This window comes from Esox lucius, chromosome 8 (genome assembly GCF_011004845.1).
Source record: "Esox lucius isolate fEsoLuc1 chromosome 8, fEsoLuc1.pri, whole genome shotgun sequence".
NCBI lineage: Eukaryota > Metazoa > Chordata > Actinopteri > Esociformes > Esocidae > Esox > Esox lucius.
Window position 1 is genome coordinate 7,220,192 of NC_047576.1, and position 236,934 is coordinate 7,457,125.

The 236,934-nt window shown below is 43.1% G+C and overlaps 11 protein-coding genes across 20 annotated transcripts in view; 7 read left to right on the forward strand and 4 right to left on the reverse strand.

Moving 5' to 3' along the window:
* tctex1d2 (Tctex1 domain containing 2) overlaps nt 1-5,686 on the reverse strand; it is a 9,275-nt gene extending 3,589 nt beyond the window's left edge. Inside the window, exons 1-3 of the mRNA XM_010895974.3 lie at nt 5,478-5,686; nt 2,450-2,583; nt 145-214 (exon numbers count right to left, since the gene is read on the reverse strand). Of these exons, the coding sequence (XP_010894276.2) occupies nt 145-214; nt 2,450-2,583; nt 5,478-5,536 (263 nt within the window). The 5' untranslated portion in view covers nt 5,537-5,686. The remainder of the gene's footprint in view (nt 1-144; nt 215-2,449; nt 2,584-5,477) is intronic.
* Nucleotides 5,687-7,367: 1,681 nt separating this feature from the next.
* LOC105025357 lies at nt 7,368-13,004 on the forward strand. The gene is made up of 5 exons (XM_010895973.3): nt 7,368-7,603; nt 8,337-8,678; nt 9,903-10,073; nt 11,741-11,778; nt 11,876-13,004. The coding sequence occupies exons 1-5, from the start codon at nt 7,516-7,518 to the stop codon at nt 12,065-12,067; spliced, it is 831 nt and encodes a 276-aa protein (XP_010894275.1). The 5' UTR covers nt 7,368-7,515; the 3' UTR covers nt 12,068-13,004.
* An 11,795-nt stretch (nt 13,005-24,799) lies between these two features.
* LOC105025356 (receptor-transporting protein 3-like) lies at nt 24,800-28,554 on the forward strand. The gene is made up of 2 exons (XM_034293661.1): nt 24,800-25,200; nt 27,868-28,554. The coding sequence occupies exons 1-2, from the start codon at nt 25,052-25,054 to the stop codon at nt 28,229-28,231; spliced, it is 513 nt and encodes a 170-aa protein (XP_034149552.1). The 5' UTR covers nt 24,800-25,051; the 3' UTR covers nt 28,232-28,554.
* A 13,360-nt stretch (nt 28,555-41,914) lies between these two features.
* LOC105025372 (5-hydroxytryptamine receptor 3C) lies at nt 41,915-48,417 on the forward strand. Its single transcript, XM_034293839.1, has 9 exons — nt 41,915-41,999; nt 42,832-43,004; nt 44,965-45,009; nt 45,443-45,549; nt 45,745-45,920; nt 46,058-46,218; nt 46,565-46,775; nt 47,042-47,278; nt 48,147-48,417. Exons 1-9 carry the CDS (start codon nt 41,915-41,917, stop codon nt 48,398-48,400), a joined length of 1,449 nt encoding a protein of 482 aa, XP_034149730.1. The 3' UTR covers nt 48,401-48,417.
* Nucleotides 48,418-72,185: 23,768 nt separating this feature from the next.
* Nucleotides 72,186-72,924, forward strand: LOC117594794 (5-hydroxytryptamine receptor 3A). Of its 2 annotated transcripts, none has more exons than XM_034293741.1 (2): nt 72,186-72,402; nt 72,665-72,924. In XM_034293741.1, the coding sequence occupies exons 1-2, from the start codon at nt 72,195-72,197 to the stop codon at nt 72,922-72,924; spliced, it is 468 nt and encodes a 155-aa protein (XP_034149632.1). In that variant the 5' UTR covers nt 72,186-72,194. The 2 variants fall into 2 exon arrangements, with proteins under 2 accessions (XP_034149632.1, XP_034149633.1); XM_034293742.1 differs by having other exon boundaries at nt 72,668-72,924.
* A 4,807-nt stretch (nt 72,925-77,731) lies between these two features.
* Nucleotides 77,732-81,726, forward strand: LOC105025371 (5-hydroxytryptamine receptor 3A). The gene is made up of 8 exons (XM_013135010.3): nt 77,732-78,119; nt 78,295-78,339; nt 78,659-78,768; nt 79,007-79,176; nt 79,497-79,657; nt 79,774-79,984; nt 80,399-80,707; nt 81,198-81,726. Exons 1-8 carry the CDS (start codon nt 78,018-78,020, stop codon nt 81,428-81,430), a joined length of 1,341 nt encoding a protein of 446 aa, XP_012990464.3. The 5' UTR covers nt 77,732-78,017; the 3' UTR covers nt 81,431-81,726.
* Nucleotides 81,727-85,733: 4,007 nt separating this feature from the next.
* On the reverse strand, nt 85,734-109,598 carry rubcn (rubicon autophagy regulator). 8 transcript variants are annotated; one of them, XM_029121502.2, is made up of 23 exons: nt 109,348-109,598; nt 104,845-104,998; nt 104,398-104,481; nt 102,681-102,840; nt 102,296-102,402; nt 101,960-102,194; nt 100,708-101,178; nt 99,434-99,532; nt 99,207-99,322; nt 98,611-98,803; nt 97,655-97,759; nt 95,594-95,668; nt 94,350-94,410; nt 93,724-93,798; nt 93,173-93,305; nt 92,891-93,036; nt 92,723-92,787; nt 92,353-92,591; nt 91,276-91,337; nt 90,934-91,105; nt 90,483-90,576; nt 87,810-88,003; nt 85,734-87,068 (listed from the first exon to the last, which is right to left on the reverse strand). In XM_029121502.2, exons 1-22 carry the CDS (start codon nt 109,383-109,385, stop codon nt 87,855-87,857), a joined length of 3,033 nt encoding a protein of 1,010 aa, XP_028977335.2. In that variant the 5' UTR covers nt 109,386-109,598; the 3' UTR covers nt 85,734-87,068; nt 87,810-87,854. The 8 variants fall into 8 exon arrangements, with proteins under 8 accessions (XP_028977335.2, XP_028977336.2, XP_028977334.2 ...); XM_029121503.2 differs by having other exon boundaries at nt 85,734-88,003; nt 90,934-91,087; XM_029121501.2 differs by having other exon boundaries at nt 85,734-88,003.
* A 10,267-nt stretch (nt 109,599-119,865) lies between these two features.
* Nucleotides 119,866-153,374, reverse strand: tsc22d2 (TSC22 domain family 2). The gene is made up of 3 exons (XM_010895968.5): nt 149,125-153,374; nt 121,479-121,530; nt 119,866-121,283 (listed from the first exon to the last, which is right to left on the reverse strand). Exons 1-3 carry the CDS (start codon nt 150,618-150,620, stop codon nt 120,993-120,995), a joined length of 1,839 nt encoding a protein of 612 aa, XP_010894270.2. The 5' UTR covers nt 150,621-153,374; the 3' UTR covers nt 119,866-120,992.
* A 7,434-nt stretch (nt 153,375-160,808) lies between these two features.
* On the forward strand, nt 160,809-163,191 carry LOC114839640 (proline-rich 33 kDa extensin-related protein-like). The gene is made up of 2 exons (XM_029121651.2): nt 160,809-160,829; nt 162,577-163,191. The coding sequence occupies exons 1-2, from the start codon at nt 160,809-160,811 to the stop codon at nt 163,189-163,191; spliced, it is 636 nt and encodes a 211-aa protein (XP_028977484.2).
* Nucleotides 163,192-177,204: 14,013 nt separating this feature from the next.
* pfn2 (profilin 2) lies at nt 177,205-183,651 on the forward strand. 2 transcript variants are annotated; one of them, XM_034293657.1, is made up of 3 exons: nt 177,205-177,642; nt 179,786-179,978; nt 181,440-181,793. In XM_034293657.1, exons 1-3 carry the CDS (start codon nt 177,514-177,516, stop codon nt 181,535-181,537), a joined length of 420 nt encoding a protein of 139 aa, XP_034149548.1. In that variant the 5' UTR covers nt 177,205-177,513; the 3' UTR covers nt 181,538-181,793. The 2 variants fall into 2 exon arrangements, with proteins under 2 accessions (XP_034149548.1, XP_010894269.1); XM_010895967.5 differs by lacking the exon at nt 181,440-181,793 and adding an exon at nt 181,800-183,651 and having other exon boundaries at nt 177,323-177,642.
* Nucleotides 183,652-185,385: 1,734 nt separating this feature from the next.
* Nucleotides 185,386-233,654, reverse strand: rnf13 (ring finger protein 13). Its single transcript, XM_010895965.5, has 10 exons — nt 233,470-233,654; nt 230,122-230,318; nt 229,352-229,432; nt 218,014-218,139; nt 197,249-197,336; nt 196,642-196,732; nt 195,288-195,393; nt 194,705-194,798; nt 188,347-188,427; nt 185,386-187,024 (listed from the first exon to the last, which is right to left on the reverse strand). The coding sequence occupies exons 2-10, from the start codon at nt 230,233-230,235 to the stop codon at nt 186,657-186,659; spliced, it is 1,149 nt and encodes a 382-aa protein (XP_010894267.3). The 5' UTR covers nt 230,236-230,318; nt 233,470-233,654; the 3' UTR covers nt 185,386-186,656.
* Between the last annotated feature and the right edge of the window lie 3,280 nt (nt 233,655-236,934).

Here is a 236,934-nt window from a genome sequence, read left to right on the forward strand (position 1 = left end):
ATGGTCAGTGCCAATCTTTGAAACTTAGAAGGCATTAGATAACGCAAACACACACACACACACACACAGAAGGTTAGGAGGCAAGAAAAAACAACCGTCGGCCTACTATCAGCAGCGATGTAGAAGCCAACGCACGTGACTCACCTGACACCCTCTCCGCGCTGCTCTCCAATAACCACTTGTACTACCAGCTTGTATCGGTCAAAGCCCACATCTAGAGAGAGGGGGAGACAGACGGCGAGGAAATCACCACTCAAATGGAGAGAAAGGGGGGCAATGTTCATATCTACAGCTATCAGACCAAGAATTGTGTTAGAGGACTGGAGACGGGTCGAATGGATGAACGACTAGTTTGACATTAGGGATGGCCCAGGGAGTTGAGTATCCAGACAGTGTCAGATCTCATCAGAGACAGCCAACTCTGGAGACCAGTATCGCTTTACTTAGGGCTGAGGCCTGAGCTGATGGATTATGAACCTACTGTGTGGGTCTAGAAGTGTGGTGGTTAATACTGACCCTTGACTGGCACCAGCCAGAAACACTTTGAAATGACAAATAACACGTTTGGTTTTATTTCACTGTGTTTTAGATGTTTTTAAAAAGTACACCGCAAAGATCCATTTGTAGAATTTCTATCAGCCACTAGGGGGTGGCAAATTGTCTTATTCCACTGATGATGTGAAGGGGTTTAGTTACATTTTGGGAATTTAGAGACATCTATTTTTTCAAACGCTGTACAGTGAGTAAAAGTAATTGATCTATTAAACAGATGATCAGTGGCGTCAAACACACTGCCCAAGGTGGCATAATCCAGCCATTGGGTGGCATTAGTAAACCAATTATTACAAAACAAACTAACAGAAGAAGAAAATTTTACTTTAAAGTGACTAGCGATATAAAACATATCAAAAGTGTAGGAATGGTAATGGGTGCCCCTGAAGGGACCAGAGGTGAAGTAACTGCCTCAGTTCGCTGCGCTTTTTTGTGTCTGGGGTGGGAATGCAGACCATGGATTTGCCCGGGCGGTTCCGCAGTTAGCCAAAGAGTGCGTACCTTCCGGAGCGTAACGGTTGCAGTCTTTACTTTGTGGCTGAACGAGCAGTGAGGCAACAATCAGAACGGCATCAGATATGCTTTGGGAGATAAGTACAGCATCTCAACATCGACTCTCCCGAGTCCACAGAGAGTTGCTGGGATGAAGCAGAGCCTCAATTAAGTCATATCAACTGAATATCACAACATTAGGGAGAAAAATAATTGGTAAAAGAAAAAAGAAATTGTAATAGACCTACATGTCCAGATCAGCCACCATGATCTTGTTTAGGGCAGCCTTGAAAACCACAAAGACCCACAAGAACCTTCAGCATTCTGTCTATTTACATAGTAATTGCAGGCGGGTCTATAATAAACAAAATGATTAACTAATCACACCTTTTCAGTGTGTCAAACGTTTTGAGTTCTAAATCCAATGCTTCATGCTGATAGTCAATTTAAATGGAGGGAAATTACATTAATTTATCATGATTAATCATATGATGAATCAACTGCAGATTTCCATCCAGTTGATGACAGATTTCCCTGAGTGTTCTAAATTCTGCATGAAGGAAAAATGTGAATTTGTTCCCCTTGTGTGCACTTTCCAACAAACCCAATTTCTGCGGATAAAAAGCAACAACTTGTGCTGTAGTTCAAAGCCACTCTCGCGCTTTTATTTTTTTTCAATAAAAATCAAAAGTCGTGATCTTTCCACAAATTTGGGTGAGCAGTGATACATCAATCATCAGCGAACAGCAACCACACTGAAATTGTACTGTCACGGGAAAAGACCGCTGCCACGTAATCGGGCTGAGACTGCGCAGATGAGCGCGGAACTGCACGTTGCCTTCGTGCACACTGTCCACTGAGCTGTAAAAACACTGTGCTGGAACCGTTTTCCAATGCGGTCTTGCTGCGCCTACGCTGCTGTGGTCTGCAAAACGCTCTTCCAACATACACACACCTCCAGCCCACTCACTCATTCGGCAACTGCCGGCCCGCTGTCTTGTCATCAGCAGTAGGTCATAGTGTAAATAGCGGATGAACACCAGATTTTGCAAGACTAGCAGAAAACCCACAGCACTGTTCCGCAGCATGCGTTAAAAGATTTTCCACATGGAGGATGATTAGTTATGAACTGTTCAGGATAAACAGTAACCCCCTGTTTATGTTCATAAATCCATTCCGTGTGCTTTTGTTTCCGCACTGTGCTTTTGTTTCCACTCTTGTCCGCTTTGTCACTTTTGCTTGAAAATGTTTAAATTGAAAATTTTGGTAATTTTTTGTATATTGTCATGTTTAACATTTATTTCATTTTTAATTGAATATACAGGTACGGAAAAAATGTATAGACCACTGCAACTTTTTCTTTCCTTTCCAAAAAAGTCAAAAATGAATTTTTTTTTTCTCACACCTTTTAGTTTGCCCTTTATGCAGTCTGCTAATGAACGGGAGAGAACAGGAATGTCATCAGGATCATACAGCACGCCAGACAGCTGTTCTCTCAGGATATCACGTATACACTCCTTCACGACTGATGGTTTGAACCTGGAAAAGAAACAAAATAATCTGTGAGATAGACAGGACAACAAAATTATTATTAAGATAGATAGGCCACATACATATATATACATATATACATATATATATACACATACATATATATATATATATATATATATATATATATATATATATATATATATACGTATACGTATACGTATACGTATACGTATACGTATACATATATATATATATATATATATATATATATATATATATATATATATATATATACATATACATATATATATATATATATACATATACATATATATATATATATATACATATATATATATATATATATATATATATATATATATATATATATATATATATATATATATATACACACACACACTGCTAAAAAATAATTAAGGGAACACTCAAAATACATTAATTATCAAAATCTTTCCTGTACATTGTGTAATTCATTGAGAACAAAATGACATAAATGGATACCAAAATCACCAACCGATTGAGGGCTGGATACAAAATCACACCGAAAACCAAAGTGAAATCACAGGCTGTTCCAACTTGTGTGAATTTCATCAGGGCAACTTATAATGTGACTCAGTAGTGTGTATGGCCCCACATGCCTGTATGCACTCCTGACAACGTCTGGGCGTGCTCCTGATGAGATGGCCGATGGAGTCCTGTGGGATCTCCCAGACCTGGATCAGGGCATCAGTGAGCCTCTGGAGCGATACTTGGCGGCAGCAGATGCACCGATACATAACGTCCCAGTGGTTCTCAAAAGGATTCAGGTCTTGGGAACGTGAGGGCCAGTCAATGGCATCAATGCCTTCGTCATCCAGGAACTGCCTACACACTCTGGCCACATGAGGTTGGGCATTGTTCTGCACCAGGAGTAATCCAGGGCCCACTGCACCAGTGTAAGGTCTGACAATGGGTCTGAGGATTTCATCCCGGTACCTAACAGTGGGTTCATACCCTTCTACACCCCTGTCCAGTTCTCCTTGTGTAATGGCCTGTCTCCTGGTATCTCCTCCATGCTCTTGAGGCTGTACTGGGAGACACAGCAAACCTTCTTGTGACGGCACGTACGGATGTGTCATCCTGGAGGAGCTGGACTGCCTGTGCAACCTGAATGGGCTGCAGGTACCCCCTCATGCTACCAGTAGTGACAGTTGTCTGTGGCCACCACCTGCAAAACCATTCCCTTTTTGGGGCTTGTCATGCTGTTGCCTCTCCACTGCTCCTGTTGTCACTTTCATTTGCATTGAAACAGGTGACATTGATTCACAATCGTCTATGCTTCTTAACTGGACAGGCTGATATCCCTGAAGTTTAACTGACTTGGTGTTATACCGTGATGATTATGTATTCCCTTCAGTTTTTTGAGCAGTATTGTTAAATAGGGCAGGCAGGCATCAAATGATGTCTTAAAATGTTTCAAGGGTATTGGAAAAAAACAATGTTCTGCATCATTTTAGCAAGCAGGGATACCCAAAATCTCAGATTGTTCTGAAATGACTTCTGTATATGAAAACACACAATTGGCCTATTTTGTGGAAGTGTGATTTATCAGTAAAATTGACATTTTGAATTAAACTTCAAAGTACTAAAATTGAATAAGAAACAAGGAACCCAAGCAGATGTTAAATGACTGAAATAGGCTCACATCATGAGTCCCAAAACGTGATACTGGATCTTTCCGCATTTCACCATTCATCCTCTAAGAAATGTTAGAATTGCTTCAGATAGGAACAAAAAATAATGTTTGGTTTAGCCTAACCCCGGCTCAGTGTTTTGATACCCGTATAAATCTCGTCAGGGCAAGGTGAAGTTTATCATCATATTTGATTCAATTAACTCTACAAAATATATATAACCAATATTGATAAAAATCCACATGTCCAATAGTTATTTACACCACGAAATGGTGGTGGGGTGGTGTAAGCCTACAGGAAACACATACCTTATATGAAGTGGATCTAAAAATACCCTATGGAAGAAATGAATGGTGTAAGAACGCAAAGGAACAATTCTCCTGTTTAGTCTCATGGTTTTAAGGGAATTATGACACATACTAATTAAGTCAATAGAAAGCCTACCTGATTAGTGCTGTGGCCTTTCATTTTATTTCCATGTTCAGTAGATAAGCCAGATAAACTTCAGAAGATGTGACTCCTTATCTTTGGGTGTCTTAGGTTAATATTAGACAGTTGTTGGTAAAAATTAGTATGACATTCATGTATGATTGCCATAACTAGATTTATGGCAATAACAAGAATTATGGCAAAAGCACAACAAAATGTTACCTGGTATCCGCAAAAGATATTCTTAAATTCAGTAGCTATCGCCGATCTAAAATTTATATCGGAGCATCCTCATAAAATGCTCCATGGTCGCCGCAAATAAATGTCTAATCTCCTAGTTCTGAGCCCACAGGATATCTCAGGGAGAGTGGATTAAGCAAAAACACGTGTACAATACAACATAACCTTGTACATAATGTGAAATCGGTGTTTACCAACCCAATGTATTCGTTATTATTATTAAGATCTTCATAGGTAGATAGTAAGTGTATGCAATTTAGCAACGAAATTATGAACAAGTTGGTGGTTGACCATGGTTGTACAGGAAAAGATAAGCGTTGCGTTGGCATTGTTGTAGAAGTACCGGCTGTTGCTGGTGACTCAATGTTATTGGTAGAAGGGAAAATCCCGATTAACATCGATAGGTTTACTAGATATTACGGCATGAGAAAATATTGAGTATGCCAAGCTATAGAAAAGTAAATAATTTACGCAGCTACTGTTCATATTCATATCTACTAGTAGTAGTACAGTACGGTAGTAGCTAGCTACTGAATCAACAGCATGGCTAGCTAAGTGACGTTACACATTACTTACTTATGCTGATAATTCGGTCTAATAAGGTAAGTATTTCCTCCGGATTGTGCTCCCTCCATTTTAACTGTATTTATTATGTTGCATTGGCTAGTAAGAAAGCTGATTCATTTAGCATACATAAAACACGCGAGTGTAGATCAAGTTAATTAACTAAACCAGCGAAAGCAACTTTCAAGAACACTAGTTGTTACCATAACAACGATGTTCCTATTCCGGATGTTTGAAGAACCAATCATATAATTTTCTGCTGTCAGCAGACTGTCGACCAGTAACGTTCATGTTGTCAGGCTGTGTCACACAGTTGTCATGCTAATCGTCAAACAATCCCCTATCCACATAGGGTTCCCTACCCATGACATTAGTGTCAATCCAAGGACTCCATCGTCCTTGTTTGAATCCCATTGGGAGGTCAGTTGGAAAATGTATGAGCTCACTATTGAACACAAGTCCCTGTTGATAAGAGCATGAGCTCATGTAGATGATTACTGTAAATATTGTAAACTCAAATCACCCCTAAAATCTTCAAAAGCAATATCATATTTGCACTATTTATTATGTATTTGTACTATTTGTTGTAGCTAAAAATTAATATTTTTTTAAATTAATCTCCCTCCCCAAAACCAACGTTAACCCTGAACAAGCCTCCTTTCCTAATTTGTTTGGCGTTTGCTGACATTTTAGTACAAATCTCTCTACATATATATCCAGGTCATTTTTTTTTTTGATTTCCCTTTCTCAATGTTGAGGTAATTAATTGATTTATAATTTGATTGGGAATGGGAATCCTTCATCCCAAAAACATGCAAAACTGCCGTTGAAAAAGTTGGAATGATTCCTGAGTGTGATTCTGTTTAAGTACAAAAGGAAGAAGAGACTACCAAAAGACCTAGTCAGTTGTGGTCTCTGTTTGTGTGCCTCCACAGTGTCTTCAGTCTAAAGTGGTGATCAGCAATAATGAGATTCACGAAAAAAGAATGCTGTCAGCAGTATGAGGAACTGTAGCTGTCGCCCTCCCAGCAACACATCAAACCACAATACCCAATGTGTTGAACCCTCCGCTACTGTAGACCACCACAGCTCTGTCATTTCAGTAGAGAAAAGCCACCCCTATCCAGCTTTAAGCTTTAACCTGCAGGTTTAAACAGCAGATTGGAATGACATGCTTGAAGTGTATGGAAGTGGTACTCATTAACAAGCGTTTTCTATTCTGTGTTGAGTGCTCAGGTGTGATTTTACAATTGTTTTCTCATTATTCATTTCAGTGTTAACTTTAACCCAAAAATACATTCAAAGCTTGCCCTAAATTTGTATACCTCATGGGTGTCTTGTAGTATCCTGATTTGATTTAAATGTTATTTGCTTGTAGGTGTTTTTTTTGCAGACCCAACTTCCCTGGGTTTTTAAAATAGTTTTGAGGTATGACAATGTCTGACTACATTTTGTGGTGAGCTAACTCTTTAAAGGAGCATTTCAGTCTCTTTACCAACTGGATGGTTTCCTCGCCTGAACGTAGTCTATAGACCAAGAGAAACTGTAATACACGGTTCAGAGCAAACTGGGCAAAGTGCAATTTCTACAGTACGTACATTTCATACCTACAGTATAAAACCAATCCCCTTCAAATAAAATATGTAATCATACTTTGAATACATTTATAAATGCTAAAATTTCCCAAAAGAGTTTGCTTTCAATGACTAAATGTAGATTTGTTGAACTTTGTAATGGCTTTTTAAATAAGGTCCATCTGACATCAAGTTGTAAAAAAGTGAAATACACCTTTAACTCTTTACGTGAAACCTTCTGCCTTTGGTTGGCAAACCTGGCACACTGAAGACATCGCCACAAGTCCCAGAACCCCTTTGAAGCCTTTGTTCATAGGAGGTACTTAGTTGCACCTAAATACGGGTTCAAGCTAGTTCCTGTCAGCATTTATATCTCTACTATGATCTCTGTGGGGAAAGTGGAACGAGGTCAAACCTAAGACATGCAGAGAGGGATATGGTGACAGACAACATTAAACCCAAGGATAATCTTATCCATGCACTACTGCTCGTGTATCATGGTCTGCCACATTATTTCAAAGCCTCTCTTACAGGTTGTCGTCATTGTGCAAGTGCTACTCAACGGTAAGACGTTGTTTCTCCAGTCTACGCACTGTACGGTAAATTACTGTAATGGCTATGTACGTTCTGAACCAAAGGAGAAGGGTTCTCAGTTTAAGATGGGATGGATTATACTTGTAAATGTTCCTCCTTCCAATAGTGTGATTACTGGATTAAAGAAAGTGTGAATTATTTAGTGACCTGGCTTTATAATCAAATTCGCAAGTGATATTGAGTAGTACAGAATGTATGTTTTTTAGAACAACAAAGTATGGGCTGACTCATTAATCTAAAAAGAAATGTACGTATACTTAAGCCCAAAGATGTACACCTTCGGGGGTAACCTTTCAGTTATGGAACATGTGACAGGATGACTATGACCTTATTTTTCATAGCATTTCTTTGAATTGGGTATTCTCAAAGTTGTTCACATTTTCTTCATATTGTATTCCCCTTTACTCATGAAAAATATAGTAATTGACAACTGATGACTTAGTTCTTGTAAAATATATATAGGCCAATATATATTGTAAAATACAAATATATGTACAGAAAACCTGTACAACATATATGTGTGAGTAAAATACAACGACAAAAATGATTACAAGTGTACATTTTGTTTGACTGAAAATTTAATTTGTATGTGGTTTAATCAGATACAGGTCATATATCATAAGACAGAAAACAAACAGTAGCAATATAATGTACATCTAAATAACTGTTGTCACCAGTTGACAACTTCTTTGCTTTTTTCTAGGACCCAGTTGGGCTGAAGAAGTAGTAGGAAACATGGGTAATAACATCAACATCAGTTTCTCATTTCCGAACACATCAAAAGCAAAAGTTGAATCAGTTGGTCTTTACAAAGATGGCATCAAGATCGGCGAATGCAATGTTAATCATGTGCAAAATTGCAGCTGGAAAAAAGCCACATGGATCTTTAACATGGCCACTACAGAGGCTGTTTTCTGGATCCAAAAACTGACATTAGCCGACAAAGGTACTTATTGGGCCACACTGTTCTCAAACAGTAGAACGTTTCCCATTGTAAAAAGCAACGAGGTGACTCTTACTCTTGAATCGGACAGAATTACCACAGGTAGGATATGCAACCACTCTAAACACTGAACATCATTGTCCCAGTCACCACCCAATCTTCACATCACAACTTCCTTTTTCACCAAAATTCTATCTTTAATTTTCTTTATGGTATTTTGACAGTAATTGTTTCATTGATGTGTGTTAAAAAGTGATGGAGCAACGTTCCCACCTTTTTTCGTTAAGAAGTACAAAAGATCAAGAATGTAGGCAAACTCACTTGTTTGAGACATTTATTATGTACCTTCAGTACATTGTCCTTTAGTCACTTCAAAAATGATTGGCAAAGTTGAGCAAAAAAGGCTATGTAAATTTTAACAACAAAGGTAATGAGTTATATTTTGTAATAAGCCAAAAGCCCTGAGAATTAAATTTTTACAATATGTTGTCAAAATCTTGTAAGCATTCTTGAAAATTCTAATTAAATTCTGCTTTTTAGTTACATATTGGTCTTAAGGAACTGAATTGTGGCTTTCCATGCGTGGCATCCTGTTCTACTGGTGTATAACAATGTAGCAATGTGGATGTAAAATTAATTTACTGAGGGCAAGGATCAGATGTTATAGTCTGCAGGATGTTATAACACACTGGGTCTTGAGTGGAACCATGCTATGGGGAGATTAAACTCAAATCAACCTCTTTGTCCACATTGACCAGACATGGGTGTAATATAGAAATAAGGAATGATTCTGTTGTCCAAACACATAAATAATATTGAAGAAGCCTAGTGCCAACTGCCTTCCAAGGGAAAAGTGCACAGAGTAGACAATTGTTTAATTTTGACACTTTTTAAGGAAAAATACATGATTATTTGAGAAATTAGTAATTTTGGTTTGATAACCTAAAATCATCAGTACAGGACACTCCACATTTAGGCAAATTAAATTACCTTTGTTATTTATTTTACATCCTTTTTTGTTTTATTAATGGTTCCAATAATAATAATTGTGTAGGGGACTGTATAGGGAAAACAAATATAATTTCTACACATTTTCCAGCTGACATATCTTAGATTTTTGTATTGTATTTTTACTTGGGTACCTGCGACTCACTCAAAGGGTACCGCAACCCAAATTTGAGAGCCAGTTGAAGAACACTGTAAGGCCTCAGTCAACACTATTGACAAAAGAGTTCTGATGTCATGTACAACCTGAAAACACAAAGCTTTCTCACAATTCACTAATGCCTCAAGTCTCACGTAAGGGGCGTCCATTTTCTATTCCAGAGTCTTCATCAATCACCAATAACATAGAAGCTGAAGATAATGATGGCACTGAAAGCAACACCAACAGCACCTTCACTATCCTCATCGTCATTGCTGTGTTAGGGCTACCCAGCGTTGCCATGTTATTGGGACTGCTTATTTGGTTTTGCTGGACTGAAAAAAGGAACCCAGGTATAACGCCTTAACATTAACCACTGTATTTAATTCTTACTCTAATTCTATATGACCTAGTTTGGACAACATTATAGTTTAAGTTCAACCCTTGTGGACTGACACAGGCTGCTTGCGTGTTGATGAATTGGGGTGGTAACGTTTTGTTGCCCATGTGAATGTGATGACTGACAGTGTTTAGGGATGCCTCCACTGTTCAGGGTTCATATCCGTCTGAAAATAACAGTGGAAGGGTGTCAGATTGCTGGTGTACATTGACACTGAGCCCCACCCAAAGATGCCTATTCATCTTTTGTCTGTGTTGTCTAGATATATCAATGCATTGACAAAATTGCAGCTGTGTATCCACGAGTGAAATATAAAGAGCATTCTGGTTGTCAACAAGGCCATTACAATTGTGAGAAAGCCATCCCTGCTTGCTGAGGCAACGCTAATTTAATTATGGGGCAATGCGAATTAATGTAATTATGGTGCTAAAATACAAATTGTGGTAATAATTTGGTAGCCAGTTTATGATATCAATGCAAGCAAGGTGTTTCAGGGTTATGAAGCACACTATGGTTATGTATAGTCATCTGCAATGTGTTGTGCTTGGTTGCTTGTGTCTTGTTGCTTAAAAAATGAACTTGTGCTGTATTTCTACCTCCATGATAATGTTCTAATGGCAATATGATGTATGTATTACGTTATAATACGCATTATGTAGCATTATTCATACCTTTGCCTTGTGCATCTTTCTCTGCATTAAAGTTGACACCTGTACCCAAGATCCATATTTATTACCTAAAAGATTGCTTTATAGTCGTAGTCAGGGAATCTGTAACCCTTTATCTTGGTCAAAAATGTGGTTGCTCTTGTGAGCATGGAAATGTAGTGGATGCTTTTCGTGTGTGGAAACATTTGCAAAAATGAGCAACATTCATACCTCTCAAATGAGCCACTGTTGCAGTTTCACATCTCACACTCATGACTCACTCATTTTGATATGAAAACTTTCTTTAGTCCGGGGGAAACAGCCACCTACACGGCAGAACACATAGGCACAGAGGCGGGAGGAAAAATAAACATTGTTGTTTGCTTAATGCTGTCCCATCCAACATTCAGTTCTTTCAATGGCCAGTCACTCCAAAACAGAGCATAATGTGTAATTGAGTTGTTTTGTTTCTGAAGCCCTCTGATGACCTGAGTACATCCACATACCACTAGAAAAGACAATCTTCCATCCAAAATGTTTGACTAGAGGAATTGTCATCTCATAAGGCTGACTGAACAGATAGTAGCTATGTCCGCCACAGTATTACAAAGACCAACGTGAAAATGAACATCCGTAGTGGATAAGAAAAGCCTACACCATCTTCAACCTCTTAGAAGGCCATGGTCTTTTAACATCTTGGACTCCAAATGTCTTTTTTGGACTCCAAAGATTTCACAGACACAGATTAATCCTAGTCTAGGAATAGAAAATCAAGCTCAGTAGAGTTCTAGATTGATCTTGAGTTTTTATTCCTTGACCAGGCTTAATCTGTGGGCCCCCATGTCTCGACAAACATTATAGTATACAATAGTCATCTGGGTCATTTGTCGTTTCTGATTGGGTGTTTTAGTTGAAAATTCAGGATGATATTTTGTCTTTGATTAACACAGAATATTATTTTTCTTATGTTTAGAACGGGACAAGCAAGAGGACTTCAGTGCTAAGCCAAAGGTAAGACACTGAAGCTGAGCCCTGTTTGAATTTTGCCCCATTGGTATCCACAACCACAAGACACATTTGATTAAAAAGTACAAAAACATATTTACAGGAGTCAGGAGAGGCGTCCACCTCAATGCCTGTGTATTCTGTGGAGTACGGAGTGGTGTCCTTCAACAACAAACCCAGTGGAGGAAAAGGGGCCCAGCATGAAAGGGCGGGAAACATTATGAGACCTTCAGAGACAGTGGAATATGCCACTATCACCTTTCCCCCACGACAAAGGGGGGCAAATGGGAGATAGCAGGCCAACTGACTCTCTACACTGTGCCCTTTGAATTCCAATCCAGGCCCCTGGACCACTGCTTTTTAAAGTGATTCACCAAACACTGGGGTCTGTTCCATTTAAATTCCAGTCCATTCAGAAAGAGAAACAAAGTCAAACTCAAAATATTCGTCATTCAAAAGGGTTGGCATTAGAATTGTAATTTCAGCGTAAATCCACAAATGACTGGTATTTAAGTTACCCTTCACTGATACTCGATTAGACCTGTGACACCAGGTGAGTGTGATTATCTGCCAGCCAGCCAAGCACTCCAGACCTTACAGGGTAAGAACTGTTCCATTAAACACAGTTGATCTTGGACAACTGCGCCAGATCTAAAACGTGTACCTTTTTAAATACGATGGGAAAGCGGTGCTAAATGTAAGTTGTGTGCAGTCAGAGTGGCTCGCCCTCGAGACACAGAACACGTGCTGAACGATAACGAAAGCTTTTTATGTGTCGCTATGAGGTTATACCATAGGAATGGAGACAGCGAAGGAGGTGTTAAACCACACTTAGTCCGATCCCGTGCAACAAAAGAATTGTTTTGCGGTTAGGCTTTGAATGCATCCTGCCGGAAATGTAAGGTCAGAAACGTGCTTACAATCATTATACATGTTAACAATATATTTACCCTTCTTATTTTCAAAAACATGCTGAAATGTTTGTATGGAGTGCTGGAATAGAATGTATGCCACGAAAAGTCAGTGGTTCAGACACTATTTGGTTCAGTATCTTTGGAGGATACACGTGTGCTTTGAGCCCAGTAATTTTCACTGGAAAACTCAATTGTAAATAAACTATGTGGATAATCGAAGTTGATCACATTGCTTTGATTAAACTCTGTTGTGATTTAACTCTTTCACTGAGAAAGCTCCAGAGCACCCTGTGATAGTGATGGCCATTCGAGGCTTCATTACCGTTCTTTTAGCAGCAGGATATTATGCTAGCAGCTATCTCAGAATTTATTTTCAGAATAAAAGCAATTATTGAAATATATAAGGCAATATAGTTAACAATGTAGTCGGTACATTTTATATTTAATGTCCGTTCTAAAGATACTCTTGTCTGTTCTTTTTCACAGACTAGATTGCTGATTACAGTGGATTTAAAAAGTCTACACACCCCTGTTAAAACGCCAGGTTTTTGTGATGTAAAAGAAGGAGACAAAAATAAATAATGTCAGAACATTTTCCACTTTTAATGTGCACAGATGGCTGTGCACAGGAGATGTCCTCACAATCTGAGAGATTTGGAGCACTTTTGCAAAGAAGAGTGGGCAAATATTGCCACGTCAAGATGTGCCATGCTAATAGACTCCTACCCAAAAAGACGGAGTGCGGTAATAAAATCAAAAGGTGCTTCAACAGAATATTAGTTTAAGTGTGTGCACACTTATGCAACCAGGTTATTGTGGGGTTTTATTTTTCCCCCTCAAAGATTTCAGTTTGTTTTTCAATTGAATTGTTCATGTTATAGGTCACATTAAAGGTGGAAAAAGTTCTGACATGATTTATCTTTGTTTCATTCTTTTACATCACAAGAACCTGGCATTTTAACAGGGGTGTGTAGACTGTTTATATCAACTGTATATTGCTTTATACATTTCAATGATGGCTTTTATTATGATAAAGAAAATCTGAGTGCAGCAAGCATAATATCTTGCTGCAAAAATAACGCTAATGAAGCCTCGAATGGCAATCACTACCCAGCGCAGTATTTGAAGGGTGTTCACTTAAATGTATTTCTGTCAAGAGCCATTTATATAGATAAGACTGGGTTCATTATTGAAATTGTATTCTGTTATGTTTTAATTTTTTTTTTATATGCTGGTCAGTCAATGGACAATCCTGTTTCCAGAAAAGCAGGGATGCTGCAAATAAAACAGAAGGCAGTTATGTGCAAATCATTTATCCCTATATTTAAGTGAAAATAGAACAAAGACAGCCGTTTGCAAACTGAGGAGACGAATTTCTCTTGTTTAGAAAGTGAAATGTATTGATATAGTATGATATAGGATTTCTGCTGCTCAACAGTTCAGGGTCTTTTCTGTTGTATTTTTCATTTCATGATGTGCCAAATGTTTTCAATAAGTGACAGGTCTAGACTGCAGGCAGGCCAGTTGAGCACCCAGACTCTGTAACTAAAAAAGACATGTCTGGATATCAGGATTTGTTGCCCTAAAACCATTCAACATGAATAATGTCTTAACAGATGTGCAAGTAACCAATGCGTTGTGCTCTAAGGCACCCCTATACCATCACAGATGCTGGCTTTTGAACTGTGCGCTGATAATGTCATGGAAAACACTTAAGATTTCCAGCAAAAAAGGTGCAAAAACTCAGGAACTTGTGAATCCAAAATAGGCTTTAATGAAGATTCAAAGAAGCAGAGTTGGTCTGCAGAACAACTGACTTCCAAACCTTAAACACACATTTGTATACAGTATGGTTATGCAATAATATTAGGTCCTCCCATTATGCTAATATCTGGGTGGATCCTTCTCGAATCTTCCATCAATGTTTTTCACAAGCTCCCCCAGCCACTACTCATTATTACTCAGCATATTCTCTGAAGTCGAAGGATTTCCTTATATATGGGCTCACTCATCCTCCCAAGGCATTCAAGGACAAGCAACAGGTCATTCTGACATCAAGATGAAATTAACTGTTGCTCCTTAGTCACATCAATATAGTAAGAAGAAAAACTGAGCACAGCTGTTGACCTTGACACACATAGAAATCCAAACTGCGTATCTTATTCTTCATCAGTCTCTCTTAACAATTAAATGTGGAAAAATCACTGTTTGAGAAAATTATATGAGCCCTGGTTAAATGTTTCATTAACACCCAATTGATATGCAAGAGATCACATGAGACGTTCTGTCTACTCTTCATCAGGTTAATTTCTTGAGAGAACAACATTTTAAATATCCCTACAATAAGAAGCCAGATGGTCCCTTTCCTCTTCAGTCCGGACGACCCGGAGTCCATGATTCCCAAAAATAATTTGCAATACGGAGTGTCTATTTGCACCCAGGTGAGTACGCCAAAGGATACTGGTCACTCGGGACCGGCAGCAGATTAGTTAGTGACATGTACACACAGGCTGTAGTAATAAACCTGAAACTTACAGATGAATGAAGTCAGTACCTCACCAAAGCATAGGGTGTTTACCATTTAATAGTCAAAGTAAATGTAGATCGATGCAAATAGTATTGAGGTATGATTAGTTTGAGTATTTGCACTCGGGTAGTTGGGTACGGACACCTGGGTGCAAATATCGTTGTTGGCTATGGACACCTGCCTGAAAATAGCATCTGCCTTTCAAATATTGGTTTGTCAGAGCACAGGACAGTATGCCTCAGTCCATTTTAAATGAGCTTGGGCCCAGAGAAGGAAGCATCATTTCTGGATGTTGTTTATATATGGTTTGTTCTTTGCATGGTAGAGTTTTATCTTGCATTTGTGATGCAGCAACATACTGTGTCCTCAGACAATGGTTTTCGGATGTGTTGCTGAACCCACGCAGTGATGTCCACTACAGAATCGTGTCTGTTTCTAATGCAGTGCTGCCTGAGGGCCTGAAGATCATGGCCATCCAATATTGGTTTTCGGTCTTGTCCTTGACATAAAGAGATTTCTCCGGGTTCTCTGAATCTTTAATAATATTATGTACCGTGGATGATGAGATCCCCAAACTCTATGTTACATTGACAAACTTTATTCTTACATTTTTCCATGATTTGCCTGCGCAGTCTTTCAGAGTGGTGAACCACTTCCCAACTTTACTTCTGACAGACCCATCCTCTCTGGAATGATCTTTTAATACCCAATCATGTTACTGACCTGTTGCCAGCCAACTTAATTAGTTATGTGATATTCCACCAGGTATAGCTTTTTCTGCATTACACAAATGTTCTTTTCTTTTTGTTGCCTCTTTCCCAACTTTTTTGAAACATGTTGCCGGCATCCAATTTAAAGTGGGCATATATTTTTCCAGAAACAATAAAATGTCTCAGTTTCAACATTTGATATGTTCTCTTTGTACTATTTTCTAATGAATATAGGGATTAAATGATTTGCACATCATTGCATTCTATTTTTATTTACATTTTACGTAGCGTCCCAACTTTTTTCTCTGCTTCAGTGGGAGCTAAGGGCTGCCAGTTAAATGAACAAAGTGTGTTACTAGCCTCCCACCAAACTCAAATTGCATCAAATTAATGTTAAATAGGCAGATGAGGACTTCTGCAAATACAAACATTTTTTGGGCTGTTTGTGTAATATGCTGTTCATATGTGCCTCAACCTGAAATTCCAAGTTTGAAAGCGAGTGGTGTTGATGACTTGGGGAATATATTGACATACTTTACATGACATAGCACATTATTTTCAGAGGAAAATGTTGGCACAACAGCGCTATTTTACAACTAGATGCCAAAGTTCCCTGAACGCCTCTTTAATAGCTTGTTCAACAGTGGGTATGGATGGTAATAGTCAGGTTTCCTCCAGATGTGACGCTTGTCATTCAGGCCAAAGAGATTAATATTGGTTCTATCACACCAGAAGATCTTGTTTCTAAGCCTATGAGTCCTTTAGGAGCCTTTTGGCTGTGGAGTGGCTTTTGTCTGGCTACTTTAACATAAAGGCCTGATTTTTTGAGTGCTTCAGAGATGGTTAACGTTCTGGAAGTCTCCCATCTACACACAGGTGGACAATTCTCCCAATTGCTCAGTTTGTCTAGTAAGAGTGTTGGTGGTTCCAAATGTCTTCCATTTAAGACTGATTGAGGGCACCATGTTCTTCGGGATCTTCAGTGCTGCAGACATTTTTTGGTTCCCTTTCCCAGATCTGTGCCTCGAACACAATCCTTTCTCAGAGCTCTATGGACAGTTCCTTCAACCTGGTCGCTTGGTTTTGCTCTGACATTCTCTGTCAACACTGGGATCTTCAACCCCATTCAAAATAAGGCTGTATCAAATGTAGAAATGGGAAGCATTCTGAATACCTTCCGCATGTACTATATGTATCAACTGTGTCTTCGGATACAAATCTGAATCAGCATCTGCTAAACGACTAAATCATTACTGACCCCTCTTACCCTGGTCATCCAGTTTATTAAAAAAAACGTCCTCCTACAGGCAAAGTGCAGGTAGGCAATACAGATACAAAAATGAGACTTCTCGTCACATCAAGCCACCTCCAAACTGTTAACCAATCAGCTTGCGCTGTCCTGCGCCCATATCTGCTTACATCTACATAGATTCATTTCCTCGAAATCTGTAAAGCCGTAAACCTATGTATATTATATACTTACTTCTCATATACTATCATCTTGTACTCGTGTGTTTCATTGAATATCACTGTATATCATGTGAACCTCTCATGCAGTTTGTGTTCTGAATGTCATATTTCTGTGAGCGGCACCTCTGAACCAGACCAAGATTTTGTTAGGACTGTTTAAAAGGGTATTATTAGAAGAATACGAATGTGTTGTTAGCAAACCTGCCTGGTCAAATAAATAATGTGGCTGACATATTGGTCGTCTCTTATTTCATCGTTCTATGACCCTGTCGTTGGATGTCATTTCCTACACAGCATGGAGTGCAGCTTCCAATCAAATACTTCTAAAAGTTTCTACTGCGACTCTGAAATGCCAGACTTTTTTTGCCTTAGCAAAACAATGTTTTAAAAACCACACGAGGATCACAAATAATTCACATTGCTAGTTGCAGGCTAGATAATTTCCCTCCTGAAAAGCTGGCCTATTTAAAATCCTGTATCTGGGTGGGGTTTGTTTCAAGTGGGCGTAAGGTAATGTGTTGTCAGCAGCAGTCTATATTATACCAGCAATATAAGATCAACATAGATTATATCAACTCTAGATGAAGATAGATGATTCAGAATGGTTGCTGCCTTGGTCGGTTGTCTTGGTTTTCACAGAGGTTGTGGCCATTGACCCTGCAGTAACAAACAGCCAGTCAGGTTTCAGCTAAATAATCTTGCTCTTTCTCTGCCGGCGATGCAATGTTTCCATCACCTTCATTAAGGTTGTGTCAACCAAGTGTTTTTCTCAGGCAACTTGTTAGTGTGACACTCACTGAGGCGGCAATAACTCCCAGTCTCTGTAGATCTCAGGCGCCGGGGTCAAAATGATTCAGACAAAAAAACAGCCCACACACCATGGACTCCCTAGCTGGTTGTGGTTTCAGCAGTGTAACTGTATATTAAATCAGTTTGTATTACTGTGAGGGCAGCGTCAGCCAACTGGCCTAAATTTCTGTACATTAACTTTATCTTGGTAACCGCCTGGCCCAGTGAGATGGCACAGAACTAGTTCTCGTCAGGGTTAAGGCGCCTTCTTTTTTACTTTCATCGTATCAGCGGAAAAAGTCTGAAAGAACACAAGAAAGAGCACAAGCACATTGAAAATTATAACCTGTTGTAAATATAGCTGAGAAAACAAACAAATCACCGGGTTGCTCTGCAAAATCCCCAGCAGGTGGTAGTATGACCATAGAGCAGAGGGTCTGATTTTGGATGAGCCGTCTTTCCTCCATGACTGTGCATGCCCGGCGCTCTCCACCTTCCACACTATATGGAGGCACAGACACTGGATGTCTAGGAGCAGATTCCTGTGTCTCCACTCAAGCAATGTGATTCTTTGTCCACGGAGATCAATGGCAATTGATCAAGCTCTAGCCTCTTCCTCTTTACCGTTAAGAACGTTGTGAAATGTGAAAAGAAAATGTAATATGCCGTGTCGTCATCACCATCCGGTATTCAATGGACAGACTAAGTCGAACAGTCTTGAATAACAACTCCAATGTATTAAGGTTTTTTTATCTTAAAGTTGCCACGATGTGACCTGTAGCACACTGCACAGGCCAATTATACAATCGCAATAACTTAAAGGGATAGTTTGACCAAGATTAATATTTGGGTGAAATTGAAATAATCCTTACCCTGAGTTGTTTTTGAAGGCCCATGGGGTTATTTTTCTGAACTAGACATTGTTCATCTCTGTCCCAGCCTGGAATTTGCATTATTAGCATCATCAGAATTAATGAATTGAAACTGTGTTCTGAGCAACTCCTTGATGGTCATACATATTATACATACAGAGGCGTAGGTTTCATTAAACATGAGTGGGACTTTTTGAAAATGGCCTTATGCCGCCCCCCACTTTTTATCAACGGAACTCTATTACAAGAAACGTTCAATGGTGTGATGGTAGTACGGTAAGCAATTGCATAATTGGAATAAGACTGCCGTTAGGATCACATGCAGGCACATTACTTTGAGGTAGTTGCTGAAACCGGCTGGTTGCCATGGAAGCTACCGTTGCTACAGAAAACTGTGAACTCTGGCCCATGAAAGTTCGGTAATCTAGCTAACTACCTCTTATAACCTATGAATGGAGTCGATATTTCGCCTGTCGATCTACCGTATAATGTTATATATGAACAATAGTTGCATAATATATTAGCTTGCTAGCAAAAGTTTCGTTTGCTAGCAAGAAAACAGTCTACATTACACTGTTCACATCACTCCCAGCTAGCACCGAGCTGACACCAGTCAAGATGAGACTTAAGTTAGATATACAGGCGTTTCTTATATGCAAGACAGTGAGTGCTGCTATTAGCTAGCTAACTAACTAGCTTAATAGTTGATCTCTTGAAAAGTTGGCTAACATTACATGTAACTACATATGTAGCTGCATTTGACATTCAGACTAATCTGGATCTTATAGATCAAACACCAGTTTCTGCAGGCATCAATGTAGATCAAGCTATTCATGTCATATTCTGAACTGCATTTTAGCAGGATCAGATTTTGACCGTGACAGTTCCTGTCAAAGCAGGATCAGACAGCCAGGGAGGAAAGGTCAACCATGGTGCTGAGGTGAAATGTTGCTGCATAGCAATGCTTTTTATAAGTGGATAACTTGAAACAAAATTATGTTATAATGTGTAGCCCATACATTCAATGTTAATTTTTAATAACCTGAAGGATGTTGTCCAGTCTAGTCATGTCAGACTATTGTGGAAATTGATGTACAGTACAGGCAATTTACTGTAGATCACATGTTCATGTAGATTACATTATATCAGCCACACACATTGAAATACAGTAGTCTTTAGTAGCTCATCACTAAGAGGACACATCAAAGACAATATCTTAACTAAGTAATATTAAATGAAATGGCTGAAGGCAGAATTTTTCATGTTTCATCAAGCAGAATCAAAGAGACATTGTGTCCACCAGTGCACATACACCATATGGGCAAAAGTATGTGCACCCTCACCATCACACCCATATGAGCTAGTTGGAAATCCCATTTCAAAAACCTTGGCATTTTCAAAAAATATTTGTCCTGCTAACATATCACAGTCTCACTACTGTGTCAGTTGGCTGTATCTGTAAGAACACTCCAGTGATTTTACTTTGTAGCATTGGATTGTGAGTTCCCTTGTGCTTTTTATTACGTAAAATAAACATGGGCAAATTAAACGTTGAAGATCTCGTGAAGGCCCCCCCCCCAATATAACATTATGAGGGGGATGTAATGTAAATATGAGGGGGAGTGGGAGGGTAAGGCACATGGAATATGTTTGGAGAGGCCTCTCTGTTGGTAAAGGTGGTCTTCTGTCCATTTATGCAACAGGCGAAGATGGACAGAAGAAGAAATAGAGACAGAGTATGTTTTGGAGCCATTGTTACCTGCATCTCCTGTTACAATACATAAACAGCTGAAGATGGAGCACGAAGAGCATTGAGGCTTGCTGAGTGAGGATGTGTGTGGCTTCCTGTTTAAGCGGTTATACCGCTTCCTGATATAATTTGTAATTTTTTTTTATGCTGAACGTTACTAAGAGAAAAGGCATAAACCAAAAATGTAACTTAAAAAGAGACTGACAGGTGTTTTGTTTCCTGAAGCAGACCGTTGCCTGATGTTTAAGCGCTGGGGGTTCTTTTGAACTCTGCCTAGTATTTCTTATTTAAACTAACTTGCTCTGTATACAATTGTGCTCATAAATTTGCATACCCTGGCAGAAATTATGAAATGTTGGCATTGATTTAGAATTTTTTTTACATTTTATTTAATTATAGTGATCATATGAAACCATTCATTATCACATAGTTGTTTGGCTCCTTTTTAAATCATAATGATAGCAAAAATCATCCAAATGGCCCTGATCAAAAGTTTAATCAATGAATCAATCAAATGTATTTATAAAGCCCTTTTTACATCAGCAGTTGTCACAGAGTGCTTTTACAAAACAACAGTAGTGTTGAATTTCACTGGCTAGGAAAAACTCCCTAAGAATGCCAAAGTTTAGGAAGAAACCTTGAGAGGAACCAGCCTCCGAGTGGTGACCAGTCCACTTCTGGATGTGCCGGGTGAACATATTAAGATTACAATTATAATAATTAATAAATGTGGGGTGAGTCTAGAGTTTATTTAAACTTAGTCCAGGTCGCAAAGCATGACCAGATGGACAAGGACAGGGACAACACGGGGGAGGAGGTGTCAGCATAGTGGCAGCTGAAATCGTCAGGTATTGTCTTGATCTGCAACACAACCAGGAGGACTTTGGACAGGGACAGCAACGGGTCTTTCAAGACAGGACTCCGCAGGTGTGGGCCAGGACCTCATGTCCTCCTAAGTTCAAACCGGGAGGAGACTGGGAATATTCATAAAATGCATTCCTCATATCAACAAGGATTTATAGTGGAGAAGTAGAACTTAGTGGAGAAGGAGAACTGACCCTACACCCCAGCACAATAATATAGCAGCATAAGACCTTGGGACTGAGACAGGGGGGTCTGGCGACACTGTGGCCCTATCTGGGGGAGGCCCCGAACAGGGCCCAACAGGCAGGACATCAATTTACATACCATTGAATGTTTGGCCTTGTTACAGACACACAAGGTGACACACAGGTGAAAATGGCAATTAAAGGTTAATTTCCCACACGTGTGGCTTTTTAAATTGCAATTAGTGTAAATAGTCAATGAGTTTGTTAGTTCTCATATGGATGCACTGAGCAGGCTGAGCCATGGGGAGCAGAAAAAAACTGTCAAAAGACCTGCGTAACAAGGTAATAAGGTAATACAAGGTAATAATCCCATAAGAAATGTGTTTTGCCTGCTCACTCATGTTTTCTTTACAAATGGTACATATATTACCAATTCTCCAAGGGTATGCAAACTTTTGATCACAACTGTAAGAGCTTCGGGTTACGGACTTAATGTCAAAATTTAAGATAATAACCGACTTCAGCCACCAGCACACAAAATTATAACATTTTGGTTGTATCCGTTTGTTATTTATATAGCACTAAACACCACTGTTAAGATTTACCTTCATTTTCATTTTTTAGCAGTTCAGCAGCCTAGTGATCGGTTATTTAACAATATTTCCTCATCTATTGCGTTGTTCTTTTTCACGAATAAGGCATCTCCCTAATTTAGATTTGATTAGATTCAACTCTATTTTCATTTAACAGTGCAAGTACAGTACAACGATGCAGTTAACATCTAACCAGAAGTGCAAATAGAAAGGGCAGAACATTTAAAAAGTATTTAGTATTATGTATGTTACAAGTGGGATGTATGTGCAATGAAGGCACACGCAAGTACAAATGGCCGTTCTATGTGCAATGAATCAATTGAAGGTAGCATGTGCAACTGAAATGCAGGGACAGAAGCAATGACGTTCCCGAGGTAGTTAGGCGTTTGGTGTGTTGCATGCGTTGGATATTTCCTACTTGTGCCCCGTAACGTGTGCGTTATTCAAACCCAACTGTCAATTTATAAATACGGTATACAACTAATCTCCAGAAAGCCTTGTCAGAACGGAATTAAGTGAATATATTTGTAATTGTAAATATATGAAATATTATTCGTAATAAGTGTGTCTTACATAATTATATATGTAATGACTAAAACGAACAAAAAACACACACTCAAATACAGCTTGTTGAACTTATAGCTATCCAAGTGGCAGACATACGAGTTGACAAACGTGCAGTTGCTAACATATCGTTCAGAACATTTGTATTGCCAACAAATTAAAGTTACTGAGCTGGTAGCCGAATATCGGAAGAAATCTTCCTCCACGTATTATTTGTAGCATGTATTATTTGTAGGGTAGGATAACCGGCGACCGCACATATCAGCCTCTGTTTAGATGCGTCGCAAATCAAAACATCATGCACAGCGATATAGAATAGTAAACAACGATGCATTAGCTGCACAATTGGCGGATGTAGTCTGGCCCAGGCGTGAATATGAAACCGAAATAGAAAAACAAGTGATTGGCATTCCGAATCTTTAAAGTGAACTGAATCGTTCAGAACAGGTGTAAAAAGATCGGATCAGTTGAATCACTGATTCATTTAATGAATATTTTTGTCCAAGCTCTTAATTCCATCTCAATGCCATGCTGGGACCTTGTTGTTTACTATAGTACCATTCTGTTTAATGACTCAGAAAAATAAGAATGTTACCGAATTATCAATTTTTTCAACAATTACCAAATTATTCAGTCAACAGAAAACAATATCACAGTAGGCCGCCTTGAACAACCATGGCAATCCATTATCCGATTTGGTCGTATACAACATTATGTGGCCTAGACTGTCGGATCCCGAGTAGGATCAAACGTTGTTGCCTCGGATGATTCTCGGATAGGTGTTATAAAATACAGACTTTATCCGAAATTATAATTATATAATAAGAAAATATACTGAAAATAATGAACATCATATAATTCAAAACGGCTATGTTTTGCAGTTGGTTAAAGCTATTTGAGCGTCCATCGCTCTTCACAGCATAATTGTTTGAGGTTCTAATAATTTACCAAAAAAAATGCCTATTTAATAAATATTTCAGTGGAGATATGCGATCAGAGGCTTTTATGTTAAGAGGCTTGAACTGTTGTAAATACATTTCAAAGATAGGCTATTATTCGCAATCGCACGATCGGCTCTGGAGTGCACATCATGCAATTATTCTAAACTACTAGAACTACCAAGCCTATAAGACATCCCACATGCACTACATTAGACTTACATTTGTGCACAGGCCATGTAACCGATGTGCTTAAGCAGTCTACTGTATTTAACAAATAAATTAGCCTCTAGGGCAACGCCCTTTAGTGCAAGACAAGATAGCACATTTTGGAGAAATGTGTGTTGTGCGTCCTTACAACAGACAACTTGTCAACGTTTTAAAGTATTGATTACTTTCTAAAAAAATGCAACATAGGTTAAACAATGTTTTTGACCGGACGAATTTTAACAAAAGCATGTGAAAACTTAAACGTTGGCTGTCGGATCCCGTGGGTGATTTGGATAGGACGTTCAGATACAGGTCGGCTCGGATAGGCCTATATAGGTTACATTTCAGTTCCGATGAAGACCTCTAAGATGAGGAATAATATATTGGTTTCCACAATTATTTTAGAAATTATAGTTATTCAGTGGATTGTGACATCTGACAAGTGTTAAGCAATGGTGGTGAGTTTGCATTCCGACTTCACATCAGCGTAAACTCGCAAAAGTGATTCACTGATTGAATGAATCTTCTAGAGCAGTAATTCAGTACACCCAGTTTACTGAAAAAGATTCGTTCAAAAAGAAAGTATCGTTCACGATTCGCACAACCCTAAAACAAGGAGGGTTGCCTGTTCGCAAACGTGAGCAAATTAGGAGTATGTTGCTGTTTTTGTGGATTTGGCCTAAGTATTGCCGATCAAATTCCGAATCTTGTTTAGAATTCTCTGCATTAATAGAAACTTATAGAAAACTGATTGGAGCATAAGCTTTCAGTTTCATTTCTTCCCAACTTTCGATTTAGACTTCGTCGTAATTAATGGGCGTTGTATCTGCTGTGATGTTAAATAGCATCTATAAAGCCCAGTCTCACAGCACTATTCATCCCACTCAGAAGCAATGGCCCTTGAGGTATGGACCAAAAATTTCGAGGATACGATAGAGGAGAATGAAATAGAGGATAGCTGGAGCATTGTATTTGATGACACGATTGTTCCTGATCAACCAGAAGGAGGTTGGAAACAATTCATCAGTGGGGCGTTTGCAAGGTACTTAAATAGCCTGCCATGTGCAGACCTGTCAGAAGTTTCCATATTGGATGTTTGGTACTGGATGTATGCTGGTTTCACGAAGATAATGTAGAGCTAAATGATTTTCAGAAATTAGGAGTGTTTTTATGAATGTGCCTGATGAAGTAAATTACGACATTCAAATGAAAATATAGCCTACTTATCTACAATTCGTCCATAAATCGTTTGAAGATATTGTTGGACTGTATGCACTCAACTCTCATACTGACATGACGTTCTTCAAATCTCTGGCTCTTTTACCAGTTATTCATGTAATCCAGTATTGGTCTCATTGTGATTTTTTTTTGTATACGATGCTGAACAGTCCTTATTTGCCCATATTGAAACCGAGCATAAAGGTAACGAGCCACGGACACCTATAACGCTGTGTATCGGAGACGAAACCCACAAAGAAGCGATCTCGGGGTCCCGACTGGTTGTGGGAGCGTTCACATTAGAAATAGCCATCTTCTTGATACTTAAAGTTCCAATAGCTCTTACAAAAGGTCCACATTGACAATGAAAAGTATATCTTCTTGACCAGGGGAGGGTGATGAACAATGTACACCCTTTACTTTTTCGAAAATCGGAAGTTTCAAAATTTGATGGAACATTGTCATTTTAATACCTCCAACAATAGATATTACATGCAGGGCCGTAGCCAATGCGGGGAAAGGTGGATATGATTCACGGGGCCCATTGCGTGGTAGGGCCCTCTGATTGAATTCATGTCAATGTCATCTTTAAGTGGGGGGGCCTAGCCATTCGTCTTTTCAAGGGGCCCCAGGATTCCTGATGACAGCCCTGATTACATGACTATACAAATTGTATATTTTTGATCAGGGGAGGGTGAGGAACAATGCACACCCTTTATTTTTTCAGAATTGGAAGTTGAAAAATTTGACTGAACTTCTTAATTTCAATTTCAAAATCTGAGCTTCCAAAATGTTACCGAACATCTTCCTTTCAATAGCTCCAACAATAGATACAGTTGTGCTCAAAAGTTTTTGTGCTGTTTTTGAAAATGTGACTGATCATGCATAAAAACTTTTATTATAATAAAAAGTGATTTGAGCATAGTGATAATATGAAGCTTTTTATTATCCCATAGTTGTTTGGCTCTATTTCAAATCATAATAATAACAAAAATCACCCAAATGGCCCTGATCAAAAGTTTACATTCCCTTAAATGTTTGGCCTTGTTACATACACACAATGTGGGTATCTCTTGATACCAAGCCAGGGTCACATAGACCAAGAAAGATTTCAGCCAAAACGGCCAGAAGAATTGTTCGGGATACAAAGAAAAACCCACAGGTAACCTCAGGAGAAATACAGGCTGTTCTGGACAAAGACAGTGTGGTTGTTTCAAGGAGTACAATTTGACGATACTTGAACAAAAATTTGCTGCATGGTTGAGTTGCCAGACAGAAACCTTTACTGCGCCAATGCCACAAAAAAGCCCGGTTATAATGTGCCCGACAACACCTTAACATGCCTCAGCTTCTGGCACATTGGAATTTGGAGTGACGGGACCAAAATAGAGCTTTATGGTCACAACCATAAGCACTATGTTTGGAGAGGGTCAACAAGGCCTATAGTGAACAGAATACCATCCCCACTGTGAAGCATGGTGGTGGCTCACTGATGTTTTGGGGGGATGTGAGCTCTAAAGGCACAGGGAATCTTGTGAAAATTGATGACAAGATGAATGCAGCATGTTATCAGAAAATACTGGCAGACAATTTGCATTCTTCTGCACAAAAGCTGCTCATGGGTCGCTCTTGGACTTTACAGCACAATAATGACCCTAAGCACAAGGCCAAGTTGTTCCTTCAGTGGTTACAGCAGAAAAAGGTGAAGGTTCTGGAGTGGCCATCACAGTCTCCTGACCTTAATTACATGGGGAGATCTCAAACATGTGGTTCATGACTTTGCATGACCTGGAGGCATTTTGCCAAGACGAATGGCCAGCTATACCACTTGTAAGAATGCAGGGCCTCATAGACAACTATTACAAAATCCACACTGTCATTGATGCTAAAGGGGGCAATACACAGTATTAAGAACTAAGGGCATGCAGACTTTTGAACAGGGGTCAGTTAAGTTTCTTCTATGTTGCCACGTTTTGTTTAATGATTGTGCCATTCTGTAACGACCTACAGTTGAATGTGAATCCCATAAGAAATAAAAGATGTGTTTTGCCAGCTAACTCATGTTTTCTTTACAAATGGTACATATATTACCAATTCTCCAAGGGTATGCAAACTTTTGAGCACAACTGTATATTCTAAATCATTGTAGGATGAGGAACAATGCACACCCTTTATATTTTCAAAATTGGAAGTTAAAAAATTAGACTGAACTTAATTTCAATAGCTCCGACAATAGGTGTGCCTTGATTATGAAAAGTATATTATTCTGATCACAGAAGGGCGAGGAAGAATACACACCCTTTTGTTTTGTTTCTGTGCACACAATATGCTTCTAAACTTTAATGTATACATTTTAAGACATAATATGCATGTTCACATTGCACCTTACCCCAGTGCTTAGAACAATGCAGTGTGAAAGGCCTTGTACATGTCCTCTATGTTCTCTGTACTTTTTGTATTCAGGAATTATGTGATTTGTCTCTCCTTAAAGGTTCATGTGCTCAAAGTGCAGGAGAACTTGGCCCTCCAAACGGGTAATGGTCGTGTTTCATATGCGCCGGTGGACTGAGGAGAAATGCGGGAAGGTTAAAGTGAGACGCTACCGACAGAAATGCAAGAGGTGTGTGGAGTGTAACATGGAGGAGCCACGTTTTAAGCAGGAAAACATTGTGGTGCTGCTGGAGAAGCTCGTCGCGAAGATCCTTGTGAAGTGCTACAACCAGCAGCAAGACGAGAAGAATATCCCGTTCCAACTGGATGGCAGGATTGATGGACCACACGAGGCTGCTCACTGCGAAGCTTGCCAACAGGGCATCTGCAGACAGGTGACCACAGGATCAAACCAACAGGACTAAGCAACTAGAATCAGTCGTGGGGGTGGATGGTCAGGAGAGTGGGAAATAATTACCCTGGGATACATTGTTGATGTCCCTGGCTATAATATTATGCTGTGGTTCTCAAGTATGGGTTCTGTGACCCCCTAGGGTAGGCTTACTTGGCGTCTCCACAGGAGGGGGTGCTCTGAAGGTCAAAATTCAGTAGGTATTACAGCTACTAAAAACGATTGGGAAACCACTGATGTAATGAATGCACTGACTGAAATGTAATTTTGAAATAAACCGGCTATGCTATGTGTGTATAAATGTTGTAATAAATACTAATTATTGAATAGAAAATAGTTCTGGAGGTCTGATTTCACCCTACAAACACTGTGATTATGGATTTTCTGATGTTCTAGTGAAAATGTATTCTGCTGTCCCATAAAAAGCACAATTCAGTGTTGCGTTTGAGTGCGCCCGCTTTACTTTTCTTGGGACTGGGACAATGACGTTTCACTTCAGTCTGTAGTGGGTAGTTGCCTCCGCCTGGCGGCAGCGTTGTGAATCCTTTTTTAGGTTTCGTTTCTCTTGAACCCACCAGCTGCTATGGGAGTTTATCTCATGATGATCACATATCAGGACAAAGTCCTATACTCATATTATATATAATAACAGTATATATATGTCTTTATATAGTTTTGTTTCTGACTTACGACATTGAATTAGCATATATATAATATGTAGTGGTCTCTTAATTTTAACCCTTCTGTTCCTCATTCAAAAACTTTCTTTTCAACTTTTTTAGAAAGGAAAGAAAAATGTGCAGTGGTCTCTTAATATTGTGTGTATATATATATATATATATATATATATATATGTATATGTGTGTGTGTGTATGTATGTGTGTGTGTGTGTGTATGTTTATATATATACTAATTAAATTATATATATAATATTGTTATGACTGACTACATTATATATATATATATATATATTAATTATATATATATATATAATTAAATGATATATTAGTCATAACGGTATGGGGAAAGAAAAACGTATTAGTTTCGATTCATTATATTTTCTGTTTAGAGCTATTGATTTTGTGGGTGAGACAGGCAAGTTAATACCAGTCAGGAACAATGAATTAACACCCTTGCGTTTCCTTACCTGAAACTTACAGGGTATGTAACTTAAGGTAAATAACATTTCATTCTATATATACAGAGAACTCAAACACCCACCTAAACCATATCAGATACACTATTATCTAACTTAAGTTCCATTCACGACGTCGCAGGTAAGAAAACATAACGATGGCACGTAACGAGTTGGCTGAACCCAATCGCAGGTTGAGATACCAAGAAAACATGAAATCGAAACTTTAGAAACTATTAAGTTTTCTTTTTCCCAGACTCAGAGTCTCGACATCCTTAACCACACAAGTGGGTGGGGGTAAAGAAAGAAACAACACTAAATCGCAGCTTCTGTGTATTTCACCAACAACGACTACCCAGGAATAGATCTGTATTTTTCAGTCAAAGGTTAAGAAAATCAGCGAGGTAAAGTTAGTTTTATAACGGACATTCATATTCGCCGGGCAAAACCAACTAATTTAGGACAACGAAAAGTATGGGTTCTTGATCAGGTGAAGGCGAACTACAATCCACACTTTTCAATGTATCAATCAAGAATCTTTATATTTTTTAGTTTTTCCAAAATAGAAATTTTTATAATGATATAAAAATTCAATATCGTCTACAAAAAGTGTGCCATGACAACAAAAGTGGTATATTCTGACTCGGGGAGGATAAGGGGTGGGGGGGGGGGGGGGGGGGGGGGGTAAAAAAAAATAGCCTGGTCAAATCACCTGGTTGCACAAGGGTGCACACCCTTAAACTAATGCTTAAACTTAAGCTTGCTTAGTTTAAGCACCTTTTTGTTTTATTACAGCACTCTTTTTGGGCAGGAGTCTATTAGCATGGCACATCTTGACGTGGCAATATTTGCCCACTCTTCTTTGCAAAGGTGCTCCAAATCTATCAGATTGCAAGGACATCTCCTGTGCACAGCCCTCTTCAGATCACCCCACAGATGTTCAATTGGATTCAGGTCTGGGCTCTGGCTGGGCCATTCCAAACATGAATATTCTTCTGGTGAAGCCATGCTTTTGTGGATTTGGATGTGTGCTTTGAGTTGTTGTTGTGCTGAAACGTGAACTTCCTCTTCATCTTTATATCCAAGTTAAAACACTTCTCTTCTCACGTGCCTATGACTGAGCACTTCAAATTAACCACACTGTTTAGCCTTATAGCTTCCTAAGTTTTTATCCCATTTAAATATTTTTCATAACTTTGTTTCCTTATTGTATAATTATTATGATGTATTCATCTGTTTTGATGTTTTCATTTGAGTATTTGTTTTTATCTTATTGTACTTTCATAAATTGTTCTTTGTAAAGCCCATTTAATTGCTTCGATGTATGAATTGTGCTATATAAATAAACTTGCTTGCTTCATCTTCAGCTTTCTAACAGACGCCCAAAGGTTTTTTGCCAAAATTGCCTGGTATTTGAAACTGTTCATAATTCCTTCCCACCTGACTAAGGCCCCGATTCCAGCTAAAGAAAAACAGCCCCAAAGCATGATTCACTGTGCGTATGGTGTTCTTTGGGTGATGTGCACCGTTGTTTTTGCGCCAAACATGACTTTTGGAATTATGGCCAAAATGTTCAACCTTGGTTTCATCAGACCATAACACATTTTCCCACGTGGATTTGGGAGACTTGACGTTTGCTTCTGCAACTCTAAGCCAGGCTTGGATGTTTTTCTTCGTAAGAAAAGGCTTCCGTCTTGCCACCCTCACCACTGACGTCAAAAACATACAGAGACAGGGAACAATGACCGACAAATGAGGGGAGCAGAAGAGAAACATTCAAACACATACTGATTACTTAATTGGGACCTGGTGTGAGTGACGACTGGAGACAAGACACTGAAGGAGTCCAGGGTGAGTTCGTGAACAATGGGAAACCGGGAAAAGCGGGAGATGACGGAGCTGTCCGTCACCTCACCGTCACAAGGTGTCTGAATACTTTCCGAAAACACTGACTACACAGTCAACTCAGGAAACATTGCCACACACAATTTAACAAATTAAAGCAAAAATAAACAACACAAACAATGAGTCATATGCTGGTTATCAGGGGGAGCCATATACTTTCATTACAACTCAATCATTTCATAATTGTTGATGCGCAACATTTTAAAGGTTCTCATGACAGAGACAGAAAAGGCATCATGTCCCTACAACGTCTGCTGTCTGATCCTCAGCCGTGTGGCCTGTAAAACTGGATAAAAGATCCCTGACAGCAAATGCCAAAGAATAGCAATTGACTGATATTTTTAAACTAATGTCAATTAAGGCGAAAGCTGTTAATGCCGTGATGATTTCAGCCAAACCATATGACACAAATTGAGTCTGTTGACAACATTCCTCCAGTGGATTCTCTGAATCCCATCCTCCCTTTTTCTTCCATTTCTCCCTTGCAGGTTCAGCTGCTCCAAGTGTAACAGGGGTTGGTCCTCATGCGTCTTTTGTCAGGAGAGGGAATGGTGAAAGTAGGAGCCTTCCGTCAGAACTGCAGGCAGTGTGATGAGGCACCCATGGAGGAAGCCAGCGTTGAGGAGGAGAAGCTTGAAGTCCTACTGGAGAAACTGAGGGGAAAAAATCTGTGAGAAGTGCTATCGAGAGAACCTGGGCAAGAGAAACAACCGCCATTTTGACAATGACAAAGGACCACCCCATGAAAGTTCCCATTGTAAAGCCTGCAGTAAGGGCATCAGCACAAAGCGTCTTAAATGCTGGTAGAATATGGCAGATTTATACGGGTAGAATATGATAGATTTATACTGGTAAAATACGATGGATTTATACTGGTAGAATATTATAGATTTATACTGGTGTAGAATAATGAAAGATGTGTTTTGGAAGGTTTGTGGAGGTGCTGTGTTGTCTGGCGTCTCAACTCAGTGGGACACCCTAATCTCACACCAATGGGCCTATTTGCATCATGGAACGGACGTGCCCCATCAGCTCAGACAAATCAGGTGTGAGGATGGACAATTAAAAAAAGTAGGAATATGACTTTCGTCGGAGTAACTGCTCTGATGTTTGGTCTTTTAATGTGTGCCCCATAAAGGGATGAACTCTCCAGTAGGTTTCAATGCTATACATGTTATGTATCGTTTGTTACAGATAAATGTTTACCTGCAAGGCCAAGTGTCTAGCTTTGGATGGCGTTAATTGAATATATGTAAATGTGTGAATGCCATTTTCATTGTTTTGGCCAAGGTGAGGTGATCCTATTATAGATACAATTGGAGAGTTTAGGAAGCTTGACTTCGTTCTTGAAGTCAATCTTTAACAGAAGCTCCTAGCACACCTTCATGCTATAGTCTCTGAAATACTTATGGTATAATTAGGAGACCGTTAGGCTAGTTGGGAGGACGTGGAATCATGTTGGTATGTACAGTGGGGAGAACAAGTATTTGACACACTGCCGATTTAGCAGGTTTTCCTACATACAAAGCATGTAGAGATCTGTAATTTTTATCATAGGTATTTTAACAATCTAAAACAAAAATCCAGAAAATTACATTGTATAATTTCTTAAAGAATTAATTTGCATAAGTATTTGATCACCTACCAACCAGTAAGAATTCCGGCTCTCACAGACCTGTTAGTTTTTCTTGAAGATGCCCTCCTGTTCTTCACTCATTACCTGTATTAACTGCACCTGTTTGAACTCATTACCTGTATAAAAGAAACCTGTCCACACACTCAATCAAACAGAATTGAACCTCTCCACAATGGCCAATACCAGAGAGCTGTGTAAGGACATCAGGGATAAAATTGTAGACCTGCACAAGGCTGGGATAGGCTACAGGACAATAGGCAAGCAGCTTGGTAAGAAGGCAACAACTGGTGGCGCAATTCTTTGAAAATGGAAGAAGTTCAAGTTGACGGTCAATCTCCCTCTGTCTGGGGCTCCATGCAAGATCTCACCTCGTGGGGCATCAATGATCATGAGGAAGGTGAGGGATCAGCCCAGAACTACACGGCAGGACCTGGTCAATAAGCTGAAGAGAGCTGGGACCACAGTCTCAAAGAAAACCATTAGTAACACACTACGCCGTCATAGATTAAAATCCTGCAGTGCACGCAAAGGTGGTCCCCCTGCTCAAGCCAGCACATGTCCAGGCCCGTCTGAAGTTTGCCAATGACCATCTGGATGATCCAGACGAGGAAGGTCATGTGGTCTGATGAGACAAAAATGTATGTTTTTGTCTAAACTCCACTCGCCGTGATTGGAGGAAGAAGAAGGATGAGTGCAACCCCAAGAACACCATCCTAACCGTGAAGCATGGAGGTGGAAACATCATTCTTTGGGGATGCTTTTCTGCAAAGGGGACAGGACGACTGCACCGTTGAGGGGAGGATGGATGGGGCCATGTATCGTGAGATCTTGGCCAACAACCTCCTTCCCTCAGTAAGAGAATTGAAGATGGGTTGTGGCTGGGTCTTCCAGCATGACAACAACCCCAAACACACAGCCAGGGCAACTAAGGAGTGGCTCCGTAAGAAGCATCTCAAGGTCCTGGAGTTGCCCAGCGACAGCCCCGAAACTTGAAGGATCTGGAGAAGGTTGGAATGGAGGAGTGGGCCAAAATCCCTGCTGCAGTGTGTGCAAACCTGGTCAAGAACTACAGGAAACGTTTGATCTCTGTACTTGCAAACAAAGGTTCGTGTTAAACAACCTACACCTTATGGGCGCTTATGATAAATGATATAGCCACATACACCTATGTAAATCGTAGTGACCAGACTGATCATCCCTGAGTTCCCGTGTTGCCTGAGTTCCCTTTTTTTCTGGACTTGACTGATGAACATTGAGGACAATGTAGGTGGTGAAACATATGAACTTTTAAATGTTTGGCTTTTGACAAAAGATTAGCTACCTTATCTAAGAACTTCCAGCATATCATGTTCACTTATGATTGCATATATTACCAAACAATATGGAGTCAGATTATGAGATATTAAATGATCACGTAGGTCATAGATTCTCTCTGTACTAATTCTTCGTGCCAGTCCACTCAGTTGCATTCAAAGGGGGTTACCTTCGTTCTCCCATACTACACTGGTAGAATATAATAGTGTCACGGTTGAGCAGGGCTAGAAGGACACGGGCGCAGATGATTCAAAAAGGCAAAAGGTCATTTAATAAAATCACTAAAGTACAAAAAACCAAAGGGTACAAACGGCAGGAACAGGCAACAGTAACAGCTAACAACAATGACCGACCAGAATTATTGGGGCAGGAGGAACTTAAATAGGGACATAACGAGGGAGGCAACAAGGCGCGGGTGGAAAAATAAAATAAAAACTAAACATAACGGGCTACGTTCACAAACCAAGACAGAACAGAACTTCACAAATCGATATATACTGGTAGAATATCATATCAACTCTGAGAATTGTATTTTTCCAGCAGGACAATGCTTCATGCCACACAGCCAGGTCAATCAAAGGGTAGATGTAGGACCACCCTGTCAGAGACCCTGTCATGGCCAGCCCAATCTCCAGACCTGAACCCCATTGAAAACCTCTGGAATTTGATCAAGAGGAAGATGGATAGACACAAGCTATCAAACAAAGCCGAGCTACTTGAATTTTTGTGCCAGGAGTGGCACAAACAGCAATGTGACAGATTGGTGGAGAGCATGCCAAGACACATGAAAGCTCTGACAAATCAGGGTTAATCCACCAAATATTGATTTCTGAATGCTTCCTAAGTTAAAACAAGTATTCTGTTTTCTTTGCATTATTTGAGGTCAGAAAACAATGCATCTATTTAGGTTTGTAACACTTGTCGTGGTGTAGTGTTGGTTAGGAACCAGGCGCAGGCAGTAATCTCGTTTGTGGGTTTAATAATCAACAAACAAACCAAACACGAACGGAAAACAATACTAATGACTGAATGAAATAAAAGTGCGCAACATGCGTCTTAGCAATAAACATTCAAACAGTACATTAAACAACACTCACCGATTAACTAACAAACAGCAACAATGACAGCGACAGCAACAATGATCCACAATGTGGGGAGCAGAGGGGAAACATATATACACATACAAACGAGCTAGATTGGGACCTGGTGTGGAAGATGGGAAACATGTGACAGTCCGGGATGTGTTCGTGAGAATATGGGAACTTGTGGAAATATGGCACGGTGGCGCTGCTGCTCACCGCACCATGACAGTACCCCCCCCCAAAGGCCCGGCCACCGGACGGGCCAAGACGAACCCCAGCCCAAGGGAGGGGGGGCGGGGCAGCACAGTACCCCCATCGGCACAAACCCGCCGAGGGGGCGGAACAGCCGAGACTAACCAGGGTGGCGGAGCCGTCGGGACAGGCCGGGGAGGCAGAACCGGCCGAAGATCAGGAGCCGGCGGAGGGTCAGGAGCCGGGAGAGCCGACGGAGGGTCGGTGGCCGGCGGAGGGTCAGAGGCCGGGAGAGCCGACGGAGGGTCGGTGGCCGGCGGAGGGTCAGAGGCCGGGAGAGCCGACGGAGGGTCGGTGGCCGGCGGAGGGTCGGTAGCCGGGAGAGCCGACGGAGGGTCGGTGGCCAGCGGAGGGTCGGTAGCCGGGAGAGCCGACGGAGGGTCGGTAGCCGGAAGAGCCGAAGGAGGGTCGGTAGCCGGAAGAGCCGAAGGAGGGTCGGTAGCCGGAAGAGCCGAAGGAGGGTCGGTAGCCGGAAGAGCCGAAGGAGGGTCGGTAGCCGGAAGAGCCGAAGGAGGGTCGGTAGCCGGAAGAGCCGAAGGAGGGTCGGTAGCCGGAAGAGCCGAAGGAGGCGCCGGGGCGGCCGGGACAGGAGAGGGCGGTGGCAGCCAAACCCCGGCAAGCTCAGGCGGTGCAGGCCACTCCTCCTCGGCCTCAGGCGGTGCAGGCCACTCCTCCTCGGCCTCAGGCGGTGCAGGCCACTCCTCCTCGGCCTCAGGCGGTGCAGGCCACTCCTCCTCGGCCTCAGGCGGTGCAGGCCACTCCTCCTCGGCCTCAGGCGGTGCAGGCCACTCCTCCTCGGCCTCAGGCGGTGCAGGCCACTCCTCCTCGGCCTCAGGCGGTGCAGGCCACTCCTCCTCGGCCTCAGGCGGTGCAGGCTGCTGCCACTGGCAGGAAGGAGGCGCTGGCTGCTGCTCCAATGCAGCAGGGGGCGCTGACTGCCGCTCCAATGCAGCAGGGGGCGCTGACTGCCGCTCCAATGCAGCAGGGGGCGCTGACTGCCGCTCCAATGCAGCAGGGGGCGCTGACTGCCGCTGCTGGCAGGTAGGAGGCACTGGCTGCTGCTCCAAAGCAGCAGGGGGCGCTGACTGCCGCTGCTGGCAGGTAGGAGGCGCTGGCTGCTGCTCCAATGCAGCAGGGGGCGCTGACTGCCGCTGCTGGCAGGTAGGAGGCGCTGGCTGCTGCTCCAATGCAGCAGGGGGCGCTGACTGCCGCTGCTGGCAGGTAGGAGGCGCTGGCTGCTGCTCCAAAGCAGCAGTGGGCAATCGGCGCCGTGGCGCAGGGACAGGGGCGGCGGAAGGCCGCGGAGCAGGAAGCGGTGTGCGCCTAATTGCCAGCCTACAGCCTGGCCAGCCTGCACGGGGTCGAGGAGGCACCGGGCATAGAGGGGGCGCCGTCGGGACTTCCCCCGGGCACCCACTCAGCCCCCCCCTAAAATTTTCCTGGGGGGACCTCGGACCAAGCGTTGGGCACCTCGCCCTCTTCTTCCTCCGGCCTCGCCTGCGTCCTGTCCTTCCTGCCTCCTGCATGTCCTGCAGGAGACCCTTCACCAGCTCCCCTTGCTCTTTGGTGAGGGGCTTGACCACTCCATACTGGTCCATGCCCCACAGCGGCACCCCGAACCCGTCTTGGGGCAACCCCCAGCACTGCTCCCCAAGGGGATCCTCCTCCACTCTCTCATAGACCGCTTCGTCGTCATCTGAGGAGAGGGAGTCAGACCCCCAATCGCCCCTCCAGGTATATACCCTCTCTGGAGGGACTGCCTGCTGGTTCCAGGTTTGGTGGATCATTCTGTAACACTTGTCGTGGTGTAGTGTTGGTTAGGAACCAGGCGCAGGCAGTAATCTCGTTTGTGGGTTTAATAATCAACAAACAAACCAAACACGAACAGAAAACAATACTAATGACTGAATGAAATAAAAGTGCGCAACATGCGTCTTAGCAATAAACATTCAAACAGTACATTAAACAACACTCACCGATTAACTAACAAACAGCAACAATGACAGCAACAGCAACAATGATCCACAATGTGGGGAGCAGAGGGGAAACATATATACACATACAAACGAGCTAGATTGGGACCTGGTGTGGAAGATGGGAAACATGTGACAGTCCGGGATGTGTTCGTGAGAATATGGGAACTTGTGGAAATATGGCACGGTGGCGCTGCTGCTCACCGCACCATGACAAGGTTATTTTGACCAGTTGTTGTTTTCAAAAAAAACTCTAAATGACAATATATTTATTTGGAATTTGGGACTAATGTTGTGAATAATTTATAGAATAAACAAAACTGTTTACTCAAACACATACTTATGAATAGTAAAACCAGAAAAACTGATAATTTTGCAGTGGTCTCTTCATTTTTTCCAGAGATGGATATTCTTAATCAGTGTAGGGGGTAACACGTTATAGAGTAATGCGTAAAAGTAGTAACGGTAATGGTAACCAGTAACGTAACACGTTAGTTATTTAATTTAAATGATCCCTTACAATTTAATTTAAAAAAAAATTGCTACTCAAGTGCAACAAATGTAGCTCTTCATTGTTCACTGTATAGGATATATCTAGTATTGATGTCTGTACAGGCGGTTGAATAAGCTAGGCCTGAAAATGTGGAGGCACTTGCAATACAAAATAATTTATTGGTTTAAGAGATTCTTGATGAAAGAACTAAACACTAATATTGTTTCTCATTATAGTATATGATTACTTGAGATAATAGGATTTGTCACTCCTCCTGTATAATGATTAATGATTGATAATGTTATTTACTGGTGACTGATAGGGACTATGCAATACCTGACTATGTAATTATTCACAAACCCATTAAATGTCTGCCTGCATAAGTAACCAACATGTGAATTTAGAATCAAAGTACTTATCTTAAAGTAACTAAGTAACTTAATACCTTACTTTCTACAGCAAGTAACTAAGCAATGTACTTTATGGGAACTGTAACTACTAAATGTAATTAGTTACTTTTAACTCCTAACAGAGTTTCTCATATGAAAGAAGAGTTTCTCTAGTAAAAGACACAACAAGCAAGCATGAAAACAGACTTTATCTAGACTGGCTTAAGTGGCTGATGTTGCGTAATCTATCCTTGATAGTTATTACTCCTTAACACCCTGGAGCAAATGCTACTCAATAACAGTAGAGCTCATTATATTACTACAATGAGTACAGTTAACAGTCTTATACCTTACATCTGCATCCGTTAAGAATGCACAAAAAACCCTAAAGAATTCTGGCAACCGGAGACAATTAAGAAAAGAAGAAGTTATAATCAGGTTGAATACATTTCTTCCACAACTTCCTAAACGAATGGTTCAATTGCACCTGTTTCACAAAATGAACAGGGTCTGCTTGAACCTTGAACCTTCCTGTTGTTGCTTGCTCTTTGGAGTTTCAGGCTGGGTATCTGTAAAAGCATTTTGTGACAACTGCTGATGTAAAAAGGGCTTTGGAAAATACATTTGACTGATTTGAACGTTGCTGCCGGATCCCGACCTTAACAGGTCTCAGGTATCATGCAAGACTTTAGAATTGTCCATGAATTAAGGCAGCTCGATAGCAAGGGATTAGATGTAAAGGCTTTTTATCGAACGAGAGAATGAGCTTAGATAAAGGTAACATACACTCCATTACAATGTCAAGATAGACAGCGCAGGTAGGCTGGTTTTTAATGGAGGATGTTAGCATAGATACCGGGTTTCAATAATAACCAACTGTCGGAAAATTCTACCGTTGTCAGAATTATTGTCTGCGGGGCCAAGTTTATGTCATCTTTTGGCCAAGTTACGACATCCATTTTGTATATGCATTAGATTGCAAGCTCGAACAATTCCAAAACCAGGAAGGAGAACGTCTTTTAAAAAACATTTTAGATAGATTGAATGTCATGTGTACTTATGATGCTTATGGCACATAGTATTTATAGTTGTTTATTTACTTAATGATGAAAATACATAAACATCTAAAACTATATAATTAATCCTGAATTAGTGGCTAATGTGGCTACTTTTTACACTATCATGTGTGAAAACGCTTTTTCCATACTTTTATGGAACCTCGATTAAGTCGTCATAAACTGAACTGGGCTGGGTTTGGCGTAGTGAGAATGCCCTCCAGTTCATATATCCTTCCCTATCAGAAAACATCAACAATGACACTTTATATACCCTTTCATATGGTGTCCTTTGGGTTGGAACTGAGAAGGACTCAATGTCAGAGAGTTGAGGATGGACTTCACTCCCATAGGGTTCAACAATAGACCTACAATAGGGCTAATAGGCGTGCCTGGATTCTTCTCATGTCCAGAGCTCACAAGGGTATAGAGTTGTCTTTCTTTATGATGGTGTTAATTCACTTGCTTACTCTTTTCGAGTGTAGAATATATCTTCATTCTACAGTAAGCAGGGTTCCCTCTACCCATAACTGGGTTGAAAACAATCTTATTGAAACACAAATACAAATGTATTTATCCCAATTGTGATCTGAATCTCCTAAAAATATTTTGTGGTAAAGCCAATATAAAGTTATAAAGAGCTAAAGCCATTTCAAAATGTTTTAAATATCAATGTACAATTAAAGGCTAGTATATTATGACAACATTTCAGTCGAAGAGCATGGGTCAAATTTCCAATATGAAATTCTGTGCTCAGTGAGGAAATACTAACAAATAAGCAATGGACATGCAGAAATGCACAGAAGTGGCTGAAGTTGGACTGAACAGAATGAATCAAAGAAAGGAACAAAATGAATAAAACTTTTGAAAATATATGTAATCTGTTGCAACCCTAGGTTCCTAAAAACATATTACTCATATTAATAATTTTGAAATGATTCAAATACATAAAATTGTCAGGCACCACATATTGCAGCAGTTCCCAAATGGTTGGACAGGATACGTAATCTTCAGCTGTTTTCCCACCCAGAAGTGGCTTTCAAGATGAACAATCCCACGGAAGTTCCCATGGTTTCAGGTTGTTTTACTAATTTCTATGCTAGCTATTGTTATTATTACTTTGATATCTGAGAACATCCATTTACATTTAAAGTTTAATCATTTAGCTGACATATATGGAGAGCAACACAGTACATCATGCATTGCATATATTTAATCCCTATAGTAAATGTTGTCTATAAATGTATAGTCATTAAAACCCCTGCATATTGCCTTAAATGTTTTTGTTGGCTTAAGTTTCAAGGGATCACTGCCCTGTGAATACATTGCAACCCAGAATGTGTATCATAGTCGTGGGAGTGGTCAATGCTTAGAAGTCTAAAGATGCTTCTGGCCCTGTGTGTCTGTTATTGGACATCCAAGGGGGCAACTGCTATTGGAAAATCCATGATGTTTGCTTATTAGTGAGTTAATTGCTAACTCAGCAAGAGTCGATAGCTAGCTAGCTTTTGGTTGAACACATTTGACTTTGTGTGCTGCACTGGTTAGAGGCATCCCTATTCCTCTTTCATCTCAGAAGAAGTTTACTGTCTGGCTTAACTGTCTGGCTAAACTTTGTAAGCCTGCTTAGCGGATGTTAGCTAGCCAATCTAGTTTCCGCACTGTGAAACTTCAAAAACACTGGTCAGGTGCAGAATATAAATATGCCAAAGGGCATGATATGACCTCATCAATTATATCATATTAACCATTTGGAAACAACAGCATGTTGTATACGAAAATGTCATTGTATCATTTCAAATCCACAGCGCTTGATGACAGAGCCAAACAAAACATTGTTCACTGTTCAGTTACTTATTTCTGAATAATGACATCCATGCAGGCATCATACTCAAATGTATAATTTAATATTGCCTGAATCACACAATAGCCCATTTGTCCCCATAGTCCCATCACCTCCTACACAACCTCCATATGATTTATGTTGAATAAAATGGGCATTACAATTTAATGGCATGCAGTCTTGATGAATCTGTCAACATTATTTTTAAAGGTCTGTGATATAAAGCAGTTCGGTCTTTTTGTTGCAGTCGCCAGCTTTAATTCTTCCCGTTCTATTTTTACCAGAATAAAATTGGTACCGGTATTTGGTTCTGTTCCAACCCAACCACAAAGCATCACACCCAGATGATGAAATTCAACACTTCAACACTTACTCAATAGACACTCCCAGGACAAAAAAGTCAGTGTATTAGCTGGGTATTTGGTCAGTTGCACTGAATTTGAATGTAAGGTGTTTGTGACAGCATACTGTCTTTAAGAAATGGGGTGGTTGGCTGACTAGGAGTCACTTTGGAAATATATTTTTGAATTTTCAAGTTGGTACTGTGACTGGACACAGCCCACTCACTATACCTTCCTCAAGGAAGTTTTTTCTGCATCAGACACAATAAGAATTCACAATGGCAAGAGCCTACATCAGGCCAGGATGGACCACATCAACTACTCCAAGAGGCCTCCTATACATCTGGATGCTTCTCCTTCAGAGTAAGATTCACAACATGAAAAATATCTTCTCACACATTCTAAGGTGTAATAATATTCAGCCTATCAAACGCTTAATCTGGCTTCCTTTTCACAACCGCAACACATCTCATAATGTGCTAAAAAAAAGTATTTACACTTATTTTATAGAGTATACAATGGTACTACGGTTTCCAACTGTGGCTAATATAATTTCAAAAAACAGCGTTTCACCCATTAAGATTGTGTGATTTGCATTTGTAGTCTAAACATATTTGGATTTTCAATCAGTGTTCAATCATGCGGAAACATATTATTGGATGGGATGTGGGAGGTCATAACTTTCTGTGTTTCTACACTTGCTTTTTGAATGTTAGATAGTTGTATTAAAAGGAATCGATTGTCAGGAGTGTTTGGAACACTTCCAGTGGAGTGGTCGAGATGGAGGTTCCGTGTTGAGGATTCTGATCACTGATACCACTCTTAGAAAATGTTGCTCATTTCAGTACAGGGCCTATTCACACAACGAGAGTTCATTTGAGGTTAACAAGTGTCTTGAAGAGATTAGCATCAGCAAAACCATTTCGTAGTGATGATATAGACTTTCAAGGTAACATTGTGGACTGTGGTTATTTAAGTAAATATTGAAGGTGCCCTGAAATACAAGGAATATGGACAAGAAGTTTTGACATTTTCAAATGGTGAAACCAACATGTACATACATATACACAAATACATCTATACTTCAGCCTCAATTACATTATTTGGTAGAAATCCAAACTTGAGTATATAGCCAAAATATATTATCCCAATAATTATGGAGGGCACTGCAATTAATGGTGTTGCATTTCCTCAGGTGGGTCTCTAGGTTCTGTAGCAAAGTTAAACTGCATCAGCCCTGGTCCTGAAGGTCTGATTTCTGCTCTAGAGAAGGAACTGTTCCCAAGAAAACACTTCCGGCCAGTACAAAGTTTCTCAACACCAATTGATATCACCATCTATTTCACTTTAGTGGGCGTACTGGATGTGGTGAGTAATGTGACTTGAACTGATGATTCCCTGAAGTGTTTCACTATGATGGTAGTGGTCAGGTACAGGTCATCAGATCCAGACAGATTATTTGTCTTCTATTGCGTTTTCTGGCTTTAACTTGCCCAGTTTCTTTAAAACTCTTTAAGACATTTCTTTGAACCATCTCATAAGATATCAGTTAACCCTTGGACAACATAATATGCTTTCTGTGACCTTTTATTGTTTTAATGTTTATTTGTTTTTATTTTAAGGTTATAAAGAGGTTCTATGAGGACATAGACACTACCCAAATTCATACAGTGGGGAGAACAAGTATTTGATACACTGCCGAATTTGCAGGTTTTCCCATTTACAAAGCATGTAGAAGTCTGTAATTTTTATCATAGGTACTCTTCAACTGTGGGTGACGGAATCTACAACAAAAATCCCGAAAATCACAAGTAATTCATTAGATTTTTATTGCATAACATAAATATTTGATACATCAGAAAAGCAGAACTTAATATTTGGTACAGAAACCTTTGTTTGCAATTACAGAGATCATACATTTCCTGTAGTTCTTGTACAGGTTTGTACACACTGCATCAGGGATTTTGCTTCTTACGAAGCCACTCCTTAGTTGCCCTGGCCGTGTGTTTCGGGTCATTGTCATGCTGGAAGACCCAACCACGATCTATCTTCAATGCTCTTACTGAGGGAAGGAGGTTGTTGGCCAAGATATCGCGATACCTCAATTTTTGTCTCATCAGACCACATGACCTTCTCCCATTCCTCCTCTTGATCATCCAGATGGTCATTGGCAAACTTCAGAAGGGCCTGGACATGCGCTGGCTTGAGCAGGGGGACCTTGCGTGCACTGCAGGATTTTAATCCATGACGGCGTAGTGTGTTACTAATGGTTTTCTTGAAGACTGTGGTCCCAGCTCTCTTCAGGTCATTGACCAGGTCCTGCAGTGTAGTTCTGGGCTGATCCCTCACCTTCCTCATGATCATTGATGCCCCACGAGGTGAGATCTTGCATGGAGCCCCAGACTGAGGGCGATTGACCGTCATCTTGAACTTCTTCCATTTTCTAATAATTGCGCCAACAGTTGTTGCCTTCTCACCAAGCTGCTTGCCTATTGTCCTGTAGCCTATCCCAGCCTTGTGCAGGTCTACAATTTTATCCCTGATGTCCTTACACAGCTCTCTGGTCTTGGCCATTGTGGAGAGGTTGGTGTCTGTATGATTGAGTGTGTGGACAGGTGTCTTTTATACAGGTAACGAGTTCAAACAGGTGCAGTTAATACAGGTAATGAGTGGAGAACAGGAGGGCATCTTAAAGAAAAACTAACAGGTCTGTGAGAGCCGGAATTCTTACTGGTTGGTAGGTGATCAAATACTTATGTCATGCAATAAAATGCAAATTAATTATTTAAAAAATCATACAATGGAATTTTCTGGATTTTTTCAGACCTCTACATGCTTTGTAAGTAGGAAAACCTGCCAAATCGGCAGTGTATCGAATACTTGTTCTCTCCACTGTAGATCATTTTTTTAGATGGCATAAGGCCTCTGCACAGTTCTGTATTTTGAAGGGCTTTGTATACAATTCTTATTCTTAAAAAATCATTAATTATCAAATATATTAAAGATTAATAATACTTGGTTGCACATTTGGTTAAGTATACATACGAGGACATTTGGCATCACCCTTTATGCATAATTATATGCAAAACAGCTCATAAGCAAAGTTGAACTGGAATAAGTTCCTTAAATGATGCGTTGTCAGCTATAGCAGGAATAACCTGACCTTCATACAGCTACATCTGCTTGTCAATAATTTGAGTTTAAGCATGAGAAAGTGTTTACAAAGGCTTCTTAAAATCTTTATTAGTTAATTTATTGTCAGACCTGTACTTTTAACAATACTTTTTTTTAAATATGTGATTATGTGTTCTGTGTTTCTCTCTGCTAGAGTGAGTCTGAACAAACAGTGACTACATTCTTATGGCAAGTCCTTGTAAGTACCTCCAGTGCTAATCATCAAGGTTGAAACAAAAAAGGCTTGACATTTTGAATATAGAATAAATGAAGGTGTCACTTTTTTATTTGAATTACAAAAAACTCAAATTTTTTGAGATGCACCTCTAATTTTCTGTACTACAAACAAAAAATTCTCTATTTCTGCCAAAAACCTTTGAGGAACCGTTTCACATAATTGTTTTCAAACTAACTATATCATATAAATGTTTTCAGGCTAATTCATATCCTGTCACCGATTTATAATGCTGTTTCTCAATAATAACATCAATGTAACAACATCTTTTTAAATGCATTCCATTTGCAACAAGAATATTCTGAAACACTGTGTGATAACACGTCTAAAACTCTAGTAGACCGTCTTTTTCTAAGCCTTCATTACAGTGGTTCTGTTGCTGCCTGTGTCTCTGTAGCAGTGGGATATTGAGGGTCTGAGCTGGGATGAGGAACAGTGTGGAACCTGGAGAGTCGCTGTCCCGAGGGAGGAACTGTGGATACCAGACATCACAGTAGCGGAGTTGTAAGTCACGCGTATTAACTGCCTCTCACGGTTACATGGTTGTTACGTAGGTAAGGCGCAGCTTTGGCATATTGTAGTTTTTCACAGGCTGTCAGTTTAAAATCAAGTGTAGGGTCAGCACTTTTGTCCTGATATGAAAGTTATGGTTTAAACCTTTAAGCATTCAGTAACTGTGCTCCCGTTCTGTGTTCACAGTTGCAGTACAAATGAGAACATATCACCAGTCTATCCCTTCACCTACCTGGATAACAACGGTCATGTATTTGACAACCAACCTCTCCATGTCGTCAGTGCCTGCAAGTTGAGCATCTACTCCTTCCCCTTTGACATTCAGAACTGCACTTTGACCTTTGGCTCCTACCTGCATTTTGGTAAGTGATTGTGCAAATCATTGCCAAGCTATGGCAAGTTACTGTCATTGTGAATATCTAATCAAAATGGTAAGTTCTCAAACATTGTTACATGTAGAATGTTCACATCTTTAACGTGGCAAACACTTCCGTCCCAGCCAACGACATTCGGACGGTCATCGGAAGGTCAGGGGAGGATATTCTAAAACAGTCGATTGAAGTACTTGAGACTAACAGGGAGTGGGAGCTGATTGACATCATTCCCACCCACAATATACTGGAGTTGATGGAGGGAACATACGACCAAATCATCTACTATGTGAGTAGCTAACCTCAATTCCACAGATAATGGTGTTGATTATCCTGTGGCACCTATGTCACATTCAGTATGGTGGGTTGTGTCACGTTTGATTATCTCACATTTATGAAACCTTCATGGAGCATAGATAATGTGCTTTGTAACACATGTATGTAGTGGTTAAGAAAGTATTGCAAATGCTTTCCGGGTCCTTTTAGCTAAATATAATTTACAGACGTATCGTATACTGTATATCTAAGCATGTATAAACAGCATCCACTTAAATGTACACACAGGTATGAGCCACCAGGATTAATTTCAGTAAGAGCCACTGTGTTTCTCTGTCATTACTCTCCCTCACCACCAGGTTGTGCTGAAGAGACGGCCAATGCATTACGTGGTAAACCTGGTTCTCCCCAGCTGTTTCCTCATAATTATTGACCTCTTCAGCTTCTTGTTGCCTCCTGCGGAAGTCGACCGCTCAACCTTCAAGATCACCCTGATTTTGGGATACACGGTCTTCCTGATCATGGCCAACAACCTCCTGCCTGTGACAGGAGAGACCACGCCCATTATCAGTAAGCCAGATGAAAGCTGCCTTCAAATACTCCTTGGATTTTTGTATTTCCTGGTTTATGAAGTTGTTAGTAGACGGTAAAGCCAGAAAGAAAAATATTTGTTTTGTCATAGAATTTATTTAACTAATTTTAGCTTGCTCATAATCCACACTGAAAATGATAAATGGCTTTGTTTTGTCATGTTTTGGTTAAAAAGTGAAAGTCAGTGATGAAATGGCACAGATACTTTGGGTCCCCACATGACGTGGCCTCTGTCTTTTCTCTAGGCATTTACTTCTCCCTCAGTCTGGCTCTGATGGTGACCAGTCTGCTGGAGACAGTTTTCATCACCAACATCCAGACTAGTTCCAGTCACTACCCAGCCGTTCCCCGCTGGCTCAGGCTCATCGTCCTGGACACGTTGGCACCCCTCCTCTGTCTTCCTCTTCCTAAAAGGGCCAAGCAACCTAAAAGTGGTACAATCAAGCTACAATCAGATGTCACCAGTAAAACAACAAGTGAAGGTATCCAATGGCCTCATTTACTTGCCACAGACATGTTGTTGAGCAATACACACATGCTTGTACTTAATGTGGTTATCGGCCCTCTTGGTAAAGATGACCAGAAAATGCTTAGAGAAAATGTTACTGTTGTTTGTCTGCTCAAACCAAAAATTGTAATACGAAAGTGTTTTTTAATTGAGGTAAAACAGATTTTTTTTTCTAAAACATTAGCCATTAGACCATTAGCATCCAGATAAATTCCTAAATATGATAGAAAAATATTTCCATCGATATACAGTACCAGTCAAAAGTTTGGACACACCTAGTACCTATTCAAGGGAATTTCTTTTGTTTTACTATTTTCCACATCATAAAACTCTGAAATAACACATATGGAATAATGTAGCAAATAAGCAAGTCTCAAACAGATCCAAATACATTTCATATTCTAGATTCCTCAAGGTAGACCCCCTTTGCCTCGATGACAGCTTTAGACACCTTTTTGCATTCTCTACAATCGTGCTATCTGTCAAATATCAAGATGGTAGAGAAAAATCAAGAATTATGCAAGGCACTATAAATGGAAATCTATTGTACAATCCTGTTTCCAAAAATGTTGCAACACTGCATAAAGTGCAAATAAAAACAGAATGCAATCATGTGCAAATCATTTATCCATATATTTAATTGAAAATATTACAAAGACAATTTCTCCGGATTGTCTCAGTTTAAACATTTGTTATGTTGTCTTGTTGTTGAATTTAGGGTTTAAATAATTTGCCTGTCAATGCACTCTGTTTTTATTTACATTTTACAACTCTTTGGGAAATGGGGTTATATTTCATTTATACCTACTATCCTTGTTTTGTGTGTTTTGTGTGTAAACCAGCAGAACCTCCTCTTCCACTAGTGGTGGAGCCTGTCCTGGTGGAGCTCAGACAGTTGTGTACTGACCTGGAAGCCATCCGCACCCAGATAGACAAGCACTTCCTGGGGAACGAAAACACAAGCGAGTGGATACACATTGGGAAGGTGTTAGACAGGCTGTTGTTCCTTATCCACATTGTCTTCATCTCTGTCAGCTTCATCACCATCATCTGCGTCTGGAGCTTCTGGTACCGAATAGTACCAGGCAACAACTGAAAATTACTTTTAACAGCTGCAAAGTAGAATGGAAGAAACAATCGAAGTGGGATGCACATGTTCAACCAAAGTTGAAAATACAGTAAAATAAATAAAAATAAAAAAATGAAACCTCTCTTGGCTGATTCTCGATACTGAAACTGGAACAGGACTCTCGGGCTCTGTTCCTGGAGAACTACTTTCTGGTGTTTTTTTTTGTTCCTGCTCTAGACTGCCTCACGGTGGCGGTTTAGGAGGAATGGGTGCAGGAAACCTGGATGCCCCTCTGTCTTCCCTGCTCCAACAAATCCGACATGGCTGGCAAAGTGCTGCATGAAGGGCTGCTGGAAATGGCGTCTCAATCATGTCCTTCTAGGTTCTGCTGCATCTACATCTTGTTCATCTGCATCAGCCCAGAACTGCTCCTCTGGGGCATTAATATCCCTGTCCTGCCCTGAAGAGGTGCTGATGGGAAGCAGCTGTGCAGGAGAAGGCCTGGACCTGCTAGCTGTCTGTGGAATGTTATGGAACCTGCTGGAAGCTTCTTCTCTTGTGGGCGTTGGTGCAAGTCTGATTCAGGAGTGAGCGAGTTCACAACACATTGGAAATAGCTCAAACTGTTTAAACATATCCAATTGTTAAAAGGGTTGGACTCGAATCTGTAACAGAGATGGTTGTACCTGTTTTAATAGTTAATGTAGTTTTAGTTACTGAGTTCTCAACCACAGCAATCATTCTGATTTCAGGTTTCTGGTGATTGAACAGCAAGTGTTAGATATCCTCCCTTTGGCTGGATACCAATATGAATGATTAATTACTTTAACAAACCAGTATATCTTGTCTTGTAGGTTTGATGGGGCACCATGAGCAAAGATTTTCAGACAAACTGAACTAAAAGGTTCAGTCATTGAAAGGTTGCTAGTTTGAGTCTTTGCACAGACAACATCAAATAATATATTGTTTTGCCAATAAGGTACCTTATGGCACAAATTATTACTTTAAATGGAATGGTAGTCACAGCCTTTTCATATGCTTTATATTATGAACAGAAACCTTAACTAAAGTAATATTAATTTAAGTTGTTATAAAATAGTTACGAATGTGTGTAATACTGGCACACCATTCACACACACCATTCACACACACCATTCACACACACCATTCACACACACCATTCACACACACCATTCAAAGATTTAAGTTAGATACATGAATTGCACTTTGCAAGTGCGTAGGTTTGATTCCAAATGTGAGGACATTTTTTTTTTGTAAATGCCCATGGTTTTGGAACGGGATGTCCAACAAGCTCATATACCGTAGGTGTGAAGGTCAGATGTCCACATACCTTTGGCCATATGGTGTATGTGCACTGGTGGACACAATGTCTCTTTGATTCTGCTTGATTAAACATGAAAAATTCTGCCATCAGCCATTTCATTTAATATAACATAGTTAAGATATTGTCTTTGATGTGTCCTCTTAGTGAAGAGCTACTAAAACTACTGTATTTCAATGTGTGTGGCTGATATAATGTGATCTACATGGACATTTTGCCTATACTGTACTTGAATTTCATGACCTCGTGTTTGTAGGAGGTGAAACAATAAATCAGAGTAATTATCCAATCTAAGGGAGAATCAAGGAAAAAAACGTATTAATAAAATATGAAACTCAACTACCGTTAAACCTCACATATCATAAACTTCTGTTTTACTAGAATTTTTCAGTCATATTTAAAATATTTTTAAAAAACTAAACACTTCTTCCCTCCTTTAGTTTAGCAATTTCAAACATTGTAATGAGGACAGAAAGTTTGCAGGACTGTTTGGAAAGGGACAATGCTTTTTAGATTTATTTGAAAAATAATATTTTGATATTGTGTTCAGGTTTGGGCAAGCTGAGTTACAGTACATTACCACTTTTTTGAGCAATCATATTTTCAAGGCCCTTTGTCATTGCCGCATTATGGTCCTTTAACCTGACAGGGGCCAGCTCGAGGATGGATGTATACATTTCATTTCTGTCTATATTCCCCTTATATATGGGACAACTTAAGTAAAAAGTGGTTCAACTTACCCCATTGACCCATACGGGATAGTGGATTCCTGGGACCACCCAAATGAATGCAAGATTAAGTAGACTTTTTTACTGGGGGCGTTTTACTGGGGGCGTTTTGCTGGGGCGTTTCTTAGATATAATCAAAGTAAGCATATTCCAAATAAAACAACTGTTGTTTTTTCCCCGTTTGATTTATTAGGACATTTCACAGTTGAATCAACATCTCAGCGCCCGCATTGCAAGCCTCCCTCTTGTACACGAGCTGTGTGAGATACAAGAAAACTGAGCTTGAAAAATCTAGAAAGAAATCAGATTCAACCTAAAGTTTTCCAACTAAAAATCTAATTGTCTTCCCAAAACGAAAATAATTTGGATTTGAAGGAAGTATTGCATTATAAAACTCAGATCTGACTGGATTTCCATCAGCGACAGTCCATGTAAACAATAGCGATTATTTTTTTTTATAAAGTATGTAAACATTTTAAATCAAACAATCATATTAATTGAAGTATTTACAACTGTATTTTTGTGTGCATGTAAATGTAATCACTGCTGAATTAACTGCCAAGAAAACAAATTTAAACTACAGCCCATTCCAAGAACTGTTTTCAAAAGTATGACTTTCGCAAAATGAAAATGTGCAAATAAATGAAGCAAGTAACCATTGCAGTCATATGTACAACAACCAGAACAGTATCACCCTCCCCTACTGCCACTCACGGAGAAAGTATATAAACACAATCATATTTCCTTACAGAGTTTGGGTGATACAGAAGTTATGTTATAGATGTCAATGTTGTACCGGTACCTGGTAACAGAACACATTCAGAATATTTACACACTGACCATCCTGGGATGAATTAACCGTCAATGCAGAGTCAATATATTGTCCAGCTAGCGTTCGTAGTACACCCCACTGGTTTTATCAGATTTTCCAGCAACGTATCCCGTTTACTGTCAGCTTCAGTCAGTCTGTTGGTCTTATGTCAGTCTAGTTGTTGCTCTGTATCGGTTGGCCCCAGGGTATCCAGACGCAGATGATGGTGATGAAGCTGACTGAGATGAAGAGAACGTGGAGAAGGAACAACAGCCTGTCCAACACCTTCCCAATGTGTATCCACTCGCAGAAGTTCTCATTCCCCTGGAAGTGCTTGTCTATCTGGGTGCGGATGGCCTTCAGATCTCTGGCCAGCTGTCTGAGCTCCACCAAGGCTGGCTCTGCAGGTATTGAAAGCAACAGTTCTGTTGGTTTAACTCAAAGCGAGAGCTATAGCATCAAATTAAATTAATTGGGCATGTGCAATATTTCATTTGGCAACTGTATTGTTTGTTTGTGATGAGACAAATGAGAACGCAGGTTCCTTGACAGTCAAACATTTATACACATCATGACCGTAAGAATAATTGTCCCGTTTGGGCTTGGGAGGCAAAGGCAAGCAGAAGACGTGGGCCAGGGTGTCCAGAACGATGATTCAGCCAATGAGCCAATAAGGAATTGCTGGGTAGTTACCAGAACTATACTGGATGTTGGTGATGAAAACTGTCTCCAGCAGACTGGTCACCATCATAGCCAAACTGGTGGAGAAAAAGACACCTAGAGAGAAAGAGGCCCAGAATTTCAAGCAGTTTTTGTCACAAAGAAGTTAAATCACAGACCAATCACATTTACAAGTGAAAGATTACAAAACACAGTGTCATTTCCTACAGGTCTTTAAATCTAATTCCAAATACGAAACAACATTTCTATATGACTTAAAATAATACCAGGAACAAATGACTGTCCGTTTGGGGATGAAGATGACCTTTCTTTACCCACAAACTGAGATGTGAATCTGACTAACTTCTTGCACTCTGCTGAGATACTACAGCAGTGGAACTAACTAAAGGTCATCCTTGTTGTACCTGTCACTAACGTTATTTACTAACATTAGCTAACATCTTGCATAGTCGGTCAGATGTTGTGGGTCCATATGTGTTAACAGATTGAGGTCAATATCCAAGGACCATTTGAAGGCAGCTTTGTGTTCCACTTACTGACAATGGGTATGGTCTCTCCTGTGACGGGAAGCAGGTTGTTTGCCATGATCAGGAAGACTGTATAGCCTAAAAGCAGTGTAATCTTGAAGGTGGAGCAATCCATGTTCTCAGGAGGCAATAGGAAGCTGAAGAGATCAATGATGATGAGAAAACAGCTGGGAATTATCAGGTTGACCACGTAGCGCATAGGAAAGCGCTTCAGCACAATCTGGAGATGAGATATCGCAAGAGAGACAGGGCTCCTTCTCAATCGAGGAATTTGTCTAAGCTTTTTGCACAAATTATAGAGCTTATTGAAACTGCAGCACACCACAACTTATGGTGACATGAAATTATTCTTTTTGGAGAAGAAGAATCAATGATCCAAACGAAATATTATCCTGACTACCTCTGGAGGTATAGAAAAAGCTCCTTAAAGTATCGTGATTATATGTTTGTAAGTGGTCAAATACGGCTGTTATTTTGCATATTAACTGAAACCTTGTCATTTATACACAACTGTCTGATCATTAAGGAAATCAAAAGGTTTACATTATGTGCTGGCACATTTTTTTTGTTACTGATGAATTGTCAACATTGCTCGGTTTTTAAAACCATTAGAAGTTCATTTGAATTTGTGTCAGAATTTAATCCACCTCAGGTGGTAGATAAATGTTTGGCATGCAAGATAAATTGTATACATGATAAAAACTCAATTTAATCAAACTGCAGAATTACACGTTTGCTCTATGTCCACAGACTGGTCTTGGGAACTTCATGAACCCCAATATTGATGACAGAACCGATGTGTAACCTTGGAATGGTGGGTTTGAATGAATCTCTATGTTTGAAGTCTTCCCCATGGTAGGTGTCTTCACTCACATAGTAGATGACTTGGTCGTATGTGCCATCCTACATCTCCATGCTATTGTGGGTGGCGACTATGTCAATCAGCTCCCACTCCCTGCTGACCTGAAGAACCTGATTTGACTCTTGTAGAATCTCTGCCCCTGACTTCCCAAGGACCATCCTAATCTCGTTAGCTGGGACACAAGAGTACACCACCATTTACCCAACAGGTATTTCAACAATAAAAAATAAATAAAAAGAAGAGTTTGGGGTCCACCACCGAATCTGGTTTAAGTATTCATTATCAGATTACTTTGGTGTAGATTGCAGGTGATTTAGCGGGTTTTCACCTACAAAAGTGGAGGTAAGATCCAAAGGTCAGTTCTGAATGTCAAAGGGGAAGAAGTAGATGTCCAGTGTGCAGGAGCTGACGACATAGAGGGGTTGGTCATCCATCACATGACCGTTGTTATCCAGGTAGGTGAAGGGATAGACTGGTGAGCTGTTCTCAATCGTTCTGAAACTGAGACAACAGACAGGGCAGGTACCACAGTTATGGACTGTTTGATCCTTGACTTTGTATTTACTGACAAAAGTGCTTACCCCACCACTAAAATCAGTGATTGTGTAAACTCACAAATTCAAGGTACAAATGTCTTCCTCTTGTGGCCGAGTTGAGCTGTTTTAAAAAAATGTATTCTCAGTATAAAAGGGTGAATTCTATGCAAATCATTGCAAATTTACACAGTTCTATTTTGTATACGCACATAAGTCTTAAAGCTCAAATTTAAATTGGTAAATAATCCATGGTTTGACTATCCGAAAATGATTCCATATATTAGCATGGTAAAAATTGTAAATCAGCTTAAAAAGCAATAAACATACGTATAATTTGACAAAGTCATGTTGTGGATTGAATGGGATATCTTTGGGAGGAAGACTAAATGTGAAGAGGGCCCTAATGCCTCAAATCAGTGCTGTTATGTGTATTATGTTCCCAACCCCACTCCCCTGCCTCTCAGGTCTTTGTTGCACAACTCCCTTGTACTACTCTGACACTGCCTTGCAAAGCCTGATAATGGACGTTTTCAGTTGTTGGAGGTTACGTGTCTACCTCAGGAACCTCATCCCTGCCATCCCCGCATTTCAGTTGCAAGTGCACCTTGTACATTCAATTTGCATCTTTAGTGTTTCCATTGTACTTGCATTTTTACAAATGTTACACTCACTTCTACCTCAAGGACCTTAGTTCTGCTTTCTCTGCATCATAGTTGCTCATGCCACCCTACCACAGCACTCCATTTGTCTCATTTGCACATCTTGCCATTTAGAAATTGCCAACTGTTATCCCGCTTGTAACATACACTATACCTAATAATTGTAAACTTTCTGCCCTCCTGTATTTGCTTTATTGCACATTTAGTATTGCCATTTGTACTGCATTTGCCTTCATTGCACATCTACACATTCCACCTGTAATATACATATACTTAATACTTGTAAATACTTGTAATTTTTCTGCTGTCTTTGCACTTCTGGTTAGATGCTAACTGCATTTCATTGTACTGCACTTGTACTGTTCAATGACAATAAAGTTGAATCTAATCTAATCTAAACACCATGTCCACGCCAAAGCAAAAATACAAGGTGTGGGGGTTGTAGTAGCCCCGGACGATGAGACTGTAATACAGGATCTCCGGGAACATTTCTTTGTGAATTGTGACATTATTGCTGAAATGCAAAAAATATATATCATTTTGAAATATATACTGATGAGCCAGAAAATGACCACTCACAGGTGAAGCGAATAAGGCTGAAGAAGGACACATGTCAAGGTCTGGGTTGATTAGATGGTAAGCGAGAAATCAGTGACAGTGTGTTTGGTACAGGAGACATGGGCAGGATTAAACACCAGAGGGACTTTTAAATTGTTATTTAACCCTTGTCAAAGGCCAAACGACTGGGTCAGAGCAACTCTGAAACGACAAGGCTTGTGTGCGGGGTGCTCCAGGTCAGCAGTGGTGAGCAAAAGAAAATCCACTTTTATTCGATCTACAGATAATTTCACCCACACACGGGTGCCGAAGTGCCAAAACTCCCTCTCCAAATGCCAGATACTGGGGAAGGTGAGGGACGGTTAATACGCGTGACTTACAACTCCGCTATTTTGATGTCTGGTATCCACAGTCCCTCCCTCGGGACAGCGACTCTCCAGGTTCCACACTGTTCCTCATCCCAGCTCAGACCCTCAATATCCCACTGCTACAGAGACACAGGCAGCAACAGAACCACTGTAATAAAGACTCTGGTCTGCCAGAGATTTCACATTGAAATGGGCATTCAGTGATTCAAGATCATTGTATTGCGGGTGGCACCCAAAGTGCTTCCAAAAGGCTAGAGATTATTAAGAAGCATTAACAATTTTGGCAACAGCATGTCGGTTGGTTTGCTGACTTATCTGTTTATTGACGGCTCCTGTCAGAACTATGGACACCAGTGTAGTTGATAATACAATGAATTAAAACACTGAGGCACAACAGATACTTACAAGGACTTGCCTGATAAAAGTAGTCATTGTCTGTGCCTGTTCACTCTGAAAGAGATAAGCACACCTGTATGACAGAAGCCCACCTTTATGAATAAAGCACACCCGTATGACAGAAGCGCACCCGTATGACAGAAGGACACCCGTATGACAGAAGCACAAGCATATAACAGAAGCACAATCGTATGATGGAAGCAGACTCTTATGACAGAAGGACACTCGTATGACAGAAGCGCACCCTTATGACAGAAGCACACCCTTATGACAGAAGCCCACCTTTATGAATAAAGCACACCCGTATGACAGAAGCACACCCTTATGACAGAAGCACACCTGTATGACAGAAGCACAAGCGTATAACAGAAGCACAATCGTATGATGGAAGCAGACCCTTATGACAGAAGCACACCGGTATGAATAAAGCACACCCGTATGACAGAAGGACACCCGTATGACAGAAGCGCACCCTTATGACAGAAGGACACCGGTATGACAGAAGCACACCTGTATGACAGAAGCACACCTGTATGACAGAAGCACACCTGTATGACAGAAGCACAAGCGTATAACAGAAGCACAATCGTATGATGGAAGCAGACCCTTATGACAGAAGCACACCGGTATGAATAAAGCACACCCGTATGACAGAAGGACACCCGTATGACAGAAGCGCACCCTTATGACAGAAGGACACCGGTATGACAGAAGCACACCTGTATGACAGAAGCACACCTGTATGACAGAAGCACACCTGTATGACAGAAGGACACCGGTATGACAGAAGCACACCTGTATGACAGAAGCACACCTGTGTGACAGAAGCACACCTGTGTGACAGAAGCACACCTGTGTGACAGAAGCACACCTGTGTGACAGAAGCACACCTGTATGACAGAAGGACACCGGTATGACAGAAGCACACCCGTATGACAGAAGCACACCTGTATGACAGAAGCACACCTGTATGACAGAAGGACACCGGTATGACAGAAGCACACCTGTATGACAGAAGCACACCTGTGTGACAGAAGCACACCTGTGTGACAGAAGCACAAGCGTATAACAGAAGCACAGCCGTATGACGGAAGCAGACTCTTATGACAGAAGCACAGCCGTAACACAGTTACTCAACAACAACAGTTAATCGCAACACTGCATTAAAGAGCTACTCTAATCCTACTCCAATCCAATTATTAACTATTAACTAGTAATTATTAACTAACTTTTAGCCATACCATGGTTAGTAAATGTGCCATAATGCCCTACCAGCCCCCTTTCCCCTGTGGACCTTTATGCTCACCTTCTTCTCATTGAGAAAAAAAGTGGCACAGTTCTGAATCCTCATAGTAAATTCAGGTGTGGTGGATGTTTATGTCATAACCATGTTGTTATAGTCCAGTAACAGCGCTCACACATCACTACTGAATTGGTCATGCTGGCATAACAGTACGTAATATTTACTCACCACATCCAGTACGCTCATTAGTGTGAAATAGATGGTGATATTGATTGTAGTCGAGAAACTTTTTACTGGGCCAAAGAGTTTCTTTGGGAACAGTTCTTTCTCTAGAGCAGATATCAGGCCTTCAGGACCAGGGCTGGTGCAGTTTACATTGGCTGGAGAGCCTAGAGACATAGCTGAAGAAATATAGCAACATGAATTACTGTACACACATAAGCCCAAGAGGCTTTACAACCTGTCCTCTGGGAGCCCCAGTTGTTTTATCTATTGCTCAGAAGCTCTCAAATGTATTTACTCAATTGGAGTTTACAACATTTGATTGTGTTACAACAGCAGATTGATTTAATGTGGAGTTTTTGCCACTGATCAATACCAAAAAAAAATAAGTAAAAAAGAAAAAAATCCATTGCATAACTATTAGCCCCCTTTGCTATGACACACCTGAATGAGCTGTGATGCAAGCAACTGTCTTTAGAGGTATTTTTACCTGGGTGGAATTAATGTGTTTCACATGATATCAGGTTAAATATTCCTGTCTCTGGGAGGTCCCACTGCTGGTTCATACAATTCCTTAAAAAACTACACCATGAAGTTGTAGGAACATTCAAAGCAAATCCAGAATAACGTTCTTCAAAATTACCAATCAGGGGTAGATTGTAAGAACATTTCCAAGACTTATATACCCAAATAAAAAGGTACAGTGAATGGAATATAGCGTAACTGTGAATCTGTCTAGAACAGACTGTCCTCAAAGACTGAGTGTCTGAGTGAGAAGGACACTAGTCAGGGAGGCCACCAAGAGGCATGTAGCAGAGGAGTTACAGTCATCCATGGCTGAGCTGGGAGACACTATTCATACTGTAACAACTGCTACGCTTTACTTTTGTGGACTAATAATAGTTACTCTACTAATGTGGCCTTCATGGGAGAATGGCAAAAAGAACGCCATTATTGAAAATAACTCATTATATCTCAGCTAGAGTTTGCAAAATAGGCATGTGGGAGAAGATTCTATGACCTCAACACTAAGCACTGTTTGGCCCAGGCCTAACCCAGCACATCATTTTTAAATCACCATCCGTACTGGTGGCAGCATCATGCTATGGGGATGCTTCACAGCGGCAGGGACTGGGATGCTGCTCAGGATTGAGAAAAGGATAAAGGGAGTAAAATACAGAGGGGTCCTTGAAGAAATCTTGATCCAGAAAGCATAGGACCTCAGGCTGGGGGGAATACTGGAAAATAGTTGTTAACCATAGGTCCTTATCCAACTTAATGGAGCTTCAGCAATTTTGCAAAGACGAATTGGCAAAAATCGCTGTTTCCAGAAGCTGGTAGAGACTTATCTAAATAGAGTAATGCCTGTTATTGCCAGAGGTGCCTGCAAGTAATTAATTTAGATACATTTGGATATTTCATTTTTCACTTTGTCATTATCTTTTTTGTGTTGACACGTGGCAAAAATGTCTAACTAAATGCATTATAATTTCATGTTGTGACAATAAATTGCGGAATAAAATGTGTAAAAGATGGTGAATCATTTTGAGAACCACTGTAACTATGCAAGAACTAACACACCTGAAAACACATTTCGATTAATCATCAGCAGGTAGAACATTGAGCTGTTTAGGACTCAATTTTGTCTCAGGACCTGTGTATAATCACCAGGCCTCAGATTTATTTGTTAACATGCCACTAACAAAAGATTGCATAGTGCTTCAAGGAAAAATGCAACGGTTGCAATAAAAAAAAACAGGAATAAAAATATGCAGACCGTCTTATCTCATGCTCTCACCAGTCAAGCCAGTTTGAAACTAGACAGCAGAGATGACACAGGAAATGGTGTTGATCTGCTAACACTGATTCCCACTGATTACAATGTGAATTCCTTTATTTAGTGATTTTTAAACATCTTTATTGCCCCTCTGCAGAGCATCATTTTCCCCCAGTATTTTAGTCATTTAGCAGACACAGTGGTTTGTGGAACAACCACACAACACTGTAGTAGGTCCTAACAGCTGCCAAGTACTGGCAGTCCCACAGGTGACAGAACAAAGAGCTCGGGTTGGAAAGCCAGTTGTGAGCCTTGCCTGAAGGTAGGGAGGGTAAGCTCCCCTCGCAGCTCCACAGGAAAGAACCATGGTCCTGTATTGGATGCAAGAAGCTCCCATCGCTGATCCTGAAGGAGAGAGCAGTCTCAGTCGAGTGGCCCATCTTTGAGCCTGACTCGTTAACTGGGGAGTGGGTCAGAGCATGTCACAGTGTTTTGGAAAGACAGAAAAGATAGCGGTCTGTAGTTTTCTTTGATTCTCAGGATGGTTTTTCTATTTCATGACACAATACTAGTCAACCTGCTGTTAGCTTAGTTGTCACTCGAAGCTGTCACTCAAAAATACATTTCTTGTCACAAGTTATGAGTGCATTTCACATTAATATTTGGTTGTAAATAGATTGTATAGCTTGTAAGAATGTCCTACTGTATTTATATGAAAATATCACATGGGGAAGCACTTTTACTCTGAATCAACTAAAGTCTGAGGTAATGGTGAGTTGCAGGTGATTAAGTTTGGGCCATTTACGTATTCACTGTACCTCTCCAGCTGGTGGCCACATAATGTGAAGTAGCCTGCGAGTGCAATCGTGCCAAAAAACATGAATCACAACAATGGATGCTGTTTACCAATATAACTTGCATTTGCGAATAGATAATGTTGTCTAGTTCTGGACATGACTAGTCCTGTTATTTAACTTTTATTGTTGCCTGAGTTTAGTCAGCAATGTTAGGATTATTAAACTGTTAATGTTGCCCAGCTTTGGTGGGTGAAGTTTGGAATTGCCAAAAGGACACACCCTACAACAGGTATGCCATAGACAGGTTTCTATGAACCCACTGCTTAGGTTAAGGCTTCCCCACATGGTTAACAGGCTTGACAGCAATGTGTGGTTGTACTACATTTCCTAATGAAAGGCTAGTGTGCCCAAATGTTGTTTGTTTTGGATTGTCAAGCTGCACAGGTATTTCTTAAAACATAGCTTTTTTTTTTTTTGCATTCTGGCCTTTCGTCCGCAAGCAAACTTCATTTCAGGTCACTGAAAATTGACCTTTTGCAGAACTCCTTACAGAGTGAAGAAATTCAGAAACTCTGTTTTCAGAATCAGAATCAGAAATCAGAATCTGGAAGAGTTTTATTGCAAAATACACTTGGTATTTTGGTATACTTAATGTAGGATCTATTGAAACTCCAAATTGAAGGGGCTTATATCCTCTGGATACCTCATGTCATAAAAAAACAACCAGTCCCTTATACTGTAGGTGAAACAGTTCTATTATTGTCCACAAAATCATCCCATTACCACACATTTGGAAGGTTTTAAAATGGTCAGTCTGAGCTTGGAGGTTGGAGGACTGATCAAAGCAAATACTGGGCCGGCACAGGTTTCAGGTCCACAGGACCAGGTTATAGGATTATAGGGCTAGGACCTTCCTGGGAGGCAGCTTGGCTGCAATTTCATTGTTACTGAAAATTATTCCTTGAAAAGAAATTACATGAATTTAATTTATTTTTAACATATTTCTTCTCACATTTTAATTAATTAGCAATATATTCAGTTTATATCTATACATTTATATCTACATGAATATCTGTTTTTATATCACTATATTTGTTTGCATTTCTAAGAAAGTATTTGCATAGGAATGGACCTGTGAGCTACTTTGAGCTACCTTGAATGACCCTGTGAAATTTTCTTCAAAGCCTATTTTGTCTGACTCATATACAAATATGCAAAGATTAGGGTTGATCCCTCTCAGCCTGGAAATGGACTATTCAGAACTCTCCCCTCTGGCAGAAGGAATGGGTCTATCAGGAAAAAAACTTCAAGTCACAAAGAAAGTTTCTTTCCTACAGCAGTAGGCCTCATGAACATGCTCCCAGAGCCAAACTGACTATAGCCCGCTCCACACAACAACAACCCTCAACTGGACAAATCTATAACCCCTCCCCATATACACACACAACCCTCAACTGGACAAATCTATAACCCCTCCCCACATACACACACAACCCTCAACTGGACAATTCTTGCACCATACATATTCTTTAGTATATTTTTTTGTACTTGTCGTCTGTTTTTATGCTCAGTCCACTATTTTTAACAAAATTGTCCTTGTTTGTTGTGAAACTTACTTGGCAATAAAACTCTTTCTGATTCTGATTCTGATACTTTACAGTAGTGAAAAAATTATGGATTTGTGAGCTCCCTTAAATAAAAATACATTCCAGAGTATTTTGTCAGTGTAAGGTCAATTCAACTTTTTGAATTCCAATTCAAAACAAAATATAATTTAATATTCAGCCTCTACATTGCATTACTTTACATTACATTCATTCTACAAAAAATGTAATTTAAATGTATTCTGCCAGGTCCTGCCTCTAGGCATCTCTATGTGCCTGGAGGCCAGTCAGGGCCTGACTGCCGCAAGAAATGCAATTCACTTCATGTTTACCGATCGAGAACATTTGAGTTCAACCATAATATGTCGTAAACTTGGTTCTGTTATTTCTGAAGGATGAAATGGAAACCAACTTTATATGGCTTATTTTAGAAAAGGACAGAAAGGAGAGGTTGTAAAATTGATAAATGAAAAATCTACTCAAATCCCAGGTTTAGTTTTAATACACATTTTGTACAATTGCAAACTTAAAAAATGCATACTTAACCATTTCATTTCAAGCCATTCCAGCTCACACTATTTGGTCTTGGAGATCGTTTATGATATATTTATTAAAACCCCATTAATTCCCCCAGTAAAATGTAATACTCTGTATGTCACTCTACCAGGAAGTATGCAGAGAATTCACCCTAACTGACAGTTCTTGAAATCATGTCAAGCAGAATGAACTCATTTAGCACTCTTTTAATTAGATTATTTAAGCAAAATTTCTGATTCATAAAGGAATTCAAAAAACATTGACATTGAAAGGAACCATCCAATCTGGTCACTGATTGGTATTGTAACAGCATCAGTAAAGAAAAAATATTAATTGCAAATAATAGGAAGCCCAAATGTAATTGAAGATTGAAATGGAATGGAATTTTAACAAAGATTATCTAAGATTATCTAGCTACTGTAACTAGTGTAATACAACATGCTGCCAAATTAACATAATTATATACTGTACAATATTAATGGGGATTTAACTCGGAAATAATAAAAAAATAATAATAATGTTTGGGTAATCCAAACAACCCAAAAAGTAGCGTCCTACAATTTAAACTTTTAAATGTATTTGATTAACATGAAAAGCACTTTAAGAAAGCTGAAGCATGCCACACAGTTTTACGTCAAACTAATTTTCAAGTCTAAACACATTTTGTATTCATTATTTCAGCCTCTGTCGGAAACTGTAGCATATTTATATATGCACACATGTACTGTGCCAAAGTCTTAGGCACCTGACATTTCAACTAAAGACATTTATTGGGTGGTGTTTATTTACAAAAATATATATTACCAGCCATTAACAGTCAAATGCTTGGACACACTTGCCCTTTTTAGTTAGTGGGTAAGTGTGTCCAAACTTTTGACTGGTACTGTACAAATATTTTTAATGTCATTGTTATTTTACACCTAGAAGACTTACTACCCAAATGAATAGATAGATAGATAGATAGATAAATAGATAAATAGATAGATAGATAGATAGATAGATAGATAGATAGATAGATAGATAGATAGATGTAATTGAAGTGCATGGATATGTGAGAAGGCATATTTCATGTTGTGAATCTTACTCTGAAGGAGAAGCACACAGATCCAGAGTAGTCGCCTAGTGGTGGTTGGTTCAGTCCGTCCTGTCATGATGTAGCTACTTGTAACTCTCCACACCAGGTTCACTCAGAAAGTTCACTCTGCCAGTGTGTTTCCAGAACAGCAGTCGCCTAATGAACACTTTCAATTTATTGTTTACTAATTAAAACTTGACTATGAAGTCCGTAGTGGAACTAGTAATTCAACTACCACTCTTGTCAAATAAACTTTGCTGTCACAATTACCTTGCTTAAGAATCCTGTGCAATCTATGCAAAACATGTCTGGCACAAAGGCATTTTAGCCTCAGGCGTATCTATAAGTGAGATTCGTGATCTGTCTGGGCCCAGGAGTGAGTCCGGCCTACCAACGGTATTCACTTTTGATGTGCTATCCGGGCCGGTATCCAAAAAGCAGCTGGAAAAATGCGAAAAGGTGTAATGTACTCCTTAAAATGTATTTCTGATGGTAATAACATTGGATTCTTTTTTTTTATTACATCCAAACTAGCATGGGCCGGCACATATTATCAACTAATAGTCTATACCACATTTTATCACAATGAACCAGTTTTAATGAAGTGAGTGAGAAGGCTAAGTGCTGCAGTATGCTTCAACAGCTGTCCCAACTTATGTGGCAACATAATGATTGGTACTTGAGTCATCAGGACATTACATAAGGTAACCTATTATGGGTAGACACAGGTGATTGAACACGTTCTAATTGGCTTATTGGTGGAGGTTTCTACGAACAAGATTAGCTATAATAAGTTACAAATAAGTCACAGCACAACCAACGATGGCACTAAGACAGCACTTGTGACGTTTGTCATTTTTCCCACGTAAATATGTGTTAATCTAAGACATGCATCCCAAAATCTTGATATTTATCCTATTACTTTTCATGGTGAGCCCAGGGGTGGAAATCCTGCATGTCCAAGCAGGGTCCCACAGAAGGACATGCAGTTGGCCAGCACTGTCTAGGCTTGGAGGAATAATAACCAGTATGGTTTCACTCTGAGGCTGTGAGCTTAATCAAGGTAGAAAGTTGAAGAGTGTGTTCCTTTCGTCTTGTATGGATTCTGTTAGACATTGAGCGAGGAGCATCAGAACAAGTACGGCACTGAATGTGTGGATTCTGTTTTGATTGAGGTCATTGTTTTTTCTCTCTCTCTAGGTAATGCAGACAGAAGTGTTCAACCGGTGGGGGTGAAGGACACCATGTCCAGGTGCTGCCATGCTGTGGTGAAAGCAGTAGCCTACAATATGGAGAAGCTCTAGGTCTAAATAGATGTTATCTAGTCTTTGTTCTGTTTCTGTGAAGAAGCACGGCAGCTTGGCTAGATGTGCATTGGAGGACTCGTCTGGATTATTCTCTTGAGCCAGACGTCTTTTCTTGTGATCTGTGAATAGCCACAGTGAATATGTGTGAAAAACCACACACGGGAGGATATACCAGAAATTAAACACGCAGAGGAAAGTGAGGTTGCTTCGTTTGCGCTAGCGTTTGAGCAGACAATTGATTTTGCATGAGTGCAGTTCCTCCCCAAAGCTTATGTCTAAAAACATTCTTCTTGTGTATCTTATGTAAAATGGGAAATATACTCGTCCCTTTATGACATTTTATTTGTCACTATGTTTGTTATAATGTGGTTGCTCAACATATGTTTGGTGACCCATGACAGTGTTTGTTTACCGTTTGTGTTTCCGAACCCCAGACGGGGCCTTACGCCTGTCCTTCCAACAAATAGATTCCTGACTGAGGGTGCCACTTATTCTACATATGATACAACAGATGAGAAGGACACCTGGGGGAATCCAAACATCATAAAAGCTATCTTCTTTCTGTCCATTGCGGCCCCCCCACCTTCCTCTGCTTTTTCAGTATAGAAAGGCGCTGCTGCCTTACCACTGTGTGAAACCACTGTCTGACGTGTTGGTGTGTGGATCTCCCAGCTGCAGCTGAATTAATGACTTTGGACCGTCTGAATGCAGAACATCTGAAATGCGGCATGTCCAGCTAATTTCTGCCACAACAGTTTCCCCCCCGACTACCTTAACTCTGAATTTGTTGTGAAACTTGATCATCCGGGGAACATGTTTTGTTTCCCCAATTTAAGAAAGTGGAATAAAAGCTAGCATTGTTACCAGAACATGTACTGTTGCTCAAGGTCTGGAAATGTGAGACCAACGTCTGGATTTTCTGCTCTCCTGAACGTGCTGTGCAGTTATGATATCACAATATTGGGAGAGGATTAAATCAGATTATTTTTTATATATAATGAAAAGTGAGGGCTGGACTAGGTTCTGACGTTTCCTCGTTTGTTGGCAGAAATGTTCTGCTTGGTCGAAGGTATGCACTTCTCCATTATTGGTGGATTCATCCTTTGTCCAACCATGGAATTTGGGTCTTTGTTCAGAATATAATGATCCAAAACATGATATGTTCTCATTGAAAGAGTGAGACATTGTACACAACAGAGAGAACACCATCTCATTCAACACAGCTGCAGAACACTGTTCATCACATACATTCATACCTTTTATCCCCGGCAAAGATTCTTATGCAATGATATACCAATAATTCTATAATTGAGGTTTAACATTTCTCCGACAGCTCCAAAGTCCCAGGTGGAACTTCTGTATGAAATAGAACCATTTGATGTTCACCATTGACAGTCAAAGGTGGTGATGTCCTTGGTTATGTAGTCCAGTACAAGTCTTTGGTTATGTAGTCCAGAACAAGTCCTTGGTTATGTAGTCCAGAACAAGTCCTTGGTTATGTAGTCCAGTACAAGTCCTTGGTTATGTAGTCCAGAACAAGTCCTTGGTTATGTAGTCCAGTACAAGTCCTTGGTTATGTAGTCCAGTACAAGTCCTTGGTTATGTAGTCAGAACACGTCCTTGATTATGTAGTCCAGAACAAGTCCTTGGTTATGTAGTCCAGTACAAGTCCTTGGTTATGTAGTCCAGAACAAGTCCTTGGTTATGTAGTCCAGAACAAGTCCTTGGTTATGTAGTCCAGAACAAGTCCTTGGTTATGTAGTCCAGTACAAGTCCTTGGTTATGTTGTCCAGAACAAGTCCTTAGTTATGTAGTCCAGAACAAGTCCTTGGGTATGTAACTGACACCACTGACTGTCTCTACTGTTTCTTCGGGAACAGTTCCTTCTCTAGTGCACCAATCAGGCCTTCAGGACCAGGGCTGGTGCAGTTTAATGGCTTGTTCCCTCATCTGCATCCCATAACAACACTCTTTTGTTTTGCTGACATTGAGGGAGAGGTGATATACAAAATGTAATATGTAACGGGTGGACATCTATACAAGCATAGTGGGGAATAAATGTAGAAACAGTCTTCATGTAGGCTTAAGTTTGTGGATCTTTTATTCACTTTCCAGGACGTTAAAACTGTTTTGGTTGAGATCCATTGAGCGTTTCACCTTCTCCATATACAATTTACCAAGAAACCAAATCACCCCACAGTGTCTTCCCCTAGGGATTATAATTTGTTCCCTCCTCTACCCCCATTAGCCACCTGATTTTCTAAAATAAATAAATAAATAACAAAGACTGTTGGTAGGCCATATAAACTTTCTAATCCAACACAACCACAAAGCATCAAACCAGGACAATGAAATACAACACTTGATTTACTCAATAGACACTCCCAAGACTAAAATCTGAATGTAGTGTAAACTGGGCGTTGGATCAGCAGCGCAGAATTTTAAAGCCAGTCGTTTGTGACAGCAGGGTGTTTTGAAGACGTGGACAAACACAGGTTCCACTTGGAAATATATGGTTCAATGTTCATGGTGGAACTAGAATAGGCCGCTCACTGTACCATCCTCAGGGGAGACTTTCTGCCACGGACACACTAGGAACGTGGAATGGCGGGCACCTACATCATGCCAGGATGGACCAAACCAACCACCACTGGAGGACAACTCTGGATCTGGATGCTTCTCCTTCAGAGTGAGAGTCAAAACATGAAATGTACCTTCTTACACGCCAGGCACTCTACGAATATTTGGAATATTGACATTGCGCTGTGTCTGGCTTCTGTTTCTGTCTGTGGTTGTTGACATTTTTGTTTCCTATTCCAGTAATGAGTATGACTCTCACTAACCACCCTCCTGTTTTGCACAGCTCCAACAGACATGAGACAAAATTGAAAAAACAGGTCACCTATGATCAATTGCCAGACAGCGTGCAAAATAATTTTGTTCATCTCCACCAGACAGGACGATGACTTGCAGGCCAAATAGTTAAATAAAATGTTGACCAACTATATAGATGTAGGGACCAGTCAGAATATACATGAAACATTCACTGACATTGACATGACTTGCTGTTTTTAGCACATTTGACTTTGCTGTATTTTTAAGTGGGCACATGATGCAGAGTGCATAAAGCTGAAAAGGAAGGTTTTGAGAAAGGAGCAGAAACATTCAATTTGCAGTGGTCTCTTAATTTCAACCCTTCTGTTCCTCACTCAAAACCTCCCTTTTCGACCTTTTTGGGAAAAGAAAGAAAAAGCTGCAGTGGTCTCTTTCCTTTTTCCGGACCTGTATACAATGCCTTTGAGAAGTATTCAGACTTTATTTTCTCCACATTTTGTTTTTATTTTACAATTGTTTCAATGTTTTCTTGGGCATCAATCTACACACAATACCGCATAATGGCAAAACAAAACATGTTTTATTGAAAATGAAAATCTGAAATATACTTACGTTTTCAGTTCATTTGCCATGACACTTCAAATTGAGCTCAGATTCATCCTGTGTCCTTTAATCATCCTTGAGATGTCTGTTGAACTTTAACTGTAGTCCACATTAAAATATATAAGTTGGACTTCACAGTGAATGTCAGAGCAAACCCAGGCCATGTCCAAGGAACTTTCCATAGACCTGAGAAATAGAATTGTTAGATCTGGGGATGTTATGTTAAAGTATTGAAAGGAGCACAGTGAACTCCAGTGTTGTGAAATAGAAGACATTAGGAACTACCCAGACTCTTCCTAGAGCTGGCCGTCCAGCCAAACTAAGCAACGAGGAGAGCCTTGGTCAGGGAGTTGAACTGAATGGACACTCTAACAGAGCTTCACTGTGTCTCTGCAGAGATGGGAGAACTTGCTGCTATACTAATCAGGCTAGTATAGTAGAGTGGCTAGACAGAAGCCACTCCGGAGTAAAAGGCATGTGACATGTGGTCTAAAGGACTTTGAGAACATGAGGAAAATTATTCTCTTGTCTGATGTGAACAAAAAACAACTATTAGGCCTGCATGCCAAGCGCTATGTCTGGCAACACAAGGTACCGCACATTACCTGACTAATACCATCCCTGTGAAGCATGGTGAAGCATGGTGGTGGGAGCATCTTGCTATGGGGATGCTTCTCAGCAGCAGAGAGTGGGAGACTGGTCAGGAGCGAGGTGTATAGGACATGGAACTCCACTTGGCAACAAGTAGGATTTCAAGCTGCTCCTATGATGACTGGGAAGCATAGATGTAGAGGGACACAAACCAGTCTCTGCTTTGCTTCACAATTTGAGGACTCTATCAGTGGCGAATGAGGTGATTGACCATCCAGTCATGATTCTATCTCAGGGAAATTAGGTGACTGATCATCCAATCATGATTCTATCAGTGGCGAATGAGGTGATAGACCATCCACACGTGACCAAATAGCACTAAAGACAGTGCCAGTATCCACCTGTAATTAATGGTGTTGCATTTCCTCAGATTCGTCTCTAGGTGCAGCAGCAAAGTTAAACTGCACCAGCCCTGGTCCTGAAGGCCTGATTGGTGCTCTAGAGAAGGAACTGTTCCCGAAGAAACTCCTCCGCCCAGTGAAAAGTTTCTCTACTCCAATTGATGTCACCATCCATTTCACTCTAGTGGCCATACTGGATGTGGTGAGTAACATTAGAAGATTTCAGTGAGATAAAAATGCTTAGTGAGCAGGAATGTTTACCTAGCAGTTGGGGGCCATAAGCTACAACTTATGTCACAAAACAGTGTCAATATTTTGGGGCAAATTAGGCAAGGCATACATCTATAGAACTGTTATAAATGTAAAAAAAAATTATAAGTACTGTCATAAATGTTGAACATAAGTTCTTAATGATTCTCCATTTGCTTGTTAATAACAGAAGCATCTAGGCATTAAAAAAGCTTTATTCAATTTGAAATGTTTATTCACTGTGCTTCTGTTTTCCAGAGCGAGCAGGAACAAACAATCACTACTTTTTTATGGCAAGTCCTTGTAAGTACCTCAGATTATTTATTTTTTACTTCTTATAATGTTGATGAAATATGTCTACAGCTCTGCCAAGAATTGTCTATAAGAAGATGGCAGTAAATCAAATTCAAAATGCTTCATGCTGACGACATCCTGCCTTTATAGACAGTGGCTTTCAAAATATTCACCCCCCTGTACTTTTCCACATTTCACTGTGTTACAACATGACATCAAAATGTATTTATTTACAGGTTTTCTCCACTTATTATGAGTTTTTTTTCCATCTAGGGCAGACCATTATTTTTCTTCATTAAAGTGGTTCTGTTACTGCCTGTTTCTCTGTAGCAGTGGGATATTGAGGATCTGAGCTGGGATGAAAAACAGTGTGGAACCTCGAGAGTCTCTGTCCCGAGGGAGCAACTGTGGATACCAGACATCAAAATAGCAGAGTTGTAAGTCACCTATAATAAGTGGCCATTCCTATTGCATGGCAGTTACAAAGTTAAAAGCCACATAAGTTCAGCCTCCTAAGAGGGAAGATCCTCTGATGCACCTTTCCCACTGTCAACTGTCTTTCTATAAGAACATTTGTGTTATTCAATAAATAGCATTCATTTTATTTAATGTACTTACTTACATATTTTACATTATTTATGTTGTTCTTTTTGTTGTCCTGTTGTTGCCATAAAAGTGCAACAGCCTTACCTAAATCAGGGTTTTTCAAAGTCTGGGTCCCCATTCATGGGTGGACCGTGGTAGATAAACATTGGGTTTGTCAAGCAGGTAGAATTTGTGCCTGCCGAGTTCTATGTTCTGAAAAACCTCTTAAAGGGTCTCCCACACAGTTTCTACAAGAACCCGTAAAGTACCCTTCAAGAATATTTTGTTTTGAATGTACTACTACTAAAAATAATGTAAGAACTGTACTTTTTGAAAATGCCTTTTTGTTTAGTTTCATTTGGCTTGCGATGATTTGTCATTTTATAAGAAGTGGGTAGCTTGAAATTTTTTTTAAAACCACTCATAATAAAGCTTTGCTTTATCATATATGTTGTCATATTACAAAGTGTACAGTCAGTAAAATAAACGTTATGGTTTTACATTTAAGCATTCAGTAACTGGGTTCCCTGAACCATTCTGTGTTCACAGTTGCAGTACAAATGAGAACATATCACCAGTCTATCCTTACATCTACCTGGATAACAACGGTCATGTATTTGACAACCAACCTCTCCATGTCATCAGTTCCTGCACATTAGGCATCTACTCCTTCCCCTTTGACATTCAGAACTGCACTTTGACCTTTGGCTCCTTCCTGCACTATGGTAGGTGAAAACCCTGACGCGAGTGTGCAAATCATTAGTGATCTATGCTAACTTGCTAAGATAGTGAATATTTCCACTGGGGTTTAGAATTAGATGCAAACTGGGACATCGACATACTTGTAAATGGTGGTGATTTCTTGTGTCCCAACTACAGCAAATCACTCTGATAGTGAATACTGAATGAACGTGGAGTGTTAGATTTCAAACAATGTTTCATGTAATATGTTTACATCCTTGATGTGGCCAACTCTTGTCGTCCCAGCTAACGACATTCGGACGGTCATCGGAAGGTCAGGGGAGGATATTCTTAAACAGTCGATTGAAGTACTTGAGACTAACAGGGAGTGGGAGTTGATTGACATCATTCCCACCCACAATATACTGGAGTTGATGGAGGGAACATACGACCAAATCATCTACTATGTGAGTGAAGACGTCGAGTCTGTGCAATTCATCATGCATGCTAGACATCTACCACCTGTGCCAGAGTTAATTTCAGTCACTACCTGAAATGTATGTCATGGTTTATCACTGTGATTTTAAAGTATGTTCACTTTACTAATGCTTCATACGCCGTCATAAGAAACACAAGTGTTACAAAGCATCTATAACTGTACATCATGCTCTATAAAAAGTTAACAAATGCAGTTTTACTGTATTACAAATAATCATTGTCAATTATAACATTGCATGACTAGGACTTGAATTGCTTGTGAAGGCATAGTAAATGCTTTATAAAACTTCTGTTGAGAAAAAGTGATTTTAACCTGTACCTTATACCATATTTCTATACATTTATAGACTGTGTGCACATGTATTTACACACAGTTGATAAATGAGCCGCCAGGATTAATTTCAGTAAGAGCCACTGTGTGTCTCTGTCATTACTCTCCCTCACCACCAGGTTGTGCTGAAGAGACGGCCAATGCATTACGTGGTAAACCTGGTTCTCCCCAGCTGTTTCCTCATAATCATTGACCTCTTCAGCTTCTTGTTGCCTCCTGCGGAAGTCGACCGCTCAACCTTCAAGATCACCCTGATTTTGGGAAACACGGTCTTCCTGATCATGGCCAACAACCTCCTGCCTGTGACAGGAGAGACCACGCCCATTATCAGTAAGCCAGATGAAAGCTGCCTTCAAATGGGTCTTTGGATTCTCAAATTCCCAATGAATTAAATCATAGATAGACAGGCTAGTCATGTAATAAGAACAACTGAAGTCATAAAAACTCGTCAACAAATTCTGTTTTGAACTAGCTGACAATTCTAAGAATACCCGAACACTGATTATATGGCCACATCATACACCTTATTCTCCTCTTTATCTCTGAAGACCCTTCTGGACTTTTCCTCAATCTGTTTGTAAACACCCCAAAATCTTCCACTCTACTTTAGCATGGTCCTTGTCCAGACTACTGTCTTAGAAGTCTGCAGGTATCCCTGTTCCTTTTTATGTCTGGCCTCTTTCTTTCTCTGTAGGCGTTTTCTTCTCCCTCAGTCTGGCTCTGATGGTGATCAGTCTGCTGGAGACAGTTTTCATCACCAACATCCAGTGTAGCTCCAGTAACTACCCGGCTGTTCCCCGCTGGCTCAGGCTCATCGTCCTGGACTACTTGGCCCGCCTTGTACATCTGTACCAGCCTCTCGGACACCAGCACGGCAAAAGCCTCGAGGTCAAACTACAGCCAGACGTTGCCAATCACACCCCATTTGAAGGTACACAACATTCCTATCGTCTCCTGTTCACCAGGAACACTCAACGGAATGTTCCGACCCTAGGCATTAGCAACACAAGCGGTCGCTTAGGGCCCATGACCACTAAGGGGGCCCCAAATCAAATTTTGCTTAGGGCCCCCCAAAAAAAGGCTACAGCCTGGTCTGCATACAACAGATACATATACACGGGGGAACTACGGCGATGTCTTATTACGAAATACTAATGCTTGTCCATATTTTGTGTGTTCTGTGTGAAAACTAGCAGAACCCCCAAGCACCCTTCCACCAATGGTGGAGCCCATCCTGGTGGAGCTCAGACAGCTGTGTACCGACCTGGAAGCCATCCGCACCCAGATAGACAAGCACTTCCTGGGGAACGAAAACACAAGCGAGTGGGTACACATTGGGAAGGTGTTGGACAGGCTGTTGTTCCTTCTCCACATTGTCTTCATCTCTGTCAGCTTCATCACCATCATCTGCGTCTGGAGCTTGTGGTACCGACTAGTCCCGGGCAAATATTAATGAAAAGCTGAGAAGTAGAGCAGAAGTAGACAAAGATTTCATACGCTTCACATTTTCTTGTCTAACTTGTCTTGATAATAGCTTGTGTTAGACATATCATTATGTAATACAGCAATTGGCTCATTCTTACATTAATTCTACAGATCAAGTCCAATAGACATTTTTTCTGTCCCTCAATAATTATGAACTTTGCTTTTCAATAATTATGAATTTTCAGACTTGGAGCTATAATGCAAAATGACTTGAAGAAAAAAGTGAACAGTTTAGTACATGAGAACAGGACAAGCAACAGATAGCTTTCCTATGAACCAGTGGGAGTGGGCACTTCAAAATAATTAAATTGTGGTATGTAATTAAAGTATCCCATTGTCAGCTTCGTATTGAAAAATTTGTGAAGATATCAGTCACAAATCCTACACAGCACAGTTCTCTGTGAGGGGCCATGTTGTCAGCACAGTTCTCTGTGAGGGGCCATGTTGTCAGCACAGTGCTCTGTGAGGGGCCATGTTGTCAGCACAGTTCTCTGTGAGGGGCCATGTTGTCAGCACAGTGCTCCGTGAGGGGCCATGTTGTCAGCACAGTGCTCTGTGAGGGGCCATGTTGTCAGCACAGTTCTCCGTGAGGGGCCATGTTGTCAGAACAGTGCTCCGTGAGGGGCCATGTTGTCAGAACAGTGCTCTGTGAGGGGCCATGTTGTCAGAACAGTGCTCTGTGAGGGGCCATGTTGTCAGAACAGTGCTCTGTGAGGGGCCATGTTGTCAGCACAGTGCTCTGTGAGGGGCCATGTTGTCAGCACAGTGCTCCGTGAGGGGCCATGTTGTCAGAACAGTGCTCTGTGAGGGGCCATTTGTCTACAGCAGTATTTCCCAATCCTGGTCCTGGGGACCCAAAGGGGTGCATGTTTTTGCCCTTGCAACCACCTGATTCAAATTAAAGACTTGATGACAGGTTGATTATGTCAATCAAGTGTGTGAGTGCTAGGGCAACATTTGAGTCAGGTGTGTGAGTGCTAGGGCAACATTTGAGTCAGGTGTGTGAGTGCTAGGGCAACATTTGAATCAAGTGTGTGAGTGCTAGGGCAACATTTGAGTCAGGTGTGTGAGTGCTAGGGCAACATTTGAGTCAGGTGTGTGAGTGCTAGGGCAACATTTGAGTCAGGTGTGTGAGTGCTAGGGCAAAAACAATTAGTGCACCCCTTTGGGTCCCGAGGACAAGGATTGGGAAACACTGGTCTACAGGATAGTGTCATCAGCATACTGGTGGAGGGGGGATTAAACAGCAGCAGGTGTAACATTATACACACACACAGAGAACAGGGTTGGGCCAAGAATCTAACCACGACAAATTCCCGATATGGCCATGGGTTCAGAAAGGCCTCGGATTTGACGCGCCATAAATGGTTAGCGATAAAGCTAGGTCATGGCGCCCTTTGAAAAGCAGAACTGTGGCAACAGGATTCCAGACCTGCTGCCTTTCAGATGTTTGTGCTGAGAGGTTTGTCAGGCAAACGATAGGGACAGAGATCATGTGTAACTGAAAAAAATGTGTAACTGAAAAAATAAAAACTATTGGTGTATCTTGTATGTGCTTCCGGGTAACTATTTCATAATTAACATTTTCTAGACCAGTGGCTCTTTTGTTCGAGAAAATGATGGATGTCTGTTTCCTGTTATTATGTTTTGTTTTGATAAACACCTTGTAAGCTGGGTGCAAAATGGCTATTTTTTATTATTGAACTCTCTTTAACCCTTCAATTAGCGTCAGAAGTTGGAGGCTCAGTAACTCACAAACAAACAGGTACGTTATTTTGAGAGTCCCAAAAGAGTGTCTGTATGTGCTCTTCAAATTATGTATTGACTGTAAGTAACATTTTAACAAACTATCTCCTTACGCTTACCTTTAGCATAACCCTAACCTTTATCCTAACCCTAACCTTTATCCTAACCCTAACCTTATAATCATATCCTTATTATAATCCTAACCTTATTATAATCATAACCTTATAATCCTATCCTCATTATAATCCTAACCTTATTATAATCCTAACCTTAGCCAGTAGTTGATTATCAACATATAGTTTGTAGATAGTATCTACAGACAAAAATTAGGACTAAATGGTGTAATCATATATTTTTGTGTTCAGAAAATCTGTACTTGCTTAAGTAAACCAACCAATGACATTTTTTGCAGGGGCTTACTCGTGATCCTGACACGTGATTCAAATGGGTGTGGGGACACACACATGGGAACAAAGGTCACCAATTGCTGAAGTTTTGAAAGTGAAATGTATTCTCATTCGTGCTTGATACAGGATTTCAGCTGCTTAACAGTTTGAGGTCAAATTTGTCATATTTTTCATTTCATAATGCAAATGTTTTCAATGGGAGACAGGTCTGGACTGCAGGCAGGCCAGTTTAGCACCCAGACTGTTTTGCTACAGAGCCATGCTGTTGTAATACATGCATAATGTGGTTTGGTATTTTCTTGCTTACATAAGAAAGGCCTTCCCTGAAAAAGAAGTCTGGTTGGCAGCATATGTTGCTCCAAAACCTGTATATATTGTTCAGCATTAATGGTGTCTTCACAGATGTGCAAGTCACCCTTGCCATGTGCACAAATGCACCCCCATACCATCACAGATGCTGCCTTTTGAACTGTGCTCTAATAAGAAGCCAGATGGTCCCTGTCCTCTTTAGTCCAGAGGACGCCGCATCCATTATTAAAAAAAAAAATTTCAATTATTTTGATTTGTCAGACCACAGGACAGTTTTCCACTTCGCCTCAGTCCATCTTAAATGAGCTCGGGCCCAGAGAAGGTGGCAGCATTTTAGGATCTTGTTTATACATGGTTTCTTTTTTGCATGGTAGAGTTTTAACCGTGTTCACAGACAATGGTTTTCGGAAGTGTTCCTGAGCCCATGCAATGAGTTCCATTATCAGAATCGTGTCAATTTTAATGCAGTGCCACCTGAGGGCCTGAAGATCACGGCCATCCAATATTGTTTGTTCTTTGTTCCTTGCATACAGCAATTTCTCCAGATTCTCTAAATATTCTAATGATGTTATGTACCGTAGATGATGTGATCCCCAAACTCTTTGCAATTTTACATTGAGAAACGTTATTCTTAAATTGTTGCACTATTGGCCCGCGCCGTCTTTCACAGAGTGGTGAATCCCTTCCCAACTTTACTTCTGACAGACCCATCCTCTCTGGAATTATCTTTTAATACCCAATCAAATGACTGACCTTTTGCCAATTAACCTGATTAATTGTGAGATGTTCAACCAGTTTTTTTTTTTAGCTTTACACAACTTTTCCAGTTCATCTCCTCTGGGCACAGATGTCATGAACACAGAAAACAACATGGCTGAGTGGTAACAGTAGGTGTAAAAAAACAACTCAGTGGCGTGACCGATTACATGAATGTGTGTGTGTGTGTGTGTGTGTTGGGGGGGGGGGGGTTGGAGATAATTTCCATGTGTGTGTGGGTGTTCAATTTTACCTCGTTGCGCCAACCCAAGACAAACTGCACTAGCTGTTGTGGCTAACACTGTACTTATTTTCCACTGGGCTTTCCAGCAACTAAGGAGTTTGGCCCTGCTCAGTTCAGGTCAGCTTGCGTCAGGTCAGATCGCCTCAGTGTTACGAAAAGGCCATTGAAGCTGTGGTGTCACACCGTCTGCATTAGAAGTCATCCCTCTGGTTGTCAGGGCTGTTTGTCTGCAGGATATTTGTTTAGCTAGTTTCGTCCAAGAGCACACATGATGGAAAAGTCACTGAGAATAATTCTTGCATCAGGCTTCGTTCTATTGGCAGGTAATATGCTTAATCTACTTGCAAGACCTCAGTCATCCATAAATGGGCATTAGATTAAGTTTGCATATATTTTATTGTGTGGTGAATTATTGTATTATATAACCATTTCATTTATATTCTCAATATTTTTTTATAATAATATCCTTTTAATGTTAGTACTCAGAATAAAAAATGTAAGGTCAATATGCAACACTCTCTGCCACACCACAGCTGTCAGCTGGAAGGATTATTTTGGATAGGAGAAATGCTCACTAACTGGGATGTAAAAATATCTGTGCTCAAATTCTGAGAGAAAGACACTTTGTATGGCTTTTATTTCAGATCAGGTAATATGGGACCAACACTTTACATGTTGTGTTTAAGTATTAATAGAACGTTTCTGAACACTTCTAAAACAATCCTTACAATATCTTAGTGGGTGTGATGTGTGTTCCTCAGTATCTATATAACTTGTGATTATTCACAACTCATTCATAAACCATAATCATCTTAACATCAATGTGAATGTAGATGTGTTTGCAAATATCTGAAAAGTGTAATGGAGCCAACATGCTTGCAGTCGCATGCTCATACAGTAGCTATGCGCTGGGTGTAATCTTGTCAAATATGGGACCAAATTCTACACTTTTAATTTGTTTAAAACACTATGTATGTTAAAAAGGTCCAAATACGTTCTTCAAATGGGTGACTATATATGGCAGATTTTTGAGTTGATAATCAAGACTCATTTTATAATTTCCATCATACATTCTGACAGTTAATTTGACCTACTGGGGTCTTTTTGTACCGGTCAGTTTCATGAGGGTGAGAAATGGCAGTGGATAATAACATTTAACAGAAGCCTGTTTTTATAACCAGTGTGTATTTTTATTCCAGATGCTGAACAAACAGTTCACAGGATTTCCTTGTGCCCCACAAAAATGTACTAGTGTTCATTAGATGCAGAGTTTAGTGGGTCCACGGCATTTTCTGTCATTAACTTGCCCAGTTTCTTCAAATTTATTTCCGTCATTTCTTTTAGCATCTCACAAGATATCAACTAACTTCAGGATATCATAATAAAAAATAAAAACGTTTTTTTTTACACCACAACGTTCAGGACAAGCATGTTCATGTCACCATGAAACCCACAGAAAAGGTATTTATTTCTGTCTCACTATTTCTTTTGTTCTACCTGCTCTTGTGTCCTCGTCCTCTCCACCTGTGCCTCTAAGCGCATTCATGTGGATGTCACTTGGTCTGTAAAGAGGGCCACAGCGGTCCGACCTACGAGTCAATGCAGAGGGTGTTTGACCACATCGCCTTCCGACCCGTGGTTAACCTGAGCCACCCCACCTTGGCAAACCTCTCCTTCACCCTGTATGCTGTCCTGGGGGTGGTAAGTACAGGACAGCATCTCCTTCACCCTGTAAGCTGTCCTGGGGGTGGTAAGTACAGGACAGCATCTCCTTCACCCTGTACGCTGTCCTGGGGTGGTAAGTATTAGACATCTTGAGCTGCACCTTTCCTCATAGTTTAGAGAATAAATCTTGTTCTGTGTGGTTTTGTTTCAGAACGAGAAGACCCAGATCCTCACCACCTTCCTGTGGTTGAGGCTGGTGAGTGTCAGGAGACCGACGGACATCCTCCTGTTTTCACATACACGCAAGCATGGACACACACACACACACACACGCACACACACACATACTATGTTTGTGTAACTTGTGGGGACCAGAAAAACAAAATTCCATGCTCCCTTGCCGTAATCTTAACCCTTAACCTAACCCTAACCTTAACCTAACCCTAATCTAAACCTAACCTTAACCTCAATAAAAATAAGTATAAATATAGTTTTACTATTCTTATTGTGACAAAATGTCCCACAAAGTGATGAAAACAAGGCCACACACACTTTTTTAACCCTTGTTTGTTTAGTACTGGCATCATGAGTTCCTGGTTTGGGAACCTGAGGATTGTGGCGGTGTGACCAGGATTTCACTTCCTGTCCAAGACCTCTGGATGCCTGACATCATCGTATATGAGTTGTGAGTCTTGAGCATGTCTTGTGTCCCCCCTTACATCCCTCTCTGTCTTTGCATCTTAACGTTTCCGCACCAACAACTTCCAGCTCTCTTATGCCTTCCCTCTCTCTTCTCCCCCATTTCTCTCTCTCTCATCTTGCATAGATCCATCTCCTTTCCTTCTCTCTTCCTCCCGTACCCACCTTGCTCATCATCCCCTTTTGCTCTCTCATCCCCTTTCGCTCCCTCATCCCTCCCTCAGTGTGGATGATGACGTGTCTCAGCACTGTCCCTATGTGTATGTCAACCACACGGGCCACATTCGCTACGACAGGATGCTGCGTCTCGTCAGCGCCTGCAACCTGGAGATCTTCAGCTTCCCCTTCGATGTGCAGAACTGCACACTGACCTTTGGCTCCTACATGCACACAGGTAACTAACTTCACTGTGATAGGCTCTCACTTAGTTTACAATACACTTGATCCCACCCAAAAATATACCCTGTTCATTTACTTACCTTTGAGACGTGATCTGTACACGAAAAGCAGACCCTTTCAACCTCCTCGTAGGAACGTAACAACTCCTGAATTTCTTAGGCAATACCTCCAATTGACATTTCAATCATTTAGCATGTATATCTTCAATATGCATTAAACAAAATCAACACCAACATCTTATCACACACACGTCCCTGGTTTGCTGCTGACACAGAGCTGAATCCTTTCCTCCTTCCCTCTGTCTCTGACACCCAGTTAGGGATGTGCGTTTGAGCCCCGCCCTGTCCTTTGAGGAGATGTCGGTGAACTCCAAACAGTACCTGGAGACCAGCGGGGAGTGGGAGCTGGTCAACCTCTATGGACAGGCGTCTGTCCTCAAATTCGGCATCGACGAATGGGACATCATCACTTTCTGGGTGAGACAGAACACTAAGTCATGGATACAAGGACTACACATTGTTTTTCCATAAGCACCAACAGAGACATCCGGCTTCCTAATACAGCTGCTGCACTTGCTGTTATTCCCCATTAGGTGGTGATAAAGCGCCGGCCAATGCTGTACGTCGTCAACCTCCTCATCCCCAGCTCCTTCCTCATGCTGATCGACATCCTGTCTTTCTACCTGCCCCCGCACAGCGTGGACCGCGCCTCCTTCAAGATGACTCTGATTTTGGGCTACACCGTCTTCCTGCTCATCATGAACGACCTGCTGCCCAGCACAGCCAACGGCACACCGCTCATAGGTCGGGGTCCTGTTCGGTGGTTTAGGAAACTCGTTTTTTGTAGCATTTCTTATTGGATGTGTCTGGATAGTTCTAACAAGTTTCAGTACGTTTTTATATATTTAAAGTATTTCCGTAATGAACACAGCCCAGAGCAGCATGAAAGGAATCAGACAACGATTACTGTATCTGCAAAATTACTTCAGTGTCAAATTTAAAATATTTTTAACAGGAGCGCTCCAATTACACTTGTCTCACAAAGACACAATCTGGGTAAGAGAGTAGCCTAACTAACTATTGTGTTCCCATTTTCTTGAATCAGCCTAACTTCAGCCACTTGGAAGGTGAATTTATAATTTAAAGAGGTCTCCTGATTTGGAAGGGAATTTGACCTACATGTTTATATAGCGTGTCCCTACTGCCCTCTACTCTCAGGCATCTACTTCTCGGTGTGTCTAGCTCTCATGGTTATCAGCCTGTTGGAGACGGTCATCATCACCAACGTTCTCCACCAGAACTCCATGAAGTACCGCGAGGTGCCCAGCTGGGTGCGCGTGGTCATCCTCAAATACATTGCGCGTATGATCTGCTACAAGCGGCCCGACGAGACGGCTCAACCCTCAGCCTCCATGGCATCCGGCCAGGAGCACAAGGCGGCCAGACCAGACCCCGTATGTCCTTCCTGGGTGGTCGCTCCGGGCACCCCCGTGCACGCTCCGGTATCGCACACTACCAGCAATAATGGTGAGTAGTTGTTCAGCGATATATCGGACTAGCCGACAGATATTTATTATAAATTAACAGTCCATATTCAGGGTTGTTTCCATTTAGGTGAACATGAGTAGTATCATAGATTTGTCAAGACACAAACGGAAACCAAGCAGCCTCAGTTCTGGACTTTTGGAGAAGTCCCGTTTTCACAGGTTTTAGCAACTGCCCGGTTACCTGAACTTTTGTTTCCGGTTCAACAACAATTATCTTCAATTTAACTTCTATTGTCAATTTAACTGTTAATGTCCTAATTGTGACTGGACAGCCTCCAGGGCCAATCCCTGACACATTAAATCATATCAGCATATTTTCAGAACTCTACCCCACCTTGTAGATCAAACATGTCGTTCTTGTAAACACTCATGCATGACAACCTGGCTAGGGATCAACCCGTCTGGTCTACCTGATCCTAAAGCAGAGATCCAGCTCTTATTAACACCACCCCTTCCTTCTTTTATTTCAGGCGCGGTGGCCGCGTGCCAGGTGCCTTCGGTGCCCGAGCTGCGTCAGATCTGCCTGCACCTGAGTGACCTGCGAGCCCACCTGCTCTCTCAGCAGAAGGAAGACGTGCTCCTGGAGCAGTGGTGTCACGTGGGTTACATCCTGGACATCCTGCTGTTTCGCATCTACCTGATCATCATATCTTGCTATGCCATGGTCATCGTCTGCATGTGGTGCATATGGATCAAACAGTGACAGGCAAATGCACCCAGAGGAAAAGGAAAGAAATCGGGGCGGAAAATACATCCTTTAACTTCATCTAACAAATTTCTATTTAACATACATTGCTCCAAAAAAATGTGGGAACACGTAAATCACGCAGCGGGTCTCGATGAACAAAATATATTAAAGATCAGAATCTTTTACTGTACATTGTGTAACTCATTGAGAACAAAATGACCTAACAACGGTCGTCTGTTTCTGACTGTTAGGTAAGAAACATGCACACCAGTAGCCCACTGGAGGTCATTTTGTAGGGGTCAGGCAGTGCTCCTCCTGTTCCACATCACACAAAGGAGCACCTGTCCTGCTGCTTAGTTGATGCCCTTCTACAGCCCTGTACAGCTCTCCTCATTTAACGTCTCGTCTCCTGGTATCTCCTCCATACTCTGTACTGGGAGACTCAACAAAGCTTCTTGTGACGGCACATATGGATGGGGTTGTCTTGCTGTTGCCTCTCCCCCTACAGAAAATATATTTTTGCAATGGAAAATGTATGTAGATTGTATGATGAATATATGTTGAACACATTTAACTTGATTCAAAATAAATTTCAGGTATGAAAATGTACAAACCCGATTCCAAAAAAGTTGGGGACACTGTACAAATTATGAGTGAAAAAGGAATGGAATAATTTACAAATCACCTAAACTTATATTTACACTCACCTAAAGGATTATTAGGAACACCATACTAATACTGTGTTTGACCCCCTTTCGCCTTCAGAACTGCCTTAATTCTATGTGGCATTGATCCAACAAGGTGCTGAAAGCATTCTTTAGAAATGTTGGCCCATATTGATAGGATAGCATCTTGCAGTTGATGGAGATTTGTGGGATGCACATCCAGGGCACGAAGCTTCCGTTCCACCACATCCCAAAGATGCTCTATTGGGTTGAGATCTGGTGACTGTGGGGGCCATTTCAGTACAGTGAACTCATTGTCATGTTCAAAAAACCAATTTGAAATGATTTGAGCTTTGTGACATGGTGCATTATCCTGCTAGAAGTAGCCATCAGAGGATGGGTACATGGTGGTCATAAAGGGATGGACATGGTCAGAAACAATGCTCAGGTAGGCCGTGGCATTTAAACGATGCCCAATTGGCACTAAGGGGCCTAGAGTGTGCCAAGAAAACATTCCCCACACCATTACTCCACCACCACCAGCCTGCACAGTGGTAACAAGGCATGATGGATCCATGTTCTCATTATGTTTACGCCAAATTCTGACTCTACCATCTGAATGTCTCAACAGAAATCGAGACTCATCATACCAGGCAACATTCTTCCAGTCTTCAACTGTCCAATTTTGGTGAGCTCGTGCAAATTGTAGCCTCTTTTTCCTGTTTGTTGTGGAGATGAGTGGTACCCGGTGGGGTTTTCTGCTGTTGTAGCCCATCCGCCTCAAGGTTCTGCGTGTTGTGGCTTCACAAATGCTTTGCTGCATACCTCGGTTGTAACGAGTGGTTATTTCAGTCAAAGTTGCTCTTCTATCAGCTTGAATCAGTCGGCCCATTCTCCTCTGACCTCTAGCATCAACAAGGCATTTTCGCCCCCAGGACTGCCACATACTGGAGGTTTTTCCCTTTTCACACCATTCTTTGTAAACCCTAGAAATGGTTGTGTGTGAAAATCCCAGTAACTGAGCAGATTGTGAAATACTCAGACCGGCCCGTCTGGCACCAACAACCATGCCACGCTCAAAATTGCAAGTTGTTATCAGCGCTCAGTTCAGAAGCCTGCATCTCTGATGGTATGGGTTTGCATGAGTGCGTGTGGCATGGGCAGCCTACAAATCTGGAAAGGCACCATCAATGCTGACAGTTATATCCCAAGTTCTAGAACAACATATGCTCCCATCCAGACGTTGTCTCTTTCAGGGAAGACCTTGCATTTTCCAACATGACAATGCCAGACTACATACTGCATCAATTACAATGTCATGGCTGCATAGAAGAAGGATCCGGGTACTGAAATGGCCAGCCTGCAGTCCAGATCTCCATAGAAAACATTTGGCGCATCATAAAGAGGAAGGTGCGACAAAGAAGACCTAAGACAGTTGAGCAACTAGAAGCCTGTATTAGACAAGAATGGGACAATATTCCTATTCATAAACTTGAGCAACTTGTCTCCTCAGTCCCCAGACATTTGCAGTCTGTTATAAAAAGAAGAGGGGATGCCACACAGTGGTAAACATGGCCTTGTCCCAACTTTTTTGAGATGTGTTGATGCCATGATATTTAAAATCAACTTATTTTTGCCTTAAAATGATACATTTTCTCAGTTTAAACATTTGATATGTTATCTATATTGTATTCTGAATAAAATACTGAAATTTGAAACTTCCACATCATTGCATTCTGTTTTTATTCACAATTGTACGGTGTCCCAACTTTTTGGGAATCGGGTTTGTATTTCACCTTTTATTCCAAAATGTATGTCAAAATGAATAAATATATTTCAATTTTGTCCAAATGTATTTCAAAACAATTTATGTTCACAGTCACAGACTTTTTATATTGTATCACTTCGTCGCAGACCTGAAAACTGTAATACCTTTATTTCAACATGGAACACAAACTGAGACCAAGATCTCTTTTACAGCTAAACACAGGTGTTATTCCCTTAGTGACCTCAGGTTTTAATGGATATTGGGCCTGGCAAGGACTGTGGAGTCCCTTAGGTGTAACCCAGGGACAGGGTTTTTGCTGATATCAATATTATATTACAGCCAATAATAGGACCAGACTTTCTAAACGAATGCAGCGCACTTGTATTCACATAGTGAATACATAAACAACACTTTCAAAATGTTCATCATTAGTGACATATTGATGACATCACTTTTAAATATTTATTTATAGATATACACTTTCAAAATAGATTTCACCTTGCAGTCACCAATAAAGTTGAATGTAGTGTAGCAACCTTGGTAAGGCCACAACCTGCTCCTCTAGAAGAGATCCCTGTATGGAGCAGTTCTTAGCATGCTTGACTTGCAAGCAGAACATCAGGGCTTTGAGACAGGGGCCAGCCAAATGTCACGGCCGGGAAATTTTAAAGGTGTTAAAAACATTTATTTAGTATATATTTTATAATACATTCTCAAATGCATCTACACATTTTTTTAAATACATTTTATATGCATTTGGTATTATATTTTTTAATGTATTCTAAATGTAATAATTGCATTTCCTTATATACATTAATTGGCCAATGTTTATTGTTTTTAAATGTTAAATGTTTTAAAAAATGTATTTAAAATGTATTTATTTTCCATATGGGTCCAGTGCACCTGCTGTCACCAAAACAGGTGACATTGATTCACAATCGTTTATGCTTCCTAACTGGAAAGATTGATATCCCTGAAGTTTAACGGACTTGGTGTTATACTGTGATGATTACGTGTTCCCTTAATGTTTTTGAGCAGTGTATATGAATACATTACATTTTGCTTCCTACTGTATATGTTCCTATTAGACTAGTTACAATTAGTTAATGAGTCATCTTAAATATATATTTAAAAAAAATAACTATTTTGAGATTTTGGAAAACAAAATATTCACAATAAATACCACCCTCATTTAAGTAAGATCACACCTTGACTTGGGCTGAAAGGGATTGCCCTTTGTGGTGTGAGAGCCATGTGACGCACCACAATTTGTGACGTTTTTCAAATTCATATTAGAGGAGCTGAAGCAGCAGAACATTCTGAGGTGCTGGTACTCAGCACTAAGTCAAGAGTTGGTTGGAAACCAGGAGTTCTGAGTAGACATGTTTCCTCCTGAACAAAAGCACAAGTTTCTTCTTCACGGCGATAGTGTGCTCTCTGTTTGCGGCACACCAACCCTAGTTATTTCAGTTGTCATTACCCACAGTGCTCAATTAACACCTGACCTTGTTATCAGCCTGTAAAATAAAAGGAAAACAGCTATTAGTCTAACTGCTAAGTGTCTTCTTGCCTTCTGCTCGAGTCCACTTGCTTCACCTGCCTCCTATGTTTAAATAAAGACTGTGCCTTAGAGGAAAACATCACAACCCGTAATCACGTCCAAAACGTTTCCCTCCTGCCTCAGGTGTTCACTCTTTTCCAAACCCCACAGGTTTAAACCTGTTAGTGGGGTTGGTACAGGTTAGAGTGAGCTCAAACGTGCCAGTACAAATACCTTTAAAGACCACGAAGAGCAGTGAACAAGTGCACACTACACGATGAAGATACTGAAGCCCTGCAAACCACCCCTCCCACAATCCCCCAGGAACCATTAAAAGCCAACAGAAACAGTCTGACCAGTCTTTTATTGTCATCATAATATAAGAATTATATAACAACCGTAAATAAACACAAATAAACATAGTTCATTTTCTCTCAGTAGTGCACTCAAACCTCCAGGAGCACCTCCACATAAAACCTCCAGGAGCACCTCCACATAAAAAGGCCATCAGTTAAATAAGTCTGCTTGGGTCAGGAAGGTCATCCTCAGAATCAAGTATACATCAGGACACGTTTTCAGAGTCCAGGAACCGTACTGCTGACCTAGGACCAGTTCTGCCTCTTAGGATTTAGAGAAACAGAGTGAGATGGAGAAGGGGTGGGGCCTGGATCAGTGTAGAGGGGGTGGGGCCTGGATCAGAGGAGAGGGGGTGGGGCCTGGATCAGAGGAGAGGGGGTGGGGCCTGGATCAGAGGAGAGGGGGTGGGGCCTGGATCAGAGGAGAGGTTCAGATCAAGGCTCAGTTTACACTGGATAAAACTACGTGGACCGGGCCGTAACATAGCGGGCAGAGGAGAGACATCTGAGAGGGGGCCACACGTGGGGTTAGCTAGATTAAAGACGGTGTTTCCCTGGATTCTGTTGTGGCAGACAAGACAGAGTGGGTGGGGCCTGACCCTACATGACCACTCCTACTCTGAGATAACCTCACCCAGCCACAAGTCCAGCAAGCTTTAGGGGTTGAGGGTATCAGTGCAGTTTTTCCTTTCAAATAGTTTGCTCACATGTTAGATGAACAGAGGACACCCCCATAACTGGTAATGGATCCTACCCTGCACATAGCTAGAGACTTGAGAGGACAAACGCGGCTGGTTTCATGGAAGTATTTTGTTGTTTCCAGAGATAAGAATGTCTGTATAGTTATGGTCTTGTGATCTACTGGACACAAAAAAACATGTTTAAACTAAACATTACAAAAAAGCATTCTAGTCAAAGACCAGGCCAGAAATGTTGTGCATTAACAAGCCTGTTCAAAATGTATACTATGCAAAGTTTCTCACAGCAGGAAAATTAGTCAGCAACAGGATATTAGGTGAATATCACGATAGTGGGTGAATATTATAGTATATTTATTGACATCATTATATCTCTAAAATTGTTCCACAATGTTCAAAAACAGCAAACATGTCCAAAGAAGAGGAGATGAGGAAAGGACGTCATTTTGGAATATTAGACCAAAATGAACCGGCCAAAATGAACGATTAATCTGCATGTAAGCTGGCGAGATCAGGATGAGAGAATTCCAATAAAATTAGAAAACGCCACATGCTTGGCTTGTGAGACGTCTCAGAGTGACCTTCCACCTTCAACTCCAGACGGAACCAGTGCAATTCATTTAAATCTAAAAAAAAAAAAACACGCCTCAAATTGGACACAAAGATAAAACACAAGAAAGGTAAATATTAAGTGCCTCGTTAGGCTGGTGCAAAACATCTGCGCACAGATATACACATGCGCACGCACACGCACACACACACACACACACACACACACGCACACGCACACGCACACTCACGCACCTCTTGCGACCCTCCCCCCCACACCCCAAGACCAGTAAATCTAACTCCTCTTAAACAACAAGAAACGGCAGATGGAGAACATTGGTCGCGGGGCAACATCGACTTTGCTAAAATATCATAAAATGGGAGGAGGTGGATTTATAAGTAGTGATATTAAAGGCATACTTTTTTTTCTTACTCAGTACATTTACCTACTTTGTTTTGTTTAAAACTATATTGTCTCCACGTAAATGGCAGTGTTATATCCAATTATGATATCTACACTTTGGAGTCAGAGCACCAAAGCATAAAAGCAGACAAAATAGCAAATCAATTATAGGTTTGCCATTCAGCATGTTAACAAGGCATTCGACAAATTAAAACCAGCATCCTGTCAGTTTCGGTGAAGAACATGAAATAAAAAATGCAGAAGCTAACAAAAAAAAAAAGAAAGTGGCCCCAGCTCATCCCGTAACCCAAAGCTGCACTTTTAGGGAGAAAAGGATGGATGGAGGTGTTAATAAGAGGAGTTGTCTCTGTCAGCATATACAATCATTGTCGTGTTGTGCTCTTGTTTGTTACACCTTAAATCCTCCTGTCCTTGTTCAGTTGTTTCTCGGAACGTGGGCCTAGCTCCCGCCTCCCTCGTCCTCCTCTTTGTCCTCCTGCTCTTCCATATTCTTACGTGCCATCCTCTCTCGCCGCTCGGCCAGTCGCCGACACCTTGGGCAGTCCTTACCCACCCGGAAACACTTGCTGTGGAAACACGCCTTGCACTCTGAAAGACAACGCAAAAGGAACATGTAAGAAAAGAATATACATAACCCCTGACCTCAGACCTAAACATAACCCGGGCCTAAACACAACCCTAACCCCAGGTCTAAACATAACCCTTACTGCCCGATTTATCAGGGGTTACTATACTTGTGAGATGTGTAGAAATAAAAAAAAGCTGTATTTGGTCAACTTCCTGGTGCACTCAATGGAATGTTCCAGAATTTAACTCCCCTTGTAACCAAGTCCAAGGGAACATGTTGGAACATAAGGCAACGGCAGTAACCAGTTTGACAGCACTACTCGCAATGGGGAGGGGACTGAGGTCTTTGATGTCACAGCAGACCAGCCAATGATGGTCTTTGAAACGAGTGGGAGGGGTGATAGGAACAACATAAGATGGGAGGGGAGCTGCGGTGGCAAGGCAGAAGGTGGAAAGGGGAGTTGTACAATGCAGATAAGCTTGTCTCTGCACCATTCCAGAGAAGACACGAGAGCCCTCTTTCAACGGCAAAAAACACGTGGATGTTTCAATTCTTTTAATTTGGAGTCATTGCTTCCAAATGACTATACTGCCCTCTTAATAATGAATAGACAACGCAGCTAAAATTCACAAAAAAAGTGTTTGTTTATTTCACATTCAAACAGTTAAGTTGAAGTTCAGATATTCAATGTGAAAAGCTAACTTTGGGGCTTACTGTATACCCACCTTCCCACAATAAAAACAGATCTTAAAACAACAAAAAATATATGAAACGGTCAATCAGACTGGAGAGGAAGAAATAGCAACTTTTGGCCAAGTGACCATTTGAAATTCAAGGACTCAGTTGACAAACATTACCTCGAATGTTAAATGAGGCCAGCGTGTCCTTTTGACCTTTAACAGCCAGGGGGTAGAGACAAATGGTCAGTGAGGCGTGAAAGAGGCCAGCTCCCTCCTAACCCAAACTCCAGGGTTGTAGCAAAGACTACACCATTACAGAACATAAGCTTCTAATGAGAAGTTGGTGAAGACTAGAAGATAGACCCCAGGAAAGCAGCTGGGCGGACCCGAGGAAAGGAGCTGGGCGGACCCGAGGAAAGGAGCTGGGCGGACCCGAGGAAAGGAGCTGGGCGGACCCGAGGAAAGGAGCTGGGCGGACCCGAGGAAAGGAGCTGGGCGGACCCAAGCGCCACCTAGCGAGATGCTATTGGGCAATATTGGCATATCGGAGCAGGTTTCTGTTCGGAGCAGCTCAATAATGGTAAAAGCATGGAACTTGCAAGGCCAACGTTCTGGGTCCGATAACCACACGGGGCCACAAAGAACATGCACTCATTACTGTAAGTTGCTCTGGAGTGTCTGCTAAATGACTTCAATGCAAATAAAACCCTTACTCCACAGGGAGTTTGACACCTGGGACTGAACATAAATGGAACATGAACGATGAAACCAATGTACGTGCCACCAAAGACATCAGAAAACAAAACTTTCCCTTTCAGTGTCACAGTGCACCAAACCAAGCTAACCACATCCTAGGAAAGAGTAAGAGTGCATAGATCAATTCAGACCAGGAAGTGACAAACACTGCCATGAAAAATGTGTGTGGAGGTCCGTTGGTTCACCCCTCCTCACACAGCTGGTTCACCCCTCCTCACACTAACTCATTTAACGGTCTCTCCAGTAACCATTTCCCCTCCAATCCCTCTCTGTAGTAACCACCTTAGACAGATGGCAAACTTTGATCACCACACTCCATCTCTGGCTGGGCTCCTCCCCTCTGCCCCCTCAGCCCTCTCTCCCGCCCCCTCAGCCCTCTCTCCCGCCCCCTCAGCCCTCTCTCCCGCCCCCTCAGCCCTCTCTCCCGCCCCCTCAGCCCTCTCTCCCGCCCCCTCAGCCCTCTCTCCCGCCCCCTCAGCCCTCACTCCCTCCCCCTCAGCCCTCACTCCCGCCCCCTCAGCCCTCACTCCCGCCCCCTCAGCCCTCCTACCCCTTGATATTCTCCTGGCTCTGCGCGTTTTATGGGATCTCCAGTTAGATGTCGTTTTAGTCCCCTGTTCTTCCATTAACCTGTTCTCCATTCTCTCTTTTTCTCCACTCGTCTGCATTTCCTCTCTCTTTCTGTTGTCTCTGGAGAAAAGGTTGCTCAGCTTGAGGGGCCTCAACAACCAAAGGTCCAGAAACCTCTCTGTTCTCAGCGTGCTCTGTCCTCCCCCTGCTACTCCAGTCCCAGCCTGCTTTTTGGTGTCTCCCATGTCAGCAGGGTTCTCCCTCAGCACTAGTCTTTTGTCTACAATTTCTTCCTGAGACACTCGCTCATTACATCCATACTCCAATTCCCCCTCCTCCTCCTCCCCCTCCTCTTCTCCTCCCTCTCCCTCTCTCCTGCTTTGGTACAGGGTCCGGGCCAGCCTGCGAAACTTCCAGTCTCTCCAAGAGGACGCGAGGAAGGGAGTGGGGGCACGCGGGCTCCTCAGTCCTCCGGCCAGCAGAGGGGGCTCACCTTCACAGCGTGAGCACTTGTGCAGCTCGAACGGGAAGACGATGTCCTTGTCGTTGCTGCAGAACTCGCACACAAAGCCCTTGGCCTGACACAGCTGTGGGACACAGAGAGGAAGTAGGAAAGGGGAACAAGAGGGAATTGAAACAATGACACGGAGGTCATGACCTACTAAACTTTCCTTTTTTAAACTTCCTTAAACTTCCTTTAACCACCATCATGTCCACTGTGCAGGGCACTGTAGAGACTTCAAATAACAGCTCGACATCACATTGGATGTGTTTAGGCCAGTATCGCTGACCCAGGAGAATAAAGTAGAATGTCACGTAGAAAATGTGCATTCCAGGACCGGAGTGGATGTCAGCATTAGTCTATAGTGAGCAAGCTGTGATTGGACGCAACTGACAATATGAGGAGCGGCTACGAGGTTCTGGACAGGTCATAGGGTTCTCACCACGCAGCCAGACACATGCGCTGAGCCCAATTTCAGCAGTTCCCGTAGCCGGGGCGCCAGCTCTCCGTTGCGCACGGCGCCAAGGTCGTTGAGGGAGAACAGGTGTAGGTCCTCGGTCAGGTGACCCGGGAGGCTGTCAAACTGGTCCAGCAAGCTGCGGGAATGAACGGGTCTTGGCAAAACGGTACACAACTAGTGTCTGAATTTGACTTTCCATAGCAGGTTCAGATCGCGTTAAGGGTTTTGAGGGGGAACTCACACCAGCAACACCGACCGTTAATGTAATACTTCATGTAATACCAACAATATCATTCAGTCAGCCGTCTACAGCCATCCACTCACCCTTTAGCCAGGCGGCAGGTCTTGAAGAGGTTTTTCATGTGGAACAGCTGGACCCTCAGAACCTGTGGAACCATGGGAACATTCCGTTTGACCATTACAACTCATTATAAAACAAAACCCATAACCGCTAACTGTACCGCATTATAAACCAAAACCCATAACCGCTAACTGTACCGCATTTAAAACCAAAACCCATAACCGCTAACTGTACCGCATTTAAAACCAAAACCCATAACCGCTAACTGTACCGCATTTAAAACCAAAACCCATAACCGCTAACTGTACCGCATTATAAACCAAAACCCATAACCGCTAACTGTACCGCATTATAAACCAAAACCCATAACCGCTAACTGTACCGCATTATAAACCAAAACCCATAACCGCTAACTGTACCGCATTATAAACCAAAACCCATAACCGCTAACTGTACCGCATTATAAACCAAAACCAAAACCCATAACCGCTAACTGTACCGCATTATAAACCAAAACCCATAACCGCTAACTGTACCGCATTATAAACCAAAACCCATAACCGCTAACTGTACCGCATTATAAACCAAAAACCATAACCGCTAACTGTACCGCATTATAAACCAAAACCCATAACCGCTAACTGTACCGCATTATAAACCAAAAACCATAACCGCTAACTGTACCGCATTATAAACCAAAACCCATAACCGCTAACTGTACCGCATTATAAACCAAAAACCATAACCGCTAACTGTACCGCATTATAAACCAAAACCCATAACCGCTAACTGTACCGCATTATAAACCAAAACCCATAACCGCTAACTGTACCGCATTATAACCAAAACCCATAACCGCTAACTGTACCGCATTATAAACCAAAACCCATAACCGCTAACTGTACCGCATTATAAACTACTACCCCAAACTGATAACTCTAACACATTTTCTGTGTATTATGACAGAGTGAAAGTGAGCCAACCTAATGTAAAAAATAACTACACCAAAATCCAAGATATGCTAAGGTATGTGAATTGAGCTAAAGTAAATCAGTCTACAGTAAACCAGTCTGAAGTAAACCGTAGTGCAGTCATCTCACCCGGACAGTCTCCAGGGCCTTGTTCTTCTTGTAGAGGCCACTGTTTATGTCATTCGGGTTGAACAGGGGGTCCCCGGCAATCTTTCCTAGCAGGTCGCGGGCGAAGTTGCTGACGTAGTACTTGCTGAAGTCCCACTTCCTCAGCACACGGCCTGGCACCACGGCCTGGGCGTTCTCGTGGCAACACTGGCAGAAGTAGCGGCCCAGGTACTCGCAGTAGCGCAGTCGCTTGATATAGTCTGTTGGGTGGAGGAGCGGCGAGGAAACAGAGCGACAGGCAGAGGGTGAGGTTCACAAAATGGCCACCGTGGGGCAGGGGTCACACAGGAGGTTGTGTTTTGTTGGGGGGGGGGGGGGGGTCAAGTCATACCTGGGTCTATGCGTGTACCGCAGCCGGCACAGCGGTAATTCTGCTTGGCTACCACTATCTTCCTCCTGGCGGGCGGAGAGAGGAGGGGGGAGGATGGTTACAGACTAACGGACGCCGACAGGGACTCTGAAGTACAGCGGAAAGCAACATGCATGCGTTAAAACCCACTTGGGCGCCGGGTGAATGTTGAAGATGATTTGGGGTCGCGGCGGAGCCCACTCCAGGTTCCCTCGAACCCGGATCCGCAGCTTGTAGATGTCCGCGTGTTCGCCATCATCCGGGGAGATGGGCAGGGAGTCAGGAATGGGCAGAAGCTGAGGAGCACACGGACGACGGAGATCAATGTGTGCGTAGGTGTGAGTTAGAGATGTCGCACGCTCGCTCGCACGCACGCTCGCACGCACGCACGCACGCTCGCACACACGCTCGCACACGTCAGTAGGCGTGTACCTTCTGTGGAGCGTCATGCTCCGGGACCAGCCAGTCGAGCTCCGACGCGGCCGGGAGCTGCATTCCTTCAAACTGCCGGAGCAGCCCCATGGCCACCGACTCGGCCGAGTTGGACTGGAGAAACAAGGGCGAGCTGGGGAGGGACAGCGACAGTCACATCACTCTCTGGTACACGCTTCGGACACAGGTCCTCACAGACAGGGAAATACTTAAGGGAGCAAGTGTGAGAAAATTACAAGAGGAAATTAAAATAGAAACAAGGAGGGGACATGGGGCGCAAATAGTGTACTTTAGTTTGTCTTATTTAAACTGCAGTGAAACACAGCCTAATATAAACTATAGAAACAAAGCCTAATATAAACTATAGCACAAATATTCTAATTAAAACAACAGCAAAAAACAGCTACCTTTGACAAGAACCTAATCTAATTTGAAACGAAGAAAAGCCTACTGTACACTTCTCAAGTGGTTCTCAAACCTCTCCTTGGCAAGAGGCTCCCAAAGGGGTCCAGCAGGAGAGGTTACAGTATCTTACAACTTACTACTGTTACCTCTGAGATTGATATGGGCTTGACCGGAACCTAAACATTCTATCGACAGTCCAGTCCAATGCACGGGCTACCATTCTTCATTGGGCAAAGGAGAGAAAGGGGTGTGGCCAGGGACAGGAAATAAACGTGCAATCAGTGTCACAATAAAATATATAGGTAAGAAACATCTGATCTGGTGTATTATGGAACGTTGGAAAAACTGTAATCGGGTAAAGAGATAAATCCTGAGGAAAAAAAGTATGTACTGAACTAGGCTATTATGGATTAAAATACATGACTTATTATGTAATGGACATGGACCGTCACGTCTAGCAGACAATGACCTGATCCCAAATCAATTTCTAGACACCTCTGTAAACCGAGGAATGGCCAAATTAAATGGAATGCCAAATGTAATTGGAAATGCAATTGTAATTGTCAGTGCATCCTATCATTCTCCATCTACCTGCGTGCCAGAGTGAATTTGTTTAGGCACATTACAACTGAGTGTGCCGTAGTCTATAGAGTTGGGCGATCTTGGACAAGACTTATTCTTAACCTTATCCTATCAGAGTTTACACCTGTCAAAGGGTGCCTTGGGGGTCAACCTGGGGTGAGGGCTGTTTTGGGGGGCAGGGGGGGCTTACATGGACTCTGAACTAAGAAATGAGCGCCCGCTGGAGGTCACACTGCGCTTTATGTCTGCATCTGTGGAGATGGAAAAAGAGAGAAAGAAAAACAACTTAGCGTGTCTGTTCCAAAGACAGGGATGACATTCAGATGGCCGTGTCGTCCCCCCCAAAAGCGTCAGACATTACACGTGCGTCAGAACAGGGACATGCTCCCACATGGTCGCTAGTGTACCAGAGTTTCACAGCAGCCTCAGGCCCACGGGGGACTCAGCTACACTGGTACGCTAGCAATGGCTGACACATCTGAAGTCAGGCACTGATATCGCGGGTCCGCTGTCCAGGCTCTTAGCAGGCACGCGTGTAATGTCTGAATTCTTGAACGCCAAAGCAAGGCTACATCTATCGCATGGCTAACACCGCGTGCAGCACAAAGGCTATCAGCAACTTGGCAAGGAGGAACCCGTTTCAGGTGCTTTCTATTTCTAGGGGGCACAGACCGACTACCCACACCAAGGGCTGGGCACCATGCTGAATCAGCCTGGGTGGGTGAACGGCGGACAGACAGAGGTACGGACCAACAGTAGCACAAGCTAGACACCGCGGACAGGAAATTCCCCAGTTCACTGGAGAACCGGCGCCTCCACAGACACGAGGCGGTCCCTGGATCCAGGACCCAGTCACCGCGACCCGGCAGTGGCGGCAGAGACACTACCAAGGTCAGCTGTGCCCAGAGGGGCGGTGTACCCGTTCTCTCTGGGCCCCGGCGGACATCTCTGAATGGACTCGGTACACACGGGCAGCAGATTCTGTGAAACTCGTTCCAAATACAAAGCTCAAAAGAGCAATGCTGGCGTGTTTTTTCGGCACCGCCCATATGATTTATGTTTATTTTATATGACGCTAGCCCATGAACATCAGCCATTCAGACACAAAGAGCAGAAGCTATGCACGTTATGCTAAGGCTACTTCCACAACTCATTTTTCCATTTTTTGCCCAACGTTCTCTAAACACATGAACCTCCGTCCACTGCGGCTGTCACACAGGCTTATGTTGGTGCCACTTCACCTGCGCGTATAAATGTGTGTTTGGGAAGAACATGATGAGATCAGATGGAAATAATGGAAGAAAGATGAATTGAGAAAGTCGAGGGATCCAGCTATATTAGTCAAACCCTGCAGAGCACCCCCCCCCCCCCTCCCATGACACCTCCGCCTCTCTAACCCGGCCCCCTGACCCCCCCCCCCCCCAGAGCGAATACCTGAGAAGAGGGAGGCGAGCGACAAGGAGAGCCCGTTCCTAGATATCACCAACAGGGACTGGCCCTCACAGTCATCTGAGAGACAAAGACTACACTCAGCATCCAGACCACACACACGGAGAACCACACACACGGAGAACCACACACACGGAGAACCACACACACGGAGAACCACACACACGGAGAACCACACACACGGACAACCACACACACGGACAACCACACACACGGACAACCACACACACGGACAACCACACACACGGACAACCACACACACGGACAACCACACACACGGACAACCACACAACCAAACAGACACACACACAACCAAACAGACACACACACACAACCAAACAGACACACACACACACACACACACACACACACACACACACACACACACACACAACCAAACAGACACACAACCAAACAGACACACACACACACACACACACACACACACACACACACACACACACACACACACACACACACACACACACAACCAAACAGACACACACACACACACACGAACACAGCACACAACCAAACAGACACACACACACACACACAACCAAACAGACACACACACACAACCAAACAGACACACACACAACCAAACAGACACACACACAACCAAACAGACACACACAGCACACACACACACACACACACACAGCACACAACCAAACAGACACACACACACAGCACACAACCTCAAAGAAAGACCGACTATACAGTCTACAAGAAAAAAAAGATTGCAGCCCTACCCAAGTCCTTCTACATGAGTAACCAAATGTACGTGGCGTAACACTGCTTTACAATTGCACACCAAAAACAATTATTCTGATAATAAAAACCACAGCGCCAGAAAGCACAGCTCACTCTGGCATTCCTAAATTGATTTAAACCCACTAGTCTCAGGTCCTTGCATTAGTTATCCTTGATGCCAGCAGGCTAAAGAAATTAGGATCTGTTGTTACTGGACAGGATACTAGACCACAGGCTTCTAACCCACCTCACTTCGGTTAAAAAAAAAAAGGTATTAAAATACTGGAAATAGGAACACGGTTACTAATATCACTTATAAATAATAAATTATTTCAATCAATAATCATACCCACAGAAGGGTTCCACTATAACAACACTCCTGTCTCACTAGTTTCCGTTGGCTACTTTCAGTCAGAGACAGGATGGGTGATAAATCTGTCCAATTGGCAGGTGTGGGCATGACTTTTTTTTTGTCATTCACCAGGCAGTAAGAGACAAACCAGCACCTCACAGACTTCACAGCGCCCGGCAATTGATTCAAAATGTGTATTTTCATATTGAAGCCCCTCATGCACTGCAAACCTCTCTGCGCCTGGCACTGGACCGGGCCCGGTGTTTGGGAAACCATATCTCCACCCTTAGCAGTTATGGTAACAACTTGATAACCAATGCGGGTAACTTCTCAGGTTATGTTATTCCCACAGAACAAATGACGTTGAGTAGGCAGGGCGTCGAACGCCAGACGGTGCCAATCCCTTAAAACACAACTTGGCCGAAAACCACCCATGCTGTCATTCGTTAAACAGAGTTAGGTCAACGGTTAGCAGACAAATTCTGGCCAAAAGAGGGTTAGGTAATCTTGGGCCTTATCTACATCCTGCGTGGTACGTGTCAAACATGCCGGTGTAATATCAAATGCAATGGAAATGATAATGCATACTAAGGAGAGTCTATCTAGTGTTTTATTCTCGATCGTAATGTTAATAAGTCGCCCCAATCCTGACTCTAAAATGAATTGTAAGTTTGATCCTAAACCTAAACCCTGAGCCGGAAATTGACTTTTGCCTCACAGGGAAAATGTTTTCTGGTTTTACTATACTCATGGGGACATTTGGTCACCATGAGAATAGTTAGACATAAAACACACAAAGATTATACACACACACACACACACACACACACACACACACATTACACCCACACATTACACCCACACACTCCTGTGCAGACAATACGTCTCCAGGCCTTTCTCATGACCTCCTCCTACCTCCCTACGTCCCCTCACTCTACCTTTCAGCTCACACTCCTCCACCTCCTCCGCTGAGCCGGAGTCAGAAAGGTGACAGGAATCCTGGGAGCTCCGGCCAGAACCTCCACTGTCTGTATAGTTGAACACTGGATAGAGAAAGAAGGAGAGAATGAACAAAATGGAGAACTAGATGATTAGAATAAAACACAGTAAGAGGGCATGATAAGAGTGTATGGCAAAGGTGTGTGTGTGTTTGTGAGTGTGTGTGTGTGTGTGTGGGGGGGGGGGGGGGGGGGGTATTATTGTGCTGTGGGGGGGGCAGGCGGGTGGTATTACTGTGATGTGGGGGGGGGGCAGGCGGGTGGCATTACTGTGCTGTGGGGGGGGGGGCAGGCGGGTGGTATAACTGTGATGTGGGGGGGGCAGGCGGGTGGTATTACTGTGATGTGGGGGGGGGGCAGGCGGGTGGTATTACTGTGATGTGGGGGGGGGGCAGGCGGGTGGTATTACTGTGGGGGGGGGCAGGCCGGGTGGTATTACTGTGATGTGGGGGGGGACAGGCGGGTGGTATTACTGTGCTGTGGGGGGGGGCAGGCGGGTGGTATAACTGATGTGGGGGGGGGGGGCAGGCGGGTGGTATAACTGTGTAGTGGGGGGGGCAGGCGGGTGGTATTACTGTGATGTGGGGGGGGGACAGGCGGGTGGTATTACTGTGATGTGGGGGGGGGGGCAGGCGGGTGGTATTACTGATGTGGGGGGGGGGGGCAGGCGGGTGGTATTACTGATGTGGGGGGGGGGGCAGGCAGGTGGTATTACTGTGATGTGGGGGGGGGCAGGCGGGTGGTATTACTGCGCTGTGGGGGGGGGGGGCAGGCGGGTGGTATTACTGATGTGGGGGGGGGGGGGCAGGCAGGTGGTATTACTGTGATTGTGGGGGGGGGCAGGCGGGTGGTATTACTGTGATGTGGGGGGGGGGGGGGCAGGCGGGTGGTATTACTGTGATGTGGGGGGGGCAGGCGGGTGCGCTGGATCTGGTGTCTCCGCAGGCGGATCTTCTGCTTGAGCTGCTGGATCTCTGAGTCACTGTCGTCTGCCTCGTCCTCTTCCTCGTCCCGCCGTCGCCTCAGGTTGCACTTCATCAGCTCGATGGCGGCGATCAGAGACTCCGAGATGCTGAAATGGGCGTTCTCCTGGAAGCAGGACCAGAGAGACGGGAAACATGAGTTTCACGAAGGCCTTCTGGTGATATTTTCTGTGAAGTGACAGTTGGAGAGTAACAGGTGGCAGCCGAAAATAAGTGAATTTTAAGTTATAATATTTCATTTTTAAACAGACGTCTGTCTTTCCAAAAGGTCAGGTGATCAGGCGAATACAAAAAAGAACAATAATAGTCAAAATACTACATCAACAACCCAGAGGCTAATCATGAGTCTGAAGCTTGTTGAGGTAGCAAAGTAATTTAAACCAAATACACATTGGTGTGAGGAGTCAAATGTCTCTGAGGAGACCATACGTGCAGGTCTGGAGATAATTAGAAGACCTAGATGTTAAGGCTTTTGTAAGACAGAGGTCAAGATGACGCTTGATGATGACCTTCTCGAGGTCAGCACAGCTGCCGAAGTCCTGCTCCGACAGGTAGCTGATGAGGCTCTGGCCCTCGGACGGCTTCCGGAACATGCCGTCTGGAACTCCACTGTACTGGGACCCATCTGCAGAGAAGACCCCGCACACCCCAAGGACACAAGCCTCAAACACTGTATATGTAACGCACTGTAATGCAGTGTAGGCAGTCTGTCAGAACCCGTGTGGTCAGTGCTTACTGGACTCCATATAGAGCGAGCTAGAGGTACTGGCATCACTGCTGCTGGGGGAGAACGGGTTGTAGTCCTTCACACAGCAGTCCTCCGTAACCGACGACTCTGACACACGGAAAGAACATGGACGAACACACACACACGAACACACACACACACACGAACACACACACACACACGAACACACACACACACACGAACACACACACACACACACACACGAACACACACACACGAACACACACACACGAACACACACACACACACACACGAACACACACACACACACACACGAACACGAACACACGAACACGAACACACACACACACACACACACACGGTGAGTCCCTCCACATGGAGATTAATCTGTAACCAGACAGGTTACTGAGAGTGTTTCAGTAGATTCGGACGTCACAATTATAAAACATACTAGGACACAGTCCATCAAAGTACTGCCGGGTCAAAGGCCAAAATCAATGAAATATTTACTACATTTTGTAGTAAATAAACATATAGGATTTTAGTTCAGTCTGTGCTTCACTGAAAATCTAAAGTCAAAACAGTCTCAGACTACAAACAAACAAAGAAATTCAAGATATACTAACTGAGAAAACAACGATGGAGAAAAGGAACAATTTATAAACAATTATTACAATTAATGGAGAAATTATGACAATCAATTCAAGTCAAGAAAACAACATTAAAAAAAAGCACAATGTACTGAATGTGACATGCAAACATTACACAATCGAATGAGTGAACATGGCTGTTCTGGCATAGGGTCCGGTTCTGACCGACAACCAACCAAACCAGAACAAAAGGTGCAAGGCCTTGAGTGACCCTGGTTTGACCTAAAACCAAACCAAAACAGCAATGATGAGGAACCAAAGGCAAGACCAAATGAGAGGAGAGGAAGAAGGGAAAGACCATGCGGAGGACAGGAAAAGAAGGGATGAGGGGGAGAGATGGAGCGCAGGAGTAAAACTGCCCTGCCAACCTGCTACAGGGTCCTCTAGTATTATACTGATTTTCCTGTGGCCCCCTCCTTCACGCAGATAGGAGGAGAAAGGAGAAAGAGGAGAAGAGAGAGAGGGGTTAATAGTGCTCCAACAGAGGAAGAGGAGAATAGGGTTTTAGAAGCAGTGTAAACCTGGCATCTGATCAAAGAAAAACCAGAAAAGAGCAGAATGCACTGCAGTCCGTTCCCACACACCCCCACAGCCTCTCAGAGACGCTAACACGCTGCACGCGCACACGCACACGCTCGCTCGCTCGCTCACCAAGTCTGTGTTTCTGGTTGATCCCCGTATCTGAAACGGAGCGGGCGTGTCCCTTGTGGCCCCCTCGACCTGGTCCCCTCTGACCCTCAGAGAAGGACGACCGTCGGTGAGGAGCAGGCGGGGCCGAGGCCAGGGAGCTGCGTCCTTCGGAAGGGGCGTGAACCGTGCTGTCTGATTCGCTGGGCTCGCTGCAGGGGGTGGAGCTCTGGGAGTCACGCCGATTGCAGCGTTGCCCCAGGTTACCAATGGCCAGGTACTCCGGCCCGTCGTCTTCGTCCCCTCCCCCAGAGTCCTGGGCGTCGGAGAGAGCGGGGCCCGGGGAAAGGGGGGGGCCCGGGGAGAGGGCGGGGCCCGGGGAGAGGGGCTCGGTCAGTGCGATGCGAGGGATGGGGGGGCCGGGAGTGTTCTCCTGTTCGGACCCCAAAGCACACCCCCAGGGCGCTCCTCCTGCAGGGCTGTCTGAGTGAGTGTCTGCAGAGGGGGGAGGGCACATTCCCAGTTACAGAGGGAGGATCTCAACTGGAGCCGAGTCACTACAGCAGCAAGATAAACGGGAAAACTGGAAATTATAAACAAACTATTTTTAACCCTAATATACGCAGCGGGGAACGACCTGCCGTAACAAGACGATCAAATTGACATCATCTGTTCATCTGCACGTGTCTGTGGCAGTTTGAAAAAGAAAAACACCACCTCAATTATTTATTTTGTAAATCACCTTACACAATCGGTCACTTTCAATCACCAATTCCAGGACCTAGCCCGACTCTCCCTGACACACCAGACTTCTCATTCCCGTCTGCGCACGCGTGCACACCACACACACCAGTGTCAGTGAACGTCACACCACACACACCAGTGTCAGTGAATGTCACACCACACACACAGGGACACAGGAGTCAATCCTGACATCAGAGAGCTGTTGTGCTGCCGAGTGACTCATCATGGACAGTGACCTGTCCGGTCTCCTCCGAGGCTCCAGACTATGGTCCCGCTCCTCCTACGTCAGCCTCTTCCTGGAATACTGATTAATCTGTTACTCTGCACCCGTTCTGTCCACCCTCCCCTGTACAGCAAGCGCTACTCCCTCCTGATCTGTGTGTGTGTGTGTGTGTGTGTGTGTGTGTGTGTGTGTGGTCTTATTATCCACTGTAAAGTGCCCAGCGTCGTGTGTCAGACTTGCTGGGGGAGGGAGCCCTCCATCCCACTCCTCCTCCCCAACTCCCTCCCTTTGCCTCCCTCTACTCCTCACCGGAGAGCCTCTCTGAGATGACCCTGGAATGGTTGCTGCTGGTCGTGTCCCCTCCATCCTGGTGTGGCAGGGTCAAATGGGATGTGGTGAACCTGCGGTTCCCCTCTCCCCCTCCGAGGGCCCTCAGGTCCCGCCCCTCTCCAGACCTCCACACGCCCCTGGTCCCGGGTAGCATACACAGGCTCTGGCTCTTCATCAAGCCTCCGATGCACGGAGGGCAGATCAGAGTGGACAGCTGAGAGCGAGTGAGAGAGAGAGAGAGAGGGGGGCGGATCGTCAGCGGGGGGGGACGGGGGTTCAGTATGTGGGAGGGGGGAGGCTGTCGGTCTGACTCACCCGGACGGTGTCGACGAGGGCCAGCAGACGAGGGTCATTCTGCTCCACGGCCTCCAGACACTGGAACATGGCCGTCACATGGGGCTCACTCAGCAGAAAGGCGTCCTCTGAGAAAAGGAGAGCAGGTCAAAACGGTGAGCAGGAAAAGCTAATCCCATATCCCTACGTAGCCCAACACATCTCACAATATCACAATCCCACATGGCCGATCCACATCGACTAACCCCGGTTCTAACACTAACGGCCAGTTACTAGTTTGACCCTAGACCCAACAAAGCCGGAAATGGACTCGGTCCTTGTCGGTACCCCCGAGAGAAGTGGCTAATATGTGGCGCGTGTTCCGTGTTTGAGGGTCTACCTGTGAGGGCTTTTGGTAGCGACTCACCATTGTAGTACTTGCTGGTGTGCCCGTGGTGACGGAGTAGCGGTCGGAGCTGGGCGGAGAGAAGGTGGGACTGGAGGCTGTACAGCAGCCAGCGCTCGGCCTTGAAGCCCTCTCCGGGACTCTGCAGACCACTGCTCAGCACCGGCTCCAGGTTCCTGAACTACAGACCCCCAGAACGGGGAGGGCGGGGAGGGTGGGGGGAGAGGGGGGAGAGGAACACAGTACAAAGGGAAGAAATGCATCGGCTTGACGCTTCAAAGCATATTGACAAAGCATGTTGCCCCACCAGACGACAAAACAACAGGAAATGAACATCTTAAAATGCTAATAGCGATATAGGAGTGTAGACGAACTGCGCGTACACCCGCGCAGTGTTAGTGAAGACACAACAGAGTTGTGTTGGCAACATTAGCCCAACAGCAGCATCACGAGGTCAGGAGCTTAACAGGAAAATGGGATCATGTGACCAGGGTGTTGATGAAGTATGACCCCCACTAAGAGCACATTAAGATACTGAGTGAAAGTCCTGTGATTGTTCATTCGGTGAAGCTTGTTGGTGCTCCTGGCGAAACAGATTCGGGCAATAGAGCCTTTTTACCAAGAGTCAGGTGAGCTAAGGAAAAAGGAGTTTGTTTCGCAAGCCAATGCTAATTACCGTTAGAGCAGTGAAAAGGAGCCTACTGGTATGCTACCATATTTAAAAAAAAAAACGAATGAATTGTGTAGATAAACTAACGGTCCAAACCTCATTCTTCATCACAGACCGTTTAAATGCTTCTGCCAAAATTTGGTTGACTGAATTAAATGAAGCCAGAAAAAATTATTATAATAATAGCATCCCAAATGCCTAGTGTTTGTAGTACCTTAGTGCCTTTTCCCATTAACAATTTTGTTTGAAATTGAATCAACACAAATGTCTTTATCATTAATATCAAATGAATCTTTTACACCCACCGCAATTAAGTCTACATCCCCCAATGGTCATGAGTATTTACGCGTCTCTTCTCTGTGGCATCACTCTAGCTAGGCTGAACGGCTCACAGCCCAGTCAGGTTACCACGGCGACCAGCTCTCACTTTCCTGTACAACTGTTCTTAGTTTTGACAGGGTTTACAGGCAGGTCAGCCTTTAACACTGCTCCGCCATATGAACTCTGCACACAATCGAATGAATTAGCTTACAAAATCCTACTCCTTGGACATAGTGATAATCATGTTTGGGGAACACCAAACCCTAATGATTTCAAACAAAGACTCTGATGGGTCTAAAAATGTATTGCAAATCACGGGAACACACAATGCTTAACCACATCACAGTTTAGTGTCAAAACCAACTGATGCCGGGGCTCCGTTCAAAAGCACACCACCAGGGAGGAAACGCCGGCCAACTCTCCGGTTCCACCATCACATGCACCAAAGCCCTTTAAGGATCCAGAGAAAACCCTCCACTATGAAACACAACAAGCCAACATAGTCAAATACAGCGCCGGAAAAAATTAAGAGACCACCTCCCAAAAAAGTCGAAAAGGAATGTTGAGCGAGGAACAGAAGCTTTCAATTTGCAGTGGTCTCTTAATTTTAACCCTTCTGTTCCTCACTTTCCACTTTTTTGGCAAGGAAAGAAAAAGGTGCCGTGGTCTCTTGATTTGTTCCGGAGCGCTGTGTGTGTGTGTGTGTGTGTATAGTCAGTTAAAGAGCAGATTGTGAGGATTCAGTACCTGCTCCACATGAAAGGCCAGGTGAGGGCAGATGTACCGGACACACCAAACAAAAGGCCAGTAGTCTTTCTGCTTGTAGTAAACCTGCAACACAAAACCGCCGTTTACTACAGTGAAATGCCAACGTCCGACTTATGGCCCTGAGGTGCATCAGTTCCCTATTGGCTGTGCATTTGGGACTATCCAGGTGAGGAAGACACAATTTCACGAGGAAGAGAAAAGCTGTTGATTAATTTTTCCCAGCAGCCACTTTGCACCCTTCCAAAAAATAAATTGTGAGAAAAAAAAATAAAAAAACACAGAACCTCCACTAAGCAGATGCTCTCATCCAAGGCAATATCTGGGCTTACTCTGGGGGGACACAGGGCTTTTTTTTGGGTGGGGGCTGGGCGGGGGGGGGGGGTACATTTATTGTGTCTATATGTTTCCTCTGAGAAAAGGCCTGACCTGCTCATGCTTGAGGCCATGGCTGAGGATGTGATTCATGTCCTTTTGCAGCCTCTGCAGACCACCGTAGCGGGACCACACGTTGGGGTTGTTGGACGACACAAGACCCTCCACCGTGGTCTTCAGACTGGACAGCAGCTTCCAGTGCTCCCGTCTGAGGAGCAGAGAGAGAACAGAGGGGAGTCAGGTACAGGCTTGACTGAACTGGTGCTAGACCCAAAACACTGCAGAGCATACAGCTGAACGGGTGCTAGACCCAAAACACTGCAGAGCATACAGCTGAACTGGTGCTAGACCCAAAACACTGCAGAGCATACAGCTGAACTGGTGCTAGACCCAAAACACTGCAGAGCATACAGCTGAACTGGTGCTAGAACCAAAACACTGCAGAGCTTACAGCTGAACGGGTGCTAGACCCAAAACACTGCAGAGCATACAGCTGAACGGGTGCTAGACCCAAAACACTGCAGAGCTTACAGCTGAACGGGTGCTAGACCCAAAACACTGCAGAGCTTACAGCTGAACTGGTGCTAGACCCAAAACACTGCAGAGCTTACAGCTGAACGGGTGCTAGACCCAAAACACTGCAGAGCTTACAGCTGAACGGGTGCTAGACCCAAAACACTGCAGAGCATACAGCTGAACGGGTGCTAGACCCAAAACACTGCAGAGCATACAGCTGAACAGAGAGATAGAAGATACCAGTCAGGGAAATGACAAGTCATACAGAAACATCCTGACGAAGTAGACCAACTGTGGCGCATTGCAATGGAGAGAACTACAGAGACTACAAACGATGTCCTAGGGAAGACTTTCTGTTCTGGCCGAAAAAATAGTTATAACGCCTGAGGAAGGAGTCTAGCAGTCAAATGTCTTTGGGACAACAAAGAGAGTTACTGCACAGAGAATCTACAACGTGAGGCAAAGAAAATAATAAAACTGGACATTCCGTCACCCAACTGAGCTTCTACATTCAAATGCACTTTGGTGATATCAGCAGAAATTGTCAGAAGTACTCCTTGTGCATAGTTTTATAGTTTGTTTGTAACTACTGGTTTGGGGAAAATCTTAGTCCTGGTGTCACAGCGGAATAGTCCCACCACAACGAGTCTCAGGCGCTAACGGATTGTTGTTCAGTGTATGATAGTACAGCCGTGTGTCTCACGTGCATGCATTAAAAAGAAAACAGCAGAAACAAAAAGTAAAGTACACAGGAATTTAAGAAGGATATAGTGTCTGCTAGGCTGATGAGATCAGGCAGACACTGCATGACCGCTGACCAACAAAAGTGCTAGCTCATATCCTGGACTTCCTTTAATTGTTTTTTTCTTCAAGTCAGCAAAGCTAAAGCCAGAACTTGATACTGACACAAACAATGACACCGTCTCCCATTCCCACTAGGACAAAGAGTCCTGGGTAATCAGGCAACAATTAGAAAAATACCAGACAAGAGATTCTAGGTACATCAAGTTCTCCAGCAAAACCATTCTTAGCATATTTTTTCCTCACGACTCAAATCTACAGCGAAGTATGACAGAAAGCATGTGATAAATGTTCCGTTCAGACTTCTGTTCAGCCTCTCACTTTGAGGAGCCATTAGTGAAGGCAGGACACTGCGAAATTGCCATCCCACACCAAATCGTAATGAAATCTTAAGATCCTGTGTTAGGACCAAGGTGTTGACACTCATAGTGGGAGCAGTTTATAGACGCAGGCTACAGTACTGTGCAGATTTCTTGGGACAATTGGGCAAATTGTTCAAAGCCAATCTATGCAGTGTTTATTTGCTCATACAAACACTATAACATTAGAATAACATTAATACAACAAAAAGTAACAGTTCTGTTGTCTTGGTCAAATGGTAATTGCTATCTTGTGAGACGGCCAGGAGAAATGTCAAGAAGAAATTTGAAGAAACCGGGCAAGTCGACAGAAAATAGCGGAATACCCAAAAAGCAGTGTGCTTTTGATGAAGTCCTTACAGGTCACTTCCTTGAGGGATAGAAAGGAAATCAAATTCGGCACTTGCTCAGCATCTGGTAGAGTAATCTGGCACCAAAGGACATGCTTCAACTGTGAGAAAAAGTATTACAAGAATTTGCCATCTTTGCCTGACTAGCAAAAACATTCTCTGAGCACAATAATGGCCACAAACACTTAAAGTACACAAACAAACCTACTGTGAGCAGATGCCTAGAGTTGGAAGAGTCAGAGTATTATATCGGTCATCACAGAGCCCTGACAACAACATAACTGAACCTGTGTGGGGTCCACCCGCACAGGGAAAACCAATAACAGCAGCCAAAGTCAAAAAAGTTGTTATGGCTGATTATTTAAGTAAGTTGTCTTCCGCAGGACTAGGCTACCATAGCAACTGCTTTAGTTTCACATTCTGAGGCAATGTTAAATACTGAATTATCCCGCAAGTCAGCCTCAGGATATGAGACTAAACCAGGAAAGCATGTGGTTCATAGAAACAAATGTTGTATTATATGTGAAATTGGAAATACGGCACCAAGTGAAACACCACATTCATGACCATTACAGGCAATTTAGGTGCCCTGAGTAATCAGAACCCACAGACAAGGTCAACCGGTGCTCTTTCAAATTACATTTCAAATTGCATTCGGACCCAAAGAAAGTAACAAACATGGGACAAACATTACCCTTATAGCATGGCAAAGACATTAATCACAACAAAGATAGTAAACCGGACAAATCAGTTCTTGTAAGTTTGCTTGGCCAGTCCCCCATAGGAAAACCGAGATTCCCAGATTAGGGTCACAAGGATGGAAAAAACGTGTGTGTGTGTGCGTCATTGAAATGGGCCAGCCAGTGTAGAAACATTCCACAGGCTCTGACAGGTTAAAGGGTCAGAGGACTTTAGGACCCAGAAGCCACTACACCTGAGGTTCACACAACACATACAAGAGAACATAAACACAAAACAGTGTTACAAAGACAAAACATACATGAAAAAAACTTTCAATTGTTATCAGTAAAAGGGATCCTATGGTCAAGTGACATAACAGTAACAAGCAACGCAGGCTCAAAATGCTGGCGCACAGCATGATTAAAGTGTTTGCCAATAGGAACAAAGAGGGGCATGGCTATAAATCAAAGAAGTCATTATTACTTCCATTGCAAAATCATAAATCTCTAAAAAACAAAAAGTCCAACTTAGCAGGAAAACATTATTATTTATTTCCTATATTTTAACTAGTCTAGCATTTGTGGCGCAATGTGATTTTGTGGCAATGGAATCCTGTGAAAACCAACATCCAGAACATCCAATAAAGACCGGCAATCAAAATAAATGTTAAATTGCATGGACCTAGGTGTTTAATATAACTTTTTTGTTATGGTAAATCCATTTGTAAAATGCATACTGCTAGATTATCCACACTTCCTTCATTGCTGCTTCTCTCTCCATGCAATGCAGGGGTCGGTTCTAAAGTTTGTGTTATATGGACCCCTTGAGGCACTTTGAAATCCGACTGAGCGATAAAGAACAGCCAGCTGGTGGACTTAAAGATGCATTCAAGGGGAGTTTTGCGAATATTTTTTTTAACCTCCAATTTTGGTCTGGATGTGTTATTTGTTCATTGTGCTATAATTAGAATAACTTATCTATAAAGTAGAATCACTATCATACATCAGTTAGCAATACAATTCCAAGTTTGAAAGCAAGTTGTTTTGATGATATGGGGCAAATGACGCATACTTCCGGGGACCGATTTTGGGTCAACAGAGACACTTTTACAACCACAGGGCAAAAATCATGAAATACATCTTCATTTGTGCCACAGATACACATGACAAAACTATTATACACATTATTTTGTTTCGGCAAATTAATTCGTAAAGGAAATGTATTAAAGTGTATTAATGAGATCCACCATCGGGTGTTTGGTTGCTGTCTAGCTACATGAACTGTTAATCTGTTGAAGGCAAGTTCTTGCATAACACATAGCTAATCTGTAACACTACAACACTGCAGTCAATAACCACACTGGCAAGGAGTCCTTCGTATGTAATGTGTTACGTAGTTAGCTAGCTACTTGGCCCGATTTGCTTTATGACCAGCCAACTACAGTAGTCGTGCTCGTTAACTGTAACCCGTTTCATATAGACACAATACATGTACACCGGCAATGTGATCTATTGTAAATACCCTAATAAATCCTTGTAGTATCTGTACTACAAGAATTTCCCTCAGGAAAATTGTCCCTGCCTTTCAAACCACAGTTCTGTGGCTAACTAGATACTGTACTGTGTAGCTAGGTTGATTAGCTAGCTAGCTGGTTAAAGTTAGCGACAACAAGCTAAACATTGTCAGTAAGTCATAGTTGGATATGGAATTACATATGATAACATTTTAAAGATGAAAAATGCCACGTTATTCAATGACCTAGCCAGTTAATCGTAGCTACCTTAGGAAACATCTAAATGCAAGCTTTAGTTAGCCAGTTAGCATAGCCGGCTCCCGTCCGAGCCCCTCACCTGCGTTCCTCCGCTTCAGCCTCCGCAGTAATCTCCATTTCCTCGAAGCTGGGGGGAAACCGAACACGGTCTCAGCTCCCCCCCAGGCTCCTTCCCGTAACGTAACACAGAATTCACCCGCTGCCTACCATCGGAGGCTGGCAATTAGCTCGTTGCATTCACTTTGCCTAGTAGTGACCGTAACTCCAACATGAGCGGGCTGTCACTGTCAAAACGGCAAAGCTCAAACTGTGTAACTATGAGTAGGAGGAGTAGGAAGAGGAGAGGCCTAAACAGAAACAAACAACCACATGACTTGGCTAGTAGGCGGGGTTAATGTGTCAAAACAGGCGGGTTCCCGTGGGCGTTCCATGATAAAATGCTCGGTGACAATCAAACACGCCCTTTTTTGCCGGGCATTTCAACCTGTCTGTGGCTAGATATAATAGGCCTGAAGCTTCATCTAGTGGTCGTCTCGGGAAATAAGGTTATTGAGAACTGTACTGTAGCACTTGAATACGTTTAACTATAAACTTTCTCCTGACCCTACTGTTACCTCCATGGACGTAACTAGAAATTAATGGATGAGGGGGCTAAGCTTCTTTTTGGGGGATCTGGGCATACTCCCCAAAACATATTTTCATCGTGTATTTTTCAAGGGACATTTATATTTTCAGTAGTTGGTTAGTGAAGTAGCTAACGACTCTATTATTGGCCACCGTCCCCACCTTACTATTTTGTTGAATTACATTATAATTGCTTTTTATTTGTATTAAAAATGACAGATCGTAGTCTTCCCTGAAGTGTCCACTAGAAAGTTGTAGCTGGCTTTCTTCTCTTCCGGTAAAGAAAAAAAAGACTGATCACTTTGATATTACATGACGTCTGATCTGTCGCACAAGTCGAATTTCACGAATTGCAACTCGTCTAAAAAATGTCCATAGGTGACATTTTTTTTTTTAACCTCCATACATTTCTATAAAAATGGCGATGGGCTAGCTAAAAGGGTATAGCTATAGAGCAAAACCTTCCATTGCTTTCCAGTGCATTTACATTTTTAACTTGAGAGGATTTACTTCTCTGACCACTAGAAACGTCCGATAATTGGTGGTGCCCGATACTAGTGAGACGTTGGCTACCATTTACAGAAGAGCGCTCGCTTCAGATGAGCGAGTTACGTTCAAAGCATCAAACTTTACCGAACATGCCACCAAATGACCACGATTCTATACAAGTTCTATACAATTTGTAAGATGTTCAGATGCGATGGAACGGTTGACGAAATAAAGAAATCACAGAGAAAATATATTGACTGCTATATTGATTTATTTAGGGGGGGGGGGTAAATCATATTTAAAATAGGCCTAACGACGTCCCTGGTTAACTCCATACCTATCCGTTAGATCTGCTGACATTTCATGTTATTACTCCTAAGCTGCCACATGAATTCTCCAAACCTGCTATATAAACAAGCAAGATTGGGTATATATCGGTATATATGACAATGGCATGGTGGAAACAGTCTGGATGGATTCTCGACTGTGTGGCCTCAGTCTCGAGATTACGTGGTCTTGGTCTGCGTCTCCATGGTTTAGGTCTTGGTCTCCAGGGTTTGGGTCTTGGTCCAGTTTTGTGGTCATGACTCCATATCTGGGTGGAAAGATAGAGATTTTGACAAAAAAAACACAGGGCTGGATTCAAGCATTCTCTATTCACATGAAATAATTCATGTTAAGGTGCATTGTTTGTAGGATATTTATTGCACAAAATCCATTACTGATTAATTATGGTAAGAGTGACAACTCTTCTGTTTAGACTCTACTCTTCTATGATTAAAGTCTGGAACATTAAAACAGGAACATGCGGATACACATTTCAAATACTTTGTGAGCCTTTTTAGCTAGCTGTAAAAAAAAATAAAAAAAAGTCAATCAATTTGCAAATAGGCATAGCCAATGAACTACCTTCATTAATTTGCCTCCATTAATGGATATCAGAAATTGGTTTGGTCAAAGTACCCATACAAAGAAGAGCAACGATAAGCTGCATCAGCATCAAACCACCGTGGCTGCAGCGGAGGCCACCAGCTCCAGTTAACTCCTCATACACACCTACTGTGTTGCCAAATCTCGCGAGACAAACAATTAACCGCAGCTTCAAAGACAAGCCCAATGTTGTTGGGTGCAATGTCACAAACAGGTAATAGTTCAGGATTACGCTGTGTTGTACAAATAAACGTTGAAACTTGAAAGATCGCTTGGAATTCTTACTTGATTTTTCGCCAATAGGAGGAGGAGTGGGCGGAATAGGTCTATGCTGGGGATTTGTTGTAGAGTGAATTACACTACAGCACTGATATTATTGTGAGGCTGTGAGCAAACAATGTCAATCAATACATTTAGGGAAAGTAGCGACCATAAATGTAAAAAAAAAATCAGATTTTCCTAATAAGCCCAAAAAACCGCGACCGGTGATTATTTCAAGCGACTGTAGTGTCATGCTGGCAACATTAGAGAGTTCGTAGCAACAACAAGACTTCCGGTTTTCTGATTTTGCCTTCAACATGAAGGTCCACGGTAAAACACGATATTAATAATATTAAATGAATCTAATTTGCCCCTTTCCTTAGTGTATATTGTAAAGATATAGATAATAAAAGGAATATCTACATATAAAAAGAAAAAAGAAATATGCTGTTTAAATAGCACTGGAGCACATAGAGAAATGGAGATGGAGTAAACTATTGTTGTAAAAAATGCATATTTTAAAAATGAGTTGATGGATCCTTGATGATATAATTCTTGATAATTTGCTGGTGATCATTAGTTATATATGGGCTCGTTGTGCTGAGTGGGCAGAGTAAAATGTCAGCAACCATTGCAAATACATATTGCCCCTTGATTCTTTAGCATATATTCACGACATACAGTCTCCTGAACATTTCCTACAGTACATTCACTGTGGCATATAGAGTATTTTTTTCTGTACAGGGCAATATGTACATGTACAGTCTATTATAGTGTTTGGCATTGGGCGCTAAAGAGGGTGTGGAAAGTATTGTGCTGCAAGATGTAGTACCCCATTCCCCATGATTAGACAAGTTTGACTTACTCTACACACTCTCCTGAGCATTTCCTACGTTGCTTTCTCTGTGGAACATTCAATAGTTCATGATCTATGAGGCAATATGTATTCCATATTCAGTCATTCGTACTGTCTGAATTTTGACCTTGGAACATGTTTTAATACCCACATTTTATTGATATTACTCTTAAATATATATCAAATATGAATTGTTGTCAATATTTTGAGAGGTGTATGTTCTTAAACAATGAATAAATTCAATTTATATCAATTTTGAAGTAATACGGTGGTCTCATTTACTTTGAAATATTCCAGATTTTCGTGACCCGGAAGTGTTTCTTTAATGTTGCTCACAAGACGCTGATCAAAGTCGTGTATAAGTGGACTTGGCAACACTGCACTCCACCCACTCCTGTATACGCGTAGCTAGGCTAATGCCTCCACAGCGCCTCCAGCCTTCGACTGTTCCTGATAATCTTGGAACAGGGGAGCCAGCCCAGGTACCCCATAAGGTTACCATATAGCCTAATCCTATCAGTCGCAGGTTTTCTGTCCGCAAACGTGAATAAAATAGCAGCTTTTCCAAGCAGTGTTACTGCTTAATTGATCACGTAGCTAGTTCGAATTTGATTCACTGAAGGTACTATGTTTCCATACACTTACCGAACATGTTTATGTGCAAATTCTAGTGGTCGCTTAAATGCCTATATGCGCATTTCACAAGTCAAGGTGTGTTTCCAGCCGAACTGACTTGTAGGGCTGAGTGGCTGCTGTGTTAACTCGGAGCACAGTTTTATTTTATTTGACAGGAATTTTATCGGGGAAAAAGGCTTGACGGAATCATGGGTGGAGGGATTTTCTGTGTTTGAAGCGGGATATTGGTCAGTGTATTTGAGGTAGTTGTTCGTAGCTGCATCTCCATATATGAAAATAGTGAAAAATCTATTACACATTGTGTGTGCGAAACAGTATGCCTTCTAAAAGGCACTGCTGAGCAAACTACAATGAAGTGAAATAGCAGGGTTCCAACCCCATGTCTTGGTTATGTTATGAGGGAGCATGATGCATGTTTTCCTTCAAAGGTCCGTTGAAATGAGGGAGGGAAGGTGCTTGTATATACTGTACTATAACGCAGATGGATTAATATTCATCTAATTGTAGTAAACCATTGTGTGGTGGTAATTATGATCTCCAGGCTATTTTGTTTGTTCTCTGCTACTGTGTTCTTAGTAAACGTTTCAAATATGTTTTTCTAAAAAAGCGTCTGAGATATTCCCCATGGAAACGTTCCTGCCTGTTCGTCTATAACTTGTAGTCTCCTCGTACTAGGTCTAGAAACTCACAGTACTATCACCCCGCCCTAAACCCATTCATTTTCTAAGAGGACTAGCTCATACTGTTCCGGTCCCGTTCAGTAAGGGAAGGGGAGGAGCAGACATGTCATGTTATTGTTTGATACTCAGTCTGGTAAATGCTAGGGGCAGTGTTCTTCACAGTCCCCCTTTAAGGACTCCTTATTTGAGGAGACCCCAGTGATACAGTTAACACCTCCTACACACTTAGCCCATGTCTCCTACCATAGAGCAGCACTTTAACAGCTTTCCCCCTGCTGTAACCTGCAGCCTCCTGTCTGTGAACGTTGCCCAGACTCCCAAATATGAGAATTGCATTTTTGCACTGAAACACAGAAACACACACATACACTGTGTTATGTTTATGCGCCATTGGAGAAAAAGAGACGATTTGACAAATGCATCTTTTGTTGCTGGTCGTTTTGGTCACAGGACAGAGAAGAAAACCCACTGTGTAATTTCTTTAGTAGCAGACGTGTCCAAACTGGGCTGGTCCACGTAACCACAGAGTCAGGACGTAGTGAGGTGGTGTCAGCCAGACTGAAAGTGTCCCACTTAGGGGACATGCAATTCCTCCAAGTTACATCCATGCATAGCGTCATTTAGCAAGCACATTCATTTTTATCTTCATCTTCGGGGGATTTTTTAATTTTATGTAAAAATAAATAAATAAAATAAAAGCAGTCCTGATCTATATCCTGGGTACGTGTTCCCAGTGAGACATCAGGTCATACATGATCGAGGTCCCACGTCTGGAGGCGTGGCAAACATCTGCAGGATTAATGACTGTTGTTGATGATCAATTATTTACACAAGATCCACTGACTCTCCCGTGACCGTGTAAATGGTCACATACTGTAAAGCAGGAAATATACTCTGTCCTCCCAAAGATGACGTCCTTCTTATGCAACACTCAACCCGACAACAGTATTGACATTTTTGGAAATTGTAACAAGTGACTAAAGCCAACCACGATAACTGCATCAGACTTCTTTCCTGTTCCACACACCGTTTGTCCTGTAATATTGTTTTTTAATACTGTGTTCTACCTGATTTTATCACTCACTATGACTGTATGTCTAGATAAAAAGATTTGTTGAAAGTGGACACAGATTTTCTATCCCTTATACAAATAATAATTAACTTAACTATTCATTATTGACAAATAGTTTGAGGCATTAAATAAAATATGTCTGTAAATTAAGTATAGACTACTTTATTTAGTACTTTATTTAGCTTTAGTACTTTTTCCAAATGTGTGTGGTTATCTTTTAAGTCTTAGTACTAAACTCCAAACTGATCACACTTGCAACACAGCAAGTCTTACATTCAAAACAAATTCTTGTGCTTTCATATCACTTTTTTAAACATCTTTCACTACAAGACCTTTGATCCAACCACTAAGTTGTTTGTGAAATACAATGAGTCCATTGATTAAGTCATCAAAACACAACATAATAATCTCTCTGTGTAGTCACTGTAACAGACAGTTAATCCAAGAGCAAACAATGAAAGACACATTTCAAAATGCCAATTTAAAGTGCTGAAGGTAATCTGTTTCCGTGTATTACACCATTTTGACATGCAACCCTTGCACACTCCCCATCACAATCGGCTGAAAATATTTTCCATAATTTCAATCCCATAATCAAAAATGACACCAACGACCATTGATGCCAAAAACATAACTTTTATTGCAACACAGGTTTCCTGTCTTTTCAAATGCAATAAACACTATAACAAAGAAATTAAAGCTCACCACCACCTCCATATTGTTTTGTTTGTGTTGTTTTGCCGCACCAGGCCACCAACCAGGCCACCACTCCATTGTACAATTTATCGATGTCAGTGCTGAGACTGACCGGAGTGGTTTCGGCTTGAGTAACGTCAGTGCTGAGACCAACCGCAGTGGTGTTGGTTAGAGTAACTTCATTGCTGAGACTTACCGGAGTGGTGTCGGCTAGAGTAACGTCAGTGCTGAGACCAACCGGAGTGGTTTCGGCTAGAGTAACGTCAGTGCTGAGACCAACCGCAGTGGTGTTGGTTAGAGTAACTTCATTGCTGAGACTTACCGGAGTGGTGTCGGCTAGAGTAACGTCAGTGCTGAGACCAACCGGAGTGCTGTTGGTTAGAGTAACGTCATTGCTGAGACTTACCGGAGTGGTGTTGGTTAGAGTAACGTCAGTGCTGAGACTTACCGGAGTGGTGTCGGCTAGAGTAACGTCAGTGCTGAGACCTACCGGAGTGGTCGGTCTTAGCACTGGAACCGGGAACGCTGTTTGCCTAAAATTACAAGTACCAGAACGTTGTTCTGGCCCAAATCAAGCACTGGTGACATCACAGGGTGACATCGTGAGGGGCTCCAGTGCCAATGCAAACAGCAACGTCTGTACCCACCTTTCTGTGTTGCCTCCTGTTGGTCAGGAAGTTTGTGATCCACTGACAGGTGGAGCTGGACACGTTCAGCTGGGGAGTCAGTCTTGCGAAAGTCCTGGGACTATGGTTTCGAACACAGACCTGAAGTCCGCAGACACAGTAGCTGTGCACGTCTTTGGGTTGTTGGAGGATGGGGAGGAGGAACCTGTTGACAGCTTGTGTCGGCCAAGGGTACTGTGCAACAAGTCTGTAGTTGTCCACACTCCTGTTTTCCCGGGACTGGAACAACGTCGGATGTTTCAAAACAGTTCCTTTTGTGATAAAAGGGGCTTCGCTCTTAGACATGGCTCTGGATTTCTTTGTATCTATATATTATTTTTTTTGCATTGCAGTATTTATTTGCCCAATTTCCCTTTCAGCATTAAGCCCTATCTCAGTGGTTATATACTAAATCTTCTTTCATGAAGAAAGTCGGTGGCAATCGATCCGTTTGATTAGTAATAAGGTCAGAGTTTAGATTAACGTGTGAGAGCAGTGAGGAGCACGTCTGCAGGGATTTTACCGTGTTTCAGTATTTAGACCAGAGGTTTTGAATCCCTGGATGTTTCGCAATTATGTTGTAACCCTAAAGAAGCACACCAGATTTACTGATTAAGGGCCTGATGATTAGCTGACAAGTTTAGTCAGGTGTCCTAGCCCTGAAATAGATCAGATACATGGAATGGCTAAGGATTCCTGAGGACAGGTTTGGATACCTCAGGATTAGACATATTTCCTTTACATTCAGAACAGTGTTTCCCTGGTCCTGGGGAACCCAAGGGGTGCAATATTTTTTTTGGCCCTCATTAAAAACTTGATGATAGGTTGATTATATCAATCAAGTATGCAAGTGGTAGGGCAACATTTGAACCGGGCGTGTGAGTGCTAGGGCAAAGACAAAAACGTGCCCCCCTTGGGGTCCCCGTCACCAGGATTGGGAAACATTCAGACAGTGTTAAGAAACCATTCACACCCGTTAGCTTCTCTGATTGGTGTTATACATTGTTTACCCAGTGGCTTAAACTGACTGCCAGTCAGGACCTCCATCTGCGTCTTAGGCTTTGGCTCATGCAACATTTCCCAGTGACACAGTGATGTAAAACACACATAATGTCAAGGTTTAGAAGAACAAGGTGAGTCAGAGACTTGTCTTGGCATGTGCACCTGATGTATAGAAACCAGGTCGGTGGGAGGAGTAAGAGAAACCTACTCAAAAGTGTGGTGGAAATTTACCAGGCAAGTATGTACTCCAATGTAATGTAGATAATACGAGCATGCTGTACATTTCACAGCCTGTGTTTTCCCAGGCCATGTGTGTTTAGTCAATTCAGGATCACACTGGTTTAGTCCACTATTTACCAGGTATTTAAAGAGGTAACCACTGCCCCAGGCTATTAAAGTGGCTACCTACATATTTGACTTTAGTATCTTCATTGGAAGTATTATTATTATTACTACAGTGGCATCTTTTGAGATAGTTATAACTACACATTATTATCATGTCGTGTCTCAGCAAACGCCAGCCAAATAATACTTAAGCTCCTAAGTTGCAATTTTTTGAAATTTCTCTGTTCCATTTACTGTAGCGTGGGAAACACAGTTTATATTCTGAGACACTTTTATATTCGGCTTTAAGTGATTTTATATTTTACCGTTATTTTATCAGACCAAGTAAATTAAGAACTAATTCTTATTAATAGTCACTTGGTCGTTTGCATGGAAGATTGAGGCAAACAAGGTTTGTGGTGTTATGAGACTGATGCGTGTAGCACATAAAAAATGTTTACGGACGTCACAAAATGTCATTTTCTGACAAATGCAGCTGGTTCCTGAGCAGGTGAGTCAGACAGGTAGAGACGACTGATGTTAGTAGGTGAGTCAGATTTGTTTAGACCTTTTCCTGTTAACCGTATGCAGGCTAATGGGCACACCTAAATAACATCTGGTCATTTTAATGTCTTAATTAAATGTCCAACTGCAGTGCTTTCAAGCACAGGGAAAGTCAGAAAGAACAAATGTACTGGATTTTTAAAATTATTTTAGATTCATCCAACTGAGAAATAAGTCGTTAATTCTGGTACAGACCCAGAGCTTTCCAACCAGAAGATCCCATGACATCAGGATGTAAGCCGTTTCTCCCAGTTATTATGGAAAGCACCACTACTGTACCATCCTGACCAGCGTAGACTGGCTCACTACATTTCTGTATGATTCAGCTGTTTATGGGAAGTGTATGGGAGCTATATACATGACATGTGAACCATTTTCCCCGCAGTGCTTATAATCTGTCTTCATACAAATAGAATTATGACATTGTAATATGCACTCTGAAGAGAAAATGGTTCTGGGGAGTATCCTTTGCTTTGAAACTCTCGGAAAGTTCTTCCGGGCAAATGAATGTTGCAGAGAAGGAATTGTGAAGCAAATAATACAATAGCAAACTGTCAGTTCAATAGTAGTACTGGATCAGGTACCTTTGTTTATCTTAGAAACAAGTACAGCAAGCGGAGATGAAGTCTGACGTTTTCATAGCCTCGACAGAGTATGTTCTGTACTTGCTCGACCACTCAGTAGGTCAGTCATCAGTAACCAGAAGGTCATTCAGTCATTCACTGGTCATTATTCTGAGATGACACAAAAAGAAACGCACCAGGAAATACATTGACATTCTTAATAAAACAGTAATTTATTTTTATTTTTTTTACTGAAAACTAAAATCATCCGAACAGCACATTACAAGGGCATCGTTAGGATCTTTTCTCCAAGGCTCAGTGATCATCACGTTCATACAGTACACCTGGCGTGTGCACGACATCTCCTTCAAAAAAAAAAAAAAAAAAAAGGAAACCCAGCTACGAAGGTGAAATCTAAATTCATCCCAATAAAGATGAGTGTACAAGTATAGACAAGTTTTGGTTTGGTTCTAAGCCACAAAGAATGAACCAGGTCGTCCAGGTGACGGTACAGGAGGCACAAATGACAGGTAACACTGATAGGACATACCATAATATGATCATACAAGAATTTACCGGGTTCAAGCTGGAGTTGTGAAATGCGTACAATAGTTTCCGTTAAGTGTGTACTTATCTAGCAGGTTTTTTTTATTTATTATTGAAGTATGTGTTGGTACACTACAATCAGAATCAAAACGTTAGAATTCATTTAAATACATTTAAATTTGCAACGTAACAAAACTTGTGTGCATATAAATTCAAAACAGTTTACGTCAACAGAAAGATGGCTCAAACTTCATTTTCTGCAAGTGGGCTAGTGCCAGAACCTTTTGACTTTCTTCCTCTTACTCCAGAGGTGGTCTCCATCTTCTCTTGATGTCTTTCTCTATTTCCACATTTTGCTCTGACTTTCGCCCATCATTCACAGACTGACTAACTTTAATCCGACTTTATGTTGCAAAAAGAGTGCTGGATAAAACATGAGGTAAGAAAGTGGTTTGATTATAGATCATGCAGAACATGCTAAACAGCAACAAAAATAATTTTAGATGTGGAGAAGAAAAAAAAAAAGAAAGAAAATACATAGAAGTGTGCATTTAAAAAGGGAAATAATTACACAGCTTTGCGTCTTTGGTTACAAAGTAGGTTGAACAATTTTCACAGCTTTTTTTTTTTTTTTAAACCACCAGCCCAGAAAGGAAATAATGCACATTTGAATTTGTAAAGAAGTTGGGGATGTAAAATCATTTTCATTTCATTTTTAACCAACAAAAAACTATAGCAAAGGAAATTAACAGCGTTCTTCATCAAACTATAACCGCCAAAGACTCATTGAAGATTTCACATCTCAAGAACTGGTGTTCACTTGTATGAACCTTCTAGGCGTTAATACTTTACACTCTCTAGAAAATGTACATTCAACCTAGATTTCATCTAATTAAAGTTAACAGCCTGTTAGTGTTAGCAGTGTTATGCCGTGGGAAATCGCATTTTATTTGCCTACAAAGAACTACATTTTGAATTAGACTACCAATTTAACACCTAATCAATAATCTAACATATCATTAACCAAAGTATAACTTTTTTTTTTAATAATAGAAGTATTTCTGTGACATTGTTCATTTACATTATGAAAATAGCAGCCCTGAAATAAATAAATGCAAAAAGTAAAAATTAACTAATGCAGGTTTTTTTATTTAATTTTTGTCAACATGTGGTAGCTCTGGGAAAACTAGTCTTTCCTCAATTCCTCCAATGGTTGGTTGAAACCACTCCTCCATCGCAGTCTCTAATTCTCTTTCCAGTCATTCTCCACTTGACGGAAATAGGCTTGCATTATGGGGGGTGGGGGCAGGATTGGAGAACAGCTGAAGGCCGTTCCATGATATAAGAACACCCCCACCCACCCCCCGGTTCTTCAGCCTCTTTGACCACCTCCAGTTCCCCTGCCAGCGCGTGGTCCCGTTGCCTCTTTCCCCTGCGTGTGGGGGCACAGCCCATGCCGCTCTCACCCCTGGGTCAGCTTCCCGTCGACTTGATGCGGGACGCCCAGCCAAAATGAAAATTTCACCGGATGATGGTTGTCTAATACCGGGGAGGGGGGGGGGTGGGGGTGGGAGGCCGGACCGTGGCGGCATGCACGCTAAAGCATGGCTCAACGCCAGACGACGGAGGCAAAACAAAGGCTGATTTTGCTTGTTTTTTTTTTGCTTCTTAAAAAAAACAAACAAAAAAAAATATCAAAAGGCAGTTCTGAGCTCTTCCTTTTAGGTTACTATGCGGCAGCAGCAGGGTCGGTTGGTTGCTAGGGTCTCTTCCTCACGCATCTCTGAGGCGAGTCGTGGGGAGGGGGGGTGCGCGGTCACGCAGATGTGACGTTTGGCTGTTGGGGCAGGCCGAGGGCCTGAGGCGCGCCCTCCATGGGGGTGTTGGCGTTGTTGGCGGCGGGGAGATGCCGAGGCGGGGACATGCTGCCGGACGGGCTGATCTGGCTGGACGACAGCTGCGTGAGTTGCTCCGTGTTGGCCAGGGACTTAAGCACGGCGTTCTCCCGCTCCAGCTGAGAGTTCCTCTCGTACAGCTCCTTGATCTGCTCCTTCAGCACCTCCACCTCCTCGCGCACCGCGTACATCAGGTGGCTCTTCACCAGGTCCTGGGGGGGGGGGGGGGGGGGGGAGTTAGAGCTCAGCACCACGTAACACTGCGCTCACAAACACTACAGGGATGTGAGGGGTTACGTCAGAGATTCCACCACCTCACACGGTCCTCTGGTAACATTCACACACTTGAACTTTTTAGTTTTAGCTGAAGGGCAGAGTGTGCAAAACTAAAAAGAGACAAAACTCACCATTGCTTGCTCTATCTTATTATCGATGGCTACGACACTGGCTCCGGAAGAACTGTAAAGGGGGAAAGAGAGAAATCTCATTAAGACCAAAGGAATGAGGAAAAGGAAGGGCATCAAATTGTATTTAAAGGCCCACTTTGGCCAAAAACAGAACAAAATTGCAGCATTTAAAATGTGTTACTGATCAATGCACCACCTATACATCCCATTTCAAGCCAAAAATATATATAATTTAATCAATAAGATTAGTTCTGTCCCCCAAAAAATAAACAAGCCTGTAAAAATGACATACACATAATACCAAAAGAAGTGAGCCAGGCAGTGGATTCACCACACTTTTGCCACAATCTTTTGGGGGTGTTCTTATATACCTTATAAACGTCCATGACCCACCAAAAATGAACCCGTTGTCTCTTTTCCCAAATAGAAAAGGGGTGCAGGGTTTGATATTTTTTCATGCCCCAATCCAGCCTAGGATAATCGTCAATAATCTATAACTCATTCCAATGCGCGTGTTTCTGTTTTCCATTACCGCCAAATGTCAAGCCTAATCATGTCGAACATGATGTCATATCCCCTCGACTTGAGGAAAGCGGAGCAAATGCTTTTCCCCAATTAGCTGCTGCTTGGACATCCTAAGAAAAAACTAAACAATAACTAATCACATGGATGTTACAAGTGAAAGTACAGCTGTTCCTTAGTCGCCCTTTCAGCAATGCAGTATCACTGAAGGATGTTATGCCACATTGTTTGCTTTTCCAGCATTAGCATGCTATAGCCTATGCATCTGGAATATTTAGCCTAGCCGAGCATGTCAATGAGTTTTAAGCAGCAAAGACCTTCGGGGCTTAGGCTTAAAGAACATAATTCAGTGGGGAATGTGGTTAATGGGAAATGCCGTCCACCCCACAGCGCGCTTCATTGTTAGGGAACGTCGTTTCGTGATACCGAGCACTTTCAATGGGCTCGGGTGAGTGCGGCGGCAACGCGCGAGCTTCACAAACCATCCCAAGTAGGCCTCGTGGACACACCCTTACAGATTACATTATTGTGATATGACACGGTGCATACAAAAGGCAAAGATAATGGAATAAGCGAATTCGCAAACAACAGTTATAACTGAATAATACCGTTTGTATCTAGATAGCTGGTGGCCACTCTTTTAGTGACAGAATAGCAAGTCATACAAAAACATAACGGACCAACAACCGATTTTTGAAACCTAGTATGTTTTACTCTTCAAATTAAAGGAACATGTACAATGGTCTGAAATCTTAAAACGGCGCATTTCTTTATAGATGCACATGCGTAAAAGGCGCGCATTGATCCCAACAACAGCCGTGAGTGTGGTGGAAAACCGGTGGGGGAATTGTTATGCTAGCATCACCTTCCGAATATTTTCATATGTAATTGTCTTGGCATGTTGCATCCCGGCATAGCATACTGTTCTCAAACCTATTTGTTTGAACATACAACCTAATACACTGCATTCGTCTCATAGTTGTAGCCATCACCTCACTCGCTCGCTCGGTTTAAGGTTTTACCCTTACAGAAAATTCATAATACTCACATCGTTCTGAAGCAACGTCTCGTAAACACATTCGATAATATCCCGGGTCGATTAAATACAGAAAAGATTGTCAGGATACAGCCCTTTCAATAGACCAACGTGCGGTGGCTGCCTCTCCGAGCGGAGTACACCGCCCTGCAAGGCACCGATTGAACAAAGGGGCTCACATCACAACAAAACACGCCGCTAGAAGGTGCTCTGGCATAGTTTATCAAATGTCCATTTAATATTAGGACTTGGCATCGTCCGCATGAAAAGGAGTCTATAAGTGACAAAGGTGCGTGTTCTAGACAGCTTGTCTGTGAACCATGTGGAATCTCAGCCGATGCAGAAAAACATACTGGGGCGCAGTTAAAAGAACATTTCGCAAAAGGAGTTAAAACTACCACCATTCGACCAGGTCTTCCACTGATGCCAGTCCCGGTTCATTCAATGTAAACAGCAAGACAACTTGTGCACGTGTAAACTGCCCATTTGAATGCCACATTGGATTGGTGTGGGGGTCGCCACATACACACGACTCAAAGTCGACCCAGGTTGTTAAAACAGGCCTACCGAAGGCTACCACACAACACGGCCAGCAGGTCAACACAGTAACTATTCTCCATGACACACAACTGTGGGCTCTTCTGGCTGATCGCGGATAAAGGGCGAGTTGATCCCACTTAAAAGCGGAGAAAAAACACTGCAGCACTGATAATGCCTCGTAGAGCAAAAACTTTAACACAGTCATTTGGTGTTAACGCAAAGGTATTCAAATTGTGAAATACTATGTGAAATTACCTGCATCTTGCTCGGTAGGAAACCAACCGTCCCGAGTAAGTGGGTGAGGACACCGGGGAGCCGGGAAGGCTGTAACTCATTTTGCATCGCATAATAAACTAAATATTCCAAAACAAATCTCTCAGGAATGCCAATGGAACGTCCACGGTATCTCTTGAAACTCGTAGGTGGCTAACAGTGTTTTGATGGAACTGTTTCAACAGTCTTTAAAAGCCTCAGAGCAGACGTCACATGGACTTGCTTGAGGAGATGTGAGGGGAGGAGTTTGGTGAGCTCTACATTCTCGTTCGCTCCTAGGCCCTATAGTCTACTTGGGCGACAGCCTAACATCAGTCATATTTGGACCTCTTAATATTCTCATTCATCACCCTGCTTCTGTCAGACTACTCAAATCTCTCCTCATGTTTGATTATTTTAAAGCAGAAATTACTGTTTGGCAGCGTTTATAAACTCATTGGTAAAAGTTCTAACGTTCTATCCAAAACAAAAAAGATATACCAGTAAGCTATTTTATAGAAACCATTTTCAATTAGTCTAAAGTAAAGTTACATATATAGCCTTCTATCTGTAAATACGCTGAGACGGAGATAATTTGCATTCAATTACAAATAGACCCATCAGCTGACAATTTCACTGTAGCAGATCTTAAGAAACATTACGAAGCAAACAAAATAACAGAATAGCACATTTAACGATATCATGTTACATGGTATTCATTCACCTAGTTCTAGGGTACATCCTGCAAGTGTAGCAATTATAGAACGGCATTCATTCTTGGGGGGAAAAAAAGTGATATTTTAATAGATCCTTTTCAATCACCGATGCGCACTGAATCAGCGCGTACGCTGTTACGTGACTGGCTGCAACTCTGCATGGCTACAGCCGTACGTGCACCGGGGCACGTCACAACTGTCAATCAGTAAGCTCATCCCATAGGCGGCGCGCGAGTTTCAAGTTTGGGGATGCCGTGTTCTCTCCCTCAAAAAGCAACAACTTCAGCCTAACAAAGTTATTTCTAATGTGACGAGTAGATTAATACGCGTGTACATTTCCAGCAATTACATTAGTAATTCCACACCACATTACATAGCCGAATCCTAAATTCGACAGGGTAGTCTACTTCCTTAAAACGAACCAGTGTTGAACTTAACCACACATCTAATCGGGGCTGGTACGGGGAGGCGGGACACCTAGAGGGAAAATCTCATTTTCTGCATATTTTCCTGAAACTCCTAAAATATCAGTGCATTTGATTCCGTTGAAATAATCCGCAGGTACAGCTAGAGTTAAACGATAACAGTATCACAGTGGATTCATTTGTTCCATTAATTGCAATAAAAATATGTTTAAGGAGCACAAAACTCTAGGATGTTAACAACTTATTGTTGAAAGTAAAATATTGCTGTCCCTTTAGTATGCTGTGTATTAGGCCAAATGTCTCACACACGCTGCTATATTATTGTGTTGGGGGGGTATGGTCAGTTCTCCTTCTCCACTATAAATCTTTGTAGATCTAAGGAATGCATTTTCTAAATTTTCCCTGCCCTGTTTTAAACTTAGGAGGACATGAGGTCTTGGCCACCACCTGGAGAGTGCCAGGCTTGAAAGACTCGTTGCTGTCCCTGCCTCTGAAATTCAACACTACTATTTGCTCCTTGGGGTTTAATGCTGGGTGTTTTGTAAAATAACTTTGTGACAACTCCTGATGCAGAAAGGGCTTTATAAATACATTTGAGTGATTGAAAATAAATTTGATTCATACAATGAACTTTAGAACATTACAATTATTTAGCATTTAATATTCCGACATGAATTGAATTAAATATTACTGCTATGCAATCCACAACTTTCCTCCTTTTGGGTTAAGATAATACTGATTTATTTAGTTTAAAAAAAATATATACAAAATAAATAAAACTCAGGGCCTACAACCCCTAATTAAAAGAGTCACAACGGATTACCACATCCTGATCTGGAGGATCAGAATCCCAATTTAGTTTTTAAAAACCCAATTCTAAGAGATAATCCTATTTGACTGGGGTAATCCTATCAGATAACAGACAAAACAGACCCTGGTGTAATTTGAATTATTTTATTTATGTATCATTGGCACGTTTTCTCCATTTACTTTGAGTTTCTAGGATTATGAGCACATTATTAAGAGTTGTTTGGCTAATCCAGACATTTTGAAAGATATGCAAAATACTCCCTTTGTAATACAAATCAAAAAACAATGGACCAGCATTAAGTGAGTTGTTTGATTTAGGGAAAGCTCTGTTTAATCAGTCTCCTCACTTACAACTGACCACTGATTGATAGTGCTGTCGCCAATCAGACTAACGTGAATTCAATGTTGTCTTTGAACTATCATTATACAGTGTGTTTCTCTCCATTGTTGTGTGTGTGAGATTGGTGTTGATCGATGGTGTCAATGGGCCTTTATCAGAACCGCCAGGTAGTTTGGGTCCAGACCATTGCAGAGTTACTGGGGACGCTCATTGTATTTGCTCTCTGCAAATGCGGTCACGGCCCAGGCCTCACCCGGTATTTACGACGACCCAGGAGAATTTGGGCTAAATGCCTTGCTTTGCACTCAAGGGCAGAACAACATGTTCGTCATCTGGTCACCCTCCGGGATTGGATCCTGTAACCTTTGGGTTACTACCTGCTGCCCTTACTGCCAATAGGTTCTAATTTGATGACATACTTACAACCTACTCGCAACATTTCTGGCATGCCTCTTCCTTGCACGGGATAGGGTTGTACAGCTACACCAGTTAAACAGGCCGGGGGAGGCTGGGTGGGGGGGGGTACTGAATCAGGTAACCACTCTGTGATGACGTAAGCTACAGACATTCAGGGTCCAGGCTTGATTTTAATCTGACTGGTTGAGAAAGAAAAAGAGGAGAGCAGCAGACTGTGCCACCGGAGAACTGGGCGAGTACCAAACACACCCAGGACAAATGAGGTTGCGTACTGATCCTCCGACTGAGGACGGCGCGCACTTAACCACAGCAAAAAACACAGCGACAGCAGTCAGCCACGTTCCGCGTCTCTCGCCCCCCAAATGGGAGAAGGCCAGGGAGGAGTTAAAGTGAAGCAAGACACTGTTGCCAAACAGCGTCCAAGGAAAACAAGCACTGTTAATTGTGGGAGGGGATATTTATATTAAAAAGAGAGACGGCTTGCTGTGTGTTGACCGCAACAAGGGCCTGGGTTGACCGCAACAGTGCACATGACGTGTGTCTGTGTCTGCGTGTGAGCGCATGTGTGTAACAACACCAAATTCCGGTCGCCCCCAGACCACCAAAAACAAACAAAAAACAATCAACTCACGCGTGCCAACCCCAACCACCCCCCCCACCGCACCACCAAAACCCCCAATGGGACAACAGCAGAAAGTGGGGGGGGGGGACTCCCCCATTTACGTCAGGGAAGCTGACCGGCCCGCAGTGACAAAGGAAAGCACAGAACACGTGCAAGGGCAGAGAGCACCCCTTCTCCCTCGGGTAGGATCGCATGCCGTCGGAGAATGAAAATCAAATTCACTCTTTAATGAGGGACAGATGCCCCGGCACACTTCACCCCGCAAAACAATACTGTGGAGAGGCAGCTGTACAAATCACACTCTTCAATGGCACCACCACCCCCGTCCACAGACAACCCCCAGCGCCGTCCACAGACAATCCCCAGCGCCGTCCACAGACAACCCCCAGCGCCGTCCACAGACAACCCCCAGCGCCGTCCACAGACAACCCCCAGCGCCGTCCACAGACAACCCCCAGCGCCGTCCACAGACAACCCCCAGCGCCGTCCACAGACAACCCCCAGCGCCGTCCTCAGACAACCCCCAGCGCCGTCCTCAGACAACCCCCAGCGCCGTCCTCAGACAACCCCCAGCGCCGTCCTCAGACAACCCCCAGCGCCGTCCTCAGACAACCCCCAGCGCCGTCCTCAGACAACCCCCAGCGCCGTCCTCAGACAACCCCCAGCGCCGTCCTCAGACAACCCCCAGCGCCGTCCTCAGACACAGGATCTCAGAGTGGGGAGAGGAAAAACGGTGTGGCGGGAGATGTCTAGAGACTTGGCTGTTTTACATACAAGGACCTTATTCCTACCATTACACTGCAGGACTCACTGTCCTTCAGCAGCTGCTGTAACACCACTGGACCAGATGATGTCAGCAAAGTGCCCCCAAGAATTTGGGAAAATCAGGGCAAACATTTTGGGTGGGGGAAATATTGGTAATCCTGGGGTTCTCTATTTGTTGAGTTGGTCTGGTCTTTAGAATGACAATAGCATGTTGAGTATTATACATTTTATGTTTGCTCTAAGCCCGCCAATGTCCTTATCCTGAGCCAAGGTTCTTCCTCGAAAAATGTGTGTCAATAATTTTCTGGAAATCTAGATAATAGTTCCTATTTTGATTGAGTCATACCAACCAATCCACACACAAACACTCCCTCACGGAAATGAAGCAGCAGATAATCTTTATGCTACCTTCATTGGAGTCCTGCTATCTTGCCAATGACGCCTACAATTGAAGGAAGTTGGAAATGGATGAACGGGTTCCTTTGAAAAAGGTGGTTTGTGTGGCAGGTTGCCTGGCGAGCAGGAAAACTGGCTGACAATGAACAATACTGCATACTGCATATTGTTCAGGTGGCCACGCACACAACACAACCAGAAACACACAACCAGAAACGCACACTACACAACCAGAAGTGCACAAGCAGAAGTGCACTCTTTTCCATAAGGACTAGGAGTAGTCAGACGCAACAAACACGGTTCCCCAATTACTTTTTAATTGCAGGATAGGCAACTTGGCTAATTACAAAATGAGTCAGAAACATAAAACGTGTTGGGTCCAATCTAAATGAAAAAAACAGCCTTAATATCGATTACCTTTATAACAATTCAATACGTTCCCCTTCATCATATTTTGCACATTTAAAAATTCAATCAAGCTTAAATCCTCAAACAGCCTGCCAACCAGAATGGAAATTAGGGAACCAAACCAATGTCATTGATGTGATTCAGGAGGCTACGTCAGTCACACAGTATGCAAGTCCAGACATGGACTTCATATCCCAGGAAAACACGAATGAAACCCTGTCCCCATACTGTTTGCATTGTAAGATTTACCTGGACGTACAGTGGGTGGACACACACACACCCACACACCCAAATAAAAGATCCCAGACATTTTCAATACACATTGTAAGCCTATTCCTCACAGATTTTGTGCACAAATATTTCGACATCTATGTTTCAGTATCAGTTGCTCACACAACGCTCGGTAAAATCATAGAAAATTGTTGCATGATGCACTGATATTTTTGTTGTGTCGTAATTCTGACACTTTTAATAAACATGTCCACATTTCCTGTTTGGATAAAGCAGAGCAACATGACTCTATGGCACGCAAAACACGAGAATGTGTCAGAAAGAATACAGTGTGGAGTGTTTTAGAGTGTTACCTCACACGGAACATGCCACAGAGATCACGTAAACAAAACTGGAACATTAAAGGGGGCTTGACATCGTTCAGAGGAATATGGACTCTAGAATAGATGTGCGAACAGGTTCTTTCCAATAAGCCTTGTCGGGACAAACCCTGTTCACAGGAAAATGGTTTATACAAACAACAAAACAAAAAAAAAAACGGCACCCAGTGCGAAGGACCGGACTTCCGTCTCAACTGCCCCGGGTGAGGATTAATTGCCCTCAGAACTCCGGCCCAAGCTTTTTCAGAGAGGAATCAGAACTGGGTCCCTCCCCTCTATCCTGAGAACAGGCCTTAACAGAAACCTGACGCTGGCCTGCCTGTTCTCTGGCCTGTTGCACAACACACTCAGCCTTGTTACGAGGGCCATTTGGGGGGTAACAATGGATTCTAACACACACACACACACACACACAGCTGCTGTTTGCAGATGTCCCTTGCATGCTGGGCCTGTGAGCTTATGAGGCCGTCCTAACTCATTGGGGGTCCTAGGAGCAGGTGGGTCGGAATGTGTGTGAAAATAAGGCTGTGGGGGGAAGTAAGAGGAACAGCGGCGGTTCTGGATCCGAGTGGCTTGAGTCCCAAGCAAGCAGGTCAGACCCAAGTGAACGACGTTGGGCAAAAATGCAGATCTCTGAATACTCACGGGAGGGTTGTCTGCTGGTGGCCCTCCAGGGAACTAGCGGGGACTTCACAGGCTCATTTACATTACCAGAGAGAGAATATCATGCATCACATTGTACCATGAAGGCTCTACCATACTATTTATGTTTGTGTAGTCAGTTCACGAGTGGAAAAAAAAAGAAGCATCTGCTGAACGGCTCAAATGGAACTTGTAACTAGTGCTGGAATAGTGCTTACCCCCCCCCTCCACCCCTCCCCCAAGGACCAACTTGCTGCCTGACTGCTAAGGAGCCTCTGTATTCATCAGGTCGTCATCATCATCATCACCACCACCACCACATGGACCGAACCTCCATTAGGTCTTAATACTAAGGAGCCACGGCTCCGCTCCCCTGTCAACACAGAGACACGCCCCCCTAACACCAGGACCTAATCCACACTTTCGCATGCATGTTCTCCCCCCCCCCCCCCCCAACTTCATTCTCTGTATTAAACGGCACAGTATATATTTTTTTAACCACGTAAGCGAACTGCGACAAAACCAATTAGCATTCACAATGACAACCTGATGAAAAAGGCGAAAAAATTTAATTCTCATCCGCTAGCCGCTGTACCTATTGCCCTGACAGGACTGCTGACAGACCGCAATTTGCCCCGATAGAATGGCAGGAAAAGGGCAACGTTCTACGATTTGTAGACGCCTGCCAAGAAGAAAAGGCCATCAGAGGACAAGGCGGTGGTTTCTTCTAGGAATGGGGAGTTCTTCTTACATAAGTTGTTTACATCACCCTTTGGCATGTTGGCCAGGCCCAACCCACCCACCCTCCCCCCACCAAGTTCTAAAGCAGAAAATCTGAGTGCCAGGACTGGATATGGTCCATAAGGGCTGACAGATATTTGAACCGCCATGTAATTCCCTAAGAATGATGCCCTTTCGTATCTTTATGTGAACTCCCTGATAAGACAGAAACGGTCAGTGAAATTAAATTAAGCTGCTGTATAGAAAATAAACTGCAGCCTTTCAGCAATTATAAACCGGGTGGATTGGAACCCTGAATGCCGATTGGCTGAAACCGGTGGTATATGAGACTGTACACCACAGGTATAACAAAAAAAAAAGTACATGTTATTAGTTCAAATTGAGTTGGTAACCGGTTTTAAATCGTACTAATGAGCCCTAGTGGTACAGCTGGTATATAATAGCCAATAAAGCCTATATTATCCAGGGGTCTAACTAAACAATATGACCACTACGAGCCAATGAGCAGGCACAAAAGGCCTTTCCAGTGCAACAGCACCACCCCTAGGCCAATCAAAACAACACTTCACTTGTAAGAAACTAAACTGGACTTGTATACAGTTCAGCACATATGAAAACCTGTTTCTTATAGTGGCACAGCGAAGGTCAATCTGAAAATGCCTGTACACATGGTTGCATGGTGGACCCACATACTAAGCGTTACTATACGCCACAGTGGGTGAAGCGTCTGAAAATGCCCCATCACGTGTTATAGTGCCACCACGTTGGCCAATAGGTATGGCATCGCATGGGACGGTGCAACCCAGAGACATTTACAATCCCGGCAAGATACACCTTTCTACACCCTACCATCTCACAGGAATGTCCACTTTCTTCTCCATGTTGGAAACTGAAGACAAACAAATACAGCTATGCTGCAGAAACCCAAACAATTTACTGAATCTTAACTCATCACACAAATAAATCCTAAAATGACCCAGACAATATTACTGGCATGTTCTAGAAATAGTTAGACATAATTCAATTTAAAACGGTTGAATCTCCTTTACTTTGGACTTAACTCATCCAGTTTAAATAAAGAAAAGCAGTCATTCTCCTGTTTTGTGGCACTGTGAGCGTAGAGAAAGAAAAGGAAACCAAATAATAGTTTGAGAAGGTCAGACTAGATTGTAGCCAGGCACTGGATAATCTCAAGACTACAAGTCCATCTCCAGAGACCTCGATGTACTCGTCTACTGTATGTAATGTCATCGGGACCTTTAAGGAACATGCCACTATAGCCAAGCTCCATGGAGGTGACCGCAAAAGAAAACTAGATGGAAGATCAAGGCGAAGGATTATGTGATTAATGGAGAATCCACCTCGATCAGCTGCCACATACACTCAAGCTGAACTTCAGGCAATAGATACAACAGTTTCAACTTGTACCACCCACCCATGGCCAACTCAGTGAAAGAGGGCTGTATGGTAGGAGACCCCGAAAGACCCCACTGCTGAGAGACATTAGAAAGCCTGATTGCAGTATGCCAAAACACACCTGAACATGCCACAATCTCCACAGGACAGATGTGATCAAATTATAGCTTTTTGGTGGAGCACACCATCTCTTTGTTTACAGAAAAGAAAATGAAGCCTTCAAAGAAAAGAACCACCTTCCCCACAGTCAAATATGGAGGTTTGGTGTTTTGAAGATTATTTAACAGTAAACATAAATTTGATAGATTTGAACATATTTTAGAGACAGTAGTGAGTTAATCTACCACAGCTCAAAGTTGTTCTGAGGCATGAAGCATCATGGTTTGAATTTGCATGTATATAAGACACCTACAGCCTTATTGGGGGGAGTCAACGGTCACATGATTACCCCCATCCGATGGCCAAGCTCGCCCGGAAACATTGTTCTTAAAAAAAAAAAGAAGAAAAGCCTAAAACTGACCTCATGCCATCTCACCACCACTCACCCTGCCAATAACAAAATGTTTTAACAGGCTACATTGGCTTGTCTTTTATCGTCATCCAAAAGTTTGAAAGGTGGGAACTTTTTCACTGGATGATAACAAGACTGCTGTTCCCCTTTAATTATCTGACTTCATCACTATACACACAGCACCAAAGAGCGAGCCTAAATTGTGTGATGCCACTATCAACTTTCCGTCTCACACACACACACACACACACACGTTTGTACAGCTACCCTCATGGGGACCAGAAAATAGAAATTGCATGCTCCCTTGCCCTAATCTTAACCCTAAACCTAACCCTAACCTTAACCTCAATAAAGTAAGATTTATGCCTAAACTTTACCTAGATGTAATGCCTAACCTTAACCCTAAACTTAACCAACAACGCCTGGTGTTAAAAAAACACCAATTCTAACTATAAAATTAATTGTAAGTTTGACCCTAAACCCTGAGCCGGAAATTTACTTTTGCCTCATGGGGACCGGCAAAAGGTCCCAATGAGTCCAATTTAATCTGGTTTTACTATACTCATTGGGACATTGGGTCCCCATGAGTTCAGTAAGACCTAACCACACACACACACAATGTTTGTTTTGCGCCATAAATTTAGTCTGCATACCGGATGTGGGTCAAATCACCCACTTTAGCAGTGTGGCAGAGGAACTGGTCATGTGAACTCTCTATGGATATAAATCAATCACTTTTTATGGCCAGTAATCATAAAAGTATTTTATTCAGGGATATGGGCAGTAAAAAACAAAGAGAAGGCCTCCGCTACTCGAGTTTGGGGGACATTTTGAAGCTGCCAGCTTTTACAATGCCGCCATTCAGCAAGCCAACCAGTAGCTTTCCTGGAATGTTTACAAATACTCTGAGTGTGAATAATTCGGTTATGGCGACCAAAACTGAGTAACAGCTCTGCTTTTTGCTGTTCAAAAGAAGCTTGTTAAAAAACGTCTTTTTAAAAAGGAGAGAGATTCGAGCGGTCACTTAAGTTCACATGACGCGCCCCCCCCCTTCCCGATTAAAAAAATAAATGATTCCAATCAGCTCACAATAAAAATGTAATTTAAATACCACTCAGGGATGAGACAACAGACAATCAGAGCATTAATGGAGACGCAGAACTGTCCATTCCAACCCACCTACCATGTGTCAAAAAGTCAATTTTTCAAGAGGAATGCAATTGGCCCCTTGAATTTGCTCGGGAGCACGGTAGGCCCATCTCAACAAGTCAGACCCTGCAACCTCATCCAACTGCAGACAACGGAAGGGCGGCTCTGAGGCAGCTCTCGGGTTCACCCATGGTTAGTCAAAACAGTTTGGAATAAAGCCTGGCTATTCATCACCACAGCCCACAGGCACTTCAGGTTGATGGGGATAAAACCCCTAAGCCGAGTGCCAGCGGCAGCCAGAGATCCACGGCTGTTTCACAACCCGGGCTGGCGCTGTTCACCACAGTCGACGTCAACAGCAGGTGATTTCCCTGTTGCGAGTGATATACGTGCAGTACACTCACCCGGCTACACCACCTCACACCGCACAGGACGAGTGCACAGACGTTGGAGGTGAGGGGCCGGTGTTCACCTGGCTGCCAGGACACAGGAGTCTGGATGTGAACGGCTTTCAGAGGGGGGTCAGGAAACACCACTGAACTGCCTGTTTGGTCTCAGAAACTGACGCACTGGGCCTGTGGCCTAGCCATGAGGCGATGGTTTAGAAAGGATGTTACCAGCGTTGACACCTCTTGACTGTAGTCTTTTCTAACCGACCACTGGTTACTGGATTGCCATCCCATAACCATTGAATGCATCGAATGAAATCGCCGACCGTGCTGTTTAATGAATTACTACAACCCCTTAGAACGAGGCCACCGGCTCACTGCCAATAGGCTGGAACGTCGAGGTCCTGTGAGAAGCCTGAGCCTCGACATGGGAAGGTGCTTCTTCAAGCCTTAAACGCGATCGGAAACAGATCTGCGAGTGGGGCCGGCTCGTCTCCTGACAACGTACACTTGTCACCAGGCAAACAAAAGAACACACAGGGATTTCTCTCAAAGCCTTCTGCCAACAGTCAAACACAAAAGGAGATTCAGTGGTGGTTTGTAACACAACCAGAACCTTTGGTTCCAGTGAAGGGGAAAATTATTCTTTTCAGGCAGGCCTAAAGTTGTGTTATGGAGACAAAACCCCACCCCATCATATTCCATAGCATATTACACACAGTAATACCTACGTGTGATGTTGTATTTGCGTGGCTCAACCCGTGGCGCTCCTCTCTACAACTAAGTGGCCTAGATAAACCTGAGTGCCGAGTCCTCTTGCCCGGTGGGTTACCACATTAAAATAAGGCAACCGGGACGGTGGTGTTGCCAAAGTCAGGGTCCCCAACCTGCTCCATCACTTCCACAACCATGACACACACACACACACACTACACACACACAGGGAGAGAGTGGGAAATCAGAGAGAGGGGAACTACAGGGACTGAGGGAGGGATGCAGGGATAACTAAGGGAAGAAAACTAGAGTGATTAAGAGTGAGGCTGAGGTTTACCACTGACAGACTGAGCTCCTACATCAGAAATGATGATGTTCAACGGCTCTATGACTCAGAGCGGTAAACCTGCTTCCACAATAAATACACACACAATTGTTAGTGTTTCAGGCTAGTAAAAGGTCCAGGTCTTAAGATTAAATCATCTCCTGCTAGATGTTTGGTTGCCAATGATGGTGAGAAAATCTGACCAGTGGAAACTCAATCCTTCCTGATGTAGAGAACAGGCAGTTTGCCTGGGTTTCATTTTAAAGAATTTCAACCTGAGGTAGAACAGCTAACGATGAACTAGTCTCAACAAACCACCTGGGTTCCAAAGTGAACAACATTTTCTGGAGACACGTGAAGAATGTCTGACTGTGACGTTTATGAAATGCAGAGCATATGTTGTATAGACCTAATCAGACCTTTAATGTTTTAATCGTATCCCAACTTTCTCCAGTTCTTATTCCTCATCGAGGTATGGAGAGATTCATTTAAACGACGTAGATGGACCAATTGAAATCCACTTTAGCGCACCGCTAAACTGTGGTTTGTCCTATAGAGCTTCTGGTGGCAAGGTGATTATGGCACGCCCATCTTCAAATACAAATACAATCTCAAACGACAATCTAATCTACACTGGAATCAGAATGAAACGATGAGTCGATATTAATTAGTGGATGACTAGAAAGCGTCATGCGGTTTAAACCCTTCCTAACATTGTGCATAACTTGACTGAGTCATTGGCAACATACCAAGGTACACTATTCTCCTGGCTATAACTTCGTACACCTTTGCCAATATCACCATGAGTTGAGGAAATGAATCAGGCGCATTTCCAAATAAGTCAAACCAGTTGTTCTATGATAGGTTATTTTTAAATTAAACATAAATACCTCTAACTCAAGACAATATAAAATAATGGGTGCCAAACAGGCATGCATTAAGATGTTCTTCCAGGGCACCTTTCCAACCCATTGTATACACGGCAAACGTCCCTGCGTCTTCACGCCACCATTTTACACACGGGCAAACGTTCCTGGGTCTTCACGCCACCATTTTACACACGGGCAAACGTTCCTGGGTCTTCACACGACCATTGTTCTTGACTGATGACCAAAGATCTCAGACTGATTAGGAACTTCCCTCATATGGTTTATCCAGGGTCTTTGCTGCACGATATGGATAAAATATTGAATTATTTATTTATTTGACAGATTACGGTTTATTTATTATCTATTATCTTAAAACATGGGTATAAACAGTGTAAGTTGGCGATTTCTATATGGCATGTCAATATCGCCATTTACATTATAATTTGATTGATCGTGCAGCTCCACTAGACAACAAGTACAAGTTCCCCAGTTTGGGGGGGGGGTTTGTCCCAGAGCTATGGGAGACATCCTGATAAACCCACAGAACGATTGTTGACAACGTGAGATCTGGATACAACATCTGCCGTGTAGCCTCCAGTGTAGCCTCCAGTGTAGCCAGCAACCGTTCCCATTAAAAACTATTATCTATAAGAATCTGGCCATTATCATCAACACACAGCAAGCTACCCTTCAACACAGCTTGTATTTGATGTTGCTGCCAAATTCAATGACTCACAGAACCAGACTTCTGACATCCCGCACTAATTTGCCTAGTAAAATAATGCTTTTAATGACTCACTGTTGACTTAACGTGAATAAGGGCATCACACTACAGCTGGGTAAAACTCATCTAAATGGGAAATGGAATGCATATGGACAATTTCCACGCACTGACAAAACAAAGAGTTACCAAATAATACCAACAACAACTAGGGATGCAACAATAATAATTTTTGTCCAAAACCAATATTTATAATACACAATTGGCCAATGTCAATACAGATGTTTTTAATTTCCGTACGTGTGCTCTAACATAAATTAAATCAAAATGTTGCTCTGACAAAGCTTCCAATGTCAACAAATGTCAATTAAATCATAGAAAAGCAACCCTTTTGTATATTTTAATAATAAAATGAATGGAAAATGCATATATATATTTTAAAAAAAAGACTTTCTGTGCATTGTACAATGTCTGATTTTGAATGTATTTCGCTCAAGTCGTGTCCAATTGTTTGTTATCCTTTCGCCGTTTTGCTCATAGTCTACTAATTGGACACGACTTGAGCAAAATAAATACAAAATAAATGACTGGAGCATTTGGATATTTAGACGAAAGAACAATCAGCCTGAAATAATCGTCCAAACTTAAAGCAAAACAATACCAAGTTTTACAATTTTGCCTATAATTGGACAACATCGATTGCTGGCCAATATACAGTTGAATCCCTCCAAAAAAATTAAAAATCACTTCAGGCAAAAGGAGAGCTGTGGTATTGGTCTAGTAGTGGCCAGGCATATGTATTGGAAATGTTTTCCCCCTCAAATAGTACATTGGGTACCTTTTTAACCAGAGCGCTAACACAAAATGTGCAAAGGAGTCTGTGTCTCTCTCATACAGACATCGGCTCAATGGCCATTTGTGTGAGATGGAGTAGAGAGAAAGCAAGAAGCAGCGGTAACCACCCCAAACTCAGCTACACAACCTGAAAACAATATTCACCAACTCATGATGTTGCATTTCTTGGACGGAGACGCATAGAGAAGCTAGCGATTGTTTTCCACACTTCCCAGTCTCTTTCAGATTCAATAGCCTCTCTTTACATTTTTGGCAATACTTTTTGGCAATACGTATTTGACTAGCCATGCATATCCCCTAGTAGTGGCCTGGTAGGGAGGACTGAACTTCTCAAAGAGTCGAGTGGAAACGTATTGGTGCTAGGCCACGGCCTTAATGCGCGCTTGCCCACAGCAATACGACACAATTGGTCTCCCCCAAAACATGACATTGAAACAGTAACAAATGTAACAACCTCAACAGTTTAGGTACCTGTCATCCGAGAGAAAACATAAAAAAAACACCAGAATACAAAAAACAAATACTACACAGACTTGCCATTTGCCCGAGGGAGCCCGTCGTAATGACAGAACTGCTAAAAGTCTTGGCCCCGTAATGCCATCCCAACACTGGATTTAGAAACGAGCGGTCCACTGAACTCTGCACAGCCATCACTTCTTACAATGGGGTGAGTGTTCTTATCCAGATTCATCTGCCACCGGCAGCAGTATTCCAACTCAAATATTACATAAGGTAATGAGAGAAACAGTACATTCACATAATCCATTATTGACATAATGTTCTGTACTGTATTTTAAGGCAACTGCTCATTGCATAATAGCTGTAAACAGAACCTGAACAAACACGACTACAGATGGAGTGTGTCAACACTTCACCTGCGAAGACCTGAGATGGGGTTAACCTAATCCAAGATATTGATCTCCTTTTGGGCGCCTAAACCTCGTTATAAATGTGGTGTGGATACAGTATGAATGCAGCCTCTCATACTCAGGTCCTTTACAGCTGTGTGAGTCCTCTGTCCCCCATTGGGAAAATGCATGATTTTCCTCCCCGTAACCACTTGCACAAAAAGACACTGTCTCGCAAACCAGGAAAACAGAAGTGATCCTTTACCGAGTATCCAATTCAAAGTGACTTTAAGCCACAGGGCCCCGATTTTCTACACTTGGAAAAAGTTTGTGCGCAGCAGTTTCGACCGTTCCCCAAACGCCGCCGGCTCAACGCTGCGTCCATGGATACGACAGAGGCAGCGTGACCTCAGCAACCAGAGACTGACGACGGAGGCAGGACACAGGAGGATGTGTGGAGTTGGATGGGGAGTCCAACAGGAGCGAGTCAGTGTGCTCCGTACCGAGGGACGGCCTAACGGTTAGAGCACGGGTGCAGAAACCCAAAGGTCGCTGGTTCAAACACCTCAGCCAACCAGGTGAAGAATGGGATTCATGCAGATGGAACGCTGTGGGCAGGCTTCTCACCAAACAGCCAAACACGACTGGAAAAGGGATTCTGACTCACCAGCACAACACCCCGGGTCCCGGAAGACCCCGAGCTGGCACAAAGGTAAAGTCAGTGAAAGGTGGGAGCAGCTCAACACATCTGCAACAGCTCAACGTGTCAGGGGTAGTGAATTCCATTTAACTGAAGCCGCCTTTATCACTGGAAATGAGTCAATCCAAGTGAGAAACAGGTATTGCAGAAAGACAGGCCTGGGAACTGCTAGCATTATCCCTGTAACCAGAACACAAGATGCGCTTACACAAATCAGGTTCATCGACTCTGCTGCAGCTAAATGAAGCAAAGCAGTGGGCCCTGAAGCAGTGGTGTGACCCACTGAACTCACAGTGGCTCTCTCAGTACTGCGGTCTTAGACAACACTCTAGCAACATCCGGTCTCTCCTCCGACCCTGGGCAACACCCCGTCCCTCCTCTGACCCTGCCTGGGGTCCAATGGGCACGAGAGTCATACAGCACAAAGATGATCAGAAGTGACGGACAGAGATGGACAGATAGAGAGACAGAGGCAACACATTAACAGCGCTCCCAGTAAACGGTTTCAGTTGTAAGTGAAACTTGCATCCGGGGCTCTCTGCCTCTGTTCTCAGACAGCCATACATGAAGGACCAGACTGTAGGTGCTAATGAACCGAGGACCCGGCTCATTGATCTGCACTGCCGCTAACGCACACCATGGAGAAGATGCAAACACCTCGTGACACACATGTTTTAAAGAACAAATTCGTATTTACAACCTTGCGGCCTGACAAGAGGAAGACACAAGGGACATTGTACACTCTGGGACAGACAGGCCCTTAGTACACCACACGGGAGGTCCCGAGCAGGTTTTCAGTCATATCAAAGCAACCCTCGCTTCAGGCATTAGGCAAGCAAGTCGACGTTTGTAGCTCCGAAACAATCCAATTCATTTCTACAAAGCCCTTTGTACATCAGCAACAGTCACAAAGTGCTTATACAGACACCCAACGTGAAACCACAAAGAGCCTGCAAAGCAGAAGTAGAGGTGCATGAATAGGACGCCGCAGGGAAGACTTCAGGAATTAATGAGCCAGGACCAGGGTAGGTTTCAGGGTACGTTTGTGCCAACCTAGCGCATCCGTTTTTAACATGATCCCTTGTCATGCTAAGAAAACAACAAATAATGTTCATTGTTTGCAGGACACCAAAATGTTTATCGCCACTGATGGAGCGAAAAACAACTTTCAGCGAGTGGCTTACATATTAACAGGAAGATTTGGGATGGATCTCAAAAAGGGACACTTTGCCGATAAAACAACTGCCTCCCAAAAGAGATATCGACCTGCACTGGCTGCTGTAAGCCAGCCAATAAACGCAAAAGCACGGCAGCAGGTTTAATTCGACACGATATCAACATGAGCCAGAATATCGCAAGAAAACAGTTTTAAGTTCACCACTGAAGGTTTACGTTTGAAAGTCGCTGTCCCTGAAAAAGAGGAGCTCCGCATACTGGATTGACGAGAGCCTCCCGCTACTCCCCACTCGCTCAACGTGTTTTTGACATGTTGGCCCCCGGGCTCGGCGTACGTGTTCACACACCCTGGACAGCATGTCATGAAATGAGCACCGTAAACCAGATCACAGTGGCTCGCAAATACACCCCCCCCCCCCCCCCCCGCCCCGCCCCCCGACGTGTGTCAGTGAATTCCCATAGGCAGGAGTTATGGCAGCAGAGCAACGAGTGACAAACCGCATGCACTGATTTAACATTAGACGCTAATGTCAATTGTTTGTTGCAAAACTGTGTCAGATGAGTGAATGAAAGTTATGACTCACGTCCGTTTGCCTGGTGCAGCTCGGCACAGCAGAGGGAACAGAAAGTGTCCAACGCTGACGAGAGGAAACACTCAAAACAGAAGAAATAAAACGAGGACCTAGTTAAATAGAAACAAGGGGGCATCAATGCAGGAAAATAAGTTCCTTATAGTCAGATCTGAGACAAAACGCTAAGCATTTTCTCACTTTTGAGACACACACACACACACACACATCGCTTTTTCTGATTGCGGCAATTACTGTGAACATGTGTTTAAATAGAAAGCCAAATATAAATGAATTTGCATTGTTCTTTATGGAATGTCAGATGTAAAACCACATATAAGACAGCTTCTGATTCCCCTGTGTGTCTTACACCCTCTGTAACTAAAAAGCCTGAGGTGATTCCCCTAAACGGTTGACAGACTCACTGTACCTCTCTGAACAACACTGCACTTCTACCATTTGCTTTGACACACTATAATTTCTGGGTCGCAGTTGAGTAGGTTTCCCAACCTGTGACTCATACAGAAAAAGACAGACACAGGGCCGAGAGAGTGAGCGCGCCACACAGAGTGAGCGCGCCACACAGAGTGAGCGCGCCACACAGAGTGAGCGCGACACACAGAGTGAGCGCGACACACAGAGTGAGCGCGACACACAGAGTGAGCGCGACACACAGAGTGAGCGCGACACACAGAGTGAGCGCGACACAGAGAGTGAGCGCGACACACAGAGTGAGCGCGACACACAGAGTGAGCGCGACACACAGAGTGAGCGCGACACAGAGAGTGAGCGCGACACAGAGAGTGAGCGCGACACAGAGAGTGAGCGCGACACAGAGAGTGAGCGCGACACAGAGTGAGTGGTGAAGTGAGTTAGAGCAAGAGAGACAGACAGGAGTGGTAAACCTAAACCAGCTGTCTGCTACCAAACCTTAATATTACTCATTTTTCAGTCACTTCTGCTCTGAGGGGGCTCTTTGCGCTGAAATGGGAGTTGACCCCCCCCCCCGAAGAGAGAGAAAGCATGACAGAGTAGGGAAAAAGGAAGAGAGCGTGATATATGGTAGTCTGGGGGGGTTGTGTGGCCGGTCTTGCGGTCTGTCCCACCGCAGCCTTTCAGGGAGCTGGAATGTCTCCCCCGGCCTTCAACAAGTTCATCTGTCTTAGGAACATGAGCAGCCCGCTGGTCTGATTCCCGTCTCGTCTTCTCCTGTCCTCCTGCTGACCAAGGGGAGGCTACAAGGGGAGGTGTGAGGTGGGACTGGGCAATGTGGCCTAGAAGTCAAACCACGATACATTTAAAATATTAAGACAGAAACGGTATAGGTTGACCTGCATTCATTTGTCACTTAAAAATGGCAAGGAGAGCTCAAATGATAGTTGGCACAAAATCTGTTAGCCCAGTGGAGACTGCGCCTTGCGAGTGGGTGCATATGGGAGCTAGGTAAGGCATAACAAAAATAACTGTTTGGTTCCGGTTTCTGACCGACCCTGTCAATTTATGTGCGACCAAAATACATTTTATGAGCTTGGGGAAGAAATAATAGTAATCTACACGTTCGTTCACAAAAACATTCTCATCAATTACAAAGGCACTGGTAACTTTGGTTTTGTTCTGAATATTCGGCAGTAGGTGGCGAGAACGCAATATGCACAGTAAATATGTAATGTGTAGAAGGAGAGTAAGTAAGAGTTATTAACATTATCAACATACAGTAGGCTGTATACCTGTTTCATTTGATACTGATTTACAGGGGTGGTGTGAATTTTACAGCTTCACTCAACTGTCACATGTACCACAAAGTACCACAACATTACTTGGCAAATATCCACAGCCTATTACTGCAACCAGCTCAAACCAGTTAATTTGCCGCCACTAAAACAAATAAAACATCATTATTCATAAACATCCCCATGACAAACCCCGCCAAAAAAAGGATAAGAGTTCTACTTGAAATCCCCGACGTAGGCCTACTCATCTGAAGGTGAACCATTTTAACCTGATTGGCAGATTTTACTAGGTTAATTGACTGTGACCCCTGATTTACTACAACCGTCCGGAGAATAGTTACAGGAAAGGGATGAATGCAAATATATTTCTACAAGGTCCAAAATGATACTTTTTATGAATTAAACAAGAACACGCGGATACACATTTAAAATACTTTGTGAGCCTTTTTAGCTAGCTGTAAAAAAATACATTAAAAAAAAAATCTATCAATTTGCAAATAGCCATAGCCAATGAACTACCTTCATTCATTTGCCTCCATTAATGGATATCAGAAATTGGTTTTGTCAAAGTACCCATACAAATGAGAACAACGATCAGCTGCAGCACCAACAAACCACGGAGGTGGCGGCCGAGGCCACCAGCTCCAGTAAACTCCTCATACACTCCACCCACGGCTGAACAAGCGTTGCTAGGATAATGGCTCCACAGCTCCCCCAAATAGCGGATATACTGAATACCTGTTACAAACCCATGTAAAAAAAAATTATCTACAAAAATAAAAACGTCCATGCAGACCAACCGCACGAGTGAAACCACCCATTCTTACCAACTAATTCTTGACCGTGTCGCTGGGGAACAGAGGTTAGAGGTCATCCACGCTCACTTCACGCTCTTTTCCTTCACTTCCCTTGGTGTAGAGAAAGCATGTGAGCAGTGCGTTTCGTTACGGTGAAACAGACAAGGAAATCCCACCGTGGGCCGTCACTGGCGGCTTGCGATAACGGTGTTCCACCCGAGACAACGTCAACGCCAAAATCCAAGCTCCAGCCTACCGAAAGGCACGTAGGGTACGGGCAAAACTACACGCATGCATGCACGCACGCAGACAGACCTGAACACCTGCCAGGGATCCATCCACTGCTGAACAAACATCCATTTCCTAACCTTGGGTTTTATTACACCTTTGTATACCTGGTGTAATTCATTTTTCAGTGAGCTACGTTACAGCTGGGGAAACTAATAGTTCAGTACGGCCCTTTCTAAGCATTAAGTTGTCAAACATAAAAACTTGGAAACATGATACAGGTTTGTCCTCCCATTCTCCTGCCTCAACTCACTCATGGACTTAACATCTGTCGATGCAAAGTAAGTCATGAAAACGGCAGCTCCATCTGCTTAAACGTGCGTGTCAGTTGTTGTTTAAACAAGTGTGTCATGAAAACGGCAGCTCCATCTGCTTAAACGTGCGTGTCAGTTGTTGTTTAAACAAGTGTGTCATGAAAACGGCAGCTCCATCTGCTTAAACGTGCGTGTCAGTTGTTGTTTAAACAAGTGTGTCCGTTGTGGCCCTAGGAAGACATTGGGGCAAGGATATGATGGAGAGGAGATTCTCAGGCAAAACGCTGACAAACGCCTTTGTCCTGTTGACAAGGACAACTAAAATACCACAGAAGGATAACAAAACTGCCTTTTTTCCAGGTGGTAAATATTTTAGTGAGGATTTAGGTCAAGCCGTTTTTCAGGGCCGACCAATTTTCCATATACGCAACATGGTTAGTTCACATATGCAACCACTGGTGGGTCACTAAAGCAAATGTTTTTTTTGAGACCTCTGTAGCTATATTCCGGCGTTGGGTTGCACGAGGGCCCCAGACAGGACTGATGAGATGACTGAGGCCCATTGAGCAGAGCCTGCCCATCTCCACTCTGCACAATGGATGTTTTCATCTCAGCCCACGGGTCTCAACCAGGTGGAACGTCATTACAGGTGAGTTACGCCCCCTTGCACATTCTGTACATCCAGGAACAAAAGCACACACTCCTTCAAGCACCCTCCATCTTCGACTCGTAAAAATGAGACAACTTCGCAAAAAAAACAAAGGACAGGCAAACATGTCCCTCGGTGGAAAGTCACCACCAGCCAAATGGCAATGTGTTCAACCATACGTAACTAGCCAGCGTCGTTGGGCGTCAACACAGGCCATTTGAATAAGAACAATTTAAATGTAATACCTACATATACAAAAGTGGATCCAAAAAAAAAAAAACACTGCAACGCTGGTATAACGTAGACATCTACCAGCCACTAAGGCTGCTGGATTAAAGAAAATACATTTCCTCCCAATGTTGAGGCGTCCTGATAAAGGTTTTCGATTTCTGCACGTAGGTGAAAAAAATTAAAAATAACACAGAAGGAACTAAAACGCACCACCTCCAGGTCAACAATGCTCTCATTTTAATTCCACACACACACCCACACACACCCACCCCAAAATGTAACTTTGGGTCACAGGGCATCACTAATGACAGGCAACATAGCCGGGGCCAAACCCACTAAAACCCAGCCTCCCAACATTTAACCAAGTACAAATGTACTACTTATAACAGCATCTACACACACGTAAAGGCACTTATACAAGTTAAACTACCAGCACCGACACTCAAATGTTAACAAAACGTCCAAAAAGGAACATTCTATGCAGAGGAACATGCTCACACACACCTTCGTTTCTGTAAAAGAAGGCTATAGAGAACCTAAAAGTCAATAAACGGTGAGTGCAAGCCAGCAGGTGGTCAGCCTGAAAAGTGAGACATTTCTTGCCTGGCTGCCTGAACTCCACATCTGGGGCCAAAAGCAACCCCTCATTCACAAATGAACAGACGCCGGGGTCGTGAAAATGACCTAGAAGCCAATGGATTGCCAATCATTGGCTTTAACGTCCATCCAGGACAAGCACAAGTTCTCGTGCGAGCCCACGCACGTGCGCACGCGCACACACACTTGGGCTGTCCCAATCGAGAAATGTAACTAACACAACACAAAGAAATTCCTTCAATCACAATTGGGACACACTGTCATTCGAACGTCATGTGCTGCTCACAGTTCTCCGGGCCTCTGCAGAGAAACCCGGCGGAGAATTACTGCTTGTTATTCCAGAGAAGCCATTTTTTCAATAACCTGCTGTCGCAAAGACACTCGCAGTCACATACCAGTGATACCACTTGCTGAAATTCACTAGTTATTGAGTTCAGGTGAGCAACCCGCGTTTTGGTCAAATCGGTCATAAAGGGTTGAGGGGTTCCTTGAGGAGAGTAAGAGGGTTGGCCAGCCTATTAAATGAATGAAGATCAGTCAATAAGTTGCGGTTCCAGTTCTACGTTTGATAAATTATAGCCTACACACAAAACATGGAGAGAAATGTCTGCCCACCGCAAAAACCCAATCATGTCTTGCCTTCCTGAACACATTGGTCGATTAAACACACTCCATTCATTTCTTTGTTGGCTCAGGAAATAATATGGCTCAACTGATGTGTTGGGCCTCATCATCCATGTGCAGACCAGACAGATATGCCTGGTTAGCTGACAGATTCTGTAAAAAATAACAATATTTATAAAAACTAAAAAGCTATCCAATATTGTCCAAAGGATGAAATAATTTTTTATGCCAGATACAGTAAACGTGGGGCAAAGCGACATTGGGAACACTATAATTGTCTTTGATAGCCTCATTGGTTTAGACATGATCCAATCATTGAATCGTTCATCTTTAAGTCTTCTAAAGACTGCACTGGGGGAAGTCTCAGACTGAAATGTTGCACACAACTTATTCAAGTTTGTGCAATTGAATGCAGTTTCAGTTTGTGTCATCAAGAAAAAAGGACATTGAAATAAGGAGAAAAATATGTTTTAGTGAATACAGGATGGCAGCCCCAGCTAATTATGAAGCTTTGGTGCAATAATTACTAAAGAGTCATTTTATCTTGACATTCAAGCATTGTTGGAAAAAGTATTTGTTCTGCTTCCATGACAACTGACACATTAAGAGGTGATCATTAAATATTATTTTGTGAAGAAAAAAAATAAAGTATATCGTTTTTGCTGTTAGGTATATTTCAGAACATCAAGAATGTCAGTTGTTTTAAAATCTAAATGTTAGTGCCCTCTAATTAACACAGGTTTTAGAATACTAATGTCTGCTCGAATAATAGAGTACCCAGGCCAACACCTAACAAGCCAACAATCCTGTCTGCCTGCATCTGCCCGTCTGCCTGCGCCTGTCTGTCTGCCTGCCTATGCCTGTCCACAAACCCCGCCCAAAACGGAACCCTATTTGCCTTCATGTTCAGCCTCAGTAATTTACTGCTTTCAGAATGTTTGTAAAAGTAGGGCGCCGTGTAGGGAAAAGGCTGCCATTTGGGAGACAGGCATGACCTGATGCCAACGGCCGACATACTAGAATGATTAGGAAATGGGCACGGCTGTTCCCCAATGACATCACTCTGGCAACACCTTCCCCTGTCCACCCCCATAACAGCCCTGTGATGCTGGCCTGGAACAAAGTCCCTCAGTGGACAATAATTAGCTCCAGGAAAATTGCATCAGGGACAAAATAATCAAACCTTATTTCCACTCACAATGAACCCCCCCCCCCCCCCAGGCTTGTTCGGTAAAAACCTTTTTTTTTTTTAAGTCATACAAGGAGAATGTAGACTGCTCGTCTGAATGGAGAAGTGACATAAACCCTTATTTAGCACCAATTACAGAAATTGCACGGGCTATATGAACTCAGCTCATGTTGGTAGCCTCTTGAAGTCCATCTTTTGTCATGAGATGCTGTGTGTGTGGTGAGTTTCAGCCTGTGATTTAACCAATTAAAATTCCCAAACCTATTTAACGTATTCCAAAAGCTCGAGATAGCTAATGTTATTCCGTCAATAAATGTGTCTGAGGTATAAGTATGATGGTGGTGATCTATAGCAAGTGTGCGCACACAATCGGACATAGCGGTTTTCAAAGTATTTCTACTGTTTGTTTAAAAGGTGGGTTATATGTTATTCCAACAGCACACAGTGGAATCCGGACTGCTCTAGGCTTCCAGAAAAAGGAGAGGTGAAATATAGCTTTTTACAACACCTGTCCCATGACCATATTTCCTTAAATTAGACTCAATCCTTTGTCACAGTGTGTCTGATGTTGTCTTGTTTACGAGCTTTGGGGTATTTCAATGTTACAGTTTAAACTTCAACTGCAGGGGATTCAAGCTAGCAGTGACAGCGACAATTTCCAACAGAGGCGAGCTTCACGACTCTGTTACCATGGCAACCTCCAGGCCCTTAACGTGGCAGCTGAAATTCTCTGTCACCTCTTACATTTTGGTCAAGTGACTCAGTAAATATTTTTGGTTGAGAGACAAAAGTCAAAAGGACATTTGCAAAATACCAGGTTATTATTTACAGAAGTAGTACTTCTGAAAAATAATACACAGCATGTTCATTCGTTATGTTTGTTGCGTCAAATCTATTTTGGCTGCTAAGAAATCGGATAGATTTCTATTCATCTAGCTACCTGCCACAGTGGCTGGGGACCATACAAGTTAATGAAAATACTTGAAACTCCTGTTTTTGCACAATTCTTTTCTGCTATCAGACAAGTAAAACATCTGACCCACCTGTCCAAACGACAAGTGGCCAAAACATGGAAAGTCCAGCCCTGGGGCGTGGGCACACCAGCAGAAAGAGGGTATTTTACGCTATGTCTTTCTAGGACAAGAGTATGGAAAGAAAAATAAACCCAAAACAAAACACAGTGTTAAATGTCAGGAGAGTATTCATTTCGGTGAGAATACCTGCAATATAACAATTACTTTTAGAGTCATTTATTTAGGAGCCCTAAAATCCTAAAGGGTGTGGGGGTAAAACTATGTTCTGAATGTCTATAACTAACTGGGTTGCCACCCAGTGTTTTGGTGTGCCTCCCAAAAACAACACCCCAAAACCATTCCTTCCCCAGTGCCAGATCCCGCTGGCACAGCAGTCCCCTCCATTACACAGCTCTCCACACTCCCACCACTCAAAATCCCCCCCAAAAAAATTTGACAAAGACATGTCTCGGTGTTCTCACATATAACCGAACATTTCCAGGAATAGCATACCTCACTCCGGCCTTGGCAAGGGGAGGCATTCACCATAGACCAGCGAGCATGACCGCACTGCCGCAGAATGCCACCGGAATGTATATCATCATGGCAATCTTCCAGACACTCACTCGCTCCCTCAGTGCTACTTAGTGTTCATCTGAACGGGATGTCCGCAAAGACCCCACCGAGTGTGAATGCATAAACACCGTGTACACTAAAGAACACAAATTAGGCTGAACAACACCCACCGGGGACTCTTTCCAGTGAGATTTGAAAAGGAACATGGCTTACCCGTCCTCGTCTCCATCCATGGGAATGGAGATGCCAAGCAGGCTGTTGACTGTGGGAGTGGCCAGATGCAGGCTTTCTGGGATGAAAGGCCTCATGATCTCTTTTCCCGGCGTGGTGTTAGGCTGTGGCACGGCGTCCGACCTCCTGCGGCTGTCGTTCCCTTGGCCGGCGGTCGGCACCCCCTGCCCGGCCGATCCCGCTGGGGCCCCGCTGGGCAGCCCCGGGGGGGCATTAGTGGTGCCGGGCACTGTGGCAGGCACGTTCGGGGCGACAGGAGCTGCGGAGGCCGTGGGGAGAGTAGCCATCACCACCCCGCTGCCCGACTGCGTCAAAGGCCCCAGAGACCCGGCCAGTTCCCTGGACTGAGCCACCAGCCCGGGCCCCTTTACACCGGCTGGGGTAACGACAGGAGAGGTGCCCTGGCTTGTCAGAGGGCCCCCAGAGAGGGAGGCCATGGGGAGGGCCTGAGAGCTGGAGGCTTGGATTGGGGGTAAGTGCTGCTGTCGGTAGTCCAGCTGACTGGGGGGTGTTGCAGAGTAAGCAAACTGCTGGGCCTGTGTGCCAGGCGGGACACCGTTGAGGCCGGCGGGCTGAAGCGTTTGCGGGACAGCGGGTGGCGGGTGGACATGGGACACGGCGGCTGAGTACACCGCTGGCTGGAAGGCACTCGTCCCACTTCCCGTCTGGGGAGCTAGTCCAAAAACCGGCTGCTGAGGCTCCGGAGGATGGCTGAGGTGGACGGTGGAGTAGCCACTGTCACCAGAAGACTCATGGACCTGGGCGGAGACGGTACCAGGACTGACAACAGACCCGGTGGTCCCCAACCCACTGTCCCTGTCGGCACTGTGCTCGGGAGTGACTGTGTGTTTTATGCTATCCGCAGTCCTGTTCATGCTAGAGCCCTCAGAGTCCCTCTCGTAGAACTCTGTGCACATCCATCTGCCACGCCTGAAGGGCTCTCCCGTACCGTGGTCGAGCTTGATGACCCGGAAACGTGAACTACAGCTTGTCGTGGTAGCGGCTCCGGGTGCTGCAGCAGGGTGAGTATGAGACACACTTGGGGAGACCTCGGCAGCAGGGCAGGCGTTGACCGTCGTTGGCTGCTGGGTGACCGAGTTTGGAATGGATGGCTGGCTCAAAGCCGGTAAAACAGGTGGATTGACGTAACTTGCGCCCGTGCTTCTATAAGAGTGCCCACCGTTAAAAGGACCTGTTGCAGCCACTGACTCTTGAGGTATATTTAACGCCATGACAGCAGCTTCCACTTCCCCAACGATGTTTAAGGTTTCCTCGGATGAACTTCTGTCACACACTCCCGGATCAAAATCGGCCCGAGACACGTCGAATATTTCCGACGACACATCCTCCGTCCTGGATTCGTCCGGGTCATCCAGACTCTCCGTGTCATCCGTGTTGCAACTGACGGCCATCTGAGCCGCTTGAGTCACACTCGTGATCTGAAAACAGCTCTTCTTCTTTGCTGGCATCTTTGACATGATGAACTTGAGTATTTAGTTAGCTGTGATAGTCACTCCCGTGACTATTTATTTCCAGATAAGTGTGATAAGTCTGAACTGAATAAGTTTTAGCTATAAGCTAGCTAGCTAGCCATATACCTAAAAAATCCACAGTTTACAACGAGAGACACGTATGCGACATCTTCTTTGCTCCCCTCTCCATTAGCAGATTGTGAGTGTACAAACGAACAAGCCCACTTCTTCCTAAATAGAAAAGGGCAACTAGTCTCCGTTAGCAAGAGCCGTGACCAGTATCCAAATACTACCGCCTCCTCTTCACCGGCTCCTCCAGACCTGGCCTCCAGTCCTGAGAGAGGTTTTGTCCCGGCCCCGGAGTTGCAAACAGGCCCCTGATGTAGTTGCTGTTCACCAACTGCTACCGATACTCCAGTCTGAGGCGGGCCCCTTTCTTTACCACTCTCCCTTTCAGATAGCTAGCCACCTAATGCAGCAGAACGCTAACTCGTTAGCCAAATAGCTGTCGTCAGTTCTCTCCCTAACTAGCAAGAAACCAGCGAGTACGACATCATGTAAACAAGTCCATATCCTCGTTCAGCTCTTCAGCTGGAATATATATCATCCGACGGATAGAAATTCCTAAACTGGAGAAAGTTCAGCTTCCCTGTCCTCTGGTTCTCCCAATCTTTAGAGCTGCTGCTATGACAGAAATACACTTACAACAGACTAGCTAGCTAGATAGCTAACTGCCGCTCAGCTCTTCCTCTACCACCCGACAAGATGGCAAAAAAAGAAACGCAGTGCATCCTGGGAGGTTTGCGCATTGGCGTACGTAAAAGTATTTGAGAATTTGAATGGGATGCCCGGATTTGCCTTTTCAAGTCCTCGAATTCAGCATTTATTTGGATAGACATTAGATAATAATAAATGTTTGTGGCTTATTTAGGTGTAATAGAATTTGAATAGAAAGGAAGCCTAACACCATCAGGAGAGTTACAGGATGTTTACTGCAGATACGTTTTTTCTCGTTTCTCAGCAGGACTTACATAGACACTTTTAGTTGAGTCATGTCCCTAACTGATGATTTGGTTTGAGAAGTTTAGATTGTCTAAGAATGAATGTTATTTTTGTATGTCATTGTCCCTTTAATACCTGCTTACATCAACCACTTACACCTACTGGTCTGTTTTGTTAACTTCAGTTAACAAAACAGACCCAGGCGCAGAATGTATAATTTAACTGGTTACCAACCTTTTTCAGCTACTGTACCACCAACAGAATTTTACTCTGCACTGAGTACCCTCAAAGTACCTCCTCATGTTCATTTCACTAGTAAGCCTATGGTGTCATTAGTGTTCTCCAGTACCCCCTGTTGATAGGCCAAGTACCCCCTGGTAGCCTGGTAGCCTGGTAGCCTGGTTGGGAACCACTGATACATGAATGGGACGACTTTCAAGACGTCTCTCAAGACTTGTTTCTGAAGTGCTAATTAATACCTTCCTGCTAATCCATTTATCATGATTCCATCTATCATGAGTTCCTATTTAGTGTTCATGTGCTAGTCAAAATTAGGAAACTCTGAAATATAATTTGTAGTTAATCATGTTCTACGTTAAAACAATATGCATAAAAGTCACAATGTTGGACCAAACTCTTCCTGTTCAACAGTCATAGTAGTATTAATATTGGTATAAACATTAAAGACAAAGGAACCACCCTAACATCATCAAAATTGTGTTTAAACAGTAAATACTGGTTAACTCATCTTTCATTTGAGTGAAACGAATGACACTGCCATGTGTGTAGAAATGTCATTACCCATGGTACATTTGTGATTAAACCCCTCCCCTAACTCAGATAAACAAACCGTCAGAACTCCTCCGTCATTAGTGGCCTGTTTGTACTTACCGCCGGGAAGATTTTTTTATCACAATGTCAGCTTCAAGAAGTGTGTCAACACCAAACTTGTTGATAAGTTGTTCTTGGCCTCTGTTGATAACTTTAAGGGTGTCTATGTGGCATTGGGTGAGGTTGCTTCAAAGCTGACTGTCTCTGTCCTAGCCTGCATGGTCAGAGCTGCTCTTTAGGTGGCTTGTCTCAAGGCTGAAGTCTACTATCCCTGTGTATTTTTTATTGCCACCTGAGGGATTCCATATTATCCCTTGTAAGAAACATAACATTCCCATCCAAAAAGGTGCCTGCTCCTGCAAAACCTATCGCTACAATGTCAACAAGTTGGATGGCCTGTTACTCCAAGGATGAAGACTTGGTGCATTAAGTGGTATAAGGTTTTGACGACTATTGCAGGGTTTGATGACTATTGCAGGGTTTTGATGACTATTGCTAGGTTCTGATGATTATTGCAAGGGTTGCATATGAAGAGTGTGTTTCATTGTCATCAGCAGAAATCTTTTCTCATACTATTTTTGTCAGATATAACCTGATAACAAAAACTTTGTAATTTTACAACTACGAAACTGATCAATTGAATGTTTTTCTTAATTAGTCAGATCCTCATTAAAATTCTTAGATTTGTCCTTGATAATTTTCTCAAAACACGCATTCTGGGCCATTTCTTGTATTTATTTCCACAATCCTTGGAACATCTATTCTCCGGGTCCTTTCACATCACCTGGAAATGCTTGCTTTTTTACTGTTGTTCTTCAAGCATTTCCTGATTTTGTCTCTCAACATGAGCTCTTTTCCTGTGGCGATTGATTTGTTGACTGATCTGTTGACTGATGTCTCATTTTGGCTTTTGTTTTGCATGAGATGTTTTACATTTTCAATAAATTGGCACACATTCCTGAAAATTACTTTTCTCTTTGGATTATGGGGTATGTTTGTAGATTGATAGCAAAAGTGTAAAAATAACTTTATACAACTTTAATGTCACCTAAAATGTGAACAATTCAATTGAAATACCAACTGAAATCTTCAAGGGGGAAAATGAAAAATAAAAACCTTAAAATAACCTGGTTGCATAAGTGTGCACCTCCTCTTATAACTGGGGATGTGGCTGTGTTCAGAATTAACCAATCACATTCAAACTCATGTTAAATATAAGTCATTACACACCTGCCATCATTTAAAGTGACTCTGATTAATCACAAATAAACTTCAGCTGTTTTAGTAGGATTTTCCTGACATTTTCTTAGTTGCATCTCAGAGCAAAAGCCATGGTCCACAGAGAGCTTCCAAAGCATCAGAGGGATCTCATTGTTGAAAGATATCAGTCAGGAGAAGGGTACAAAAGAATTTACAAAGCATTAGATATACCATGGAACACAGTGAAGACAGTCATCATCAAGTGGAGAAAATATGGACGTCCCTCCAAAATTGATGAAAACACGAGAAGAAAACTGGCCAGGGAGGCTTCCAAGAGGCCTACAGCAACATTAAAGGAACTCCAGGAATTTCTGGCAAGTACTGGCTGTGTGCTACATGTGACAATAATCTCCCGTATCCTTAATATGAATGGGCTATGGGGTAGGGTGGCAAGACGGAAGCCTTTTCTTACAAAGAAAAACCTCCAATCCCGGCAAGTCCCACAAAAGCACGTGGGAAAATGTGTTATAGTCTGATGAAAACAAGGTTGAACTTTTTGACCATCATTCCAAAAGGTATGTTTGGTGCAAAAACCACACTGAGAACACCATATCACCCAGAGAACACCATACCCACAGTGATGCATGGTGGTGGCAGCATCATGCTTTGGGGCAGTTTTTCTTCAGTTGGAACCGGGGCCTTAGTCAGGGTGGAGGGAATTATGAACAGTTCCAAATACCAGGCAATTTTGGCACAAAACCTTCCGTTAGAAAGCTAAAGATGAATAGGAAGTTCACCTTTCAGCACGACAACAACCCAAATTATTACAACTTGTGCTCTTAAAATGTTCACCCGGTACAGCCAGAAGAGGTCTGGTCACCCCTCTGAGCCTGGTTCCTCTCTAGGTTTCTTCAGAAATTTCAGCCCCTCTTAGGGAGCTTTTCCTAGCCACTATGCTTCAACATTGTTGTTGCTTGCTCCTTGGGGTTTCAGGCTGGGTGTTTTGTAAAAGCACTTTGTGACAACTGCTGACGTAAAAAGGGCTTTATAAATACATTTGATTGATTGACTTCAACAATCAAGTGCTGACTAATCATCCATCCATCATCTTCCGCTTATCCGGGGCCGGGTCGCGGGGGCAACAGTCTAAGCAGGGATGCCCAGACTTCCCTCTCCCCAGACACTTCCTCTAGCTCTTCCGGGGGGACACCGAGGCGTTCCCAGGCCAGCCGGGAGACATAGTCCCTCCAGCGTGTCCTAGGTCTTCCCCGGGGTCTCCTCCCGGTGGGACGGGACCGGAACACCTTCCCAGGAAGGCGTTCCGGAGGCATCCGAAACAGATGCCCAAGCCACCTCAGCTGACCCCTCTCGATATGGAGGAGCAGCGGCTCTACTCCAAGCTCCTCCCGGGTGACCGAGCTTCTCACCCTATCTCTAAGGGATCGCCCAGCCACCCTGCGGAGAAAGATAATTTCGGCCGCCTGTATCCGGGATCTTGTCCTTTCGGTCATGACCCAAAGCTCATGACCATATGTGAGAGTAGGAACGTAGATTGACCGGTAAATCGAGAGCTTCGCCTTACGGCTCAGCTCTTTCTTCACCACGACTGACTGATACATCGACTGCATTACTGCAGAAGCTGCACCGATCCGTCTGTCAATCTCCCGTTCCAGCCTTCCCTCAAACTCTGGCTTAATTTGCATCTAAAAGGGAACACTGATCTCACAACCAGCCACGGTCCACCAAAAACACACTGTTTTAAAAAAAGTGATCTCATCTTGTCTAAAAGTGACTCAAATATATTACCACCAATCACAGTCCCAATCAAAATGAGGTTCAGGTTTGCAGGAGGTTGTTTGAGGAGGGGGATGTGCTGCTATATCTGTTTTAATTGCTAAGAACCGTCTGTCACTCTTATTTGGTCTTGAACCAATGAGGTGCTTGCAAGGTGGGAATTTTCCGCTGGAGCAAGAAGTCAGATGAATGATAATGAGATGGGAGTAAACGATAATTTGTTTCCAATGGTAAAAGATGGTGAGGTCTTTGCATTGTCATTAGTTTAATTAGAAAAAGTGTGATTTTGGCTTTCAAATATTCACAGAACATTGGTTCAATGGGGAGCTAGGGGTTAAACCTCCAAACTCTAATCCAACCCAGTGTTCCAGAGTCTCAGAGAGAAGTGGGCTGTGATTCCACATGACAATGTCATGGTACTGAGTTAGGGGAGGACAGTAAGCATGCATGTGCCCTCACATCCCCAATGCTAATGTTGATTATTCAAGTAATTGCTCCTCAACAATATAGCTTGTAAAATATGTTTTGTTCTATACTATAATTGGAGTAAAACACTTCAAAACCATACCACAAATATTTATCTTTTAAACAGATTACATCATTTTCCTGAGAAGGTTGAACTGGCCGAATCAAAAGTGAGCTGGCCAATCAACTGTCTACTTGCTTAAAAGGGTTTTTTGGCTGGTATACACACACCCCTTTCTACAGTGATAACATTACTCATATTATTAGTAATTATGGAGCCTATTTCATAAAGGCCTGGAAACACTGAGCAGTTAATTTATTAATCTATTTTAAAATGGGCAGGCTATTTTCCGTAAATGTCTATTGATAATTCATTACTTCTTTGTTGAGGAATTTTGGGTTACCAGTAGGCTTATATCTGAATCTATCACCTTCTTTCTCTAACTTTTTTTGCCTTCTATTTGTAGACTGAATAAATTAATCACTAATAGAACTGATGCATGATCTCACTAAAAACAACTGCTCATAAAGTAGAGAAAATTTATACAGATCTGTTTTCAAAGGCCCAACCCATGACACGGAGCATAACATCCCTTGACAAGCAGAGAATCTGGAGTCTTGCATTTTTTCTAACTCCATTGTAGTTTCCAGTGTGGTACAATCCATTCGTCTCGAAGTAGACTCAAGGGTTTGTAGTGGAATGTGCCATGGGACGTGTGACTTGCCGAGTTATTGGAAGCTGAGTCATCATAAATATATATTTTGGCAGGTTCTGATGGAAGGGAAGAAATTAGGGAAAACCCAAAACAGAGCCAAACTATCACGCCCTCCCCCAGGTGTATGCATGGTCCCTAGAAAAACCGTCTCTTTTCCTGAATCAGACTTCACTGCCAAGTATACATATAGGCAATCAACACTACAAGTTCTTAAGTCCAAAGTTCATGCACACGATTACGTTAAACTTGTTTTTTGTGATGCTATTTTGTGTATATCAATAATTGTTTCGAAACATTATTGTAACTTCGAAACATTATTGTAACTTTAACGTGATTCCCTTCAATTTGTAGGCTTTTATGTATAAAAGGCATGCAGTATATTTGAATTTTGTTCATGAAATTCAGAAAATAAGCAGATGCATTTCTCCTGTGAAGTACAGCAAAAATATGTAATGCGATGCCATCAACACATATAGTTTCCACCAATACCTGTAGCAACCACTAGACTGTGCTCAAGAGCGTGAAACCAGGTTTGTTTAAGTTAAGGGAAAAAACCCTATTCTTCAGTTAAGGCCTGACCGCCTATCAAATCACAGTGTAAATGCTACTCCCTCACAAGACCTGATTCAAATAGCATGGCTCAGCCTATAATAAGTCCAAAACGTTCTAATTTAAACAGAAATCGAATTTGTTGCTATATTTAATGTTTTGTAAACAACTGCCCAGGAATAATATTATTCAGTCAATTAGTTACAGTTCGTGGAAATGTATCTAAGTCTGTAATGAGGTTTGGTTACAATGGCACATCTCATCCTAACTGCTTGACCAATAAGGTTGCAACATCTTTGCTAAGAAACAAACCTTAGAAACTCTTCCAGGCTGGCCCAAATGTTTGTGTAGCTGGTCATGTTTATTTGCGCTGGTTTGTGGGTAGACTTGCCAGTAACTGCACTGTGCTCCGGTCCGGTGTAGGCCCGCTTTTAGAGTGCATCGCTCGTAACAAAGCCGGCATTGTGTGCAGAGCCTTTTTTAGTGGTCACTCTGGTGGTCGAACCTGGTTCACTTCTGACCTCTAGCAAAGCATCTGCGGGCTGACAGAGCGCAATGATTGATCAGAGATATTTTACTCAAATAAGTGTCTAAAATGGTCAGCTCCAAAAGGGCATGAGCAGTCACCTCTGGTCATATCTGAAGCATTTCAATAATAAATCGTAAGCTTGTGGTATTTGCGCATGGCTGAAGCTTTTTTTTTTTTAGAAATGTCTGGAAGCCTATCTGCTGTTTAAATCCAAAATGTTGCGTTATCGGGTTGCCAGTGAATAATGGGTTGCCAGTGAATTTAAAGTTCAAAGTAAATTCAGTAAAACCCCTGAGGACGAATAGAACTCTCGTTGGTGTATTTGGATAGCTGTCGTGAGAAAGGAATCGATTGATTCAGAAGATACCGTTCTACCTTAAGTTGACAAATGTCTTTTGTGCTCTTTTTTTATTTTAGAGGAAACCAGAACTTTTGTGTATGAAAATGTATGCAGTTACAACTGTAAATGATTGTGTGTTAGAGCATCTGCTAAATAACTTAAATGTTAAAGAATAATATATTGTTAGGTTTAGTTGTGCAGGAACAAATCAAATACTGACCATATGTTTGGTACAGAATCAACAGTTTGTTTTGTAGAAGTGAATCTAGCTTATTTTACCCACTCCCCAATGCTTCAACTCTTCCATTTAAATGTTTGACACAGAGGCACCTTGTAACAGTACACCATTATCATCAAGGGAGGGATTCTCAGTTACATTTTAGTCATAATGGCCCAACAAACCAGTTACTTGATGATGCTGTTTTGTAATAATGTGTGATGTAAATGCTTCAGTTTGTGTCCTTCCACATCCTTGTGCTGGTCTGTTTCTGGTGCAGTTGCTCGACCAGTCTGATAATAAAGGAAAATTTTCATCAGTGAGTGATCAGCGTATGCAACCAGATTTTGAATGCTAAGCAATTTAGCAGATGCTCTTATCTACTGACTTTTCAGTGAGGAGAGAACATATTTTCCTAATTTCTAAACAAACACCCAGAGCCAGGGCTTTCTCTCATAGAGCTCCACCACTATGGAATGATCTGCCATATTAGCTTAGAAATGTAGACTCATTGCAAACTTTCAGGTGTCTACTAAAGACTCATCCCTTCAGCATGGTCTATGATAAGTGTAATCTGGCACAAGGGTGTGAAGGTGAACGGAAAGGCTTGATACTGTCCACCCTTGCTGAATTAACTGGTGGGCTCTCATCGCCACTGGGATGCCCTCCCTCCAATGCCATTTGGGGGCGGAGTCTCTGGTTTGTTGTTGTCTCTCCTTTGTGCCCATTGTGCAATTGGGTTGAACTCTGCTGGCAATACTCAGCCCTCATTTCAGGGTGGCTGTGGTTGGCTGGTGTCCCTTTGGTTGATGCTTGGCAATGTGGGTGGATTGATTGGCAGGTAATCATCCATTTACATTTAGGAGGACGTGAGATCTTGGCCCACACCTCCTGAGTACTAGGCTCTAAAGACTTGTTGCTGCCACTGTCCAAAGTCCTCCTGGCTGTGTTGCAGATCAAAGTTATTAAGAATGACTGGGTGGGTGTTACTGTTTGTGCATCAATCACCACTTCACATTCCCCAAGAAAAAAAAATATTGTGAGTGCGTGTGCACCTGTGCGCTTCTGTGGGCGTGTCTTTTTTGCGCACCTGTGTGTGAAACCATATTGCAGTTTGCTCCAGCCAAGACTAAAGTAGGTTGAAGAAATAACCACCGCTTTCATCCCTGCCGCCGAGCTGTCGGTCTGAGCCAAGCCTTCCAGCAAGGATTCCTGAGGAGACCCCATGACGTGTGGAGAGTGGGATGGATATTAAGGGGCGTGGGATGAGGGCTACCCAGGGGCGGGTAGCATAGTTCTGGGTTGACTCAGACCAGGACAAATTGCAAATTACTCACCAGTAATAATTTAAGACATTTTGGATCTTGATTGAAAGGAGGGTGGAAAGCAAAAAAGCAATACAGTGTCCCTGTTTTATCAAAATCTATGTAGCTGGCATCATAACGGGTTAAATGTTTCAGTTGTGGTTAAACCATTACTACTGTTCTACAGTTTGGGGTCACTTAGAAATGTCCTTGTTTTTGAAAGAAAAGCATTCTTTTGTCCATTAAAATAAGATCAGATTGATCAGAAACACTGTGTAGACACTGTTGATCTTGCAAATGACACTCATAGCTGGAAACGACTGATTGTTATGAAATATCTACATACAGATACAGGGCCTGAAACACTTGACCGGTCCTGTATGCACATTATATTCATACAATGATTTGGGTATGTCCTGACTGATATAAGGGCACGGGATAATTTGAGTGTATTTCTGTTACCGTAACTGAACCACTGTTGCATTGAAGCAACCACAAAATAAATGTGCCTGTGAGATGTTAGGCTGTTTCTTCTTATCGGGGCCATGCTCATTTCCAAAACACTCTTGGAAGATGCTGATAGATCAGACGTGGTTCGTGAATAGATCAGACGTGGTTTGTAATTCCACTTGTTGGAGAGGCATGTTCTTTTCATGGTTTAGGGAAGCAGGAGCATTCTGAAAGGGACTTTTAGCTTTATATTGTTCGCTAAACGCCACACCAATTCGATTGATCCCTGATCGAAACAATGCCTATGGTTCTATGTGGCATTTTTCCATCTGAACGTTCCGGAGCATACCGACCACAGCGTGAGTGACTCTTGCCTGGACAAAAAAATCAGGGCGTACTGCCTCTGGAAGTACTTGCTAAAAAAAAGTCTGAATGATTCAAAGATAAATCTAACAAATGCTCGCTACACATGCCATTGGTGCTGTTCTCAACTTGTGAGATGTGTTGTGTAACTGAGAGAACTGAGAGATTGCAGACTTGAAAGAAATCTGGTCTGCTTATTGAACCTGACCCACAGAGGGGTGCCCCAGACCAAAACACCTCCCAAAAAAAGAGAACATTCTGGGCAGGGTGGAAACCTGAAGCAGAGTTACTCCTTGCCCTGACCAGGAAACCCTTTCCGCTGGCAGGGGGGTTGTGGGCAATGGCAAAACCAGTTCCGAGTTCAGTTCCCTTTAAACTTCATGACTTTACCCAACGGTTTGTACTGAAAGACATGTTCCGGCAAACCTTCTGGAATGGACTTTGAGTCACATTCGGTGAGTATGGTTAGGCGTGGCTCGAAGTGAATTGTTGGAGATCTTCTGCATGTGTTAGGGTCACACTCGTCGGTAAATGCCACAAGGCAAAATTTCAATGGTATGCTTTGCTACAGTTTGTCAACACCACCTGCTATAAATCCTGTTCACTGTAAATCAATCAAAATGTCACTGTAGGCTACTTTCACAAAACATTCTTGAATGGAATGTTTACTTTAGTTTAGGTGGCTTGTATTGATGGGTGACCTACTTAAAGAGAGAAGTGGCTAAGCTGACGACATTCCACACAAGCCCACTCTATGTATATACAGTACTGTGCAAAAGTCTTAGGCACCTGAAAGTCCAACTAAGGCCATTTATTTGGATTGTAAGAGTTTTAATTTATAAATATATATGTTTAATATATGTCAAAACAAACCTGTTCAAAAAAAAGTTGGGATGCTGCAAATCATTTATCCCTGTATTTAATTGAATACAACAAATGTTGAAACTGAGAAATGTTATTGTTTCTTGGAAAATACATGCTCACTTTGAATTTAATGCCAGAAACATGTTTCAAAAAAGTTGGGACAGGGGCATCAAGTTACAGGAACAGCTTGATTTATTGGCTGATCAGAAATCCTAATAAATGCTCTCAAGTGCGTAATCCTGGTGTTCTGACCTCACATTTAATAGTCATATCAAAGCAGTCACCAAAACAGCATTCTACCATCTAAAAAATATAGCCATAATCAAAGGCTTGGTGTCCCAAAAAGACAGCTCATTCAGAATGCTGCTGCTAGAATGTTAACCAGGACCAAGAGAACAGAGCACATCACTCCGGTTCATAAATCTTTGCATTGGCTTCCAGTCAGTTACAGAATGGATTTCAAAGTGGTGCTTTCAGTTTATAAATCTCTGAATGGTTTAGGACCTGAATACATTTCTGATATGTTTGAAGAATATAAACCCAGCAGGGCTCTTAGATCCATGAACACAGGTCAGCTAGTAGAGCCCAGAGTCCAAACTAAATATGGAGAAGCTGCGTTTAGCACTTATGCTGTACAAAACTGGAATAAACTACCAGATCTTAGACGTGCCCCAAACGTATACATTTTTAAATCCACATTTAAAAAAACACTTCTCTTTTCATGTGCCTGTGAATGAGCACTTCAACTTAACCACACTATTTAGCCTAATAGCTTCCTATGTTTTTATCCCGTTTTTAATCATTATATTTTCTTATTGAATTTTTTATTATTATGATGTATTCATTTGCTTTCATTTGAGTATTTGTTTTTATGTTATTGTACTTTCATATATTTTTCTTTGTAAAGCACATTGAATTGCTTCGATGTATGAATTATGCTATATAAATAAACTTGCTTGCTTGCTCTCAAGAAAACTTGCTATATTCTAGGTTGATCTTAGCCTGGTCAGTTTGGACTGCATTCAGCTGACTGCCAGTGGTTTTCTAATTTTAAATTAATAAATCTAGGAAAATATTTGTAATTCATCCTTCATGATTTTGAAACTGTCGAATGGGTGTATGTCCCTCCATTATAACCTAATGAGCACAGCTGTATTCGTTGCTTTGCAAAACAGTCCTTTTTCATTGCTTTCACACACAATGCAAATGCTAAACATTTTCTTAGTGAATGAAACTCCACAAAAAAACGAAAAATCAGTTGAGTGAATCGTATCAAACAATATTAAAAAAAAAAAAAACTAAATAAGTAAAAAAACAACCAAAACAAAAGGTCTGTAGGGCAGCAGCACAAGCCACCAGCTTTACCCTCCACCCTGCCATCATCCACCCTGCCATCGTCCACCCTGCCATCATCCACCCTCCACCCTGCCATCATCCACCATCCACCCTGTCACCCTCCACCCTGCCATCATCCACCCTGCCATCATCCACCCTGCCATCATCCACCCTGCCACCCTCCACCCTGCCATCATCCACCCTCCACCCTGTCACCATCCACCCAGCCATCATCCACCCTCCACCCTGCCACCCTCCACCCTGCCATCATCCACGCTGCCACACTCCCCCCTGCCACCCTCCACCCTGCTACCCTCCACCCTGCCATCATCCACCCTCCACCCTGTCACCATCCACCCAGCCATCATCCACCCTGCCACCCTCCACCCTGCCATCATCCACGCTGCCACACTCCCCCCTGCCACCCTCCACCCTGCCATCATCCACCCTGCCACCCTCCTCCCTGCCACCCTCCACCCTGCCATCATCCACCCTCCACCCTGTCACCATCCACCCAGCCATCATCCACCCAGCCACCCTCCACCCTGCCATCATCCACGCTGCCACACTCCCCCCTGCCACCCCGACCATGTCCAGATGGTGGAGGCGGGAACCTGACGCACTTATTTAGGATTCAGCAGAACGGCACCCACACAGAGGACACTGCCACCTGGAGGACGCTGCCACCTGGAGGACGGAGTGTGGAAGTGTTTCCATGATAGGGCATGTCCGGCTAATGCAAAACCTTCTTACTATATGACAGTGATTAAACTATTTTTCAGTAGCATGCTGGCCGATGGGGGCCACAGGTTTCTTGTGTCTTCTTGCTTACATACATGTAAATGACTTCAGGGATTTACCTTTTCATAAGCTTCAGTCTTGACCAGTGTTCATTAATTAAGTGAAAGCATTGTAACTAATTGTATTCATGTGTTTAAGCCAGGCTTGTGTGAACATGCTGTATGTTGTATGTTGTTTCCCCATTTCTGGAGGGTACGTTATTGGGTCTCTTCCTGGATGACAATGCCCCCCCTTCACAGGGCACAGGGGGTCAATGAATGTTTTGATGAGCATGAAATTGATATGATTTATATGCTACGGCCTTCAAAGACACAAGACCTCAACCAGACCTCTTTGGTCTTTGCCATTGTGGAGAGGTTGGAGTCTATTTGATTGAGTGTGTGGACACTTGTCTTTTATACAGGTAACAAGTTTAAACAGGTGCTGTTAATACAAGTAATGAGTGGAGAAAAGGAGGGCTTCTTAAAGAAAAACGAACAGGTCTGTGAGAGCCGGAATTCTTACTGGTTGGTAGGTGATCAAATTCTTATGTCATGCAATAAAATGCAAATTAATTACTTAAAAATCATACAATGTGATTTTCTGGATAGTTTTTTTTTATTCCATCTCTCACAGTTGAAGAGAACCTATGATAAAAATGACTTCTACATGCTTTGTAAGTGGGAAAACCTGCAAAATCGGCAGTGTATCAAATACTTGTTCTCCCCACTGTAATGGTGGTTTTGGACAGCGCTCTCTACCACCATCATCAAAACACCAAATGAGGGAATACCTTTTGGAAGATGTATGTTCCATCCCTCCAGTAGAGTTCCAGAGACTCATAGAATCTGTCAAGTCACACTGAAGCTGTTCTGGGGGCTTGTGGCCCAACACCTAACTGAGACACTTTATGTTGTTTTGTCCTTAAATTTGTTACCTGTCTGTATGTATATATATATATATATATATATATATATATATGAATGTGTAACATACATTTGTGAATGCATTTGGAAAACAAATTTGTTTGATTATTTCTAATCTTGCTGTTTTTTTATATTAATCATGCATTTTAGATTTTCAACCAAAAACAATTTGGTCTGTGTGAACTCAGCCTAGATGAGTGTTGGTAGAACCTGCCCCATAGAACTGGTGTTGCGGAACAAAGTACTCACAGAAATGTAAGTCCAAGGAAGCCATAAAACGAGGACAACATATGCTGAGGAATGTGAGTCCATTCCTCTTCAGTACTAGTAAATCACTCAAACAAGGGCTCTGGTAAGACTAGTTCTCTGACATTCTAGTTTCTGGCTTTTTTTAGTTTCTGTTGTCTTATGTCTTTGATCCAGTTCATGTATCGTCCACCTGCCTTTGGGCATGGAAATTAACATGTCTTTAATTTAAAAAAGTAATAATGGTAAAGTCAGTGCCAATAGTTTTGCCCAGTAATGTTGCCCTTTGTGTTTCCACTTCTGATTACTGGCCAAGAGAATCCCACCCCCCTCAAAGAAAGGTGAGCATTTTCACTCGAAAGGTAAGTTTACAATCTTACTGTATTAGTGTGAAGTTATAAACAGAGTTAAGAGCATATTTACTGTGAAAATGTGAAGTTATAATATTAACGTCTACTGTAACAAATGGCACAACTGACCATTTGGCTTATTTGCTATTTGTTTTTCCCAAATTCTAACACACATTTCTTGAAACTCACACAATATTGACAAAACCCCAGACTTCTCACACAAAATTCAACAATACAATTAAAACCATATTATATGGCATACAAATCAAACTTTGCCATACAAAATCACACAAAGGTATCGAATACATTGACGTTTAAGTTACTAAATACACTCACCTAAAGGATTATTAGGAACACCATACTAATACTGTGTTTGACCCCCTTTCGCCTTCATAACTGCCTTAATTCTACGTGGCATTGATTCAACAAGGTGCTGAAAGCATTCTTTAGAAATGTTGGCCCATATTGATAGGAAAGCATCTTACAGTTGATGGAGATTTGTGGGATGTACATTCAGGGCACGAAGCTCCCGTTCCACCACATCCCAAAGATGCTCTATTGGGTTGAGATCTGGTGACTGTGGGGGCCATTTCAGTACAGTCAGAAACTCAGAAATGCTCAGGTAGCCTAAAGTGTGCCAAGAAAACATCCCCCACACCATTACACCAACACCACCAGCCTGCACAGTGGTAACAAGGCATGATGGATCCATGTTCTCATTCTGTTTACGCCAAATTCTGACTCTACCATCTGAATGTCTCAACAGAAATCGAGACTCATCAGACCAGGCAACATTCTTCCAGTCTTCAACTGTCCAATTTTGGTGAGCTTGTGCAAATTGTAGCCTCTTTTTTGCTATTTGTAGTGGAGATGAGTAGTACCCGGTGGGGTCTTCTGCTGTTGTAGCCCATCCGCCTCAAGGTTGTGCGTGTTTTGGCTTCACAAATACTTTGCTGCATACCTCGGTTGTAACGAGTGGTTATTTCAGTCAAAGTTGCTCTTCTATCAGCTTGAATCAGTCGGCCCATTCTCCTCTGACCTCTAGCATCAACAAGGCATTTTCGCCCACAGGACTGCTGCATACTGGATGTTTTTCCCTTTTCACACCATTCTTTGTAAACCCTAGAAATGGTTGTGCGTGAAAATCCCAGTAACTGAGCAGATTGTGAAACACTCAGACCGGCCCGTCTGGCCATGTGATTGGTTGATTAGATAATTGCATTAATGAGAAATTGAACAGGTGTTCCTAATAATCCTTTAGGTGAGTGCATCAATTGAAGACTGGTGAGAGGATTTGAAGCACTATTACAAAAGTGTATCAGAATTCTCCTATGGATTTTTCTCTATGAATAATGTTATAGACAGTGAATTATAACTACAAACTACACTTAAGTGTACGGGAAATACACAAAAAAAAACTGTTGTTCAGTATGTCGTTTGGCGCTATAATCCACCAACACTTGAAAAGCTACCTATTTCCACGTCTGAAAGTCTGGGCGACTGATGTAACAGCGAAATGGACCCATTTTGGTTGTACTCTCAGGCCAACTTCCCTCATTTTCCACACCATGTACTGGAACATAATCAAGTACAGTGTCACAAATGTCAACAGAGATCATTGTTCCTCTTTCTTTCCCTCACCACCTCCTTTCATTCTTCCTCTGCCTCCCTGTTGGATGCTGTCATTTGTTGTTTCAAAACACAGGTGAGTTTACCTGAGGCCGTTTTTAGTTATGCTAACATCCTGATTGCTTGTTGACTAATTGTGCGTGTAAGTGTTTACACCTCCACATCTGCTTGGGTAGTGTTATATGTGTTACTGAATGGCAGTGTTTTCAAAGTGACTGCATGTTGACAATCGTGCTTAACGCAGAGAGTTGTGTGTAACTTTTTGTTAAAATAAAGTGTTAATGGAATATACCTTTGTGAGACAACAGGTGAATGGTGTACGTGTTGGAGTAGATGCTCCTCTTTCTGGGATTTAGTTAAATGATTTTGGGTACATCATTTCATAAAACCAGTTTTAGCGTATTAGCAATGGTGAAAAACTGTAAATGAATTAACCATTTATAGTTGTTCCTGTTTGCTAAGAACCCGAGTACAAGTTGATCTCCATATTAATCAAATTATTGAGCACAGCAGTATTCTGAGTATGTCATTTCTCATTGCTTTCACACAAAATGTCAATGTACATTTTTGCAAAGCATTAAAAACAACTACAAAAATACACAAAACTCAGTTGAGTAAATAATGTTCAACAAAATTCAAACATTTGACCTCTAGCCCTCAAACATTTGGTAACACCTGATAAAAATGACAATTTCAAAATTGTTACTTTTATTATCATTATGTTTTATTGTTGTTTACGGTTTTTATTCTAGTATTTGTTTTTATTCTATTGTATTTGAATATTTTTGCTTTGTAAAGCACATTGAATTATAAATTGTGCTGTATAAATAAACTTGCTTGCTTGCCTGCTTAAGGGCTTTAATCTGATAATCTATACAATCTACAACCCTGGATTGAATAATTTTCTAACATTACCTCTGACATGACTAGCAAGATTATCTGATAGTGTTATTTTAGTATTTTTATCACATTACAAATCCTGAGTGTTAGGGTTCTTCTTTATTTCTTATTTGAGATCCCCAGTAGGGATTAGAATGTCTTAGGGGCGATTTTCCGTCTGAAACTCGCTAGGCAGCTAAGCCACAGGCTAGAGGTCAATGTCAACACATCTGCCAACCCCAAAAGGAGTCCTTGGCCCGGTTATATGACACTTTAAAATCAGGACCTTTTTCAGAGCTCATCTGATTAGTTCAAGGACCAGATCTGATGTGAAACTGTCAGTAAGTGGAAGAAATATCTGAATAGTGCTCTCTGCTGTCTAAATGTGGCTGTTAGGTGCATTCCCGTGCTCAGATGTCGCCGACGCTCAACAAATCCTACAACGATTGGGCAGGTATTTTAGGAGTCAGCTGACCACATCAAATGAAATGGTAATGGTAGTTGATGACACCGTCAATGATGTGGCACGGAGCCACTGATTAATGCACATTGTTTCTGTACTTCTGACCAGTCACAGTGTTCTGACCGATCTCATTCGTAACCCTATGTCAGTGTAAATGTAGCCTAGGGCACAAAGGGTACACGTTATAAGACACATGAGATATTGTATATTATTAACCAGGTGCTTCCGATCCTAAATGCTCATTGGCTAATTATTGAGGTTTACGAGACTGCATGACATCACATCCATCAATGGATCACATGTATTTTTTAAAGCCCTTTTCATATCTGTTGTTTTCAAAAGGTGTTTATCCAGATACCCAACCTGAAACGTCAAAGAGCAAACAACAACAAGAATCAATTCACAGTGACTAGGAAAAACTCCCTAGCAGGGTCGGAACCTTGGAAGAAACCTGAAAAGGGGCCAGAGTCTTAGTGGTGGTCAGTCCTCTTCTGGCTGCGCCGGGTGAAGATTATAAGAGTACACAACCTTTTTGGGTCGCGTCAATGTTTCTGCCTGTTCAGATGACCAGTGGGTCAGTAAACACGGGTGGTCTGTGTCCAGTCTTTAGGCTGGATCTGGATCAGATGGAGAACCAGGTGGAAGAGGGCAGGGACAATCAGGTGGACAAGGACAGGGACGACCAGGTGGACATGGACAAGGATGACCAGGTGGACAGACAGGGATGATCAGGTGGACAGACAGGGATGACCAGGTGGGCTGTGGGCAGTGAGGCCGTGTGTCTCTGTAAAGCACTTTGTGACAACTGCTGTTGTGAAAAGGGCTTTATAAATACATTTGATTGATTGATTTATTGATCATCATCATCATTTCTTGAATCCCTAATTGCATTGGGAACCAGTTCATAAGGCATCTCGGGTTTGTGGTTTATTTTCAATATACCATGATTAAGCTGTGTCCAGACATGCCGCGATATGTCTCGCATAAGAACAGCTCTTAGCTATGGTATTTTGGCCATACAGTATATCACACCCCAGCGTACTTCAACAGTAACATTTTTGGCAGTTCTTAGTTGAGAAGTTTATCTTTGATTGGGTCAAAATGCTAACTTCTTTGTGAAGACATTTACAACTTCCATTTACAAAGATGTTGTAAATGTCTTTGTTGCCATAGGGGAAAAAACAACAACAAATCAATGTTAACTGCCTTGCATGTGTTTTGATCATTAACATTTTGTGACAAATGATCAGTCATTGCTGTCTGAACTGTAATCGTGGCTTTCCACACTGTTACATTTCAGTAACCTCACAGAAAATGTTTCATATAAACAAGTCTGTCACTATTGAGCTTTTATTTGGGTTCCTCCCAAATGCTTGTGTAACATCTACAGTATTAAACATTCTGTTCATAACAAATGTTTTCCTGAAAACGAATTGAAATGCAGTTGCAGTTTCAGCCCACTGGGTGTCTTCATTGAGCAGCAACATTCAACAGAGAAATATCCCAGTTCACAATTCCCTTCTCTCAATTTCACACTGCGTCTGATCTCCTCACCTCCTTCACAAAAACCACTGATCAAGAACACCAGTGAGGTGAGGATGATCACAATTCATAAGACATTAACACATTCTTCATGGAAAGATTCCTCTAACATCCTCTTGAATTGCCCAATTTATTCTGATTAAAATTATCTTGGAAATTATTCCAAATGTGAGTTGCAGAGAAACAAATAGTTGACCTACCTAACTCAGTGAAGATGAAAGTATCTCTAAAGTTAACCATCCTTGAGACCGTGTCTGGTAGCTTCTATTTTTGTATGTCAGCAGAGAAGTCATGTGTGGTGGTAATTTGTGCAGGAGAGCCTTAAAAACAAAACAATATCAAATGCATGAATCTATATGACTTCAAAGGGGGCAAAGCTACTCTGTGATTTAGACAGCAGTGTTGTGTGCTGAAACTATCATCTGTAATAGAGTGTAATGCACTAGACTAAGCTACACTGAGAGGTTTTAAAACAGAGGTAGGAGTATTCATGTAATATAATCCAGCACAGGTTTTGTTTTCTCTCCTAGCTTCCTTCACATCTAAAGACACTCTTTCCTTATTAGTGATCCAATCAAATGTACTTGTTGAACAGGTAGACACATAACATGAACCAACTCAAATGTATCCACAGCAACGACGTTCAGGACATTCGCTTACCACCCGGGAATTGAATGTGTCCCACAATATCAAAAAGCCTGTTCAAAATGACCCCCCCCCCCCAGGTAGTGACTCTCACATCACTTACATTTCCCATTAAATGGGCTCAGTGCTGCCCCAGTGGTCAGGAAGGAAATGTAAACTTGAATTGCTTTTAGTGAGACTAGTTGGGTGCATCATTTGAAATGGCAGTCCCACCTTTCAGAAGCAGCTGTGCATTCCACACGGCTGCCATTAAAAGGAACCACCCTGCTACCTCCTTGTCCAGTGAATGGGATCTTATTGTTCTAATACAGTTTTCCACAATCGCTGACACATTGAATATGGTTCCGCCAAAACAGTATACACCAAAACACTGCCAAATCCCAGAAGGATGATCATTTACCTCAACCACCTGTTTTCACACAAACCTCTGTCGTTCACAATTATTTAGCAAAACTCTACACACAACTATATGTTTAAAGAAAAATTGCCAATGTGTTGTCTTGTAATCTTCGCCGTTCAATAAACCAAATTCAAATCATCAAAAATCCACCACTCACTTTGTCGAGGAGTAAACACAAACAAGCGTAATTTGTCAACAAACAATCAGGATGTTGGCATGAGTAAAAAGGGCCATTGAATTTGAATCTGGATCTTAGTTATGCTGTAAGAGGCACACAAGCCATGATATCAACCAAAAATGAAGCCAAGGAGTCAGTGGAACATTATTCTCATTAGGTGCGCTTACGAATACAAATACGTTCTAAATTCAGCAGAACCTCTGGAACCAGAAGGTGGTTTTGGTTTTGCTCTGAAAAATTTAAATCCCAAACAATTTTTTTTCTTGATTTTAAATAACTAAACAAAACTTATTTTTTTCCCCATTTAATGGACATTATGTAGAATATACTTTTGCATTTCCTGCTTCCAAAGGAAAGTCAAATTAAAAAAGACAGAATCTGTATTTTTCCTTAGTGACCTCACGACGCCCCCTCTTCGCGTATCTCTGTGCCACACCAGGCCAGCGGTATGATGCTGTGTGTGTGCTGAAGCAGGGGGCCGGCGTAATTGTGCAAAGAGGCTACTATTTATTATTCATTTGACTTGCAAAACCACTGGTTGGAGCCCGGTGCAACATTTGACTTCTGGAGTATCTGGTACAGTGGCTTGAACAGCACTGAACAGCTTGGTGATCTACTGTATGTTCACGCGTGGCTGTGTGGAGGCTCATTGACTGAACACAGTTGAAACTGAATTGTCACCGTCCTTGCAAAACACACTAATCAAACAAGGTTCACCACTGAATTGGAGGCGTGAGAGGAATGAATTATTTAGGGGTCACGTCTGGGGTTAGAAGTTACCTGGGCCTCCCTTGGACATTGTGAGGCCATTTATACCCTGGTCACTCACACACACCTAACATTTGACTAAAGAGTTATCCAGTGTAGCTTTCACAAAAGGTCCTCTTGGATCACTGAAGGATCCTTGATACGTGAAAAGATGATCGTGGGAAACTAAAACTGGTTTCCAACTGATTAGTGTTACAGTAATGACCAATGTGAACAGACACCCGGCAAGTACATAATAACTACTACTGTTAAACCTAAATGAATTATGTTATAATTTATGGACAACGTATAGCAACGAGTGTCTCTAAAGTAAAATTTCCTAAAACTACCTGAGAATAAACCAAAAACATTGCCATACTTTATTGAAGTGAATAGAAAAAAGTCACCCATATGCAAAAAAACGGCATCAGCTTCTGAGTCATGGTGCTGGATGTCTTGTCATTTACACAAGCAGCCCAATTCCCGTTTGTTTTTGTATTTTTACAAATTATTCTTGTCATCAATCACATAAGGTATTTTCACATGATGCGTTTGGCCAAAACACCACAACATATTCAGAACTGGATGTTAATTTAAACGCAGCCTACAAAGACTGTCATCCAGCAACATAATAACTGATAGACTCCTTGTGGAAAACCCCACCTATTGGTTTCCCTGGGCCTCTACAGCTCTAGAAAAATCTCAACAGGGCCCCATTCAAGCAGGAACGACTGCACAAGAAAACTTTTCCCACAATCTTCACAGGGCCCAAGGCTCTTAGGAATGGATGACTCACTTCTATTCAGTCACCATGACAGCGGACAAGTATGCCCAATAGTGCTGTATATTATAATGCCATCCTTGCACACGTGAAGAGACTTCGTACATCCCACACTGCGCATGATAAATGAACGCCACCCTTCCACGAAGCCGTGGAATGTATCATCTATAATTTAAGAAACGTGTTGTCAGACTGATGTGCTACTGGGTGGTTAGTCAGTCAAAACCCGTGATCTGTCGGTGGCTTGCTTTTGGTTAAGGGACCGTGAACATCCGACGCCGCGGCTGGGACAGGACAGCGCCTCCTGGACACGGCCGCTCTAAAGCCTCGGCGTTCACGTGTGTAGGACATCACCCTCTTCTCCGCTGTCCATCACCAAATTGACTCGCAGTGCCCTGTCCATACCATGCATGCTTGAACATGTGTCGTGTGTTTGACGGTGCAGCCATTACCCGCCTTAATGGCTTTGCTGGCACTGTCCGCAGGCTTTGAAAAAATGGATGGCCAATAAACAGCATGTCTTACTGTCTGGGTTTCCAATGGTCATGCTGGGATTTGTAATGCTTCTTTTACTGGCAGGCTATTCAATCTATTATTATGGTTATTATTGGTGTGAAGTTGGTGCAGGCGGTGAGAGTTAGTAGGAGAGCACTTTAAAGGGGGGGGGGAGAGGGAGAGAGAAAGGGTGAGAATAGAGAGAGGGGGAGAGAGGAAAATGGAAGGATTGAACTGTTTGCTGAAAATTCCCCAAACGATTTTGTATTGTACTTCGATCATTGATTAAAAGACAACCATAACATGTTTTTTGTTGTCTTATATCCTTGAGACATGCGACTCCTGTGACATGTGATTCACAATCTTGAGCTTCCTATTTTATGGATTTTCAGTGGCTATGACAGGGGGTCAGAGGGTCAGGGGTTAGCTGAGGGGCTCACTTTCTCTACCCAATCACCCTTAGTTTTTTTTTATGCACTGCTCTGGAACAGCTGAGGGAAAAACAATAATGGCAAATAACACTAAACCTCATAAATGATGGAGACTCTGGAAAGACCTTAGAAAAGGATAAATAAATGATTCATTCCTCTACCTTCCAGCGTATTCACAATAATTCAAGCCAAGTCATTCAAGCCATGTCAATAGCAGATTCGGCAACTCCCTTCGTATTTTCATCATTTCTTCTGATTCCCATTTATCCAGAATTTTGGGAAAGTTATTGGAATGTCAAACCCAAACGCAGAGGCAGTTAGTTTAACTCAGCCAAATGACACCTTTGTAGGCACATTCCAGAAGTCCTTGTAGTGTTGCAGATCTAGTTGTTGCCTGATGATAATTCCTGCTGTCACTGCCCACAGCCAGTCTGGTTGTCCCTGTCCATGTCCACCTGGTTCTCCATCTGATCTAGATCCAGCCTAAAGACTGGACACAGACCACCTGTATTTACTTACCCACTGGTCATCTGAACAGGCAGAAACATTGATGTGACCCAAAAAGGTCATGTACTCTTATAATCTTCACCCAGCGCAGCCAGAAGAGACCACCTCTCATCTCCAACCTGACTAGGGGGGTTTCCCTAGTCACTGTGCATTCATTCTGGTTATTGCTCGCTTTTTCGGGGTTCAGACTGGGTATCTGTAAACACACTGCTGATGTAAAAAGGACTTTCTATAATAAATGTGATTGACTGATTGACAGTGTGAGATAGTCTTTTACAAATCTGTTTTTATCTTAAAATTAACACGATACAAGACTGTCAGATTACGGTATAAACCTGTCAGAGAGACACAGTCCCTCATTTGATAATGTCTCCCCGAAACGGAGAAAAGGTGTGTTTGTGCTGCACAGAGTAAAAAACACTGAAAACCGTCAGTTTTGGACCTTGCGTTCAACAGAATGTGAAATCTTTCTCCAATAACTAAATCACACGTCTGTCAACATGATGAGTGTACTCAGGGTCAACACTAGACATTGAAAAGACAAAACAATTGAGATATTCTACCCCTGTTTTTGCACAAATAGGAAACATAAAGACCTTGTAGATTATAGGGATTAATCCTGCCCAAATTAGCCAGAGATTTGGCAGACCCTGCCTTGGGCAAAAACACCAGGGGGTCTTCTTTTTAATCTCTGTGCATTGACAGTTGTAGGTAGCTAACTACTGTCTCGCCTGTATTATATGAGGCGTTGTGTATCCTAGCGGTCAGAGCATCAGAGCATATTTTTCTTTACTGGAGTTCTCTAAATGTATACAGTTGTTATACGCTGTTCACAACACTAGTTCATCTGTCTCAGAAATCATGCAAGGTCTATATGTGAAAATCTCTGGCCCAGGTGAGATACAGAATGCAGAGGCGGAATAAATATTTGTTTTTATGACTATAACTCCATGCCTGTTTTAAAACACGTGGTTATTTATTAATTAATACCTTTTCATTATAGTTTTCATATCCTCTCCCTAGTCCAATTATATTTGATGAATTGTGTGCTTCCAAGTAACCTTTATCTGCTAGATAATATGGTTTTATGTACAATGTTTAGTTGTGTGTGAGAAGTCTAGGGGTTCTTCGATATGGCGTGAATTTCGAGAATTGTGTTCATCATTTTGGAAAAATGTTGTACACGTTCAGGACTCACGATGTGAGTTAGCGGCTATGAAAAGCTGTGAACAGAAATACTTCTGAAAAACGGTGAATAGCACTTACAGGTTGCGGTGAACAGTCTTCTTTTTGGAACTTTGCAAAATGGTATATGCATCTTGTCCATAGAACCAGTCTTACTGGGTTAGTGACTGTGAAAAACTAGAACAGTCTCCCAGCGAATGACAGAGCTCCCTTGGCCCAGACGCCGGAACAGTAATGGTAGTTGTGGTGCATCAGTCCCGTGGACTCTACCGTATGTTTAAACACACACAGCTGGTCACCAAACCGGTTTAACCATGCCCGTAGAAAATGAAATGTTTCCAAGAATGACCCTATGGGTGTTCCTATGACGTTTCAGTGAATGACCCTATCTGGGCATGATACTGCAACGTTATTTCCACTTCAAGAACAAGACGTGGTGTAGCTTTATGTTCATGACTCAATGGCTGACTGACTCATTCAGTAAGTTGGTCAAAGTACCCCAACAAAACAAGCGTTTGCCTGGTAACCAACTGCATACTAAGGAGATAGGGTGTGGCTGGGCGGCTTCCCAACAAAGTTCCCTGTAAAGTCCATCTTCTTTACAATTGCTATTAGACACCAAACAGATAAGGCAAGGTGAAATTCCAAGTGTTCTGGCCTGAAATGCTCTACTGAGTTAGGTGGGATACTATTCATACATGACCACGTCCCATTACACCTTTCTGAAAAAAAGAAAGGCAGCTGCATAAGTGATTATTTCAATTCTTCAAAGGACAAAGGCCAGAGGAATACATCTGAACGTATCCCTTGGCACCCATGTGTAAACATTTGTTTAAGCCCTGTGTCCATACAGTGGAAGAACAGTGTATGAACAAATGAGGAAAAGACCTAAATAAAGGGTTGAAAATGACAATCAAACATACATTGTCAGTGTTAAGGATTAGAGGAATTCTACAAGGGTTCTGATGGGAGGCCTGGGTAATATCTCAGCCATACTAACAGTGGCAATCACTAGTGTGAGGCCCAAGGAGGGCCAAGGGATTAATATATGAAGATAAAACAAATAAAATAACAGACAATGGTCACATTATGCCTCTTTGTGGTAATATGGGCTGCCTACTTCCAGTTTACGTTGTGTTTTACAAGAGCAATTTGGAATATTGCCCTGCCTTTTTTAATTGAGACACAAGGCTGTCTAAGGCTGCATTTACACATACCATTCCCCCTCCCCCTTATTTGGCATTTTGACCAATCAATACAGATCTTTCGCATCAGCTTTTTATCAGAGTAGAACTGTTGGGAAAATGGACCACAGTCATCCTGCCACATGAATGACTAGCTACAGAGCATACACCACCCCCAGTGAATAAAGGAAGCACAAGATTAGCTTGGTTGTTCTATTACCAACCCCTCATGACAATGAGTAACAAGGGCTTTGTTTACACAGGCAGACCAAGTCTGATCTCTTTGTTCACTAATTGGTCTTTTAGTAAATTTGCTCTGAAAAACACCTTCTTTGAAAAGAGCTGATTGGATTAGTCAAAATACTTTTTTGGGGGGTGGGGGGGGGCGGTCTGTATTGGGGTGAATGTATGAACCCAGCAAAGATGTCATTAAGATCTGGGGCAAGAATAGAAAGAAGTTCCCCTGTTTGTTACTTTCTCACCATGTAGTTGCATTAAACAGGGACCCTAATTATGACTAGTTTCCCAATAATTGGTCTCCTGGCCAATCACATTAGATCGTTTCACATCTGGCATTTTTCAATGATTGGTCTTGCTCAAAGACCACTTAATAAAAGGATCTGGAACGAGCTAAACGGGCGCAGCACATTATATATGATATGCGTAATACCGTTCTATGCACAAAATCCGTTGACAACTACTTCAATACCTACAATCTTACTCACTAAATAAGTATACCAGCAGTGTTACATAGGCTGCAGTATGTTTTTGTATGGTTAGCTTCAAACTGGCCCTTCAAAATATCTTACTCTATTTGGACTGAATCATATATTAAATGTTATAGAACATGGTAACCCTTATTTTCTAAGGTCAAGGGGGTGCAGAGAGTGACTTAGGATGAGACAAACAAAATAGGCTTAAACTGTCATACGAAGTGTTAAAAACTAAATAAATATAATGTAACGATTATATAAAATGTGACTAGAATATTTCAATGTCCACATCATCAAAACATTATCCCACTAGAATCAGATAATGTGATCGGCAACTGAAAAGAACATTAACAACCGATACTTCGTTTTGATTCATACCGGCATAACTACATCGTGGCGGGAAAATGACTTTGTATGCTTACGTCATACGACAAAGGGAGTCTATCAACGGATTTTAAACATACTGCACGTGCTAATTATTGCACAGCATTGACTTTCAAGCGATTGATTTGAAGCAATTTAGAATTTAATAGAATAGTCAGCCACTCACAGTACAAATCATTATTTCGATCGCAAACACTTCTTTTATTCATCCGCGACAACCAAGGAATTCCTATGAAGTTCAGCCTAACAACGACTGCGCGGAGTGATTTATTTAAGGACTACACCCAAACGTTGCCGGATTGCAGTGGCTTCTCTTCTCTGCCCATACCCAGAAGAAAGCGGGGACGTGACGGAGCTGGGGAATTGTTGGACTCTTGAATCACTAAAAACAACTTACAGAAATCTCATTGTTGTTCGATATTACCCGTGGCATATATTTTTTAAGATATTTCCACATTTGAACTAATACGCAATTATGTCCTGGCAAGGCTACGTGGATAACCTGATGGCCGATGGCAGCTGCCAGGACTCCGCCATTGTTGGGTATACAGACGCAAAATATGTCTGGGCATCGTTTCCCGGTGGTACATTTGCTAACATAACGGTAAGGACACGGTGGAATAATTGAAAGACGTTTTAGTTTACAAACTGTAATGCCGGTATTTAATACTGTTATCCCATTGAATTTGTGATTTAGGCCTTGCCTATCGGGGAAGCCCCAGACGGAATGGAATGATGAGCCAGGCTGTATGTACTAGCTAACTAGCACACATGTTATCCGGTGTGTTTCGGTAGAGACCTGTAAAGACGCGGATTTGTGTATTTGAAATATGGCTAAATCGGTCCAGGACCACAACAGCATTAGATTTCTGAAATATATATTTTCCTTAACATTGGTTATATGTAACACTGTTGAACATTGTTAGCTACCCGGCTAACTAGCTGGCTCACACGTTGTGCTAACTTAATAGTTACCAAATACATGAATAGCTTGGCTGTTTTGCCATCAACTTGTTAGATTAATAGAAAATTACGTTCAACGGCTGGGTTTTGGAAAGTACTGTACTCTCAAGCATTTTAACGTTGTTATCGGAGAAATGCAGCTTTTCCCCGTTACATTTAGCCGGCAATGCGGGCTTTGGTTTGGGAGGAGTGGCGGTGTGAGTGAAGCATTACATGACGATCAGGCCGGACATCCTGAATCAAATCATAACGGAATGTTGGCTGCTCATTAGAGTATACATGAGTTAAATGCACATTTTGCTTTGTACACTCCGCGGACTTCGTAGATGCGTCTATGAATCAGGCCAGCGCCGGCCACCCCTTCTGATTTCCCAAGATGGCGCCTCCACTCCTTGCTTTTATTCATTTTTTACCTTCCCAGTCTACGCTATTTAATGGGAACCCAACTTATGCACCACCCCGAGGTAAAATTGTCCTTAGACAATAACGTAGTTACCATCCAGTTGGCCCGCATGTTTATTTCATGAATTACATTAGTTCTCCTCATCCATGAGCCGTCCATTTTGTTAGCTATGGAACTAACAAGTATGGAAATGAACTATTTAACAAAGGTTACTTGGCTGTCAAATCCAGCATGTGTCGCTTTCTGGCTCGTAGCTTCATGTATTCTAGCTCGATAACCATCAATCATGACTTGGCAAACTACTGTTACCTTTATTATCCACCGTGCTAATTTTGTACTGCGGTAGGATATTCCACCAGAAACAGATATTGCGGTTGTGTACTGGGTACCTTTTTAGTGAGTTTTTCAGTACCAGATTTGTCTTTGCTGAGCTATGGTTGGACAGCTAACCTTTAGCGTTCAGACACCCTGGCCTGGGGACATTGTCGGAGCTGTGAACAGAATGAGTTGGCACTTACTCTGCTAGCGTAGTGAAATTGTACAGGTTCTAGACAAGCTGTCAGTTGTCTTGCTGTTAAGCCTTTGGACAGGCTTTCTCCGGCTTCTGCTAGCCGGACTTCGACGAGGAGGACCGCTAGTTACTGTACTAACGACATACTTCTCGATCTGATTTCCTAAAATTTGAAACGAGGAATGCAGAATTAAAACTATTGTATTATCGGTAAAATTTAACTTCACATCTCGACCGAATACTGCGACCAGCCAGTGGCTCACGTTAGTTGTCGAACTACTTGCTCGCTGTCTACTTCGACTGACCAAATTCCTTAAACTTTTTTTTCCCGGAAGGAAGGGGTCTGTTGTATGGTTGTGTAGTTTTTCTGTATGAGGGCGACGCCTTTTGTGCTCTTTTCAGTGTATAACTTGAAGTCATAGGCTTTCATTAATTGTATGGGTATAACCTTGCAAGTATGCTAAATCTCACTTGCTAGGCAGTGGAAGCTACAGCCAGTGCCAGGAAATGCGTTTTTATTTTTTAACCAAATAGGATTGAGTTGTCAAACATTCAAGACGCCACATGAGTATGGATGTCCTATGAGAGGCCGTTCTGCATGTGTTCACTTCTGGCAGGCAGGCCAAACGTGACCTACAATGCTTATTAAAGAACTGACTTTTCTTCCACCTCAAATTATACCACTACCCAATGTGAACGCTGAGGCTTTGAGATTATTCACTCAGCTTTGATTCCTGTTTTAAACATGGTAGTGAATTGAGTAACGAAGCTGTCGCGTCTACTCTTGGTGGTAGAGTGAACAAGTGTAGGTCTTCTCTTGTGCACGTGAAATGGAACTGACGGTTACCCCCCTCAATTGCCTGTCCGTAGGTTGACGAAATCGACGTCGTTGTAGGAAAAGACCGAGAAGGCTTCTTCTGCGGCGGGCTGACCCTAGGCCAAAAGAAGTGCTCTGTCATCAGAGACAGCCTCCACTCCGAGGGGGACTGGACAATGGACATCAGGACAAAGAGTCAAGGAGGGGAGCCCACATACAACGTTTCCATAGGCAAAGCCGGCAAAGGTAATGGCCGCCCTGTGCCTCGGACGCTCACGTGGAGCATTTGACGCTTTAGGGAGTGCCCAGTTCAGCCTGGTAGTTGTAGTTTGCTGTGCATGCACAACCTGTGGATGTTCACCTTTCCTCAATATATGAATGTGCCTGTATGGGGCAGACTCAAATAAAGCCGGCACACTATTGTAAGTCTGAGACGAGGTCAACTTGAAATGGCAGATGGCATAATGCAGTTTTTTTTTAAAAGGGAGGGATGGTTAATAGTTTCATGTATGTTTTGATGTTGGCACATTATTGCTGGTACATTTTTCATCCCTTCTCTATTGTTTGGGGAAATTTGGGGGTGGGAGGGGGGTAATGGTTGTGCAAAATTAGCTGGCTAAGGAGGGGAATTTAAGGGGAATGTTTTAAGCTGTAAAACCACTGCCAGTATTGTCAGTTTTGAATGTAGTATTAGTTTTGCCCCAGTCTTATTCAGGACTAATGTTTGAAACTGCTTGTTAGTCGAACGGTCTACCAGAATTAGAGTACTTGTTGGGGAGGGTGGGGGGGGGGGGGGGGTGGACACCAAATGCCAGAGTTGTGCCAATATGCATTTCACCTTTATGGTCCTGATTCTCTCACCCCAAGCAGCTTCAAGTCCATGAATCCCCTGTTTCCAAAACACACAAGGCTGTTTTTCCTGTTACAGGGCCACCTGTTCTTTATAGTTCCCCCTTCCAGTCTTCCTCCCGATATGACCCCCCCCCCCCACCTTTAAAATTGCATGCTTTACTCCTGTCCCCCCCTCTCTGAGTAATGGCCGTGTCAAGTTCAAGTAAGGCCTTTAACGTGTTTAGGAGTTAGTCTGTCGGGCCAGACGTCTTTCTGGCCACTCAAACTCTTGCTGCCAGTCCTATGTATTGAGGAGAGGTACCCGTTTCTGTGCTGACTGCACGTGTGCTTCGTCTGTGTGTTTTCCTGTTCCGCCTTGCTGCCGGTGAGCCGTGGGGCCTGTAGTCCTTCCGTTGGCTGGGCGGTGGACGAATGGGAAAGCTTGGACCGGGCTTTTGTTTTCCGATGGGCCTTTTAGATGTTTTTGTTTTAGCCTTTGAATGTGTAAAGATACCATGGGGGCTTTTGTAAACCTGAAGTGGATGATTCAGACAGACTGCTTACTAGTTTGGAGGGGTAGGATAGATGGCATGTGGCCATTTGACTGCATGTTTTTAAAATGAAATTTAGAAAATATTGGCTTGTCAGCGCTTAAACCTTTTGACATCTTTGCATGTTTTCAAGTTTAAGGGCCGCAGCCTCAACAGGAAAATGAATGCTTGCCTATTTGTCTTTGAGTTGGGCCTCTGGTGGAGCTTCCCTGCGTTCATTCATACTAACTCTCCCTGTCCTTGTGCTTGTTTCACTGCTCCATTTACTTTAAATGTTGTAACTTGACATTCTCTCTAAATTTCCCCTCTGTCTCTTTTCTTTCAGTCTTGGTTCTTGTAATGGGCAAAGAAGGGGTCCATGGTGGCGGATTGAATAAGAAGGCGTACTCAATGGCAAAATACTTGAGGGATTCAGGGTTCTAATTTAGTTTTAGGATAAATGTGGTAGTTGAGGGAGGAGAACTAATGGATAAATGCAAAACGTTAAAGAAATCGCTCTTAAGAATCTTCCCTTCAAGCAGTCCTGTGTAAAATAAGTCCTGTGGCAGTGTTTATAGCAGTGCAGGGACATATGGGGCTCAAACCCTGAGGTTGACAATGTAGCCCTGTGTTAAATGGGCGCTTTTGTTTTCATCACCATGTCTGTTCATTTCTGTTCTTGTCCCCCCCCCCCTGTGCACTCCAGCGTTGGTTTTAGTCATGGGGAAGGAAGGTGTCCACGGCGGGCAGCTCAACAAGAAAGCGTATACAATGGCTGAGTACCTGAGGAAGTCTGGATACTAAGGCCGTCTCTGCCCAGCCACCTAGCAGCTCAACCTCGCCACCCTTTTGCGTTTCACCGTACTTCCAGTTCTAGTTGGTAGTTGCTTCCCCCTCCCCCCCGCCCTTACCCACCTGCCCCCTCCTGTTTTTGTCCCCCCCCCCCCCCCCCCCCAACTACTTTGTTTTATCCCCTTTTCTCTTTCTCTCCATGTACCCAGTCATTATAAATACACTATGTTCTCTGTTCCATTATAGCACTACTGTCACACCGTAGTTAAAGATGAGCATGTTGTTAACAGGACATTGTGACAAATCTGTACTTGTATAAAAGACCTGCACCATTCTGGCCTGCGCTCAGTGAAAACTCCAGTAATAAAGTGAAGGAAACCTAAATTAATCAACTGAGATTGACTGACGGCACCCTGGCAGCAGTCCTGACCTGTGGGCAGCCCAGACGCCTTGTGGAACACCTGAGCTGTAACCAAGCTCACATTGTCTTCCTTATCTAGAGCATGTCTGGGAGGGGGGAGCTGCATGCATATCTCTGAGCCTACTGAAACTGTTGTTCCCTGTGCCCCCCCCACCCACCCATGCGGCGTGCCCTGTAACTCCTGCCAAAAGTCCCCGCCTCCCACCGTTTTATAGGTGACACTGTCAGTATATAGGGGTGCGCCTCTTAACCACCACCCACTACACCTTGCCTTCCTACATGGCCCCCTCCAGACTCTGTTACTCTGGGTTTAATTGGGGTGGGGTGGGGGGGAGGGGGGGGGGGGTTGTGCTTGGATGCAGTTGTGACAGGCAGTTTGTTTTTGGTATCATGGCTAAATCAGTGTTGATGCAGATAAGCTCCTCCCACACCCGACCACCAGTTCCCTGTCATGGACATTCCATCGTTACTATGGCTCAGGCACTTAATCTGCTGGTTGCCGGCTCCTGTAATATATTTCCTGTTTCTTTTTTTTCTTCTTTTTTTTTTAAAGGCTGCCATTTTGGACAGTATATGTCCCAGCATAATACCCATCAGGAGTGTCCCTTTAATTTTTCTTCCCTTTTTTCATAGGACCAATTTTTAGTCACAGCTTGGGTATGTATACAATTGCTTTAAATCATTGAAGGACGTCTGCTAGCCTAGTTTATCTACTGAAGGCAAAACAACACTAACAACGTGATCACATGACACTAAATGAAGCTGTTGGGTTGTAAGCGGCAGTTTCATTCGTCTTTTTCTTTCTTCCTATGAATTACTGCATTTGAAACTGTGGAATGAATTGCCTTGTTATTTAGTCATCAACAAAGACCTGGTATCAAAACTGTCTGTTCAAGCTCAGTACTAAATGTAATGTCCAATTGAAAAGAACTTTTAAAAAAAAACCAAGTAAAATTGACACTCAATTAACAGGAGATGGGATTGGTTGGAATAAGAACACTAGTTGCCCTGTGGAAACCTGTACATCCTGTGCCATAATGTAGAGAGGAAATCGGTTGCTATTGTGTGGTGGATTTTGACCGCTGCTTAGTAGGGAGTCATTTCATTGTCACTTTTTTTAGCGAATTAGCCTCTGCTCCAATGTTCAGGCCTTGTGGGATGTGTGTACTGATTAAAATCTTACTTGCTGAATTTTTTTTTTTTTTCATTTTTCCCCACACCCTTTTCTTATATCTGGGATACAGTATCTTAACACATCAGATTTCATATGCATAAACCAAGAAATGCCATACATTGATTTATCACCTTGTTTACAGACAGATCAAATAAATTTATTCCAACCTGATCGGATGTGTTTGCCTTCTTGCTTGTCAGGTCTGTCCGAGGGAAAGTGTTCTAAAGTAATGCAATTGGTCAGGTGATTCTTGACTACTTTGATGGAGGTGACCAGTCTTAAAATGTATGTTGGGGTTAAATGTGAACGTGGCCCTTTGTAGAGTCATGTGACAGGCTTGGAAACCCTATTGGGTGTGTCTTTTTGCATGCCTTCTAGATTAGATTCAACTTTGTCATTGAACAAGTACAGTACAAAATGCAGTCCTCTAACTAGAATTGCAAATGGAAGAGGGCAGGAAATGTTCAAGTATAATGTATATTACAAGTGGAATGTATAGATGTGCAATGAAGGCAAACTGTACAAATGGCAATACCAAATGTGCAATTAGGGCAAATAGACAGTCCAGGTTAACTGTCTATTGCCCTGACATGGGGCTAGCTGATAACTGAGAAAAGTGCTCGTTTTGTGTACAATTCCAGGCAACCACTTGGTATTGAACATGAGTGTTACACAGAACTGGTCCATGTTGTTGAAAATGCAGCCTTGAAACGGCACTGTTCACTGGAGCATGAATATTTCAACTTTGGGTGACTTGTGGGAAATGATTGGGCTTTTCTAGATTGTAGGCGTGCTTGGCCTTAAGACCATGTCATCCATCAGGATATTTAAACTTTCAAAAGATCAGCTGGTTGAATAAAAATACATGGTTTTCAGGTATAATCCAGCAACATAACCAGGTGGACTTCAGATAGGGACAAATACTCTTAATCTGACAGTTTAGTGCTTTAGCAAGAATGAGATCTAGATTGGGAAACAGCTTTTAAAGATGTGGTTTCACAACTTGTGGGTAGGGCCTGTTTCTACAAGTGGAGGAAGGATCCCAAAATGGCACATTTAATTGTAGCTTTGACATGAAGATTACTTTAAAGTTGCCACCTAAATACCCCAAATCTAGGGTTCAAATATACCCCTTAAAGTATTTTGACACATTTACAACTATGGATATATAATTTCACGTCTCACTTGACAAAGGTTAACAAATTACACTGATTACTTAGCAATCCTTTCTAAACTATTGTGAAAATATCGCAGATGGTAGAAGTAGGGGTGTTTCCATTGGACTGTTCATCCCCCTCCCCCTGTAACTATGCTCCAGGTTGTTGCTGTTCATTAGTATTTGCTCTGTCAACTTATTTGGTAAAACAACCTTACTTAGATGAGAAACTATGCAGGTTCTTCTGCGCTGTGGAACTAATCCAATAAATGTGAATGAGTAGAACTACTGAAGGGGAAATCGCTTCACAAGCTGTCTTCCTTTCCCCCAGAAAACCTACAGGTTATAACACGGTTTTAAGACAAACATGTTTTACTCCAGTTTCTGGGGCGATTTACCAGATAACTATGCCAACAACATTTACAGAAATGACCAGGCAATGCTTGGGTTGACTGCCCGGTTAATCACAACTACAGGGTGTTTGGATTCAAACCAGCGACATTTGGTTGACCAGAACAACACTTGACCACAAAGCTACCCTGCTGCCCCAGAGTGTTCTGTACTCCAGGAGGGCCAGTTGTCCTTAGCTCTTTGAATTTGAGTGGTCACACTAATCCAGCCTCCCCACTATTGATCAAGGTGGGGAGTCACTGCAGACAAGGGATTCAATCTAACTGCATCCATAATCACTGTTTAGGTGCGCTGTGATCACAAAACTCAAAAAGGCGATGGAAGAAATCACCATTCTGTTGACTGACAGTATTGTTTTTCTTTATTGAAGCAAAATCTGATTAAATACAGACATGGGTGAGCATAAGACATTTACAATACAGTACATAAAAAAAAAGGCAACAGGTCTAATCAACATAGAACAGTTAATGTCGTGTCAGAAACATTTTATACGTAGAAAGGCCCACCTGCTGTATTAGAATTAAATGATGTGATACCAAACGCATGTTGTGAGACCTATTAATTACATCTTACATTTTCTGAGTGGTCTGTGATAGGATCTGAGCAGCCAATAGCGGAGTAGACATGGGTAAGATCCATATAGATTAATAGACGAAGCAAACGTGATGCGTTTCAGGGCTTCCGCCGCTTTTTATGCATTCAACTGCGTGGGAATTCGGAACTACCTGGCTGCATCATGTGATCAGCCAATTAGGTGTACTAGTAAAGTGACTACTTCAAAATGGAGACTTCCCCAACAGCGCTGCGTGTGCGCACACAAATAAGCCCCTCCCATCTTTTCAGTTTGTAAGACACATGACCATTGAGAGGTTACCTATGAAATCGGGAAAACAAACAAGGATAGACGATCTTCCATTGGCCGAATGCAGATATGCCGCTGGTTTGGTGTCATTGGGTCTGCGTGTTAACTGAACCGATGAGCTCCGACATCTCAGGCCAGAGAGAAACTGGCAAACCCCATGTCCTGTCGACTCTCTAAACACTCAGAAAAAGTCATGTGGAAAAGGTAATTTCAATAAAAATGTTTATATAAAAAAGGCTGCTGCTTAGTATTTTAAGATTTTTCAGGAATACAATATATATATATTTTTTAGCTTCCGCAACTTCTGATACAGAGATATACAGAAAGGCAGGCTACAAAATAATATATATTTTTGAAGAAGTTAGGCATGTTGACAACACTTCTCCTGTCCGGCAGAATGAACAGCCCATCAGGGACGTCTGCCCGGGTTCAACCCCATACCGACAAACCACAGTACAGTAACGTATGGCAACAATCCTATGTAATTCACACCCTGTCGGCCCAAAAAAACGCGATCCCTCTCCTCGTCCGCAAATCGCTCTGTTGTTCGGTTAAATCAGGTCGAAAAAAACGACAAAGGAGAATTATAGTGATTTGCATTCTAAACTATAAGGGAGGAAAAACTAGTTTTTAATAAGGGTCAAAATGAAGCACACGCCGGCCTCAAACATGAGTCTCTGCCACTGACATGCCCTCTGGGAGGGGGGAGGGGGGGGGTCCGCCTGTCCGTCAACTCGGGCCAGCCAATCAGGCACGAGGCGCGTCCTGGTGGTCGTCGAGACGGGGCTCCTGCATCTGCACCACCACCGTCTCCACGGTGACGTCCTCCTCGCTGTCGTCGCTGGTGTCCAGGCGGTCGTCTTCGTACTCGGAGGACTCTGGTTCGGGCTCGGAGCGGGAGGCGCCCGACATGGTGCCGAAGGAGTGGCCGCTGGTGGAGGCCAGGGAACGCAGGAGCGGGGTGCTCTCTGACGCCTCGTTCTCGTCAGGCCCGCTGTCTCCCTCCTCCGAGTCGGAGTCCGAGTCGCCCGCGGACGGAACCACCTTCTGCTTGCACACGGGACAAGTCTTCTTGGTCTTGGTCAGCCAGGGATCCACACACTTGCTGTGGTACGCTGGGAGAGGTCGGCGGACGTAGAGAGAGGCAGACGAAGAAGCCCACCCAGGCATGGAAAAAAAAAAAAGAAAAAAGTATTAGTCTCACATTAAAAACGGGTTGCTCTGAATGCTGATTGGCCGACAGCCATGGTATATTGGCCATGTCCCACACACCCCTCGTGCCTTATTGCTTAATTACACCTGGTTAAATAATGAAATATAATCTGTGGTAGGTTCAGCTCCACTTGTGTCAGGGGAAAACCCGGGCAAACAGACTGTTGGTCAAACAGTCAAGGGCAGGAGGTTTAACAGTTGGTGTTAACCAGCTTGGAGTTGTAAATGAGAGATAATCATGTTCCACGGTGACAATGAGGGTGTTTCAGTATGGATGTTACACCACATCCATAAGGGTGGGGTTAGGCAACAACATCTGGTGAAGAGGGAGTTAATATGGCCACAGAAGATAGCGGGTGAGACGTATTTCAAAGGCAAACCCGGCGTGATGGTTTTCAGTACTAGGGTTCCAGTGTAATAGCCTTAGAGAGGATTGCGGACATTTCTCGGGACATAGCTCCTTAAAACCAGCCTAGTCAACGACGGTAAGTCTATCTAGCGTGTATACCAGCAGTGCTCCATTGGATGTTAATGCAGCGGTCTTGATCGTCCTTGGCCTGATTCATAACACATCCTGCAGAGTAGTTCTGAGGGATGTCACTTCCGCAAAGTTTTTTTTGAAAGTTGTGGTCGGGTTTACGTGGAGAGAACTTAAAAGGGGAGTAGCCGTGGAACACCTTTAAAACAAATGTATCGCCTTCAATTAATCATGAATAACCTCTCACACGAACATGACACTGAATGTGTTTTTATATATGTGGTCTTAAGCCATAAAAGGTGTTGGATATTCATACAGCAGCACAGTCCCGAAAAGCTGCGCAGTGCTCGGCAGTGTCAGAAGTGGTCGGCTTGTCTTCTGGGAATGCCGGCGCTCCGGCCGGCTACGTCTAACACAGCTAAAGTGATCCAGAATCCAGACAGATGACGCTGACACTGGGCTGGGTTCCAGAAGCAGCACGGGTCGGCACTGGGCCCCTCCTGACCCCCTCCCTCAGAGACGTCACGTGACCCGGGGTTACACTACGGGCGGTGCTACAGATAGCCCGGGCTAACACTGTAAACAGGCCAGGACTGCTGCCTTAGCACGTGGGCGGGGTGGCTGTTCAGAGTGCAGGTTGCTAGGTGAGTCACAATTGAGGTAGATGCAGGGGAGAAAGTAGTATGTTGTTGGGTGGGTGTGTGCGTTGGGTGGGTGCGTTGGGTGGGTGCAGCGGGCCCGGCTTACCATGAGAGCAGGGCAGCACTCTGAGTTTGTCTCCGTCCTCATACTCATCCAGGCAGATGGCGCAGACGTCATAGGAGTCCCCTGGGTCAGAGAATGACAGTTCAGTGATGGAAACAAACACACAGGAACCTTCGTAGAAGCCCAAAAGTAAACAGAAAATCTGTGTGTGTGTGTGTGTGTATCTTTTTCATTGACTTAATTGTGTCTGTCGCTTGGATTTGTTTACATGACAAGCCAAGTTAGACCAGTGTGAGCCGAGCTACACGTCTGTTCACAAGTCACACCCTTTCAGTCTCAGTCACTTCAAAAACGTCTGAAACTGCTCCCAGCTCCACCCGTGTGTCCACACAAAGTAAGTGGCTAGCAGGCGGAGACACAATATCCTTCCCTTTTCAGTCCTGGCGTTCTGGAGGCCGTCTTGGCTTGGGCCCTCTGAAAAAGCCCAGGAATTCTTCATGCACTCCCTTTTGAATTCCACAGCATTCCTGCTGACGCGTTCCCCTGAAGGAGGGCCTGGTTGTGGGCCTGTGTTTATGCAGGCTTTAAATGAGCATGTTTTCTCTGCTCCTCAGTTGCGGTGCCAGGGCTGCATGTGACCTTATAAGGAAGGGGAGTCACAGCCCCCCCCCCCCCCCCACACACACACACACACTTCAGTAACGTCAGAGCCTGTTTCCCTCTTCTTGTCCTACCCACTGACCCTCTCTCTCTCTTCTCTTTTTCTCTGATCAACCAACTCGCCCTTCCTCTCAATTCTCTGGTATCGCACATCTTGCCGCCTCCAACACTCCTTCTTCACTCTTTCTTCGCTCTTTAAGTCTCGCGTCCATCTTTTCTATGTCTCTCTGTCCTTTCTGAGTCTTCCTTGTTCCCACCCTTCAGAACTAAATCTCAGGGCTGGACAGCAGGGTGAGATAATAGGAGGGTTCACAGAAGACGTGGTTCCAGCAGCACACCCTCAGGAAATGCTCAACTGTGGCACCGAACTATTCTGAGGAAAGTTTAGCACTAAGCAAAAAAAAAAAAAAAAGACAAACACCAGGGTGTATGCGCTGTTATGTAATGATATAAGGATATAATGAATAGCACAAAGGCACATTCACAAAGGCCTGTTCCTCACGGAGATGTTGTTTAGCATATTAACCTCACTTAAACTACATTTTTAAATGTCTACATTACTGAACTGCTAGAGTCACATCTGATTTAACTACCTAAGCCATTTGACCATATCAAGACGTTGAAGAGGGTGTTTGGGCCGACAGGGCAGACATTTCTCTGAGGAGAATTCACGGTCTGGTCATCCCTTCTCACAAAAACAAGGGATTAAACTACTCAGGCTGAACAGGGAAAGTGCTGAGGTCACTCACAACCACTTTCTGGAACTTTCCGCTCAATCCACTGGGTGAAGTTAGTTTTCACTATCACCACTTTTCTCAGGTACCTCATGCACAGCAAAATATCTGCTGTTCTTATGCAGACAGCAGCGTCAAAAATGACTGAAACATTTTCATCAAACGTTCAAACCACCAAAATAATGTTTATCAAATAACGTTAACAGGGCTGCATTACTATTTAATTGCGAGGTTGTCCCATTACGATGGTCTCTACCACTACCCTCACCTGACATCTTGTGAAAGAGGCCCCTGCAGGAGTTTGTTGGCCAGTAATCGAAAAAGAATCCTCCATTTTGTCCCGTCAGCAAGCCGGAATTCCTGGATCTCAGGAGGAATCCTGCTGCCCTACTGAACTAATCAGAGCGAGGAGACAACGTGTGTGTGTGTGTGTCCATGGCTGTGCTTGTGTGTGCAGACGCTCTGTATCACCATCACTGTAGCGCGGTCCTTTAAGGCAAACGCCGGATCAGATATTCTGAATCATTTTAACACTGTCCTTTAAGGCAAACACCAGATCAGATCAGAATCACTGTCTTTTTAGAACCAGAAAAGGAACCAGCCAGGCACTGGATTCAAACCGGGGTCTTTAGCCACTACACCACAGAACTGATGTCGGTATAGCATCTCGAAATTAGATCATTAGTTACCCATTAACACCACGCAAGTTTGAATATTTCACTAGACACCATTAAGCATTGTGTTAAACTGACAATAAAAAAAAAAAAGTTTAACTCAACCACAAATAGCATCTATGAACTGTATGGCTTTTGCTACTGGCCATTTTAACAGCTTATTAAAACCACTTGTGAATGACATTGATACAATAACTATCAATATAGGTGACGATAACTGACTTTTTCATCAAGTGAAATGACGAGAGAATCATGTAGCCAGCGATGTTTTGGTCTATCCTGAACAAATCCTAATGCATAATTTGAAAATCCACCAGAAATAGTCACAATATATAAGTAAACACTTATTTTAGGCTTCCTATAACGTAGCTACTGAAGGTTGTATCCAGCAAAGTTTTTGTCCTTCCTGAACAAATCCTAAGGCATAATGTGTATTGACAGTGACGGGAGTCTATAGTCCGCGTCTCTAACCACTACGCTATTTAACAAGGGGTGGTCAGGCACTCACTCACTCAGTCAGTAAGAGACATTCACTACTCTAGGCCGGTCCAGCAAAAACACCAGATCGTATACTCTGAATCACTTTAACACTGTTCTTTAAGGCAAACACCAGATCAGATACTCTGAATCACTTTAACACTGTCCTTCATGAAAAACACCAGATCAGATACTCTGAATCACTTCAACACTGTGCTTTTAGGCAAACAACAAGCTGCCAAGCGTCTTACAGAGGGTCTGTCAGTCAGTGTCTCTGTCTGTGCCCAGTGCAGAACAGGGAGGAGAGGAGCACACAATGACATCATTCTGAGAGGCCTCTGGAGGGAAAAGAGGGCAGGGGTCAAAGGGAGAGCTCGCTCCCCCACAGACAGGGAGCGAAAGACAGGGGACCACGTTGGGTTGAGCGCTTTTAGAAAGTTAACTGGTGCACAGGAAAATGAATCTGCCTGGCTGTCTCTCTCTCCCGTACTGCTGGGATGGAGGTTTCCAACCCTGCTGTGTCTGGTGACGAAACCACACCCACAGCTGGACGGCTAGCTAAAAAAGCTTACTGTCACATAGTAAATTTATATGATGTATGATGCAAGGGCTGGCAATAAGGTTACACCAAAGTCAATACTCCATATGGGAGCTAAAACTAGTCAAGGGCTACGTCATACCTCTGCTGCCCTGTCTTTGCTACATCAGTTGACGTTGTTTGTCAATTAGTACTTTTTGAATTTTAGGAGCAGAAAGACTTTTTAGCTAAAATACCTCAAATCTATTTGCATTTACCATTTTATTTCAACATAGGTGAAGACCTGGTCCTATAAAGGTATTTCCCATTCTAGAAATCGTCGAGGTGATGCTCAAATGCCAACTCCAGAAATGAACATCCATGCGTGGGTATCTGGTGGCCAGGCAAACGTTATAATTTGCATCAGCAAAGTAAAAAAAAACGCGGGTTCTACAGTAGAAGCCTACTAGCTAACGCAAGTATTAGCGGAGGATTACTGTATGTATGGGCACTGTGTGCTAATTGCATAGACACAGGTACTGTCAGGGTATTCATTCACCCCCGGCCATTGTGCTCCATGTACAGTGTATTCTGTCTGTGGAGTCTCATTTCCAGACATGCAAGTCTGACATCATCCCGCGCCCGCCTCCTCTCGTTCCTGCCAAATTCCTCATTAGCGCTGCAGGCTAGACGCGCTGCTCCGCCCGGCACACAGACAATACGATCGACCGGGCAAATCTGCTAGAATCCCCCCCTGCATGGCATCTCGCTGCCCGCGTAGCTCAGTTAGGGGAATTAACACCCTCTTTATTCAGACCACCGGAGGGAAAACTGCATCCGCACACTCTGCTGCTTCTCCGGGATTAGCCAGGGTCCCGAAATAGCCAGTGGAATGGCAGGGAAAACAACTGGAAGGCCTAGCGCACGGACAGTCCAACGCGATACCATTATTTAGATTAGCATTGCTAACACTGCTAAAAACACGTTCAACCCAGTCACAGGACGGGGCAAGGAGATGTTGATTCTAACAGTCTGTGACTTGAAGGCACTTCTGGAAGACGATGTGATTAAATCACTGTGGCGCGTGGTTCCCTTCTTCACTTAATATCTTCCAGAGGACACAGACCAGTTCCAGTCCAAAGACTTTAGTGACAGGCCTCTTTTTTCAGTGGTGCACAGATCCCTTCAAGTCAGAGAGATAGCGTCACACTATCACACGGCCTGCAGTAAAAACAATTCTCCCTCCACTTGCAGTTCATCCAGAACCCTGGAAACCAGACAGCATGCATCAGGTTCAATGACGAGCAGGGTACGAGGAGGAAAAGGTGGATGGTTGAGGTCACCGCAAGGCAACATTCCCACATCACACACACACACGCACGCGCACACACACACGGGTGCGGGCACCATGCCCAAACACAGCTTGCTGGGACTTGAAGAGAGTGAGGTCATGGAGGAGGAGAGACACAGCAGACAGAAGCTTTCAGCTCCTCACTGCTGCCTCGTTGTCAAACACAGCAGTGTTAGGAACGGCTAAAAATACCCAGGCCGTTGCAGCGCTGAGATACGCATAAAAGGCATGAACAGTGGCCCTTTGTAAACAATGAACGAAGAGCGGCACCGACGAGGGATTTAAAAGGCGGCTCTGTGATTCACGCTTGTCACTGGCTGCAAGGCTCGACCAGAGGACGCAGCACTTCTAGCCAAACTGGCAACCCGCTCGGGTCTTTTCAGGATCAACCAACAAGAATGGCGTACGCCCTCTCAGAACCAAGGGGCCAATCAAACGGCAAGGAAACCCCTTGAATCAAAGCTTCGAAGAGAAATACGGTCCAATCTCCGTCACTGACGAAACAAGCTTTCTTCATTTTCCTGTCATTAAGTGAGTCCCAGGCCCGCCCGTTCCCACCGGCACAGGCCCCGGCACAGGCCCCGGCACAGGCCCCGGCACAGGCCCCGGCACAGGCCCCGGCACAGGCCCCGGCACAGGCCCCGGCACAGGCCCCGGCAGCAGGCCCCGGCAGCAGGCCCCGGCAGCAGGGAGCCGGAGTGCAGGGCTTAAAGGGTGATTAACTGGAGATTTGGTGCCCCCGCTACGTATCGTCAAGTGCTGACAGACTGACTGAGCAGGAGAGTAGAGGCTAGTTGGCTGCAGGGGACGAAACTGTCTGGACGCAACTGCCCCCCAACGACTGCAGGAGCTCTCCGTCAGACAGATTCTCACAACTGCCCCCCAACGACTGCAGGAGCTCTCCGTCAGACAGATTCTCACAACTGTCCCACCAGACACACACACACACCCACTGTTGTCAGTTTCTGTGCATTCTGTCTGTTTGCTCCTACAGAGTCACATGGGTCTGTTGCTGCCAACCAGAGGGGGTGGGGTCTCCCGATAAACACCCATTTTACGCTTGGTGAGGCGGCTACTCCGCAGACTGGGCCAAAATGTCATCAGAGTTCCCATCCGCACAACAGGTATTTAAACCAGGGGCAGCCCGCCCAAAACCCGCAGGGGCATCTAACTTCTTCTCGTGTGAAAAGAGACTTGAAATTCAGGACAGACATTTCGATGAATGCCCATGTGCAGGCTTCTCAGATAAACCAGTATCTGAAAGAAAAACAGCAGCAGGGCTATAAATACCTCCTGTGCTGGGGGGAGAGACAAAACAGAGAAAGCCTCTGAAGTGTAGGAGATTCAATTCACAAGTTTTAAATCTACCCAGAGTTAGTGGATACCAGTATCATGTGTTTGCAGCCATTAATAAAAATGCTTCAAAGTAAGCTGCATTACACTGACACTCCTATTGCCAGGCTTCAATGTCTGATTCTTGAGTTTTCCCAAATGCTAACTAGCTTTAGAGCAACAACCTAGTCCACCGAAACAACAGCTATAAGAAGTCTTAACAGTGAGAGGAAGTCTTCAGCTGGCGAGCGGGGGGCTCTGCTGTAATTCAAGCTCCTTTAATCTCATTAGCTCGAGGCACCAAGAGCTGGAGCAGATAAAGGCGTCATAACTTGTGTCTGTGCTGTTGAAGGTGACGGTATGAACATGACAGCGTGGACAGACTTGATGGAGATCTTAAGGTAGTTTGGAATAATCCGATCTAGTCAAGCTACAGAGGGAGCTGATCCTATCTTAGGGCGAAATACTCATTCAGGACGAAGATCAATAAATCTATAAGTCATTACCATTCCATTTGACGTAATACAATGCTAAGATTGTCTTATAAACCTAGGTTAAATGTTGGTGTGTGTGTGTGTGTGTGTGTATATATACACACACATATTATTACTATTTTTATTATTTGTATTATTTTTTACCCATATATTTTATATACCTTTCTTGTACTTGTGGATGGGGAGTTTCTTCAGCTGGTCCTTGCGCAGACGGCTTCTCCGGGCCCTGTGTCTGTCTTGGACAAACTTGGTGATCTGAGCAAGGAGGGGGGAACGTCAGTTGAGAGAACAGTCAATTGAGAGTTCTGAGACCCTTAACATGACAGAAAAAAAACATCTAGACGAATTCTCTTCTGAACAACGAGTGCCGAATAACGAACCCTCTGGTCAAAAGTTTGACGTTACCATTTGACAGTTATTTGTAGAAACTGTCATAGACTTCTCTGCACCTTAAAACAAATCCTGCGACAAAACCGTTGAAATTAGCGTCAGTAGATCTACATTTATCAGTGTTGCGTGTACTCTATGGCCAGTGGGATGATTTAGGCAACCGATTCAGCTTCCTGTAATGTTTAAAATAACTATCCAGAAAAACCCAATGAGCACATGCTCTGTTACTCGTCCGAGCAGTCTCGATGACATCATCCTCGAGTCCCCTCTGTCAATTATCTTCACCACATGACGTTCCAAATATACAGTCAGCTATAAATAAATCTAATTAATCAGTACAGTGTATTTGCCTACCATGAAAACAACGATGAGGATGAGGCAAATTCCCACAATGATGAGGAAGGGGATCAGGTAGTATTCCAGAGGCAGACTGAAATCCGGCATGAGGACCACGTGACCTCTGCAAAAAATAAACGAACAACTAAAGATCTCAAGAAAGTGTTCCCCCACAGTAACATACTGCCAATAAAATATAACCCCAACTGCACCCTACGCCATCCGAAGCACACTTCCCTGTACAGACGTGGTACACTTTGTAGTAAATGAATGTGGCGCCATTTGGTCCTACTGAAGTCCTTTGACACAGTCGGTCATCTACCGCGTCACACTTGGCGACGTTTCCGTCTGACGCAGCATGTACCGTCGCAAAAAGGACGAAAAAAAACACCCTCCATCTGCTTAATGTGACTTCCCACTGTGTGGTAATGGGCTATAAGACCCATTTACATCACTTACGGTCTCCGCGGCTGGCCAAACACTGTCCGTGTCGGCTAATTTAATTAACGCCGATATAGTTGACACGGTGTGGGAGACACCGTGACACATCTAGGCCAACGGCTACCGAGGTACGCCACCGAGCTGCGGCTGAAGATGTATTAACTAAAACGCAACAAAGACAAACAAAAGATCTAACAGCGGGACGGGATGTAAAAAACATGCAGCTTCAGGTTATTTCTGATTGACCGGGGATATTTTCACGAGTGCTGAGAAAGTGCTGATACAGCGTGACAGGGCAGATTGCTTTATGAGTCCTGCACGTCAACTGGATCAGTTATGTCATATCACTGTAACAAAGATTAGGCTTATTGTTTGTTTTTAGGAGGAAAATCCGATTTCTGTGGTTTTTCCAACGAGTTCACCGAATGAGTAAATATATAATTTAACAACATCACACTGATGTGAACAGGATGCTTAGAGAGTAGAATGAAACGTTTATATTTGTCAATTAACACAATTCTTACCATTGAAATATGAATTCTCTCCCTTTTTGCTGTATTTGTTGATACAATAAATATACACACCAAAATCTTTCCATGTTTCCACAGGGCACAGACATCTAGTTTTGATTTACGATCAATAACCAATAAAACATTTCACAATTTTATTGGATTTCAGTTAGAAGTTAGGTGGGATTTTTTTTAATTCATTATATTTATTATTTTAAAATGGAATTTTCTCCATTCCCTAGTTCCAATATTCACTGCGCCTTTTAATCAGAAAACATCCCAACGGCTTCGGAAGAGTTGAAGATTAGGTTGAGCCTTCCTCCGAGGCATTCACACAATTTTGTGTACAGATGTACGGGGCTTCATGCATCTACTGCTTCAATTAGCATTATTGTTATAATTTGATTTGGTTCCTGACTCACCCCTTGTCATAAGTGTAGTCCTCTTTCAGGGAGTTTGCGGTCTCTTCACTCACAAACACTGATGGAATGTCGATCTGCTTCAAAATATCCACTAAAATAAAAGAGACAGTAATCAATTCACCGGAAGTGGTTGTAGATCAATGCCCATCCTACAGAAAAAAAACACTGTAGACTTATATAAGAAAACATTACATTTGTCAGAAGGAATTAAGGAAAGTCAATTATCAGGGGGAAAATACAAAAGCAGTCAGATGGTTTAGCTTTCAATGACTATGGAAGTCAGTAATATGCGCATTCTTGCCACTGGTAAAGGTTTGAGGGTCAAAGCTGATAGCTGCTCTAGGCCCGAGGTTTTGGGAGTCAAAGCTGTCTGCTAACTCCTCTAGGCCTGGGGTTTTGGGAGTCAAAGCTTTCTGATAGCTCCTCTAGGCCCAGGGTTTTGGGAGTCAAAGCATTCTGATAGCTCCTCTAGGCCCTGGGTTTTGGGAGTCAAAGCCTTCTGATAGCTCCTCTAGGCCCGAGGTTTTGGGAGTCAAAGCTTTCTGATAGCTAGTGCTGCTGCATTTTTGTGTCTTGGTGCAGGGAAGGAGGACATGAGGGGACCTACGATCATTGGATCCCATGCTGATTAAGTTATCAGAATCCACGTTGTGGACAATGGCTGCCTTGTACCCGGCCTTCTGGGCGTTGAGGACCTGCGGGGAGAAGAAAACATTGTTTACAGTTTGTGTGTGGAGTTCTCCCACCAGTGGAATTTTACCACCAGTTATGAGCAAGGATGACAACACCTATCTGTACAGGTGGCGACTAAGAATGACCGGTGACTTCAACACAGTGGCTGTGTTGAATAGGCAGCCCACCTTGCATGGCGAGATTGGAGACCTAACCAGGACACGCTGGTTAACACCTGACTCTTACTGCAAATGCCACGGGACCTTTAGTTATTAGAGTTGGGACATCGGTTTAAAGTGCCATTAGACAGGCGGATCACCACACAGAGCAAATCTCCATTCATGGCCCTGGGAAAATAGGATTTTATCTTTACACGAGGGGGAACCGTACCTCCTACTGGCCCTCCAAAAACACTTCCACCAACATCTGGTCTCCCATCCCCCCCGACGACCAGTACCATTGCTGCTCAGCTGAACGAATGAATGCACTCAACTCAACTGCAACTGACACATGTTCAGGGACTAAGGGTGTGGTTCACTTGAATGTGTCATGGATGTTTATGGGCGGTAATAGCACCAGGTGAGACGATAACTACACGATATGTAGACTAACCACCACACACAAGACGACAAATTGTGTACCATGAAAACAAAATGCGTTGACAGATGGCTTGTAGAGGTTCCGTAATGTTATGACATGAACTTAGACTGCTGTAATATAATTGTGTTTTACTGGTGTGGATGTACAAGGCAGCGCTAGCCTCAGCGCCTACAACAGTTCGATATTCCACCGCGGGCGACTCGTTTATTTAGGAGCTTCTCAATGCAACACAACAGCGAAGGACACAGGCTTAAGTTCACTCCTGTGGTGGTAAACATTAACTTCACCCCCTCAGGTAGCTGTGTCCCAGTCATAACTGAGGCTTTGAAACAGGAAGTGGAGAGAAAGGCCAGTGAGGAACACTTTGAGTTCAGTAATATAAATGACACTACTGCCACCAGGCTAGCGATGAGAACAGGTGACAATATTCATCCATACTTCTGTCTGATCTGGCAGCCATTTTGTTTGGACCTGCCTGTTCTTCTCTCAGTGGACCAGCATGGCCCACACACAGACATGTCGGGGTAATGAGGCAGCTGACCTGCTTTGGCTGGTGCAGAATTCCAGTTCGCCAAGTCACGGCTGAAATGGATCAGGAAGTCCGTGATGTGTGTGTGTGTGTTTGTTTAAAAAGGTAATAGCCAACTTCCTTCCCTCTCACAAACTAGACAGCCAAACCACAAATGACTATAACAGTGAGAGTGGAAAACTACAGAGGGATTTTTTTCTCCTTGTTAATTGCAGCTGTGGTGTGTAGTCATCTCTCCCTTCCTCCGCCCTCCTCCATCTACTGCCCCATCTCTCCCTCCGCCCTTTTCCATCTACTGCCCCATCTCTCTCTCCGCCCTTTTCCATCTACTGCCCCATCTCTCCCTCCGCCCTTTTCCATCTACTGCCCCATCTCTCCCTCCGCCCTCCTCCATCTACTGTCCCATCTCTCCCTCCGCCCTCCTCCATCTACTGTCCCATCTCTCCCTCCGCCCTCCTCCATCTACTGCCCCATCTCTCTCTCCCTCTGCCCTCCTCCATCTACTGCCCCATCTCTCTCTCCCTCTGCCCTCCTCCATCTACTGCCCCATCTCTCTCTCCCTCTGCCCTCCTCCATCTACTGCCCCATCTCTCTCTCCCTCTGCCCTCCTCCATCTACTGCCCCATCTCTCTCTCCCTCTGCCCTCCTCCATCTACTGCCCCATCTCTCTCTCCCTCTGCCCTCCTCCATCTACTGCCCCATCTCTCTCTCCCTCTGCCCTCCTCCATCTACTGCCCCATCTCTCTCTCCCTCTGCCCTCCTCCATCTACTGCCCCATCTCTCTCTCCCTCTGCCCTCCTCCATCTACTGCCCCATCTCTCTCTCCCTCTGCCCTCCTCCATCTACTGCCCCATCTCTCTCTCCCTCTGCCCTCCTCCATCTACTGCCCCATCTCTCTCTCCCTCTGCCCTCCTCCATCTACTGCCCCATCTCTCTCTCCCTCTGCCCTCCTCCATCTACTGCCCCATCTCTCTCTCCCTCTGCCCTCCTCCATCTACTGCCCCATCTCTCTCTCCCTCTGCCCTCCTCCATCTACTGCCCCATCTCTCTCTCCCTCTGCCCTCCTCCATCTACTGCCCCATCTCTCTCTCCCTCTGCCCTCCTCCATCTACTGCCCCATCTCTCTCTCCGCCCTCCTCCATCTACTGCCCCATCTCTCTCTCCCTCCGCCCTCCTCCATCTACTGCCCCATCTCTCTCTCCCTCCGCCCTCCTCCATCTACTGCCCCATCTCTCTCTCCCTCCGCCCTCCTCCATCTACTGCCCCATCTCTCTCTCCCTCTGCCCTCCTCCATCTACTGCCCCATCTCTCTCTCCCTCCGCCCTCCTCCATCTACTGCCCCATCTCTCTCTCCCTCCGCCCTCCTCCATCTACTGCCCCATCTCTCTCTCCCTCCGCCCTCCTCCATCTACTGCCCCATCTCTCCCTCCGCCCTCCTCATCTACTGCCCCATCTCTCCCTCCGCCCTCCTCATCTACTGCCCCATCTCTCCCTCCGCCCTCCTCATCTACTGCCCCATCTCTCCCTCCGCCCTCCTCCATCTACTGCCCCATCTCTCCCTCCGCCCTCCTCCATCTACTGCCCCATCTCTCCCTCCGCCCTCCTCCATCTACTGCCCCATCTCTCCCTCCGCCCTCCTCCATCTACTGCCCCATCTCTCCCTCCGCCCTCCTCCATCTACTGTCCCATCTCTCTCTCCCTCCGCCCTCCTCCATCTACTGCCCCATCTCTCCCTCCGCCCTCCTCCATCTACTGTCCCATCTCTCTCTCCCTCTGCCCTCCTCCATCTACTGCCCCATCTCTCTCTCCCTCTGCCCTCCTCCATCTACTGCCCCATCTCTCTCTCCCTCTGCCCTCCTCCATCTACTGCCCCATCTCTCTCTCCCTCCGCCCTCCTCCATCTACTGCCCCATCTCTCTCTCTCATCACATGTGAAGCAGAAAGCACATTACACTCACAAAAAGGATTAAGTCACCAGTGTTGTAACTGTGTGCAAAAAAAAAAGAAGATAAATACTGGTCATGTTTACAATGTTAATCTCCGGTCAGCCTTTTTCTTTTTAAACGGAAGGTGTCACAAAGCCTGCCACTGTGAATGTTCGATTAAGGGCTCCTGACCAAATAAACTGCAAAACAATGAACTGAATACCTACTAGTCTATCAATGGGACCTGAAAAGCTATAATATGTTACATATGTTATGCTTTACAGAGTCAGGGTTGAACCAGGATATTAACTCTCTCCCAGTCAGACCACTACTTGGGGGGAAACATGAGTGAGCAAAATACATGTATTTTATTTCTTATGGGATTCACATTCAACTGTAGGTTATAACAGAATGGCACAATCATAAAACAAAACATGGCAACAAAGAAAAAACTGACCCCTGTTCAAAAGTCTGCATGCCCTTAGTTCTTAATACTGTGTATTGCCCCCTTCAGCATCAATGACAGCATGTAATAGTAATAATTTTGTAATTGTTGTCTATGAGGCCCAGAATTCTTGCAGGTGGTATAGCTGGCCATTCGTAAAATGCCTCCAGGACATGCAAAGTCTTTGGTCGTCTTGCATGAACCACACGTTTGAGATCTCCCCAGAGATGTCGTATTAATCCCAGCCTTTGTCCTGTCTGTGTTCGGGAAACAGTTGTGTAGTTTAGTGTAACCAGGATTTTTTGTGGCATTGGCGCAATAAAGTCTTGTTTCTGGCAACTCAACCATGCAGCTCAAGTATCGTCGTATTGTGCTCCTTGAAACAACCACACTGTCTTTTTCCAGAGCAGCCTGTATCTCTCCTGAGGTTAACTGTGGGTTTTTCTTTGTATCCCAAACAATTCTTATGGAAGTTTTGGCTGAAATCTTTCTTGGTCTACCTGACCTTAAGAGATCCCTGAATTTTCCACTTCTTAATAAGTGATTGAACAGTACTGACTGGCATTTGCAAGGCTTTGGATATCTTTTTATATCCTTTTCCATCTTTATAAAGTTCTATTGTTTCTGCTCCCTGTGGCTCAGTATCTAGCCTGCTCAGTGCATCCATGTGAGAGCTAACAAACTCACTGACTATTTATACCCAGACACCAATTACAATTTAAAAAGCCACACGTGTGGGAAATTATCCTTTAATTACCATTTCCACCTGTGTGTGTCACCAAGGCCAAACATTCAAGGGTATGTAAACTTTTGATCAGGGCCATTTGGGTGATTTCTGTTATCATTATGATTTAAAAAGGAGCCAAACTACTATGTGATGATAAATGTTTTCATATGATCACTATACTTAAATAAAATAGTTTTTTTGTGCATAATCTGTCGTATTTTCAAAATCAATGCCAAAATTTCCACCAGGGTATGCAAACTTATGAGCACATCTGTATACCGGTACTGACGATAACCGTGATATTTAAAAAATGAAATATTGATATCATATTAATAATACACATGATAATATCATATTCAGTAGGCGAAATTTAAGTTGTATTTTTCCAAAAACTCCTGTCGGCCAAAAAAGAGAAGAAAAAACACACATTAAACAAAGTTGATGCATTTGACTGATAGCATAATTTTCTAGAGATACCTCGATAATATCGTTACAGGGAGTTCTTTGGCCAACATAATCTTGTGGTGAAAATCTGATATTGTGACAGCCCGACCACTAATCTACCAAAATGACCAGTGATGCACTAAATAAAGAAGTGCTTGGATGCAAGGGACACTAAACTACACAACTGTTTCCCGAACACAGACAGGACAAAGGCTGGGATTAATACGACATCCGACAAGCCCTAACACCAGTGAAGTGCCAACACTGGACCAAAGAGTATAACCCCGTCGCCGAGCTGCCTGGTGACCAGAGCCGACTACCAAGTAACACTGAACCATGCTTGATAGAACCTGCTTTTGTCAGAGACAAGGTGACCTCACGTTCCGTAGCTAATGCGAGTAAACATTTCAAATAGGTCCACATTAGCCAGGCCAGACGACGAGACATCAGGGTTAGGGGCCACAGGGGTCAGGGACCAGCCTCGGGGGTCAGGGACCAGCCTCGGGGGTCAGGGACCAGCCTCGGGGGTCAGGGACCAGCCTCGGGGGTCAGGGACTGGACAATGTGGAGCCATCAAAACAATCTGTCCCTCCAGCAGTACCGAAGAGCTGATCCCAGACCACTGGGAACGGAGGTTTGTGAAATACACAGCGTAGAGTCTTTCAAGTTCCTTAAAGTCTACTGGCCAACAAGCAGAATCCACACACACCCAGACTGTTGAGCTTCCCACACTACACCAACCCAACAGACGAGGCCACTCCAAGGCACTGAGTGTGGCACACTCAGCCTAATGGAGAGAGAAGAAGCAAATTCATATCAAAATGAAAGGCCTATGGTACACCACTGTGGCATCTTTTTACCCACCAACTTTTCAAGAGCTAATTTCTGCCCCCCCCCCACATCACAACCAAATGACTGCATAAACACTCCCCGTGTTCTTAACTGTCATTAGTCAATGATCAAACATCTTTCTTCTCCTCCCATCTCCTCTGTGGGGGTCAGGTCTGTCAGGGCTTCAGAGAAAACAAGGTCTGCAGCCGCTAATGTGTATTCATGTGTTGCACCAATCGAAGCTGTAACCATTTTAACGTCCAGTGAATAGAGACGGTAATGCTGAGTCCTCTGTCTTGAAGAGAGCAAGAAAAGACATTCTTCTTCACTCAAGACCAAATCAAATACTCAGAGTACATTGGACTAGGGGTAAATACTACACTAAATACACTGTACTCAGAGTACATTAGACTAGGGGTAAATACTACACTAAATACACTGTACTCAGAGTACATTAGACTAGGGGTAAATACTACACTAAATACACTGAAGAGTTAAACAATGCTACACTAAACGGCCATCACAACAACATTTTGAGTCGCTGTTAGAAATCCAACTTCCCTCACCACAAAACAAATCATGAAAAGGAATAAAATCCTTTAAAGACATTCCCTTATAAATAATCCAGGCTTTGGTATGCCGCACGCGCACACACCCGCACACGGCACGTTATAACATTGACTTGAATGGGGACGCCAGCTCTAATTCATTCTAAGAGGCACACATCCATTATTTATGTCAACAGATAGCACTGTCCTCTACAGTCTCTGTGCGCACAGTGAGTCGTGGGGTGTGACCGAGAGGCAAAGTGATTTCTCACCCCTATACTTTACACAGCACGCTCTTCCCATACACATCATCCTTCCTCACTGTTCTGGGGGGAGCGCGTTGTACAGGATGTTTAACCATTGAATGAGTGTAACACAGCAGTTCAGCACTAGCTTGCGTTAGCCCTGAGGCTATAGTTCATGCTAAGCTAGGCTACCGCTACACTCCCAACACTGAGCCCAATACAGTATAGCTACTGAATGCAGTATTCTATGTTCTGTAGCTATGCTAAGCTAACATAGTGTATTGTTCATGCAGACAACGAAGATGAAAGAAGAGGGGGATGTTTGAGGGAATAAAGAGACTGGTATGCATTAATGCAAGGTGGTGTTTTGTTCCCACTATGATCTGTCTGTGTGTGTGTGTGTGTGCGTGCATGCTAATCTGTTGGAACGCCTGTATTTCCTTCTGAGGGTGTATTGTGTGTGCATCAATGAATACAATGTACGTCTGTCTGCAACCGAAACGTCGAGAAACCCCCCCCCCCCACACGTATATTTGCTGCGTTACCATAAGCTTCAGTGTGCGTGCGTGCACGCACACGTGCGAGACAGAGAGAGGAAACATTTTGCTCTCGTGTGCTAGTCTGTTGGGGTGTTTTGAGATGAATGCGCTAACTGTGAGTCGCCCTGGATATTAGCATCTGCTAAATGACAAAAATGTAAATGTGCGCACATCTGAGAAGACTGTCTGTGCCTCTTTGTGTCTCTGGGAGGGAGTGTTAGAGGGAAAGCTAGCCAGCCAGCAGATGACTCTGGTTAGATCTAGCGGTCTCTGCCACAGCCGCCCAAGCACATTCATTTCCACTGATTTTCTTCAAAGAGAAAGAAAGTCTCACCCACAAAAAGGTATACGCTGGAACATACAGTGACAAATTAAAGGAAAAACCTTTGTAGAGGGGTTTATGCACTGCAACCATAATATAATGTCCATCTCTGTGTAGTTCTACTGTAATGTCTGTGTCGTTCAACTTGAATAACCCGGTCTATGTAGTTCTACTACAATATCCATCTCTGTGTAGTTCTACTATAATATCCATATCTATGTAGTTCTACTATAATATCCATCTCTGTAGTTCTACCTAGTTCTAGGTCTCAACAGACTGTTCTTTCCTGACAGTCTGATCACATCCTGATTTTCAGTCACCTGGGAAAGAGTTGCTCCTGTTTTTCCCTTACCTATTGCAGTAATGAACAAGCATCATTGCATCAAATATACAATTTTGACCACAATCTCCAACCCCATTTACTGATGTCTGTTCCACAGATCTAAATGTAGATATACACTACTGTTCAAAAGTTTGGGGTCACTTGGAAATGTCCTCGTTTCTCATGAAAACATACCTGAAATGAGTCTGAATAGAAAATATAGCAAAATTAATATGTAGTCATTAACAGGGAAATATAGCCATTGACAGGGTCATAAATAATTACTTTAAATTGAAATATTGTGTCCTTCAAACTTTGCTTTCATCCAAGAACCCTCCATTTGCAGCAATTACAGCCTTGCAGTCCTTTGGCAGTCTAGTTGTCAATTTGTTGAGGTAATCTGAAGAGATTTCATCCCATGCTTCCTGAAGCACCTCCCACAAGTTGGATTGGCTTGCTGGGCACTTCTTACATACCCTACGGTCAACGTTCTCCCACAACAGCTCAATAGGGTTGGAGATCTGGTGACTGAGCTGGCCTGTCAGCAGTCAGCTGGTATACAGACAGGATACCAGCTGACTAATTCTTGCATAGTTTGGAGCTGTGCTTTGGGTCATTGTACTGAAATTGGTCAAGCGCCGTCCCACAGGGTATGGCATGATGTTACAAAATGGAGTGATAGCCTTCCATCTTCAAGATCCCCTTTATCCTCTACAAATCTCCCACCAAAGCACCCCCAGACCATCCCATTGCCTCCACCACGCGTGACAGGCGGTGTCAAGCACTCCTCCAGCATCTTTTCATTTGGTCTGAGTCTACAAACCTCAAACCTAGATCTGTCTGTCCATAACACTTTTCCTCTGACCAACGTCTGTGTTCTTCTGCCCATCTTAATTAGGGATCCTTCCCCCGAAGGGGCTCAAGTAGCACTATTATTTATGTTAGGAATATTACTATTATTCTTACTTTTTATGGACGCAAATTCCTGTGAGATGGCATGAGCTACAGACATGCTACTTTGCCCATAGGTGTACATCGTCTGCCGAATTAATCTATTAGACTTAGACCCATTGACCCCTAGGTGGCAGTATAATAGGCAATCTAAGTCGCTCCAAAAGCCCCACTGGAATTTTCACCCCGTATGACCTAGAGGTCTGAAATTCAGTCCACAGACCCCTCTTCACCTAAGGAACAAATGTGCCTCAAGAACCCATGACGTCATCTTGGATTTTCCGCCATTTAAAATTTTGTCTACAACACTAAAGTTACCTTCAACTAGAGCGCTGCACCGATCATCACGCCGCTATGTATTTAGCATCTTGGGACAAGTATAGAAATATTTCGTATTCAGGATTTTTGATATCTTTAACAGAATGTCTGATACACAGATCAGGCATAACATTATGACCACCAGCCTAATATTGTGTATGTCCCCGTTTTGCCGCCAAAACAGCCCTGACCCGTCAAGGCATGGACCTCACTAGACCTCTGAAGGCGTGCTGTGGTATCTGGCACCAAGATACCACAGCGTTAGCAGCAGATCCTTTAAGTCCTATAAGTTGCGAGGTGGGGCCTCCATGGATCGGACTTGTTTGTCCAGCAAATCCCACAGATGCTTTATTGGATTGAGATCTGGAGAATTTGGAGTTCAACACCTTGAACTCGTTGTTGTTTTCCTCAAACCATTCCTGAACAATTTATGCATTTTCCTGCTGAGAGAGGCCAATGCCATCAGGGAATACAATTACCATGAAATGGTGCACATGGTCTGCAACAATGCCTAGGTAGGTGGTAAACATCAAAGTAACATCCACATGAATGGCAGGACCCAAGGTTTTCCAGCAGAACATTGCCCAAAGCATCACACTGCCTTCGCCGGCTTACCTCATTCCCACAGTGCATCCTGGTGCCATGTGTTCTCCAGGTAAGTGACGCACACGCACCTTCGCTCCCCACATGCATCAATGAGCCTTGGCTGCCCATGACCCTGTCTCCGGTTCACCACCTTTCCTTCCTTGGACCACTTTTGGTAGGTACTGACCACTGCAGACCAGGAACACCCCACAAGGGCTGCAGTTTTGGAGATGCTCTGACCCAGTCGTCTAGCTATCACAATTTGGCCCTTGTCAAAGTCGCTCAGATCATTACGCTTGCCCATTTTTCCTGGTTCTAACACATCAACTTGGAGGACAGAATATATCCCACCCACTGACAGGTGCCATGGTAACAAGATTATCAGTGTTATTCACTTCATCTGTCAGTGGTCGTAATGTTATGGCTGATTAGTGTATGAGCCAATTAAAATTCCTTTGGGCGTGGTCTCAATTCAAATGCTCTTTAATGCAAGATGGTGAGGCCTACTGCAAACAAACTTAGTATATGGGTTGAAGCCCATGGCAGGAAGGCCTCCACAAGGTCTCAAGCTGATCGGCCTGATGGTTGTGCTATAAGGGAATTCATTGGGGTCTATGGGGAACGCATAAAAGTTAAAGGGGAATGAATGGGAATCAATGGTGAGTCAATGGGAGTCTAAGGGAAACGCATGGAAGTCAATGGGGAATAAATAGAGGTCAATGGGGAATGAATTGGGTTCTATGGGAAATGAATGGAAGTCAATGGGGAATTAATGCAAATCTATGACGAATGACTCTAAGTCTATGTGGAATGAATGGGGTTCAATAGGAAATAAATAGAAGTCTACGGGAATGAAGAGGAGTCAAAGGGTAATTAATGGGGAGTCAATAGGGAAAATATTGCAATGAAATAAGTGTGTGCCATGGTGGTCCCGGAAGGAAAGAACCCCACCATTTCCACATACAGATGTTATTTTTCTTTTTATTGGCTAGTCAGAGATATGGCTTTTTATTTACCTCTTTGCCTAGAAGGCCAACATCCCGGAATCACCTCCTCACTTTAGACATTGAGACTGGTGTTTTGTGGGTACTATTCAATCAAGATGTCATTTGAGGACCTGTGAAGTATCTGTCCTTTTGCTCAGTTGTGTACCAGATGTGTACACAGCGTTGTACAAGATCTTCAGTGTCTTCGAAATTTCTCACATGGAATAGCCTTCATTTCTCAGAACAAGAAGAGACTGACAAATTTCAGAAGCTCTTTGCTTCGTGACATTTTGAGCCTGTAATCTAACCCACAATTGCTGATGGTCCAGATAGTCTAAAGAAGACCTGTTTTATTGCTTCTTTAATCAGCACAACAGTTTTCAGCATGCAAACAATTGAGTTCTCTCATGATCAATTAGCCTTTTAAAATGATTAACTTGGATTAGCAAACACAACACGCGATTGGAACACAGGACTGATGGTTATTGATAAAGGGCCTCTGTACGCCTATGTAGATATTCCATAAAAAATCAGCTGTTTCCACCTACAATAGTAATTTACAATTAACAATGCCTACACTGTATTTCTGATCAATTTGATGTTATTTTAATGGACCAAAAAAACTAAATTTCTAATTGACCCCAAACTTTTGAATGGTAGTGTTAACTATAGTCACTATAATCACAATTAAAACACCAGCCAGTTGAGCAGTCTATGTGACTAAAGCTCCTAATAATGAATACTTTTCCAAAGTCAGTTAGATCCTTTCCCCTTGCCATCCTGATCCAGAAATCAAAGTGAACCGGGCCGTCTCAGCATTTTCATAGACGCCACAGAGCAAGATAGGATGTTAATTGCTTAATAGCACCATGCACTACACCTTTATGGAACCACCTGCATTCGTTACTTTCTTCCACTCATTAAATCATCTTTTTTCCCTTTAGCTTGTCACATATCTGTAACGTGACAATGCAACACAATGAGGCCCTGCAAAGAAACAAGGCTTTCTAAACTCGACTCTCCATAGCTCCTTAGCATCAAAGAGAAAACATTGCACACATTTCACTTCCAATATATTTGGTAAACTAGGGGGTAAAAGATATGGTCAAAATGACTGGAAATTCCCTGCCAGATTTTGTGAGAGGTTTTCGCTTCTTGAGCCAATAATGTCTAAAAAAGGGCCATGTCAATGTGTTATTGAACAGTTACAACTGGGATGCTCGGGTGTCTGTTTATGTTGATGTTCTAACAGACAGACTAGTCCTCGTGAGAATTGTTTCATGACTGTTTGTGGATCACATTATTTTGTTTTAGTATTTTCGCTAAATGTTTTATAATGCAAGCATAAAAAAACAGACACATATTTAGAAGTATATCTAGAAGGTACAAATAAAATGTCGTTGTTGCACAAGACCTGCCCCGTTAAAAAAAAATATATATGCTACTATTTTTAGGATACTAGCACAGGTTTTCTATGTTTTTTTTTTATAACCATGCAGTTATGCCCCCATCCATTAGAGCACTTTCTTAACAGGTAAATACACCCAGAACACATTCTCATTTCCACCAACGACCTTGTAGAGATGTTTTTAACATGTTATTTTTATTGTGTGGATTCAGCTACAATAATCTTACATTTTAGTAAGTACCGTGCTTTGGCATGCTACATTTCCACATTGCCAATATGGACTGGTGATGAAGTTCAACTCCTTTTACTGGTTTGGATCTTTCAGTCACTCAGTGAAAACTGGCGAAACAGACAAGTAGAGTTTACATTAACACAAGAATGATTCACATTTACGGTCGACTAAATCATGAAATTTGTAGTAAAGTCCAAAATCATTTCTAGAAGGTTGTGCTGGAGCAAACAATTAAAAATGAAAAAAAGGAGCCCTGACTAACACTTTTATTGCCTAAACATAAAATGTTTGGTCATAAATCCAAAACCAGACAATGCTGAGAAACTGCCTCATTTTAAACAGGGTGGTGGCTGAGTCCTGGTATGAGTACACTGGACATCAGCAAAGACGGATGAAAAAATACAAATCTTTGTAAAAAAAATTGTCAATGTGTACAATCTTGGCATTGGAATGTCACCCACAAGAAATTGACACATTCAAAAAACTGCATAGGCACATAAGCACTTTCAAAACTGCATAAGCACAGGCAAAATCCTAGAGGAAAATCTGCTTCAGATCAGACACCGGGAGAGACATTTACCTCTCAGCAGAACAATAACCAACAACACAATGCCACATTTACTCTGGAGTTACTTATCAAGGACACAGCGAATGTTCCTGACTGGCCAAGTTACACTTATGACTCAAATCAGATTTTAAATCAATACCAAGACATGAGAACTGCTGTCTGTCCATGATAACCAACATTTTGCCACAAGCATTTTGGAAATAAGGAAATACATATTTAATATGATCCAGATGGGAGTCACAGTCACCCAAAAACACTCACATAAAAAAACGCTGACAAAGGTGTTTGTAATTATTTTGACACTGTGGGTAAATACTTCTAATCAAAGGGTATTTTTTATAAATAATTTATCAAATTATATATTCAATATATTTAAGCATTTAAAATATCATTGAGACATTATGAAAGTTTATTTTCCTCCACAAACTAACAAAAAAAACAATTACACCACAAAAAATGGTGTCTGAATATGAATCCAATTCAATTAAGGTATACAGTAAAAAGCTGCCGATGGACCTATTGTTTTACAGTGACTGTAGGAGATGATTATTAGTCAGTTACAAAATCCCTGTTTTGTTAATTTACCACTGAGCTAAATAGGTAATAGAAAGTTGCTAATGTTTTGACAACTAACATCTCACTGCGGTTAGCGTGCTAAGGAGCTTAACTTTGTTGTTATTTTTGTAAAAGAATTTCAGCAATTCATAAATAAAAGTACAAAAAATTCTGCAAGGCACCATGTTACTCAGGTGTCTTGTTCTTGTAATTTTAGAGTCCTTGTTTTTTTCCCCCATTGTCCTCATAACAATCAACCTTGCTTCTTCTCGGACGCCAGCACGCTGGTCCGCCTGGAATCTGACAGGAATTCAGGCTCTCCTGGCTTACCGACTGTTTGCATAGGCAAAGATAAGGACATTCCTCAAGCAAGAGAGGAGGCTGCAAATCAGAGCCTACCCATACAGGAACCCTCACAAGGAGAAGTCTGTAGTGCGCTCAGACAACAGAGACTGGTCTTTTCTCAATCCTGTCCAGGAGGCTCAAAATGTCTGTAAAACAAGCACCAGGGCAACAACTGCATCAACTATATGCTTGACCACCATTTTACAGCCCTCACAGTATTTCATTGCTGAAATAGTGGTGTGCGAAGACACCAGTTTCCACGCATTTACAAAAAAAAATCAAAATTTTGCCAAATTCACACAACGCGTTACTGGAAAGGAATGGGGTAAAATATACATTTAGTTTGTTTCAGAAAAAGCAGCAGTTAGGATTCAGGCCCAAACTGCAGCAGTACTGTACGCGTACACAGGAGCTAGCATTCAAGACCTGTCGGACCAGCCCTGGTCACCTGCTACAGTCTCTATGATCTTTAGCACCGAATGTGACCTTCAAGACACCACACTTTAGACTCGAGAAGTTGACTGAATTTCATACATGTACAGAGCACAGGCCTGTAATGATTTGCGTTTCCTTTCGCATCTCCGCTGAAGTCTAAACCTCAAAGATCCACATTTAGAAACACGAGTCTCCAATTTTAGCACACCGAGAGCACAGGTTTTTGAGAAGCGTTGACACGCATTACACAGTGTCAGCCAGTAGTCAAAAAAGATTGGCCCCAGGGGGCCGCATTCAGTCCTGAATGAGATCCGGGCGGCAGCACTCATTCTTATTTAATTTTGAAGTATATTAAGGACGTATCGTATTATTCTTTTTAAAATTGTAATACTTAAACCACCGGCTGACTAGATGTGACTTGCCTGCAGACAGTCTGTTCAACACCCTTGGTCTGGAACATCTGTGTGGCAGAAGTGGACTCCAGCATCCTGATATGGTGATGACACGCTGGGTGCGAAGTCTGCAAGCATCTGCAGATTCTTCTATCAGCGTGTGTATCGGTCTCTGGATGTGAGGGAAGTATCTGTGCATCACAAGCAACTAGCTCGACCCAGGACTGTTTACCAGGGGTCAACTAGCTCGACCCAGGACTGTTTACCAGGGGTCAACTAGCTCGACCCAGGACTGTTTACCAGGGGTCAACTAGCTCGACCCAGGACTGTTTACCAGGGGTCAACTAGCTCGACCCAGGACTGTTTACCAGGGGTCAACTAGCTCGACCCAGGACTGTTTACCAGGGGTCAACTAGCTCGACTCAGGAACGTTTACCAGGGGTCAACTAGCTCGACCCAGGACTGTTTACCAGGGGTCAACTAGCTCGACCCAGGACTGTTTACCAGGGGTCAACTAGCTCGACCCAGGAATGTTTACCAGGGGTCAACTAGCTCGACCCAGGAATGTTTACCAGGGGTCAACTAGCTCGACCCAGGAATGTTTACCAGGGGTCAACTAGCTCGACCCAGGACTGTTTACCAGGGGTCAACTAGCTCGACCCAGGAATGTTTACCAGGGGTCAACTAGCTCGACCCAGGAATGTTTACCAGGGGTCAACTAGCTCGACCCAGGAATGTTTACCAGGGGTCAACTAGCTCGACTCAGGAATGTTTACCAGGGGTCAACTAGCTCGACTCAGGAATGTTTACCAGGGGTCAACTAGCTCGACTCAGGAATGTTTACCAGGGGTCAACTAGCTCGACTCAGGAATGTTTACCAGGGGTCAACTAGCTCGACTCAGGAATGTTTACCAGGGGTCAACTAGCTCGACTCAGGAATGTTTACCAGGGGTCAACTAGCTCGACTCAGGAATGTTTACCAGGGGTCAACTAGCTCGACTCAGGAATGTTTACCAGGGGTCAACTAGCTCGACTCAGGAATGTTTACCAGGGGTCAACTAGCTCGACTCAGGAACGTTTACCAGGGGTCAACTAGCTCGACTCAGGAATGTATACGGGTGGTCAACTAAACTGATTTCTTGTTGCAAGGAAGTCTGCTAATGCGTGACATGTTCAGAGCCAAACATTATCTTCTGAAAAAGTAAAAACCTTCACCTTTCTTCCCCAATTGAGGTGGTATAAGCTGCAGAATGGGCCACGGTATGGACGGCTTGTGCCCTTGAATGAATTCGGTGCGCTGTTGGAGGTTTGGTTCATCCGATATGGTTTAAAATATTCTCAAATTAAAGCTGACAGTCTGCACTCTAACATCACACTCACTGTAACTGTATTGTATTGTATTGTATTTCAAATCCAAAGCGCTGCAAAACAGTGCCAGAAGAACAAAGACTTTGTGCCCGTCCAAATACTTTTGGAGGTTACTCTCGCCGCTCTTTCTCGCACACACACAGGCATGTCCACACACACACTTTGTTTACCTACACCCTTTAAAATACACAAGATAAGTTCTTACTCCACCAACAGCACCTGCCACATTATATCTGGCAACACTTCCTGTTCACCGAGTTGAATTAGAGCATCCCTATATCTTATTTAAAGCAGCGGTGGTAGCCGGAGTAACTGCAGTAGTGTTAACTGTGTGTGTGTGTGTGTGTGTGTGTGTGTGTGGGTGAGTTCTGGAACAGCTAGGTTCTGTGGGAGGAGTTGAGAGATTATATTAGACCGCTCTCTCATTGGCCATGGATGGAGGAAGCTGTTTAAACTGTTCCACCAGGAGAGCCATGACTCATCAATACCATATAGAGTTCAGGACAGAAGCATCTAGAGCACAGAGGTCACACAGCAAATGACCAGGGTAGTGGTCAATAACCTACACCGAATTCTCTCTTATTCTAGTTCAACCATCCTTGCGGGAACCAGAAACTTAACCGCAACCCAGAGACCCATGTTCCCTATCCCCAGGCCTTAAACTCAACACAACCTTTCTGCGTACTCTTAATTTATCCCATGAACCAATTCTAACAATATCCCAATGTAATGCCCCCCCCCCCCCACCCTAAACCTAACCCTAATTTGGAAATCAAATTTTTCCTAACAGGGACCTCTACGAAAACCTTGCGGGTCCCCCTCCCTGTACCCCTTGGTGGTGTGTGTGTGTGTGTGTGTGTGTGTGTGTGTGTGTGCGTGCGCGTGCGTGCGCGTGCGTGTGCGTGTGCGTGTGTGTGTGTGTGTGTGTGTGCGGGGCACGGGGGGGGGGGGCTCTCAAACAGAGGAACAGGAATTGTCTTTCCCGGCCAACAGAACAGGGGCCGGCTTCCTCCATTCTCCCTCTACTGTTTAGAAAGCAGTTGTGTGTTACCCCTCTACTACCCCTCCTTGATCTGTCCCCCACCCTCTTCATGCCCTTTGGCCTTCCTGTCCATTACCACTAGACCTGTTCTTCTCCCTCCCTCCATTTCTGCTGAAGAGAATCTGTAAGGCCTGGTTTCAAGGTTCAGACTAGTGATTAGATAACAGCTGTTGAAACGGCAAGGAGGGACCTTAAAACTGATAACACAACACAGCTGCACAGAAACAAGTGTGTGTGTGTGTGTGTGTTCATTATCAAGCACCACAATGGAAACTTGCCTTGGTTCTTTATGGTGTTTATGTTCTTGGTAGTTGTTGCTATGTGTTGCCAGGTGTAGCAACATTAATGTATTTGAACTCAACTGAATACTGTTTTCAGATACCACTGCAGGATGCATGGGAGGGTATTTAACCTGTGTGTGTGTGTGTGTGTGTGTGTGCACACGCGCGCGCGTCCGCCACTCCCTGGAGATGAAGGCCAGAGATCAGCGCGACACCACAACAGCACAGAAACAACACAACAGAGTCCCAACAGCAGTAGATAAGCCACTTCCTGGCCCACTCCGTCACATCTGATCCCGGAGTCACCAGGGCTGAGGCCCGGGCCCAACGGCACACTACCAAGTGCACCACATCAGCCTAGGGCAGTGAACTACAGAGGGAATAGGATACAAATCACAATAGTCAGAAGACAAGAAGGCCAGTGTGTGTGGGTCACTGTTTTGTGTCAGTGTGTCCTCCAAACTGCAAGCCTGTCTAAAACCTCAGGGTCAGAGGTCATGAGTCACAGCCTAGCCATGGGGGGGAAGGAGCGACTTCCTGTAGCCATAAGTGTCTAGATACAAGGAAACTTCACAATGATTAAATCCTTTTCACTGTAATGTGATTCCCTCCTCCCGTTGTAATGTGATCTGCTTCCACTGTAATGCCATTCCCCCCATTTAAATGTGATTTCTTGACTCAAAGTATTTCAAATATGAGTGTCATGCTGACCAGCAGAGTTAAGGTCAATTCCATTTTTATTCCAGTCAATGTAGGAAGTTAACTGAAATCCTAAATCCAAGTCCCTCCTATATGTAGCAGTGAAGAATTTTTAGAATTTTGTTTCTAAAATGACTCTAACTGACCCCCCCAACTTGGGTCAGAAGGGTCGCCTACTGGCTTCTTTCATCATCCCCCCCCTGTATAGTCAGCGATACAGAAGACTTTAACATCTGTCTGATTAGGACTAGGGCTGGTTGACTATGGGGAGGACTGACCCCGAGTCAGATCTAAGAGGCAGGTTCTCTGCTACTGCTGCCTAAACCTTCCACCCCAGTGTTCTGAGACTGTTCTGAGATCAGGGGAAAAAGTGGAAGTTCAGGCGACTTTCATCTTGTGTGGTATCAGCAGTTCCTGGGACAGTTCCCTAGGTCAGCTTGTATGAGGCGCTGACTAATAAGGGCAGGTCCGAGGTCAGTGTGTGTGCGTATGTCTCTGGCTGACGCACCACGGTCTGGAGAGGGGGGGTGGGGGGGTGGATCCGGTTTCAGTTGTGCCTAGGAAACCCCTTTGCTGTGTGTGTGATGCAGAACAGCCTTATAAGGCCTGAAGAGGGAGAGAGCTTTGTACACTAGTCTCCCTCCAGACAGAGGGCCTCTCCAGTGCACACTCTCTCTCTCTCTCTCTCCCTCGGTCTCTCCTTTATCTCCATTTCTCTGTCTCTGTCCAATAACCCCCTTAATCTCCCTCTCTCCCTTTTCCTTCCACCCCCCATCACTCGATCATTCCATCTTCCTCTCACTCCATGCACTTCCTGCCCGCTCTCCCTCAATACCCCTGCTCTGATTTCACACAGACACACATTCAGTTCTCTCTCTCACCGCGGCGTCTTTTTGGTGGTTTTGATTATAGCCAATCATCTGAAAGGCAGACCGTTTTTTTTCTGTGGCGCCTCAACTCATCGAGTATGTTAATCCCGCGTTTGGGCTTCTCCCTCTCTCAACTTCCATGACTGATTCTCTCACACCTTTACTCACATCTTAGTGGCTTTCATCCAACCCCCCCCCCCCCCCCCCCGGCCTCCTCTCTCTTCCTCCTCCCCCTCCCTCTGTAATTCTATAAATCGACTGCTTGAACTCCTTAACCTCTACTGTTCCAACGTCTTCCCGTTAGTTTGTAGTCTCTGTCGGTTCTCTTCTCCGTGCGCTTCAGACAGCCTCCCTTCAAGGTTAAGTAACGGGACAAATTGACTGGTGTTCTCCACACCTCTCGTGATTTATTAGTAAAACACACACACACACTCTCCCCTCACACACACACTCTCCCCACACACACACACACACACACACACACACACACACACACACACACACACACACACACACACACACACACACACACACACACACACACACACACACACACACACACACACACACACACACACACACACACACACACACGATGTCTTCAGTCCCACACAAATATTAAACGGGAGAAAATAGGCCGACTATCCAACTACACTCCGGTCTTTGTGGATTTACCGGGCAAAAAGACGTTTCAACTCGGTAGTAAGAAATAGTTTTTCCCCATGTGCCTGAAGACACAGAGCCTCCCGTCTCCCACGGGAACCGCATGGTAATCTGATGTCGGCGCGATGCAAAGGTCTCTTCCATGTTAAAACTGTTTACCGCTTTGGCTTTCTGACGAAGGCAACGTAGGGGAAGCCGGGGAGCAACAGGTTAAAGGACAACGCCAGCAGGAGGAAGAGCGACCAGCGGGCTGAGCAGAGGGGGAGCAGGAGGAAGAGCGACCAGCGGGCCGAGCAGAGGGGGAGCAGGAGGAAGGGAAAGACTGAGAGATGGTTCATCGCCACAGGAAGTCCTGACTGGGCAACATTCATTTCCTGTCAGCTGTGCTGCAAGTAGGAGGGGCACAAGTCCAAATCTGGAATAGGTTTTCCCCGTCTCATCCCTAACCGTCCCTTTTCCCGTCTCATCCCTAACCGTCCCTTTCCCCGTCTCATCCCTAACTGTATCCACCAGTAAGTATAACAGGAAACTGACTCTAGGTCAGTGGTGAAATGGTAACTTATGCCTCGTTTCCACTGGTGCCAAACACATGTGTTTCACCCTAAAGTCCAGAACCTTTTCTGGTTCCAGCGCCACCGCTCTCACTTGGTGCCAAGCCCCGGTCTTTAAGACTTAGGGCGGGGCTGGCAGGTTGATGCATTACGTGCTGTGGAAACGCAGCATGTTGTGCTATTCAAATAGCGATGTGTATAGTTTGCTTTAAACCTCTCGTAACAGTTTTCATCCGATCTAACAAACCGATCCCTGATCAAATAAAATAAAGCAACAGCACAGGGTAGCAAAGACAGACTTGGAACGCTGAAGGTGATACGATGCCATTGACTCAATAGAAAAACAGAGAGCTGAGTACGAGACGTAGCCTACAGAACCTATAACAACACAAAATTACCTCAGAATTCTCCCACATCCTTCTATAAGGTAGATCGTTTTGACAAAATACTAAATAATGAATGCACTGGCTTACAGTTGCAGTGTCATGTGTGTGAGTGGAGTTGGAGGAAGGAATTAGTTTTATTAGGCTCCTCAAATTCAAATGCCATATAGTAAACAAACTGAGCATGGCATTAGCGTTTATTTTATTACCAGAAAAATATACTTTTTCGGAACCGGAAAAACCAAATCGCATTGATAGTTTACTCCTCTCTCCCCACATGAGCCCCTCCTTAAGTACTTGATACCAAATGTGTAGTCGAAACAGGAAAGTCTGGAGCCAACATTAGCATAAATCCCCGGTGTAGCCCTGGTACCGGGGTAAAGCACCAGTGGAAATCCGGCATAAGTTACCAACCATATAGGAGCCTTGGGGTTGAATGTGCCATTTAAACCACACACATCAGAACTGATTAACCGATGCCCAGTCCTAACCATCAGGCTGTCAGGCTATCAGGGGCTGGTAAAGAGCCTCCCTCCACACACTTAAAGGGGAGGTGTGTGCTTAAAGGGAATGTGTGCAATGTGCAGCTTACCTTGATGTCAAAGTTGCAGTCGTAGCGTTTGATGAGTACGATGAAGGCTCCAGTGACATTCTCCCGGGTAGGGGGTGGGATGATGGGCTCGCAGGCATTCTCCGGCCGCGCCCCGATCAGAAACCCCTGTGGGTGTCAGAGCATTGGTTATACCAACATTAGTTCAGGGGAATGCAGACTCAGAACCGTTCTCCCTTTGCTCTCCTCAGCAGAAATGTTAATACGTTTACAATGGAAACATCTGAAGTGACCTTTACAAATTAGAATCTAGAGAGAACTGGAAACATCTGAAGTGACCATCTAGAAATTAGAATCTAGAGAGAACTTGAAACATCTGAAGTGACCATCTAGAAATTTGAATCTAGAGAGAACTGGAAACATCTGAAGTGACCATCTAGAAATTAGAATCTAGAGAGAACTGGAAACATCTGAAGTGACCATCTAGAAATTAGAATCTAGAGAGAACTGGAAACATCTGAAGTGACCATCTAGAAATTAGAATCTAGAGAGAACTGGAAACATCTGAAATGACCGTCTAGAAATTAGAATCTAGAGAGAACTGGTGAGACACTTCAGAAAGAGATCAGAAAATAAAAACAACTGGGTGAAGTTAAACAATTCCACTTCTACAGCACGTATAAAAGTAAATATGGAGGCTGACTAATGTTCCATTTAATAGACAGAACACTGTAAATAAATAATAACTCCCAGTCAGTAGCTTGATCAGGTCTAGTGATTAAATACCAATGATCAGCTCTAGTGATTAAATACCAATGGTCAGATCTAGTGATTAAATAAACTGAGGCAAGATTTTCAAGTCTTGGCAGGTAACTATTCTGGTTGCCAAATGCGTCAAATAAATAAAACTAAATCAAGCGTAGAAAATCATGAATATTCATATCCTGCTGAGAGACAGAAATGCCGTTTCCACGGCCAGACCTATGAGAATGAATGAATCATAGCACTTCCTGCCCCAGGAACAGGAGAGGACGTTTGATGTGCCACAAGAGCAACGCCCATGGAGAGGGAGGGTGACAGAGAGAATCCAGGGTGGCTAACTCAGCACAAGAAGGATAGCTTGGCACCTCCTGTTAACTGCCCCACGCAAGAGTCCCCTGATTCAGCATGCTACTGCCCAGGGAATGGCTCTGGTGATGGAGTCAGACCACTCAGGCTGCGCTTCACAGGGAGCACTGAGCTAATGAAACCCAGCCAGTCCTGCCTGGGACCTGCTTCAGGCATGACTCGGCCTGTCAGAGAACAGCCAGAGAGACAGGCGCAAATCCCCAGCCAATCACACGCAAGTCCCTAGCCAATCACACGCAGGCCAACTGAGATCAGCAGAGATGCTGTCCAACGGCTTTGAGGTTCGGTCGAAGGGTTTTCACTCAGGGAGAAGTGTATTCATAAAGTGTAACGTTCCAGTAGCAGTGTACAACATAACACTGACTGACACAACCCTTTTACCTAAGGGACAGATACTCCCATCTGTTCTACCAATTCTATTTCTATCTGAAATGTTGATGTTGCTGTGCCCACCCGAACGAGATGTGTTCTGTGTGGAGATTTGCTGAGGTCCTCCCAACTGTCCCGGTACCTCCGATCAATTCAAAGGTGCTTGTTCATCCTATCAGGTGAGTACAGATGGTTGCCGGGAGAGCCAGAGAGGGGCGGGGCTTGTGTTCCAAAAACCACACTATCCCCTACACAGCAGATGACCTTTGGGCCTGTACTCTATGGAGTTTGGTCAAACATTGTTGCCTGAATATAAGGCCCTGAGTGCCATTTGGAGTTTAGCGAGGTGCATACTGCCATTGGATTGGTTGTGGGGCGGACCTGGGACTTGGCAGCGTGCCGCCACAGTCAGCTGTTAAAGTGACAAGCTCACCTCGCTGGAGGAGCTAGCCGTCACTCTCAAGAGCTGTGCCAGTGTTGAGTGCTTCATAAAGGACCCCAGACTGTCAGCGCTTTTCTGTGTGTGGGCGTACATCAGTCAATTTCGGTGTGTGTGTGTGTGTGTGTGTGTGTGTGTGTGTATTCTAAATGGCAGCTAAACACCTCCTGTTAACTGCCCCATCAAGATAATTCTGTTTCAATGGCATGAAATTAAAATAATAAAACATGTCACTTTTTAATAAGATGGGAAGAGACTAATCACCATTCAGCAGTGGAATAATTTAGCTGCATAAGTTAAACACACTTCTATTTCCTTCAAAAAAAGAAAAGAAATAATTAAGACTTATGTCTAATAAAAATATTTATTTTAATGTGAAGCTTTTCTATTGGGGGTTATGTTTTGAAATATATTGATTGAAATGTTCTGTTCTTTTAAGTATTGTTGCCATTTCCACCGTTTAGTTTTCTAGCTTGTGCAAATGCAGCATGGGACACGCACTCTGCAAATGTTTTCTACAACGAGAATGAAGAACTGGTGTCTGAAGCAGATCCATGTCTACTTTATGCAGAAATCTCCCTGGAGACATTTCACAGAGTGCTATGACATCACTGTGCCACTGCCTCACATTTTCAGCTGGCTGGAAACAAGCTACAATAGCCCCCCCTGTTGGCAAAGGACCCACATGTAAACCCACAAGAAAAACCCCAAACCCCACCCTGTACAAAGCAAAGCATGACTGGGCCATACAAAACATCAGCCATTTTCTAGATTTTCAGGTTTAACCACACAGGGTCCAACGGGCCAGTTAACCACACAGGGCCCCTATTGGGCCAGTTGGTCTGAAATCCACTGGCCCGGACTGTATTTTTACTGCCCCCCGAACTGAATTAAAAAAATTATATAATAATATAATTGTATTTTACAGATATATAGTATGTAAATATCATATCAGAATATTGATATATACCACAGATTTGCATGTAATATGAGACATGAAAGCACGACAGACACATTTAAATGTGAGAACAAGCGCAAATCGAAGCAGGAAGTGTGACAAAGATGTCAAGCAAACTTTTTAATACGATACTACAAATTTAAACGGGGAAACTGAGCACTGGCCAACACGGGCTAGTGACTGCCTTTGTCTTCGGGTCAGACATTAGGTTTTACTGGCCCCGGGCCAGCAGGGCCCCCTTAATGTTGAACCCTGCCACCAATTCCTAGCTTTAAGAGTCCTGGGCCAGTGTAAGTGAAAAAGAGGAACCATTTCAAATCCGGGGATGTGTTTCGTCTGCCCTTCATAGCCGCAACACAGCACAGGGTGTTTTCCACTCGGGAGATGAGGTGCCTGGGTGACAAGGCCGAGATCCTGCTAACGCTAACCCAGCTGGGGGCCTTGCTGCTTCAATGCTCATTGGTATTTTCCATTCTTACAGAATCTAAGGGGGGCGGTGGGGTTAAGCCTTTGATCCTACTCTTCTCCGTGTTGCCGTATGGGCGCCCTTAGCAACAACCTCTCCCACCTCGGGATACGTCTGTGAGTCCGTCTGTGTTTTACTGTTACATCGGTTGGTTAAAGGGGGAGGGACACAGAAGAATACCAATTTGTGGGGGCCATTCATGTCCACTGGACAATACACCAGTCCTTTTCCTCCTACTGTTCATTACAGCGCTGAGACCACTACAGCGCTGAGACCATTATAATCGCTGAGACCATTATAATCGCTGAGACCATTATATCGTTGAGACTCTCAAAAAAGCACAGATTAAGATTTTAAACAATTTCATAAAGTATTAAGTATTTGAAACCATGTAAAACCAAGTAATCCCTGTCGGGAAATGTCCCAGGACAAAACCATAACAGAGGAGTTATTAGATGACATCATAACAGTTATTAGCTGGCTTCTGCTTTTATCAGAAGATTAAAATGTGGTTTACACTAGTTAGCAGACAAGGTTACATAGATGCTGCATGCACAGATGGAACAGCTCAGCTTCTTAAACTACACTGAAAAATATCACCTCAATCCCATGACGTGACAATGAAACGACTAAGCACTTTACAAACTTAACAAGATAAGTAGGCTCCATTTTAGAGAACAAAGGGGATAGATAGAATTTTTGTCCCTGAAACTCACAGTTCATCTGATAATCAGAGTCAAACATTTCATACCTTAAAATTGTTTGCACACGTTTTACAGTTTACAGACTAAGTGTACAATTCCCTTTATGACAATCTTAACTTCTGTTTGTGTCTGAGTGATGTTATTCTGGACTTCCCTTTTGCCCAACACACTGGATCTGACAAAGAATAAATGGGAGTGACTTCATGTCCTCTGGCCAATACAACACCACTAACAGAAGATGACAGCAGAGAAGGAATACACATAATTTCTAAATAGGTGTGTGCGGCTGCCTATTCAGTTTTGACAGCTACCCAAGGACCCCAGTGCTAGTCATTCTAGACCACAATTTAGATCAGTAATTGGGCTACCTTAAAAGGTGCCCTATGCAGCATTTTCCATTTAAACGGTCTGTGGAATAAAATCATGTCAGGACTGACACCATCCCCACTGACATGGTTGCAAGTAAAATGTAAAAGGTTGGGACGTTTATAGGCATGTACTTCCTTGAGGTGTGTGAGGTGAAGGCCAATGCCAAGCTTTGTTTGGGTTCATGTAGCCTACACTGAACGCTCCAGAAACAAAAATATATGGAAGAAATACAAGCATAAGACAAAGCACAGAATAGAATTAGGGTAAATTTAACATTTGATGATGAGAGCTGAAGTTTGTGTGAACAGTGGTGCAGACTTGGCTACCCTTCTATTAGACAAGTAGTTACATCACTTTATTTAACTAGTTGGCTAGATAGTCAAAGAAAGCTATGTGCAAGTTACTAGATTGATGATGACGGATAACGAATTATACTACATAGACAATCATTCAATGTTCTTGTTCATATTATTTGTATGAGCGTAGGTACATTTTAGGAAGGTTTCTCCAAAGTCTTTGGTTAAGACAATAAGCTAACGTTAGCTAGCTAAGTTGTGTCCGAGCAGGCACTCCTTGATTCCATTTCTTGCTGGAAAATAGTGTTACTACCTGGTGTTCTCTGCAAAATGTTAAGAAAAACAAATATGCATTGTGGGTTGTTTGGCCAAACCTAATGCATAAGCAAATATTGCTCGGAAAAAAAGCAATTATATTGCCTTTTAGCTAGATTAAGCCTTGTGCAAACTGGTCAAAGTGCACATATTATTGTTCCAGCTAGCACAATTAGAGTTTCATGTTCACTAGATCACCATCAACGAGTCCCTGAAATATGGCAATGCATCTAATGCATTAGATAATCCAGATGACGTTTTGATTGGTTTAGCTGTTCGTTTATTCTGTGTTCCGTAGTTATGGAAAGTGCCCATCAAATGTGTTCATTGCTGCAGCATCAACTGTTGGAGGTGACAATGCCTCAGAGCAGTCAGTACGCTCAAAGTTAATGATAGTGTCAGATCCTAACGGAGTGGTAGAACCACTATTTAACCCACTAACAATAGGTAGCGTTAAAGTGGCATTTAAGTTGCATAGGGCACCTTTAAAGTACAGGAGAAAGAATACCATTAAAAGGAAACAAGGCCAAATGGAACACCAGTTTTGCTTCCCTTATTTGGTTGGGTTGAGTTTGGCTAGGCTAATTAATCTTGGCTAGGCTGGTTCCGCACCATCAACTTCCCCAAGAAACCTCTGGTATTGATGAGGAGTCTATAATTAACAGGAGTGGAAGTGAGAGTATACAGGAAAGTCCCTGTCATTAGCATGGGCCACATCACATGGAAGCCAGGCTGCTGACTATGTCCACTTACCTAAAACATTTAAAAAAAAGATTTGGTGGGAGAATCTTTCTGTTTATGACACCCAGGGCTCCAGAGTAACACACTGCGATTTAGCTAGGTTCACTCACTACTATTTCACCCTTGAGATAAAAAACCCTTCTGCTTCTTGTGACAGATTCCTGTTTGCAATGGTGCATAGCGGTTACAGCTTCTGACTGGTAACCAAAAGGTTGCTAGATTTGATCCTTGAGAAGACAAGGTGAATATCTGTAGCCCTGTCCTTGAGAGAGGCCGTTAACCCTGCTTGTCTCGCAGATTGCTCACAGAAGCAACAGCACCAAACCAATATAGTCATGCCTGTTTAACTGGGGAAGTAACATAGCGGTTGGAACTTTTCTGAAATATAAATCCTGTTCCTCAGAGAGTAGACTTGCCATCCATGTACACCCCACTTACAGAAGTTTTGGGGTCGAAAACAGAACTCTATCCACTACAGGGACCTACACTGGACCCCATTTACCTTATGTATGCTTCTAGGTATTTAATTCAGGCTCACAAGTGAGAGAAATACTTCTAAATTCTTTGTGTGCATGTGTATTTCTGTTTAAACATGGGCACACACTCTTAAGAATAAAAAACAAGCGTACAAACTGGTACAGAAACCTAGGGAACTCTTGAGTGTAGGCTGCCGTCTGGAAGACCAGCTTGTTTGTACACAGTGCCATTTCAGAGCCAGGAAGGGCTGTGGTTCCTCTCATGTAAACACCCCAAACCGAGAGCCCCAGGGAAATCATGGGAGACGTTCAAAATGTCAAGCGTCATGTGATTCGAGTTAAAGCTGCAGGCTCCGTTGTGGGATGTGGGTGGAAGGTTTGTTCTCCTATCAGGACTGCGGTTCCCTACAGTACCTCCCTGAACCTTCTTCCCTCAGTTCCCCACTGTTGACTGGCCTTTGTTGGTGGATACAATTAGACAGGTGATCGGAGTAGAGATGCCTCAACCAGGTTATGCCGTCACCCAGGCTGTGTTTGCACAGTGAAACGGGTTTATACTTTGGGTTCTGAGTGGACACTGGCAGAATGCATAATGGGCTTATTTCCTTCAAGAATCAAGTTGATGTTAGGCTGTTTATATCTGCTTTTTTCTCCTTTTTGACCAAACAAAATGTAATTTTCAAAATAAATACAACTAGCCATGTAAAACCGGATCCCACGGGTACGACACCACAGCACATTTTGCTGCTCTACCGGAGTTAGTAACCAGTTCATAATCGCACCAAGGAATCATGTTTTTTGGGAGGGGGGAACATTGCCAAAATACCACAGCTAAGCTCTGTGTCCAGTCATTCAGCATGTCGTTCCTCAGCACAGCTCTTAGTCATGGTATACTGGCCATTTACCACAAAACCTCATGACCAGTAGCTTAACGGTTGCCCCACCACGACGACCTTTGGAACGGCATGGAGGGGTTAGAGCCGATGCCCTTCACAATAGAGACGGGCATGTTTATTCGAATGTTCAAAATTAAGTTAGTATTCAAATCTGCGGGTGTGTAATAATTTATTTTTATTTTTTATTAATACAACATTGAAATAAATAGGCCTGTTTTAAATACAATGAACATTTCAATCTAGTATTTTTCTATGATAATACACCTTTTTTGTTTTTACACAAAGATGCGTAAAACATGCTCATTCTCAAGTGTTTGATGTTCACGATCACCAATCAAAGCTATATTAGTGGTGTGGTGGGCCAGTCAGAAAGGATCAATATGTCCTGTTAGCATGTGGATGACTGATCACCAATTCAAGGAGAGATGGCGTTATCCAACTAAAATAGAGACAAGGTGAATGCTAATTATTGTTTAAATTCTGAACCAGAACAAGCACCACACAAGACAGACTACCTCGACGTATCCAATAATGAACGTTCATTTTCAGAGTTCTTAATTGCATCCCACAATAACCAAGTATTAGCTTTGCACGGACCTCGCCAATCCCCTCAGAACTGCAATGGAGAGTGGAAGAGGTTTCCAAAGGAGGGAAGAGGAGAGCCAGCCAGGGGCTGAGGTCGTTGTCGAGACACGGGCAACACAGTCGTCATGGGCAACATGTCACATTCACCAACGCGTGCGTTTACACAGCAGGACAAGCTACGGCCTAAACGCAGACACCCGGATAGCAGCGTAACTGCAACCAAGACGTGCCGCCTTCAACCGAGCGTCATCCCGCCAAACAGGCAGTCGACAGACGGTTTGAGTAATGAGTACACGATGACGCAACAAGGGATGTCAAAGGAGGAATAGAAGGCTTCGGGTGTGAGCCACCACGCCCGCCTGCCTCAAAGAGGCCAGACCAACCTCACAGACAGCCGGGAGATTCAACGTGGCTAAGCTGGGCACGGCTCCAGTCACGGGGCGGGAGGGCGGAGAGGTGGACCGAGATACATTAGAGGGGGGAGATAAAGCAGGCAAAAAACGATAACAAGGAAAAAGAACCTCAGAGGCCTGAGTGGGTAGGAGAGAGAGCGGATATAAGCCTCGCAGCTTTCATAACCCTTATGTAAGGAAGCCTGGCTGGCTCCCCACACTAGGCCAGACATGCCCTCTGCTCTCTGCCACAACCCGGAGGGGAGGCGCTCGACTGATTCGTTGGCACTGCTGCCCAATGCCCTAGCCCCTCCCCCTGCTTCCTGGGATGCCTTGGGGGGGGGCCTTTGTTACAGTCACATGTGGGGGCCATTGTCACCAGGAAGCCGGCAGATAAGAAATGCCAAAGTCAGGCCAAGTTCTAGGAGCCGTGAACCATTTTATCAATAGAGTAAATTACTTTGTACTGGGCCGGCATAGACAGTTCAGGTTGGGTTGGTACGGCTCTTAGAGTGAAAATGCCATTGGAAAGGTCAGCTTCACTTCCTTCATGACCACTGAACTGAGAGGACTTGACAGGTACATACATAATGGACAATTCCAATACAGACAATCAGTGGTGAAGGAAAGAAGACAGGTAAGGAAACTATTAGCTATATAGGGGGAGGTGGGACCCATGTTAGGGTATATAAGGGGAGCTGGGATCCATGTTAGGGTATATAAGGGGAGCTGAAATCCATGTAGGGTATATAAGGGGAGTTGGGACCCATGTTAGGGTATATGGGGGGAGGTGGGACCCATGTTAGGGTATATGGGGGGAGGTGGGACCCATGTTAGGGGATATGGGGGGAGGTGGGACCCATGTTAGGGGATATGGGGGGAGGTGGGACCCATGTTAGGGGATATGGGGGGAGGTGGGACCCATGTAAGGGGATATGGGGGGAGGTGGGACCCATGTTAGGGGATATGGGGGGAGGTGGGACCCATGTTAGGGTATATGGGGGGAGGTGGGACCCATGTTAGGGGATATGGGGGGAGGTGGGACCCATGTTAGGGGATATGGGGGGAGGTGGGACCCATGTTAGGGGATATGGGGGGAGGTTTCAAACAGGTACAGCAAATGTCAAACCCTAGTGACCCCTGGGGAATCCATATATACTAACTATTACACAAAAATACTTGTATTTTACCAGGTCTGTTTCACTGAGATTTAAAGAAATATATACATATATTACCCAAGAAAGACTAATAGAAGCGGAGCCGGCAGAAATCCCAGGCAAAACAAAAAAGAAGGAACCATAATCATTTACACAAAGTCAAAGATTGATTGATCAACTTCCAAGTGTGTCATCAGAAAGAAAAAATAACTCTGGGAAGACCAATTGAACTGCACTGCCCCCTATAAGAGCCCCTGTTTAACAGCATGACAATCCCAGCGATGGACAACAACAAGCTCTTCACTGAGGGGAAACACAATGGCCGCGGCTTATAGCCTCAGACATGAATCATCCCTGCCGCCAGCTGTGTGGCTCAACAGTGTGTGGGCACCTCATAACGGTGATCTCACACACGTTGGAAAGCCACGGTGATCACACAGCTGGAGGCTAGCAGAGCTGCTCCCTGTCTGGCCACTGGAAACTGGCCAGAACCGTGACCACTGTCAGTCTGAGGAATGGGGCACTGGCCGGGGGCCTCGGGCCTGATGTAGTTGTCTATATAGATCAGGGATGGAAATTAGCACCCGCCACCAGCCAAATGCGGGTGATTTTGTGTTGTGGCGGGTAAACCCGCTTCACCTACCGGCCACCGTGGCGGGTAAATAAAAATAGCATACTGTTTCACCCAGACACTTTTACGGAAGAGGATTAGTGCCAAGCAATAATAAAAAAAATAAAACCATCTCGACATTAAAGTCATCATAATGCGAGATTAAACTCGTTAAATTTAGAGAAAAAAGTCGAAATACAATCTTGAGAATAAACTCATTAAATATCAAGAATAAAGTTTAATAATCCGTCTTATGTGAAACCACGAAACCTCAATCAATCGCGCGTAGGTGAAGCCAGCGATAACCTTGCATGTGTCCACTGGTTGTCAATTAATGTTTTTTTTCTAAAAAGACCTAGCCGCTTGCAAATTCTCTTTTAAATTCGTATGCTAATTATAATTCTGTCATAATTAGCTAATAGTTGATAGTATTTCTTTGTTACTGAAAGAAAGTCTATAATATAGCTTGACTAATTGATCCAACTCTGCCATCAGTAGGCTATGCAATGCACACTGATCGAATGCGTTATTCTACATATAATTTCAACTTTTATTCTCGATATTTCATTAGTTTATTCTCAAGATTGTATTTCGACTTTTTTCTCGAAATATAACGAGTTTTTTCTCGAAACACAACGATGTGACTTTATTGTCGAGATGGTTTTATTTTTTTTATTATTGCTTGGCACTAATCCTCTTACGTACACTTTAGAGGCGGCGCACATAAAAAAAAATGTGGCGTTACATCGCAGGCGTTATGAGGTCCGCTGAGAAAACATCTCAGGAGGAGCCAGTGGACAAAGAGGCGAAAGTCAAAAAACTTTTTTTTAAAGAACGATGGAGAAAAGCAGACAATGGGGAGTCCCGCGATTGGTTAGTTTACGACGAGACAAATCTGATAATGTACTGCTCTGTATGTCGTCAACACGCTTCACGTTGTTGGTTAAAAACAAGAAAGTGGCTGGTAAAAACATTGAGTGGCTGGTAGATTTTGAAATCCACCAGCCACAGTGGCCGGTGGACAAAAAATTTAATTTCCATTCCTGATATAGATGTACTGTAGCCCTGTGGTGGCAGAAAGCTAAACCAAAATGCTTGTATACATGTAAAAGACATGTAAGAGGAATGGAAAGCTTTCAATCAAACTTTCCAAGTATATATTATTATTATAATAAACATACGAGTGATAAAACCCAAAGTCTCCAACTGTTGGCTCTACTATCAAACATTTTCCAACTCCATTTGTTTTTCCTGAGATGGCCACTACCTATAAAGAACAGATTTCATACATCATTGTTCTGGTTCTGAGGGTGGTTATTCACCATATGGCATTTACTGTATATAACTGGTCATCTGTCAGTACCAGTAAAAACGACATGCATATCAGTGGAAATATAGTCTTCCCATTCATCTGCAGGTATTTGAAAGCCCATCAATAACCCTTTGATTAGAAAAGAAAAAGCCTCTTGCTGTACCGACCTTGAGTCCATCACTGGGTAGCCGGTAACCAAACCGTGCCGGCAGGTCATCGAAGTTCCCGGTTTTGTTGTCAAATGCATACTGAAAGAAAAACAAGAGTGCAGTGATTAATTGCGACATCACTGTGCCCTTGAGCCAGAGGCCTAAGTGTACTTGAACGTGTAGGTTGGTCTGGAAAGAGCACCTGTTAAATGACTAAAATCTAAATCATTCGGAAAAGCCATTATTCACTATTGCCTCATTCTGTTAGAACTCACTGGGTTTGCATGTTTGTCTGTTTCCCCACTACCTCGGTCTGCCCACCCACCCGCCCATCTGCCCGCCCGCCCATCTGCCCGCCCGCCCATCTGCCTGCCCGCCCACCAGCCCCGTCTGACTGCACACCCGCCCAGTCTGCCTGCCCGCCCTTCTGCCCTGACTGACCGCCCGCCCACCCACCTGTCTGCCCTGACCGCCCACCCGCCCCGTCTGACCTGACCGCACACCCGCCCCGTCTGACCTGACCGCACACCCGCCCCGTCTGACCTGACCGCACACCCGCCCCGTCTGACCGCACACCCGCCCCGTCTGACCGCACACCCGCCCCGTCTGACCGCACACCCGCCCCGTCTGACCGCACACCCGCCCCGTCTGACCTGACCGCACACCCGCCCCGTCTGACCTGACCGCACACCCGCCCCGTCTGACCGCACACCCGCCCCGTCTGACCGCACACCCGCCCCGTCTGACCGCACACCCGCCCCGTCTGACTGTCTGTCTGAAGGACTCACTGCAGATATATCGGCCTGGACAGGCAGCAGGTTGAGGAAGGCAAAGAGCTGCACTGTGAAGATGGTGTATATCTGAGTGGCAGACAGCATCAGCATCCCCAGGGAGAGCAGCATCTTGCATTCCGTGCAGTGCCAGTCCACTGACACACACCTGCACAGACACCAACGGGCAGTCCACAGGCTGACTGCTCTCACACCTGGAGGGTGAACACACACACACACAGGGTTGTCATTGTCTGTAGGGTTCCCTCAGCTCCCAAAAACCTGATGAGACCCTGTTCTGAAATTAGAAAGTCGAGAATTATTCATCGATTTGTGCAACACTGGACACGATGGAACTAGCGAAGCCTCGAGACCAGGCCGGTGCAGCTAAGGCCTTCCGTTTTTTCATATATGAGTTACCAAGCAGGTAACAGATGCAGAGCCCCCGTGATTCAGTGATTACTGGAAAACTGACTGGACACAGGCTCTGGTAACAGGACATTTCCTTCTGTCTATGCCCTAAAGACCAGGGACGAGCAAGATAGAGACAAAGACGGGGTGCTGGAGCCAGAGCGCCAGAGCCAGACAGAAATATGCACTGAAGTGAATGCTTAAGTAGGGGCAGCAGAGCATGAAAGAGGCTGGCAAGGCTCATGATGGGTAAATGCCTGATGTGGATCTGTGGACTAATAGAACGCAAGTAAAAAGCCTGACCTCATCTGCCCTCTCTTCCCCTGACATTAGAACCACCAATTGCCTCATATTAGTACATATTAAAAAGATAAGTGGTTACCTCGACTTAATTATGACCCAGTGAATTGGCAAGCACCCCACATTTTGAAATACTTTAAAACATATGGCGTTTTCCACTGCTATATTCTTTTGTATTTCTGTTCCCTTTATAAAATAGTGCAGAGAAAAATATTTTTAAATAAAGATGAGTGCTCACTCCCTAAAAACTGCAACAGAATTCTGCAGGTCCATCATGCACTACTGACGCATTGCCAAATCTGTCTGGATTCAAAACGAGGCAAGTTTACAAAAAAAATCATCAGTGACTAGATCATCTCTAAATAATCGAACATTTTAAATTAATTAATGACAGATTTTCTAAAGGCCACTTTAACCATGTGTGTTCTGCCCCAGGCCTGTGGTTTCTGGGACCAATCAGAAAGGTTAGACGTCTTTCCATTCTCAAGAATTACATGGTTATAAAAATGCTGTGGTGTAAGCCAAAACAAAAAACAGGCCATATTTGAAACATATCTACAAATCCCATATGAAAGAAATGAATGGTGAAATAATTTTTTTTCCGCTAGGTGTTATGGGAATTACGACGCCAGTACTATTTCAGTTTTACAGTGAAAGGGAAGATGGTAGCTGGTGACGTAGGTCTGTGTCTCTATCAGTTAGGTTTACATCCGTTAATTAAGGCTATTTTCTTTTATAATCACAAAAAAAAGCAATTAGGGTAAACTGGTTCGCCGAAGGACACCGTAACATACAGCTGGCTCTTCACGGTTCGCATGTGAACAAGAAAAATACATTTGAAAACATTTTGAAAATGAATAGCTAGTTACGCGGTTTTAAATTACTCTTTAATAAAAATGACCTGAGAAAAAACACATTAAGTTGTTATATTTAAACTGGAACATTTGCGCACGTTGTAATCGAAATGTTTGTTGGAGCTTTTTTAACTTCAGTTTTTGTGAGACAACTGCAATGGCGACTGCTGGTAGATTATTGATAAACCAAAATTATAGAATCCTCCATCTTCATTTAAATATCCAGATTACCAGCGTTTTGGCATTCCAGGAAACTACAACGGCGGCAACTTTCTTTTCACTCAACGACTCGAAAGGTTTCGAGTCAGTAAAACTACTTGAACTTCCTAGCAATAGTTGACACATCTACGCCGACATCAGTCGTGTATCAGTATTCCGGGAGCACCACGGAAACAGCACATATTTGTCTCCCCCAGTGCATTCAAGAAGCGATCTACTCTGACTCAAATAAATGACAAGAGCGTAGGGTGAATGTATGTGGCCGCAGATATGCGCCCGTACTACAGAATACTTTAAGCTAACAGGTAGGCTTAGTAGCCTACCCATATGACAGAAAAGCAATGTTTGTGCCACGTTTACACATTGCCCATTATTTTAGACTGTGTTCTCATCAGGCATGATATAATCCTTCTGAATTTATGTTGCGTCTTTTTCCAAATAAACAGATTTTTAGTCACTGTTGAAAATACACTTTTTAGATTACATGAGCGCACTATCCAGCTGACATGTAGCCTATAAACCTAACTGATGCTCCATCACTGCTTCTCGACGTAGTCTCCTGTGGTACCGATGTGGTGTGAGAGCACCTGGGAGTGACAAAAATCATGGGTTACATGGGTTGTAGTGCGCAACTTCTCAGGGGCAAGATGTCGGTCAATCTAGGACGTGAATGTCTCAGTTGAAACGGAGTTGTCCCAAATCACGTATACAGTGCCCTGCTATGTAAGGCATGCAAATTGTGGGCGTAATGTCGCCGTCCAGCTTTTCTCGGGGCATAACAGAGGCTGACAGGGAGGAAGCAACTAGAATTATTACAGGTCTATAACATCATCTAGACTTATTAATTATGCAATATAGCCCAAACCTGTCGGAAATTAATTTAGAAATGATCTCGGGCATAATACAACGAGACATGTTTGTCAAGTAGCAGTGTGGTTTCTCTTCCATGGCACATGCCCTTTGTTGTGAAACAGCAATTATCACTATCCTTGGAGAAAAGGCCGAAAGTAAAAACAGTCATATGATTAGTTGCAAAATGATATTGTCAAAGTCCTGTGACGTGAGTCATGACATGTAATGTGACTATCCAGCAGAGTGATACATACTGTACAGTCGAAACACATACATTCTTGGATGACAACCTATTCAAGCAAGCTATCTATACATCCGCTAAGGCTCTTGGTGACCTTTATTTGGCAGAGTGAGAAAGTAAGACATTGCTAGCTAATATTACGGTAGCCACAAGTCCTGTTTCGAGCTCACGAAATCTCTGCTTTTAAAGTGGAAAAACTGATTTTTATAATTATACGCACCAATTTATAGCACTGTTGACGAGATGCCTAACCTCACCTGTTTAGTAGGCTATTGCAAGTCTTCTGAATATAACGTCAACTACCCAAAGGAAAAAGCTACTCTTAAGTAGCATGCTCAAATACTGTTAGGACAGATTCTTAGCTCCCATAAAAGCAACATCATTGCATGACTTGTCTAGCCACGAAAATAGTTCAACAGCTAATTACGGTAGCTTGCGTTCAGTGATAGCTAGCTACACATTCTAGCTAGCTAGATCGTGAACCCTTACCTTAAAATCAGACCGAAGTTTCCTCTGGTTTAGAAAACATACGACAAAAACTGACATTACTATTATATGTTATCTATGCGGATAATCACAATAATGTCCAAGAACGTCATTCCGTTAGTTAGATGAACAGGGCAGTACGAAAGTATGTCAACAATAATCCCCTTCTAGTGTATAGCAGGCAACATTAAATAAGTACTTCCGGTTTACGGGTTTTTGGAGTGCTTTATAATAAGAGCAGTCATGTTTTCTTTATCTTTTATAGTGACAATGTACAGGGAGTTGAGTACCGTGCAAAAATATCTGTTCAGTAATATTTAGCACTGAACGTATTAATAGACTCCAGGTTAGGTAGTTGTTCGAAGTTAAATCATGTATGTAATCATCAATGTATTTTATCTTAATCAACTTTCTTTTCTCATATCTTATTTAAGCTGCAACGCAATTCAGTTGTATTGTAGATTATCCAATCCATTGTAGCACATGTATTTGCGTAAATAAATATTCCGTCTAAAAAATATATGTAATATACAAACTCTCAACAAATAAGAATGAGATAGCAATGGGACTGAACAATCTGATTTGCTTGTTTTTGCAACTGTTTATTATTAAGCACTTTTTAGATATTGGTAAACCAAATTCTCCGTCTTCCAAGATATCTTACTCGACCAGTATTATTGATTTAAGACTTCATTGTGCGCTTTTATTTTGAACATAAATCGTTAAGGACTTATTCTTATCTTGTTAGTTCTTGCTTATTCTCGTTGGCGGAAGGGGGTCTACTTATCTAGCTGCCTCCATCTTTTATCTTCTTGCACACGCCCTATTCGAATAATTGTGTCTGATTGAACGAAATTTGAATCAATCATCCCTGTTCGCAAATCCTGAAATAAAAATCCACGAGATGCAGCGTGTATACTTGACAAAATATTTATTTGTTGTAGCAAATTGATATCATATCAAATATGCTAATGTTTATGTTTGATGTGTGAAAAACATCCATATCCATTTAGTGGCTGGCAATATGATTATGATTAATTGATTTCTCATTTATCTTTGTAAAGGCAGGATAACTGATTCTGTACCAACTGCGCTGGTATTGAAGCACATAACCAGTATTTTTTTGAGACGGCCACTTGTAACAGCTAACACCAGGAAAGATGTGTCTCCAGTTTGTCATGACCCTATGCCATGACAATTGCGAAATGTCCGGGCCTGAGGGTCAATGCGAATATGGTTGAATATCTCTGAGTAGTATATTGCACTAAATTAGTTTAGTGTCCTTGGCTAATCATTTATTAGAAGTAGAAAAAGAAAACCATAATTGTTTGGGCTCTTTAGCACCAACATTGAATAGCGATGCACATATTTACAAATTCTGTGCGAGCTGATTTAGGATCTGTTCGTACAATCTTATTTGTTAAGACCTTAGAATAACAGTCATACTCAGAGGCAATTTTGTGGGTAGGTCGTTTTTGGAAAGTATGTTCGTAGTCATACCTATCCAGACAAAATAACATTATAAAAATGGCCCTGGTCTTAGCAAATTCCTTAAGTGGCTTTGCATAATGTATTCAAACTTGAGCGCCCTCTATTGATCATGGAAAATCACAACACTAATGTAGCCTCTTTAGGATTAATATTTCAACTGTTTAATATTTGGAAATGTAGTGAAATATAATTACTAGTGATGTTTTGTTTGACATAGTACTTGAAAACCCAGTTGTCGCAGTAGTGTATGTTCAGGGATGCTCTGAAGTAGAAGGTAAAGTGAGCATTATTTAAAGGCAGGGTTAACTCTGTCATAACCCTGTTCCAGGACACGTTTTCCCTATTGTGTGGAAGTTCTGGTGATACAATTTGCCAAACGTGGCATTCATTATTGAATAAGAAAGTTCTAAATTCCTAGCCTGATGGGCATTGGTGTGCACCGGTCATTTTGGACAACACCCATTTGCATTTTAGATTGTACACATTTAGCAAATGCTCTCACTGCAGTGACTCACAGTCTGCAGATTCATCTTTTAATAGCTAGTTGGGACAATCACACAACCCGGTAGTAGTAATTACACTTTGATAAAAGAATTAGCTGTCAGAAAAGTCACAGAAAGAAGAGAGTAACTTGTTAAATTGTAACTTCGTTTTGGGATGGCTGAAGTTTATATCTGGTCAGCTTCTCTGTTGTAATATGGTATTTTTTGGGGGGAGGGGCAAATTAATATCAGTCATCTTCATGGTGACTTATAATTCGGTTGTACGGTTTTACAGTGGAATTTGACTAATGTCTGGGCCGAGCAAGCCTGTCCATATGTATGTGTTCACTATTAGTCGACACAAGAAATGAAAACATTTAAATATGATAAAACTATGTGATTTATGATTTAATTAAAATGTCCTCTTGCTTGCTCTTTTTGGGGTTTCTAGGTTGGTTATCTGTATGAGCACTTAGTAACAGCTGTCGATGTAAAACTGACTTCATAAAATATATTTGATTGATTTTGACCCCCACCCCTAATTCAATTCAAAGGTTTCCGGGTACTAACAACCATACGTCTTCTTTATTCAAGGACTACAACGACAACTGTTTTATCTTCGTTGGGATAGGGTCATGAATAGTTCCCAGGGCTTCCAGACAAATAGCTGGGTTTTAAAAGGTCACATGCAAATTACTGAAGTCCACTGTAAAACTCTTCAACAGGTTCATAAAAGTCCTCCAAACAATCATGGCGACAGTAGCTGACATTCCTCTGGCAAGCATCAGTTCCAACAAAAAATAATTCTGAAAGTCTCCCCGGAGAGCAGTTATTTTTTCAGTTTGAAATGGTTTTATATCTATTGCTTTCCGTACATTAAATATTGCATTGAAATGGTTTTACATTCAGTTATTTTAATTCCTTCTCTAAGCCTCACACACTGACTTAAAGTTGGTACTCACTTAACCATTCCCTTGTTTTGGTAATTGTGTACAAACTTTTGACTGGTATTGTATAAAAAAAGGAAAGATAGTATATAGTGTATATACAACCCCGTTTCCAAAGAAGTTGGGATGCTGCGTAAAACGCAAATAAAAATATAATGCAATTATGTGCAAATCATTTATTCCCTATTTTCAATAGAAAATAATACAAAGACAACATAACAATGAACCACAAACCAGAGAGCCATAAGGGCAACTTAAATATGGTCCCCAATTAGAGTCAATGCGGGACAGCTGCCTCTAATTGGGGAAAATCAAAAATGGAGCGCAGAGATGATAAGAGGCACCTCTATGATCAGGCCCTGACTGTGGCCCCCAGGCACCTAGAGATGCCTAGAGGCCCCCAGCCACGACACCCTGTCCAGTATGTACAGAGATTTCTCTGGATTCTCTGAATCTTTAATGATATTGTGTACCGTAGATTAAACTCTTTGCAATTTTCTGTTGAGAAACATTATTCTTAAACTGTTGCACTATTTTCCCTCAAAGAC

Bases quoted from the DNA above. Each gene is read 5' to 3' on its own strand.
- LOC105025357 (XM_010895973.3), top strand. From the start codon at position 7,516: ATGCACTACTGCTCGTGTATCATGGTCTGCCACATTATTTCAAAGCCT. The intron at 8,679-9,902 runs GTAGGATATGCA...TTTCTATTCCAG, and splicing joins ATCGGACAGAATTACCACAG to AGTCTTCATCAATCACCAAT. The intron at 10,074-11,740 runs GTATAACGCCTT...TCTTATGTTTAG, and splicing joins GACTGAAAAAAGGAACCCAG to AACGGGACAAGCAAGAGGAC.
- LOC105025356 (XM_034293661.1), top strand. From the start codon at position 25,052: ATGGCCCTTGAGGTATGGACCAAAAATTTCGAGGATACGATAGAGGAG. The intron at 25,201-27,867 runs GTACTTAAATAG...CTCTCCTTAAAG, and splicing joins ATCAGTGGGGCGTTTGCAAG to GTTCATGTGCTCAAAGTGCA.
- LOC105025372 (XM_034293839.1), top strand. From the start codon at position 41,915: ATGGCAAGAGCCTACATCAGGCCAGGATGGACCACATCAACTACTCCA. The intron at 45,010-45,442 runs GTAAGTACCTCC...GTGTCTCTGTAG, and splicing joins CATTCTTATGGCAAGTCCTT to CAGTGGGATATTGAGGGTCT. The intron at 46,776-47,041 runs GTAAGCCAGATG...TCTTTTCTCTAG, and splicing joins AGAGACCACGCCCATTATCA to GCATTTACTTCTCCCTCAGT.
- LOC117594794 (XM_034293741.1), top strand. From the start codon at position 72,195: ATGGTGATCAGTCTGCTGGAGACAGTTTTCATCACCAACATCCAGTGT. The intron at 72,403-72,664 runs GTACACAACATT...TGTGAAAACTAG, and splicing joins CAATCACACCCCATTTGAAG to CAGAACCCCCAAGCACCCTT.
- LOC105025371 (XM_013135010.3), top strand. From the start codon at position 78,018: ATGCAGAGGGTGTTTGACCACATCGCCTTCCGACCCGTGGTTAACCTG. The intron at 79,177-79,496 runs GTAACTAACTTC...TCTGACACCCAG, and splicing joins TGGCTCCTACATGCACACAG to TTAGGGATGTGCGTTTGAGC. The intron at 80,708-81,197 runs GTGAGTAGTTGT...CTTTTATTTCAG, and splicing joins GCACACTACCAGCAATAATG to GCGCGGTGGCCGCGTGCCAG.
- rubcn (XM_029121502.2), bottom strand. From the start codon at position 109,385: ATGGAGATTACTGCGGAGGCTGAAGCGGAGGAACGCAG. The intron at 104,999-109,347 runs GTGAGGGGCTCG...TCTGCTCCTCAG, and splicing joins GCTGAAGCGGAGGAACGCAG to ACGGGAGCACTGGAAGCTGC. The intron at 104,482-104,844 runs GTCAGGCCTTTT...TTTGTGTTGCAG, and splicing joins ATGGCCTCAAGCATGAGCAG to GTTTACTACAAGCAGAAAGA.
- tsc22d2 (XM_010895968.5), bottom strand. From the start codon at position 150,620: ATGTCAAAGATGCCAGCAAAGAAGAAGAGCTGTTTTCAGATCACGAGT. The intron at 121,531-149,124 runs GTAAGCCATGTT...CCCCCTTTACAG, and splicing joins ATGGATGGAGACGAGGACGG to TTCTTCCGGAGCCAGTGTCG. The intron at 121,284-121,478 runs GTGAGTTTTGTC...CCCCCCCCCCAG, and splicing joins ATAAGATAGAGCAAGCAATG to GACCTGGTGAAGAGCCACCT.
- LOC114839640 (XM_029121651.2), top strand. From the start codon at position 160,809: ATGGACTTTGAGTCACATTCG. The intron at 160,830-162,576 runs GTGAGTATGGTT...AAAGGTCTGTAG, and splicing joins TGGACTTTGAGTCACATTCG to GGCAGCAGCACAAGCCACCA.
- pfn2 (XM_034293657.1), top strand. From the start codon at position 177,514: ATGTCCTGGCAAGGCTACGTGGATAACCTGATGGCCGATGGCAGCTGC. The intron at 177,643-179,785 runs GTAAGGACACGG...GCCTGTCCGTAG, and splicing joins GTACATTTGCTAACATAACG to GTTGACGAAATCGACGTCGT. The intron at 179,979-181,439 runs GTAATGGCCGCC...CTTTTCTTTCAG, and splicing joins CATAGGCAAAGCCGGCAAAG to TCTTGGTTCTTGTAATGGGC.
- rnf13 (XM_010895965.5), bottom strand. From the start codon at position 230,235: ATGCTGCTCTCCCTGGGGATGCTGATGCTGTCTGCCACTCAGATATAC. The intron at 229,433-230,121 runs GTGAGTCCTTCA...TTTTTCTTTCAG, and splicing joins TCCAGGCCGATATATCTGCA to TATGCATTTGACAACAAAAC. The intron at 194,799-195,287 runs GTAGGCAAATAC...CTCCTTGCTCAG, and splicing joins TCCTCATCGTTGTTTTCATG to ATCACCAAGTTTGTCCAAGA.